The sequence below is a fragment of the Pelecanus crispus genome, chromosome 1 (assembly GCF_030463565.1).
Source record: "Pelecanus crispus isolate bPelCri1 chromosome 1, bPelCri1.pri, whole genome shotgun sequence".
Taxonomy (NCBI): domain Eukaryota; kingdom Metazoa; phylum Chordata; class Aves; order Pelecaniformes; family Pelecanidae; genus Pelecanus; species Pelecanus crispus.
Window position 1 is genome coordinate 6,852,991 of NC_134643.1, and position 288,201 is coordinate 7,141,191.

Below are 288,201 nucleotides of genomic sequence, written 5' to 3' on the forward strand. Positions count from 1 at the left end.
CGCCGCTGGTCTCCGGCGAGCCGGGGACAGCACTCGGAGCGAGCGGCAGGAATGCCAGCCGGGCGAGCCCGCAGCGAGCAGCCTGCCTGAACGCTCCCAGTGCTCCCAGTTTGGCAGCGCCGGCTGCGCCTTCCCACCGTACTGGGCAGAGCCGGCTCCGTGCCAGCCGCTCGCGCGTGTGCCGGGGGAAATGCGGGGGGGCTCCGCCGGCGGCCGCTGGCTCGGCGGGGCGAGGACCCCCCTTGGCGGCGGGGCGAGGTGCCCCCCCTTGGCGGCGAGGTCCCCCCTTGGCGGCGGGGTCCCCCCTTGGCGGCGGCCCCCCCCCCCCCTTGACGGCGAGGTCCCCCCTTGGCGGGGGTTCCCCCTTGGCTGGGGGGTTCCCCCCCTTGGCGGCGGGTGCGCAGCCCGGGCGGCAGCGCGGGGCAGGGGAGCGCTGCTGAGGCGGGGGGGGGGCTCGGCGGGCTCTCGCCTTCCTCCCGCCCTCCTCAAAGTTCGGCCGGGCGCTGCCCGCGGGCCGGGCCATGCCGCGGCCCCCCCCGGCGCAGGGAGCCCGGGCGGCGCGGCCCCCGCCCCCCGCCGGCGGGGCTGGGCCTCTCCCGGGGCGGCGGGCCCCGCCGGGGGCGCAGGGGTTAACGGGGAGCCGCAGCGGGGAGATGGCTCCGCCTCCCCGCTCAGCACCTGGCGCTCCACCGACGGTTGCCTCAGCAGTCGATTTCGGAGGGGATTGGCGGAAAAAAGCAAGAGGGGGAGAGAAATGTGACAAGTGCCCGGGGCTGGCGGCTGCCGCGGGGAGGCCTCCGCACCTGTGCCTGCCTCTCCGCCGCCCGGCGCAGTTGTGGGATCCGCCGCGCCGCGCCGCATCCTCCCTCCAGCCCGCCGCGGGCCCCCGGCGCCCAGCATGACTTCTTCGTTCAAGCTGGATTTCCTTCCGGAGATGATGGTCGACGGCCGCTTGCTGGTCTCTGACAGAATGTAAGTGGCGGCGGGGCTGCCGCCGGGCACCCCCTCCCCTTCCCGGTACCCCCCGGTACCCCCCCGCCGCCGGGCGCGGGGCTTCGGCCGGGTCCCTGCCGCCCCGTCCGCGCCTCCGCGGGAGGAGAAGGGGGTGTCCGTCCCCCCCCCCCCCCCCCCTTTTTCCCTTTTTTCCCACCCCCTTCCCAAGTCACTCGGTGGTCTCCGTGCCGCTCCCCCCCCGCAGGGCGGCAGCGGGTGGCTGGCGTTCCGGCATGCCGGCAGAGGCGGGCGGGGGGCGGCGGGGCGGGGGGGCTGTGTGCCCTGGCGCAGCGCGCAGCAGCGCGCAGCGGTCACGCGGAAGGGAGCGCGCTCCCCCCGCGCCCCGCGGGAATTCCCCCCCCGCGCCCCTGGCCCCCCGCAGCCAGCCCGGACCCCCCCCGCGCTGCCCCCGCCGGCCCCCCGGCACAAGAAAAATCCCCTTGCGAAAGCTTCATCGGTTGTCAAATTCCAATGAAATGCTGAGCATCCGCCGGGAGTGAGAGCAGGCAGAAAGCAGGGATTTTATTTTTTTTTTGTTTTTAATCTTGTTCCCAACAGCTGCCTGGTATGGAGAGTGTTAATTAGGGTGAGGGTGGTTGTTTTACATACAGTTGAACTGGGGATAAGATTTATCGGAAGGCACCGAATGCTGGAATTTCAGAAAGAGAACTATTCCCCTAGCCTGCCTCGGCTCCATTAATCTCGATCCGAAAGTTTCTATTATCATCCTCTTGGGCATTGCCAATTGACAGGGATTTTCAGGTAACCTAAGCCTTATATGCAAAAAGAAAAGCTAGAAATGAGGAAGGAGTCGCTTGCTGAAAGATAGGAAGGCTGAGGACTGAGCTGTGGTTTTACGGTATCCAAAATGCCTTTTATTTTGTTGCTTTTTCTTCTTTCATCAGGGTGACAAATGTGGTTTGAGTTACATTAGAATGAAGTGAGAGGCTTTGGCATTGAGTCTGTACTGGAGCTATTCCGGTTGAGGCAGCGCTTAAGTTACAAGTGTAAATAAAGCCGTGTGTGCAGCAGAGACTGTCACCTGTGATTTGCACAAATCAGGTTGCATACTATGCCCCCATCTGAGACTATTCAGACTTTTATTACCTTCTTTACTGGCAACCAAACTTTCTCCTAAGGTGGAGTGCTTTCTCTTGCGCCAGCAGTGTTCTGCGTGGAGATACTCAGTGGTGGGCAGTTGTGGCAGCTGAGGTTTAATAAGTGTGTGGAAGAGGGGAAAGAGGCAGGGGGAGAACCTACTCGGTGCGGGTGAGTTACACCATTTTTTACAGTCTTTGGAGGACAGGAAAGTGATTGTGTAAAAGCTGCCCGTTGTCTCCGTTTCATGATCTTAAATTCAAACGAGTTCTCTGCTGTGTTTTGTTTTTCCCATTGTAGGATCGGTGTTTTTATTGGCATCGGTCGGTTTTGGAAAAGGCGCGGTATTTCTCGCCTTTTGCATAAAAATTGCATAGGTTTGACTATTAGGGTACAAAGTTGCAGCCGAACGTTTGCGTCGCTTGCTTTGCAGCCCTCTGTTGGGACTTGCCACAGCCGAGCTTTCCCTTGTTTTCATCGTCTCAGCTTTGATTAGACTTTTCTACCCGCTGTTCTTCCAGGCAGTCAGAAAAGATACTGCTAACAAACATCTCCAAGCTCAAAGGCACTAGTCACTGTGGCTGATGATGCCCTGTAGTCACTTAGGCTTATATAACTTTATCTCCAACTTGCCCCTTAAGGGAGGAGTACCATGTCAAGCTCTTCCTCCTGCATCGCTGTCTTTACGCTCCTGTTCTCTGGGAAGCATCCATCATGTGTTTTAACACAGCTTGAAACACCGTGAGTGTTCATCAGATGCAGATCTTCATGTGTGTCCAAAGAAACAAAAATTACCGTAGAGGTATGTCAGCTTCTAAGTGGATCTCTAAATACAGAAGTTTAATAATGAAATCCTTAAACACGCATCCTTGTAGGATTTGGTGCTGGTTCTTCATATATTTGGGAGAAGGGTACTTTGTAATCTCTTGAAGGACAAAAATAAAACTTTACCTCCTGCATCCTCGGTGGTAGTGTTGTAATGTGCTTCCTTGTGTTACCAAGCTTCGCTTTGCTGCGGAACTCGGTAATTGTGAAGATGTATGATTTCAAGGGATCATGTGTCATGCATACAAATTAATATCGAGGGTAAATTGCTATTAACTAAGGGAGCTTCTATTCATTAAAAAAAAAAAATCTTGAAACTAAATGCTGTCTGTGGAAGCTTTGCTACACTGCCTTTCTAAAACTTTCTAATTCACTATTTAAAACATCTTTATTTTGTCCTTCTAGCCAAGTGGTGACATACCGTTATTTGCAAGTCCCCAACTCTCTGGACTAATCAGTGCTGACGAGAATGCAGTTTGATTATGCGTAAGGGGTCACGGGCATGTATGCCCCTTGCCCCTTAGCTGGCCCGCCCCAGACGCGCAGCGAGACGCCAGCAGCGTTCGGTGGGGTGGCACAGAGCAGCGCGGAGCATGCTCCAAGTTACAGTGCTGCACAAAACTTTTAACCTCGCCATCTGGTCTAGCCATTGAGTAGCGCTTAGTTCAGTCTTTAGCAGAAAGGAATTTCCTATTTTGGAGTGAGGCAATTAGCAAGATGTATGTAAAACTCTTCTCTTGCACAGTGAAAATTTGCAGAACTAGATTTTTTAAAATTTTTTTTAATGCCAGTGGCATATCAGATGTTTTAGGAAATCATGACCATACAGTATCACTTATGCTTCCCGTTGTTTGCACATGTAAAAGTTCTTTGTAAAAGGAATTCTTTTCAGTACCATCTTTTTTTTTTTTTTTTTTTTCAACAAGCAACAGAAGGAGAATTTTCAAGGAATAATTTTCAGTCCATACCTATTGTGAAAGTTAACTGCTAGCTTGATAATTGTCAAAGTTAAAACGCTCTTACTTCTGTGAGACCGTTAATTGCTCTTAAATGTTGCTTCCTTCCAAATTTTGCTGCTGTTGTTATCTAGCTGAACATAAGTAAAATAGAACATCAGATACATTGAGCATGACTACTTAGTATAATTAAACTGTATGCATGGCATCAGTGTACCTGGCTAGTAATTGAATGGCAATTTTGCTAATAAAAATTCATTAATGAAATGGCATTGGAGAATAGACCTTCTAGGATGTGAAGCGTTAAGATGTATGAACTTTTGGTTTTGAGGGCAGATGGCGAGTTGGGTGCTCCAGCCATCATAAATGCTTGCAAAGAGACCGCTTGGTTAGTGCTCTAGTTAAAGGATCAGAAATTGTTTGACCGATGTTATTTGTAGCCTCTGTGTGTTAACTGCGTGGAAGAAGCAGTTCTGAAGAAAAGATATAGGTGGAAATACGTGTGTATATTTGGGCAGGGTAGGAGAGGGTTAATGGTTACTAAGTGCAGTTATAAAATGTGAGGTCAATGTAATTTGCTTAGTAATTTCACTGACTTACATGTACATGCCAACTGGATGATTGTAAAGTGGTTGCTTTGAGGATTAAATACTCATCGTAGTAACCCCCCACGTTGATTTCTGCAATACCACCAAAGATTTTCTGTTCCATGATACACATTCCACTGCCTGGGATTACCTTTCATGTAAATGAGTAATAGTGTTTGTTGTTACTGAGACAAACTCCGCTTTGACGTTCATTTTTGATAGCTGGGTATAATGTCAATCACATGATGGTTAAAGCAGTCCACATGCAACTGCATGGGTTCCGTGGCGGTTATGCGTAGAAGTATTTAGTCTTTGAATTCCTGCCTCTTTTTATCCAAGATGAGTCAAAATCAGATATATGTGCAATATGCTGATTAAAAAGGCAGTGAAGATCAATATTCAGTACTGTTTGTTTGTTTTAAATGTTTAATAAATAAGGGATATCATCATTCACAGGCTTAAAAACCAGAAAAATTCCCTTTCTGCACTAAACCTGCAAAGCAAGACTTTTTCCAGCATAAACTGGAGGTAATAAAATTAAAGTGTTTGGTTTTTTTTTTTAACTTCACTGCAGGGAAAACTCAACATACTGTCAAAAATAATTTTTCAACTATGGTTTTTTTTTATAAGTAGAATATCAAACCATTAATTGCTACCTAAAGATGGATAGCTGGGTATCAGCTGTTTAAGTCCATAGCATCATCCTTATACTGGCATTTCATTCTAAGTTTGCTTTAGTAATAGCTTTATTTTAAGTATTATGACTTTTTACTTAAGTTACTTGCATGACAGATTCCTTGGGCCACTACTGAGGGAAAGCAAAGCAAAAGAAGAAGAAAATCCTTGACTGTTGACAAAGAGCTCCAGAAAGGCAAATGAAGCTTTGGATGTCGATTAAGTAATTACAAGTCCATGGTATCCTTCTCCCCATCATCTTTTCTAGTAGCTGCCTAGAACCCCATTCAGCATTTAACCTATGATAACTCTCAGCACATTAATGTTTAAATATATCTTCCACTTCCTATGATATGATCTCACAAGTTTTGAAGCCTCCCCCACATGTGTTCATCATCCAAATTAATCATCAGTTATGATTGCTTTAAAAACTTTCATAACTCTAAATATTTCATTGGCATTTTAGGACGTTTGATATGAGCATTTGGACTATTCAAATTTCATAATTAATTCATAGATTAATATAAAAATATTTGACCCAACCAATATAGGGGAAAGGTGTGCAAAATCTTTTGTTTGTAAAAGCTGCTGGAATGCAAGGAATACACTTTGGCAAGACAATGCTCTAGAGAAAAATCATTGTCTTATAGTTTAAGCATATAAAAACCTCTTTCCTTCTAAAGCGGAGAGGTGATTTTTTTTTTTTTTTCATTTTTTTTTCTCTCATTTCTACAATCTGTGTTTCCTATAGTGGATTATTTCTTGTGTGTTCATATAATTGCAAAGTATATTGCATCTCCTGACATGGTTTCCTTTGATTAAAACAAACTGATGGCAGGGCAAGGTTAACCAGAGGCTAAAGTCACAAAATAGAGAATACACGTAGAGAGCGAGGCTGAGCTTTCCTTAGCGAAGAAGTGGGAAAACAGGAAAAACCTTCATAGGTGCAAGAAAAATGCAGGAACGAGAATGCCTATTTGGAAAATAAAAACTAATTAGAGCAATAAATGTAATGTTCTCAAGTAATTGTGAAATAATTATTCCCCTTTAGAATCATCATACTTTAATTGCTTTCCCCCGCATTCCTGCGTTCTGCATGCCTATGGAAAGGAAGAGAAGCGCTTGTGTTCCCTCCAGGATTTCATTTTTCATTTGCAGTAAGCTGCTGGCTTTCTCATAAAGGTTTTCAGAAATATGTTGCCTTAAACGCTGTTGTGTTCTTCCATATGGTGTTAAATAGAAAAGGTGAATGGCAGATGCTGAAGCTATAAATTCTCTCCTATCGTCCAGATAAAGCACCCTGAGATCTAGTTGTGCAGTTTATCCATCCTCTGTATCGCAGATTTATAATCAATCTCTCATTTTCATTGAGACTGTGTTACGTAAATAGGACACACTTCAACAGTGTATTCTCTTTTCTCACAGCTTGATCCTTGAAAAATCAGCTGACAATAGTTTAAAATTATAATATTAATAAAGAGGAGATCATCTGGCCTTCAAAATGACATCTGAAAGCAGCTTCTGGTTTGTGTTAAATCTTAATTACTGTATTTAAATGAATGCCTAAATGAGCCAATTCACACAGGAGTTGCCTACTGTACCAATAGTGCCTGTTTGGTGATTTCCCCCCTCCCCGCCCCGCGGGTTCACACAAATGTAAAAAACTGCTTGTATTGAGGAGAACATCTATGTTCTCTTGCCTCTTACAACGCAGCTGAAGAAAACTGAGTATCTTGAGTGTGCTCTCTGCCCTGGGACAGCTTCTCCCTTGCCTGGCTGCCCTTGCCTGTCTCAAATGGTGGCAACACTTGAAGCCAAGTTCAAAGGCAGTGCTCCAAAAGAAACACTGGTGTTGGTGTAAGAGCAGCGGGAAGGACTCCGTGTTGGCCTCCTGAGCGTTATTTTGCGACTTTACCCATTGCTTACTATCGGGGCAGCATGTTGTCCGACCTGAGGGACAGAGCTTATGGCTTAGGACCAGGGAGAGACTTTGACTGTGCCCGTAAATGCACCAGCCGTGCTGCCTTGGGTTGCGCTGGGAGGGATGCCATCGTGTCCGGCCGTGCCCAGGGCGGCCTGGAAGGGATGCCATGGTGTCCGACCGTGCCCAGGGCGGCCTGGAAGGGATGCCATCGTGTCCGGCCGTGCCCAGGGCGGCCTGGAAGGGATGCCATCGTGTCTGGCTGTGCCCAGGGCAGCCTGGAAGGAGGCAGTTGTGTCCGGCTGTGCCCAGGGCGGCCTGGAAGGGATGCCATGGTGTCCGGCCGTGCCCAGGGCGGCCTGGAAGGGATGCCATGGTGTCCGGCCGTGCCCAGGGCGGCCTGGAAGGGATGCCATGGTGTCCGGCCGTGCCCAGGGCGGCCTGGAAGGGATGCCATGGTGTCCGGCCGTGCCCAGGGCGGCCTGGAAGGGATGCCATGGTGTCCGGCCGTGCCCAGGGCGGCCTGGAAGGGATGCCATGGTGTCCGGCCGTGCCCAGGGCGGCCTGGAAGGGATGCCATCGTGTCCGGCTGTGCCCAGTTCGCCCCACTCCCTGCTGCCACCTGGCATGCGCTCATCCTCCTCGAAGGAATACGTAGGAAATGTCTGTCCTGTGTCCTGTCTTTCCCTATCAGCCTATGTGAGTTGAGCCACTTCGGGTTTGCCAGGAAAACAGCAACTGAGTGTTTTGTTTTATGATTCTTACATCCCTGTTAATTTCTTCAGTTGTTCTGTGGATCTTACTGCGGGGTTTTAAAGTTTAAGTCCACGGTTATTTCAGAGATGTAGCCATCGATCTTTAATGAAAATGGCGTTAGTGATCTACTGATTTTTTGGGTTGGTTTTGGGGGTTTGTTTTGTAATATTTTTTTCCTTTTTCTGTGTGGGTTAGCATCATAAAGTAAACGTAGTCCTGACAGAAAGGCCTAACGCTGACTGTCTCCCAGCAGTGGTGGTAATTCATTGAAACGCTAATTTACACCTTTTTCAGTTTCTTTCCACTGAAACGCAGCCCTAGACAGCAGTGGAGTTGCTGTATGGGTAAGAGATAGATGCCCAGGTGCACACACCCTTTAGGCTGTGTGTGGCGGGGTATCCCCACGATGGGAGGACAGGCAGTTCCTTTTGAACCAGCTATGACCCTTTCTGTCTCAGGCTGTGCTGTGCTTTTTCTTGTGTTCTGTTCCTACATCATATATCCTTTGAAGCAGTTCCAGTCTGATTGCAAGTCACAGCTGACAAGAGCTATCTTCTGTTTCATAACCCTGAAAAAATAATGAAGAGCCTTCATCCTCTTAATCCAAAGGCATGACGCTGTCGTCTTGTTTAATATACACGTGCTCTTCCCATTTCTTGCTTCTCGACAGCTTTGCACCACTAAATTGCTCAGAGAGGAGGGGAAAAAAAAAAAAAGATCCACAGCTTGCTTGACCCACCACTTGTTGTGTCATTGACTCCAGACCTCAGTGGCACTTGGGCTGGTGGCACTGGCGGTGCCTGGCCTGGTGTGAGATGAGTGCACTTCATTTGCCTGAAACAGACCCAGGTAATTGAAAGTTATTAACTTCTGGCAGAGGATAACTGTATTTGAAAATCTACAAAATCAAGTGATCTGTTCCCTCCTTCTCTTTTTTTTTTTTTTTTTTTTTTTTTTTTCCCCCCTGGCTCATTCAATTGCTTGGATCTGTCAGCCTTTGCCTGCAATTCATTGCTAGTGAAAGAGACATCTGGCTATGCCCTTTATCAATAAATGCTGCTTCTTTTTTTTTTTTTTTTTTTTTAAATATTTTACCACTGATGGATTGTAGAACAAGCATTAGGAGTCTGAAATGTTGTCAAACACACTCCATGCCCAGTGGCTATCACTTAAAGAAAACCCTATTCTGTACCTGATTTTCATACAAAATGCTGTAGAAATTACAAGTTAGATGGCTGTGGTTTTGCTTGATTTCACCACGCGTTTTAGTAAACTTAATCCCCTTGTCATGCCTTTGGAGGGGATAAAAATCTATCATTTTATCTGCAGTGTTTCTGTATAAACATAAAGAAAAGTTGATCATTTCATTAGTCAGTAAATTAACTTTCAAATTTTTTTTATTTCAGTTTAATTTTTTCTTCCAAGATATTCTCTTTTACCCCCTGCTGTTCAAAAACAAAAAAAATGCACGATATTACAGTGACTATTACTTTAGGTATGAATTTAGTCTTTAAAATTGGTTCTTGAAAATATCCTGATTGGGGGCTGTTGCAGAGATTTTACTGCAAAACCGTAAATGCCTAATTAAGGGATAGCCACAGGTCAAGATGATGTCTCCAGGGAAAAAATTGCAAAAGTCATTCTCCTTGTCCTAAACTGACCTATGTAATGCACCTTCTTCCTTGAAGCACTGAAATTTTAGGATTGCAAGGTGAGCACTGGCTTTCTCTGGCAGGTTCATAGTTGCTACCTCCTTCTGGAAATCAGTATTGAGTGGGAGGGGACCAGGGGGGAGGAGGAAGAAGTAAAATTAGCATTTAATTTTTCAGGATGTGGAAAAATAGACAACAAGTAAACCAATGCTTAGAAAAAGAGACTGTTTCAGACACATAAAGCACTATTATCTGATATTTTATTACAGACTATAGCCTGCAATCCATGTTCAAGCCAAACTTCCAATGGGTTTACAGGAGCTTGGCTTGAATGAGGAATGCATAATGCTGGGCTTGGTGTCCCATGCCAGGCTGTCCAGCTCCGAACCATGAATCGTAATCGTATAAATGGTTTTTGCAATCTTTTTCCCATCGCTCCTTTCAGAATGAACTTCAACATGGAAACATGAGGCAACTAACTTTTTCAGATACTATTCTACCTTGCTAACAGAGTGAGTTGCTATCTTGATGATGGAGTGGAAGATAAGTTGATTTTAATTGGGTGGGTAATCTTTTGAGGGATGTTCACACATCTCAGGTTGGGGCAGAGGGTTTCTGTTGTTCTTGGCAAACCTTTTCCCCTTTGCCAGAGAGGAGGATTCATCTCCACGCCTGAGGGCTCTCAGCTTTCACCGACATACATCTCTATCATTTGGCTGCAGAAGACAGAGTACAACTTTTCCTTTTAAGTTGGTTTGCTGTCTGTGGAGAAAAGAGTAAATGCAGCAGCTTCATAACAGTGCTCAAATACAGTGAAAGAAAGTCAACGCTATATTACAGATTTTTTTAAAGCAATTGTGTTTTCCTGATTTCGTTATTGCCTAAGTGTAGCCTCGTATCTCGCTTGCTAGACCATGTTTATTTATCTTCAAGACAAGGCTGTGTAGAATAGGAAAACCTCAGAGTTCTAATATCTTCTTCTTACCATGCTCATGTCTGTGCTGTTCCTCGGGTATTTCACTGGAATGGAATGAAGCTTTGTATGCTTAATTATGTATTGTAGAGCATAATGACTTAGGGGCAGATTATGTGTATTTTTGAGCTTTTTTTTTTGCAATGGGCATTACAACGTGGCCCTACAGATGTTGATGCAGGCTTCCTAGCTGTCATTGCAAAGTGAGACAGAAGCAACTCTTCAGTGTCCTATGGAACAAACACGCAGTAATTCACAGAGGAGTGAGATCTGTTTTCCAGCTAGAAATATTGCTCACAAGGCTTAGTTTGGCCCAAGCAGTCTTCAACAGCACTGACTGATCCCGGTGTTTTGAGAGTATTATTCCAGGCTCCTTTAGGTCACTACTTCTTCCCCCTGCATGTAGAGTTTATCGGATTTGGGAAGAGGTCCTGCAGCAGCATCCTTTTTGCCTGTGTGTCTTTGTTGAGGAACAGCAGGCTACTCATAGCAAGAGATACATGCCGGGATTCAGAATGGAACAATTTTCAGCTTGCTAAGATGCCCATATTGCTACCTGGAAGCTCTGCAGGAGCCAGAGACTTTTTGGCTGTTTCTGTGCCTCTTTGCTCCCTCTGACCTCACCTCCACATCAGGGGATACTAAGACTTCTTTACTTTGCTGGCCTTCAGAGGATTTGAAGGTCTCAGATTCCCTAGGCTCTCCATTTCTACTCAAGTGGGAAAGGAAATGGAGAGGACTGCTGCTGACTTCAGCCAGCCGGGTCTCTGATTTTCCTGTTTGGTTTGAAGCCACACATACAGAATGAATTTGGAGTTGAGAGATTCCAGGCCCCCCGGTAAGATGAATATTGTGGAAGGGACATGTGCAGCAGAAAATGGGGGGAGGAAGGTATGTATTTAGGCAGATTTTCATAAAAGATGCAAATTCAGGATTACTTAGCAGAGAAAATAATAATTTAAAATTAATGTTGTATTTAAAAAGAGGAGCATCATTTGTGTTAACAGGAACAAAGATTTTATTTTTAAGCTCAGCAAAGCCTCAAATCCCAGAAAATGCAAAATTGCTGCTGATAATTTCTGAACGTGAACCTGGAAGGCTTCATGGAAACTTAGAAGGAAATAAATCAACCTCCCTCTCTTTCCCCAGAACTCTTTGGGCAAAAAAAAATCTGTAAATATTTAACAGCAAATAATCAAATTGCCAAGAACCAGCAAACAAAGCCCTTTTATCCAATCCCATAATATGCTGTAAATAATGAAAAACCTGATAGATCTAGCTGGAAAAACTTTTTTTTTTTTTAATCAGTGAAGAAGCTTAGCATCTAGCACTTTAAAAATCCATCAACATAGCTAAAACTCTTTCCAGTCTCTTACCATTTCATGTCACATATTTCTCTGTCCTTGACATATGCAATTTGCCCTGCTTATATCTGTTTAAAATGCTGGGAGCCTTGAGCATGCTCTGCTCCCCGTTGCATGCCTGCAAGAAGCCTTCCCCCCTTTCCTACCTTGCGAAGTAAGAACTACCCTGCTCTGCTATCCCTCATCACCCATTCAGTATTCAAACAAACACCTCTGTGATTCCTACCCAGCTTCTCTGGTGGAAGAAGTTCCTATAAATATCTCCAAAACATGTACTTTATTTTCCTCCTTCTTTGATAGGATAAGTAAGAGAAACCTGTTGAACTTGGAGAACCATCCAGAATTTAGATCTGAACTGCTTAATGGTTTTATATTCTTGCTATCCAGCTAGTGGCTCATGTCTTGAAAGTCCCTGCAGGTATGACCATCCTTTTTGGTCTGTGCTCACTGACCCAGCATACTGGAATTATCGGCGCTGCCTGTGATTTTCTAGGTTTTCTGGGGATCTGTTGTCCAATAAAAATATTGCTTGACAAAATATAGAATCATAAAATCATAGAATTGTTTAGGTTGGAAAAATATAGTAGGTTTCCTTGCATTTTTTTGTAGTGGATGTCTTACTAGGTTCTCTCCGCTCTGTTTTTTAAACAGTCTTGTACAAAAGTTGTGAACCAAATATGATACTATCATGTGGGTTTTTTTTTTTTTTTCCACAACCACAAGTTGCCCTACTTACCAAATCCAAATCACTGTGGATCTATGTAATATGCCTTTCTCAAGGGCATCTGTTAATTCCATATGATAAGCTGGGAGTTTCAGCCAGGAATATTGAGCGTTGAAAGAAGACCTGGTTAAACTGAATAGGACTTAAATTTAATCAAATTTTAAGCAATTATCCTAAATTATAGCTTTGACAGACCTTGTGTGAGCAGTTGCTTCAATGTTGAGGTGTTTAGGTGAAAGTTTTATCATTGAAGGGAATGGTATTCCCCTATACACTAAATATATACAGCTGCAAGTTAGATGATGCAGCAGGAACGCATATGTAGGCTTCAGTAGATTATGGCCCTTTCATTAAGCACTTGACTTTATATACAGTGAAACCGGTGGTAAAACTCAACTGATATGAGTGGTTTAGAATCGGCTCAGAGATTCAGATTCCAGAAAGACTGTTTTTTATGAATAAATTAAGGACTGAGTCCAAGGCTTATTGAGTTGATGGGCAGACTCCCTTTGATTTCAAAGTACTCTGTATCTGTGATCCAAACGCACTGCGAACAAATAAAGACAAAGAATTTATGTTGATTGGACATATTCAGTGTGACAAGAGCTTAAGTCTGATTCTTTTCTTTGCTTATGAAACACAACTGTGTGCTTCTCCCCGGGGTTGCTGGTAGACAAGTATTTTGGTAGCTGCATGCTAGGATTCCCAATTAGTGCAAGTGCTGGCTCCTAGCACTAAGACTCACAACGCTCTATGAAACGGAGAGAAAGTTATGGTTGATAACAATATGTTTTGGGGTTATCCTGATTTGCCTTCAGGGTTTTAAGGTATTAATTTATCATCTTTTCTTTTTCCTTTTAAAAAAAAAGGTCTTGATCTGTTGTGGCAGTAAGTTTAATGGCATCAAAAGACTTGCAGTTAAATTGTGGTCTTTAGTGAGACGAGGTTCTCTTCTGCTTGCTAACCATCCTCCATTCTCGCCCCTTTGTGCTGGTTGGGGAATACTTTGTGGCATCAAGCTCTGGGTCTGCTTGCCCCTCACACCTGATTGCCTGTGAGATTTTGGGATACCATGTGTAGGTTCTTTGTTCTGATGTGCAAATATGTGTCCTCTTCTTTCTGTGTGTAAAACTGTTTTCTTGAGAAAGCAAGTTAATTTTCTTAGTCAAGGAGCTCAATGCACTCTAAGGGATGGATATGTTGGAAGTAGCACCAAAGCAGCATCAAGATCACTTATGCCTCAGGCTGATTCTGGTTTACTACTGAGGCGGACAAGTAGTTACACTGACTATAGAAGCACAAATAGTTTTTACTTAGGATACGCTTAGTTTATGTGATGCAGAACTCCTCTGATACAGATTTCTTTTTTTAGTATCGGATACATAAATTTCATTTTACCCTAAAATAATTTACTCTGGGTGGATCTTCTGACCAAATCAAATGCTTGATTTCTCTTCCTGAAATTCCTGGTCATGTTAGCTTGGAAGCAGTCTTCAGTCTCGCTTCTAACCTGAACCTGGTTAGTTTATCTCAAAGTGACTTCCCCTCTTGCAACACTGATACCTTTTCACTTGCTATCTTTTTGGTTTGATCTTGATTTACTTTTGCAACTGCAAAAAGTAAATTGGAACAAGGTCTACTGATATACCTCTATATTTTTAGTTAATGTATTTTAAATTTTTTATAGGCATCAGATTTTCAAAGTAATGCCAATTAATCTTTGTTCTGGTTTATGTAGGTTCCCTATGCAAAGAGTAGAATAATGGGAAAAGTAAAAGCAGAATGTACATACGGGTTAGTATAAACCACAGTCCTTTTCATATTGAGCATTAGCTTGTTGAAATGCCTCCACTCTTGGCAGAAGACAAGCTTCGTAACCTAAGAGGATGTGATTTGAGTGGAGTTTTCATGCCCCATGTGCTCATTGTGTTCTTGCCACTGATGCAAACATTATCTATAATTACATTTTCAAGAGACTGAAAATTGCAGTCTTTGTGGAACAAAAATGCAGCTGAAGAATGGAATGTATCCTCTCCACCCTCATTATAAGGCTTATAAAAATCAAACTATAAGGCCCGGTACTGTAGCTTTCAGAGACAGGAAACCAACACCGTTAGCCTGTGTTAGAGCGTTTTTCACTGAAAATTATGACCTTTTGAAGATCAAGCTAGCGCTGTTATTTCCAGTAGTTTGCCATTGAAATTAGTTGAACTAAAATTTTAACTGACATCAATATAAATAAAGGCAGAGTAATTACTCAGTTTGCTTATTTATAATATTAACTTTATGGATTTGAGATTTTATTCACGATTCATGGTTACATCAAATATTTATCAGACAGGTCATAACATGGGTGTGGAAACTTATAGAATCATAGAATTGTTTAGGTTGGAAAAGACCTTTAAGATCATCCGGTCCAACCATTACCAAGTCCACACTAATCCAATCAAGGGTAGACTAGACTAAACCATGTCCCAAAGTGCCACATCTACCTGTTTTTTGAATGCTTCCAGGGACAGTGACTCCGCCACCTCTCTGGGCAGCCTGTTCCAATGCTTGACCACCCTTTCCGTGAAGAAATTCTTCCTAATATCCAACCTAAACATCCCCTGGTGCAGCTTGAGCCCATTCCCTCTTGTCCTATCGCTAACTACTTGGCAGAAGAGCCCAACACCCACCTCACTACAACCTCCTTTCAGGTAGTTGTAGAGAGCGATAAGGTCTCCCCTCAGCCTCCTCTTCTCCAGACTGAACAACCCCAGTTCCCTCAGCCGCTAATTGAAAGAGTAAGCCAAACTTCCTACCATATCATGATGTGGAACAGCCATGTTTTTCAGGAGGAAAGCAGTAGTACTGGAAGTGCTGGTTTATGTTCTCCTGGACACCAAGGACTTTGAGTGTTGCAGCTAAAACTCCACACATCTAACTAAAGCACCTCTTCCCCACATCAAAGTGTTACCGTCTTCCATTCTGGTAGCTGAAGAGCCAGAAGTAGAAAGGAGATAGGTAACCTGGACTTCCCAATTGTGTAAAACAAGCTCTGGAAACTTAGATAAAAACTTCTAGGTGGAGACAGGTAATCCTGAACTTCTATAATATGCTTTCTGGAGTAGAAATTCATAGAATCAAAGTATATCAATCACCTGTTCATAATACCCCTATGTTCTTTTTCCTCTCATGAGCTTTACTTTTCAGTGGTTTGGGGTCTGTCTGTGTCCGTCCATCCACCCCCCCACCCCCCCCCCCCCAAATAAGTGGGGCATTTGAATCCTCTCTGAAAGTGGAATTTGACCCTGTAGGGATGATCCCAGGGCAATAGCTGCATTTGATGAGAAAGTCACATGCAGTTATTGGTTCTGTGATTTACTGCACTGAGAAGTGTGGGTAGAGGTGTTGAATGATCACATGAATGCTAATAAATAAGTAAGGGATGGTCCTGAATGCCTGTACATCTGTGAGCAATTAATAAGCACATTCATGTAGGTCAATGGATTTATTGCTAGTAGCACAAATAGTCTGGACTGAAATTAGTTTGTGTCCACTGCCTTCCTTTTAGTCTGTTTTTTTCTTCTTCTAAAGAAAGTGATAGTTTGGATGCTCTTCGTAGGTTCACAGTTTTTTTCCAAAAAGCAATTTTAAAAATCATTTGGATGAAATAATGTGAGTCTTATTACATATCTGTTTATGGCCATCTAGCTTGCTGCGGAAAGGGCTCTGGGCAACTTCATATTACAGCCAGGTGACAATAAGGGCAATTAGATCCATGTGCTTTATGCAGTTGCTGCCCAAGTTGGCAATTCTACCTCTAAGTTCTGCTGCCTGATTGCTGCACGTTATGCACAGGAACACTGTGGTGATTGAGTGCTGGAGTTCCCAGGACAGCATCTATTCTTAGTGGTCCAGCAAAACTTATTAAGAAAAGTAATTAGAACAAAGCTCAAGTACATTAGCCTCTTTAATGCTCCGGAATTCTCAGAGCTATCTTCAACATTGGCAGAGGCTGTGTTTTCAGTAGAGAAATTGAAGCAACTTTCTTTGCTGAAGTTAAACCCACTTTAGTCTTAGCATCGTGATAGGAGTTTCTTCTTACGTAATAGTATCAAGACCCAGACAGATAAAAGGGCAGTGGTATGCCAGCTAGTGAAAATAACCCACCTTTGATTTTATTTTTATGATGAATTTCCATCAAGGTGCAAGGTTCTGTGATTCTGCTTGCTGCTTATGCGTGGTGTTCTTCTATGCCGTGTCACCTTACACCTTTCTGTCAGCTCCTGAGGCTCAAGAACTATAACATGGATATATAGCTAACTGTTTTCCTTTCAAGAACCATTTTTTCTTTTTTTTCTTCCTCATCTGTTAACTCTGGCAGGCTGGAATTGTATTTTCTTTTTCTGCTTGCAACACCACCCAGCGTTGCATTTGCTCAACAAATCGTCTCCACCATCCTCCTGATTATTTTTTTCTCCACTGGAATCCAAGAAGCAGTCTCAAGCCTGTTCAGCCTTGTCGGTGAACCAAAACTATGTCTCCTCAGGCCTTCAGGATGTCTTTGGGGACATCTCTTTGGCCTCTAAGCTACTTCAAAAATGTGAGTGGCTGTCTTCCTGAGATGGGAATGTTCAATAGATTTGAAGACCTTCAATACAGGGGGAGACATACTGTATTGAGTAGGCTACAAGGAGAGCTGCTCTTCATTTTTCTTGTTATATACCTATATTCATTCAGCTTGCATACTTATCCCCTTTCCCAGGCATCCCCCTCCCTGCTAATTCTGGTGTAGGTGGACAAGAGTTAACAAAGTGTCCTTTGAACTGTAGGATGTCCAGTTAGGTAGGTATGAAGGGTTCAAACCAGGCAGGAAAATGGGTTTCTAGGTTTTACAGGTCCAGACTACTCACATTCACTTACTGAAGAAACATTCTTCTTATAAAAGGAACTACAAGCTATTTTTTCTTCCCTTACGCCAATTAGTGACAATTTTTAGGTCTTCTCTTCTGGCACACTCGGATTATTTTGCCTTTGTTCTTCAGTTGCCTTAGAGAGGTCTTTTGATGCTTTCTGTACTGTTGCTTTGTAAGCCAGATAGTTGTGTCCAGTGTCACTCCTGGCAGCGTGCAATCTGTATAGTAAATTTAATAGAATAACGCTCATTTTGTTCCTTTTCTTAAAAATAAGATCCTCATTCAGTGTAAGCTGCTGAATTGCAAGGATTGCACAGGAGCTTGTGTTTCTGTGAACACCTGAAGGACAGCGGAGAAGACCCATCACTGTCACCACACCACCACACCATTATTTGGTTTTCCTTCTTGGCAACTCCTATGGGGAAGTGAAACATAGTTTTCAGTAAACTGGCTTGTTCCTGTATTGAATCAAGCTTGTCTCATTTCAGATCTTTGTGTCTTAAATTTCCAATGGCACTGAAAATACCACATTTGTTAATTTGAGAAGATTTTCAAGACGTTCCCAAGGATGGAGAGGAAGTATGTCCCATAACTCCTGAGGCAGGCTGACTTTTACCTGGCACTGCAGACAGGATTGATGTTAGTTTCACAAGAAACTTTTTAATAAAATACATTGTTTGAATATAAATATTATAGCAGTCAGAAAAGAGTCTGCTGCTACCTGCCTTAAAGTCGCTGGTTCCCCACGCTGAGGAGTTGAATGCTGATCCTGAGGCTATTTTATTCTGTAATGCTAATAGTGCTAATACAGTATCATTGTGTTTGAGGCTTCAAAGATACTATACAAGCATTTTCTTATGATTCCCTGATCTTTGCATTTATACCCAGCTGTTTGTTATTCAGTTCAGCCATCAGCATCTAAGTCTCAATGGACCATGTAATATGCAGCTGTAGCCAGATGTAATGCTTCCTATTCCTAAATGTTTCTGTTAGAAGCTAAGAGTGGCAGGCTAAAGACTACTGATAACAGTGTTGCTTGCATTAATTTAAACTCTAGAGCTACACTGATTCTGTTTGGCAAATTTATTCTATGGCCAACAAGCAGAGCAATATTTCCAATCTCCATCGTTGCTAGCAGTGTTGACATTAAATACATCGAGTATGTCTGCACTGATACAGAATGTACTTATGGTGCTAATTCAAATAGGAGAAGGATGTCCAATTTGCATAAACAAATATATTTTCAGATACAGTTCTATTTAAGAGAGATAAAGACAGAAAGGAGCATGTTCTAAACAATGACTCGCAATAATTTAGAACAGTTCAACAAATCTTCACCCTCTTTAATTTTTTTGTTTTCTATGGATAGCTGGGAAACCTTTACAGTATCTTGTTCAAGCTGCAGGCAGGTCTTGCTCTGCTCAGCTTTCCTGGCTTGGGTACTGGTGCAGAAGGGAATCACAGTGTTTGAGTTTTCTGCTGCAGATCACTCTGAAGCATTTGGCAAATCACTTCAGCCGATGACTGGGGTTGCACACATACTTGGGGAGTCTTGGTCGAGCCCTTCACTAGAAGCTGGTGCCAATGGGTGATTAGAGATCTCTGAGAAACTTTGGACAGGAGAGTTCTGCAACTGCAAAATGCCCTGTCAGTGGGGACTGGGCATATATCAAAATCTTTATAAAATTAACTTTTCTCTAGGGATTTTCATTTTTCATTGGCAGTGCATCTTTATAATGCATACTTTAGGTTCTGCTTTGTCACTTCAGGTGTGTGGTTTAACTGAATGTAAGAATGAAAACAAAATTAGATGCATAGTGCTGGCTCCATATTTCTTCCCTTCCTCAGCCCCTGCTCCTACCCCCAGCCTGTTTTGTTTTGGGTATTTTTTTTTTTTTTAATTACTCTGCACATTAAGTAATCCTAATCCAGCAAGGTTGTTCAAATTTAGAGCAGTGCCTTGCTTTCAGCTCCTCCCTCTGCTCTGTGCATGCCCAAGGTGGTTAGTGCTGCACAGCATCAGGCTTCTGCCCCGCGTGCTGGGCAATATGGGCTCGTGTTTCGATTCCAGAGTGAACAGCGTTACACAAAGGATTTGATGCGATTGTAATGAATTGCATAGGGGAAGTGCTTGTTTGAAATCAACTCCATTAACTCGGAGCACAAACCATTGCAAAGTCAACAGTTTTTCTGAGTGGCCACTGCCAGCCATTGCTTTTGAAAACACTAATGGGCTGTTTAATTAGGTGATGAAAATTGTTTACAGTTGGTGATCCCAAGTTTTGTCATTTTAATAATGGTTAAATTCACTCCTTTCTTCGATTCTTGGCAACTCTCTCATTGTTTCATAACCTGCTTACGTCCAGTTTAATTCATTTGCGTGTATGAAAGCAGAACCTCTCTCATGCAGCAGTGGTGTTAACTGCACTGTGTCATTGGAATAGGTGGGAAATGACTAATATACAGCAGTGGAAGTTAAACAAGTATAGCATTGCAAGAGGATATTTACATTTGCGGAAGATACGTTGCTTTTGAGCTGACTGTACATGAGACCTAAAGATAATCTTGCCAATAGCATCTAAATTTCAACTGTTCCTGTGTATCTATTGCTCCTGGGGTGTGCTAGCTTATCTTCTCTCTCTCTCTCTTCCCTGGCTTAATAATGTCTGTCACTTTGAGAATCTAAGAAGGGACAACTTACAGAAGTGTCCTTATATGCTTCGTTTTGGCTTCAGTGGTTGCTTTAGAGCAACCAAGAGCAGTAGTTTTGTTTTTCTCTTACTTTTCTGATGTTTATCCCTACTTAGAGAAGGTGGACTAGAATATTGGGAGGCACTGAACTGACTTAAATTTTTTTAATGTTGATATCCACATGATGCCTATGGGCTCCTTTTTCTCTTCACCCTGTCTAAGCACACTACAAAGACCCAAGTCCCTGTCTTACAAGCATATGTTCTAAACAACAGGAGAAAAATGGTTGGAAGGTGAAAATTGAAATGGAAGCACACCTGAATTACAGGAGTTGTGCCCAGAGTCATTGGATGGCACTGGCAGAGGCCATGAGATGCCTGGTTCCCCGTCTCTTGGTTCTGTGCCCCCTCAATGGACTTGGATTTTTGGTTTGGTTTGTGATAGCATTAGTTATATGCCACATATTTTGCAGATACTTTCTGCCAAGGAGCTTAAGCATAGGCAGATAAACAAAATGGCAGATGCTGGGGGAGGCAATGTCTTTTGTGTTTTGGGTTTGTCTTTTTTTTTCTTTCCCCCCTCCATTTCAAAAGTACATCACATGCGGGTCTTTGAATTCAGAACGGCTAGCAACCTTTCAGATGAGTTTTGGATGCCACCATGAAGGAAATGGGGAGTGACTGGCCTGTTCAGAAATCACAGTGGTGTTAGGTTGATACTGTGACATGAAATCCTACAGCATTTCTAAACCCCTCTGCACCTCCTAATTTTGTGTTGCAGATGTAAAGGCATCATTAATATCAGCATGCAATATGCTGCATCGATAATGAAAGCATTCTTGAATAGCTTTCCCTTGCAAAGTAGTACAGAAAGCAACAACCATATGTGACCACAGTTAGATAAAGGTTGTGCTTCCTGGAGCTCAGAAACCATGTAGGAGACCCAGTTCCATCTTCAGAAGGCACTTGGTGGCTTCCAAGTCCTAGTTACTTTCAGAAAGTCCTAGTTTCCTAAGACATTTTCAAAGAAAGTCCTCCTGCAGCTCAGCTGCTCAAGTGTTCTTTAACCCTAGAAGTCCACAAAAAAGGACAAAACCTTAGCTGTAATTCTACAGCAAGTGTTACCACGGCAGTTGTACCTGAGTGACCGGCTAAGCATATAAAAACCAGAGCGGTAAGAAGGCTGTACGCAACGGGGCAGGCATTTTCAAGTATGACAATACTCACGTCAGCTGTTTTCCACTGCCACCATGTGTACTTAGCTTTCTGAAATCAAGGTAAATAGGCAAGCTGTGGATTGTTGTACTCCTGTGTCTCTGACATTACTGGACTTCTGGAAAGTATTGCGATGCTGCTGTAATATAACAGGTGGTCTGTTATATAAATAAGAATGGCTGAGGAAGAAAATGTTTATGTTCAAGGAGTAGACCTACATAAATAATTCAAAGGAAATGTGATTTCTCCTATTTTCAGGCTGCTGTATTCTTGGGAAGTTCTCTAAATATGCATAGAAAGTGCAAGCAAAATAGTTTTTTTAAAATTTCTAATTGTGTGTGCTGTTTTCTCCCTAGGGAGCAAACAGATGAACCAAAATAAATAAGGTTTATTCTACAGCTTTAGTGATAAAGATGTTTGACCTGAATAATGGTGGAAAGTAATGAACGCAAATGTTTGCAAGAATCTGTCACGTATCTTTATTATGTAATCAATACAAAATAGTTGGGGATATGTTCACATAACAACGGCACACCCTATTAAAATATTACGGTTCACCATAAATGCCATTTTAAGAGTACCACTCAAACACACTACATGTAAGGGATGTTCTTAACAACCTTTTCTTCTTTACCCTCGTGTATTAGTTACACATTCAGAAAAATCTCTCCTTTGCTTGAAACTTTGTATAGTAAACTGCATGAGAAGGCAGTTTGAGGTTTGTTTGGGGGTTTTTTTTGGTCAACGTTGTATTAGCTTGGCTATTTTCAAAGCTGGAAAGCAAAGGGTTAAAAGGAGACTCTGTATTTCTCTATTCCCAAACCAACATTTAAATTGAAACATAATTTTATAAACATTGCATCTGAATACCATTTCTCTTTACAGGATCTTTTACCTCTGGGACAGTGGCTTGGATCAGGATTCTTTTTTTTTTCTTGCAACAGCTGTTCAGTGCATGAAATAAGCTAGTGGATGTGGTCCAGTTTATAGTGGGAAAGTGTCCATCTCAAAACCACCATCTCAATTGGCACTGAGTAACATCCTTGTCTCAGCAGAACAGCCAGAAATTGAATGAGCATGAATAATGAACCCTTTGCAATTGTGCAGGTCAGGTTGACAGCAATTTTGCCTCTGTGTATTGATAAACTTGGCAAAGGTTCTGCATTTCCAGCATGCAGAGGCCTTTCTTAATGATTAATTCTTTAAAATAAAATGCACAGAGCTTAAAGTCGCTGTAGTTCTTACTGCTGACTAATACGATGATGTAGTTTTGAGTACATTTTAATGCAGGGAAGATCTACTTCTTACCCTGAACAGTTTTCATTTTAAAATTGCAACTAGAGGAACAATACAAGGTGGCTTCATGTTGCAGTAATCCAGGATATGAGATTTAAATAGTATAGATTGTCACATGACCTAAATTTTCAAATTCGGGTATCTAAAGTTAGACACTGAAAATCAGGCCAATTATTTTAGTCTCCCTACCCATTTCTGCAAGCACAGAAATATATTGAAAAGCCTTATATTCATTTTCTATGGAAGTAATGATGGCTTAGTTTTAACAGCGGTTTTTCTCTGAGGAGCTCTGAACGTTTTTATGAAGTATGTCAATGTCCCACTAAAGAATTTGATGTTGAAATACAGGGAAGTTGAATCTATGTTCTCATCCTAATATACAACTGTCCTTTCAACCCAGCCTGGAGCCTTTGGAGGTATTTGCAAGGAGGATTATCCTTCTTGGCTTCCTCCATAATCACTGGAGAATGAGAGGCTCCAGTTGGAGCCAAATTGCTGTCCTGTTGGAGCCAAATGTCGGTGCTCTGCATCATCCGTCTGAGGAGTTTTTTGCCTGGGGTCTGTACAGGGAACCCAGGGCACTGCATCCTTATGCCTAAAACTAGCTTTGTGAGTACCTTCTTTTGTGGGATTAATGCACTAAACAAGGATAATGATTCTTTCATGGTTGCCACCTGGAGGAGTTTTGTCCTTTCAGGTCCTGCTTTTTCTTATCCTTGGGAGATCCATGGATCAAACTCTCTAAAAAGCCTGAGTGGGGCTGATTAATCTTGGTTTTGTCAAGTATTTACTCAGGAATAAGCCTTTGGTTTTGAAGGGCCTGGTGGGACACCCTTGTGTTGCGCAATGTGAGACCAGATTTTTCTGTCAGGTTCGTCTTTATGTAGTCCATCTCGATTTGAGTCAAGTTAAGTAAAGATGTCCCGTTAATTGGCTGGTCCCATATGACCCATTTGTCCAGGGTTAGCCCTAGAGCTGCTTTCAGCAACTCCATTGCGCTGGTTTTGGCTGGGATAGAGTTAGTTTTCTTCATGGGTAGCTAGTATCGGGATGTATTTTGGATTTGTGCTGGAAACAGTCTTGATAATTCAGGGATATTTTAGTTACTGCTGAGCAGTGCTTGCACAGAGCCGAGGCCTTTTCTGCCTCTCACCCCACCCCAGCAGCGAGCAGGCTGGGGGCACAAGGAGCTGGGAGGGGACACAGCTGGGACAGCTGACCCCAACTGACCCAAGGGGTATCCCCCACCGTATGACGTCATGCTCAGCATATAAAGCTGGGGGAAGAAGAAGGAAGGGGGGGATGTTTGGAATGATGGCGTTTGTCTTCCCAAGTCACCGTTACGCATGATGGAGCCCTGCTTTCCTGGAGATGGCCGAACACCTGCCTGCCGGTGGGAAGCAGTGAATGAATTCCTTGTTTTGCTTTGCTTGTGTGCGTGGCTTTTGTTTTACTTATTAAACTGTCTTTATCTCAGCCCATGAGTTTTCTCACTTTTACTCTTCTGATTCTCTCTCCCCTTCCACCGTGGGGGGAGTGAGCAAGCAGCTGTGTGGTGCTTGGTTGCCAGCTGGGGTTAAACCACGACATCCTTCCAAGCCAACTAGAAAGCAGTAGGCTCAGAGAAAGCAAAAGAAGCATCCCCAAATGCAGGCTTGTCACAGAAGCTCTTCATCAGTTGCTGAAAGCAAGGATGGAGATTTAGATTTATGTGGTTTGGGAAACTTCCAGTGGAAATATTCTCTTTGCAAAATGTCAAGTCTTTGTTATCGCAGTTGGTTTTGTAGAAGTATGCCAGCTTTCTGTCAAGGCATAGTCCTTTGCTCAGGAATGGGAGTACGTAAAAAAAGCTTGATTTAGATGAGCTAGCAAGCTACCAAATGGACCACTGTCTAGACTGACCTGATTTGAGTGAGAAACTTGAACCTCGATGTCTTTGTATCAGCCGAGTTCCCTGCCTGCCAAATTGTTTGGTGATTTCCTGTGCAGTGGTGGAAAGAATAGGGCCTTTCTATCCCTCCTGTTCAAAACCATTGAGCTTAGGTCTTACAAGGACAGTGCAAGACAAATCTGGTCTTCAAAATAAAATGTTTCTTGGCCTGTGGAGATCATAGTAATGCTTATTTGTGTGTAAGTCTCATCCAATATCATCACTGCCCTCCCTTCCCAAGATTGACTGTCTTAGAACATCCAGTTGATCTATACATAACTTTTCTAACCTTAAGGTAAATGTTGTTCCTTTAAAGGAAGGCTATAGATCCTGTTCTGTACTTCTCTGGTGATTAGTAGAGTAATCTTACTATTTATACGTACTGTACAGCTCAAAGGCTGCTTTGCAGTGTAAAAGCCATAGAAGATGGTCTACAGACCAACCACTTACAGTCAAGAGCTCAGCTCTGTCCTGAACTCCTTTACTGAATAAATCTGCTTCTCACTCCAGACTCATTTGAGACCTTAGACTGTGCAAAGTCTTTAGAGAAAAGACCGTTTCCTTGTACTGTGTTTATACAAAACCTAATTCTGGGGACCCTGATCCATGAAAGATCTGAACAGCTCCTACAGTGCAAATAATCATTTGGGAAATACAGGCTTAACCCCTGCAAAAACAAATGTATTTGCTGGTTGTTGAAGGGTGGAAGGAGGAAAAAAAGTGTGCATAAAGAAAATGGCATCTGGTAGGCTGCTGGAAAATGGACCAGACTATTAGGAATTAGTGCTAACAGGCCTCTAAGTTTCTTTCATCAAAATTACTGCAGTCAAAAAACAAACAAAAAAAAGAAAATACCACTTCACATTTGTGCTTAATTTCACCTCTGTTTATTCTCCTCTCCTGTTCCCTGAAGAATGTAGATGAGGTTTAAGTTAGTCTTAATAGTAATAGGTTTGGAATCTAGCACACTTTCACAAAATTAACTTTGCTTCTGTTGAGCTGGGAATTAAAATGCTTCATTAATTTAGCGAGTCCTGGTTTGACAGCCAAATAATGCATTTTGTGACTTGTACTCTTAAGTCTAAAATTCTTGTCTGTGGCTCTCCCTGGATGTCTCTGACATTCAGGGCAGCTTGGAGATCTGCATGGCCTGGAAAGGAGGAAAATGTGCATGAACATTTATTCATACAAGTACTACAAAAGAGTTTATATGGGTGGCTGTGCTGTGTCCAAGCATGTCTCTAAGCACTGCGTGAGTGGGTAACTATCAAGAATCCTGTTTCTCCCCACCTTTACAATATATGATTGTTTTTTCCTTTGGTTTTTGTTTTTGTTTTTTTTTTTTTCCCCCTCCTTTACCAATGCAACTCAACACAAGTAAGGATGTTTTGGTGAAACAAAAAAGACTTGGAGGCATGATGGATTGCTGTGCTGTACACTGGGGCTGGAGGAAGGGAGGAAAAAACCCCAAACATGTCTGTATTAAAGGAAGAGATTTGTCATCTCTCTTCTTCGTGCTGGACACGATGTGGTACCGACTCCTGGGAAACCCAAGAGATCCCTATATGTACTCCATAGTTGTATATTTGAGAACTTGGTGGCTATTTAGAGTGTCCTCATGTTGCTGGTTCCAAGTCATTCTGCAAATGCTCTTTATCTTATGGATGTTTTACACTAAAAACATCTGGGAGCTACACAAGCCATGCTGTGGTCATGTAGCAGGCTTGTGGACTGTCCTATTGCATGATACACACCTGCAGAGGCATCGTATGGTGCCTTTAGAGTTTTCCCCATCACAGAAAACAAATACCTTCTTCTCATCTGTGATAAACATATACGATGCCCTCAAATCACTTCTATTTGCACTGTGGTGTGTCTCAGGAATTATGCTGGTTCTGAGCTGTAGGACTGTACGCTCAAATTGCATGGGCACAACCCAGGCAAATGGCTACAAAACAATTACAAAAAGACCCCAGGATCCCCAAGGCTCCATAAAACTAATCATAAAGCACTGAAATATAAAACAAGTTGAAATAGTTTTGCTTTATTGGTGTCTAAGAATGCTTTTTTCCCCTTTAGTTTTATCTCAGAGTGGTGCAGTCCAGCAGTTTTACAAGGAAATAATATAAAAGCAGGTACAGGTTCCCTAGCATGAGGCATTCCTGGATTCCAGGTTATAAAGGTAGAGAGGTTCAGCCAGCCCAGTAATCCTGCTGGATGAATGAATACCTTCCAGTGTATTGTAGCATGCTAAAAATAAATGCAATAAACTGAGATTAAATTGTGCTTTGTTTTTTTGCAAACTCTTTAAGATTTATGTCATATCGGTGCCCTCTGAAATGTTATGCAAAGATGATCAACTGCATAATTCTGTTTGTGTCCCTGCTGAAAAAGCAGGGATTTTTACCCACGCTAGATGAATGAAATTTTTAAAATTTCTTTTCTCTGCTTTCATTGTCATAAGTAAAGATGAGTCTGTAGATTCTGTAGCTGAGGCTAATTGTGTTTTGTTTGGGAAAGGATGTGGAGTGAAAGGCAAGGTATGTTTTTGTGACGTAGCAGCGTGACATTTTTTTTTGCCATGCATTGCTTTATAACGTTGGTTATTTTAGCGGTAGCTGCTCTTTAATATGGTTCAGATCGCAAAATTCAGTATTTCTGCCTCTGTTTTGGGAGGGGTGGGGGAAGAGTTAATTTTGCTCTTCTGTTGTCTAGGAAACAGTGGTTGTACTTACTTCCCTTTTGAAAATAGATAGTGAATTCCACATTCAGGGAGCAATGAATAAGATAAAAAGCTACAGATTAGAAGCTTGAATTAGGCACCATTTGAGAGAGCAAAGATAAGTTCGTGTGTGGTGGAAACTTTGAGGTTGCACTGAAGTGAATAAGAGTGGGGCTAAGATCCGTTTTTAAGGACAGTGCTCAGGGCTTTAAGGCTCTGGGCGTGTTGGTGCTGATTCAGCAAAACATTTAACCAAGTGCCTGATTTTAATGACATAGGGCCCCACTGAGTCCACGCTTAAGGATATGGTCCAGTTTGTACATTAAGTCCTTTGTCTCCCACCACTTGGAGAATTGAGCCCTGTGCATATAGCACTAAAAATGGAGAGAGACACCAACAATTGCAATTTGGGTGCCTGTGCTGAAAACAAGCTATCCATCCAATTTAGGGCTGTAAATACTAAAATTGGAGGCAGAGTTAATGACTGGGAACAAGGGAACAGGGAACAGGATTAAAAAAAAAAATAAAAAAAAGCCTTGAGAGTTGACACGATGGGCAGTAAATGACAAGTGCATTTCAGTGCAAGCTTAAGACGATTATACTTGGAAGTAAAATATAAAGCAAGGGCTGTATGCAACACTGCACGTTCAACTAGAAATGTAGGTTATGTACTTGGTACTAATTCATGTCCCAGTGAACAGAAAAAAAAAATCTTTTCAATTCAGATGGGACTTGAACTGTAGATTTTTCTGACTGAAAAGATCTGGATAATTCTTTTCTTATGTATTATTAATAGTTCTATTACATTAAATCTTAGGTGCTCAGAATGATCCTCTGGAGGTGTTTCTCTCTCCCTCTCTCTCCCCATTGTTCCCAGCTGAAGTCTAGGGTGACTCTGCTCCTGGGTAGGTGAATCTGGGCTTGGAGAACGGGCAGACAGATGCATATAAAGAGAAACACAATTTGCAGGACTAATTTCTTGCAGGCGATTCAGCAGATGTGTTTTCAGGGGGGACTTTACTGTAGTCAAGGAGGTGCTGCCCTCCAAAAGGAACAGTTTGAAAAATTGCAGAGTCTGGGGAAAGAAATACTAAAACAAATGAGTGGGAAGCGGGGGGGGGTGATAAAAAAAGGAACACGTTCGAAGTCATGAAGCAGAAAGATGCTGGCAGGGAGTGAAGAACGGGTGTTCTGGATGTGTTTGAGGGTGCACAAAAAAAAGGCAGTGTCAGAGACAGTAATGCAGATAATAAATCTCCTCTCGGGGTTTGGGATTACTATGTCATGATTAACAAAAACCCACAAAAATACTCAACACGCTCCCCCCACCCCCCAAAAAAGTCACGTGGAAAATCCTCCTGGCTCTTCTTTTGTATTACTGATCACAAGCAGTCCCTTGTGAAAGCGGTCAGTATTACTATACAAATATGCATGCCATGCTTCTGACTAGCAAATTCCAGCCCCCGTTGAGGGGAGCTTTGAGAGAGGTTTTGGAAATATAAATGCAAAATCCAAAAACCGAGAAAGAATATGAAAAACGGAGAATGCCTAAGAGGATTTGTGATGGCTTTGCAGACTGGAAGTAGGATGCAAACTCCCAGGTTGGAATAGGTTTCTGAAATGGCAGTCAATTAAAATTAAATGTGATAGAGGGTTGACAGTCAGCGTGTTTTCAAACGATCCAGCTGTAGCTTGGAGTGTGGTGGGTAAGGCGCGGCACTTAGTTGGGTGCCCTCCTGTCATAGTCGTTAGTCACCTTTTCCCTGTCTGTAGAGCAGGGAGAGCCCTAATGACAGTGGATATAACAATGCCTTCAGGGATGCTTAAGGAGTAACACAGCTCCTGTGGCAAGGTGGAGCCCGATTCCCTTCATCTCCTCCGTTTCGCCAGCGTGCAGGGGGCCGTCAGCCCCCCTCGTCGCCCCTAACCCCCCTTGCACACCCCAACGCTGACGGACAATTAGCGACTGCTTCCTGCGCGTGTCGTGGCTCGAAAGGGAGCTCCATCTCCGCCGCCTCGCGTGGGGCCAGCTGTTGCCTGGCCCCCGCTGTAGGCAGCCGAGCACCGCGCGTTTCCACCGGGCATTGCACCGTAAAGGGTTATCTGGCGGGTCCTCTGTGCGAGGCATCTGTGTCTCCGGACGAACGTTCCCGGTGCTGCTCTTGCCTCGTCTCTCTCTGACGGCAGCTTTCCTGGGCTGCTGCAGCCTTACGTAACTGCCCCAGCTCGCCCAGCAGCCTTTTTTTTGGGGAAAAGCTGCTGATTCACCCTGCACACAGGTACTGCAGCACGGCTTCGGTTGCAGCTCTCAGGTTGGGCAGCGCCAAACTCCTCTGCTGAGCAGAGCTGGGGAGAATTAAAGAGTGAGGAAAAAGTTGGAGTTTGAGGAAGGTCACACTGCAGCATCCGTGTTTCTACCTCTCCCTTAGAGATGCTTGCAGGGAAAAGACAAACCTGATGGATGGTTGTATTTACAAGAGGATGGAATACAAAGCAGGTGGTACTGGCACTTAACAGACCGGGGGTTGCATCGGTGCTGCTTTCAGAGGTACACCTCCAGCAGTCTTTAATCCTGCCTGCCGCGGGTCGTGCTAACAAAAAAGACACGATGGCAGAGACCGCGGGGTGAACCACCCACGTGCCAGGCCCCAGCAGAGCGGTGCGTGATGCTGAGTGCTGGTATCGGTGCCTCTTCGCTGTCACGGTTGGTATCATGGCGGTAATTAGTAGAGCTCGGCGTACCATCGGCGTCCTGCCCAGCCGCCACGCCGTCTCCCTGCGGTGGTGTTGGCGCTCACCCCGTGCCGTGCTCAGTTGTGCTACAGCAGTGGTTTTCCACCTATGGACCCCTGAATCGCAGTGGGCCATAGGCTACGGCTCAGATTTTCTCGAAAGGGGATTAAAATAGGAATTGCCAGCTGTGGCTGAAGCAGCCAACTCTGAAGTCCAAGGCTGTAATCTCGGGTTCTCCTGTGCCCCTCGGCAGAGGAGAAGGGGTGCCCCGGGGATGTTCATCTCCTCCTGAGCCCCAGGCATGCGACAGACTGAAGAAATGGCCTTGGAGCGCCGGTTTCTGCCCACTGATGAGAGAGGGAGCCAGCGGCGTGCCCTGCACAGCCTCAGCCATCGGGACTCCATGTGTCTGAGGTGGGACAAGGTGACGTGTGGAGATATCTAGGGACACGAGGAGAAACCAGGAAAGGGAGGCATTTTAAAAATGTGCTGGTTTTAATAAATGTTTTCAAAGCAAACCAAAAGTGAAGTCCCAGCGTAAGGTAATCTGCAAAGATGCCAGACTTCAAAAGCCAAAAAGGAGGAGATATGTGGTTTTCAGCCTACAGAATGCACAATATATAAAAATATATTTTTTTGAAGACTTTTAAAAATTCAGAAATCAGAGTCAAGAAGGAAAGGGAAGAAGAAAAGAAAAGGTGAGTTGAGAAGGAACAAAGAGGGGTTTCAGGGTTTTCTTTGTTGTTTCAGTTTTGGTTTTTTTACTGCTCGTCAAAGCCTTCTGCAGGAACTCTCAATCAGTTGGCTCTAAGAAACTGTCCCAAGAAGTGTCTCGTCTCGCAGGGATTAGCTGCTGCTTGTAAGTGTACTAATTTCTGATGATAGTTCTGAAAGTGTATTTTCTTTCCTTGCTGATAGAGACTGTATTAGCCAATAAAAATAATTTAAATTTATATTATCTAGATGTAATTGGTGATTATGCCCTCTAGGTGGGAAAAATGCTTTCAGATGAGCAGAAGCCTATATCCTCTGTTCAGATGACTAAACTTCTTTAATTTCCACAGAAATGTACTGCAGGGAGAGTGGTATCCCCCAAGCTTGCACAGAGAGGGCATTAGCAGCCATTTCCTAAAGTAATTTATAGTATGGTTCACTGTATTATGCCAGCTCTAACAAACTCTCTTCTTTACTGCTAGCATGGCTGTAATTCCGCTTACTCTACTGGGAATTTGAATCTTGGAAAGCTAAGCGATTTATAAATTTTTAAGGAGTCATGCATACACCTCATCTAAGGGAAAATGGGCTCTTGTAGCTTGTGCACCTGCTGTCTGGGAGGGGAGAGGATTGCTCACAGGATTCCTCTGTCAAAATGCGAAAACGCTGACAATCTTTAGGGTAGCTTATTTGAACTTAGTGCTGATGAAAGGTCACTGCCCCTGGAGCCTAAAGCCCTTGGTTTACCCAAAAATGGTTAAAGCCAAGATAAGGATTTTGCAGCAGTGCTTAGTCTCGGCTTGTAAATATGAATTTCCCAAATACTGGCTACTTTGCTGCCTACATAGGGCTGCAGTTTGTTCTGAAATCATGGTGGCATTTAGTTAGGTCAAACTTGTGAGTCCCTTCTTGCATCCTTCCCCAATGTGTTTTCAGTGTGGAAAACAAAGTCTTTCTAGGAAAAACCTCCGAACAGCCTCTTTTCTTCCAGCTGGAACTTACGGGCAGTGGAGAAAAGGAGCATGGTGTCAGGAGGGTTGCAAAGCAGGGCGCCTGAGAAGTCCTCCTCTCCTTGGTGAATTCATACCGTACTAACTTGATATTTGCAAGCTTCATGTACGGATACCCATAACAAACATACGCTTCAGAATGTGACTTAAAAGAATTTAATACTAATCCATTTACCTCAGTCCTCACCAAGGTCTGGGTGAAAAGTTGCGTGGTCTTCCCACTCCCCTGACACAGATGGCACCTGATGCAGTAGAGAGATGGAGGAGAAGCTGCTCTCTGCCCTGCTTCAGTTGTTAGTGTGTCATTGTTGCTAGAGAAACACAAAACCTTGGACTGGGATTCTGGCAGAATAAAAGCCTTTCAATTCATATTTGATCGCATTTAAAGGAGGGGGAAGGAGGGACCTTGTAAAAACCCTGTTCATCCACTAGAGAGCATATAGGCAGTGCTTCTCCTTGGAGAAAATAAAAATGTCAAGCTCTTATTATACACAATAATGCAATGCAGTTTAAATGTTTACTGCAGCTCCACCCGTCGCGGTTACGTATGGAGAAGAGAGTATGTGAAAACTGGAAGAAGGCTTTGCAAACATACGACTTTCATGTTCAAAAGCCTCTTACCTCCTTGTTAGTGTTTAATATCTACTTGTTCTTAAAGAGTGTTCCTATTCTCCCAATGGAAATATTAAATTATTTACAAAGTTCCTGAGAAATCCAGGAGTGGACTCAAGAAGGTGAAGAGCAGATCTCTGCAAGGGCATTTTATGGCTTTTAGAGAATTTGAGTGTTTCATTTCTAGCTGATGTGGCTGGGAAGAAGCTTCTGCAAACACACCGATGTGAGACTGCTTGTTCCGCAGATGATCAATGAGGGAAGCTGGTGCTGAGAAGGTGATACCCTTTGAAGTCTAATGGTATTAACGTTGACTCTTAAATATTTCATAGCTGTTACTCTTTCGTAGTGATTTTAGTGCTTGAGTTATTGAGCACACTGGTTTTTCCTAATCTCATTTCCATTTTTACCCTCTAAACTGCTGCCTTCTCTGTGCATACAATACACATATGTAAGTTCAAATTTAAACCATAGGGATTTGTGTGTGTTAAATGAATGGTGGTAGACCCCACTAATTAATTAAACTTTTTTTTCCCGCTCCCATGGGTATCAAATTTACTTTTTCCAAAGGCAATACTACTGTTTTTTAATACAGTGCATGTTAGAGGCAGTTTCTTCCAGTGGAATAAGCCACTGACTTTCTCCGCTGCCCTAGTTAACCTTATTCCCTCCATCTGTAGGTTACAGACCATTCCGCTTACACTTGTAACCTGCTGTGAGAGCTAGGCATGAAAAACAGTATATAAACCCCAGGTATCCCTTGTGATATGTATCTTTTCCTCTGGTTTCTTTGTGCTTGTCTTACTTTGTGGGCACTAAAATCCTTCATAGTGAATTTGCTAGGTTCCTGTAGAGCAACGCGGGGTTGGTGCAGCACAGATGTAGATTCATTACATGGCCTTTCCTGGTATATTTTTACTTTTTGTGTGCCACGGATTTGACTTAGTAGTTGGCAAAATATTTGTGTAGTACTTAGGCACTGGATGGATTCCCACTGAGAATAATGGACAATCTGGTCAGGATTTTATTTGCCCTCAGCATCAAGCAAAACTTTCTTTTTGTTGCCTTTTGCAAGTGATCAATGGATCCACTTACATTATAACCTGGAGTTAGGAGCAGAATTGTATGTTAATATCTCTCATTGCAATAAAACGACTGTTGAAGTCCATTACTTTTCTGGGGAAAAAATGGGATGTATTTAATTTTAACTGCCTCAGTAGTGTATTGGTGCATATATAAATCCTGATGGATGAAATCAAGCAATTAGGATTAGAAATGAATAACACAAGACATCTAGTCATTTAGACGACTTTGCATTTTGATTCTGATTGATTTTTCTAATATTTGCTAAGCGCATACGTAGCGGCGAAGGCTCTATATCCATGTGTTGTATTTTTAAAATGCCATCGTGTTGACTTCTGGGATCTAGATCTGTTATTTGACAGCCTATTATGATTAAATTTCAGTTATCTGAAAAACTGCGCCATTAAAATAGCTGATGCAGAATTTAAGCACGTCTGTTCATTGTTCTTTTTTTCAAGGTTTTTGAAAATTACACTTGATGCCTAACACTGCGGAGTCAGTTTACATTTCAGGCAATGCTATTTTTCCTCTTTGAATGACAGCAAGTATTTGTGTGCATGTATGCAAGTGTGACATGAAGATATGAAGATATTTGCCTTACAGTTTTGTTTTTGCTTTTTAATTGATATTTGGATGATATAAAGCAAGCAACTGCCATATGACAATAAAGTGGACCAACTTTCCCAGCTGGATGTCATATTTTACAAAGTATGTAACCAGAGAAACTGTGAATTATGTAAACTGCTAAATAGGATTCTGGGTGTAACTTATTACCCTGCTGGCTGGAAGATACTGCTTGTTACTTGCACTTTCTGAAGCAGCATTATTCTGCCTGGTTCTCAGAAGTGCTAAACTTCGTTATTGGGGGAAAAAAATATTCAAGGAGCGAGTGTCATACTTCTGGCTTCCTATGGTGAAAGAGTGGGAGGTTTTGGAAGGCTGGAAGTGAGTAGTATTGAGTACGACTTCTGAAGAGTTGACTGCCGTGCCTTGCAGGTGTCTGCTCCGCTGGCTCCAGGTAGGGACCAGGGCGAGCGAGATTGCGTGATAGCTCCTGACGAGGACAGATGCTGTTGTCTGGGGCTGTTGAGATAAGCGTTCAGCGGGCCAGTTTGGGGTGGTAGTTTTGGTTTATATTCTGTGTTACTTCACTAAGGAATGTTTTATTTGCTTGTCGGTTGTGTCCCTTTGTGGTTTTGTGCCTGTCTTTTTCAATTAAACTGAATCGTGTCATTTATTTTACATACAGTTCTTGAAAGTTCTTTCCTAACATCATGCGTTTGTTTTGCTGCATAAACCTAATGCAACTTCACTTCTATGATTCTACAGTTTTAAATTTTATCCTCGATGTAAAACTTGCTACTTTATTTTTTCTGCTTTTCAACTTCGCTGCTTTTCACGCTGCGTCTGCTGTTCTTGCTCAGGGTCCCTGGATTTGCCGCTGGACCACGTGCAGCACATTCTTATTTATCAGCCACCATGGGCGTAGAGGGTGCTTTGTGGAGGCAGCCAAACTTTTTGCAGTAGCATTCAGGTTGTGTCAGGAGGTTGTATCTGTGTGAGGGTGCGCAAGTGGATTCGGTTTTAGGAGGAAAGACTCTTTGGAAGGATCAGATTTGGAGAAGAGCTTTGCTCTTGTGCTAAAAATTGTGTTGCTCCACGATGCATTAGACTGGGCTTGTACAAAAACTCGCTTCTTGCAGCAGTTAACTGGAGTCATAGTAGGTGTGAGATTCGTATTTGTGGAAGGTATGCATATCAGAAAAATGTTTGTGTTGACATGTAGTTGGATTTTTTTGTTAAGCTGAGACAATATTAGCTGCTGACAAGAGCTAGGTTTTTATTCAAAGGCACCTTATGATTCAGAGCCGCTTCTTGAATGAAGAGCAGTCCAAGAAGATTGTGTGAAGAGGTACAGGACATGATGTTGAACTTACCAGGCCTGCTGTATGGATTTTAATGTTAACATTTTTACCCCCTCCAAAAGGCCTGATGTGTCAGGCCTAATGAAACATTTTGAGCAAATCCCCCACAGCTGCTTCTCCCGTTCACCTTGTTCTCGGAGCCCAGGCTACAGGCAAAATTGGGGTAATAGGCAGCAGGATCGGGCCCTGGGGCCAGGATCCTCTCTGCTGGCCCTGGCCCTGGCCCTGGAGGTGAGGGGACAGTCCAGGGGACTTGCCAGGCTTCCATCTGCAGGATGGCAGAGGCATCTTGCCTGGCCCCTCATTAACCGGAGGGGACAAAAGTTGGTAAGGAGAGTGATGCTTTAAATATTAAAGCCCCAGCTCTTGAGTTTGAAAAGAACTACTTTTGTGTTTCTTCCATTTCCTTCTATATTTCTGAGCTTTCAGCTTCTCTTTTTTTTGGTTGGGTTTGGTCTTTTTTTTGGTTGGGTTGGTTTTTTTTTTTTTTATGTTTTTTGAGTCTTTCAAAGCTGATAGTGCTGTGCAATAGGAGAGATAGATGATGGTTCTCTCCTCTTCAAACCTTTCCAGCATTTCCTTCTAGGACATGGTTTTCCATACTTTCACGTGTGAACATTATGCAGGGTGAAGAAACTACAGGGAGAGGCAGCCTTGCTCTCGCCTTGACCTCAGTGAACGGCAAACCTCCTTTTCCTAAAGAGCTGGCCAGAAACTTTCTTGCTCTTGCAGCTAGCAAAAGGCACTCTCTTTTTCAAAATCCTACTGAAAGAACAGGAAAATACAAAGAACTAGAAAACACCTGCACTATCCCCTCTTACAAGACCTTCCCAACTTGTTGGCAGATGAAGGAAAGACCTGGTTTCCACTAATTGGTATTTTCCTAGGTAAAACCTTGTTCAAAATGTGTCTGATCAGCTTGCAGAGTAGGCCTGTTAGGTACAATACTTTGGGAACTGCTCTTTCCAATAATCTTGAAGGTTCCAGGGGCAAAAAGGAGTGCCATTGCAGCGCTGTCTCGTGCTGCTGTGTGCCATGACCTTCACGCAGGAAGCTCCGTTACGGCACGGAGTCCAAGCGCACCGCGGCACAGGTGTCTGCAGCTGTGTGCACATGCCTTCCTCACGATTTGGTCTCATTTTGAGCTGTAAGATCGGCACAGCTGGGCGAAAATGAAGAGAAGATCAGTTTGTATTGCTGTAGGGGGGAAGGTCTTACGGAACCTCTGCACAATGACAAAATTTTGCATCAAAACCTTGGGAACCTAAAAATGCATAGACAACACATCCTTCCCCACCCCTCCCAGAAATCTTTTATTTTCACTTAAAATGCCTCTTTTTCTTGTTAATAAAGCTATCTCCAACTACAATTCTATGATTTTTCACTCCCATATGAACCTAAATCTCAGTTTAATATAATAGCCTTTAGGCAATATGACAATATGCCTAAAGTATTTGAAAATGCAGACATTTACAAACTGCTGTTGAAACTTAGGTCCATCTGTCAGTATTCAGGTAACGGTGTAGCAGTCATTGCCCAGAGATTCCTGTTGTACAATGCAAAACTATCAGGCTTAGCAAGAAGGTATTTAAAATGCAACAAAACTGAATTTTAAGTTGCTTTCATGTTTTTAGGTTTTAGATTCAAACTACAGTGTGAATGTAAAACTTCCTGTCTAGGTCTCATTATTCAAAACTTTTCTTTCTGTAAATGTGATAATGTGTTTCCGCTTATTCATTTCACTGTAAGATCATAGGCTTTTAAAAAAAAAAAAAAAAAAAAAGTAACATTTGGGAGACTCAAGAAAAAAGTGACTTTGATATGTACTGTGCATTTATTTCATATGCATATGCACCTTAATGAAGAAAAGAAACGTAATGTTTCCTCTTTTTTATTAACTCTCAAATGTCTTGAGCTGAGAATTGGAAAATGTTATAGGCTTTGGTACTCTGGATTCAGATTCTGCTTTTAAAAGCTTAAGGTAGGAATTTTTTTTTTTAATCGATTTACTGATTTCCAGTAGGTTCCCAATTCCAAATATCCTGTTTTTGTAAAGTTTTGTGAATCTTCCTTTTATTATAGTTGATTTTCATGTTCTCTATGTCATTTGTCAGTTATGGGGAAGAATCACCAATATAATTCTCTACAAACCCCAGTAATATCTCTGCCCTTCACAAAATAACACAGAGAGCTTAAAAATATTGCATGTTATCTTTAAAGGCTACAGAATTTTTTCAGTTTTCATACAGCAGGTAACCAGTGCTCAGCCTCGTCTCGGGCCCTTTTTAAATATCTGGTTCTGCTATGTGGCTCCACTGCTGACTGTGAGGATATTCAATAATCTCTTTTTTTACTAGAAATTTTTTTTTTGTCTTGTAGTCCTCATGCAACTTCCTGCTTTCAGTTTGAATTTTACAGGACGTCCAAGTGATTTTTTTGTTTGTTTTTCACTTCTTTCCAGAATTCAGTCTGTTCCAAAATTCAACTTTTTCAGCTTTTCCAAATTTCTTTTCCCACCCATGTTCTGCAGCGAGTTTAGTCCCACTTTTCTGTATTAGCTAACCTTTTGCCCTGTAAATATTCGTTGATGGAAATTTTTCTCGGTTGGCTTAGGTTTGTGATAGTCAGCGAGTCGAGGCTGATAATGAAACCTTGCTGCCAGTGTGCCGAGGAACGCATTAAAGCACAGCTGTGCTCCTTAGTGCTCCTGTCTTTACCTGCCCCTATTGCATACCATTACACTTGACTTATCCAATGGAACGTGATCCTTTCACAAAGCCAAGCTTGGTCGTCATAAGACCTTCCATTTTCATGACTTTCTTATCTCTTTTCCAGCTGCCTTTTCCCCAGTTCAACAAATAGCTCTGATGCAAAACTTTCAGAGTAAAAGGAGCCAGGACTAAATCTGGGCAACTCGGATTTGGGTGGGACTCAGAGGAATGAATGGTTTTTTGGGTTTGGTTTTTTTTTGTGGTGTGGGGTTTTTTTGTTTGCTTGTTTTGTGTTTTGGTTTTTGGTTTTTTTTTTTTTTTTTTGATCCTCTTCCCTTTCAGCCTCTTGTTTTCTGATTTCTTTTATGTGATATTAACTATCTTGGTTATCTCAGTGCTGGAGAAAGTCAGCAGCAAATTGCACTGCTGCATATCTTATTGTCTATGTGTTTTCTTGATCTGCATTGAAGTGCCTTTGGAGCCCAACTGCAGCCATCGCAGGCTGGCTTTTGGGGGGATGCAGGGGGCAATTTTGCATTTCCATGAAGCTGAGTAGTTAAAAACTAGACAAAGTAGTCTGGGCAAAATATGCACATTTCTTCCATACTAAGTCCCACTAGGACACCCTCCTGTTCAGACTTGGATGTAGAACAGGTCTTAGTGCTAATCTTTGCATTAGATCCAGCTTACAGTGAGTTAAGCAAAGAAAACTTCCATTCATATCTCCCTGCAAATTAAAAGTCAAAGGCCTTAAAGTAAGATAAAACAAGTTGCAAAATTGGAAGGTGCTGCTAAGTTCATGTCATTAAAAATAATATCATGCCTTAAGAAGTCTCTAAATTGATTGAAAAATGCAAGATTTCTGTGAAATAACAGAACTTAAAAAACTAACCAGATACATATTTCTTTGTCTCAATAATCATAAATCTCTAGGATATTCTTGCTTCACGTTTTAAATTTTTTTGTTTGCAGCCACAGGGACTGAAAACTTACTTTGTCCGTTTTTTTTAAAGTGAAATCTGGGGACCCTCTGGAATCTAACGGGTTGTGTTCTTTCAGTTTTGATTTTGATTTGTACTGGGTTTTGTGGATGCATCAAAAACATGACTTGCAGTTAGAATATGAGTGTCCTTGTCAACATTTCAGTAAGCAGAGGTCAAACCAGAACATGAGATCGTAACTTACATATTCATAATTGCATAAATTGTCCCAAAAGAAGGTCTTTTATTATACACTGTCCATTTGCATGCTTAGTTAATAGTTTAGTAGGCACCATGATGATGTCAGGTGCTCCTTTACTGATGTATTTTATTTTATTTTATCTTATTTTGCATAAGCCTACATACTTTTTCAGACAAGAGTATTAGTGTAATCTCTTTCTGCCTGATAGGGACATGGGTTCAATGCCTAAAAGAAGGGGTGGTAGCATCATATATCTGTTAAAAGGAAGAAATTCTGTTCACCTATACAGATACGTTGACTAGAGATTCAAACAGTCCTCAAAACACTGATGCAACTTTATTGTGTCATCTATAAGTCTATGAGCACCAGCCTACCCGCTCCCCCGCCAAAAAAAAAAAAACCCAAACCCAAAACCTGGCAGAAAAGAGAAAGTTAATAAGTATGAGAAGAGATTTGGAGGTATTTGAAAAGATGAAGCAACTATGAACAGTTGCTGCACTGAAGGTAAGGCAGTTTTTTAACAGTATGGAGAAAGGAGATGGGCAGGCAAATCATGTGAAAGCTAATGTAAACTTTAATGAAAACTGATGTGTTGCCCATGAACAGCTTTAAGGTTTTCGGGGAAAAAGCTATATAATGAAGGAAAAAAAAAAAAAAGAAAAAGGGGGTGGGGGGAAGCCTGTGATCAGTGGTAATGAAGTCCACACATGCAGCCATCTGAAGATGAAGAAAACCAGGTGTGATCTGTTGCTGCTTTGGTCCAGTTTCTGGTGAGATCTTTGTCACCAATGCCTGTGCTACAGGAATGGTTGAGGGTCTCTGCTCTAATCGGCTCCATACCGCCCGGAGCACAGTGCTAAAATGCTCTAAACTGCGCAGATGAAGTACAACAAAGCTAAACCTGCCTTCAGCTGGGATAGTTGCAATGGTGAATCAGGCCAACACCTGAGAAGAGATGACAGAGCTGCAGGGAAAGCAATGTTGGGGTGGAACAAAAAACCCCACCTGATTACCAGTGAAAGCAAAGCCCGCGACTTGGTTTCCCCTTTTTCGCTAGGATGTGGTTTAGCAAAATTGCCGCCATGTGCCTGCGGAGGTGATGAGCCCAGCCGCCACCGCAGGACTTGCAGACAGCCAAGCTGCACGGAGCACGGTATCATCTGTGCGGCAGATGACACGCCATAGCTCTGGGGGCAAAAAAAAAAAAAAAATATCAATCCAAGAGGCAGCATGTAACTGCTGAGAAACACAGGGTCTCCGCCAAACCCCTGTGTGGGTCAAATGCAAATGCGCTTGTAGGAAACCAGAGGCGAGTCAAAAGCAGAGCAAGGGCAGCGGCAGAGCCCTGCGACAGATTCGTTCTTGGGAATCTCTGAATTTCAGACCCGCTGCCCTGTGATGGAGCCTCCTCCCCACCCCCAGCGCAATCTCTTGCCAAAGGGAACTGTAATTTTTATGAATGCCTTGAATTGCAGCCAGGTAATTACTTTCAGGAAATTTTTCATCTTGCTAAATGCTAATCTATAGAAAGTGAGTGAGGAAGAAGGGGAAAAAAAAAAAGTTACAAATTTAATAGCATGATAAACAGCCATCTCTATTTAGAAGCCTTGTAAAGAAAGCTCTAGGTGTGATCTTCGGGAAAATACTCCATTTCTGTAAATGCTAATCCTAGGAGGATACTTTGCCTTTGGTGCGTATATGTGATGTCCACATACGGGACCCAACACGTTGAACTCTGTTCCTGAACTATCTGAGATTAGCTTTGAGCAGCATTGGCCTACTGTAACAGTGCTGAGTGTCAGATCATGGCTTGTGACTTTTCAAGAATCAAAAAATAACATCTCTGCTGAAGAGGCTGTTTCCTCAAGCTGACTTTCACATTTATTTTTATTTTTTTACTTCTTCTATTAATTTATTTCCCGCATTCCATTAAAAATGGCATTTACAGGTCAAGAAGCATTAAAAAGATTTCGGGGGGGGGGGGGGGGGGGGCGGGAGGAGGAACCAACCAACCAAAAAAAAAAAAACCTCCACCCCAAAATCAAAACCAGCAAAAACCTCTCTGCCTTTGTTGTTTGTGCACTTTACCAAAGATGTAGATTTTTCACGTCTGTTGACTTCCCATTATAGTTTTCTTCTTGCATGTAAAATTGATACAGCAAGATAAACATTCTTCTGATGGCTGGAGTAGGGGAGCTTAATAATAGCTCTGATTTATTATTCTTTTTTTTTCCTAAAAGAATACTAAAACAACCTTTATTTTTTTTATGATGTCACAACTAGTGGAGAGTTTGACATTATCACATTAACTGCTAATGTATAAATGCAGCACTAATGTAGTAGAATTAAAACATTGTATAATAACCTTCCCTTGGTTCAGCCATTAAAAATACATTAATTCTCTTTCTTGCAAATTGGACCTGATGCAATTTATTCATCAATAACTGGTTTGTGTTTTTTGTATGGATATCTGTGTTTATTTTCTGGAAAATTATTCTGACTTTGTCTTTTGCAAAGTAAAAGCCATCCACATCGCAGGTGTGCTTATATAGCCTTTATTTTAGTTAGAAGAATAGTAGCCAGAACAAGGAAACTCAGGCTCCCTCCTTCTAGCTTGTATTCAAGTACTTGTGTTGGCCAGCTTTATCCAATGTTCAATATACCCATTTGTAAAATTAGTGTATTACCCATCTCACATGCAAATTGAGACTTAATTAACAGATGTTTGTAACTGCTTTCACATCCTCCTAAGAATCATTCTACGTGAGTGCAAAGCAGTTGTTGCTGGGAGATGAGAACAACGCTGGAGCAAAGGCTTTGCTGGAGATGGGGAGAGGGTTGGGGGGGGGGGTTGGTTTTGGGTTGGGTTTTTTTAAGCTACTTTGGTACCTTTTTGAATCTCCCTGTTTTGAAGTAGGTGGGGCACAAGGTGGCAAATCATATCTCCCATATAGTAGGTGCTGCTTCCTACATCCCCCATGCATCAAGGTTTTAAAGCTTTAAAAAGCAAGCTCAGAGCTGAACAAAAAGACTACTAGAACAGCAATGGGTATGTGGAAGCACTCTTGAAGATAACAGCTGTCAGGACACAGGAGATGAAAATGCAACCAGGTATACAGGCTACAGGAAAACTTGGCCTTGGGCATTTTGCTTTCACTTCAGTAGTTTTAACCCTTTGCATACCAGAAACCATTTTTAAAGTTGGGAGAGCACAAAGGAGGAGGGAATCCTTTGTGAGGTGTTTCTGAAATTGGAAATACAAAAGTAACTAGCAAATAGCTGCTGGGTCACAGCTGTAAAGTACAGGCAGTGCTGCGTTTAGACGGTTTGGCTTTTATCTGATTGTGAGCCATGCGCTTCCTCATATGGGAACTACCGCCACCCCATTTTAATCAGTTGCAATTTTGCTTTTACGTGTAAATTAGAATAGCTTGGATTGAACAGGAAGTGAAAAGAAATGTCTGATCAAAAGCGTTTCTATAAAGCAATAGCTCCCTCGCTTTAGCTTCATTGAGCATCTCCAGTCTGATATTCTTCATTTTACCCAAATGTTACCAGGGCTGTAACTCTAATATATTTTACATCAGCCTCCTGATTGCAAAGTTAAATAAACTGTTCATGAACCATACAGTGAAGTCTCCCCAAAGACCTCGCTTTTTAAAACGTGTAAGATTGGAGAGGAAGAAGGGAAGCTTTCAGTTCTGCTGTTGCCTTGAATCCACCTTGATTTGGGAGCAACCAAAAATATTCTTTCCTGATGACAGTTTAGGGGCCCGCGTGAAAGGAGTCAGTGGTATCAGTTACTGCAAGTAAGCAGACACATATTTGGCACGCGTATCAGCAGAGACCAATGCACCGCCCAGCCAAGCCAAGGTACGTTAGCGGGACGGCGCTTGATTTGTGGCTAAAATCTGATTTGCGACCCAACAAAGCCTCCCTCCACCGAGCCTGTTGCTCCTGCACCTTTCACCTGTATTAAAACCAGTTAAAACAAAACCAGCTATACACAAGCTTCTGCTAGCGTCTGTTTCCATGCTTGTTGTCTGAAACAAAGCCTAATTATTACAACTCCTTCCCTGATATTTTGACTTGCCGAATCGTCTACAGTGTTTATACCTAGAGCATAAATGCCAAGGCTGAAACGTGCATTCAATTAGAAGATGACTCCTGACTGACCTACATAACAGTTCATTCATGAGATAATGTGACCTGGAGTCATGGAGATAGAAGTCAGTTGATTGAGCTGGCTTGGCTGTGTACACTGCAAACTCTCCAGTGATTGAGGAATCATCTAAAATTAGACGTACGCTGTACGTTATCGAGAGCCTCTCAGATCCGGCTCCGTTTCAGTAATATTTCTTTTACGAGATGGGCGTATAATTTGTCACATTGTAATCCTTTAATGCTTAACTTTATTAGCATGAAGTACTTAGGTATCAAATAAAATGAGCAGTTAAGCGATTTATATTTAAGGTCTGCTCTCAGTTCAGGGCTTAGGTAGCCAGCCTCCCGTGAAGTGGCGAGAGCGTGCACGGTATTTACCACTTCCGTCGGAGAGCTACAAAATGGTGCTTTTTGAAGATGAACCTAGTTGTGTGTGTAAATCCCGACTGACTATTACTGTGCCGCGAGTTAATGCGTGTATTTATATTAAGGGTTATTGTGTGTTTGTAGTGAACCGCAGGACATTTTTCCTAGCTTTTGCCTACTAGATTAGTGAACTCGCAGCTCTCAGCTGCAGAAAAAGAAAGTTAACCAGCGAGCGAATGGTTTAAGCGTAACGATTAAGCAACACTTTTCGTATTACTAAGCCACAAAGGAAGCTTAGATAAAGGTTGTAGGTCGGAAAGAAACCTTCAGGAGCATGCTCGCGAAGTGAGGCGGTTCGAGAGAGGCTGCAGCTGTCACTTCCAGATCTAAGGGGCTCTGAGGTATTTCAACGATTTTCTTATCCTATCTGGTCTTAAAGATTCATTAACAGAATAATGTGAAATTCTCTCTAGGGCATAGGATCCTCTTTTTTTATTTTCTCCCTCCTCTGAAAGCGTGGTAGGAGAAGTCTGCGCTCCGTCACATCGAGTCCTTGGTTCCTCTCAGATGAAGCCGCTCCGGCACTGACTGACGCATGTCGTGAGGAGGAAGGGGGACATTTTGTACGGGGAGGCTGTGTGCTCTTCCAAACACACTTGGGGTGCAGCGCTACAGTTTTTAAGGTTTTCTCTATTAGTAGGTGCATCTCGTGTTTTTTACAAGTGCATTTAAAAAGCCGGGTGCAAGCTGTTTCCTCCTCTGTCTCTTCGGCGTGCTTGTTTGGTGTTTAACTCCGTGCTGGCATGGTTGTGATCCTCTCTAGGGGAGGGTAAAGATTAATCAAAAAGCACAGGAGCTTGCTGTCAATCTGTCCGGCAGGAGGGTTTGTAGGCGTCTTTTGTGAGTTTCTTAGTTTGTTTTGGAGGTTTTTTTTGCTTTATGTTGTATAAGAAGTAATGCAGAATTGACTACTTGGACAGGAGTAAAAAGGCATTTCATTTAACCTTTCACTTTGTACGTTTTGCAGTGCTTTCATACGAACCGGGATTTTTATGCTGCATGCGCATGGTTTGGCTTTGAGTGAAGAAATCGTTGGGTATGCTGGCAGAGGGCAGCAGGAGAGAAACTTTTATTTTTGGGGGGAGTCTTTTGGTTTAGGTAGACCACTTGAGCTGCAAGCTGAGGCTGAAGTTGCACAGGGCCTAATTAGTGCCCGTTACCTTTTCTGTTTGCTCTTGATTGGTTGCAGAGTCAGAGGTTTAATTAAGCACAAATGGGGATGTAGAGTTAATGTTCATTATAACTAAAATCGAAACAGCTGTTTACCTTGCCGAAGCCTTGTGTGTTAACGTCCATAAATCTTACCCCGAGGAGAGCTCAGAGGAGCCATCCCCTGTAAAACACGCCTTTCCAGATATCGTGTTATATCATTTTACATACTCATTTTTGCAACATTTCCTAATCATATTAATTAACACATTAGGGTATAATTCTTATTGTCTACAGAAATTACTTCAATTAAAACTATTAACATATTATCATGATTGTTATATTATTACAATTCGCTTTGTTACTACTCAAAAACTACTCTAGCAAACCCAAATGTTTGAAATTAGCATAAAATTGTTGTGTTTGCGCTATTCCTCTTAACCAGGGAATCGGGTCTCACTGTAAACTTCCTGAATAATTCCCATTTCTGTGCTGGGGTTTCTACAGTGAGAAAAGCTGAGAGGGGCCGTGACTGTCCCACAAGGATAAGGCTAAAAAGAGTTTGTCTTGATTAACCTCTGTGGTGCTTAGCAGGTTTGTGACCACTGTGCAGGAACATATGGAAAGAGTAAACGCCACAGAGGAGCACAAGACAGTAATGGATATAAATTGGCCGTATTCATACTAAAAAATTAGGTTGGGTGGGGTTTTTTTTTCCTCCTTGGTCAGAGCTGTGAGTTTTTGGACTGGCTGTCTTGTAGGAGGAATGAAGGCAAGAGGCATAGCTAGCTTTAATATTGAAGGTTGTTACACTCAAAATCTTTGCACAGCCAAGATGAAATGAGCCCTCTGTAAAGGCAAAGTTTTATTGTTAGCATAACTGAAATCTTAACAGTCTAATCAAAGAATTATTATTAGTCCAGATCTATTTATTAAGGGAAAAGAAAGAATACTGTTACAAGGGGGAAAAGGCTTTGATAATAATACAATTTAAATTGAAATACACATGTTTCTGAGTATCTGTCCCTTACTGTGGTGTTTTGTTGTTTGTGGAGTAGGCTCCATGGGTTGTGAAGCTGTTGGCTTTAATTTTTGTAGCTGGGGCATGGTTATGGCAAGTTGTTGAGTACCAAGGGCTTCACTGGCAGGGGTATGTTGATAGTGGGGGTTTAGTCTTCCTCTTCACTCCAGGCTCTGCTTCTGGCTATTTTTATGTTTTCTAACATACTTTTACACCTTCCTCTTTCTTCATTAGATTACAACACCGTGTTACCCCTGGATTCAGTATGTATGCAATGTCTTAGATAAGTTGGATGCTTTTTCTTTCTTTTTCTTTAGACTAGACATTAGAAAGAAATTTTTTACAGTGAGGGTGGTGAAGCACTGGCACAGGTTGCCCAGAGAGGTGGTGGAGGCCCCATCCCTGGCAACATTCAAGGTCAGGTTGGATGGGGCTCTGAGCAACCTGATCTGGTTAAAGCTGTCCCTGCTCACTGCAGGGGGGGTGGGCTAGATGACCTCTGAAGGTCCCTTCCAACTCAAAGCATTCTATGATTCTATGATTCTTTCTTATCCCTAAAACCACAGGTTTGCATTTCTTTAGCCAGCTATAGGTGAATTTTTATACCCCTGGGGACCTGAGTGTCACTCTGTGCCCAGTCTGATACTGGCTCGTGCCTCCACTCCTCTGCACTGCATCATGTGTCGCCTCTTCTGAGGCTTCTGCTGTGATACCGTGTCCGTGTTCTTCTGCACTCTGTCATTATCCTGGGATCATAAATATTTCATCCTGTGCTGTAACTGCTTGTTACTACTGTCTGTATAAAAATTACACTTAAATCACATCATTATGCAAAGATAAGCAAAAGTAAAATAAACTAGGCAATAGCCACCTGGTCATTAGGAAAATTGCTGCTACAGCTAAAGCAGCTAAAATGAAGCTCCAGGCTGGGCAATACAAGTGTAGGCAAGCCTGACAAGTCTGGGTCCTGAGGCTGTGCAGACTCAGCACAAAGTCTGTGGCCTATTACTGGCACCAGCAACACTGTGTTTACTGGGCAGCAGGGCTTGAACGTGATGAATGAGATCATTATTTGGGTTTACCCATATTGGCTGGGGGACCAAGCTTGGTGACATGGGATGTCCTTTCTGGTCTTAGGTTCCTGCAGTACCTTAAATGGTTGAAATAGAAAGGCAATACTTTGCCTTTACAGAACAGGTGTATATTGGTGTACTATTAGTAGACAAGTTGAACAGAAAACAAGGAAGTTGATCTGAGGTAGATAATTGCTGTCATTATTCTAAGCCATACGTATTCTATTCATCTTCATTGTATTGCTGTGAAAAAGCTGTTATCCTCTTTTACAGCTAGGATAGTATTTATCTACAGTTGCCCTAGGATGCCTCTGTAGTCAATGGAAAGACACTGCTACCTCCATTTTAGTCCACCTGAAGTCTGAATTGCCCTCTAAAATGATTATTTCTCTTCACAGACTAAGTAGGAAATCCTGCACACATAGATTTAATAAATCTGAGCCAAAGAGATTAGAGATTTGTCTGCAGCAGATGAGTTTCAGAGCCTGTGCTTTCACAGCTGTTACTAGTAACTAGCTTAGCTTAAATTTATTTCATATATGGTCTATATAGGCGACTGCCACAGTTTAGATTGTACTGTCATTATACCCCGAATGAGACATGTCCACAGGAAGTCTATGGCTGAGCATGGAATTCAATTCTCATATTTCAGATGAGAAGATAATGCCCTAATCAATTCTCATCCATGTAATGCAGTCAGTGGCACTACTCAATTCTTTTCAGTTTGACTACCACTCCAAACTGTTAAACCATCTGCTGGTGGCAGCCGAAAAGATGACAATATAATAAATTACTAGAAAAAGTTAAGATGCCTAACATCTGTTCTCCACCAAGTTTGAGCATCTTCCCTGCATTGATGTTCTGTCATCTCTTGACACAGTAAAAGAAGATGCCCGCTCTGAAGTTCTTGCAAATTCAAAAAATTTGCAGCAGGACCTACATTCCAGGCATCCATCCTCTTGTGAATTTTAGGCCTAAATAAGGAATAACAATAGAGCAGGGAGAAGACAAGGGCAGGAGAACAAATAGTTTCTTAAAATACATTAAGAAGTTCCTGGCCCAGGTAAAGGCCTGCATTTATTCATTCTTTATTATGATTGATGAAGAAATTCCTAATGATGGCAAGCAGAATTTTGCAAGACAGAAATAGAAACTGCTACCTCTTCAGAGCCACATGACTGTGTGTCCTGGAATTATGTTCTGCATAATGTTTTAATCAAATAACGGGGTTTTTTAGTAGTATGGACCATGTTGGTTAGTGCAAACAGAATGCAAACGTATTCTAGATAAGATTATGCAGCTCTGAAGGTGCTGGCAGGCAGACACTGTTGAGAAAATATACACATAATATTTACTTAAAAGGTTCCTGGAGCCTCCTTTGGTGTTATTAGTCTGTCATGAAAATCTGCAAACACACACTTATCAAAAACTCACGGCAAAACATTAGGCAGTTAGTGAAGTCAAATATAGAAGGGTGGATGCCATAGCAGAGCACAGTTAATGGTTGAGCTGTGACTTAACTTACATCCAAGTGCAAACATAATTAAATTAGAAAAAGCCCTGAACCAAACGTAGGAGGTGTAACCTGCTTGGAATGCAAAGATGAACCTGGATCCCCATCCTACTGTTTCAGTCTCTTCAAGTAAAACTGTAGGAGACAGAATTCCAGAGCTGAATCCAGGTTAAAAGGTGTAAACCAGCCTAGGAGTTGCCACAGTGTTTGGTTTGTTATTGTGATACAAACGTGCACAAAATGATGTGATCTAACAGAAAAGGCTTCTGGAATGCAGGGCTCGTGCGTGGAGATTGGTATGGCACTAATTTGGGGGATTTCCTTTACATTAGCTAAATAATATTACTTGATTTCTAGTTTCCTTTTCTAATTTTCTTTGAGTCTAAAAATCTCCTCTTAAGACATGATTTCTCTAACATAATAATTGATTTCTTCGATGTTCTTAATTTCTCTCACATACATGGCCCTAGCAGTTGCTTATACTGTGAACAGGTGAGGGAGGAGCACTTGGCACAGATCCCTCCATAGCAGATCTCCCATGATTTTAAGCCAGCTCAATGAAATTCCCCTGGATCTGAATTCACCTTAAGCAGAAGGATGATTCTTGTAAATAAATATGAAATAATATAATGTAGTTATAATTAATGAAAGAATACAAACATAATAATAAAGAGTGTAAATACCTAAATACTCCAGTAGCCACCACGTTATAGTAAACCAACTGGATTTGATCCTGGAGAGTATCTTCTAGACTGTATTCCTACCAGTCCTGTTCTGCCACCGATCTCTCATCCATTTGTCCATGAAAATCTATTCTTGCAGGTCTAGAATTAGAAAATGTTCTCCCCTGTTTTATCTTGTAACAGTGGTGTTCATCATTGACTCTGCTGCTTCTCCTTACTGCTTTCTATCTCCTTATTAGACCTTGGGGCTGCTGGTTCAGGTTCCCTAGGACCCGCAAGCTTTTTCCTGAGCTAGACCAGTAGAAGCAGTGAGCAAACTATTCTTTAGCTTCTGTGATTTGGCAAGCACCAGCTATGACGTGATGACAGCTGAAATAAGGAGCCAGTAGGCTAACAGCAGGAACCTAGGTAACAGAGCGCGTCAGGGTGATGGCTAAACTGAGATTCCTGCCATCAGCGCGCCTGGGCATCTGCCTAGGAACAGGCACTCAGGTTCGTGTCGTACTCCGCCAGCCTGGAGAAGTCCTGAGGGGTTACTCAGATAAGCTGCTGTGTTTTGTATGGACCAGTGCTGTCTGGAAAAGGTGGGAGAGTAAAAGTCCGCATGCATGTGTGTGTCCCTGACTGACCTAATTAACCTAATGCAGAAAACACTATTACGCCGGTAGCTGTCACTGTCTCATCCCAGTGTGGTGACCAGCTGTGACTGACTGGTTGTAACAGGCTGTTTTCCTTTTTAAAGGTATTATTTATAGTGTTATCTTTTAGAGGAAGGTGTGAGACTGGTGTACTTGGCTGGATAGCAATGCCAGTATGTTTGTCGATTAGAGGGTAGGGGTAGTGTTTCTAATCAAGCTGGGGCTGAATGGACTTTCCAAGAGGAGAGGTTTCTAAACAACTTAAAGGATTTGGTTCAGAACAGTCATTAATCAGTCATTAAAAAGTGATTGCAAATGCCATTACTTTCTGTCCATCTCTAGTGTTTCTCAAGCGCGCCCCCGAAAGCTTGACACCATTCTGCAGGTTTATCAGTAATTTGAATGCAACAAATTGTACCTGCAAAAGCACAGATGTTGAAAGCTGAGAAATCTGAAGGTGCCGTATGTTTCCTGTAATTGAAAGCAGGTGCCCTGAAGGAAGCAGAGGTTCTGTTTCACTTTATGAAGTATCTAGTTGGCAGAGCAGGCAAAAAATACCCTCTAAAGCTTCATTTGCGAGGACTGGATAAAACAGATTAAAGCTGTTGTTTTACGATAGCTCTAAGGGGCTCCAGCAAGGGATCGAGGTCCTGTTGTGTAGGGCACCACAGACAAAAGGAATTCGGTTGCAGAGTTCAGAGGACTGAGTAAACCCAACGCATGTATTTAAGGGATGGGATGACAGGGAAGACCGCGATAACCCTGTTTTGCGCAGCACTGAAAACCAGGCCCGGCACCTCCAGCGCTTTGGGTCCGTTCCACTCGGCCTTGGGACAGATGCTCATGCCCCGTCTGCGCCTCCCGCTCATCCCGCCTCTGAGTGCCTCTGTCCTGGCTTTTGTGAATGCACAGTGTGGTAGGCCGCCACTGTATCTTTTGCCTTGGGCATTGTATACAAAGAATCCAGGCCTAAAAATGAGTAAATTTATGCTTTCAAGGATGACTTTTTGGGAAACAGTCTCGTGTGAAGCCTGCAGGATAATGAACGGGAGAGACGTGCCCGGTGTGTCCTAGCTGTGGCTCCACCTGCAGATTTCACAAGGCTTTAGGGAGGGGTTTTTTGTGTGTCTGTGCCTCAATTTACTTATGGACAATGGTAAAAGCCCCGAGGGTCCTCTGAGAATTATTCAGTTCATGTTTTTTTGGGGGGTTGTGTGTTTTGTGGTACTTTTAAGGCATGTAAGAGCTACATGTTATTACCCCACGGAATTTAGCTGAATTGCATTCAAGCTGAGCGTAGCCTGTGGGTGTAGGTAGTATTTCACACTTAAAGGCAGAAAAACAAAATAACAGAAAAGCACCCCAAAAGCATAAAAACTTACTAATGCTTCCAGCGAGCTTTGTAGTGCTGCAAGTTTGAGCAAGCCAGGTCTATTTTCCCCTTCCGTTTTACGTTTCGGTAGCTATAGCAAGTGTAGAAAGAGGAAACAACTTTGATCAAAATGTTTTTCAGCTCTTTCTCTAATGAAACAGATAGTGCCTGGCGCAGTATCATTGTACAGTTATTTCATCTCCCCCGAAATACTTTTGTCAAGTTCTGAAAGTGCTGACTGACCTGTGTGCACTGGGCTCGGAGCTCTTGCTCGACTGCCCTTTAAAGACTCTGCAGCACTTTAACGATGCTCTCGTTCCCTTTGGATTGCTCACAATTTTTTTTCCTCCTTCAGTAGTAGGCAGACATTTTCTAGGAATTTTTCTTCTTTAGCCTATCAAACCAGCTGAAAGAAAGAAGAAATGTCTTTTGTCCACATTGTGAGAGAGATCATAAATTTTGCTGAGAAAAATTGAGAACTATGTTTACCACCTGTAACTAGTGGCCAAGAATAGATAGGAAAATTTGCACTCCCAAGAAGTGGAAGAAAAGGCCTGATTTTCAATAGATATTAGTCAGGTTTTCATTCTTTTTGACAATCCCATTTAAGTGACTTAATATTGGATCTCAGTTCTAGCCAAAATTTTAAAAACTAGGAATTTAATGACTGTCCCCATCAGTTCTCTCCCTGTAGCTTCCTATACATGAAAGGTCAAAAATGTCAGTCAGACTGTACCATTTGGCATGAAGATGAATATGGAAGCTAAAGAGGATTTAAAAAATACATGATGTGGCATTTGAAACTGGAAGTTGGGAGTTGAGTCCTGCTTTTGTTCCTTTATCTGCTACTGACCTAGCACTTCATCTCTTATGGGGGGGTGTATTTACAGATTTAAGTCTTTTTGTCCTAGTGTATGGCAGTGCAGAAAGTCCTGCAGGGGCTGAGTCAGATTCTAGGTGGGTAGAGGAGGTGTCTGGGTGATGGTACCCGCTCTCCCTAGAGGCATCTATGTGCAGCAAGTACATAAAATAGGGCTAATGCTCTCCACACCTCACAGAACCTGAAAGAAGTCCGTTTACCCTAAAATCCTGCTAATGTCAAGGGGAGAGGTAGGCATCCTTGGCAGGGCAGTCTGGTTCCCTTGTTTCTCGTTGACTGTAGGAAGAAGGAAGATGACTGGGTTATTAACGTGGTATTTACTGAGGCTTCTGTAGCCCAGTGAAATCAGTCTGAGCATCAGTGCCTTAATTTTCTCCTCTGTGAAACGTGGGTTATGTCTCGCAGTGGAATCATGATCCTTACTACTGCTGTGTTCAAAATGCCTGAAGAAAGAAGACAAAGTTAAAAGACAAGGTGGTGTTCTGATCAGTGTGGTGTTTACTCTAAAAACTGCAAATGTACGGCCTGAAAGTGTAGCACAGATACATATGTGGACATATACAGCATGAAAGTGTAGCACAGAAAAATAAATTAGCACTAGATGTCTTATGAGCCATATTTCTTTGTGCAGTAATGATTTTAGGTGTTATTCTTAGGCGTCATTGGAAAGCAGTTAAATATTTCCAGTCAATCTTGGAAATATCCATTTTAATGTACACAGCAGAGGTGTGTATTTATGATTTGAATATCTGCAAGCAGTTAGGGCTCTGTGCGTAGTCCCTCTGCATCTGCTGGCTTGCTAGTCTCTCTCTGTAGCTGCTCACTTTTGTTAATGGCATTAACCTGTAAAATGAAGTGTGTAGATACATATATTACTTCGTTAGGCATTGTTAAACAGTCAGCAGAGAGAAGTTAGCCAGACTGCAGAATTGACCACTAGTAGTTGTTACAAACATTATAGCGCATGACAAATTTCTGAACTTCAGACCTTTGTATGAAACGAAGCCTGTCTGAATAAGCCACACCTTTGTGTCATCCATTTGTCTTTCTCTGGAATCACACAAAACTCCCTTCCTTCTGACATGTATGCGTCTTCTATGCTTCCAGTGCCACGTGTTTTACATTTTCCTTTGTCTGTCTTGCCAGCTATGTGGCCCCATAATAGAGTTTGAATTGTAGTGAAAGTATTAAGATAGTAAAAAAGATGCAGAGTGTCATGGTGATTAGATTTTGGGAAAATGTCATTGAGGATATAAAAGAAAGAATATCTTTCTTTTTTACTCTGTTGACTCCTATAGCTTAGAGATGATTTGTAATTTTGAGCTATTCACTGATGGTTCTGGGACTTTGAAGCACATCATTATATAGATAGCCTGGAGGTGTCTGACCACCTTATCTAATTTTTAAGGTGCTTAAAAGGTGGAGTTGAACCTTTGGAACCAAACTGGCCAGCAGCTACAAGTTAGTAGTTTTTGTCTCAGGTTGTTTATAATTTTGTCTCTTTGGTGGGAAGTGGTTCCAAACTACGCATTTAGCATTCATGGGGTTTTTCTTCCTTTGTCTGCAGCAACTTCTTCTGTGGAAGCAGAACTAAAGGGTCTGTGAAGGGTTCTCTTCATTGGTGCTCACAGATCCTACATTGAATACCAAATTAATCTAACAGCACTTCCGTAGGGGCTGCTAGAAGTTTTCTGTAACTTCAGCCACTGCCATGTGATGTTCTGGGTGACTCCTACTTTTATACCTGCACATTTAATTGCATATCTTTGGAGTGGAGATTGCTACTGTGTGGGAGCTTTTCTCTTCAAATATATGTCACCTTGTTTTAGTTTTCTCTTTTGTGGTTTTGTCATGTATGTATAATATCAGCTCTTCTAGAATACACAAGAATAACTTTCCTGTGTTTAAAGTACGAGCTGAGTTTGCAATTTCATAGAACCTACATAGAGCTTTCTTTTCTGTTTTCAGGTACAGAGAAATCAAGTATCTACTTTCTTAGGATGCCTAGGTTATCAGGCATTATAAAATATCCATCACTCATTCCTACATTCAGTATGTTGCTCTATGCAGAGAGCAAAAATCTCAATCTCCAATTGCTGCAAATCACCATTGGTAGCAAAGTGGGACAAGTTTTCGGAATGAAATCTCAGATGATCTGGTGATATTTAACCTCTGCAAGAAAGTTGTTCTTCACTAGTAGGTGGCTTATAATTTATCAAAACCAAAAGACTTTGATACTCTCTATCCTGTCACATAAGACTGAGCTGCTGCTGTGGTGCATGAGATAAGGTTATGCTGCCCCTGGAAAAAGAATTCATTTTTTTCATACTCTGATATTTCAGTTTCATCCCTTCATGATGTGATGGCTTTCCGTTGTCACTTCTCGTTTTTGTAAAATATTACTAAGTGCTCTTGCTGCTAGTAGTAACAGGATCATGTGATAACTTGGGTTGGAAGGTCCCTCAGGAGATCTCTAGTCCAACCTCCTGCTCAGAGCTGGGTCGGCTGTGGGGTCAGACCAAGTTGCTCAGGGCTTGATACAGTTGGGTCTTGAAAAGCTCCCAAGATGGAGGTTGCATAGCGTTTCTGGGCAACCTGTGGGCAATGGTTGACTGTCCTCACGGGGAAAATATTTTTCCTTCTATCCAGTAAGATAGTCTTCTTTTAATTTATGTATGTTGCTTGTTGTCTTCCTACCGTTGTGCCATGCAAGGGACCTGGTCTTGTTCAGCCCGGAGGGGAGAAGGCTTCAGAAGAACTTTTGCGTATTTATGGGAGGCTATTGAGAAGACAGGGCCAAGCTCTTAAACTGGTAGATATTCCTATACCATTTTATCAATGAAGGTTGGTCTGGATTTGTTCACTCTTTGAAAAGTCTTTGGAAGAAGGTGTTTTAAAGAAAAATGATATAGTTTCTGCCAGTTGGCCGTGTGTGAACTTAAGGGATTCTGACCCTCCTTCTAGTCTTTGACTTAGGGAACCTGTTCTTCATTGCATGACAATCTTGCCTGTCTCATGACTGAAGTTGCATGCGTTGCCTTAGTCGTTTGAGCGTCCATAATCCATTGGCAGTCTGCTGATAGATGCAGTGAGACTTGTTTTGCTCCAGGTTTTCTAAACAGATATAACAGGTTTTCCCTCTCGATTGCTAACACTTATGTATACGAAAATAAGAATGGTTGTCTCAATTTTTGCATATGTCTGAATTTTCTCTCCAATAGCTGTCTCATGTTAACTTACTGCCTGAAGTTATACAAATTACTGCTACAAATGGTTAACACGTAAGGAAATGGGGAAATTATTTGTTGTTCAGACAGTACCTATCAGTCTGGGAAGCAAGCATACAAAAACTTGTTTCATTGTAAGGCAGAGTAGCAGCCAAAGGCAAAGAATTGCATCAGTGTTTTCTAGCTATCTAATAACGCGGTTTTTTCTTTCCTTTTTTTTTTTTTTTTTTTTTTAAAGTCTGCCAATAAATACACATCTATTTGAGTTTATTTTTTTAAAAAACATTTGGGACTATGCTATTATTTCCTTGTTGCATATCTCCAGGTTTTTGCATTTTTTCCATAATGTTAAGAGGGAAATAAAAGTGGATTACTAGTCAGGGATGACTCTCTAATTTGTATTTCTAAATCTTACATGACCCTGTTCCCCCAGCATGGCAAATTACTTAGGTACTAACTGCAGACCTAAATGAAACAAACTTCTGCTGTATTTTATTTCTGATCAGAAGAAAAACAAGTGCATGTTAGTTATTTAATGAAAAGAATATCCTTTCCTGTCCTTTCAAAGGACTTGCTACACTTCTCATTTTTGGGTGTTTGTTACCATTGCTAATATTACTTGCAGTGCCTCCAAAGCATACCTGTGGATTTCACAAAACCAGAACAATTTCTCATCTGAAAAAAAAAAGTTTTGTGTTCTGAATCTGGAGAGTTATGAAAGTAAGGAGTGGGGAATAGAGAAAGGGAGGATTTGAGGTTTTATGGGAAATTATTTTCTAGGTGAGAGACAGGGGACTTCTGTTCCTGGAGCAATGCTTAGTAGCTAGACTATGCTCCTTTTTAACTTAAGATATGACTAAAAATAAGAGGATTAAATCTTTTTTGAAATCTGTTTAAGCTTCAGCACTAGCTATGTAAAAGCATATGAACAGCTTTACAGGACCAAGCTAAATGCTCACCTAACCTAGTAGCCTGTCTTCCACAGAAGCCCATAGAAAATGGATAAGTAAAAATAAACAAAATAATGGTGAAAGTGCTCAGGGATTTTTTTTTTCTTTTTTTTCCTGTAGACTCTCCCAGATGTTTTCAAACTGTCACATGGTGACTTCCAAACCTGAAGTTGCACCTTTTTGTCTTAAATAGCTTTTGTTGGATTTCTCTTCTACCAGGGAACAATTCAGTGGGTGCTTCCAGGTGCTCATATACTGTGCTATTTTGAGAGAGAAGAGCTAGATATATTTTCATTACATCACCGTTTGCTGCTACATTATTATAGCCTCCTGTACATTAATAGTGCTGAGCTATTAGCGTCATCCCACACATTATGTGTTTATGCCAGCATGGTGAATCTGAAAAACATCTGCCTGGGAGGTAGAAATGTGTTTTTATGTATGAATGCGTAAACATGAAAACTCTACACCTTCTGATTTGAACTCACACCAGAGAGACTCACACAGGAGAGAGCTGTGAATGTCTGCGGCTGAGAACCGGCCCTGTGCAAGCCCCGTGTGAGAAGGTTGGAAGGGGTAAGGTGTCCGTCCGCATCAGTGGTAATGAAGAAGAAAACTGGCAGAGCCGCTCCTTCCTCCAAGAGTAAAGCTACAGGTGTTGTGCCACTGAGATACACGTGCTGTGTATTTCATTAGCATCCATGAACTACTTTGTCATTAATTTAGGTCAGTGTTGCATTGCTTGAATTCAAGATGCAGCACAGGGAATATTTAAGGTAACATTGATCCTTCCCGTTTTAATATTTTTTTTTCAATGGCCTTTTTAGTTTAATTTTGTCCATTCAGGATGAATGGTGTATGTTAAGCATGGTGACTCCTCATCGGTATTCAGCCCAATGGCACTGATGAAGAGATACAATACAGGAAAAAGATTGCTTAAAATAAACGAGGAGCTGCTCTTGAACATTTTTACATTCAGAGAAGTGCAACTACCTAAACTTCCCAGAACACACTGAGCTTTTAGTAAATAACTTCATAGGCTCAGGGGTCACAGTGATCCTCCTGTTGATAGTATGGAGTTTGCTGGCAGCTGACACCTCCATGGAAAAGCAGGAATGTCAGCCGATGAAAGCAGCATTAACATCTTGACAGATGCTTGTTACAGTGGTGCTTTTAGACAGGTTTGGAAGTACAGCAGAGCTCACGTGTTTCTTAAGGAACTTATTTTATGCCACAATTACTGGGGTTTTTAAAGTCTTGTTTTGAAAGGTGCCTCTGATAAGATCAGGTCTTCCAGAGTTGGCTGCACAGCCTTTCAGGAAAAGCCCAGGGCTCTGTCACTCAATTCTGCCCAGACCTTGCATTATTAAGAGTAAGATGGACACAGAATTCCCTTTCCTTTTTAATCCCCCCCCTTATCTTTTTAGGCTTTTAAAAAAATTGTATTATATACTAAAATAGAAACTTTATCAGAAACCTGGCAGATAAGAAATCTTACAGCTAGTGAAGATGCTGTACAAACAGCAGAGTTGTAAGTATTTAGCAACATTACAGTAGCCTTGCTCTGCATTTGCAATTAATACACGTCTGTGTTTGCATTTGTTATAGGACTCTTGACAGCACCAACATAACAAGAAAAACGAACAACCTGAGTAATAAATCTCTGGAGGCATTCAGCAAGTGCCATAGGGCTCATTAATCTTGATTATTCCCCATAATAGATAACTTCACAAATCATCTATTCTCCCCCAATCATGCACATAAGGATAATGTATATATAATAGCCTCCCATACTGTAAAACCCCAAATAGAATTTCATTTTTTAAATATAAGTCTTGACAAATGCAAGACAAATATTTATAGAAAAGGGATGGGTATGAATAACAATGAACTGGACTGAAACAAGTGGGGCAGAGGCTGTTGTGAAAAGAAGGTGGCTTCTAGGTTTTGGGTTTGTTCTTCCCCGCGCCCCCCCCCCCCCCAGCCCCCCCACCTCTATGATGTTGCTATTTGAATCAAGGAATTCTTTTATTTATAGCCTGAAGTAGATGGGATTTTATTCTTGAGAGTTTTGGCCAGGGAGATAAAGGAGTCTACAGCTGCAGCCTTCATGCACGTTCTTTAAGGAATGTAGGCAGGGGGAAATAGGAGCCACTGAGAAATACCCTGAATTCCAACCAATCTAGCATTTATAATTTATACTACCGATTCCTTCTTTTTCTTGTAGTCTTCCCAAAGCCTCCCTTTGAAAAGTGCCAAAGTTACCAAAGGAAACCACAGTTCTGATCTTACGTGGTCTTTACCTGTTTATCAGGTTTTCTCAGCTGCAACTTCAAAATTCCAGTGCAGCGTAAGAGATCTGTGAAAGACATCACATTTAGAGTGAGACTGTATACGATCCTTCCAGTAAGAGTAACAGAGGTGCTCTAATACCCATAGTTGACACTGGGCTGCAGGCTGTGCTTCAGCTCAGAAATACCATAGTTATCTTAAAGCTAATTGTGCAAAGGTAGGAGACACATTAACTTTAAAAAATATGTAAAATATTCTGAGTTTAATGAACCTGTATTAAAAAAGAGTAGGCAAGTGGAGTGAGGGGGGGAAAATAGAACAACTTTTTTTTTTTCCATAGAAGTGGAAAAAATATATATATATCTTTTATATCTTCATAATTGTAGTGACCCTAACCTGATGCTTAAAGTAAGTTCTGCTGATTGAAGTTTCAGAAGTGTAAAGCTGTATTCACAGCTGATCCTTCCTCTTACACAGTATAAAGCATGAGATTTGATTGCCCTCATCTTTGCCCACATCCCCATTTTGCCACCTTTCTTCTCCCTCCCTCCACGTGTCCAAATGCTCTCAAAACCCCAGGATTTTGTTCTGTGACCTGGGGCACCAAAATAGCAGTTTTGTGTGAGTGGAAAGGATGTAAAAGAGTAACAACTGAACTGCTTTAGGGAGGGTTGCCTCTTCTTGTTCGCTGTCCCTCCTCGACCCTTTGTAGCAAGTACTTGGGCTTCATTTTCTTTAAAATTTAATAGAAAAGAGAACATGTGTATCATCTTTCAGAGCTGAAACAAGAACGACCTGAGATTTGGATCCATTTCTTTTTCCAAGATTTGCTGTGCACATCACTTGAGCAATTCTGCTGCTTTAATTCTTTTGCATGTGAATGCGATACGTATCCTTTAATAGCCTACACTGCATGTTGTGTCTCTGTTCCTAAATACATACACATTAATCATATCCACGGGCAAAATACCTTATGGCACAGAGGTGAAGAACGGGTCTTACCTCTAAGAAGATTTAAAAAGGGGAGAAAAAAATTGAAAATATTCACCATCTTATAAGTTTGATTAGATGGATTCAGGATGCTGTAGATTTGGCTTTTGTGTTTAGATGCATTTTTCTTCAGACATCTGCAAAGAACTTTCTAAGACAGTGTCAAACAATAGAGCATTTTGGCTTGAAATTTTTCTTTGATATTAGCACAGTCTGGTAGTTGGAAGCACAGTTTCAGAATCAGGATAAATGAGTTGTATTCCTAGCTATCTGAGAAAAATGCAAGTAACTTCCTTAATCTCTCTTGGTCTCAGTTTCTCCCTGTGTAGAACTATACTAATAATACTTCACCATCTTTGTTAAATGTTCCACAGTCGTCTGATAAAAGGAATTACTTTAAGTTCAAAGTGTTACTCTTAATGAAAGAATGAACTTGCTTATTCTTGAAGAAATATATTATATGAACATCAAAGAGCTGCTTGTACCAAGTGTTAGTCTGCCATAAAGTGCTCCTGTGTCTCAATTAGCAATATTTTCTCATTCACTTTTCCGTGAAAAGGAATGTGTTTGGTGATCTGGATGCCATGTGATACGATTCCATCAATGTCAATTTGTGCAGTAGAACTAAGGACACTGATTGGCACTGGCCACAATTTCCTATTCTGCCCAAAAATTAGCATGCCAATGGATGCAAAGTGATGCGCAGTCGCTTGTAATCATTCTCCTTCCACTGCCCTTCGTAGCTGATTCCTCCAGAGAGCCAGGAGTCGGTGCTGGAGAACGGCTGGAGTTTCCCAGTTCAGGTTGTGATCCAATGGCTTACTGGCTGGTTTTCATGCTTGGAAGTTAATGCAAAAAGCTACCTAATCAGGTAACGATTGACATCAGTTGAGCACCAACAAAAAGAAGTTAAGCAAGTGGAAAACATGATATGTTCTTAAGTGGATTAATACATATTTTAGTATTTTTCCTGTTTGTTGGATTTTTATACCTCTAGCTAGTCTCAGCTCAGCCACATGACCGTGGTTACTTCTCCGGCTCTTCTCTTTGATAAACTGCAGAGTGCCAACAGTCTGCTTTCTGCATTTACCCAGTGCACAACGTTACGGGTTAACGCCTCTTCTTGAAGAAGTGCTTTTTTAGGAGGCAGTTGGAAGAGGAGGAGGAAGATGGGTAATGAAGAGCTGCTCTGCATCGGGAAGTTATTGTGCAGTTAACGGAGGTGAGCTTACAGGGCACTGGTAGCATGCTACCTGTAGACGTCCCCAGGGTGCGGTGAGCGAGGAGTCTGCTCTGCTGCCAGAGTGGACTCTACCGCTTCCCCCACAGGCACGCTCCAAGTGTGGATGCTTCTGGAAGTAGGGAGGAGAACAGCGACATGCAAGAAGGCCAACACAGTAAAGTAGAAGCTGGCCCTGGTTAACTTGCCCCTCATCTGGGTTGAAAAGGAATAAACACCAAGAGGGTTCATAGTAACCCTGGACAACATAAGTGCTGAAGGACAACGTTTTTGTTGCTTGAACAGCAATACATCTGACTGATACTCTTGTCTTTGCATCTTGAAAAGGCCTTTTCTTGTTCTGCTGACATAGTGGTACAAAAGGGGGTACCGACCCTTCTTGTTTAAACTGGCAAACAGAGTTAAGCAAGGCCAGAATATGAATATTGGGACATCTTTACATCTCTAACTGATGATGGAAAGAGAGAGGACAGCACTATGTTAAGACGTTTTTTGTCCAAGTACATAAAGGGTTACAAGGGGAAACTGGGCCCCCTCCAGGCTTTGCTGAGATGGGACTATAAATACAAGTAAATAAGTGGCCAGGGCTTGCTGGAGGGATCATTTCCATTTTCCAAGATAACATCTAGTATTGTGAGGAGGCAATACTTAATAACCCTTCCAGTGGTATCTCCTTTTACCTGAGAAAAGGTCTCCATAAGCACTTTGCCAATACTCCTGTGCTTGCTTCGGTGAGATCGTGACCAAAAACCTGTTCCCAGTGTAAATAGAAAAATATATTAGCTGGTTTATTTTTAAGTTGTTTGGAAACTTGACAAGTGAAAGCAGCTCTAAATGACATCCAGATTCAAAAAACGTTACTCTGAGTATCTGAAATAGAAGTTGTAGTTGTGACAGACTCCCAGTGCTCACATCTCCGGAGCTTAAAAGATGAGAAACACATGTTTAAAGTCAGATGCCCAATTTAGAACTAAATTCATACAGGCTCTCAATCTCTAGACTAGGACCTGTGTTATGGAAAAAAAAGTTTACGTAATGCTGTTTCCATTATAAATAGAGACTAATTTTCTTGAAAAGACTCTTAATACTAAGCAAACAAGTAAGTTTAGTACTAAAAACATTCTCAGTGCTTCATTGCCTTGAGTTTACAATATCATTTGCACGTCAAATTATATTTCATCTTATGATTTAGTAATGCCAGAAGAATAGATCTAATTCTGTGTCTCATGATACCCTTAAAGATGGAAGATTGCTTTCCATGGAGTGTAAAACTCAATTTGTAGTCGTGTGTATAAAACATGACTTTATGGCAGATTAGCTTGCTGTAGATTTAGTTCTCTCTGACAGTGAACTGAAAAATATTAGCATTTCACTGAACACAATATTAATGGCAAGAAGAGAGTTTTATTGTAATGTAGAAAGTAGAATGGGATTTTTGAAAGTAGAACCAATAAGCAGAAGAAAATTTAGAGATTTGCAAGGAGTTCGGATAGAGTTGGTTTAATTTTGTTTTTCTTTTCCTCCACTTTTTTTTTTCCTTCCCCTTTCTGTGAGTCATTTTAAGAAACAAAAGTATATTTGCAGTTGTCAGGCTGACCTCCAATGATTTTAAAGAAAACACCAACTCCAATACTGGAAGAGGCCTTTGGACCATATATGTTTCTGGTGACTGTAGTAAATTTGAATTTTTAATTTTTTTTTTTTAAAAGGCTTCCTTTTTTTATTTGCAAATGTGTTGCTTAGTGGTCAGATGTGGTGTTTGCTTTTTCCAGTGGAAGGAGAGGGTATAAGTAGAAGATCAGAGCGATCGTTTCTATGCAGTTTACTATTTCTGATGCTGTGATGGTGTTGTCAGTTTGCTGAAGCAGGTGAACATCGCCTCCCGGGTGTGACGAGGCTGTCCCTCGGCGTGCTGAGTACTTGCATTAGAAATGGGCCTGAGCCAGTTAACGTACCACTGAAATCATTACATCCATGTGTTGCACTGAGGTTTTTAGTAGAAGAGATGGAAGAAGGCAAGAAATTGAAAAGGAAACCAAGTAGACACTATAATTAAATGGCATTCAAGAGGAGAATGTTTTATGGAGAGCACTTTGTACTCTTCTGTATCCTGCACTTGAATTGTTGCAGCCTATCTTATGTGTATCTGCCAGAGTGATCCAATATGTTTGTACAGAGTCTGCCTTTATAATGTGACTGATAATAATGCAATTCTTTATGCCTAACTCAAAGTTAATATATTCAAGATACAAATGATATATGAGGGCATAGAAAGCACTGCAGCAATTTAGCTGCAGTTGTAGGAAGGTTTCCCATGCTTCTATTTTAACTGGATATTTTTTATTTTTTAATTGTGTTCATTTTAATCCTATAGAAAGTCAAATAACGATGTGTGAAAATGGCATAATTATGCTTTGATATTTCTGTAAAAGTAATAACTGAATTCGATCTGCTTTTAATCTTTCAAGCTGTTCATTGTATCTATCCCTTATTCCTATAGTTATCTTTTTCCTCATTAAGTTCTCTTTGATTAACACGCAGTGGAGGTCTACCTGCTTTCTTGGGTCAGGCACAAGCTCTGCTTTCTTTTAAAATAGCTTTCAGTGTGATTGCTGTTCCTTTGGTTCTATTTAGGAAAGCATTTAAGATTGCAAATGATGTGCTAAATTGTCCCATTCTCTACAGAATATTTTCCACATATTCCAAAGGTTGAAAATTATGACAGTGTGCTTGTTCTTAATTATGCACGCTTATATTAATTCATATTTTCACTAATTTTTTTTTCATTTTTATGTACAGCTTATACTGTGTAGACCCAGTTGTACAAATATGCATGCAATTAATTTTTCTCGCCAGAATTGGTTTTGTTGGTATTGCTTTTTGCAATCTTCATAGGACCTACTTTGCAACCCGTACTACATACAACGTGTACTTGCTGTGGGACGAAGCTTGGTGTACAGTCGGAATAGGGTGTTATGGGAGGAAGCTGAGATGCTTCTTTCCTGATCTGTGAGTAGCTGCTGAGTTCAGAGTTACCGCAATGACGTTGCTAGTAATACCCGAGTTCCCCAGCAGAAACCAGCTGCCGTGGTGGTGGTGGAGCCTCAGATGAACAGTCAGTTGCATTAAGTTGGCGGGGAAGGCAACAGGGGCACAGGACTCCTGTTTCTGAAACCATCCTGCTGTGATGCGTATTTTACAAGCTATAACAAAAGATATTTCTAATCTATAGAAGGTGGACTATGATGTTCTTTAATCTCACAGTGGTCACCTTGTCTTTGGTGGTAGCATAGGAGCTTGAGTGGGTTTACTCTCAGAACTACAGTCTGCCTAGACTGAGAATCTGGCCCTAAAATTTTGTCTTTAAAATAGTTGCTTCTTTGCCAACCAGTAACAGACTTTTGTGTACCATTGCAATGAGGCAGAAATTCAATGAGGCAGAAATTCGAGGAGACAGAGGGACTGTGTAGTGTGACTTCCTTCCTGTGTCCGTGTATGTCCCCTGTCCCTGGCAGAGGTGGGGAGCACAAACAGCTTTTCCTCCTGAAAGCCTCAAAAATAAAAGAAACTTCTTGTACGGTTTGGCATGAGAGCTGTGCACAGTTGGGTGCATGCCCCGTGTAACCCATCGCTCGGGTTTGCACACACAAGTGTGCATCACGGGCCTGTGGTCGCTCTCCGGCTCCGTGACCCAAATGTGGCCAATATCATCGTAGCCTTCAAAACCAGCCTGCCTGACGGCATCACCCGGCTGGGATTTGTTGCGTCCTCCCGCGTGCCCAGCACAGCCTCTTCTTTTGCAGGTCCCCAACTATTTAAGCAGTGCTGTCTGCTGTGGCAGTGGTAAAAATGCATTTTTGGCCCAAACAGGGACAAAAAAGACAGGTTTGCTATAAAAATCCCAAGGAAGTAGAGAATTAATGATGTCTTAGCCCTGATGGGACCATAGCGATAGCAGTTGTTAACCCTCTCAAGAAAAGTATTTACTGAAACATAGAAATTATTTTAAGTTGAACAGGCCAGAACAAACACCAGGGGTTTCCTGTGGTTTATCTGGCTTACTGACATGTGCAAAAACTGCGTCAGCCAAGCACACCGTAGGACCATAAATAGGTAGGTAGACTTAAAAAATACATCTTATTCCGCTGTAACAGCAATGTCTTTATGCCTCAGCTTTCAGAAAAGCCTGTTATCACTAAGTATGCTGTCCTGTGTTGCATAGTTTACAAAAAAAATGCCTGGAAAAGATACCTTCAGTTTATGGACTGTGCTCTGCAGTACAGGAAAAGAATATCAGAGATGGTTTGTCTGCCTGCCCAGCGCAAGGAAACCACCATTAGCTGCACAGTGCTATTAATAACAGCTTAGAAGTTGTTACTGCATGGTGCAACTTCGATGCTGTTACTGGGTAGCACAACAGAAGTTTTTTCTTTGCATTCAAGGATCCAACTTTTCACATATAAGTATTTAAAAATACATGCACATATACGTTTTGAGGGCTCTTAACAGACCTGACACAAACACCTTTTGTCCCAACGGTTAATGAAATTTTGGCGTTTTTGGTAAAGCACCTATGGGTCCCTTGAGGCTTTAAAGGTTATTTGTAGGAATTGCAAGAAGCATTCCAAATACTTCTAAAAAAAAGGCATGGGTTTAAACAGTTAATGAATACACATCATTTACCTAAACAGTGTTTTTATAGATCTGTGCAAATATGACATTAATTAAGGAAAGTAACTAAAGCTGAAGTGCCACAGAATGTTAATCCTCAGCATCAGTAATTGGCTGTGGATGAGAATTTTTAAAAATGTTTCAGTTTATATCATTTTGTTTTGGAAGAAACACAGGTATGTGGGTTGAATTCTTAAGAAAACAAATGAGCCCTGAAAAAAACCTCTTAAAGAGTGGCTGGACACATCTGTGCCATTGCGACGAGCCTTTGCTGCTCCGTGGCTGTGCTGACTCTGTGATGGAAGATAAATCCGGGATAACCCCAAGACGTCCCCTTCCCACTCACGCTCTCCCCCATTCCCACGCAGGGTCCGTGCTCTGTGCCCTTTGCTCTGCACCGGGAGAAGGGGGATCGATCGGTCCGGCCAGATGCGGAGGATAACGTTGCATCCTTGTCTTCGCAAATGGCCAGTGAAGCTAGGCAGCGCGTACAGCTACCCGGTCACTAATTTGATTGTGGTTTTCACAAACTAGTAAACGCAGCTCTTTGAATCTATCCCTCCTGCATGCCCTGATAATTGTTTTGTTTATCTGCACAATTTTACTCGCCGCAGCGGGCAGTGGAAGGTCTGTCTGTATTGTTTGTCGTCTTAAATTGTTAAATGAAATGACTCAGAAGATTCAGGAAATTAATTTTTGTAGTCTAGATATATGGTGAAAAAAGAAAGCTTTGAAGTGGTGATGTCAATGTAGCCCCTCTGAAATTCATGAATCAGCCTTTGCAAGATTTTCAGAGGCTTAAAAAGTGAGAATTTTTTTAAAATAGTTGCATCCTTTTTAGTTACCTATTGATATCTGAACCTTAATGATTCATGTCACTCCAAGCTTTATTCAACAGGCATTTGGTATGAAAATGAAAGCCAAGATACCCATATAAATAGGACTTCAAGAATGAGAGCTTTTAAAATAAAGCTTACTGTTACTGCTAGGCTCATATTAAAATTGTGATAATAGCCAGTGTTACCTATTCTTTTCTCTTTTTTTCTTTTTTTTTTTTTTTTTTTTTCCTTAGGATGGTTAATTTAACTGCTACTATTGAAATAGCCCTAAACAATTTAATAAACCTAGTAAAACTTCAGATGTTTCTTTCTCATGCATTCAAAGAGGATTCTCAATCCTACTTTACACCCTTGACTGCTGCTAAGTAGTGCCATTAAAAGAACAATACTGGGAGACCAGGCTCATTTATGGCAATTGTAAAATAGGGACAAGACACTGGTTTGGATTCAGTTTGAGACAGACGTGTTTTCACAATAAACGCTAAAGCAAATATAGAATAAACTGTAGTGCCTCTAGATACCAAAAGGTTCACTTTGCCCTGCTGACGTGTTAATACTGTCATTGGCTTTCCTATGTTAAGCTTGAATGTGTGTTAGAAAATGGTAAAAATGGATCGTCCTACCCAGAAGACAGTCAGAATTGTGGCTAAAGAATGGTTTTCTCTTACTGAAATATCATTAGTTTTCTATAGGTTGACTTCTTTCAAGATTAGGGGGTTTTGTTAGTTGAGGATGTTTAGAGGGAAAAAGTTAATAAAATAAAATAATATTGCATGTGTATGAAGGACGATTTATTTAAAAATAGTTTTTTGAGGTATTTGATAAAAATTTATGCTTTGTCTAATATCTGGAAATTAGTGCCTTAAACACATTCCATTAGCTGAAACATGTTGTGCAAGTTCTAACATATCTTGTCCTCATTTTTGTGATATATATTTATAGGTAATAACTCAAGCTGTGTGACAGCGAGGTGAAATGTGAGTCTGGTTTTCTCCTCAAGTGAAAAAAGGTGAAGCTTTGAGCCTTTGGTTTCTTGGCTATTTCAATAGACTGATACGTGTGTATTGTTCAGAGGTATAGTCAGGAGTAATCTTTGCATTTGTAGAGATATGCAAGAATTGCACGGAAGGTGTCCTGTGGCCTGAATTTGTAAGGAGTCTTCTCTGGGGTCTGTGGGCAGAGATGACTGATGAAGAGCAAGTGGCCAATCTAATGCGCTGCTGCTGCCTCCAAGAAGTTGGCTTGTGGTTCCTTTCTGACACCCATAATGCTACTTTGCATTTTTCAGGGGTTGTCTGCTTCAGTGATGCAGCTGGAAAACAGAGTTTGTAATCAGTGAGTGCAACAGAGCCCTTGCCTTTCTGCTTCTGAGTAAGGTCAGGAGTTGCTCAGTTCTTCATCCATTTGGTTGAGAAAGTAGATTTTCAGAGACGGCTGCAGAACAGTACTCGTGTCTCTGATAGACCCCTCCTTTGCTTCTGAAATTTGTTGTTCTGCACAGTGACAAGCTGATTAAGAGCAATTTTCTAGAGAGGAAATAAAGCTACCTAGAGTAGATGGAGAAGAGAAAAATATTAGGCTCTTGCGTGAACGCCCTTATATCAGTGGTTGTGCTCCAGTAATTAAATTCTGCCAAACAGATGAACAAACAATCTCCAGGGGTAATGAGGCTCAGTCAATGAACCACAAGTGTTCACAAGTACTAACAATAAGAGAAAATACAATTGAAACCCCTGCATATGTGTTACTCAAAAAGCAAGTTAAGAACTAATTAAAGGGATTTCTGCTTACCTCTCCATGCTCTGCATTTAGAAATAGATTTACAGAGCATATTCTCCACATTCCAGGATTCCAGGATTCTTAGATATAAGCATGAGAGTAGGTTTTACACTTTTTTATTTTAAAAAGGAAATTTTAATAAATTCAGTGCCCCATCTTGACCAAAAGGTAGCACCAGCATTATGGGCTTCTTTTCAATGAACGTGAAAACCTGTAACCAGAGAAGTGAAATCCTTCAAATGCAACGCGCTTGCCTTTGCTTAGGGTGCATGAAATGCAAACTCATGAAAATGTGGTTGTAGAAATTGAATATAGTTCCTTCCAGCCTGCTTGGTGATAGCTTATTTCACAGGCTGAAATGTAAGTATCTTTTCTGCTCTTCAGGAAAAATGATAACATATACCATCACCTTAACTGTGCAGTAAAGCAACTCAAATCAGTCATGTCTGTATAAAAGTGTTTTGTGTCATGTGATATAAATATCTAGATTTTTTTTAATGTCCTTTTTCTTATCACCCGTGACAGAGGCCCATCCTCACCACTGTCAGAACTGATTTTTTTTTCCCCTTTGAAGTATTGTTTCTTAGTTCTTCAAAATATTTTTTCCCACAAAAAAAAAGATTGGCAAAATGACCATGTGACAAGTACAGATGGGAAGTTGACAGTAAACAGAATACAGCTTTCCCTTTTCCATTTTGCTGCTGCTGTTGGGCTGAGAGCGTTAATCCCATCAATAATGAGAGTCACGTTAGTTTTATTGATACTGTGTAATCTGTCTTTCCTTTCTCTCCCCGGTTCACTGCAATCCGCTCTTGGTTAGTGACCTGCCACACGCTACTTGGTATCTAATTGCTGCATGTGTTACTTTTTTCATTTAAAATTGTGCGTTTAGGGATCAGGTGAAGTATCCTTGCATGCTGTCAACTGATTAGATATAAATTATTTTGTCACCTCTCTCCTTCAGTGGATCCCATGTTTATACTGTATTCAGCAGGGTGCTCTCTGGCTGCTGTAAATTATGGAGATCACCAGTGGCTTGTGCTTTCAACTGCTCCAGAGCAACGGGCAGAGGACCTTTTGGAGAGATTTGGTAATGCATCCAGAGCCACATAGAAGTCATGGCGGTTTGGAGTGGAGCGACTGATAGTGTAGTACCAGGTCCATGGTAACCCTCTATTACCAACAAGGAATATGCTCCCCATTGATGGAGCCTGTAGCTATAATGTGCTTTTTTTTTTTTTTTTTTCTTTTTTTTTAGTTCCTCTTTATGGCAGAGCCAGTCATAACAGGTACCAAGGTCCTGAGCACAGTAGGGGAAAGTCCTAATGACTCAAATAAACAAGAGCTGAACTGAAGATGATATGCAAAATGTTGAATGCGGTTCTGACATCCTGGTCCAGAAAAAGATTTGTATCTGGGGTTTAGTTTCGTACTTGTTCTCCCTCTGTGAACAGGAAGAGTAACTTGAAAGTGAAGGGAGGCTGCATGAAGGTTAGTCTCCATGTGCAGTGGCACTTAAGACTTGTACTATACACCAAAACTGGGGTAAAGAAGGGATTTCATGGGTAAAGAAGGGAATTCATCTGGCTTTTTGTCTTTTTTTTCTCTCTTTTTTTTTTTTTTTCTTTTTAAATCCATCTCTGCGCCAAAATGAAACATCTGTATTTCTTGGGTGCAGGACAGAAAATTTTCTGTCAGTCCTCTTGAAGATACAGCAACACTGTCCTTAACATAATGGGAGCTTTGGTATACTTTTCTTGATTGGGGTGACGCTGTCTTTGGCAGAAACAAGGGGCTGAGGGACAGCATGATCAAGACGCATTCCTCTACTGGCATCCAAAGATGGACAATGGAATAGAAAAGAAAAATTAAGAGTTTCCTTCCCAAATGAGACTTCCTCCCCTTTCCCCCCGCCCCCATATTAGGTATATGTTACATAGAACGGGAAGAAAACCAGACATTTTTATAGCTAATCCATTTACACATTTAATTTTTACTATTTACATAATATTGGCTGATGAGATGGCCTGGTATACTGATGTGGCCACTGATGATGGTATATTTTACATCTAGAACACCGTGGTATCCTTAATCTTACGTTTAAATCCTATGCCTGCATCATGGGATATGAATACAGCAAAAGGACAGAGAGACTGAACTGGTAAAGCACAGAGATTTCGGAACTGCAGAGCACATTTAAGAATCTACTGTTCATTGATCCAGTCACTTAAAATTGCATTTTACCTTGAGGCTTTCAGCAGCATGGAACATTGCCAAAAAATGAATTTTTGTATGTAACTGGTAATAATGGCCTAAAATCTGGCAAATTTAATTAGTGCATTTCAATAAAATCTCACATTTTAAAAGAGTGAACTTGAGTAACTTGTAAACTTGGCAGTGGATATCTTTGGAATAACCTATAGTAACTAGAGCTACATGAAGGTCATAATTCAGCCATATGATAATTGTTCTTTAATTAGGTTTAATAATACTAGTTGCTGTTGTTGTGTTCACACAAGAATCTCAAACCCTTCATTAAATGTTACGTAAGCCTCAAATTGCCTTATGAAGTTCTGTGGTCATTTTTCACATACTTCTGTTGTGGCACAGGAAAGTGAAGTGATTTTCCTTCTACAAGAGCCAGAAATAGAACCAAGATTGCCCCAGCCAGCGACCCTTTGCTGACTCTCTTTGTGTTCATCAGTTAAAACACGATCGCTTATTGTCTTTGTATGTTCTAAATGTTTTAAGTTCCTTCTGAACTGTTTGCTGTCTAGGGATTATATTATCTGGTGCATAGTACAGTTACAAGTGGGTATTTTATGGTCTGTGGAGTGCTTCTTCCTCATTTATTTATATTTCCTTTTTACTTTACCCTTTTTTCTGCCCTTCGTCCCCCCAAAAGAAGTTTCTGAGCATAAAGAAGGTCTGTGTGTTTTGTCCTCTTAACCTACATACAAGGATGCCGTGGAATTAGTATTTTAATTTTGCAGAATTCATTAAAAAGATAAGTATTTTCATGGCTTCTCCCTCCTATGAAGGAAATTCCCTAACCCTATAGCTTTTTATCTTCCTCTGGAAAAAGTAGCCCTGACATCTTACTGTCTGAAGTCTATATACTAATGCTGAATACAGAATTTTTGACAGCAAGAGGAAAAGTTCGACAATAACTGAGAGGTTATTTACGTACAAACATGTGCCTCCCTCCTACCCGTCTGTGCATGCAGGCGCACGGGCACACGCCTTTTTACCCTCCCATCCTCCCACTGCATTCTTCCCTTGAAGAGCTTTCTATATCTGAGGAATTAAGCCTCATTACATATCCAGCTCCAGTCAATCCCATGATCATTAAACTCTTGTTGTGGGATGCCTAAATGAACTAACTTGTGTATAGCATGCTGTTTTCCCAGCGTAAAGCAGTCCCCATTTGTGTGGGGTTTTTTTCTGTCTTGGAGCCATAGCCAAGAAAGACAAACTTCCCTCCCACAGCACAAGAACAAAGCATTGTTTCCTCTTTGCCTGAAATTATTTTTCTTGAGATAGTCCTACAGGGACCAAAGCCATTTTGCTGTTACCCCTTAGTGCTACTTTATGTGGGATTTATAATGAAATTGCTTTGACAATTTGGATAATGACGGAGCAACGCAATAATTGATGAAACATTTTGGGGTAGAACACTTGCCTTTGGGAGACATCAACTTTTGTATTACAAGTGTAGTCCTAATGTAATACGCTGAAACTTTAAATAATAATAATTAATAGAATAAAATAAGATAGTCTTTGACTGTGTTACTTAGTGTGTCTCACTGATTTTAGTTTCTGACAGTTCTTAAAGCCAGATTGAAAAGGGCTCTGGATCAGTAAAACCCACATAGCTAAAGGTTTCTATCTCTGCTAATCAAATAATCAAAGAACTACCTGGTTTGTGTTAGTTCCAAGATGGACATTAATAACATAAGTAATATTTTTCTATAATTTTCACTAAGCCAAGTAAATTAGCTCAGTGAGACAGCTTTACGTTATGCTAACAGAGAGGGAGAGACTTTTATTGTGTTTTTTAGTAATTTCCCTCAAATTCTTAGTTTAAAAATTATTCCCTGAGATAGTAATACATTTTACAATGTCTATATATATTTTTTATTGTCCATCTAATGCTTTTTTTATTTAAAGATCTCAGAACATTTAACTTCAGTTAGTTTATTAATGAATAGTCTCACAGACCACTTAATGTAGATCAGAGAATTACATTTACTACTTCTGGAATATGGTTTCATTCATTTGTAGGTCCAAAGGACCTAATGAAAGTAGGTTGTCCTTCGTATCTCCAATTTGCAAACAGGAAAAGTGAAATTCAGAGAGCTCGAGTGCCTCAGCCAAGACCGTAAAGCAAGCCAGGGACCTGATCCATATATATTTGTCGAAAATATATAAAATTATACATGTTCTTTTTCTGGCATTAAACCCTGCCTGAGTACTTGAGATTGTTTAGCAGAACAGTCCATCTCTTTCAATTACAAACACAGGACTCTTTGCACGGATGGATTTTTGTTATGCTGATTTCCAATGCTTCAATGCTTTAAGGTAAAGCAGTCAGATCAATTGCTAACAAAAACTCTTCTTCTGAGAAAATTTTTTACAGCTGGGCTGTGAATTCCTGGAAAGGGAAATGAATCCTTGAAAGCACAGCTCCACAGCCCCAGAGAGCTCCTCGAGAGCGCTGCATTGGCTAGATTTATCTACTAATCAGAGTAGTTTTGCCGTGAATGTTTTAAGAAACCTGAACTTCAGCAGTAGCTCTGACACTTGTGAAAGAGATGTTGAGTTAAAACATGTGACATTACACCAAACAGATATGTTAAAAATTGTACTTAAAGGTTAATATAATAAAAGTGTAGTTCATGTGAGAGTGATAGAAATATTGATCATAAAAATAAGTAGTGGCCCAGAAATTCAACTGAAAAGGGGGGAAAAAAACTAGTTGATATATGAAGAATTTGAGTTGTGACACCAAGATCAATGGCTGTATTTTCACCCAGTGAAGCATGAGAGCTTCAGATAAGGGCAGTTAGTCAGTGAAATACTGACTGACATACCCTTTTACTGTTGGCATTTGGTCTCCAATATTGATCTCGCCTGTCACTGCCAACAAAGTATACTGAGGCTATATTTATGTTCAGATAATGTTGTGTTCAGTGGTTTATGAATGATTTCTAAAAGCTCAAGGTGTATAAGGAGTTAATTCTAGCATCTGCCCTCATTTATTTGATATGATCTTTTATACTGTTACAAGCCATTATAATCTTCTGCCAATAGGTCAGAAAATGGATAACCTGCTGTAATCCATGCAGATTCTTTAAATCCAAAGATTTCCCATTCCTCTGCTGAGAAACGGTGTACTGTAAACAACAATTACAAAGCACAGTCATTCTTTGGCTGTCAGTGGTGGGAACACCGTTCCCGAATGTACAGAAGGTAGCGACTAACTGGTTAAAGAATAAATCTTGAGGAGAAAGGGCATTATTTCTTGTGTCAATGTGGTGGAGCTGGAAGAGTTAAATTCAGAGCTTTTGGAAATAATAGTGATATTACAGCAAAACATGTTTACTGAGAGACATGCATCAAAAAGTTTTGACATTTTATTTTCCTTTACCTTTTTCTGCTGGCTCCAGCTGAAAATCATGTGTGAACAAGATCTTTGGTTCTGCTCTTGTAAAATTGACAGTTTGAGCTTGAGTCAGAAAAGCTGAGAGAATTGTGTGCTTGGTTGCCAAGTGTGGTGGCTTTCAGCTTTGCTTCAGCCGCCTTGGCCAGACAAAGGGTCAAGCTCTTGCTCCACCGCAGTCAGGAGCTTTTGCATGTTCTGAGTTAGCTGTTGGCTGCTTCAAAGAGACAGAGGATTTATCTAGCAAAGAGTAGCTGAACCCAAATCAAACCATTTTTCTGTCTTTCCCTCAGCACCATCCACAGAATTGTAATTTCTGGTTCATTTTTCTCATGTTTGGTCATACTTACAGGATCCCCTATGGTTATTGTAGCTAGTAGACCCAATGTGTTTTTTACTGTAGCCTGGCAAACCTTGAACTTCAAGGAAGGAAGAGACGAAGAAAGAAATTAGAGCCCACGCTCTGGATTCTCTGGCTGCTCTGAGGTCTGGTGTGCCCTGCTCCAAAGTAGACTGTGGTGGATGAGGTGGCTCCATCTATGCAGTGACTACTTATTTCTGGAGAAATAATAAGATAAAGCTGAGTTTTGTCATTTAGTGAAGATGGCTTATGTCAGTCTTAGCCTTTGACCTCTCATTAAAGTTCATCTGCTTTCTTTAGCCAAATAACTCTATGGGATAATTCGAGCCAGCGGAAGAAACATCACAAGAATAAGAAAGGAACTTAGAGGCTGGAGACATGGGAGCAATGTCAGAAGCAAGCTGGGAAATTACATCAGGTTTTAAGAAGAATGAGTGGTTATCATAACAGTAATTTAAGAACATAACAGTTAAGACAAAGTATTTGCATGCAAAGTTCTGTAGCAGAAGTAAATAATAGTGTAAAAACGCTTAACCCAACTCTGCTGCATCCCATACTCATTAATGAAGCAGTGGTTAAACCACTGTGACCTGCCAGCCGGGCAGTTTCACTTGTTTCTCCACAGCTAGTTAGAAAGAACATGTAATTTGGAAATAGAAATTCAATATTGTTTCTACCTGTCTTTGCTTCAGCTTTTTTTGTCTACACCCCATAATTTTTTGTGTTAAATACTAGATAGTACTAGCACTGGTGGTGAATTTTATGATCAGGGTCTCTACCCACTGAGCTGCATGCAAAGACTACCTGGATTTTGGGTTATGACTGGATGTTTCTCTGATGGGATATTTTAAGTTATGACAGTACTTCACCTTCTTTAAAACTCTAAGATTATACTGTACATGGCAATTCTAGAGGTGCTGAAAGTACTAAAAGCATAGCAATTTTTTTTTCTTTTTTTTAAGTAATGAACGTTTTATTTCAGCAGAGTGAGGAACCACAGTTGAGATACAGATGTGCAGTATTACTGGGCTTCTCAGATTGGATTGTAGTGGTTCTTGTTTTAACATGGATTTTCCTCGGGTTACTGAGGGTAGTGTGACTACCTTCTAGGTCAAAGATGGTGAATAAATATGGTCATGAAATGTAATACAGCATATTGTAGAGAAGAAGCATTCCTAGACATTGGATGAAGCCAGCGGATGTTCTTTTTGCATTCTCACCTCAGGGATGAGGATAAGAAGGTTAAAATTGGAAATTGTGATGCTTTACTCATTAGGGCTTTTACAGTTTCAAATGAGTATGGGGTTAGGAGGGATGTCTTCTGGACCATCAAAAGCAATTCTTAGCACTTTGAGATTTCACCTTTTCCTGAAATGGGGAAATCATTTATGCATATTACCAGTTGCTTCCTAAAAGACAAGGTATTTTTCTGCAATAAGCTTGAAAAATGAGACCTTTTCAAACTTTTTGTTTCGGTCGATCAGCTTTGATTTTAAATCATGAAATTGCTTAGATGTGGGTGAGCAAAACCAAACACCTGTGAAATATATCTGCTGGTGGCAGCCAGTAGGCACGTCGTGAGGTCAGTACCGAGCTAATGGTTCTCTGATATGAGCCCAAGTCAATCACGACCTGCTGGCTGGCTGTTTAAAGCAAGCATTCCCAAAACTTTGAATTTGATATTAAAAAAAACATGTTTTATTAGAATATATATTAAATGCTACCTTTTTTTTTTTTTCCTTAAATGGTGTAAGCAAACAAGATCAACTGGAAACCAAAAGGGAATATAAATGAAGCTCCACTTTTAACCATGAGTCTTGTGGGCAGAGTTCTTTCAGTCAACAGAGTAGCTTTCTGGGTTGCTGGAAAACTTGCAGAATCCCTTTGGTTCTCAGTGTGTCTGTCCTTCCATCCTGTCTGCAGCCTGCTCTTCCCAGTGGTCCTCTGCTGTCCCTCTTGTCCCTTTGTCATGTGGCTGTCATGCTCTTGCGACCACGGCTAGAAGCGTCTCTCCTGAACATGCTCTTTTTCGCCTCAGTTTACAGGAGCAGCCTGAGAGCAGAGATGTGGCCTGTTGCAGACATGAACCACTCTGATGTGCCAGGAATTGCATCCTTGGCTCCCAGAACATGTCAGGGGTTCTTGCTCTGGCCACAGTGCAGCGCCAGGTACCCTGTAGCCTGTGATCACCCTTTGACTTGACAACTCTTTCGCTTTGTTCTTGGGTGAGATTTGGAGAGTTTGCGGCAGTCTGCAAAGCCTATAAATCATTGGAAACCCCATTACCACAGATGAAAAAGTTTTTTTCAGGAAGCACTTTCTGTTTTCAGAGACAGAAAAGGGGAACAAGGGGATATTTATGGGGCTTCAGTGTATTCATTGTTTTTCCAGTTAAGAGCCCTTTGCAAACGTTCTCTTCGACGCTCTTTGGGGATCTGATGCAGTAGGTTTGTCTGTGGACTTTGTTTCATTCTCCGTCAATCCATCTTTGTCATGATTTATGAAAAGAACAAAGGTGGTCAAGGGTGACTGAAACCAGGCATCCAAAAAAAAAAAAAAAAAGAAGGTATAGCACACTTCAGTAGCATTTTATGATGATATGATCAAACAAGCTCATATGCTACTACTGACATTAACATGATGACAATTTAAGAGCATTAATGAGCTGTATCAGCATCTTCATCAGCCTGCAGAAAAAAGGCAAAAGCAAATATTAACATAGCTTGTTACAGGCTGACTTCCCATTTCACTTTGACACTCTGCGTATCCTGCCCACTATGACTGTTCGCCATATCACCGTTGTCTTACCAGCTCCGCTTAAACTTAAATTCCTCATTAAATGTTGCACTAAAAAGAATATTTTCATTAACCGTTTGGAGGGATTAAGGGTTGCTTTCAGTATCTAAGGTAGATTGAGCTAGCACTGTAACCAAGTCTAATGAATTTTTCTTTCTTTTTTTTCTTTTTTTTTCCTTTTTTTTCTTTTTTTTTTTTTTTAAATATCACTCTGATATATTTTGATGACTGTAATTTTAGAGGGTGACTGTACTGTCATAATTTAGAACCGGGTCCTGATGTAAATATATATGTTTGTATATTTACATACATTTATGCATGTACATAAACATATATGATCTATACACAGAGTACTCCATGCCTCCCCTTCTAAGTGGGATCTATGGATATATCCTTGAGTTCAGAACCCATCACTTCTATTCTGCTAGACACTGTAAAATTCATTAAGCTAAGTAAAATGGCAAATTATTTGCTGCTGTTGAAGGACATAGAAGTGTGCTGCTTTGATTTTTGGGCTCTTGTCTATGTTGCTTACCACGCAACGTTTCCTTGTATTAGAAGGGTCGTGATTTCAAAAGACTCTAATAAAGCTAGTCATATCATGTGTGTGTATTAGAGTGTAGCAAAAAGCCTTTGTTCATTTTGACTACAATGGAGCTGACTTAATGCCCTGTTTTGCAGCTGTTCTCTAACTACCACTCACTCCAGTAGTTTTTCCTTGCAAAGACCAGTTTTGTCCATCCCATGGGTTCATTCAAGAGTGTTTGCAGTAACATCTTCTGAGGTTTTGCTAGCCTGTGATATGTCTAATGAAATAACTGGATATTTGCTAGTGTAGAAAGCTGAGGAATATTTTCTGCACATCAGTTTAAGAGAACAGCAGTAGTTTTACATTGGAGTTTGATAGGTTGGAGTATCTGTGCAAATCAGCCCTCAAGGCGTTTAGAGTGCAGAAGCATTCATGAGTTTACTCTTTGCTTCTCAAGCTCCCTTGTTACAATTAAAGATATATCAAATCATTTCTTTAAGGGTTTAGGGAATGAGACTGAAAGGGCTTGACTTCAGCAGAGCCTGTCATTTGATGGTTTGCATTTAGGCACCTAAATAAGCAAGCTGGTATTGCAGATCATTTGGCATCTAGCAGACTCGATTGATCTTGTCGGGATTGTTTGCGGTGAACACTTCTGATAACCTGACTGCATCTTTCAGATGGCTAACTGGGAGCTGAGCATGTTGGATCTCGCTTGGGCTGGGTGTGCATATCACCACTGAAAACCTATTCCAGGATCCCTTGTTTTCCAAATGCAGCTTGTTAGTACGCATGTCAGTGCGCCTGGCAGGCTTCTGGGCTTTACACGTCATCCTGTTCACCATCAGTCTGCTCAGCGGGTAGTCCTTGATCAGGAGCTGATAGCACAGGCTAAAGGTGAAAATACGCTTAGACCTTCTCCTTCTCCCTCCCCATACGCTAAGGAATGCTGAGTATTAAGCAGCTGGCAAGGAATCTATGGTTTGTCCTGGGATTGAAACCTATAAATAGCCAGATCATTAAAGGTGTCACTTACAATAAGCCTTTGTCCCAGAAGCTATTTATGGTGTGGACTTTGGCTCTGTACAGTTTTCTAGGATTGCCAGAGGCAATGTTAATTAACCTACCTGTGGCAGTGAGGCTGGCAGAGCTGGTAGCGATTACCTCTTCTTTGCGTATTGCTCAATCTGGTCAAATCTTGAAACCTGTGGGGTTACTAGAAATTCACCCGGGTTTAAAGCAGAGCAAAACTTGGCCTCATGTCTTTACCACCAAATAGAAAAGAAAACGAAACGATCCAATAACTGGCAAAATTTTCATAAAAGTGTCTTAGATGGGGGCATAAGAATATTCCCGCAATATTTAGTGCTCTTTAAGGGAAAGGAAGGAAATGCACTTTTTGTTTAAAAATTTCATTGGATTCCTGCTTACTGTCTGGGGAACAGAGAACGCCACAGTCCAAAGCCGAATACATGCACTTTAGATGAGTTGTAATGAAAAGATACAGGGACAGAGTGTTCGGTGGTTACGGAGCTATTAAGAGACTCAGCAGACCCAGATGAATTTCCCTCCTCTGCCACAGACCTACATTATTACCTTGGTCAGGTCACTCAGTCTGCAAAGGGAGAATTACGCTTTCCTGTGTCTAAGGGCAACCTCAAGATAAATGAATGAAGCTTATGAGTCACCCAAATACTGCTCTAACGAAGGCCATTCAGTATGGATGTGTGCAAACATTTCGGGGATGTAAGCACCAAAGGAAAAAGAAGTAACAGAAAACTTAGGACAAGTATCTTTAAGAGTGAGTACTGCAGTTTTTCAGGGATGGTGTTTCCGTTGGGGAAACCCCCAAATATGCTGGAATCCTTCATTTTGCACTAGGAGGATTAAGGATTATGTGCTGCTATTATTTCCCTAGCTTTCTTCTGTAATTCCAGTGTTAACAGCAAGCAACATGATTTGATTTCACATCAGTGAGGATCTTTTCCATTAGCCAAAGTCAGTTAAATCATGAAGATTTTCTCTTTTAAAAACACAGAAGCAAATGTTAGTCAAATCAATTATTACCAAAAAATGCTTTGCTAATTGAGTTAGGAGAGACTCTGCCCATTCCGTTGTTTCAGTGATTCATTGAATATGACAGACCAGTTTGACTGAAGTCAGCCAGTGAATATATATATTAAAATATATATGTGTCTGTGTGTGCATATGTGTGTGCGCATGCACCCGTATGTGTGTGTAGCACAGCTGATGCTCGCTGAAAGCTTCTGTGTGGTGAACCATGGCATATTAATAGTGAAATCAAGGTTCGCTAGCTGACAGACATCAATTTGCCAGAGGCTGTCCCTCTTTTCCACCCTCCCTGGCACATTTGTGCACTCGCACACACACACACACACACACACACACAAAATCTTGTCTGCTGCTTTCTGGCAAATCCTATGGATACTTGGAATCTCTGTTCTCAAGAAATTTGCCAGCCAGCCTCTCATTCATAATGCCTTGTGTGTGTTCCTGCAGGCTGAAAAAAAAGAAAAAGTGAGAAGAATTACAGATGATTCAATTAAACTGATATTGTGCACAACAAAACTGAGAGCAAATGCAATTTGGGTCCTGTTCATGTGACTTAATTATCTCTTACCTCCCCACTCCACCCCTTTTTTTAGAATTTAAAAACAATTATGATATAATTGCCAATCTGGAGATCCCTAGATATGCGGTAAATACCCTTTGTCTCATGAAATCTCTCTTTTCCTCAGTTAAAAAATGGGACCTTATTAAAAATGCACACACAGACACACACACAAAAAATTGCATAAAGTCACCAAATGACCTTCAGGAAATAAAATTCTATAATGCTATATACCCAGAAAAGACATACCCATGTATTAAGTGAGCGAATCAGCTAAAGTCATTGAAGATAATTAGCTGTGTGCATTTATAAGGTACGCATACTTTCAACACTCGAGGCAAATCCCTAGAAGTCAATTGAGACCTTCTCTGATAGAGGCTTGGAGGTGCATTTGAAGACCAAACATGCTTTTTTCACTTGAATTGGTAACATGTCTCAAAATTTACTAACAGCTTTTTAATGTGTAATCAGCTTGACTTAATGGGGAAGAAAAAAATCGTGATCATTAAGAAGCCCATACTGAGTGTATATATTCACACGGTGGGAAAGTGCCTTGCAGTATACAGTAGTTTGGAGTAAGTAGGATCCATTACCCATATCTGCTGAAGGGCTGTCAGATACGAAGTAAATTTAGAGACCTGCTTGTCTCTTTAGCTATTCATCACCACTGAGTGGCTCTAGCGGCAGCTGAAGGTATTTTTAGAGAGGAGGATGATACGGAATTTCTCCATGTGCTGAACATTAGCTGATCCCATTACTCAGAGCTGCTCAGAAAGTCATAGCTGACACTTCAGGTTGGTGGCAAAGAGGAGCAATTGGCTGAGAAGGGAAAAAACAGAGGAGGTGTCTGAGTAGGGTACGTTTTTGGAGACACTGCCACGTTGGGGCTCTTGTGAACCACGCTCTTGTGTTACTTGGAGTCAGCAGCAAAAGGCAAAGATAATTTTTGAAATGTACATTTTCTCAGGATTCAGTGCAATATTGCTCAGGCGTGTTTTCACATAGTATATGTGCTAGTTTGAATACTAAGAATAACAACTCTTTGTTAGCTCCGTAAAGCATCTAGCAGTTGAAGAAGGTTTGTCCCAAGCTTCGGGATATTTTCAAAATAATGTGGGCAACTGACTATGAATAAGCTATTTTGCAAACAACCAAAGTCATCTGTGTTATTATTTACCATTATTTCATCAAAGAAAATACATTTAGTTTAATGTTCATTTGAATTGCTTCTCTTTAAGACCTCCAAATCCTAATAATGCGTCGAACGCACTCCAGAATGTCAAAATAGTAAATTGTATGTAATTTTCTTTGACAGTAAGTGGATGAGTCCTTGCCAGAATTGTTCCTCTTTACACCCGGTATGAAGTCATTGCTTTTTTTCCATCAAGTGATATTTGACTTTTTAAAACCCACTAGCAAGAACACCGCTGACCTTTGCGTAACAAATTCAGTCGGCGCTGAATGGGGCTGGGTGAGCGGGGAGAAGTGGGCAGCGGGCAGTTGTCTCCTGCCCAGTCTGCTGCAGCCCTGGCTCCATGCAATCAAGAACCAAGGGTGGGCATGTCTGCCAAACATTTAAAACTGGCATGATTCTTTAGAGAATGTACTTTTTTTTTAATAGCTCTAGTACTGACCCCCAAGCACTGCAATACTGAACTTCCAAAGCTGTGGGCTTACAATGAATAGCATTCATCTTTGCTTCTGGTTCTGATCTTGTAAAAGCTAACTCACGCATGCACAACGTGATAGACCATGTTACGCCTCAGAGCCTTTTTCAGAGCTATCATCTAATACATTTTTTATAAGCCAGAGTGCATTCATAGAATTCTGCCTCAAAAGGCATTCTGCTTTAATGGCTGCACTGAAATGTCTAGTCTGGGTACTTGTGCTTTTTGAAACAAAAGGGTAATGAAAATGTTGAAATTTTTTATAGTAGTCTTTAAATTTCAGGGGTTTTTTTTGTTAAAGGTATGTTGCTTAAAGGTGGAAGGATGTCTAGAGAAAAGCTGTTTTCTGCTAGTCCTAAATGAAGAGAGTCAGAATCTTGGCTGCCAGGAAGGCATATGCTCTTTGTGGAAGTGGCTGTTTGTGTATATTTTATAACATATATACACACATGCATATGTGCATCTGCAGACAGGCTGATCTTGAAACAAATTAGATTAGGGAAAGTATTAGGAGTGACTTTCTGTTGTCAGTCCTGAGACTTAGCTCAGGTTAGCTGCTACGAACAGAAGTGAAAAGCAGAAATAGTTCATGGATATAATTTTGTAACGTGCATCAAAGTACCAAAAAAAAAAAAAAATTCAATTGAGAAAGAAAAGTTTCAAAATATACATTTACGCTTATTGGATTCTTTAGTAGATGGACAGTCTCATACTCTCACTGAGAAATTAATTTTCTAAAGAAACTTAGTGTTCTTGAAGTCTTCTAGTGCTCTGCAGGCAGGAGTCCATTCATTTGGCTTGCTTTGACACATTTTGAAGATTATTTTCCTATTGATCAGAAATTTGATTTAGCAACTAGAGTTATTATTGCGTTTGTCTGTAACTGGAAAGCTTGTTTGTCTTGAAAATGGGGAAGAAATGTGTCTGTAACAGTAGAAAAATTGAGATTTTACATTATAATGCTTTCTTGGAGTCCCAAGATAAAATTTCTGTTGAAGTATTTTAAGATACTTTGTCTTTTTTTAAGATACTTCTGAAAAGCTTCAAGATAAAAATTCTGTGAACTGTTTGCTGGGTATGAATGAGTCATTATAAAAGCTGGGCTTGGTTCTGTGTTTGTACTTGAAAATCTGCAAAGATGGAGAGTATGTCAGAATCTGGGCCTTTGATTCACTTCTCTGTAAGAGATAGTGTCTTTTGCTTTGTCGTAAGAAAAAACAATTTGTCCTGAGCTATCATCCTTATGTATTTCTGAGGCAAATTAGAGTTAAGACAAGATAATTGAATCGTGTCTCTTGTGTGTGAGGGTGGGGTATTTGGTGGAAATACTGTCCAGATAGGGGTTTTTTTAGATCTTTTGTTTTTTAATGATCTAGAGCTTTCATACAGGTTGCCACACTTTGCTTTGGCTTGGCATCTTCTGCCCTTGGCCTCATGGTACAGCCATTTAGTGACCATGCTTGGAGGTTTATTTTGGTTCTAGCAGTGACTGTGAGCAGTCTAACCTTTTGTGCACGTCTGTCTTTCATGGGCCTTGAGTATCATTTGCTTTGCAGAAAACAGCCTGGGGGAGGATCTAGCTGGACAGTAAGTTGCGTAGGAGTCAGCATTGCACCCTTGCAGCCCAGAAGGGCAAACGCAAACTGGTGTTCTAGCAGAAGGGTGGGCAACAGGCCATGAGGGGTGGTTATTTCTCCATTTAGTGTCTGTGAGTCCATGTCTAGACGCTGTGTCCAGTTTTGGGTCCCCAATACAAGACATTGGCATACTGGGAGGAGTTTGGAGGGACACCAGGATGATCAGGGGCCTGGAACACGTGATGTACAAGGAGGGGCTCAAAGAGCTGTTTTGTTATCCTGGAAGAGAAGGTGAAGGAGAAATCCGTTCTGAACTACTTACTGAGAAGTTACAAAGACAACAGAGCAAAACTTTTTTTCCAGGGGTGCACAGAGTACATAGGACAGGAGGTAACGGGCACAAGTTGTTAGAATGGAAATGCAAATGTTGATGAGATATAAAGAAAAAGATTTTTACCATGGTGGTGGTCAAACACTGTAACAGGCACCCAGAGGGACTGCCCTTGGAGGTACTGAAATACCAGCACAGCCCTGAGCAACATGATCTCTTTGGCCCTGCTCTGAGGGTGGCTTGACCAGGTGACCTCAAGATGTCCCTTCCAACCAAAATTACTCTGTGAATCTGTGCTGACACAGGCTCTCTCTGTTTAACAATGTAGTCATGAAATTTTAATGCTGACAAAAGGGAAGAGGTCAGTTCCTCCTGCTTTAAGAACCATTTGTGTGAAGTTAAACAACAACAACAAAAAAATGCCCTTGTTTATCAGTTGTGAGTTTTGCACAGCTTGTGACCAGAAGTGGGCAAGTTAGAACTTTTTATGTTGTATTCTGCAGAAGTAGAAAATGCATGGCTATATTTTTTGCAATGATGGCATTAGTAGTTTGCGGTTCTTGCAACAAATTAAGTATTTGTAGTCACCTGTGTTGCGCTCTAATTTTTTTGGAGAGTTGTTGAACTGCTTGGATCCTGTAAGGAATGGAATGAGCCACTGGTGACTTATGACTTCAGAATCAACTAAATGCCCACCTTTCTTTCTGCTTTTAAGACTGTCAGGACATCTAGGAGCAGATTTAACATATCTAATCTTTTAAAGCTATAATTAGCATTAATTTCTATTGCGGTAGCATTTGGAGAGCTCAATCAAGGTCAGTTGCTAGGTGAACAAACATATAAGAGAGGCTGACTTTGCTTCACCCTCTCCAACAAAAACAATTAATTTAAATGTTAAGCTTCATGTGCAACTCGTGACAAGATCCACCTCAGTTAATTGTAGCTGTCTTAACTGTTCATCCACCGTGGACCTTGCACAACCAATGGAAAAGGAGTGGGTCCTGCAGAAGACTGCGTCAAATGTTTTAGACGCTACTAGGATAACAAATCTGAGATTTATCCCAACAAAAGGACTTGTCAAAGACCAAATTTCTAGTACTGTACCAGGGCCTGGAATAAGACCCGTGTCCTCTGAGTCACTGTCCAGTACCTGTGTTATTTTTATATTCTGTCTACCGTGATCCTGAAGGTACCCCTCTACCTGAAACATGACGTGCTGTTTCATGGAATATTATTTGGTCTGTTTTCTCCAGAAAAGTGTGGTTTGCACACCTGTATCACTTCTGAAACAGACAGTCTGTCATTCTAGACATTTTCAAAAGCAAGCTACAGCAGCCTTGCTCAACATTTCTGCAATAATGATGACAACCACTGGAATAATATAAACCACTTACTAATCAGTTTGCGAAGGCAGGACATCTGCTTTACACAATACAGAGGCAAATTAAGGAGGCTTTCACAGTAGTCTGAAATTGTGTGTTAGAGTTTAAAATGAGGGAGAGAGAGAGAAAGAAGCTAATGGTAAATAAATTGGGCCATAGTGCTAGTTTTCATCCAGCTGTACACGGCTCTAAACCAGCTATCTCGGAAAGGTACCTATTATTTATTAATTCAAGATGACTCCAGAAAGCAATTCCTCCATAAATTTCTTTCCAACAACTTTCTCATCTCAGTAAGTTGTTGGCAGAAGTTGTACTGGGAGATATGTCCTCAATCAGAGTCTTCACTATTGTAATTCCAAAAGGCACTTGCCTGTAGACACTTGGCTTTTTAAAGTGTGTGGTTTTGCATGCAGGCTTATCGTGTGTTGGGTGTTGACTCCAAACTACTTGGTCCTATCCTGCATTGCAGAAGAAAAAGAGGGAGTCTGGGATTCATGGCATCCCAGATACGGTTTATCAAAGGTTCCTATTCGTACCTGCTTTTCCATCATGTTCCTGGTAGCAGCTCCAAAGCCAGTTTTCACTGCCTCTAAGAAGGTCCATACATCGTCTCCTCAGCTAAAACGTTTAATATCTTTCATGCATGGAAGGCTGTCAGCTTGTGTTCTGAGATGTAATATCTGGGCAAGGGGGAGACTAACTCAGCCACCTTTGGGGATTAAGTGTCAGAGCCAGGAGTAAGACAACTGGGCAAAATGCAGATACAGATTTGATTTAGGATAGGCATTGTGCTTCAGCTTGGAAGCAGATCTCTCTATTTAATTTCCTTTCTTGGATACATATTTCAGTAGATAGCTATGTCTACCAAGGTTTAGAATTAATCTGGACAGAAATCCTAAGATTAATTTTTATCACTGTCTGGTTCATGACAAGGATGCCAGTTTAACTTGTTCCTTATTTGCTCTGAAGACTAGTGGGGTGGGGATCTGAGGTTGCTTCCAGCAGTTAGCCACATCAATACTGTTTGGTTAAGCATACTCATTTAGAATTGAGAGACTATAAGTCTGAACTACATCTGATTGCATGGAGAACCCAGTGGTGTTCTACACGCTACCGTGCCTTGAATGTTTTAGATGGCACAACATGCAACCAAAATCTGACAGTCCAGAGAAAATTAGTCCTTTTGGGAAATGCAGATGTTACAGATCCGAATGCATGCAGCCTTTAACTAGGAGAAAAATACACTTTAAGTTCATCAATATTTCCTTTTTTCTTGGAGTGGGGAATGTACTTATTGGCAGAATTTCTGTAGAGTTTGCTGGGTTTGCTAATGTTAAGAGTAACACTTCCCCACTTAAAAGGCAAGGGAAGGACTGAATCCAGTTGTGGAATGTATGTACATTATTCCTTTTACTTTTTCCTGTGTACGCAGTTTCCACACTCAGAGTTGGAAAGTTTAAGAAATAAAGCAAAACATAATGCTATTACAAAAAATGTTTAAAGCTCTTCAGGAATTGTTTTTCATTTAAGTTCAAAGTAATGATGTGCAGGTTTTCTTTCATCTATTTATTTTTAAAGGTGATGAAATATTTATTACAGTGTTACACTTTTTCCCTTTCTAAATTAAGTGCTACAGATGCCCATCATCTTTGAACTGAAATGGCACAGCAAAGCAACAATGAAGCAAGACTCTACTACAATCTTTTTCTAAACCAAAAATGTGAGAAACTACAGATTTTGGGGAGCTACTCAGTGTTTCTCCAGGCTGATCCTCTTACCAAGGGTGATAGCAAAGACTGGTGGTCCTCTAAGAAACTGTGGTCTCCTCTGATGTTCATGGGTTTCATCTCTCTGCTGTTACCCCCTGATACTAAGCTTGTCCGAGATCAGAGCTCTTAGCACTGCTGCAGTGAAGCAAAAATGGGGGCTTTCCTCTCTCGTTAATACAACAGCTCACTTGAGTGCTCTGTTGTCGCACGATTATCTTAGCATTTGCTGAGAAGTATGGTTTCATTAGATCTATTCAGACTTGTTACTAATACGAAATACCACTGGTCTGCACGATACTGGCTACAACAGCCTTAGGATGTGCTGCATAATTTAGGCTAATGATTCTTTATATTTCATTTCATGCAGCCCTCTATTTCTGCCTGGAAGCAGAGATACTGCAACACCGTTAGAGCATCTCTAAGAATCTCCGTTGCTCCAGACACTCATAGCACACCTGGTTTGCGACTTCTTCAGTGCACATTACAAGATCAATACTTATTTTTGGGACTAGAGGTTCAGAGGGAGCCCCTGGAATAATATTTTTGCAGAAATTCAGGATTGAACTCCCCGTGGTTGGCATATACTAAGATATTCTAAGGATGGCAGCAATTTGCGCCTTCTGCACAATGTTTCTCAAACCTCAAAATGTCTTTCCCTCAGCAATTTAAAGGTTGCTGTTGGCTGTGACTGCAGGGGAAAAGACATTACGGTTTCTGTGAAGAAGTTAGTTGTAAACATTAAAAGAGCTTCAGTGATTTCTCTAAGGGAAGGCACCAAGCCTCATAAAAATATTGATTGAGCTTATGCATAGCTTTTCTGCAGCTTGTTGGTTATAAATAAAGTCAAGGCACCCGGATTACATTTCGTAATAGAAGAGAGGTGACCTGAAAAATTTCTAAAGGTATGACATAATTAAGAATGATAATTTTCAGTTAACATTTGAATGATATGGCTCCATTATAAACCATTTAACGCAAGATGCAAATGAATGCATCTGAAGAGGGAATGTTGTATTTGTGGGTTTACTGTAATTGAGTGCAATATGTATTTGAAGGAGTTGTTGGTAGGGAAATGAAGTTTTAAGGCTAAATATGACTCTTCTGCTGAAAAACCTGAAAATGTCTTAATCTAGTAGTGAAAACAGGCCCCTAAACAAACAGGACTTACAGGAACACTCGCGTACTCTTCGGGAGCATGTGAGGCCACAAGATTGTGAATAGTGAGGGGACTAGAAGGCAATGAGAAGAGCCCCCCAAATTGTCTTTGTGCTATTCATGTTTGCTGTATTGTTATCTGATGTCCATAGCACCCTCAGAGCAGCAAATTTGCTCCCTCATCAAGAAGTTCTGATGAAAAGGTGCCTTAAAAGCCATCGGTGCCCGTGGAAGAGGGAAGAGACACCATGGCCTCTTGTGTGGCCAACGAGAGGCCAAAACCAGCCCCTTGGGTCGGCTTTTCTAGGGGTGGGTATGCCCTGTGTCTGGTCTGCTGAGGACAAATTACCCATGTTTGAGGAACAGAAGTGGCATTGACTACATGTAGAGCTGCTGAGCTGGAAAAACCCAAGCCCCAACCCCACAACCGCTGAAATCAAAAGGAGCAGCAGGGTCGGGGCATCTGGCAAAGTGGCAGGCCAGAGCAATGGGGGTAGGAAATTCATTAATTAACCTGACAAGTGCTGTTTAAAGACAGAAGTGGCAGTGCATCTCCTCCCAGGTGAAGCGGGGAGATAAATATTGCCTTGTGATGAGTAAGTGAAGCCGTGTGAAAGCCTTTGCTGGCAGATCTAGCAACAGTGCTTCAAACAGAAGTATTTGTGGGGATACCTTTAAATGCTGATGCTTTCCTCCTTTCTGGGAAAACACTGAAAATAACATTTTCTAGCCCAGAGCCACTGAGCAGAAGTAAGCAGTTGCAACCTATTAACATTGTATTTTAAAAGCCACAATCTGTATCTGGCAGACCGAGTAGAGGTTTTGAAGCTGGAGATCATTGAACGAGCTGAGGTAAATATACAGGAATGGGCGCTTTGGTCTTTAATTTGTATTCAATTTTAATATCGTTTAATTGATTTTTGAAGTATTTTTGGAGCTTCCAAATAATTTGTAATGGTCTTTCAGAGCTTTAGATATAGCGCATCATATTTTCAATTAAAGAATCATTATTTAATTAATGTGGCTCAGTCAAGTCCTGATAAATATGGGCACCATCAGAGCTATTTTTGTTTCCTGATTCATTTCTCCAACAAGACTGAGGAAACACCACCTTGAACCGTGTCTCTAATGGTGAACTAATTTCCTGCTGAATAAATACACTGCAGAATAGCATTATTTGCATGTATTCTACTAAGGATTCCTCCACGTAATACAGAGATTAATAATATCGCTACATTTCTCCCCCCGCCACCTCCAAATATCTGACTTGACTTTACTAAGCCACACACGCTACAGTAGAAAGCCAAACATTGAACAAAAATAGTAGTTAATATGTAAAAAGAAGATTAAGAAAAAGAAGAATGTTTTTAGCTGTTTCAGCTCTACTGTTGTCATACCCCAAAACCAACCTCTGTTTCTAAATGATTTGTATGCTGTTTGGCTATTAGCATTGCTGCCATTTGAAGCTCTCTCCTCTTTTCTTCTCTCTCCTCCCCCTCCAGTATTTCATTTTTATACCTGTCATGAAATGGTTGGGGTCGAAAGGCAGCACAGAGTGCATCATTTGTACATTGTGTCTCTTTTCCTCATGTGCCTCTGCTGCCAGAGAAATTGAACTTTCGTCCATTAAAAATCCATTTATTGTGTCTTGACTTCACTGAACTAAAGAACAGGACATTTCATCAAACAGTACAGTTTAAAATCAAATTAAGTTGTACTAGTGCCCAGAAAATGTGACAGGATAAAGACCCTAGTCATTTAAAAAAATCTTTTTAAAGACCTTCTTGATTGCACTTATTGATACTTCCACATGTCCTTTAAGGTCAAAACTGGCCAGTGAAGTGAGGACTCAGCATGGGACACCTAAAGGACCCTTTCAGTTTTTTGGTTTTTGTGTTCCCCCACCCCCCCACCCCCCCGCTTCTTTCCATAAAACAGGTGGTGAGCACTTCTTCCAAATCCGTGCTCCCTCAGGTTTGACACCTGCAAGCTGAGTTTGGGTGCAAGTGGTCCCCAGTTGTGACGTCCTTCCCTGTCCTTCCAGGTGAACCTTTATGTTGGATATCACTGCTCCAGGGTGATGGCAGTACAGGACTGCCATCTACAGTGATGACTTGTGTTGAAGCATGTAGCATGTGTTTAAGTAAGCCAGTAGCAAACCCCTTGAAAATCCAGGGAAGCACGCTCATCCAGTAAACTTGCCTGATGGCCTTTGAACTTGTTTAAACTTATCCCCCAAAAATGGGCTTTGCATCATACGTTCTTCTGTTGGCAACCTGGTCCCTTTATTGCCATATGTAACCACAACATGTGGAGGAGAGCCTCGTTAAATATGTTTCTTATCCTAGTTACAGTTTCCATAATGTTGATGTGCCACTGGAGTCAGAGAAGCTGGAGTTTCACAGATGGATTACAGAATTAAATTGTGCAACTTGCAGGGCTACATATGTGCAGAGTTTCTGGAAGTCCGTAAATGAGACTGAGGTCTGAGAAAACACCCTTCTTCCAGACCCAATTGCATGGGCAACAGCTGGAATTTGCACGGCTCCTTATTCGATTAATATTCAGAAGCCGCTACTGCATTTTCCCAAGAGCAAAGAAGACAGTAAAAGCAAGCTGCTACCTCTAACTCCACTATTTGTCCTCCCCCTTACGCAGCGTCGGGTTGTTTGGTTGGTTGTTAGTAGTGTTTTGTTTCTTTTTTTTAACCTCTTATAAATATGTGTTACATTTGGCAAAGAGGCAACAAGGGACAAGAAGAGAACAGCAAAGTGGTGTTACGGAAGCCAAGAGAGAAGCATGTTTAAAGTGAATTGCGCCAGCTTTTTGTTCATATGGGAGATGCTTGTATTGGTTTTTGCTTGACTTGCTTCCGTGCGTAGTAAACTGCTGAGATGCTCTTTTATAGTTTAGGTCTTTCAAAGGTATGGTTTCGGTTTACCCAAACTAACAACAAAGGGAAGGTTTACTACAGTGGTAAATATTTATTTGGATGTCATGCTAACAGTGTTTTTAAAATGTATGCAACAGATTAAATGCAAATATGTTATCACTGCCTTTCATTTTGGAAAAATTAGGTATATCCTTTCACTTTTGGAGTGTACTGTGTGTTCTAAGTGGAACCAGATTACAAAATGATATTTGGAAAACACTTTTCAGAAACCTTTTTTTGTTTATATAGACATAAGAGGTGTCCATTTTGTTTGTGTGCAGAAGGAATACCGCCAGTATGATGGTTTTCCTGGCTCCCAAGCTGCTCAAATAGAAGATCAGGCCAGGGAATGTATTCCCTTACCGTGCTGTTTCTGGACTGAAGCATGGGCTGGTCCGTGAATCGCATGTATAACACAGGCTCCAGAAGAGCTGATTCTCTGGGAGCTTCCTTTTTTCCCTGCTCAAGGCCAGCTCTGGAGAAACAGAGGTGAAAAAGAGTTACTAAATTGCACAGGTTGGTACTTGCTGGCTTCAAGGAAAGGTTTCAGTCTAGAAATCATTTATCATTTCTTGTGAAGTATTGACAAGTGACCAAAAGGTAAAAGGAGGTTGTGGAAGTCACATTTTTAGTTTGCAATCAAAATTAGAGGCTTTGGAGACCAGGATTCCTTCTTTTTCTGACCCACCAATTTCAGGGCAGTGAGAGTGGGAAGAACTGCAATATCTTTTCATATACTTGGTTTTGTAATACATCAGCTCAAATATAAGCTTTTAATCATTCATTCCAACATAGGCTGAGGAGATGCAGATTGATGGTCTTGACTGGTGTTTGGCTTTTTGATTTCAGGATTTCCATGTGCATCAGTTACATCATTTTAATAGAAAACTACTTCTTTTTTGATACCTCATCATAGTTTAAATAATTTAGTTTGGTTTAATTTGTACCCTTTTTTCTATTTTGACGAATTACGATTATAGTGCACAGCTTTACCATTGTCTCATAAATGATATAACAACTGCTTGTGAATGCCCATAAGTTTTATTGTTGTGTGTGCATGTTAATAACAACATTGCAGAATGGCACGGAGAAGTTTTTAGCAGAATAATGTTTGCATTTCCTCTAGTAAAATAGAACACCATCGTACAATTCCTGTATAATAAATCCATAGAATCTCTTATCTATCTGTATCATGGTAATGATTCAAGTACAGAGCTTCTAAGCAGAAGGTGTATGTTACATCTGTGATATGGATAGATAGTTTGAGAAACAAAAGGGTTACGAATCATCCAAAGTCTGAGAAAATTATTACCATCCCCAGACAATTCCAGCTCTTGCTTCCCATGATTGAATTGGTATCATGGGCTTCCTGATCACTGGGCAAATTCTAATATGTGTGTACTGAGTGAGCAGTGGTCAGAGTTGAAATGCAAAGTGCAGGAGGTTTGAAGCATTTGCGGGGATGGAGGGAACATTCTCTGTACCACCTTTGCTGCGTTGTACAGTCAGGCTTCACTTAGGCGTAATGCCACCTCTAGGGAATAAATGATATTACAAAGAAAAATTTATATTAAGTCCTATTGAAAAAAATATCAATTTCCTTCAAGGAAATATACTTAGAATAGAATATTTCAGTTGGAAGGGACCTGCAATGATCATCTAGTCCAGCTGCCTGACCACTTCGGGGCTGACCAAATGTTGAAGCATGTTGTTAAGGGCATTGTCCAAATGCCTCTTAAACACTGACAGGGGTGGAGCATCGACCTCCTCTCTAGGAAAGTCTGTTCTAGTGTTCGGCCACCCTCTCAGTAAACAAATGCTTCCTAATGCCCAGTCTAAACCTCCCCTGGCGCAGCTTTGAGCCATTCCCACACGTCCTATCCCTGGATCCCAGGGAGAAGAGGACAGCACGCCCCTTTCCAATTCCTCTCCTCGGGAAGCTGTAGAGAGGGATGAGGTCACCCCTCAGCCTCCTTTTCTTGAAACTAGACAAACCCAAAGTCCTTAGCTGTTCCTCAGAGGACACTTCTTCCAGCCCTTTCACCAGCTTTGTTGCCCTCCTCTGGATGCATTCATGGGCCTTAGCATCCTTCTTAAATTTTGGAGCCCAGACCTGCACACAGTACTGAAGGTGAGGCTGCTTCTTTATTTTCTGAAGCAGTTCAGAAAATGCTTCAGTTTCAGCAAATTTTCTTCTGCGTGCTGATGTCTAGACCGTTGAGTAATGTAAGTTTGGACCTCTGAAGTAACCTGCTCCAGCCCCTAACTCCAAAGCAGGTATGATGAGGTCAGGTTGCTCAGGGGCTTGTCATGCCATTGCACACAAAAATTCTAAGAATGAAAGACCAGATTAATTTTTTTAATTACCTCTTCTTAGTATTATGTTGTTATCATACTTTGCTTCTTCGTTTTAGTTTGAGAGAATATTAATATGTGTCTGAATGGAATTAAACATGTATAAGCCTTGTGTTGACTGGCATTTTAGGAAATAGTTGTTTTCTTCAGCTAGAAGGCTTTACTTCTGTGAAATACTACTAGTATTTTTTGAAAGCTTAGTCAAAACCTTAGAGCTAAAATGAGGGAACGATATATGCTTTACTAGAATTTTATCAAGTGTTTATTTCAGTATTTTTTTAGAAGGACACAAAAACCTCAATGAGACAGCTTATCAGGAGTGAAATAACCAGTTCAGGCACATAATTTGGTCTCTTCTCCCATGTAGTTAGCGATAGGACGAGAGGAAATGGGCTTAAGCTGCACCAGGGGAGGTTTAGGTTGGAAATTAGGAAAAATTTCTTTACGGAAAGGGTGGTCAAGAATTGGAAGAGGCTGCCCAGAGAGGTGGTGGAGTCCCCATCCCTGGAAGTGTTCAAAAAACGGGTAGATGGGGCACTTTGGGACATGGTTTAGTCTAGTCTACCCTTGATTGGTTTAGAGTGGACTTGGTAGTGTAGGTTAATGGTTGGACTGGATGATCTTAAAGGTCTTTTCCAACCTAAACGATTCTATGATTCTATGATTCTATAATGCGTTTAAATTTGCTGCTTATTCTGCTGTGGGATGGCAGGAATGTGGGACGAATGGGAAGCCTTGAGTCTGAACCAAACCTGACTCGGGAGATGGGCAAGATGGCAGGGCAGGAGTAAGACGTGGCAGGCTCTGCGAGCTCGCGTGGGCAGCCGGGAACAGCTCCCGTCCCCTTCCTCCTCCCTTCCCTAGAAAACTGGTGCTGTGATAATGCAGCCTGAAACAGCAAAGGCGTGGGTGACTGCACCCTGCCTCTCACCCCAGGACATTTTTGTTCTCTGGCCCATCGCAGGTAGAGCAGAGTTCAGTATCCGTGTGGTTTTTTTTCTCCTAGGAAATCTCAGCAGTCAGGGAAACAATCTTAGCACTTTTAACACTAATGAAAGTTGAAGGCAGTAAACAAAATCATGGACTAAATCATCCAGTGCTGACATGTCTTTTGGACAGCGAAGAGCGTTTCATTTGAAGATGTGAAATAACATTTCCGTCGTGGTTTTGCTAGTCTGATAATTAGAAGTGATTTAGGAGAGCAGTGAAGGTGCCTCTAATGGGCACCTTGTGGGTGTTAATAAAAGGAAGAATACATTAAACGTAGTGATTTGTGGTTGGGCTGATGGGGTTAATATTTTCTTAGAATATAGCTGGCCGTTTTTCTTCCAAGTAACAGTATAATGTAATTATAAGTACCTTAGTAGATGGACTCAATCGCTCCTATCATGAAAATTAATTTCAGGATCATGCTGAGGCTTTCTTTCCTTTCTTCTTTATTTTCTGCACTGTGCAGGACGGAGCAGACACATACAAATGAAATTATGTTTGAACAGACCTACTCACGGAGGCCTGTCCAATTCCTGTGAACAACTTAAATTGCAATCTATGGGAAAGGAGTGCATTTCTTGCTACATTCCTTCACGTGTTCTGTACCTGTATGACTCCCAGTTTTCTCGCATGCTCTTTTAAAGAACTTGACAAAGCTAGACAGGTATCTCCAATTTATAGGATGGAAAAGTGAGATATGCTGAGTTTTCCCAAAATGTTTCCCAGAAGTAACTAAGCTATGATTACAGCTTTTCCAAGAAGTTTTGCCAAGCTTTCTAATCAAGCTTCTTCAGCACACGTAAATGTTCTTGCTGTACTGTTTTTAAACACTCAAATAATAAAAAATTATTATTATTATTATGCTTTATGTTCTCCATTTTTTAATGCATGGCAAAATACAAAATCCTGGAAGTTATAGTCTCAGGATATACATTTCTAAATTTTCGTGATAGGTGAAAATCTAATATACAGAAAAATTGCAAAGGTTTTCAAAGAATGAAATAGACAAAAATCTGACATGAAAATTCTGTGTTTAGTAATATTTTGAGCTCTTACCAGTAACTTTAGCCTTGAAGAACTTAATGGAATTAAAACAAATGGGACCCTCAGAAATTGCTCTGAAAACACACATATTTAGAGAGATATCAGCAACATGAAAGTGTTGGACTGCTGCTGTGTGGTTTGAAACCTTAATTACCAATCCTCATTAGGAGATATACATCTGACCTATACTGATTTAAAGTGGCTAAAAGTAAGTCCTTAACCCATGAAGGAAGAGGAATGTATAACAGAACGAAGTAGCGAGTTTTTGTCTGTTTGAAAGCAGTTTATTGCATGCTGTTAAATCCAAAGCAGACACACCCAGGATTAGTGTTTGTAGGTGTGAAATTGGGTTCTGATTTGAGCTGATGATGTAAATCTGTATTTGGGCAAAATGTCAGTGGAAGATTTTGAACCAATTGTATAGACCTTGCAAGCCCAGAGAATTGACTGTTGTATGTGTCTGTGCATTCTCACTTGCTTAGTATTAATATTTCTTGCTACTCTTAACACAGGCTCCGAAGTATTAATGAAAGAAGAAGAAAGGCTGGAAATTCCTTTCCAGAGAATCCTTTGCATGGTGAGGGAGGGAGAAACACAAATATACTTACAAGTCCAAGCAGAACTATGCTGGAGTTCATCACTCCCTTTCCTTCGGTTTTCTGGAGAGGTACTTAATGGTGTTTGAATATGACTGTATAGTGCCATTAATGTAACAATTTTCATTGGCACAGTGCAACACCAGGAAGATAATCTCTGTGTTAAGTACTTTTCCTTTACAATCCCTGGAGAGTCAGAACTCTAAAAGCAAATATTGTATTTACTGTAGACTGTAAAAGGGAAGAAATTAGGCTAAAATGCAAAGCAACGAAGATAGAGTTCCTTTTGGATGTCTGCAGTGGTACTGTGAATATATACATACACACTGTTATGCTTTTTATATTATCTCTAATTTGAAATAAACAACATGATTACAGATTAGATCAATCATGGCTTCCGTATTTCTGGCCAAAGCAAGAAAAGACTTGATGTGCTAGCTAAGCACGTAATTGAGGCAGAGATTGTTTCACTGTCGGTGATTTGTTTAAGGATTTTAATTTACAGTAATGGGTATTCTTCACTGCATTGTAACCTGGATCCCCATGTCTGCCTTTGGAAAACAGTCACTGCTTGTATATACCGCTGGAGTGATGATCCAAGGCACTAGACACGAAAATGGAGCAGTTGAATGCTGCTGCCTGATGTCTCTTTTCTGGAATGGAACAGAGTGGGAAAATTGACGCCTAGCTGTCCTTACTTTGATTTGCACAGAAGCTCTGGTGGGAGCTCAGCCACTGTGGGGGACTGGGGGAAATGGGAGCGGAGTGTCTTTCAGAATTTATCAAGTGAGCAGTTAACCAGTGCACTCCAGAGGGCAGCTCTGCCTTGCCTACTGGAAGGACTGGAGGATAAGATGGCTTTTTCCTGCATCCGACTCATGTGTTTCTTCTTATGAAGTTCAGCAAAGGAGCAACAAGTGGTGGTAGCTGGAGAATATCACAGGTGCTTGAAAGCAATTTGACAAAAACAGTAAAGAGAAAAAGAGATCAACAGCGTACAGCACATTTATTTTTGTGGAACGGTTGTTCAGACTGGAACTGTTGGCTATCCAAACAATGTTCAAAAATGATAAAACATGATGCTAGGAGCCCTATGTTCAAACGTTTTGAAGGTGCTGTCACATAAAATGATTTTGGAATACTGTCCAGGAATGAAGCAATAATGAGGGCCAGCTACCATGGTTGCCTGCCTTATTTTTATATATTTGGTGTGTTTTGGTGGAATCATCAGTTTAATGAAGAGCAAATATGCTAAACATAAACAAAAGGCGTGTTAAGGACAACTGAAAAGAGGAGTGGGAGCAAAAAAAAAAAAAAAAACACCAAAGGGAAATAGAGGAATAAGGGGGTAGTGTCAGGAAGAAAATGTCGTCAAGCTTATAGAAAGTTATTTGAATATCCAGAAAAACAGGTTTGGTTGCCTGCTCCAGATGGACAAATGATGCCTTTTCCCTTGAATTCCCTCTAGGGACCCCATCCATGCTTTCAGTGCGCATCTAAAGAGCTCGACGGACTCTCTCTGGGGTGCCTGGAATCCTTGGCCATATGTCAGGATCCTCTTTCTTGTGGGCAGCTCAGTCGACATTGGGAGTAAAAGTCTGTTTTTCAGTGAAAGCGAATGGCATTGTTCCTTTAATCCAAAATTGGAGATTTTGTGTCTGAATTCAGGAGCTCTTACAATCAACAGGATTTTATTCTTTTTTTCAGGGGGCTGTTACTTAGAGTGCCACTGCTAGAAACCCATGCTTAGTTTTTCTCATTGATAGTTCAGCAGTAATTGTATCTATGGTTCATTTTGTTTGGATGCTGGTGACTCTAATCTTTCCGTAGTGTCAGTGGTGCAATTCAGTTCTGATGTACGGGTTCACTGGCCTGCTAACTGGAAAATCCCACTGCAGATATGGTTTCTGTCATCTGTCCAAGAGTTAGGAGAAAGTATGCTGTGGATGTACTGTGGAAAAGAGTGGGTGGTATGAGGTAGAAATGCGGGTTGTGACCAAATCCTCACTCTTGTCCACTCTGTAACTGTAATTTAAATGTGAATCTATATACATAAAACATTTAATCATATGGCGTAACTCTAATTGCTAGAGGAACTGCGGTATTGGTTATTGAAAGCAGCGCCAAGGTGTTGCGCAGTACTACCGGGAAGTGTAATAAATGACACGGAAAGCTGAAACAGTCAGGGAAATCCAAGGAGCTGCAGTGTTACATACGCATGTTTAATTTTTCAGTGAGACGCTTGGCATGACATCTTTTCTTTCATAAATGCCAAGGAGAAGGATTTTCACAGAAAGGATTGCAGAATGACACAACTCTACCCTTTCACAGGACTTTGCACCAAGTAGGAACATTAGTAGGCTACTCAGGGGGAAGCAGGGCAGATAAATTAAATCTTCATTTTGTTTCTGTTGAGCCTCAGCAACTGCACTTTAATGCTTTTTAATTACGTTCCTTACCTGGCTGGTGAGAGGGGCTGTATTAACCCACAAATACCTTAACATCTGGGGCTCATTTGTTCCAAAATGAACACCATCTCCCTTAATTCCCTGTTTGTCTCTCTCTGCTCTTACAATATTTGCCTTGTACTGATTCCCCTTGCTAATTGCAGTCCATCCAGCGCTGTATGTGAAAAAGCCATTTTAGTTGCATGATTTAATGCTTTTAAGTCATCTAGGCTTTGCTGACTCATTGGTCAACCTTGAAAAATCATAACAGTGCAAACATTGCAATGCCATCAGAGGACTAGCAGGTTGCACAGGGGACTCTGTTACTGATTAGTGTCGGTTTTTTTCCAAGTTGAAAGAGCTATTGTGTTTAAGGCCATGAGATTTAGAATTAGGAGTAATTAAAAACCAAGGCTGCTGCCTTTATATTTTCTTAAATATGAAGGGCCCCAGGAGTCTCTGTAGTCATTAGAAAATCCTATTCTCGTGCTAAGCTTGTCCTTATAAGCAGTTCTGTTGTTGTCTTTCCTGTATGTAAAGCAGGATCTTGTTCAGAGTAGGTGCTGGGGCGGGGGAAATATTGTAAAGGCAGGGGAGAAGAAAAAAGTGAGTGTGTGTGTTTGGGGGGCAGATATTTAGTGGTTGCATGGTTGCTTTGTAACGTGTCCTTAGCAACTGGCTTTCTCCTGTAATGGGAAAAATAGATGGTGGGAAAGCATTCAAGGAAAGTGGGTCACATTTGATCCATGACCTAAAAGAAAAAATGTGGGGGGAGGGAATAATCAGCTCAGATCATTAATGAGGTGAAAATTTATCCTTATAAGGCTCATTCATCAAAGTGGGCAAAACTGCTATTCCGCTGTCTTGGTTATGTGATAGAAAACGCAGCTCCCGCTCTCTTAAAACACTACAAATGTTCCGTAGCTTTTTATTTAAAAAAAGAAAAAAGTTGTTTGTTTTAAACATGCTCAAGCAACACAATGATTAGACATGACAGTTTGGCTGTGGGGCCTTCCTTTCAGTTCAGGAAAATACAGAACGTAGCTGAGCTGTCCTTTCCTGGTAAAAATGAGGTCATTTGTAAAGCTTTGTGTACGTTTCTGCAGCACTCGTAGAACAGAGCTCGCAAAACAGTCCTCCTGAAGTCGCAATCCTACCTCCACCAATGTTCCCATTTTTAAGAAATGCAGAGCCATTGACCATGTAAGATGAGAAATGACGAGCTGTGATTTAGACTAAATGACTCCTGGAGGACATATAGTTTTGATTTAACTGTCAGGGGTGCATACGCTGCAGTCGTAAGTGCTCTGCCGTTGTCGACTCTGAGCTTCTTACAGCTCTGTATGGCTAAGGGAAAGCTTCTTGTAATCTGGTTCCTTTTCATTGTGAGCTCTGTGTGTGTTCTGAAACAAGCAAAAGTATGCTCTCAGGCTTGATTTTTCTCTTTGTTCCATATACAAATGTATTGTATACATTATATTTGTTAATCCCTGTTGTTCATAAAAATGCCCTAGGCAATTAGAATTAATTAAATAATACTTTATGTAAAAGCTAATACTAATTTTCATATCCCAACTATTTTCTTTCTACCAATCAAATGTTATATAGCTGCTAATATTTCAAGGTAGTTTTAATTAGCATCCTAGCCTAATGCAACTCTCTCCCAGAATGCATCATCGAATTAAATAAGAAAGGATAGCAGAGGATGTACTGGATAAGTGACTGGAAAGTATGGGGTAATGTGAGATGTGAGCTGGCGCATCAGATTTGCATTCCCTTCCACCTTGAAACTTCAGGGAATATGTTCGCATTCTGTCCAGGAAACTCTTGATGTTAACCCCCAGATTCTCTGACACTGCTTAGAAAAGCATTGACTATTTCAGTCAATTCTGTTGACATTCAGTCCAATCATGAAAGGTGGAAGCACAGAAAAGTAAAGAAGCATTCAAGATCCTGGGCTACTTAATGAAGATACTTGGTAGAAAACAGGTTAAAAATGTCTGACTTTGTAGGATAAGTGAACTTAGACCTGCTGTGACTCCTTCTCACCTTTTTTTTTTTTTAACTACCTATTAAAATACTCTGGGAGTGCGTTGTGTTTCCTAACGTATGAAAATAGTAGGAAAACATCTGGGCTTACTAATAAAATTAGGTCTGCTACTTAAAAAGCAGCCAGCATTGTTTGGGGCCTCAGAGATACCCCTGCGATGCAAATAATAATAGTGGCTTTGGAAGCCACTTTACTTCTGCTGTATTGCATAATTTTCAAATACTGCTTTTAAAAGACAAATTAGAATTGCATGAAGTTAAAAGAAAAAAATGTACCATGACGGGTTTTTTTTTGTCTTTAGTAACATAACAGTTCAACATTTATGTAGTGCTTTCCTCTGAGTGTTTCATAGTACTTCACTGGGATGGGAACATAATGTACCGATGAGGTGAGGATGATAAGCACAGCAAAAGGAGAGACTTCTGATAGAGTGTGGCTGAGAAATGGGTTTCTTGGTTGCATAGTCCTCTGCTCTTTACCACTAGAAACACTTCCCAGTTTCGTTCTTCTATCGGATTGTCTTCTCTGAAGGATGGTTATAGTAAGAAAACTGATGTGCCTTAAAATAATCTGTAAGTAATAGCCTTCTCAATGAATTTGAAATTGCTCAAGTCAAGTTCCACGTTTGGTGTTCATAGCTGACCTACTGCCCAGCTGGTCGCTGTCTATTGTGAGAGACTGCATGGGCAATCGGGCACAGATATCCTTCCCTGCATTAAACCAAAATGAGCACAAGTCCGCAGTTCTCCAGTGGTAGCAGTCAGAATGAAAATTCAGGCTTCACATTTTTTCTCTGTATCTCTCTCTTACAGTGGTAAGCCCAGCAGGTTCCACCTTCAAATCATTAAAGTAAATGTTCATATTATTACAGTCCCATATTTGATGCTTGGAGTCCCCTCTGTTTCCTCTATCAAGGAATGGAGACCTGTGAGCTTCAAGTCTATATTCTCCCATCGGCAGCATCCAGGTTCCTCCACCTGCCCTGGGGCAGGCCTCTTCCCTTTTTCCATCTGCTGCGCGAAGGTGCTGCTGACCTTACGGAGAGGGGTTATATGGAGAAACAGTTGGAAGAGGGCTAGAGATCTTAGGGAACCACATGGTGTTACTAATCCGCCAGCTTTCCAAAGACTTGTCATCACAAATAGAAGTTTTCCACTTTCAGGGGGAGGAGAGAAAGAGAAAAAAGAAGGAAAGAAATTAACCCTGTGGTGTGATGACAGAGATTTCTATAAATCGCACTGCGTTTCACACTGCTGCTGACAGCCAGCCAAACCTGAGCTGGCCAAGTTTCCACAGGTCGAGTATGTTACAGGGAGCTTAAAAATACATCCACAAGTGTTTAACTACCTTTTCTGTTGCACAAGGCTATTGAAGTTAAGAAGCTTTGTACGTCGTGGGATGGTCAAAGGGATGTGGATGGTATTCCCGTTTTTTCCCATCTCCTCCTTTCCCATTTCTTCTGGAAAAGTGCCAGCAAGTGCTCAAGACCTGGGTTCATTTTCACTTATGAATAAAACCTCCACAGCAAAACATAACCCACTAGGATAAGCTTTTGTCCAAAACATACAATTAGGAAGTTATCTCACCCTTTTAAATTTCTCCTGCTGCAAGTATTTACCGTGACCTTCAAAACATGGTTTTCGGCAACTTTTCAAGATGCATTTTCCTGTCAATTTGGCAAACAAGTTCCAAATGGCAGCGCTCTGCTCTTTCCCCAATGCTGCATTTGCGCAGCATGCCCTGGAAACTCCCAACTAGAAGATGGAGGTCTGTCTTTGAAGTCACAAATGTCCCCATAAATGACTGCCATATGACTTGGGAAGTGTGTGTGTGTTAGGGTGTGGTTTCGTGGGGATTTTTCATGGTATGTTTATTAGGAAAACTTAAACCAGTTTTTCTGAGGGTTTTGTCTTTCTTTGAATGATGCCTTTAAAGGAGGAGTTGCTCCTTTCCTAATTGTGTGTAGTTGTTTATTTTTTTGTGAGCCTCAAAAGAACAGCATAACCAGTGGAGCAAAGTAACTTATTTGCAATATTAGGGTAAAAATAAGAAACTAAATACAGTCTTGTACCATAATGAGAGTTTACCTTAAAGGCTCAAATCTGTTGTTGACTACTTGTGTGCTGGTGCTACTTAGCCTTTTACATAACTGCTTTCTCTTCAGATATAAAAGTGTAACTGCTGGTAACCCAAAATACAAAGGAAAATGAATCCTTCTTTGAAGAGCTTAGAAGATACATTGCAAAGGGTTTCAGAGGTTTCAACAAGTGCAAAACGGAGACAGCGTGGCCCATTTTACCATGTGTACATGGCAATGCTTTCCATCTAGCACACATAGTGGTTTTTTCATTAAAAATTGCTTAGCATTCTGGCTTCGCAGCCAGTTTCTCTTCTGTAATCTACGTATCATGGTTGCATGTGTTGATAGTGGTATATGTGGTGGGACCTGGTTCTGCCACCATTTGACGCTAGCACTAGCGTGTAAGACTTGCCCAGCTGAAGTTGAATCAAGGCTCCAGCTTAACCCATTACTCTGTCTTCCATAAAGCTCGTAGGAGTACTTCTTGTAACATAGAATCAACTACCAGTAATATTAGAGTTTGGGGGGGTTTCTCCCTCCCCCCAAAAACACTAGGGTGAGTTATACATGTGTTGAAAGTCACTGGAGAAAATCACTTTCTAACTACTGACAGTTTAGTAGCAAACTAATGAGGTAGGTAGATTTTTCTAGTATGTTATATTGAGGAGTACTTAGAAAAGATTCAGAAAAGGAAACTTTTGGATTTTTTTTTTAAGCTTCCCTGTAATACAACTTGAAAAAAAACCCCTCTGTTGATTTTGTTGTTGTCCAGCAGTCTGATCAGAGCTGAGGTCTGCTCTAGAGAAGGGCTGGGCACTTTTCCAACTCCCTTTCCTGCCCCAAAAACCTGGCTGGACAAAGATGACTCCTCTCTGAAGAACTGAGAAGTATTTCCCAGACAACACTCATGTTTTCCTTTACTAAGGCAGAATTTAGAAGAGGTAGGAGGAATGGATGTGTTCTGAGGAGAGGAGGGGAAAAAGAGCAAAAAAACCTCTGCCCCCAACCCCACACCCCTGCTGTATTTTCCATTTAAATGGCAAAGTCAGCTTGTCTTCTGCCCTGTGTGCAGCTATTCAGTTGAGCTAGAGTTTAATAAGATTATTTATCCCAATAACATTTGAGAGCTTTCCCACAATTCCCATAGTTTTGCCTGCCCACCTACTTTACCTTCAAGCCTTGGGATGGATAAAGATTTTCTTCTTTGTTTGCTTGTATGTTTAAAATTTTGCCCTTCTCTTCCACTAAACCAAGCCTGATCTTGATTTTCAGCTTCATTATTTTATCTATAGCCTCTCTAATGCTCGGCGAATACCAGAACCCTGTTTTCCAAGACTCCGTACAGGAGGATTGACTCTACCTGAAAGAGTTACAAAGTCAAGCAAGGGACTAAAATTCCCAAGGCCAAATAGTGGGGTGAGAAGAGATAGGAACAACCTCTAGCACCTCTTAGTTCTCCAGCCGGAGGCAATACCACCTAATAAATAGGCACATTTTATCCACCTGCAAAAATTTCCCTGCACTTCTCTGGGGTGGGATCGCCCCACTCCTGCCCTAGTCCTTCTGGCTTCTGATAGGTTGCCAAAATGAAACCTGAAGTGCTGGAATAGCCAAACTCCTTCACCTTCCCCTGGCCACTGGTGGAAGTCCACCCTGCCCAAGTGAAACGCTTGATTCATTGAAATAAAGCATGATGGTCTGCGTTTTCCTGTGTGCTGCAGAAATCAGCTTTGTCACCTCTTTGACCTCCAGTTCACCAAAACCTTTCCGTGTGTGGAAAGTAAAAAGTTGGCTACAGTCCTTCGCAGATGACTCACAGCTTCTCCGTGCTTTCTGCAAGGTTGGTAAGTGCAGAAGCAGGTCAAGGCCACACCACGCTGAAGTGCTCACGGTTGTCACCCCAGCAGTATCATGATGACCCATCGTGTAGAGGTGGACCGGCCGCCCTAATCTGAGCATGTACGATACCCGAGAGCTCTCGTAGCGTGTGCCGTGTTTGTGTATGCGCTATTAGTGTTTCCACTGAGGTCTGCATCTTTCTAACAGCTCACTGCAGCTGTATTTGCGCATTATAAAATAGCATGCTTTAAAGTGCCTTGTGAAGCAGATCCTTCCAGCCTCACGTTGTAAGGAAACAAGAGTCACACCATGCAAAAGTGTGTCTGCGCGTGTCAGCAAAGTGCTTTCTCAGCCTGATAGCTGAGTGCAAAAATTTCAAGAGGAATCAGGCAATTAAATTTCGAACCCACAGCTCTTCTGTCTGTTAGGAATTCATCATTTCACATAGATGCAACATTTTGTTGTGTGTCTCGTATCTTCTGTATACACAATTTCATTTTAATTTTTTAATATTGTCTTTCCCTGTTGTTGGGATTTTTTTTCTTTCTTTTTCTGGACAGGTTATACATATGCTAATAGAAATATGCCTATTATTTGAAGCATAGTTCTGCTTGTCAATGAAGCTTCATTAACACCGTTATCACTGCCTGACATTTATCTTATAATTTTCCAGAGTTGACTGTTACATCTCCATGGAAACCCAAATTGCAATTGAAACAAGTGAGATAATAAAGGCATCCATAGAGGATTGACAGTATGCAAGCCCACAGTGTTTGCAGGCTACATTTGTTTATAGTTCCTTAGATAAATCCATTGCAGTGGAGATTTTTATTACCTGTCTCCTATCTTTCTATGACTGCTGCTTATTGCGAGGTTTAGAACAACACTTTTTTTATTTTGCTTTTTAATTAGAGCAATAAATTTTATTGGACTCAGCAAGGGAGGCATTGAAGATGTAAATTCTAGTGTGATTTTTCTAGGATGACATATGAAGTTATTTTTATATATGATTTTGGCACTATATAGACTGATGCATTCTTAGGTTGGTTTGGGGGGTTTTTTGAAGCAGCCAAAACTTACGATCGTGGACTCTTTTGATTTGCTGACTCTTTCAGTATGCAAGAAGGATCTTTTTTTTTCTACACCTAAGGACTTGAGCTCTCTAAGTTCGTGACTCTAAATCAATTTAGATGGTGCCTCAAAGCATAGAGTCATGAAACTGGAGTGGGTCCAGAGTGAATTAATCTGAAATTAATTTGATTTTGAAAGGCTCCATCTGGCTGTGTTTGGAAAAGGCATTTAGACAGATATATAAACAAATGATCATCTGTATTCTATATGCCAGATGTGGTGTCAAAAAAATGAAGAAATGGTTTAAAAAAAATCAGCTGAGGGGGATTTTGCTATAACGATGCTCAACTTGTTAAAATTACAATTGCATCACACTTTGGACAATAATCTTTTCTTATATTCAGATTTGTAAAAGGGGGGAGCATGGGTGAACTTGATAGGATATTTTGTTTTAAGTAAGAAAATTGAATGTCACAGCTTGCTTTAATTGTCTATTTGAGATCTCACATAAATAAGCACAGCTAAATGAAATTGGCTGTGCCCTTAATATGAGCAGCACTGTGATCTTCCATTCCCTTTTTAAGGAAGCTGTTTAGGTAAAGCAGCCATGTCAGGCACGAGCCGTTGGCCTCCCTCTCTTTGGACATATGCTTTTGGGCCCTATGAAAATAGCTCCCTGCGCTTTGTGGAGCTCAGCTGGGAGCAAGTCGGAGCATGTGTGTACACACGTGGGTACCAGTCTTGAAATACGTTGGACTGTAAATTACTTCTTGCAATAATCACTTGACTTTAGCACACAGAAATAGAGGTGTTTCAAAACAAACGTTTGGAGGACACCTTTCCCATGCCCTCCAGCCCCCCAACCCCTCCTCGAGGACACAGTTTGCCATAAACTAGGTAAGTCTTTGCAAACCTCATAAGAACTTGTAGATCCAAGCCTGGATGTAAAACTTCCTGAAATAGTCACGTCATTCATTATCAAGTAAAAAAAAAAAATTTTTTTTTAAGCCTTCAGTACTACCTTTGAAGTTTTTTGGGGGGGCAAAGGAAGAAGGGAATTGGGTAACAACTTTGTAAATCGGAGCAATAAGTGTTTGGAATGTGGAGAGAGAGGCTGAGGTTGTTGACAAGAAAACAGATGGTCCTACATGTCCTGAATTTTAAAAGCCTGGTACTATTCTAATTTGGTTGTTGACATGTCACAAATATGTAAGCATTTGGGTGTAATCAAATACTTTTTTTTCTTAAGTAATACCGATAAATGTTTCCTGCCACACAGAAAGAAGTATGCTTCATTACAAATATCTGTAATCAGTAAAGCAAGGCATTAATAATCCACACCATTAATACTGAGTAGTCAGCTACTTCAGACTCAACTTCACGTGAAAAATTATATCAATCGGTGCCCCAAAACTAATATAGTTGTGGAAGCACGTGAGTGCTCTCTTGTGTTACTGTCCAGCTTACAGTAACACAGAGAGAACCCCTTTCCTATTTGAGTCCCTTTTAGATATAGCACAGTTATTTATGCAAAAGGACAGCCTCTTCCCCAAAGAGATTACAAAGGAAAAAGTTGGGAGGAGCAGAAGAGTGGAACAGTAAATTGCAGTCATTGTGACAGTCATAGTTGTGGTGATCTGCCAGGATTGTCTTCCTGCCATAACAGATATTAGTTGAGAGATAGAAAAATTATAAATTAGAAGCTTTTGTTAATGCTAGGCTCTCCAGGTCAAGACCAGATGTGCAGATGCCCATCTAGGAGTTGGCCAACAGAAAACAGATATATAAAATTCATGACTAGGTGATTATCAGACATGTCTTAACTCTGGTTGGTACTTCTCTCCTGCTGTAGAGTTAGAAATGCACCTACCTTACACCTGATGAAGACAGACCCAATCTTGTTTGAGGGTTTAATGTACAGAGCAAATTCTGCCCAGAAAGCAAAAATGACTTATTGGGTGATTGCCTAAGCTGAGCTTTATGTTGCAGAACACTATTGCTTGGCAGACCTCATCTAGCCTTGAACTAATTGGTTCCCAAAGCCTACAGGACAGCCTGGAAGAACAAGACTGGGGGTTAATACATAGCCTCTTAGTTTGGATATCCAAGTACTTATTTTAGTCATTCTTGTCATGTATCCCTAGAAACTTGTGATCCTCATCCATATTTGAACAAGAGGGTAAACAAACTCAAGACAGGAAGGGTTGGGGTGGGGTGGGTTTGGTTTTCTTCAGCCATTAAAAGATAGGTGTCTGTCACTGACTGTTGAGCTTCTGCTAGTTTCAGTATAGTAAAATCTATAGGCCAGTGTAGGCAAATCCTTAAAAATACTGAAAATAGACCATTTTGAGTTTTATCAGCATAAACAAAAAGATGGTACCCAGTTCAGACCTGTACAGATGGTATATTTAATTGTTTGCTCTCACTATTGGATGAATTAGCAATGATATTTAATTGGTTTCCAAAATAGAGGACTTCCAGAAAACCAAACCTCTTCCACTCTCAGTTTGCCTTCACTTCTGCACTTGTTCATTCTCTTGTTTACATATATTTTAACTTATATGAGTTACTCCACTTGTGTCTGTATACAGCACATACACATCACTGAGCACTACTGTGTGTTCTAAAAAATAATTTGCTTGACGAAAAATAGGTACCTACACCAGCAGTAAGAGTTGAGACAGTCTGAGACACATTGGACATTATTTTTTTTCAATGTATATGAATGTAAGGGGTTTTTTTGAAGGTGTGATGTAGCAGACGTACAAAGCTTTTGCAAAGTTACTGTTGCTTGACTCTACAGTTCTAGGAGGCATTACCAAAAGCAGGACATTAAAATAACATCATTTTGTAGTTTTAAACATGCAAACAAAGGGTATCCAGGGTTTAGGTTGAAACCCCAGCCTTAAATCAAACAGGTTTGGAATGGAGGTGGTGCAGCAACACAGAGGCTGAGCACCTGAAGAGCCACCAGCCTCTAGAGGAGAATGTTCAGCAGTGAGCAGTGGGGAGGTTGCAGCCAAGCAGGGACAGACCCGCTCTCATTTGCTTTGGTGAGCAGAACTCTGAGGGCTAATTTTATGAAGTCAAGAAGCCTTAGCACAAAAGAGTGTGTGTGCTCCAATGTGCACCACAAGCTGAAAAGGTAACTGCATTTTAACATAGCTCTTATTATGATTTTCTTTTGTATCGAGATATCTCTAAAAAACAATGTGTTTTATCTCAGGTATGCTCAGCTCTCTCGTGATGTATCTCTAGTATGTATTTTGTTCAGTACTTTTCCCAATTCATATTGCCCTTAGTATCATGCAGTCTGACCTACCTGCTTGAAAGGCAACTTCCCTCTGCTTCTCCTTCTCCCAGCCCAAATTTATTCCCCATCAAAACATTTTTCAAGGTAGGAAGAGTTTTTTTTTCCCCAGATTTTGAAATCTTTTTTCCTCTGTGACAAGATGCTACCTTCTTACCTTACCTAAAATTTGCATTTAAGGCATTAAGGTGATCACATGTACTAAATTTGGAATTAATCAGAAGACAAGTATCTCCTATAGTAACAATGGTTTGCCATGATTTGTATGATCTAATATATGGAGAGTTAGCAAAGCTGAGCTACAGCTAATCACTGATTTCACCAGAAAAATAACTGTAAAATTTAAATTATCAGGGCAGTAAAAAGGACTCCATTGTCTTAAACTTTATGCTTTTACAGCTAATTTCTGCCAATGTAGAGGCAAAACAAGAAGAAAATCTTTGCATTTACCGTTCAGCACTTACACGAGCACTTGAATATTATTATCTACTGAGAAGAATAAAGCCTGAGCATTGGATGTCAGGTATTAAAAGCCATCAGAATTGTTCATGTAGTTAATGTGCGTGTGTGAGTGCAAGTGCAGTTGCTCTCTGCTGGATGGATGAAGAATTGCTCAGCTCTTTGTTAAAGGCTTTATGGGTCTGTAGGATGGAGTAAGGGAGAATGTTTGGCGAGCTCCGAGTTTTGGTATCCCTCCGGCAATTGCAGTAGGCCTTCAAGTGTAGCAGAATGGCAGCTTTGCAAGCCTTATAGCTGCTCAGTTGTCGTCCCTGCCAGTGGATGCAGGGAAGCCACGACAGAATTATTTTATAGACATTACTGCATGCATAGGACCAACCGTCCTGCCGTATGCTGCTTTGTTCATTGGGCATGATGTCAGGTTCATTTAGCAACTGCTGCTATGGATATACGTTACTTAATAATAATTATTAGTATTATTAGCGTTTAATAGCTCTGCCAAAAACCGTACAAGACACTACAGCAGAAGCAGTTAATGATTTTTGAAACATCATCTTTCCTTTGAGCTGCGTTTGAGCAACTGTGCCGTGAAAATGCTGATGGGCCAGAAAGTTTCTGGAGATGACCTTTTTCCCCCCAAAACACAGAGACCTGGTCATTTACGGCTTAAAAATACGGAATGGCTTCTTTTTTTGTTTGTCAGAGGTTCTGGCCCTTATTTTGCTGGCCAAAATCCAGTTTCAGTAATTACATTGTGAGTCTATAAATCGCAACCCCCTGCCGTTTTCAATTGGGTAGGGTATTGTTCTAGCCTTACTGGCTGAAATTGTTGTGCGATAATGCTCCATGTCATTAAACAGCTGCCGTCTGTCACCTTACGATGAAGTCATTCCTCTATAAACAATGAGTTTATAGAGCCCTTTTGGGTCCTTCCAGATAAAATTTGCTCGTAAACCAGCAATTATGATCTTTCGAGTACGGTAAGGTGATGCTTGTTTGTCTCTCTTGACAGCAGTTGGAGTCCTTCAAACGGGTGTTGTCCCTTTTGTCAGCTTGTGTGATATCCTGGCAGCGACTCCACAGCTCGGATGTAAATATTTATTACTGTAAACCCCTGATGCCTGTAAATGCCTCTGCGCTGGGGTGGATTTAGTAGTCTTTACATTTGGAACCCGTTCGTTATCATGTTGTTCTTGTTACGCTGGCTCTTAGAGGGAGTTCAGTGTTCTCCTACAGATGTCTTATACCATAGAACATGAAAAAGGAAAATCCCCAGCAAAATGGTAAAACCACTAAAATAGGGTGAGGGTTGAGACATGAATTCACCAAAACAGAACCATGAGAAGGGTTCTGGGCAGGGTTAAAAATGGATTTGAAAACCAGATCTCGTGTAAACCCGTTTGGTCCCTGTTAACAGATGTTTCTCAGCACCTGGCTTGACACCTAGCTCATTAATGGAAATGAACGTGGATTAACGCCAAAGCTCTTAACAGTGATGAATTTAAGAGTCCCTTTTGATCCAGACCTTGTTTCTGAAGTCTGCCTCTCTCTCCTTAGCGGTCAGTTCACTTTTAGCAGTCTTGCTGTAATTACAGATATGAATGGGAGAGACAGAGAAGGCGTCTACTAGGTTTTTCCAGTGCTCCTGCTTAAGCAGCAGCGATATTAAAACAATCTCTAGCTCCTCAAAGAGTGGCCCTGTCAACTTGCTGAAATGATGGGATGGTAGTTAGGTTATTAGAAGGAAAATTGGCACAAATTGAGAGAGAGGATGCTCTGGCAGCAACCACAAGCAGCCAGCGACTCAGTGGCTTAATCTCTGCCCTCAGGCTGCTCTCTACAATATAGATGACACCTTGTCAGTGGAGATGATGTGCTGGGTCACCCCTGAGTCCAATGGGCTAAATTGGCCATGGAGGGAAGGATTGCTGCGGTGTAGAGACAGCAAGCCACATAATCTAATTTTTTTTTTTTTTTTTTTAAAGCATATGTCATCATTTGGGTACTGACAGTAATTGTCAAGGGATCCCATTCTCATTAGTGTCCCCTAGACACAGCTATCTCTGTATGCTCCTGCTTTCAAGAAATAGTCCTAATCTTTTGTAAGGATTGCTTTGCCTCCTCTTGGAAACTTTCACGCATGGCTTTCTCTTTTGCCTTGTTATTTCTTGGGTACAGCAGGAAGGGAAGATGGGGGAAAGAAGGAGCCAATTCTTCTGAGAGCCATCGTGTTGGCAAAGAGAGGTAACAAAAAACCCTGCAGCTGTTGGTGACTAAGAGGTCTTGGTGCAGAGCAGTCCATGTCCACTGGGTGTCCTTGGTGCATGTCCACTGGGTGAAGATGAAGGTTGGGAGAGGATAAGGGAGTTCATCTTTAGGAGAGATTATTTGCAAGGGATCAAGAATATTTGGCTGGATTTTTTATTGACCCAACAAGCTCAGTGACAACGGAACCATCAGGCAGGTGTGCTGTCTGGTTGTGTTCCTCAGTGGAACCTTCAAGTACACTGCAGGGATTGGATCCATAGAATCTGTAAAATCGGGGTTTTTTTTTCTATTGTTACCTCTCTTTTGTTTTATTTGCTTGTTCAGTTTGTCTGCATTGGCTGTAGTCCTATGGCTACTGCCAGAGCTCGGTGAGGATGCTACTCTAAGTGCCATTGCTGTGACAGTGCTCATGCACTCCTCAAAACCCCGACAGTGACAGTGAGATCCCTTCTCTGAGGTGCTCGAGAGCCTTAGTTTTCACTGAAGTCAAAGGAAATGAAATTTAGAAAGGAGCCCAGCTGTGCTTGCAGAAATGAGTGCCCTCTGCAGACTGAACTTGCCTATCAACCCCCCAACATGTTGGCAGCGCAGTGAAACCTCTACCTTGTGGTAGAAAAGGATTATAAAGAAAAGTCTGTTACGCTTGGTTTTTTCCTAAATCTGCAGGAGTTAGTGGATTGGGAGAGCCGTCAGTGGATGGTGGAATTTAGTCCAGCATACGGTGGCCTACACCTGGCGTCAGAGTCTTTAACCGTCTTTATCCAATAAAGCATATAAGGGGTATGAGCAATGTAATTTGACTTCAGTTCCACCAAAGTAAAGAAAGGGCTTAAGCATTTTGTGGAATTAGAAGAGATCTTGGCCTGTGCTTAAACCTTTAGCTCAAAGCAGTAACTTGATGCTAATGGGGTAATTAACCTGAGAAAACAGTTAGAAGAGTTTGGTTTTGTGGTTTCCTAAAAATTGGCTTGTTAGCAATGGAAATTGTGGTGCTCTTGGTGGTAAAGGTGGTTTGGGTAAAGGAAAAAGCGAAGGAATAAACTTGTTATTCTTTGTTAAGTATGATCTTTGCTGCAATTTTGGGCTAAAGTAGCAATTGTGTATGGATTTCTTAAAGAAGGGATCCAACAGAGAGAATAGATGAAGGGCATAATTTAAAAATGAACACAATTAATTTTTTAATGTAAACAATATAGAGAATAGATGAAGCAAAAAGTGAAGCCGATTTCTGAAAGAAAATAGTTGACTGAGTCCAGGGCAAAGCTGGGCACTGCACAGCTAAGCTTCTACCTTTTTCTGTCTTCGCAAGTCCAAAACAGTATGTGAGCATTTTGCTTAATTAAGTGATGGGTCAGGGATTTTTTCCACCCCCCTACTAGGGAGGCTATTTAATGGACTGGGGTTTACATAAAGGAAGAGGAATTAGAAAGAAAAAATGGACTGATTTTCTAGAGGTATAAATGTCATGTAGGACCCTACTGCTCCATGAAAGTCTTGAGAGTTGTTCCCATGGAGTAGCATGCAAGTGAGTAAGTCGGAGGTTTTCTGTTTCTTGGAGATTTTGCGGGGGGTGGTTCTTTGGTTGGTTTGGCTTAAGTGTCAGGTATGTGTGGAAAATACAGTTTTTACCTGTAGAACATCTTCAAAATGAAGAGCATGTGTAAGACCAGAAAGGGTATTTGTGCATGAAACGTGATATAAAATGTTGGACCAAATCTTTCAGTCTCTTATTCAGGCAAGACTGCCGCTAGAATCAGTAGAAATTTTGTCTAATAAATGAGTGTGATAAATCCCATTGTCTGCTGATCCATGTTGAAGACACTTCACAAGTGATGATCAGACTTCTTGTTGTTGGTTTAAAATGTGCGCTTAATGTATCTCTCTCCTTCCTGCAGTAAGCAGGGAAAAGTGCGGAAGTTAATATGGGCATATTGATGTGTTCAGATGAATTATGCTTTCAAGGAGATGAAACACATGAAACTAAATAAATTTGTCTTTGCACAGGTTATAGCTGTGAGACAGGGGAATTACACAAGATTGTTTTTTTTTCTTGCCATTCTTAGATTTTTTTTTTTTTTTCACATGTGAAATATGATTTTGGTCCTCCTGTGGGCATTCTGTCCTAAGCAATCATCAAATGGAGAAATTGTAATTAAAGCCAAGTTTTTCAAAAGTGGCAGGTGGTTCTGAAATGCCTGAATTCTGCGATGATCGCTGAACACAGGCCATTTCCCCCCTTTCCCCGGTGGAAAGATGGGGGGAATGCTCTAAATGTCACGTCTCATTAGTGTTCTTTCTTGAAACTGAAGCATTCAAAAATTATCATCACTTATGGAATCTCTAGCCAAGTAATTAGTTGAAATGATTGTCCTTAATTATCAATAATGGCATGAGGGGTTTTTTGTATTTTTACTTTTGTTCAGTATTTAAAATGATGTGTGTTCCTTATAAGACTACAACTCTTCCTAAATCACGATACGTCATTTGTGTCTAAGAGCAGGTTATTTTTTGTTCTTTTCCCCTGCAAAAGTGTGTGGTTGTTTTAAACTTAGATGTACATCTGGAGATCAGATAGGGTAATAATTTATAGGGTGTGAAAAATTTCAAAAATCTAATGTCCTTTTGCAGGGAGAAAAACTTTTTGAAGCAGCATTTTAATTTTTGCAGCAAAGTAGGCAATTTTGCCACTGCCTTCTCTTTTGGAATCGTGTGGGGTTTTTATACCAGGGTGCAATAAACAATGTGCTTTAAACTGAAGCTCTCCAGACTGCTTTTCCTTTTTAAAGAGCGTAGGCAACTAATCGGCAGCAACCAGCCGCATAGCTGGAGTGTTTTCCATTCTAGGCAATATCATACTAATTTGATGCACACATGGATGCTTCACACAATCTGCAAATTCATCGCTGGCATCTTGCATTAGTCATCTGACAGATTGCCAAATGTTTCATATTCCTTTCATGTGACTTTATTACAAAACACACACACACACACGCACACACGCACTGCCTTATTTCTGCCAGTAGCCAGTTTAGTGAGAATTCACTGCAGTTCTGTTTACAACAGCCACGGAGGGAAATATGCGCTTATTTGCAACTATCCTTTGCTTTAAAATGCAAAAGTCCCCGTTTGCGTTGTGCCACTCTCTTCTTATATAATGACATTAAGCAGCAGCCTGCAGAGAAAACCAGACTCAATGAAAAATGTAATCACATTGGTTTTTGTTCATTATACTTATGCTATTAATTAAATACTGACTTTTTTTTCTGCTTTGTGCCAGTTGACATCATCTTCTGCATCTAGCGCACATGAAGACTGCGTAGTCTCCTAATTCGCCTTCTCTTTTTAATCTCCTTTTCCACTTTCTAGTAACGGCACAGCTAACAAGATGAATGGAGCTTTGGATCATTCAGACCAACCAGACCCAGATGCCATTAAGATGTTTGTTGGACAGATTCCCCGTTCATGGTCGGAAAAAGAGTTAAAAGAACTTTTTGAGCCTTATGGAGCTGTCTACCAGATTAATGTTCTCCGAGACAGAAGTCAGAACCCTCCCCAAAGTAAAGGTACAGTAGTTGTGCTCTCTTTGCTTTCAGTTTGGTTTTTTTTCTGATGATCTTGCTTGCCTTCAGGGTTTCTGAAGAGGTTTGCATCTGGGCTGTGTGTTTAGAAGCACACTGTGTTGAGCTATGCAGCAGTCTTAAGAGGAGAGGACTCCTGAATACCTATTGATTACTGTCTTCCTCCTCTTCTTAAATCGCAGTTTAAATGTCTGTTATCTGTAAGTGCGCATTCCAACTGTGCAAAAAATAACAAAATATTGGCATCCTTGTTTAAAGTATTATTGCCAAGAGACACGGAAACCGGAGCGGTCACTTTCCCGGGATTAGATCATGAAAAATATAATTTTCTACTTCCTTTCGTTTCCTCTCTTTGCACCCCAGGTGGGAATAACTTTCAGGATACAGGAGGAGAGAAGGGATAGTGGTGGGCTCTTGCTACGTCATTGCTCCAGAGACAGTAAAAATTAAAAAATAGAGTCGCCCTGCCCTTTTTCCTAAATCTGATTTCTTTTCTGTAGTCATGTTAAAGGATTGATCTTTGGCACTGGTATTTTTAAAAAAGAAAGGGTTGGTTTTCCTTCCTGCGTTTTTTTTCCATACACATGTAAAGTATTTGTCCTCAGCTATATTGCCTTCTTTGACTGTATATCTATGCACATTTAGACGTGAGATTCTGTGTATTATAGCTATGTAGGTATAACATATGCTTGCATGTAAACTGAAAGTGAATATTTTGTTTCACAGAATGCATTTTTCTCCCTAAATAGCTGTATACTTTCATTTACACTTTGAGTTCTTTAGGTTTGGAATATGAAAGTGTTGCTAGCATTACAAATAATTAGTGCAGCTCAGAGGCGTAACTAGATATGCATGTGTGCCTGGCTCTAAGGTTACTAGGTAGTTACTCATTCTTACTGCACTCCTGCCACTGCTTCTAAAAAGCTTTAAAGCACACATGCTACAGAGAATATCATAAAATGATTTGGTGGGCTAGCAGCTAACTACCAGTGCAAAACGGCACTCACTTGAGATTTCCAGTTCAGTGAGAGGTGACTGCTGTTGTGTGAGGCACACAGCACAACTTGGGGTGCTCCTGTGCTTTTGTGCAAAGCACTGCCAAGGCTCAGCATTTCCTCCTTGCCCTGGTATGGGGCAGAGGATTCTCTCGGTGGCCTCTTCTTTGCTGCCCTGATTTAAGCAGTCTTGTGCTTTGGGTGATACTAGTTCATTTTGGGTTGCTTGCACTTCTGGTTAAAAGACTCTGTGCATTGGTGTCACACCGATGTCAGGAAGTGGGTTCATCTCACCATACCTTGCTGCTAATCAAGTCCCCATACTAGACTGCTCTTTCCTTTCAGAAGCAGAAGTTATTTCTGGCTGGAGAATTCAGTGTAGTTCTGCTTCCAGCTCCCTCCATTTCCCAGGATTGATGTATTGTAGCATGTAGACCCCTACTCTGTTAGCACAGAGCCCTCACCAAGTGTCTTTTTCTTGTAATGCTGGATAGAAGACAGCATTAAGAGGTCAAGCAACTGGATTTTCTGCAGTCCAGGCTGCTATGGATGAGCAAACTCCTACTTAGTTTAAACCACTAAAATGCTGAACTTTGAGACTCGTCCATTTAGAAAGAGCTGATTCCCAGGCCACAGAAATGCCTTCCCACTAAGCAGTAAATGAAGTGAGAATGATATTGTGGTTAGACAGAAGAAAGCCATTGATTCCCCTTTCTGTAGTGTTTTCCATTATAGTGTACCTGTCTGTCAGGCAGCTGGAAGGCATAAGGCTTATGCACAGGTCATGCAAATCGTTGTAGACTAATTATGAAGGCTTGTAGTCCTCATACTCAATATTCTTTTTGAAAGGTGGTTGGTTTGGTTTTTTGGTTTGGGGTTTTTTTGGGGTGGTGAGGTTTTTTGGGGGGTGTTTTGGTTTGTTTTTTTTTTTTTTGCTTGGACCCTTTTCAGCCATGCAGAGATGATGCTTTTGTGTCACTTCAGGCATTATATGCTTTAATGAGTAAATGAAATTAATCCTCAAGACAGAATAACCTTCAGACTTATATTTCCCTGACACAGCAGCAAGCTCCTCTGGTGGTCAGCTTTTCCCTTGGAAGCTTTGGAGGAGTATCTCCATGCTGGCTCTAAACCTTCCTCCTGGCTGAGTCTGCCAGCAAGGTTGCTAGATATAGAAACCTCTTGAGTTTCTTGTGGCTATCTCTTGACTAGGAGCGATCCTTGTTTGCTTAATCCTGTAGCAAAAAGGATCCTGTATGGGAGATTAAGAACGTTAGAAACAAACAAACAAATTGCCGTGAAAAATGTCTGATAGTCTTGTTGTCATCATCATGCATGAGAAATACTTCACCTGTGCTATCTAATCAGCATTTAATAACAAAGCTGAGTTTTGACTTTTTGTTTGGAGGTGTGGTCAAATTCCATGCTCTCCTTCTGTGTAAACACCCCCACAAAACAACCATGTTTATTTTATTTGAGCTGGGTGGATTGGGGTAGTGCCAGGCATTTTCCTGCCCCTCTGCATCACCTCCAGTTGTGCAGAGCAGTGCATCAAGGGGACCTTGTGGTTGGGTGATGCTGGAAAATATCCATTTTTCATTTCATTGCATGGTCGTGGCTGTGTGTCTTGCAGGACATTCACAGGCTGGCATCACCCAGAAGTTTTCTCTGAATATTCTACAAGCCATGAATTGCAACGACAAAAATGCAAGTTAGTGTTACTACACCATGAGGGGGATGGTGGTTTGGTTTTGTTCTTTGAAGAAAGGCATTTTGATTTTTGAAAGATTTCTGCCTTACCAGACAAGGGCTGTGTATTTCTGTTAGCTTGGCCAAAGGGACTTCTCCAATTTGGACACAATTTTTCTCTGATGAGCTGTTTATGAAGCTGCAATCTGAGTCTCTCCCAATTCTGTCAAAAATAACCATAGGCTGATTCTCTCTCCTGCTGTTATTAAGACTGTCTTTCATACCCTCCAACGACAGACGGCCTAGTTCGTGTCTTCCCTCCTTTTTTGTATTGCTTGCCAGCTCTGCAAAGCTGAAGCTGGAGGAAGAGGAGGAAGATAGGTAGAAAGCCAAGTTTTACTCACTTTGGAAAAGTAGAAGAAAGCCATCCTACTTCCACAGATAAATTGCTGCTAGTGCGAATGTTGAAGCTTGGCTTTATTAATTGGGAGCCACAGGAATGGCTGCATTTCGATGGGTGGTGGTTGGAACGTCCTCTGTCGGTATGATCCTCGTTGTGCTTTCCAGAGTTTGCGGTTCGCCGTTTCTTTTTTGATGTGTGAAAGAGCTCAGCAAAGTAATTTGACTTCGTGTTTATCCCCTGTTGTTTTGTAAGGCTTTTTCCTCTTTCTGCAACAGGAGAAATCCGGGGGATTAGGTAAACTAAATTAAAAAAAAAAAAAAGAAAAGAAAAAAAAAGCAGGAAATCCTGTAACACTGAAATAAATGGCACTTTCAGCTTCTGGGGGCTAAGGGGATTCAAAGTCTAAGCAGATCAGCCCTCTCTGTTCCCAGTCCAGCTTGCTCCCTTTATATAATTTATTCTGGGTGGATAGATGACTTTTTTTCAGAGTAGTTGTTAAAGAGACCTTCTCTAATACCTCAAATACAGCACGCTCTATGCGAAGGCAGTATACTCTGCCACTGGGAACTCTCTTTTTTCCCGCTGTTCTCCTAAGCCTGAAAGGTTTCCTTGGCTGCTTTTGTTTGGGAGTCCGAGTGCTGAAGCAAGCAGGTGGCGCAGGACTACTTTTGCCCTTTGAAATGCAGCAGAAGAGTCTTGGGCCAGATCCACAATGTCCTTTTGCTACCTTGCCCCTGGTTCAATACCTGTTAATTCTTGTAGTGATCAAGGTCCCCTAAACCAGCTTTGTGAGCCTGCGCCTGCTCGTGCCACTGTAGGAATGGCATTGCAGAAAGTGGGGGAGAGGCACCTGTGTAACAACTAACTCTTGTGTTGCCTTGTAGCCTTTTAGAGACCCTTCATCAGATTAGAAGGAGGCTGCTGAGTGAACAAGGATGTACTGCAGTTAAAGGCCAGTGTTTATTATTATCCTATTTAACCGGATAATTTAAGTCTACTGAGAAGCAAGGATAGGAATCTGATAATGAGGCATTTATCTGCTGCATACAGGAGAGACCGGATGGGCAAGGCATATAGGAGGTGGAAGTTATGTGGCTTGTTTGGGTAGCATTTCAGCTACAGTTTAGCCCTTCAAAAATACTCATGTGCAGGCAGGAGGAACAGTTCCTCCACTCCAGCAGATCTCTGCTCACAGTGCCCCATTTTCGGTGCGGTGGGAGGAGAAGAGGGAACTTGGGCAGTCCTGCACGGGAGCAGCGCTGTGCCGCCGCGCTTGTCACACAAGCCCATGCTGACTGTCCCAATCAGCAGCAAAGACGTTAACCAACTGTTCCTTGCGTGCCCTTGCGTCACTGCTCAGCCGATTGCACGCTCCTGCTCCTTCAAGCAATTTCAATGCATTGTGTTTTGCAAAACTATTTTAGATGCTTTTTAAAAGCTCCCTTCAACCAGCAGTCCAGGAGTCAGGGTTTCTCTACTCATTGTGACTTATTTTGTGTTTTGAACGCTCTCATACGTCCACATGAATGCTGTTTAGCTTTTGAGATCCGATGAGTTGCATCATGAGCACATATACTGTCAAAACTGCAGGACTTGAGACCACAGCCATTATGCTTGTGTGTTTCAGACTAAATTTTAGTGATCACAGCTGAGAGAACTTCTGTTAGAATTGCAGACTTGAAATCTTCCATGCACTGAATGAAAAAGTGCCTTGCATATTCTTTTTTTTAGCAGGTGCTTTGTGGACTATATGAGGTTTCACACGACGAAGACTGGCAAAAGCTAGATGTTGATGTTAGGTACAAGTACAGTGGGAGGGAGAGCAAATGATAAAGTTGAGTTTTCAACTTCCAGTTTGTGACTTTAGGATGTTTAAATTTAAACCTTAAAGAACTTAATTCTATAATTTTATATGGTTTATAAGTAGCATTATAAAATATACTATAGATGTGAGCTGATTTTTATAAAAGCTAATTCTTCTTCAACAAATCTGCTGGAGTTTTTCAAGAGGTTTCTCTGAAAGTGGACAGGTGTGAAATTGTGTATATAATCAAGCTGTATTTCCCAGGGGCATCTCACACAGCGTCACACGGGAGACTAATACATATGGTTGCTGGTGAAGCAGAGAAGGGCCCATTTTCAAATGGAGAGAGGAGCTGGTTAGATGATCGAGGGCAGATTAGAATGGGGAAAGGTTACGGGCCAGGGGAAGAGAGGAGATGATGAGTGGAGAGCAACAAGGACTGTTATTGGAGATCGATACTTTTTCACTCTCTATGTAAATGGCTTTGACAGAATGAACCACCAACTTGTTATCCAACTTTTTGGATCATACAGAAGGGACTGGATAGGGGTGAAGTCACCCGATAACCTAGAGAAAACAATCCAAAATAGAGAGATTCAGCTGGGTAAAACGAACCGTGAGCCAGAAGAGTAAATTTGAGTTTTGAGTGAACACATATGTTGAACGAGTATATTTTTCAAAGATTCGAGAGCAGGAGAAGATTTGAAGAGTGCACATATCATAAAAGGACTGACATGATGTTTTGTATCCGTGTGGTCAAAAAGGCACAGAAAATGCGAAGCTGTATAAATGGAAGCATTGAATATAGCTTTCAAGGAAATACTGTACCACTTGAAGGATTTTTTTGATCATGTTTAAACTACAGTTACCAATATTTAGTACTATTCTATAGAAAAGGGCAGAGGTCCAGAGAAGAGCAGCATGATTTTGTATGAAGTCAGGAAGGGTTAAGCCATGGTAAGAGGTCTAAGAAGGTTAACTTGTAAAGGGCCTCAAGCATTGACTTACAAGAAAGCTAAAAGGGGAAAAGCTGAGGAAGAATACAGGACTGTACCCTGGTTTGGAAAGAAAAAGTTATAAGGGGATACGATTGAAGTTTCTGCAGTATGTTGAAGTGCATACTGAAGGTAGGAATAGATAAGCTCTTTCAATTAATATTAAACCCAGGGACTGCACAGCATAGACTTAAGATTGAGAAACAGCAGGCCAGCAGAAAAAAAAAAAAAAACAACTTCTTAAGTCAAACTTTATTTCTCCACATGCAGAGTAAAGAATGGTCTTCCAGAAGTAGAAGTAAGAAAAGTTCCTGAAGAAACTTTTGTCTTGCTTGCTTCCATTTAGTATTTTGAAATAGCACGTCTGGAGCAGTATATGACATGACTGCTCCCCGTGTCCCAGTACAGTTTCACCCCGTAAGCCGGACAAGGTGCCAGGGCTGTGGTGGACACAGCTGACAGTGCTTTATCTATGTCTGGCGTGAAGGCGGTCTGAGATTTCTGATGACTCCTGATATTTTTGCATTGCTTTGAAGAGGGGGAGCAGATGAGGATGATGTCCCATCGCGTACTTGACTGCAAACCTGTTGCCCACATAAATCAGTCTCACTGTATATTCCCATCATTGACTGTTGCAAGAAAGTCAGTCCCTTTAATACTGAAAATTATCACAGCAAACCCAACCCAGTCAGACGGTGCAGAAGTAGTGGAAGATCTTTGGGAAGATACTGTAACTGGAGTTGGGGGGTTTTGTGATGCAAAACAGGAAGAGTAGGGGATGTTGGGGGGATTGGGTAGAGAGTGGGTTTTGGTTGTGGTATTTAAAGAGGGAGATTGCACGTAAAACCTTCCTTAACCTTGTTTCTGAAGTTCCTATATACAGCATGTGAATGACTGGAGCTGTAGCAGAATTAAGCTTTCTTTTTTAGACATCTTTTCATTCCATGTTTTTACAGTATTTATCACAGTGGGGGCTTGTTCCAGAAGTGAGGACTGTAGGTGTTGCTGTAAGAAATTAATAAAAATAACACATCTCTAAGGGATTAAAGTAGATCGCTTTGGGGCTCATTGGTTGCAGTTTTGTAGCAGCTTAACTATGATTTACAGTTTTCAAAATTAAGCTAAGACTCTATAAGCATGTTACTAATTACATCTACGCTGAAAAAGTGCATAAACTTTAACTACATGAATTGGTTTAGTTAAATTGATTGAAAACCCATATGCAGACCGGCTGTTAGAAGAGTAGGGCTTCGTATTCCAGTTGTGGTTTTCTTAATTGATCTCTAATGTTCACGTCTGATAAACACTTGGGGAAAAGACAAGTTAGGTAAAAGGATGTTTGAGCTTTAATTGAGTCATGAAATAAATCCAAGCACTTTCCAGGTACGTTCAACAACTCCAGGAATACAGACGAAAATATGGGTTCAGTGTTCCTGACAGTTCAGGAAAAACAAGAAAACAAAACAGGAAGGGATATTTCTGTCTGTCTGGTTTTTTTGTTGTTTCTAATTATATTTAAAACCAATTGATGGCTAATGATTGAGAATTAGGGGGCTTAACAGTAGGGCTTTTTTGTCAAGACAATGCTGGAAAAGAATACTTTGCACAATAGTTAAAAAAGGCAGGCAATTCTTTGCTATAATTTTGACTTCTTCAACACACCATCCAGAATTTACCTATAGAATATTTTAGAACAAAAAATCCCAAATGTTCTTAAAATATAAATGGGTGATCTTTTTTTGTAATGCCATCAGTACATCAGAAAAAACATATAGGTGGTTGGTAAAACAGCCTGAACTTTCAAGAAAATTGAAAAAAACAGTTAATCAAATTTCATTGTTGAATCTAAATAATATGCCAAACCTCGGTCTCTCAAATATATAATCTCAAAGGCAAGAATTGTAATGCATGGAAAAATCTAAGTCAAGTCATGCACGCACTTGCACATAGGAATTAATCAATGGATATAATACTCAGACATAAAATCACATGCACATTTAAGTATTTTCAAGATTGGTGCCTACATTTAAAATATATACCTCTGTAATAGTGCCAGATACTGTCAGTTTGAGATTTATGGTATCCAATTTCTTCAGTTGCATATTAAAGCTCACATCAATGAGCTTCGATCTTTTTATGACATTGTTGTGGCACTGAAATTCTTTCCTCTTCCAATTTCCTATTAAATGAATAAACATACAATATTTGTCTGCTTGCCACATAAAAAATGATGTATGCTTTTGTTAAAGAACAATCACTTAAGAGAAGGGTTGTGGGTTTGGGGTTTTTTTTATTATATAGTGTTTCTCATTCTATTCAGTTCTAATGTTTGAATCATTTGCTGATAACATAGGAGGAGGTTTTGCAAAGGATTTGAGTACCAGTCTGAAATCATCACGCACTTTGGCATGGAGCTCAAAGGAAGAAAACGTTTGACAACTGAGCAATGTCAGAAATGAATTGTAATTGCGGAGTAGCCTTATGAGCATGTATTTCAGCTGCACTGCAGCTTCCAAGTCTCTCATTTCCACCACAAGAATGGCGTTTTATTGCTTTCATCTTCTGTTCCTGCCACCCCGCTAAAATCATAGACAAGTGCGCGTGCACACATGTGCACAAATAAATAAAAGCCTAAAATGAAAACCCACAATGTGAGAAGTTTTGCTCACGAATTATAAACAAGGGCCACCAAGGCAGTAAGAATTTCTCTGTCACTGCTGAGATGATATGAGAGACATGCAAATATTACAATGGTGGGTCACAGTAAAAAGCTAAAGACGATGTAAAACATTTTAGCATAAATATGTCATCAGTTTTGCTAGCTCTTGACATGAATTTTAAACCCCAGGAAGGCCTTGAGAGGATGTCTGTTATTCTTTATCATTTTGAAATACATTACAAAATGGATATATGTACAGCATTTGCAGTGTAAATTAATTACTAGCTCATTACTTCCATCTTCCCCTCAGCAGACCTTGTCACCCTGTATTTTCTGCCGGAGCAGGGTAGCGAGAGGACGGTATGGGGCACGCTTTGGGTCTGGTAGGACCCACAGCCTACTCAGCGTCAGGCTTCTGTGATACAGATGCCAGGAAAGGATGTGCCATGCCAGTTGTAGTATTACTTTTTTTCAGACTTCGGTTCCATAGTGCGCTGGAACCATCAGCATATTGCAAAAGAATAGCAAGTAACTCCCTAAGGATAAAGTCTGGTAGTGGCTTCTAAGACTGGTTTGAGCTTAAGTGAAGCCAGTGAGCTATGGGTGGGAGGCTGGGTATGCCATATAAATCTCCTGGTCCATCTGTCTCAGGGAAGAAGGCATTTTCAGGAATCTGTGTCTTTCTAATTGCTTATAAAAACACTCTGAGACAAGCTGGTGAATAAATTAAATTTCAATGTTTCCAGTGGATCTTTTCAGGTTTTCAGTGCACCTAATTACTGTCTAATCTATGCCCATGAGTATGCAGTTTTAAGTGGGACGTTAGACTTTCACTCTGCAGATTAAACTCTGTGGTGCATAAATTCATTATTATTTGTGGAGGAAAAAACTTCAGTGTCTGCTACCTTGTGGTTTTAATTTAAAATAACTACTACATCTGAGTCATGCATTCTTTTAGAAGAATAAGGCGAGCTGTAAAGAGGTGGAAGATCTTTTCTAATAAACCATGTCTCTTATTTGCCTAACTGAATTGGGAAAATTTATGTTTCAAACAATAATTAAACTCTCCTAGTAGCTCAAGATGTCACGCTTTCAATTGCAATTTTAGGGAGCTGTACCACAATAGGGAGTAGATTAATATAATGTACTGCATGAAACTTTTTAGCTGCAAGGATGAGCGTGGCACAGTAAGAAGCAGCACTGCTGCTTCAGCTGTAGATCTCCAAGTGTTTTGCAAATAGAGACAAATACCATCACTCAATTTTTACCAGCTGGAAGAAGTGAGAGAGAGAAGCCTGTGGGGACTTTTCCCAAAGTTTTTGAGTCACTTTGAGCAGGCAGAGAATAACGTTCTGCCTGGGCTGCTGTTGTGTCACCTGAATCGTATCTGCTGCCTTCATTCTCAGTGCTTGAATCCCTGGGCTGGCTGACAGGAAGATTTTGTTATGTTAACACTGCCCAGGTGAGATCTGCTCTAGCTTATTCACATATTAATCGGATCTGATGCGGGCTGCAGTTAGGAAACAAGTGCGGAGCAGACCCGTAGGCACCGGCTCCCACTCTTCCTATGCCCCCCCTCTAATTAAAACAATGAGAATTAAACAACAGGCTTCCTTTATTATTTTCAGATCATGGGATATAAAAATCATTGTAGGTTTAAAATGGACTATATTAACCTGAGTAATTCCGCCGGGGCTTCAGTTTCTATAGTGAAAAGTGTTGTGTTGTCTCTGGCTCAATTAGATTTTTCTCAGTGTCAATTTTAATTCACCTCACCGGAGCGTGGGGGAACTCTCTGTGGAAGGGAAAATGTTACTTCTGAATGAGAGCCTCCTGTAACCCACATTTTATTTAGGAGTTTTAAAATGCTTCGTGATCCCACGTTCTCCCTTGAACGTCTGCTATTGTGTGCCATAAGAGCTGAATGAAATCGCTTGATGTTTCTTAACGCAACAGGCATCTGGGTTTGAGCAGGAGGATGGACATGGGGAGAGAGAGATTCTTAGCTCCCTCATTTTATTTAATACTGCGGGGGGTGGGGTGGGGGGTGGGGGAAAGCCTTGGCAACCCTTGATGGCCAAATAGACATAATTATGTCAAACATTTGTCACCCTGACAAACATCTGCCTGGCCATGCGTACAGAGACGTAAAAACTAAGCAGCAGGGTTTCCTTTTGCAATGCTGAGTCCAGGGCAGAGGCTGAATGGCCGGAGAAGTCTTTTTTTTCCCCTTTAGACTTGGTATTTCTCACCTCCCATGGCCATCAGCACTTAGGTACGGATCGCTCGGTTACGTTCTGTGTGGTGCACGTTGCTAGAGTAGCCCCAACTGTACTGTTTCTTCCCTGTTTTTAAAGGGAAAAATTCAGTAGGTCTTTAATTTGAGGGTGGTCCTTGCTGTGAGAAAGAGAAGTCAAGAAAAAGAGCCTACAATAGAGTTGTGGGGGAAGCTTTACCATAGACAAGGGCCTGAAATGTCCACTGTGATAGGTGGGGCTTTCCAAAATGCTTGTTTCCATCATGCTCAGCAGGTTTGTCTTCCTATGTCTATACCTGTCCTTCCAATATTTCATTAAACTCTAACAACAGTAGATTTATGGACATTTGTGCACACTGAAATTTTACTTTAGGGCTGGGGGCGGGGGGGGTGTTTGTTTGTTTTGCTTTTTTTGACTGATACCTCCCAGTTTCCAGTTTTGCAAATGATTTAGGCTGCTTTCTAGAATATCACGGGACTACCTATGGGAAAGCACCTGGGCACGTCACCAAAAGTGGCCAGTTGGGTCAGTAGCGTGAGCCTCTTCTCGCTCAGACAGAAGATGGTACTGCAGCGTGATGCTGGAGTGCCCCATAGCTACTGGTAATGCCAGCTTGCGTATGAAAGGTAAATACAAAATTGTCTCAGAAGAGAGGCAGTTTTTTGTATCAGGAATAGTGTGGCCAGCCGGAGCAGGGAGGTGATTGTCCCCCTGTACTCGGCACTGGTGAGGCCGCACCTGGAATACTGTGTCCAGTTTTGGGCCCCTCAATACAAGAAAGACATTGAGGTGCTGGAGCGTGTTCAGAGAAGGGCAACGGAGCTGGTGAAGGGTCTGGAGCACAGGCCTTATGAGGAGCGGCTGAGGGAACTGGGGTTGTTCAGTCTGGAGAAGAGGAGGCTGAGGGGAGACCTTATCGCTCTCTACAACTCCCTGAAAGGAGGTTGTAGTGAGGTGGGTGTTGGTCTCTTCTCCCATGTAGTTAGTGATAGGACGAGAGGAAATGGGCTCAAGCTGCGCCAGGGGAGGTTTAGGTTGGATATTAGGAAAAATTTCTTCATGGAAAGAGTGGTCAAGCATTGGAACAGGCTGCCCAGAGAGGTGGTGGAGTCACCATCCCTGGAAGCGTTCAAAAAATGGGTAGATGTGGCACTTTGGGACATGGTTTAGTCTAGTCTAACCTTGATTGTTTTAGTGTGGACTTGGTAGTGTAGGTTAATGGTTGGACTGGATGATCTTAAAGGTCTTTTCCAACCTAAATGTTCTATGATTCTATGATTCTGTGTTTTTCAGAGGAATTGAGCAAAATGCTCTACCAAAATTCTGGTTTCCAAGTGTGTCATCTCCCAGCATTTCCATTTCCAACAACGTTGGCTTTCCTTTCCAGTCCTGAGCTGTTAGCATGCAATGCCTTTCTGTACATTGTTGCTTGCTAGTTCTAGCTTGGGTATATACTGAGTTAAAAGGTGCTGTGTGAAAGTGGGGAATTATTATTATCATCATTATTTAGATGCTGCAGTCTAAGTAGTTCAAAAAAATCTCACAACTAAAGGTCAGCGTAGCTTGTAGGTTTACACATGCACAGTACAAGTAACCTTCAGAAATTTCCTCATGACAAGATAAGTGCAGCAATTATATTTAAATGAGTACCGGTGAAAATTTCACTGTAAACTACATTAGCTGGAGAGTGTATGCTGTAAGAGAATTTAATTGAATTAATGTTACTTACTATCAAATGCTCCATCTAGTATATTGCCAGGTCTCCTTATTACTAAGAATAATATTTGGCTCATAAAGACCCCTGTTCAGCTAAGCACACAGTCCTGATGACTTCAGCAAGTGATTAAAGTTAAAGCATGTTCTTCACTGCTTTGCTGAATAGGAATAGGCTTGAAGCTAGGAACAGGGATCGGTGTGTGTACATAACGCGTAATCACCGAGCCCTTTAAGAAGGCTCGCTATGGAGATTCCTCTTACAGATGGTTTTCCAAGTGTCTAAGGAAGGTGGGATTTTGGCATAAGCGTCCTTCCTAGTTTTAGTGTAGTTCTTGTGGATAATGGCTGCAACAGCACTGAAGCAATCCCTGCTTACTGCAGAGGGGTTGGGCTTGATGATCTCTCAAGGTCCCTTCCAACCCAAAGCATTCTATGATTCTATGATTCTATGAAGACAAGCAGCCCGGGCGCAGCTCTGGGTGTGCAGCGGGAGGGGTGTCAGGGTGATCTGCGCTGGGGCTTCGGAGCCCTCCGCTAAGAGCGGTACCCGACTGTGATGGCAGAGGGATTTCATGGAATAATCCTGGTGGTGTTTTTAATGCTGCTATTAACGCAGGATTCTTACTCTCACATTATGCGGAGATGCCACAATGAGATCCATGAAGGTATTTTGTGTGACTTCCTACATAAAAGCAGAAATGCAAATAAGCTGTGTTAACATTATACACATTATACACATTATACAAATGGAAAACTCAGATGCATGGAAACACAGTGACATAGCCAGAGACATGCTTCAAGCCAGTGATAAAGATATCCACAGTTTTCCTACTCCGCTCTTATGTTTTAACTATTAAGGAGAAAATGTGATATATTGGATGTTTTTGCAGAATATTTTTGAATGTCAAAAATACCATTGAAGTATGTATCTCCTTTATGTTTGATACTGTTTTCCTTTCATATGCATTCTTTAAAAAGCGAATACATGAAAATTAGCAAAAAATTCTTTTATTCTCCATTCATTCAGCAACAGAAAGAAAGGATTTGAACTGCTCTTTTATGGAAATTGGGAAACAGTGGAATAGTTTCTAAGCAACTTTCTTTACTGTTGGCCGAATCAAATGGCAAAAGTTTTTATTCACCTACGCATCTTACATTTTAATGATCCGCATGTCACTCCTGAACTTCACCCACCCGTGTTTATGCATGCAGTTGACATTCTGGTACAATCAGTACGTCACATGTCATTCAAAGGAGTTACAGTCTCCTCTTTGTTTTCATGTTTTTGGTTTTTTGGGGGAAAAAGAAAGAGTAATTGCCTGTGTCAACTGATGTTCATTACACGGAATTCTTTAGCTCTCTCAAAAAATCATTGATCTGCTTTTCCCCCGTGAAAATATTCAAGGTCTCAGTTCACAAAAGAGAAATCAGCATGTAAAGGAGCCGACTAGCAATCTGTGCTGCAAGGAGTGAGAGTGTGATGTTCTCTGCAGCAAAAGTCAGAAGTGCTCGCTGTCTTAAAAAAAAAGACAAATATTTAGTAAGGATGAGAAACATTATTACTGTTGCAATCAGATGTGATTTTGGGGAACAATCTGTTTAAAAAGTAGGGGGTTTTTTCATACATTTGTAGGTAGCATTTATGATTGAACATCCATTAGGTAGCATCTGGCATGAGCTTTTCCTCTTTCTCCCTAAGTTTCACGGCTTTGTTTTGTATTTAAGGAGGATATTACAAAAGGTAGTTTGGTGTCTCATTCCCATTGGTGTGGTCATGGGTTTAACTTTTGAATGGCTCCCTTGAAATAGGAGTCGGGGCTGGGGGGGGAACCCTTTGGGGTTTTTTTTCTACAGAATATAGAATATTTAGATTTCATGGAGAGTGCCCGTGGTACGTTGTGTGCGCGCAGCAAGTCAGAAGCGCAGCCGCCTCTGCTGTGGATCAGGGTCCGTGCGCCACCGATAACAAAGGGACACAAAATCTGGGGCTCCAGTCTTGTCCGTGTGCTCTTATTATCATTTGCTCTTTGCATTGCAGATGCACGCAACAGATTGTACAATATGCTGTACAAACAGATTGGTAAAATGATCTTTGTCCTGAAACACTGAAGGCATAGATGAACGAGAAGGATTGAAAGTGTGCCTGCAGTGAAAGCTGCACAGCCCAGACGCCAGAGTTTTGGACCCATGTCCTCAACAAAAAGGGCTTTGTGCATCTTTATTGAAGCAAGGATCTGTTGTTGCTGATCTTACTGTAAAGGACTGAAATTTTAAATAAGATTTAAAAGAAAATAGCACAAAGATCACTAGAGAGTGAGTAGGAGAAGGGAATGTGCCTACTTCTCCATTTTTTCCTTCTTTTTTCCTTCTTATCTAACAGTATTTCTCCTACACTTGCCAAATCGAGCGTGTCAAAGGAGCAGACTTTCAAACTTTGGGTGGTTGCTCAGAGTGTTGGAACAACGCCCTGAAAAGGAAAGGCTGGGGCATGCAGGCTGAGGCTTTGATGACCTGACTCTGGGGTGCACTGCTCATGGAAACTCTGATGCTCTGGAAATGACGACGAGAGCGAGCCTGCAAACTTGGCTCTCGCTCCCACTGGGCTACTCAAACAGGAAAAATTCCAGTGCTTGATGTCTTTTTCGTCATCCAGGGCATGTAAAGAGATCATCCACTTACGCCCTGTGTGGTTAAGAAAACCAAGAATTGCTCATCTTATTTATTGAAGTAGCTAATGTGCATTTCAAAGTGCCTAGATGTTAGCTTGTGGGGGAAGGAGGGGTGAACATTAAGATTAATTTCAATGAAAATATTTTTGTGGGAATAGATTGTTCAGTGAACATAGATCATCTGCAGCTGGTAGAATAACTATATAAGCCTGTTTATATGTTTTATTAAATAATAAACTATTTACATGAAAATGGAGGTGTCTGGATTGTGCAAACAGCTCTTTCAGAGGAGCTTTGCTTAGGAATGAGAAATTACTTTGCCATTTAGAAACACTTCTGTTTCTCTTTCACGTGACAGTGCTCTCTCACTAAAATTATTAAAGAAAACATTTTTCAACTCTGAAGTGTTGCTGATATTTTGGCAGTGGCTGCGGCCAGTAGTCCAAGTGATGGGAATTGCTGAGCGCTCAGAATTTAAACAACTTGTGTTGACTTTCTGGTAAAAGAAATTTTAGGCCTGGACTGGGCATAAAACTTGGACCCATGTGGCTTTCTGGGTTCGAGGTACAGTGGTGCCTCAACGTGCCGGGAGCCAGGGCTCAGAGTCCCCGGCTGCTCATGGCTGAGCTGCTATGGCCTTGGTCAAGAGCGGTGGGTCTCTAGGTCAGGCAAGAGATCTCATGTTCCAGGACGCAAAGGTCTCAGGTTTGGAAATCTAACTTAACTGAAAAATGACCTGCTAGTTCATCCGGCCTGTCGTCTGCCAAATCCACGCTTGTTCTGTTTAGTGCATTCCTAAACGTTTTGTCCAATTTTATTTGGAAGTGGACCATGGGATGCTGTTTCCAACTGCCCCCCTCCTCCAAGATTAAATGTTTCATTATTGTACTGTAAACGCACACAGTCCTAACAATTTTTTGGTATTTTTGTCCCCCCCACTCTATTTTCTGTTGTATAATCCCTGTTCTGTGCTAATACTGATGAATGGGAGGGATGCATTTTCTGTCATGTAAAATAGTACTGGGGATAAACTCTGCCTAAGGTTTTGGCTGACCCCCCATCAGGCTTAGCTCAAAAATTAATTTATCATTACCCAGGTGCTATGCACTAAGCTTTATTGGCATAGAGGAGCGCCACATACTGTATGTTCTTTGGAAGGAAAAAAAGTGGTCGTGTAATCACTGACACAGTAAACAGTCATTTCCAATCTAGTAATATTTTATATGAACTGGCACTGTGTGTTGTATATCATCCATCTTGCTAATCCTTGTTCCACATTGCCTCCCACTTGAGGCCAAGAACATTACAGCTGTGCCAGAGAGTGGGTGGAAAAATAGCCTTATTATTAACCTAAGTTGAAAACATAATGGCTTTTTGAATGTCTTCATTCACAGATGCAGTCATACTGAAATATTAATATGCTTAAGTATAGAGAAACAGAACTTTCATTCAAAATCCATTGTCCATGTGTGTTGCAAAAGTGAAAGCCTTAAAAAACTGTTGTGAATGCCCTGTACCTTTTGTTTTATGTTTTATCTTGTAAATTCCAGTATTCTGTAATAAAGGAGCCAAAATATTCTTCAGAGTAGGTTTTGAGCAATGTTGCTGCCATCACTAGCATTGTCTTGTGGAAAAACTGAGAGTTTCTCCAGGCTTCTGTTTCTTTTTAAACACAGGTAATAATTAAACGGATACCGAAACACAGATAATTAATTTTTGGTACCATGGTCAAGCAGAGTTGCATTGCCAATGTCCGTGTTCATTTAAATCTCAACCCCAGTGGGATGAGAAGTATTCAAGATGCATGTGTTTGCTGGGAGCAACCGTCATGAAGAGTAGAGGAGTAAAGTGCAAGCGCCTCATTTGTAGCACCCCAGAATCCTTGATTTGCAAGCAGAAATGAGGGACCTAGCAGTGAAAACTGAGTAAATCTGCGGCACAACATCACTGAAAAGCCACAGAAAAAGGAGATGATGCTGTTCTTCAGCTGTAGTCGTGGCTTGCCTTTCCTAGGTCTGTAACTCACTTCTGTGTGTATCTTCCCAGGTAAAATATGAATCTTCTACAAACATCTTTGGGAGGTGTAATAGTAGTTCAGAAAACAAGAAAATTGAGAAAAAAAAAAGAAATAAATCTTGATTGTACTGATTTATGACTAGCATGAAAAAATGTGTCCCCTTTTAAAAAGCAAAAGAAGGATTCAAACCTACATTGTATCAGGCCATGTGTTGTAAATCAGCCTAATTGTTTTAGAATTCAGAAGTGTTTCATCATCTTAAATTGGGCTTGTCTGATATTTAGTTCCACATTTTTGATAACTCTGCAGGACTAATCTGAAGCCTGCTGTTGCACATGAAAAGCTTTTTTTATCCTATCTTTTAAGACTGATGGAATGAGAGGAGGTTGACAAGTAATCGCTTAGTTATCTCTGTGTCAAAGCTTATGATATGCATTATAGTGAAAACGTGCAATATGCAGTTCCAGAAATAATTTTGATATACATTAAGGTTTATCTTTCTTGCATACAAAATGCAAGAGTGAGTAATGCTGCTGTCTGACAGAGAGGATTTCAAATTCCTTGGAAATATCTTTAGATTTGCCCTAATAAGGCTTAGCAGGAGACAAAATATTTCACAAATATGGGTCCCAGTCTTACCAGGACTACCCTCCAAGGGCATCCTTATTCCCCTATCCCCCATCTCAAATGGGAGAAGAAATTTCACATTTTTAGGACATCGTTTTGCAGCTTCTCTGTTGACCCACTGCACCCTGTGGATAAATACAAGTCATCTATGAGCAGGCTTTTTTTTTTTTTTTTTTTTTTTTTTTTTTTTGTGTGTGTGTGAAAAGACCAGGCAATGCTTGTTCCCAGTAAGAACTGGTGGTTGCAAAGCTCATTTGACAATCTAACCTCTAACCCGCCATTCCTCAGTTCTCCTTCACGAAAAGTTTGCATAGTTTTTCCTCTAACAAGATATTTGAAGCAATAAAAACATGTTGAATAAAAGACAAGGGCACACTGTAACATTAACTAAAGGATAGTGCTACCAAAATGTTATGATTGTTCAGGTTGGTCTTCATGCGAAATGAACGCTGAATAAAAGAAAGAGCCTTTTGTCAGAGGAGCAGAGGCTGGAGACAAGATACTGTACAAGGACCCCTTGTACTTTTTAATTTATTTTGGTTTGTATTTCTTTTTAGCTTTCAGATAAGACTGGGGACTTTGTTCCAAAGCTCTATGAGGTTTTTGGTAGCGAATCACCGTTAAGCTGCACATCCGTGATATTTTCTTGGACGTGTTCCTGTGGCTGCCATGGTGACCTGCGGAGAACGCTGTACAGAATCATGCTACTCCAAACGTGATTAGATACATTCAGGATCCGCATGCTATTGATGCCAAGGAACAGTGAATAGTTTCATCTACTTTGCAGACCAGCTTCAGTGTGAGCCCTCCTGCCACTGCCTGCTCAAGGCCACCTTTGACAGCCGCAGGAGCCAACACATAGCTGTTTAGGCACTCGTTTCGTTCCTTTTCTCTATTTTTCCTTCTCCCTCTGATTAAGTTGCCAATCATCCAGCTTCTTTCTCTTCTTGTCTTGATAAGTTGCCAGTCATTTCATATAGCCTATGCCTCTCAAGCCAAGTATCTCTCTTGTCATAACTTGGAAACAGGCTGCTGGAGATTTATTTTAAATCTTGATGTGATTAAATGCCACATCTTGATCTTTGGAGAGCCATAGGGCCTATATATCATGGTACTACTTTGTTTGGACTGCTCTGAACTGGTATTAATTAGAGGACTTGAGACATGCCCCATGGGTTGTTCAGCACGCTCTCGATAGTCCCATCCCTTAACAGATATTAAATATTGGTGAATAGATTTTTTTAATCAGTTTTCCAGGTCATACATGGTTGATACTAGCAAGAAAGAAACCATCAACTGTATGAACACTTTTGGGGGGAATAAGATATTAATTTGTATGATATACGGGTTTTTACTGTTTTTCTCTGGTTATCGAATCATTTATACAAAGATTGAAAAGTAGTTGCTTTAGTTAGGAAGGTTTTCAAGAAATAAATAGCAATGGGAAATTAAGCAAAGCTGAAAGTGTTAACCATGAAAAGTGCCTTTAAAATTAATGTTTGTGAGATTGCAAAATAGTTTTCTGGGGAAATTATGGGAAGCCTGATTCTGGGAAATCTACAGATAGGACCAGATAAAACTTTGGAAGAATTACATGTGGAAGCATAATGCTGTCCTCTCTGGGGGGGAAGCTTAGCTGAATTTTCCTGCCTGTAACAGTTTTATAATTCTATTAAAACTGCTTTCTTCGATTTGCAAGATAACACTTTCCCCCCAGTATTTATACTTCAATAGCTCATTTTGCAGTCCCAAGGAAAAGACTGTGTAAACCACCTTAGGTTTTCTCTCTCATTTTGGAAGTACATGTGTTAATGTCTATTTTGCATCTCCATTGATTTTACGTTAGTTGATAATCAGACAAAAATAAATAATAATAATTAATAATAATAATAATAAACCGGCACAACAATCTCTTACCACAAGTACTTTCCTTGCTCCTGTGAGGCTGCCTAGGCAAGGTGAAACACAAGCTGTAATTCTTCATCAGGACACTTTTTATTTTTACACTGTTAGTCTGTGCAAAACAAGATGTTGTACAAGGGGCAGACGTGAGTCAGGCTGGGAGGCTGTTGTCAGATACCTCTCAAACATTTTTGAGCTTGAGCTTTCTGAGCATGGATCCCACACACGAAGTGTGTTCTTCGTTCTTGTTGCTTGTACTCATTAAGCGCTGCCATTTATTTTTGTGTGTCTGCACAAATATATGGCTTTATTACTAAAGTGGTTTGTTTATCTTTGCTGCTGCTGCATTTATTTTAGCACTCATCTAAACAATTAATTAGGGAAACACTTGAGTGCCGAATACACTTCTTCAGATACCACTCAGTTGGGTTTTTTTTATTTTCAGGAGCATCAAGCATTTTTAAAAAAAACATCTTTTGCGTTTTTTTCTAACCATGCCTTTTTCCCCCCTTGTTTGAAGCTTCCACAGGCAGACTATATTGCTTTGAAAATTCATGGGCCCTGTTGAGAGTTCAAAGCCAAGTAAAGATGATGCTTAAAGTTCAAAGGCTCTGTGGAGTTGCATCTTCATTTGCATAAAATCGTTTCAACCAACTAGAAAGGTAGAAGAGTTGCCAGGCATTTCTTCTATTTCTTTTTTATTATTATTATTAAAAAAGCTTAATTGGGGAGTAAATGTGTCACTGCTAACAAGTTCAGGGAAAGTGAAGCTCCTTAGATGAAACACTGCTTGAAGGTGTACACAGTGTAGGAAAGATTTGACATGTGCTGTGACCCTGTAAGAGTGAAACTGTGAATGCCTAGAAATCAATACGACATATGTAAGGGTTTATAATGTTGAAGTCAAAAAAGAATTGAAAGTGTTTGACTGCATCTTGGGCAAACAGAGCAGGGAGTATGACGTATTCAGACAATGGATTTAGACCTGAGTTTTAAAGGTGGGGAAAAGTAACACATTTCTAAGAAAAAAGTTTTCAAAAAGATGAATGTTTGCTCCTTGGAAATAGCGTGTATATTGTAACAAATCATGACTCAGAGTGGAGGCTTTGTCAGTTCTTCAACCAGCAGAGAACAGACCCCCTGTTAGGTGGCTTGGCCAAAAGCACTAAAATATGGGGTTGGGTGCTGGGGAAAATAGGTCTTAGTTGACTGAAGCTCAGGGCACTTTGAGAAAATATTTCACCTAGAATTTCTTCCCATGCTGCTTAAGTGCCCCTTAAGCCAGTTTGAATGTCTTGTATTGATTTCTTCCATTTCCTATAAGCAAACTTTTGGATGAAGTGTGCCAGGCTGTAGTTGGTTAGATGGAAGCAGCACTTGCAAGTATTGCTCTGCTGTTACTCACGTCACTATTATTGCAGTATCTTTTTACCTCACTCCTTTTTTTTTTTAAATGGTTTCTTCACAGTATTCCTTTGAGCTCAGGACATTTTATTCTTTCCATTTCACAAGGAGAAGCTGTGGCACAGGGAGATTAAAAGCTAGATTGTTCAAAAGCATTTAGGCATCTAAAGATTCAGATGGGCATTGAACATTATTTTCAGAACTTCAACACCCTATTCCTAGAAATGAATTACAAGGTCAGATTTAGATTCTCTTGCAAAAATGGTATTCAGGTCTTCCAGATCCAGACAAGTGTTGAAACCAACCCATGCGCTGTCTTCTTACCAAGTTTCCAGGTAAGGGACGGGCTTGGGTTTTTGTTGTTCTTTTTTTAATGGGTTTTCATTAAATGTCCACAATAGCAATCTTCCTACCCTATGCCTTCTTTTATAACTCCTTCTCTCTGGACCTCTTCCTCTTTTGTCTCTTTGTAGGTCTGACCTTTCCTATGCTGTCTTTAGAAGACACAAGCTCAGAGTTTTAGAGCTGGCAGGGCTGTGGGTGGATAGGTGGTCTTGTAATACTGAAGGAGTGCGTGGGATTTAAACAAAACTTCATCACGTAAGATACAACAGGACTGGGTAAACTAACTTAAAAATGCATCATAATTAACAGCTTTTGAATTCATAAATTTCTTGATATATTTCTGAAAACAAGGTGTGACACAAGACATTCTTATTATCTTGCATGTCTGTGGCAACATGGGCCATGCAGAGACATTGATGTCTCTGGTTCTGTTTCTAAAAAAAAAGATTAATTCCTGTGTCTTGCTAGGAACAAAACTCGTCTTTTGTGTGAAATTTGTTAGTGAATGAGAGCTGTTTCCCAACTGATGAGTACAACAATAAAACAGTAATTTAACTGATGTTGCCTGCTAAAGTTAAATAATCTTGCAATGTATTTCTGAGGAAGTTAAGCTGTGTTAGTAGGGGTTTTGTGAAAAAGCCACTTAAATTCCTTCATTGCCATTTCACAGAATCACAGGCTGGCTAAGGTTGGAAGGGACATCTGGGGTTCATCTGATCCAAGCCCTGCTCAAGGCAGGGTCACCTACAGGAAGTTGCTCAGGGCTGTGTCCAGGCAGGATTTGAATATCTCCAGGGGTGGAGAGTCCACAGCATCTCTGGGCAAGCTGCCAGCATTTGATCACCCTTACAGTAAAAAAGGGTTTTTCTTACGTTTAAATGGAATTTCGTGTATCTTAATTTGTGCCCATGGCCTCTTGTCCTGTCACTGGGCACCACTGAGAAGGCTCCATCTTATTTACTTCCTCCCCATCAGGTATTTATACACATTAATAAGATCCCCCTGAGCCTTTTCTTCTCCAGGCCGAACAATCCCAGCTCTCTCGGTCTCTCCTCATATGAGAGATGCCCCAGTCCCTTCATCATCTTCGTGGCCGTTCACTGGACTCCCTCCAGAACGTCCACATCTCTCTTGTACTGGGGAGCCCAGAACAGGACGCAGCACCCCAGATATGTCTCAGAAGGGCTGAGCAGAGGGCAAGGATCCACCTGCATTGACCTGCTGGCAGCGCTCTGCCTGATGCAGCCCAGGATGCCATTGGTATTTAACGAGTGGAAATAAATTCCAATACAGAACATAGGTTTTTCATAGTGACAGTGTAGGTTTATAAATTCAAATTAACTCTCAAAGTCAAAGATTTGAAGATTTTAAAGGGATAATTTTATGGCAAAGCTATGCTATTCTGAGTATTTGTCACTACAGAGTTGCCTCCTAGTTGAACTAGGACTTGAGTGGCTTCTCAGGAGTTGCAGTACAATTAGAGGTTTCATGAGAGCAGTGGTCTGGAATTCTTATTGGGGAAAACTAGTCTTTAGTGATCTTTCTCAAGCATTCAAGTGAAAGAAAACATAGAAGGAAATCTAGGACTGTAAGACGTGTGTGCTAGGAAGTTTGATTTGCAATTAGTGAATATCGGGGTTGGAGACTGTAGGGCTTTTGAAATGTCATTAGGGAAAGATGTGTCCCTGCCTACATTAATTTATGTAAACATGATCTTTGTAGAGTCTTTTTGAATCGAAATACAGTGTCACACCAGTTTTCTTCCGCGAGAATGGATTAACAAAGGGAGGTCATCTTAATTTTTCATTTCCATTTCTTTTTTTTAGCATCTGTGCTCTGAAACCTCTTTCTCTACTAAATTTAAAGATGCATTTAGCAGATGGACAAACTTAGGAGTTAACTTGCACAGAGAACCTTAATTCATTTCAAAGCCAGTAAACTCAAATTAGTAATCGTTACCTGGCCAAGGCAAACAGGAAACAATGACCAGCTGCTAGGAAGAAAAGAGTAAGGATTTGTATGAGGGGAGGAGAAAGTGAATTAATGATTAAGGAGAATTAGTGTGAGACTAAGAAGGAAAAGAAGAAAAGAAAAGCTAAAGGGGAAATGAGGAGAAGGCAGCATAAAAAATAAGTGATTGTGTTGTAGTTTGATTGAGATGTCCCCCCCCAAATTCAAGACTTCTTTGTGATGCAATGTATGCACATAATGACAGGACTCGTTTAGAATGATTTCCAATTAAAAAAATATTTCTTGTTTCTCCTGTGTTTTGTTTATAGTCTTTTCTATACTTCACAGGTGGGAAGTACGATGACTTCCCATGGGAGACCCCTCACAGAGCTAGAGACGGGAATACCATCTCCCCACCCTGTCCCTCTGCTGTCCTACTTACTTGAGAATTTTTTTTCCAAAAGTTCTGACAGGCAGTTTTTATTCTAAGCCGTACGGACTGATGTATAAGATCCCAATTATTCTCTATCCCTGAGATCTGGAAATGTGGACAGACTAAGCATGAACTCAAGAAGAGGTACTGAGCAGCTGCTTTGATTTTCTCACTGGTGTTGATTGACTGACAGCCTTCCATCTCACAGGGCTGGAAAAGCAATGACTCTCCCAAGGGATTTACACTGGCTGGGTGCTTGAAGGGGCTGGCAGAGGAGCAGCATCCCCGTCCAGGCCAGTGGTGTTTCCATCAACCCGCAGATCAGGGTGTTCACACAGTACTGATGTGAGGGTCCAGTGCCACCGACGGCTCACCTATATCTTCACAGCATTTTCTGAGCTTATATTTGGATGCCTCTCATTCAGTAGTCAGCCCAGACCGTTACAGCTCAGCTTACGTCCCAACATGCAGTGATGGTTTCTTTAGGGACAGATTAGTTAGTAATGACATGAAATTGCCTTGATGCTATAAACCCGATTTGGATGTATGTATTTACCCTGCCACCACGTGTATAACCTAATTCTGCATCTATTTTTTTTCCTCCTTTATCACCATCTAGTGCAAATATTGAATGAGTATTGCCAAGCTGCAGATGTAGAAGTTGGCCCCTTTCTTCAAAAGTAGACCAGAGACCACCAGCATGCTGTGGCCATTCACTTCTCGGTTGTTACGCAGTCAGCGTAATTCAGGAATTTGCAAAAGCCGTCATTGTCCTATATGAAAAAACGTACATTGAAATTCTTCAGATGCTTTTACAGCTATTAGCCATTTAAAACTGTTTAATATAAGTGGCTTATTTCAGAGAGCAAGAAAAGCAGATTCTGGCAATTTTGCCCTTGATATCTTTTCTATCTGTGTCGCACTTTAGTCAAAATTTACATAATAATGGATAGGGAAGTGTTGTGGCACACGAACCGGTGCATATTAGTTCTTAGTTGCTTTCCCAAAAGGCTTGAAAATGCAGCAGATTTAATCTAGGTCAAAAAAAAAAAAAGAGGGGGGGGCGGGAGGGAAATACTTCCATTTTGTAGGCAGAGGACATTTACAAAGAGCATTTGTATTCACAAGGGTATGGGAATGACAGAGTGCGACTCCTCCAAAAGAGCTCCCCGGTGCAGCTGAAGGCTGACAGCAAACTAGGACTTGTAGCCAATTAACAGAAAGGCCGTCATAACTCGCAAGGCATGGAGAGAAAAAATTGAGCTCCATGGGATCATTTTTCACTGGCCATTTACAGGGCTGTTACCGGCCTGGAGCATTTGTGCTTTAATGTGATAGGGGCGGTTCGGGGCACGCTGGGGCTGGGGCATTGCTGCCCTGGATGTTATAACCAGGAGGAAAAATAGAGCACAGGGTGGAATTTGGCACGTCCCGGTTGTGAATCCTTCTCGCGTATGAGCCCCTGCCTACCTTCAGCTAATGCATTAATATTAGAAGTGGCATTGCTATGATATGTGCTGTCATTAGGGTGGCGATGCGGTTTCCTGGCTGGTGACAGGATTGGTAATACGGTTTCCATCAGGGTGCCAATTATATCAAACTATTAGCAAACCTGAGCTAATTGGGAGGTGGCATCGTTAAAGGTTGATTTCTGCAGTATATGGCAATTCTGTCAGGGATGGCTTTGGGAGTGAATCATTGCCATCATACTCTCAAGTGACTCCATATACAATAGAGCAAGAGGATGGTGCAGGTAGGAATCAAAATGCATCCCTGCCTTAGCCGCCGCCTTTTTCTGTTCAGCAGAATTACAGAAATAGTTGGATTTTTATTTCTGGAAATGTTTTTTTGCTTTCCTTTGTCAGGAATGTCTGTATTTGCTATTTGGGCAGTTCACGTTTTTTTTCTCTTTCTGTATGGAATCACCCAACCAACATCTCTGAGGCTTGAAACACTTCTCCTAATACTAGATGGGTGTCTTCCATGCAGGTTAGCTAATTGCACTAAAATCTGTAATACAGAAGAAATGCTGGACAAGGCTCACTGCAGCAAATTTAATGAACGTGAAAATGCTCGTTGCCCAACCACGCACCTGAACTCATGTAGCAACAGGTCTTTTCAGCGGCTTTAGTGGAAGAGAATTTTTGATGTCTTCATTGCCTTTTGGAAAATGACAGTGTAGGTCATGGTAGGTTTGGTTGCAAATCACACTGTTTGGGCAGCTGTTTGTGATTTATGGAACACATATGTCAGCGTTCGGGTGAACAGCTGGAATGCAAGAGACCCTTTTAAAAGGCAGCCTTGTTAAATCGCAGTGTAATGTTTAAATTTTGGTAGTGGAAGAGTGAATGTGGAAATCAGGAGAGGAACACTTGGGGGGGTGGGGGGGAAGAAAAACAAATTCTCCTTAACTTAAACTAGCTTGAACTGCGCTGGATTGACAAGAAGCTACTGTCCCCATTGAGATTCCAAGCTTGTATGAAGCCAGCACCTGTTCTGCTTGCAAATGCACACACAAAAGTGAGCTTCATTCACAGAAAGAAAGAAACATAGTGGGACTTCACTCATTTAGCCTTCCAGGGCCTTCAGTCCCTTGATCTGTCAGCCCCTTAGAATTCAAACGCAGCCTTTAAAGGAATTTTCAATTCACAACATGATGACTTTGTTGATGTCCTGAATGTGAATGTATTTTGAATTGAATTTGTCTGCCAGGATTCCATTACTTGCTAAAAGAATACAGAGTTCAATCATCAGATAATCATTATAGCTGTTTTGAAGTGTTTATTTTATTAGTCTAGAAGGTAAAGCAAATTTCATACTTTTAAGTTGTTGCCGGCTTTGCGGGCGCACTGATAAGCTCTCGTATTTCTATACCCTATGGTTAGGGTTCAGATACTGGCAGCAGGTGATAATATGCACAACGCAGGAGAGATCCAAACTGACAAATTTTGGCAGCTGAGAACTATAGAAACTCATAAATCAGACCAATGAATATGAGGGTTTTTTCCTCCTGTATCTTTGTTCTTTCAATCTCCAAAAGTTAAATTTTCAGGCCTGGGAAACTGCAGCACGTTTTTCTTCAAGCAAATCAAAACCTCAGAGTATCTTGTAGACCAGCGTTTTAATTCCTGTCCACGTCCAAGGGTTATTTTCTCATATTGATGCATGTGGGTAATTCCTGGTAACTTTAACTTAGGAACCATATATTCGGTTTAGGGAGCTGCAAGAGACACATTCACACCCGAAGCAAGATGGAGGTCGCCGTATTCATTCAAGCGTGAAATCCTGGCTGAGAGATTAAGCCTCTTACACAGATCCCAGTGCTGTTAAATGCCAGCGAGGACCGTGTAAGCCACATCTCGGAGTGGAGGAGAGCTTCCTTTTGTTAGGTGTTCAAAATTAGGAATGTAAACAGCTCTCACAGAGTAATTAGTCTGTGCTTGAATTGGGAGAGAGTGATAAAAATAATGACATGACGGAGCTCCTCGCTATGTCCTACGGCTGTATCTTGCAGCCTAACAAAGCCGTGTCTGCTCCGCTGGGTGGATGGGGGCACGGGTTTCATAGGTGGCTAATTTGGGTCATAGCACAGAAGTCACATGGGAGGAGAAGTCCCATTGCAGGAGGTCACTAACAGCTCTTTGAAAAAATCCTCTTGCTCATAGGAGGAATGGCATTTTTTGAAGTTTCATGGTGAAAACTGCAATTTGTTGCAATTCCACAATGTGCACAAATGTCCTCCAGAAACCCAGGATCGCTGTCAGCAGAAATCATGGGTACAGTGGTGCGAGAGTCCTTACCATTTGCTCTTTTTTTGCCCGTCCCGAACTTCTAAATGGTTGCGTTAGTGAAGCCGTGGCTGCATGATCCCCATGTGATCTGTGGCTGCCATCTTTGACAGTGGCTCAAGTAAAGCTGTTTCTAGCCACACGCAAGGCTGTTTGCCCCTGTCGGTATCTTGCTAAACAAGTTTCTGTGGAAATTAAATAAATAAGATCTCCACCACGGGTGCTAATTGGTACCTCTGGCAGCCTGAGCAGGGGCTTGTGAATTGAATGTGTCATGGAGAATTCAATGTGTCAACTCTCTCCCAGTGGCTGGGACCTTCAGGTCTTTTTCTGGCACTAAATTTCCTTTGGAAAAAAAAAAAAAGAAAATAAAAAAGAGAGAAAACAATCTGAAATAAGAGATCTTTTCCCTTTTTTTAATGAGGTGTTGAAGTTGAGCATTGTAGCGTATACACTGCAGCGTTTTCTCATCAGATGCTTTGAGAAGTGGGGCTGGTTGCTGCCTTCGTTTCTCAGACATCCTGTTTGTTGCTATCAGGTGCTGTGCAGCACGGGGCGGCAGGTTTTATTCAGCCTGTTCAAGCATCTGGCAGGATAGCCATGAAGTTGTTGCTGATGTCCTTAAGGGGCTGTAGGGATCCGCATGATTCATTCAGTATTTTTTCTAGGTACAAAGAAGAGATGTCTTATGCCATAGTAAATACGGTTCCAAGTAGAGCAGAACCAGCGTACCAAAAGACAGGAGATTTGCTGCTTTGGAGGCACTGGCTGGAAGCACAAGCTCCTGTTCCTTTAGTCGAGAAGATACTAGCCCACGTGGAGTTAAACTGGGCTGTGTTTCAGGCTGTTGAGGATCAGCAGAACCACGTCCACAAACCAATTCACCTTTTAAGTTGTCCTGACTAGGAGGGGAGAAGGTTATCACTGTCAGGCTTTGAATTATTTGGATGTCAGAAAAGTTTAGTTGTGGTTCAAGCTGCTGTCAGGTTTGTTGGTGGTGAAACCAAGACTATATGTGCAGGGGGGCTGGAGAGAGGAGGGTTGGGGTTTTTTTCTTTTCTCTTAGTCGGAAATGTACTTTTTCTTTTCCACACTGATTTTTCTTTGGCAGTATTACATTTTCTTAGGGAACATGGAGGAGGGAAAGTCGTTTCCTAGTTGTCTTTCAGCAGGGGCCAGCTACCAGTCCTAAAGCACAGATTAGCCCTGTCCTCTTACACAGGCATCTTCCCTTCCAAAATTTCTGCAGAAAGGGCTGAATCTGGTACTTTCTCCTACGGGACGTGGTACTGAGCCAAAGGGATTTTACACTGGAGGCATCTTCAAAGCCGGCGCACTGGAGCTGCAGTGGTTTGCATAACTTGGCAGTGAGCACCTCTGGAAAGTCCATAGGCTGAGCTATAGCATTTTCTTCAGGACTGTGTGCACTTGTGCCTTTTCTGTTCTTCTGTGTTTTCTTATTTTCTTTTTTTTCAGTCCAGCCCTGACCTCTTTAGCAGATAGGTTGAGAATCAGGTGTCCGCAACTGGTGCCCATGGTCTCCTCAAAGCACAGCAGAACATCTCCTGTTTTGTTGTGGTTTTTAAAGAAGATACGAGCAAAATTAGTCCAGAGGAAGATTTTATCCGTGTGCGTTTTCAGATGTGTTGATCTGTGAACTTAGAAGGCTCCATTTTTGTCAGGGTCTGATGACTTGCCTGAAACGTCTGCATGTTTCCCATTATGCTACTGTTTTCTCCCAGTCCTCATTCACAGAGCTATATTTTCTTCTGCACGATTGCTTCCTAAAAATTACTAGTTAAAGGGTGTTTCACAGCATATTCATCTTTCAAGTGCAGTTCTTTCAAGTAGTGCCAAGACTGATAAACCAGTAGATTTCAAACTTCTTATCAGAGTAAGCCTGCAGAGCTGAAGTCTAAAATGAAACTCTTCGGACCCATGGTAAAGGACATCGCAATTGCTAAGTGATGACTACTGCTTGATATTTTCCACTCTGAATCCTCTCTACTGGTTAAAAAGCTTTATATTAAAAAGCTAATAAACCAAATGGAGAGACAGTAGTAGAAGATAGACTTTAGAGCTGGTTGGCAGGATAGAAAAACATCGCAATACTTTCTCAAAGTCACACTATTAAATGTCACAAACTCAGATTTGTTTCCAATTTTAATTCCAGAGTAAAATAATCTAAGTTTTCAGAATTTGCTAGTGAGATAGAAGATTTAGAAACACTCACAGGAAGCACAAACCTTAACAGACCGTGGCTGTCTGTAATAATCATCCCTGTTGAACAATGTTCGGCTCACTGAAATAATTATTAAACCATCTCTATCATAAACTGTGAAATTTTAAGGAACCTGTTGGCAGTATGAAAGTGTTTCTCCCAGGTGCATTAACTCTGCATTACCTGCCTGCCCCTGTATTGTATTTCCTGCAAGTGCTTTTGTGTGTTAGGGATAAACTGCTGTATTCCAGCTGGGAATACATGATTACCTTTGCTTGTTACGAAGGCAATGGTCATCGCTGGCCCTGCAAAGCCGGAGGGGGCATTCACAGTGCAATGCACAGCTTGAGCCAAGCAGGAGGCAGCAGAGGGGGAGTTCTGGATTCAGCCCTTCCTTCCAAGGTGTGGTATGGGCCACCTCCACACAGTAACTTAAAATGTGCTAGCTGTGTTCTCCTGTGCACGCTTTCTCCTAGGTCTCCTTTGCTGTTACGGGGATGCTCTGAGGTTGAACAAAAGCAGGCATATCAGGTGGGACGTGGTGTTTCACTTGGTCAACATTAGGGAGCCGGTGCAAGCAACAGCTTTGCTCACTGCCTGAAGGGCAGATTATTTTATCTGTGTCATGCTCCAAGGCAACACCAAGGCTCGAGACCCAGGGTTTCTTCTATTTACTGTTTGGTTTTGACATTTCTCTGGAGTTGCAAGAAATCTCTGTGCGTGATTAGGAGAACAGGATTGTTTTCTAATTCATCAGTAAAATCTGCGTCATGTGTTTTGATACAAAGTAGGTTTTTGCTTCAGTAGCCACTTCTGCCTCCCAACCAGTATTACCCAGCTGGTTTTCCCTCTCCCCATAGCAGCTGAGTCACCGAGTGCCCCGTCGCAGCCATAGAGCTCTGTAGGAGTTCTGGGGTCTCAACGTGACATAGGTCTAAAGCAGGGGCTGTCTGTGTCCACAGGACGAGGGCTGCATACAGCCTCACCCTATTTCCCCTATGGACAGAGTAGCAATAGGCACCCTTAGGCACTAAGGGTGTGCCTACGTCACTGATTTACGGTGCTGGGAGGAAGCTATTTAAGTGTGAATTTTCCTTGTGTCTATACGTGCAACCTTGTGTTATGCACATACGTGCACAAGTGATGCTTGCAAAGTGGTTTCCCTCCCGCTGGAAGTAAAGTTGAAGTCACAAGCTGGGATATCGTGTTGAGCATCCCACCTGCAATGTGGATGCAGTAAGCTCTCCGCACGTGTCCTGTGCATCCCTGGGAGCAGCCTTCATTACTGTGGGACATTACAGATTGGTGCAAGTCAAATCTTGGTCCTTGTTTCTTTGTCCCATGCCTACCATGTTATAGCCGTACCCCAAGGATCTACCTGTGAGCCCTGACCTCGCCCTGGGGTGGGTGTTGAGCTGCCTGGGTTGCAGGCAGCTGCAGGAAGAGTTACTTTCCATGTTTGCACTGGAGAAAGTGGCAACAACCTGTGTTTGGTCCCACAGACCGCTTAGTTGAACCATGCTGCCAAAGGGATAAACAGTACTTAAGGGGGCCTATAGGAAGGATGGGGACAATCTTTTTAGCAAGGCCTGTTGTGACAGGACAAGGAATAATGGATTTCAACTAAAGGAGAGTAGTTTAGACTGGATATAAGGAAGAAGTTTTTTACAATGAGGGTGGTGAGGCACTGGCCCAGGTTGCCCAGAGAGGTGGTGGAGGCCCCATCCCTGGCAACATTCCAGGTCAGGTTGGACGGGGCTCTGAGCACCCTGATCTGGTTAAAGCTGTCCCTGCTCACTGCAGGGGGGTTGGGCTGGGTGACCTCTGAAGGTCCCTTCCAACCCAAAGCATTCTCCGAATCTATGATTCTAAGGGATTACGGCAACTAAAACTGCTTTACTGAAGGTTAGACGGATGCAGCCTCACTTAGTGCTGCCAGCCATCAGCAGCCTCCACTCTCTCACCAGTGGCGAATTCTCCTGTAGCTTATCTTCCTTCTTGCAATGGAGATGAGTGTCCTACCTCCAGTCCTACCTGGTTTCAAATGGTGGGGAGCAAACCTTAGCTCTTACATATAAGGCCCTTTAAATGAGGTCCTGCTTTAACCTGATTTTCTGCCTGAGATGCAACAACGAATTCCTGCTGCTTGAGCTTGCCATGTTGCTTATATTCAAAGTATAATGGGGAGCCTTCAGAAAAATATAACCTTATTTACACTGTACAAAGCCAATTGTATTTTGGTTAACTTAATTTTTAAGTGATTACAGTTCACTAACAATGTAGGTGTGCTATAGATGCAATGCACAGGGGGTGACTTTTAATTTTAAACCATACAAGCATCCTTTTATTCATGTCATTCAGGCAGCCTCATGAGAAGTCACATTTCCAGCTTTCACAATGTGTTGTTCAACCACTGTTTTTCTCCGTCCTATTGTACTCTCACAAATCATACTCACTAATTTCTGAAAGCTTTTCATTTCTCTCTATAGGTTGTTGTTTCGTAACATTTTATACAAGAAAAGCTGCTCTTGAGGCACAGAATGCACTGCACAATATTAAAACTTTACCTGGGGTGAGTACATTTACTTTTTGATCCTAATTATTTTATTGCCAGAAAAATAGCCCTTTTGCTCAAGATGCTGTTTGGTGCCCCAAGTGACCTTGATTTCTTCAAGGGAGGGTGGCTAACCTGATGGTCTGTGCTGTCACGGTGCCAGTCCTGTAGCAATGGCATCATCTCAAAAGGCAGTTGCTCTTCTGTAGAAAGTCCCTTGGCTAGAAACAGTGCTGATTCCTGCTGACTAGAGGCAGTTACTGAAGTGCAAGGTAGATTGAATTTTTTTTTTATTTAAGGGGGAGGAGGAAAAACATATGGCAGGAAAACACTGCACCACTGGGGCTTCTAGTTTGAAGAGGGAGAGAAGAGGAAAAGACAAAATACAGCCAACTTTGTTAAATGCAGCCATTATCCACATGGTTTCTAAACAATCTGACTGCATTGGTGTGGTGGCTGCACGTCAGGGTAGTTAGAGTGTGGTACCACGTAGCAGCTTGCACAGTGTCACCCTGTTCCCTGCCACCACCTCTCCTTAGCAATCTCTTCTCACTGATACATCACACCGGTGGTCAAAACAGTTGTGGTTGTGTTATGCAAACTGTAGCTTGCGTTATCCTATGGTAGTTCAGATAAAGAGAAGTATATCACTGGTAATTGCATGACTTAAATCTGAAATCTTCTTGTTCTAATGTTTTTATTTCTTCTGCTGAACGTAGCCAAATACTTTGGGGCCAGGAAAGGAAAAAATATAAAGGATGGAGGTGTTGTCCCTCTTGATGTAGGGGAAGTGTTCAAGTATATGGTTGGAGTGTACGGTTACAGACACAAAAATAAATGTATACAACACTGTATAAATAAATAGAACATTGACTGGACTGACAGTTATATGGCCAATATCTCCTTCAGTTCCAATGTGCTGCATGTGAAATTGGACACTATGTGTTTGAAAAATTCACATCTGGCCAGCTCACTTTATGCAGCTCCTGTTAGGAAAGCCACCTCATCTGTCATGGAAATGACCAATGTAGAGAAGCATGTCAGATAGCTACCCGTGAGTCCTGCTAATTCACCGAGGTAAAATGAGAGTTCTCTGTCATTTGCAAGTGAAAATGCTGGAAAGGGTACTAGGAAATCTGCAGAGGTAGACCAGCTACAGGAAAATAAAAGAAAAATTGTGGCACTTCAGATTCAAGTGATGGTTTTCAGCGACTAGCCCTTGCGAGGGACAGTGTCAAGATCTTACAAGCCTCCCAGTGGCAGGCTCGGCTTTTGAGGATGTAGTGGATGGATGTGCCATTCTCAGAGAGAAAGGAAGGCTCGGAGAGACGATTCCCTTTGAGACCCCTTCGGAGCTCAGGCTGAATCTTAGCATCCTCTGGCTCTGCAACCCCAGCTGCTGGTTCCCATCCCTGCTGCCAGAAAATGCCAAGCCCTTGGTTCAATTCTCTCTAACCCAATTCAGCTAATGTTGCACTTAACCCAACTCGTTGTGTGATTGCTCTCCAACATACTGTGAGTCAGGCAGCTGTGCTGACTGGCTGGCTAGGATGGACACTCCAGCAGAGGTGTTCCCAAGCTGCTGGAGCAGCACCCTGCCCAGCCAGCATCCCTGGGTCCAGGTAGGGTGTGGGACCCTACCCCGAAGCTCTACCATGATATCTATACATCCCTTCCCTCAGAAGCGGAGGGAGTCCTTTCCTTTGCTCCTGTGTTCTTCCCTGAGCCCCACGAGCTGGCTGCTGTGTTTTGAGAGATCTCAGTTATCCCAGCGGGTCACTTGGAGGGGCAGACTCCTTCCCTGACCTCCCCATGTACAGGTGGCAAAGCCGGCTCAGCTCTGCATCACATCTTACTTGAGCAGGGGATCATTTCTTCTCCGCTTTTGTACAGCTAACAAGCATGCAGCTGTTAAAGAGACTACTGTACCTTTTGATTTTTTTTTTTTTAAAAAGCTCAAAAATATATCTCTTTCTAATGCTACCTCTAGCTCTTTGTCATTTAAAACTTATCTTTTCAAGCTGTGTTTTTCTGTCCTGACTGTGAGGTTACAAACTTTTCTTCTAAGGAAACATGAAAATTACATTCCCATGACTCTGGGGCTTGGGCTTTACAAATACTACTGATACTGCTAGAGATGTTAAGATTTTACTTTGAGATAAGTTGTTATACCTACTTCTTAAAGGAACACCTGTAATAAAGATAAGCGACTCAAATACAGATTCGTTACTTCTCTTAGAGAACAATTCAGCATGTATTATATAATAGATTCTACATTTTACACATGCTGTACGCTAACATTCAGCATATATGGTGATACTGTTATGCTGCATCTGTGTATTCCCAAAATAACTTTATTTAAGCATGCTTTAAAGTTGCGGCACGCGTGCTGAAAACACATTAGCAGGATTCTCCTTATTGAATTTTAGCAATTTTCACGTTGTTAGCTCTAGCCCACTAAGCAGTTTCACTGAATGAGCAGGAATCGGTAGTGGATAGGTTCATGTGCGAAACAGTCTCAGAGCAAATGGAAGCAATCTTCTTGTAGAGTTACAACAAGGGATGAATTTGGATCAGGTTCATTTGGGCATCAAGTGTCAGCTTGCTTCAAGTAAATGAGATATGGTATGTAGGAGGTTCAGTAATAAGGTATCTCCTGGAAACAAAAGAATCCATGCTTTCCACTTTTACTGTAATACCACCATGCATCAGATAAGAGGCATCCTTAAATAGTCCAGGAGGAAAATCCGAGGCAAAGGCAGGTGATTTATTAGTGTAAGGTAGGGATGATGGCAGATGCAGGAGCAGGGGGCTGCAGGGATGCTGCAGTGGTTGGAACTTGCCTGCGTTTTACCTGCGCACAGGTATAACCCGTACTGCTGTGGAAGCGTGGAGGGGAATACCTCTATGTTCATTAAATGACAGGGGCCAGATTATTTCTGGGCTTAGTCTCTTCATTTCTTAAATGCAGACCCACTCCACATGGCTCAGTAAGCAGGTTTTGGATCAGCACTGGTGAAGCCAAAAAGTGGGGGTTTAGTCTGAAATTTGTTGCCCTGCCAAGACTACACGTTCAGTTTAATTTATGTAGGTATTTGAGCAAAGCCTGCAGTGCTCTGTTTCTGTATCTACTTTTTGCGTGGACCTCATCCTTAAAAGAGGCAAGAAAACACGAGCGCTTTATGGGCTCCTTTGAGCTGTACCCTTTTAGTGGACATGAAGAAAATAAGACCAGACATAAATGATTAATGCAGAATCTTGGAAGAAAATATTGCAGGGTGCCTTGCTGTTTGATTACAAGCCTTGGAATTAGTCAACATTTCCATAATTCTAAACCAATATACACCTGTTTTCCCACTGTGATGTGAAGGCACAACTTAATTTAACAGAAACCCCGCTGTGCTAAATCTCTCATTAAATACCAAGCTAGTTCTGTAATTTAAAGTTGCAGCACCACTATTTTAACTGAATTGCCTTTGTATCATGAAATTAATAAGAAGTTAATGATGCACTTTGCTGTATTCTCTCAGATTTTTTTTCACAGCAGCAACAACAAAAAAGAAAGATAAAGAAGAAAAGCATGTCACCAGCTGACATCTCAAGGCTTTTCTGGTTTTAATCATTTTCCTGAGGATAAAATTAATTTAAAAGATTTTTTTAAATTTTTAAAAACTTTCAGCATAAGTAGGATCAAACATCTTCTTTTTACTCATGATTAGTATAATCTCTCTGTTAGTCATAATATTCCTTGTCATATATAATGGAGCTTTTATCTTTCCCCCAAAATGTATTTAGATATCACTTGTTATGGTAGGATTGCTCCTAGGCAGAGAAGAAGATATACAGCGTTTGAGAAATGCAGGCATATTGATATATATGATACATATCAACAAAACAGGGACAGTTCTCTTCTGTTTACTTGGTGCTGGCATCACAAGTAGCTTTTATGTCTTGTAAATGAACAACATGAATTTCCAGATGTGTCTTTTCAAATATAACATACAAGTGCATAGCTCATATCCTGGCTCATAGGGACGTGGTTTGTATTATTCAACTTACGGTCAGGTTTTCTTGGAACGTTGGTTTGGATGTTGTTTTAAAAGGCAGAAGGGAGAAAAGAGACAACCTCAATTTCAATGTAATAATGATCTTAGTAATGTGCTTCTTTGGGATGAGATGTAGGACTGAGGCCCTAACTAGTCTCATCTTCATTAAGAATCTCATGGCTTTGTTAGAGGTGTTTAACTTCTATTCCCTAAGCAAAATAATCCAATAAATTCCTCCCATCTAAATTTATCCTGTACCTTCAGTTAGATGTAATAATCTTGGTCCCCCCATGCTCTAATTTGCTGCTTAGTGAAAATTGGCATCTGTATAGAGGGCAAACCTCGAAGAGCTGCATGCAGGGACTGCTTTAGCTGCCTCTGTGGCACTCACATTTTTTGTTTTAGTTTTAACACGCATTAGTTTAAAAACGGAATGTGCTCTGTTTTGCTAATGAGCGAATTGGGGAGGATTTCCTGGCAAGAGCTAAGTGCAGGTGGGAAACACAAGAGCACTATATGTTGGTCGAATTCTTGGAGCCCAATAGCTGAATAAATACACCTTTAATCTCATGCCGAAGCTATTTGAAGTCAGAAATCAATAGGAATCTGTTTGTAAAAGCTACACCTAAAACTCTTTGGAGTTTTTGTTATGTACTTGAAGTTAGATTCATCTGACATGGCAATGATTATTTGTTGCCTGTATGTATATTTTTGCATATATCCTCATAGCTAAAGTTATCACAGACATAATTAACAGCCCACACTGATTTAGGTGTCAGCACTCCCATGCTTTTAACAGACTAACGGTTTACATGGTTCTTATTTCAAGTGGGATATACATATTCCAAGTAGCAGCAAACCCTTTGTATTGAAGTTCTGCCATGAAATTAGAACATTAGCTGTATGAATCAGTTTAATTAACGGTTTAACAATGGAGAAATACAGTTTTTGAGAAAGCTCTTAAAATCTTAACAGCAAGGTGGAGTTTGTAGGATCTAACTGTCTTGTAAAATATTAATGGCTTCCTTGTTTGCCAGATGCTGTCGTGGGAAAGATTTTTTGGTTTTTACATTATAAGAATCACTGCTGGTTTTATTAAATGCCATTTACATCATAGGGAAACAGGGCTGCCTTAGAGGGAACTTTTCCCTAAGTATTCTGTGCTGCCTGTAAGGAAACTTCAGGGTCCATTTAGGGGTGTAGAATATGCAAAACTGATTTTTAAAGAGGAACTTAGATCATTCTTCTCTTTTGGTGCCTGTTCACGGCAGGGTTCGTTCTGCCCTACACCAGGCTGACAGTCATCGGCGGATGCCCATCCGCTCTGGGGCTTCCCCTCGCCCCCGCACACCAGCTCAGGTTTCACGTGGAGTGTAGAACACGCTTGGTCTGGCGACGAGCCACGGCGTGGGTATCGCATGCGTCGGCAAGGCAGCACCACGGCCCCTCCGGGTGCAGGGGGCTTGAGGGCTTGTAATGTGGGAGAGAAACCTCAGCGCTGTCCTGAATCGGTTTAGCAGGTGATTTAACCTTTAGAATAATGTTTCAAAATGCAGGCGTCCATGACGACTTACTATGAATCCATGTTCTCTTTCTGATAAAATACCGTTTGCCCAACAAGAAGCAACAAACCAAATATATTTCTGATTTTCACTTTACATCGTGAGCTCTGCTCATTTCTAATGACTGTCCTGGCACGCTCCTTTCTGGAGTAGTGTTTTAATATCCAGTTCCCTTCTCTGCTTTAGGCCTTATGAGTTGTCAGTACTGTGTGAACATTATGTAAAAATTACCTGTAATAAAAAGGTAATCATCCAATATGACTTGAATAATAGCCTGAATATGAGATATCAGTGACTTTGAGAGATTTTGACAAACAGAAAGGGAATTCAAAGAGCAATTAAGTTAGTTAAGGGATTGGAGTGATTGATTTATGATGACAAATTAAACTAATTCAGTACCCATATAGCATGGCCAAGTGCTGTTTAATGAAGGATCTGAAAAGTCTAGAACTGTTTAAATGATAAAAATAACCAGATGGGAAAGCGGAGAATTCCCAGGGAGTGCCTGTTCCTAGGAACTGAGCTATAAGACATTGAATGATGTTGAGAAAGTGAATCTGGCCCATTTCTTCCTTTAAAATAGTATGCAAATGGAACCACTTAATGATACATTTTGTCCAGCTCAGAAGTGATTTTCTATTATGCAAATACACCACTTCCACCTCTGACCCTTGAAAAAAGTTGCACTGACTTTGCCACTTAGATGAAAAATCAATATTTGCACTAAATTCAGGTATCTTAGTAGAAAGGTTGGGTTTGTGTCTACCGTTACTGTGAAATGCAGAAAGGGTCACCAGGCCTGAATTCATGAAATGGTAAAAGTGACTTAGGAGCCCAAGGAAATCCCTGTAAGTAGCTGAACTTGCAACTTAATGGCAGAACGATGGGTGTTGTGCAGGCATAGGGAAGGGGGAATATTGACTAAGTTAAAATAACTTATCTAAAATGAGCAAAACATTTAATTCATAATTACATTGACCCTCTTCCTCAGTGAAATATGGGGGGAAGATTCACCTTCCTGTACAGCCTGATCATTAGGATAGCTTTCTGGCGTGCAGGAGAATGCAGTTCATACCCTCTCTGGCTTGTCTGTTGTAAGGACTTAGCTTGAATTGACCTAACAGAGCCTTCACCACTGGACTTAGTTGAGACTGGAAGTCACCATTTCTCCTCTTGAAGCTGTGTATGAAAATGTTAGACTCCCGTGGGGTTGAGAGAAAGCAAGTAAAAGCACTTGGTTACCTAGTACTGAGGGCAGTGAATCAAGAATTGTGATATCTGGATATGAGTCCACGCTCTAGTAAGTATTTTTGTTATTTGGAAAAGCTTCAAATGTTTGGAAGATCCTCTCCAGGAATAGGGAAGTGCAGGAAGATCCATTGACCTGCAGCACTATCCATTGACCTGAAGCACTGGGAGAAGGAGGCTAAACCTTGACCTGCCTTACTCGGGGGAGTGATGCCCCAGCCTAACCCCCGGGTATTATCAGGAGGGTGCAGAGCTGCACGGGGTATGGCCATCAGTGCAGTGCTTTCAGAACCTAGAGGGTCATATCAGACTGTTGCTTTTCCCTGGTCTAGCAGATCTGCTGAGAAGCCAGAGCACACTAGCCCAGCTGCAAATGCAATTAGATGCATGCTGGCTTTTTTAGATAGCTCTTTTGGAGTAGTTCAGTATTTTTTTTTTTTTTTTTTTTTTTGTGCAGCTTTGCAGTATAATAATATTGGGATGGAAACTAAGTAACACATAGTACTGGCTTAGCCTCAGAAAAATTCCCTAATGTGAAGCCCATCCCCAAAAGGCCAAACTGTTCTGGCATGTGACACTGGGCTTTACCTCTGATTTCCACAACTCCAGACAGTTGAGGTCATCACTTTGCAAAATGCCTACAGAATTTAATGGCCAACTTAGAACATCTTATTCAGCGAGGCTGGAGGATCTGTTCACAGGATATCACTTTCAAGCTGGTTGCCCAAAAATCACTGACTGGAGAACCTTTTGCTGTGCACTTCAGAATGGAAAACTCTCAACAAAATTGAGAGGCCATCAGTGGAGTACTCTAGCGTATTGCAAAGCTCACCAAGATTTAGGTGGGATGCTTAGCTAAGGATAATAGCCCAGACACTCTCTTAAACAGCTATTTATCCTCCTGCTGGTGTTAGCTGTTTTCTGTTATCCGGAACAGAAAGTGCAGGTGCTTCAGTCAGCCTCATTAGCACCATGACACAAGCTATTAAAATTGTCTTCGTAATGAAAAACTAGTTCAGGGAGCCTTCCTAGCTGTCTGACTACTCCTACAACAGTGAAATTAGAAAGGCAAATCATAAACAATGTTGCAGGCATCAGGAAGTAACATCATTAGAGATGCCCTTGGATGCCATTTACCTGCCTCAATAGCAATGTTTGGCGCCCATGGATGTGAGTTATGTTATGACTAAAGAGCCTGCGCTTCATGGCATGTTTATAACAGAGAGATTGTTTGTTCAGCATCCTTCTGCCATTGTGTCCAACCCTGTGAGCTGCGCTGCTTCTTTGAAAGACCTCTGCAATGTGGGCTGTGGCTCTGTGCGTTGCTGTCGAAGGGATGCAGTGTTGTCTCATTTAGTGGTTGTACTCCCATGGTGGTGCGGGAAGCTGAGGCATCCGTAGCTAGCTTTCTCTTATCTCAGTCAGGTAATGAACCACGCGGTTCAGATGCATCATGCTGTTGTATGTGACAACATACATGATGAGAGAGAAAACATAAGTTCTGTCTTCTCTGTGGTCATTAGAAACCCCATAATACGTCCTGGAAAACCAGGTGAAAGTGGGTGGCTTGATTGAGCCTCCTGCTCTAATAACACACTTTGGGCAATTATAGTCTGCCTAATTAAAAATACGCTTTGCAGACCCGGAGAGATAATTGATTTTTTGCTTGGTCCCTGGAAGAAATTACCATCTTCATCAGCTTAGTTGGAAGAGCCACTTCTTTGTCTGCTCTTCCCCTGTGGTGTGCAGAGCAATCCTTTCTCCTCTTGCCAGCAGGGTCGCTGGGGCTGCTAGAAATGCTCAGGGATTCATTTGGGTGCAGGCACCTCTTTGGGGTACAGACGTGTTTATCTGATTATAATAGTAGACATCCAAAACCTTTAGAGACACTAAAATGGGCTGTGAATTCCCACCCTGAAAAGTTAAGGAAGACCCCTAGTTGCAGAGCTTGTATTTCAGGCTGTCAGCGTATGGAGCAAGTAATCAGCACCCCCTGAAAGAGAGAGCAAATATCATTAAAGTGTTAAATACCTTTTAATGGAAGAAACAGTACCAGAGCAGGCGAGGCTAATGTTTGTCTTACTTTCGTAATGGTCCATCTTTTCACTTGCAGCTTTGCTGAAATCAGTAATGGCTTTGCTCCCAGAATGTAGCCTGAGTATCTCCAGGAGCGGAGAGAAGCAGTCATTGAAAGCATACCACCATAACTCCGTTTATTAGCGAAAGCCTGTCTCTATTGCCTTGTGCCAGGGAAGTTAAAAAAGCAAAAACTGCAAAAGAAAAAAAAAACATTGAACTAAACAGAGTCTTAAGCAGTGGTAAACAAAATGTAGCTTCCTTTGTGGTTGATTTTTATCCAGCTGCAGCCAAATATCAAAGCGATATCAAAGGAAAGCTACCCATTAATTAATTCAGACTGGCTTCACAAAGCAAGCTGGAGCTTTTGCTGATATCTGATTCTGACAACTTCCTAATCTTCACAAGTTGTCATTAAGAGTGGCATTAAAGCAGTCTGCAGTCAATCCCAGCTCTAGCCGTATTGTAACTCAGAGATGGGCTATCTCCTGTCGCGGGGAGGCGGGGGGGGATACGCAAGCAGGGGTTAGAATAAGCAACTTTGCTTCTTTGCAAATGGAATTTGCAACGTATCAGGGAATCTTATGAATACATTGCCTCTGCCATTCATTGTAGGAACGCTCGCCCAATCCCACTTGCAACTATTGCAAGTTTCAGTGGGTGGAAATTTTCTCTTCTGAAGGAGAAACACAGGGAAAAAACCAGAGAAGGAAAGAAAAAAAGAAGCTCATGTCTGAAAGGAATAATTTGAAGTTTGTAACGATCTTTAAGAAAGTATGAATAGAGCCTTATCATTGATTTCAAGATAGAGAACATAGGATTCTGGGTTGAAGAAAATAAGATTGTGGAAAATAAGACGCTAATCAGAGGATAAGATCAGTTTTAAACTAAGAACTGAAAGTCAGGTACCTCCATAAGTGAAGCTTGTAATTCCACGGTGAAAATAAACAAAACACTCTAGTGTTCCTTACCGCTGCCAGGATCTCTCAGTGGGATTACAGCCTCATGCAGAGATGCGAGGTACATGATACCTTTATATTTCCATTCAACTGTGAATGGCTCAAATGATTGAAGGGAGTTTGTGTTCTAGACCATCACTTGCGCAAATATCCACCAGACAGCGACTAATATTATTTTGTGGCCAATTCATGACAATACCTTAGAGGAAAATGTGCTGTGTTATTATACAGTATGCTCATTTCAAATATTGAGAGGATAAATGCTGTTGCGGGAGTACCTCGCCAAGCATCCACAGCAGCATGGATGTAGATGGTGCATTTATCTCCTCCAGGGCCAAGTACTGCCAGTGACAAATGGGAATTATTTTTGATTGTACACAGAACCGAGGATTTACCATCACGAGAGGTGAAATAAAACTTAGTTCAAGTATCAGGAAACCCCAGTATCTGTCCAATTAGAATAATCTTCTAAAAGAAACAAAGTTAAATCCCAATCCTTAGGGGCATTTGGGATAGGAAAGAATTAGAAAATATATGATAGGCAGTAATCCTGTATTGGCATTAAGTCATTAAAGACTGGGTTTTTTCATCTCTCATTTCTGCAATTGCTAAGAAGTGAAAGAAATTGCTATGCTTGTGTGAGTATAGAATCCTCCTATTTGTACAAAAATATATGATTAACCAAAAAGAAAGATGTTGGTAAGTAAGAGCTACAGTCAGTTCAAATGCTGTGCTTATACGCTTGTGTCTGGGGGGCTCTGAGGGTTGCTCAGGCAGGCGTGCCCCTTGCCTCTTGTGACCCTGTTCATTTTGCAAAGAATGACATGGATTTATCCCAGTTTAAAAGTAGCCTGATAGCTAACAGCTCTCATGTCTGGCACTTGTCTTCCTCCCTGTTGACATGAGAGCCAAAAATAGAGGGTGTGACTTGGTGAAAATTCCTTTTCTGCACCCATGCCATCTTCCCCTGTGCTTTCATTGCCCTCTGCTAGCTTCACCGAAGCTGCAACAGCCCTCAGGCTGCATTAGACCTGCTCAGAAAAAATAGCATACGCCAAGAAACCGGGAGTTCAAGACCGGGAGTTCGGTAGCTCCAAATGCTACCTTTGGAGCAGGTCGGATGAATGATGTCAGAGCTCTGAGCTCAGCTGGTTTTATCAGAGGACCTTCCTGATAGCTCTCCATGGCCTCCAGCTGTTCCTGGAAGCCATCTCCGCAGAGATTTCTTTGACCTTTAGGCAAGTCGTGCATAAAGATGTTACTCATGGGGCACAACACAAAGAAAACTTCTAATTGAGTAGAATAGCAATATGAAGAATGAGTAAGACAAGACAGCTTTTCACATATTGGCATTTATAGTTACTAACTGAAGCATGTTGGTGCCTTTTTCAAGGGAATGAAGGGGCCCAGTCTCTGGAAAAATGCATTAAGCTTCATATTTGGGGTCAGATACTAGTTCAGAGCTTGCAAATGGGTGGAGGCAGGTTGATTTTGGCCTTACTTTTCCTGATACTGTCCCTTTTACTCATGAAAGCATAATCACAGCTCGGTCCAAACACCATAGCCAGCTGGAACTGACTCATTCTTCAAAAATATATGTTTCTGCTAATGTTGCTCATTTATTTTTTTGTTTGTTTAATTTCCCAAGCACCTATTGAGGGAAATATTTAAATACATTAGTATTCTTTAAGATTAGCATTATAAATGTATACTGCATGTTTAGTATGAATAAAAAATACTTTCTTTATCCCAAAGAAAGCACTGGCAAAGTGCATTAGCTACAGAGATGCTAAAAAATTAAAGAGAATGCGTTCATACAAAGCGTGGTTAAAAATTACGTGGTTACTTAATGTGATTCTTACTGCTGTTTGTAACTGTATGTATACACAACCAGACGTTCCTATTTTCCTGTGGACAGTGTGTGTTTGTGTACACTTGTGGCTGGAGACTGCAGTAACTCTCTGTTTTCATAGATGGATCAAATATCGAGCTATCTTTTTTCATTCTCTCTCCACAGCCAGATTATTTCGCCACTGCAGAGTATTGGCATAACACTGAGCGCTTTTATTTGGATGCTGATACTGGATAGTTGTGGAAAATTCCTATAGCTTCAGCTCATGGAGAGCTTAAATAGAATTTATGAGCCATATCCTCATTTGGCGTAAAATATTATGGCTCTGCTGGTTAAACAATAAAACTGTACTACTTACCCCAGCTGATCTCAGTCAGGAGAGTAGGATTTTTGAAATCTTCATTCAAAACCCCTTTTCTACCTGAATGCTTTGGCTATTCCCTACAATATTTAAAGAGGCATGCGTGTTGACAAGTAGTTTGGGGCTCCTATCTGACCTTTGAAGAAATCTGGATTAGTCTGTGTTTGGTAACAGGGAGGAATTTGACTGCCTGACTGACTGCTGGAGAGGTGGGAATTGTGAATCAAGACTTGTATTCTGGACTCAGAACTGCTCTGCACCTTTGCTGAGTGAAAACGGCAGCAGCCCCACATCATCGGTGCCAACTCTTTCTATAAAGTGTACCCTTTGCACTAATTTAAAAGGTAGAATTTCAATAGAAGTTGTAATTTGGATGCTTTTTGGGCTTATTTTTTACTTACCTCAATCACACCTTTTAGCTAGAAGGTGTTCTTGCTGGTACATTGTAATGCAAATATGAAAGCTTTCCAACAAAAACTTTAAAAAAGTTTTACATAAAAGAATAAAAATCCCATAGCCTAGAATTTGAGTGTTGTACCAAATAATAGACTCTACTTTCTGTCAGAAGAGGAGACCAAGTGTGTTGTTGGATCAAGGTGACCTTCCATGCTGCAGGAAGAGTCAGGCAGAAGATCGGCTTAGTAAATGAACAGAAAAATCTGTGATGTGAAACTGAGGGAGTGGTGGGGCTGGTTTCTCTCTTACTGGATGAAAGCTAAAAATGGAGAAGATAAGCATAGATGAGATAACATTGTGAAAGAAACAGAGGAGCCCGTGACTATGCTTTCTTGCCTTTCTGAAATGTTGGTGTTGCTGGTCATTCCCCTTAAAGGGTTATTTCCTGAATTTCAGCTTGGCAAAGGTAGAGGATATTGCTGAGCATAATCACATGTTTTCCCAGAGCATAGTTCGCAGAGGAGGCAGTACATGCAAGCACAGAACAGCGTAAATCTTAAAATAAAACTTCTGCAAAACAAGCATTTAATATCCTGGTAGCCGTGCCCTCAGTCACAGCCGAGTTTCTGTTTTGCATTCCAAAAAGCAACTGCATGTTTTTAAAAACCTTTCTTTTAAACTAAATTTCTTCACTGTCATCAGTAGCCTAGAAGAGAATTTATTTTGGTTTTGTTTGGGATTGTCTCTTTGGGGGAGAAGGGGGTAGAAGATTGCTTTGTTTTCTTGATAGATTTCCAGCAGTCATCCTAGCTGTTCATGTGGAATCAGAGGGATTTGTGTGGAAAGGGAGGAGCTTCGTGTGGACCAGGCTCAAATATTAGCACCCTAAAATGGTGCCTGCAGCCTGAGCTACTTGAAGATTTCAATTTGGCAGCAGGAGATGTTTTTTAAGATGGAAATTTAGAAAGTTGAAAGTCTGCGTCTTGAGTTTTCAAAGATCCTGAAGTCATAAATGAGAAGGGCAAACTTCCCTGAGTGTGCCCTCAGGAGCCAGTGCTTCCTAAACAGGGGATTTGACTTTTGCTAGGAGACAAAATGAGAAATACGCCTCTGCAGACCACTCAAGTAAGCACAAGCATCTGCTGTACTGCCTTCCCCTTCTGGGATGGCTAAGGGACCTCTGTTTCATTCCCATGGGAGGTGGGAAGACTTTTTATAGAAGAGGAGATGATAGGTAGTGTGGTTTGGCTTTGCTCTGGTTCTGTTTTCCAAACGTGAATATGGGGGGTGGAGAGGGGTGGTGCTTTTAGATTTGAAGGAAAAGTAGTTCTTTTTAAGTCTCAGACTCCTGCTGACCTCTGGAAGCCAACGCCCAACTAGGGAGATGGAAGAAAGTACGGCTTCAGAACACTTGAGTCATGTCCAGTGAGACATTGACTGTAAGGCTTGTGTCATGCTGGGAATTGAGTCCTGGCATCTTAGGTCATGCTGGGCAAATCCACCCGATGCAGCACAAGGCTGCATTAGTTATTAACTGAGATCCCAAACCCACGACAGCTTGGCTGGCATTTGGTTCCTCCAGCTATCCTGGATCACTGCTTCAGGTTCTTATGCTACCTCTTGAGTAGGGTATCTAGGGAGTGATATTGTAAAAAAAAATGCTTTTGTGGACTACACTCGCTCATTACTGCCTTACCTATACCTGGTGATAAAACCACGAGATTTTGACTTGAGAGACTTGGCTTCAGTTGTGGAATAACTCCAGGTGAATCACATATAGCCTCTGTGCCTTTTTTTCCCCTCATTGTCTTCCTTTCTGCTAAAAAGAGATAGCAGCAGTAAGCACCTCGCGGTGGTGCTAGTAGAAGAAATCAATTAGAGCATGAGGAGCTCAGGCTCTGCTGCGGTGCGGACAGCTCGGCTACCTCCCTTCGGATAGACATTCCGGGCTGCGCGGTGCCTCCCTGCGTGACGCTGGGCAAATCGCCGCTTCACCGCGCTTCGTTTTCCGCTCAGAAACGTGGGCAGTAATTTTTGCTCCTCACAGTTACCTTGAATGGGTGTTAAAACTCAGTCAATTAATGTCACGGAGAGATTTTTGTTATCTTTCTGTGCCTTATCTTTTCAGTGCAAAGGGAAAAAAAAACCCATTGGCATGCAAACTTCAATTGGCAAAATGTCAACAAAAGTTATTGCTGCTGCAGATGAGATGGATAACTCTTGCTGTTAAAATAATATCTGGCATTTTGCTCAGATGTCTAATGGGTTTGCTTTTTAAGCATGGATGATAGAAAATATCCCCTAGGCATTATTCCCAACAAGATACAGAATCCCACTTAATGTCTATTTTTAGGATTGAATAGGTTCTGTAAAGGCTCATTTGTTTGAAGAAAAGATAGTTAATCACTTTGGTTTCCATGTGATTTTGAAGAGAGAAATTTTGGTCATACCTCCCCTTCCTTATCTCCACTCCGTCTGGCTCACATGTGTCCTGGAGTTGTTGCCATTTGTGTGGGTGGTAAGAAATGAAGGAATTAAATAAATGGAGCAGAGCGGCTAACGGAGCAACCGTAGGAAGTAAAGTTGTCACTTCTAAGACCAACAACTTTTTCGTTTCTATATGAGGATACAACTTTTAGAGGAGACTGAGTGTTTTAGCCTAATTAGTAAATGTACGGGAGGAACAGCAGGATGTCGGGGTGACTGCAGAAGGGATCACTAGAACGTTATTATTTTTTTAAAGCGCAGCATTGTTTTTAGTCACTCGAGCTAATGTTCAATTTAACTCGAATTTGAAACATGGAGTGTAGTGGATTGCAAATGACTGAGTTGGAAAGCTTCCAAAAGTCATTGAATTTCAGCAGTTTTAGTGTTCTCCGGTAAAAGAAACAACTTGTTTTAAGCAAGCTAGATGCTTGTTTCTGAGCTCTAAATAGACAATAATGATGTTATGCATTACCGCATGAACTATATTTGGCACCCACCAGCAATATTCATTTTCTCCTGCTTCTCTCCCTTCCTCCTCGCCTCCCTCTCTCCCTCTCAGTCTCTCTCCAAAATACGCGCATATATATATATATATATATATATGTCTGACAGTAATCTAGGAGGCCAAGTAACAGATCACATTCTTCTACTACTAAAATTGTATGAATACCTAACACAGTTTAAATCCCTTAAATTGGGATTTATGAAAGGATGACAGCAAACAATCTTCTGGCTATGCCATCGCTCAGGCAGTTACAGCTACCGCTTTGCATTTATTTGTGACAGTCTATGTGATGGATGCACATTTAACTTCCTTTTACCTGTGAATAAATGAAGGGAAATGACTTAAACCAATACTGGGAATCCAAAGCTCTGCCTGTGCTGGTAAAGCAAGCAGGACCACGGCATTTGTCTCAGTGCCGGTTAGCACTCTCCTGCCCGGTGTGTGGGCATATTTGGGGGAATAACAGGCTGTTCCCACTAGGCACTATGGACAAGGGCATCCTGTTTTGAGAGGAAGGAGATGTATAGCTGTGTAAATGCAGACTGTGCCATGCCACTTCTCTTAAGAGCCAGAGAGCAATCCCTTGCCTCTTTTATTCTCTAGTATTTATTTGGCCTCAGAGACTGTCCCCGGTTCCCGGAGAAGTTCCCTGAAGCTGTAGCCAGATATTGGCTGTGTAATTCAAGTTAGTTTGACCCTAGAGAAGTTGTTCTAAACAGTTCTCTTCGATAGGAAAATACACCTCTTTCGCTTCTGGGAAACTTGTGTTACTTGTGAGTCACAAAGGTTTAAAAAAGCCAAACCAGCTGGCATTGAAGTGATGTGAGAAATATGTTCAAGATCTCCTCCAAAAGGATCCTACTGAAAAACTTGGGAGCTAAGAGCTGAAACGAGGGGCTGGGGTGTGTGTGTGGAGGTGTCTGCACATAATAATCCAGAAAAGCAACGATCTCTGAAGACACTGAAAATCACTTAATTCTCTGGTGCTTGTGGACCATTTTCTCTTCTTCTCCCAGTCTTTTTGTAGTCAATACATTCATTCCTGATTTCCAGACTCGGTGAAGGTGTCCAGGAAACTAGCAGGTAGAGATTTGGGTTCTTCTTTTCCTTGGACAACGGGTTTAATTAAGCTGTACTCACTAATTGGATCAGGAGCTTGGAGAAAACTTTAAATTAATTCCCAGACCAGAGTTAGGCAAAGAACGTAAATTTTTCCCATCATTTTTCATGCTGGTCCCTCTTTAGGTGATTTTCTTCTCCCACGCCCTTAGCCTGTCCCTGCTGCTCCTTAATATTTTCTTCCTTTTTGGTTTTCCTATTGGTTCCCAAAAGTCTATGGATTTATAATCCTTCCCCCAAGAAGAATATTAGGGTTTTAGTAAGTTCTGACATTTCTTCTTCTCTCTCCCACATTCTCTCTTGCCATTTTACAATTCTGAGATGTACAAAATGTGAAGGAAGTCCCTTTGGCTTCAACAATGATTGATGCAAGCAAGAAGCAAGTCCCAAAGTGCTAGAAATGACAAGATACATGCAAGCTGTCATCATTTAATCCTATTGCAGTTTGTTTGGTTTGGATGTTACTCAAGTAACCAAAGCTCTTCAAATTTACCCTTTGCTTAGGGGAAGGTTTAGCTCAATTTTGTGTTGCGTTTCCCCGCGATGCGGTCTGCGAGGGTGACAGGTAAGGGACAAACTGAACTGGGGCATGGCTAGAAACTTAGAGCCTTGGCAAATGACAGGAAGAGAGAAAGGGGACAGGTCTGAAGAGTGCTAAGATCTCTAGAAATCTGCTGATGGCTTTAAAGGGTTGTAGAAAGATGATGAGAGGCATGGTAAGGAGCGAGAAGTCATGGCTAACGTCCTCCACACACATCCCCTAAACTCTCACAGTGTAAAGTCACACCATGCTTAACTTCAGAGGACTTTTAGGAGGTGGTCTTTGACTGACATACTGAGCTGGGTGAAGCCATGGGTAGGTTTACATGCATTTGGGGTCCTTTCTTGACAAGTGGTTATCTTTCCTCAAGGCACAAGGAACAACAGCAGTGAGGCACGTCTGCAGTGGCAGGAATGGAGAATAAAAGCTACTGATAAATGTAGTAATCATGTATGAAGGTGTTTTTGCAATGGACCATAAAATAATGATTTTTCATAGTCTAATTACATGGCCAGAGTTTCGGAGGTGCTGAGGGCACCTGAATTTTACAGACTCAACACAGCTGCAGCAAATTGAGCCCATCAGCTCCTTCATCTTCACTGAAAGGCACTTCCTGCTTTTTAATCACCAAAGTCCTCTGTAAGACAAACATACTCCCATATATAACAAAATACCTCTTATTAAACCAACCGATACAGATCGTTTAGAGTGTTGACTGCCTCAGCCTACAAACCTTGCTTCACTTGCAGAAATTACTGCTCACAGGAAGTCTTTAGCCTGTCTAGAATATCTGGGTGCCCGTTTCTCTTCAGAATATGGATGGAAAGCAGGTGCCCAAAAGCCTTTCCACCAAATATGCTGACAACTCTGAAATGAGATTTAAGCAATCGCTGGTGACGTGGCAGTGACTCAGAGCGTGCCAATCCCATGCTCGACCATGCCTGGAGACAGTTCTTCCCCATTCACCCCTAGTGCTCTGGGCTTAAGATTACACCTGATTTGAAGCATCCCCTGACGAAATAAAACAAGCCTTAAGCTGATCACCTTGCGCAATGTGCAAGCACACAATAGTAATCACCGCTAATGACTCTGCTAAATGCTAGGCTGCACACACCTCCTTGTTTGGTGTTTGTTTTGTATACAGAAGGTAACATCGACTGAATAACGAGGATGCCAAGTTACAGATGGGGTTGTGGAATCGTATTTGACAGCCGATTAGAGTAATCTGACAGAAATGATGACTTAATCACCACGACAGACTCCAAATTCCCAGATAGAATTCCACCCAGGTTAATCTAATTTCCTTGCAATATTTTTGCCAGAAATAGACTCTTAGCCAGCTTGTTTTCTCCCATGCAGATGTCACATGGCTTTGACAAGAATGTAAATGGGTAGCGTTATTATTGTCGAAAAGATGACTTTGAGGCTCTAAAGCTGGAGAGGATGTGTGCCTTCGAGAGGTTTTTGGGTTGCTCTGCTGTGTTTTTTTCTGCGTTGAAGTTAGATTTACATACGGTGAGATGTACTCAGGAAAAAAAGGGGAAAAAAGAGATGTAACTAGTCAATTGTAATTCTAGGCCATGGTTCGGTCCTGCTGCTGCCCTCAACATAGCCAGCGGCCAGATTCGCATTGATTTCAGGGGGATTTTCAGGATTGCATGTTTGACAACTGTTTCTTTTCCTTTTTGGTTCCCGTGGACCACATCAGCACCCCTGCTTGGGATGCACCCAAGGAGAAGCAGCGGCATGCTTGGCCTCAGGCTTTGCATGGCCTCCGTGACAGCACAGGCAGCGGATGGAGCTCCTGCTCTGCTGCCAGCGCTGCCGCAAGGCACCGCGCAACCTTGGGCAACAGGCGTTTGCCTGCTCTCGGTTGTAAAACAGTGGTGAAGGTGTGCTTGGAGACATGTGGATAGAGAGCACTTATAGGAAAGGCAGGTCATGCCACTACTGGCTGCACAGCTGCATCCCTCAGAGCTCTCTAAAATATCGCCAGGGAGAGGTTATTCCTTACAGCCCGTTCTCCGGGCTGGTTTCGATATCCCCATGCACGATGCTTGCCGGGGGAAGCTGCCCACACCCGGAAAGAACTTGCCTGAGAGCTGTGGTGTTCTCCTTTACTACAGGGTCTGAGCACAGGATGATGTTAATGTCTATAAATTATTCACTGCAGTTACTTTTCACTCTTGCCTATTTATTAATTGCAACTGTGCATTCATAAATACTGTATTTTTATAAGCAAAGCTTTCTTCAAGCACAGAAGAAAATGTTTCCTGTTTTTCTGTGTGACAACATGACATACTGAGAAATCACTTACCTTGAGATCCATAAGTGTATGGTTTTGTGATGTATAGCTACAATAACAGCTTTCTGATAAGACATGAAATCCTTCATTTCAGTAGATGACATGATTCTAGTGGGTGGCATCTAATTTGAAACAGGTTTATATCATCTATAATCTTTTGGAGGGCCCCGGAAAGCACAGCTATTTTATTATTTTATAGCCTGCAGTTATACAAGCAAGATATAAAATGCACAGATTATTTTCTCTTTTGCTCATCGTAGAGTGAAAGGATAGTACCTATTTAGCCTTTGTCTCTGCCCCTTTAATTTTCTTATTCACTGCACACTTCTTTGAGATTCATTCTTTCCTTTTCTTTTCTTTTTTTACACTTACTTTTAAATATTTTATGGGTAGAGAGCTTATAATATGTATTGTCACGGCAGTTGTCTCTAGAGGTCAGCAATGAGTTTACTAATGAGATGCGAACCAGTGACTCTGTAAAACCCATTTCAGGTTATAAATGGCATGTTTTATTGAATCTGGTGTTAAAGGTTGTTAACGTATCAATTGGTGATGGTCAGGGTTAAACAAGCTTCAACACGAGCCCTCTCATGTTAGGAAACTGTCAGTAACGTATTTTTCCACCTTCCTCTTTGCTGAAGCCATGTTTGTGTATCGCATCCATTTTACCATGGGTATTCTGCAGTTTAAACCCTCCAGGCCTGATCTGAATCTTTTATTAGCTTTGCACTGATATAATTTTGCTAAGCACAATGGCATCACTCCTGACTTTGGCTTGCTGGTGCGAGAGAATTTGGACTATGTTTTTTTTAGCAGGAATCTTTGAAATCAACTCAAAACCCAGGTGAAGCTGCTTGTTATATCTTGCCTCTTGCTTTGGCAATGTAACAGACTACTGACTTAATGAGCTTGGGTTAATTATGAATAACAGAAGAGGATGATTTCCAATGTGGTAACTGTGTTTGTCAGGTAACGCTGGGTTTATATTGAGACCGTGGGGCTGCAAAAATAACTTCTTCATGTGAATTTGGTCTAAAGTTGGCTTCTCTGGTTCAGGCAGTTTGAAAAGTGAAAGGTTTTTAACGTTGTTATAATTGCCTTTATTCAAAGTATGTCCACTTAGGGACGTATAAACGCAGCTAGAAAGAGCGATAGAATCTCTGTCTATGTAAGGCCTGGATTTGGGTTGGGTTTTTCTTCTATAACCATATTACCAGATTTACAATGCTCAATTCTCTTTCCTCTATTTTCTCACCACTCCATTGCTCCGCATAGACATCAATACCTGCAACGGGCTCATGGAGCAAGTTACACCTTTTTTCTTTGTTCACTTTTTGCTTGCTGAGTGGACATGCTGCATCACATTCCCATGAATTTGAAGTCTCCTGCAGTGCCCAATGTATTGTTGATGCCAGGATAAATGTTAAGCACTAGTTAAAGAAGATAGAGTACAACAGAAGTTCCCTTTTTTCTATAAATTAGTTTGAATAAGAGTGGTGGCAGACAAGTGCTGGGCTATTAAAGTCCATTTGGGAAACAAATGATTCAGAGAGAACAGAATTGTTAAAATTGAAGCGAATTTATGCATCCTGGTGACTACATCCACCTTGTGGCTTTGCCTTTTCCTTAGGGCACAGTGGGGAGTTTTGCAAGCAGTAAAAGGAATGCATTGATTTGCAGGGCCAGGGAGTGTTCTGGACTTTGAGTACATCTTAGGGAAACATTCACAGCAATATTTTATATTTTCTAAAGAATCTAGCAACTGTGTCCCTGGAGGTTAAGTGACTCCACCAAAAGCAATGCAAATTTGGTTTTCTGTGCTGCTTTGAAAGCACATTTGATATGAGTGCATGGATGTTCTCTCCTGCTCAGCTGGTTTTGTTTCCCAAAGTTTGCCATAATAGTCTTTTATTAAAAAAAATAGAATTGCCTCTGACATTTTCAGGGAATATTTGGCTCTGCTGCACTGAAAAATGATACAAAAGCAAAAAGAGCATAGTCTTTTTTATACATGCTTACGTGAAATGGTGAGGAACTGCTGAGGAGAGAAAAGGCAGTGGCCCTGTTGCTGCCCAAAGGTTTGTGCAGTCAAATCCCAACAATTCTGCAGAGCCCGATGAAAGAAAAGAGGGGTCTTTTGCAAACTTAAATGTCTCCCACATTGAAACTCAAAGGGAGGTCAGTTCTGAAGGCTTTTGAGAAGCTGTACCAAAGTTTCCCTGAATCCATCGTAGTGGACACAGGGCTGGCTGTAGCCAATGTCCAGTGGAAACGGCACACACTCTGCTCAGGAGCTCAATTGTTGTGGTGTTGCCATTCCTGAAACAACAGAAAACACCATTCGTACAAATTTTGTTGGAGTTATCAACAATTCAATGTGGGGGAAGCATCATATAGTACTGAAAGCTGAGAACACTCCATACGGAGCGTGCCAAGGTAGGATGCCATGTGACGTTCAGCACAGCGTGCTGCTCACAGGGGTTGGTTTCTTTTGCAGTAAGAGGGACATGGGTGGAGGAAGAGGTTGAAAAAGCATTAAGAGGTTTTAAGAAAACCAGAATTGTGCCGTGTTGTGATGAAAGCTTTATGAATGAATGCATAATGTATTTTTTTAAAAAAAAAAAAAGATAGATACTAAAGAGTTATAGGAAGCTATTATAGGAAGCACAAGTCTCTTCCTCTTCAGTCCTGAAAGAATCAGCACATGTTTTTTTAATTACAAGCAAAGTTCATTTGTCAAACTCAACTCCTCTGAGTATATTCAAAATGCTTGCTAGCTCTTAAATTACTTGAAAATTCCATCTCGGTTTTGGCAGTGGTTGAGCTCAAGGAAAAAAAGTTGATAAAACAAAAACCAAGCATGCCATAAACTAACGAGGGCTGTAACTTTAGAGGTCTTCTGAAACTAGATACAGCAAATTAAAGTTTTTTATGAGTCCTGCGGGCCCAATGATCTATTTTCTTTAATCTTCCTGGTTATAAAATGCTCCTTTACCATTTTATTTTTTCTTAAAAGCCTATAATATAGTGTTATTTTGGATTTATATCATTTCAACATGTTTAATATTAATCACGTATCCTTTAAGCCCTTCATTAAAAACATGATTCTTGATTTTTATGACTATCCAACCTGCCTTACTCTCTTTCATTTTTGTTTTTAGATGCATCATCCTATTCAGATGAAACCTGCAGATAGTGAAAAGTCAAATGGTAGGTGTTTAATTTATTTTTACTCAATTGTGACTCTCTCTAAACTAAAGCAAACACAACATTGTGAGAGTTTTTGCTTTACTCCTTGTGTGGTGAAAACGATATGAGGTAGTTTCCCTACACCTGACGTGTTGGGGAAGATGTTGGCCTGCTCTGAACTCCCATTTATCCTCAGCTTTAAAGAAGGAAGGAAATGTTCTGAAAAACGGTCTTCCTCGTATCTGCTGTATGTTATGGTCTACCTCATTACATATGTCTTTCCCTTGTGTTCTCCTAGCAGCAAGGTGATGCAGGAGCACCTGCTATTGATAAGATGGAGATTAAAATTTAATGGTGAGAAGGAAAAAAAGAAAAGAAACAAAAAACATTCGCATGATAAAAACCCATGTGAGCAGCTGATGGGCCTTAAACATTTGCCTAAACTTTCTTTTTATAGAATGATGCTGTTCTGAATCTGAGCCAAATTTAGGTTTTAATCATATGCTTGGTTCTGAACTGGGAAACCCACCTTGCAGCTCTCTGTATACTTACTCCTCACAACGACTGTAAAATGAATGCTCTAATGACAGTAATATCCATTCAGAATACTAGGGTGCTGCCTAAGTGGATGTATATGACATGCAAAATAGATGGCATGCTAAATCTATTAAACATGCCAGGTTTGTATATTCAAGGAAATAAGATAATCGGATGGTAACGCAGCCTGGCTGTGTGTGATTCTTTAAAAATATATACATGTGTATATTTTGCCCCTTGATTTGTTCCTGTAATTTTCTAAAATATATGTTAAAGATATCATCTGCCTTCTTAGATTGCAAGAGCTTCATTTTCCCATAAGGCCCACATAATCAGAGCTGGTTCCTCCAACAGGCATCTTTGCACCTCATTAATTAGTAATCAGGGCAGAAGCCGTGCACTTAGAGATCTACATACCTGCAAATGTAAATTATGATTGGGCTCTAAATCTCTCCGCAAGGCTTTTTTAAGGCTTCTTTTTTGCTAATTGTAGTGCATCCCATTTTCAGGCTTCTCCAAGGATTATAAAGTTTGGGGGGAAATTAAAACTTCACATTATGATAGCTTTCCTATTATGACAACTTTCAAAACAAAACTGGCCACAAGCACAGAAAATTTGAGCCATCGCCCATTTGTAAGGGAGTGGTGTTCTCTCTCTTGGGCTGAGTTTTAGCCGTGATTCGTTGTTTTCTTTGCTCAGAAGAGAGGCCAAGGCACCTGCATGGGCAGGAGGACCAAACTTTTCAAAGCACCACTGCAGTCAAGGAGGATTTTGCTGTTGGAATCCACACTCCACTCCCTAGTATTTATTGTGCTTGCAGTGAGCAAAACTTTCCCCATAGGTACAGGAACATTGGCCTGGACCCTCTGAACTAGGTATAGCCTCTGTGGTTTCTTCTTTCACAAATTTCACCTCAAGTTCCTTGGCAAATTAGAAGAATAAGAGGCAGTGTGCCAAAATAGACTCCCAAGGAGTTACTTGTTCATTGCCTGAAGTTTTTCTTCCTAAAGGAGATGAACATATTGGCAAAACACGATGGGGAATTGTGCAAATTCTGTCTTGCTCTGCAAATAACACCTGCTTCGAAAGCAGGGTAGGTTAGCTCCTCACTGCTGCTGTTAGACCAGGATTATCTGCACGATACTTCTGTCTGCACTGTGAGAATACTCTTAAACTTCAGAGTATTCTCTTGCACCTATCCCTATCATGAAAATTATGAGGGATTGACTTTTTTTTTTTCTTTTTTTCTTGTCTGCCTTTGTATTTTGGGGAAGAAACATTGACAGATCAGAGGTTGCAGTTGTCAAGTTAAATGCCTTTTTGAATTTAGACTCCTGAAGGGTGTAGATACTTCTGGTAGGCATGTTCTGGGGGTGGTGAACTCTTCCTTTCTAATGACTGGGGAAACAAAAGGCAAACTAAAACTAATACCATGATGATGGTAACAATGGTACAGCTCCTTGGAAAGATGGGGCATAGGTGTGGGATCCATGGAGGAGGTTAGAGTTTGCAAGCAGCTTGGAGAGCCAAAAAAAGAAAGAACAACAGCATGGGGGATACGGAGGCCTGTTTGGCACGTGTTTCCCATATGCTTCAGGCTATCCATCTGAGGAGGTATATTATCTGTGCCAACAGCAAATTGTAAACTGTACCTCTTCAACCAGATGGGTAAGTTCAAAGGGGGAAAAAAAAAAAGTATGCCAAGGCATCTTGGTTTTCATGATCCATGGTGTTTGAGCTTTTGAAGAATGCTTGAAACCCTTTGATTTCTGAGCAGTGGGAGCATCTCACTACATTTTATAGGTAAAGTGGTGTTTTGCAAGTTTCAAAGAGATTAAAGAAATTCTCTTGGTCAAAATTTCCAGATAGCTTGTGGGAAGATATGTAGGAGAGGTTGACCACTCATTACAACTCTTCTGAGCTTGCACATGTTTGCAAAGGCTTGAGACCTGTTCAGGTTCCACAGGGAGGAAGGAGAGGTCCCTTCATTCATCTTACGCAGGTTTTCAAAGAACAGTATTTGCTGTGTGATAAGATGTCCCCTCCCCATCCTGAGTCCCTTGCAAAAACGTTCGAATGAGCATCCAAGCCCAGGAGTACCAGGATGAAATGCTCCTCCTTCCCTATCACTGTTCCTGTCTTCAGATGTAGGCATCACTTCAGAAACCTGTCCCATAGTACAAAAGGCCAACCTTGCCTCATGGAAACTGGGAGATGGGTGTGGAAGAGACACCTCCCGCACATGTTTGACTAAGTGCCTGGGCGCTTGCCACAGGGTTAGGGCTTTATTAGCAACCTGAAGATCTGTTTTCTTCTGGGTAGGAACTGGGTGGCTGATAGATCTACACAATCATCTCCATTCCTTCGCTGAGTACAATAGCTCATGTGTCTGAGTCATCTCTCTGCTCATGCAGGTGAAATAAAGCTTATTTTCTTCCACTGAGCTTTTAGCAGCTAGAGTTGAAGGGGAAAGACTTGCCTTTAGATCTAATTAATTTGTCTGCCTGGGAGGATTCTGAAAAGACTTTTAGTGTTGACAAATGTAACATCCCTGAAAGATTTTCAGAGGATGAATTTTGTAGCGTGTCCTGTTCTGATCACCCATTAAGTCTAGTCTGACCACCTTTATATTGCTAGGTGATTATTTTAACCTATCTACAAAGTTTTGGTTAAGGATCACCTGCCAGAAAAGCATGGTTTCAAGACTTTGAAGGCTCTACCATTGCTAGATTCATCTCGACTGTTAATCACTCACACTATTTGTCCATTTAAGGATATTTTCCCTTTTTCAAAGAAAGAGGGTTCCTGCACTCTAGGGCTGAAAAGCACATAAACACATGCCTGACTCTAAGTTGTCTGTGGCCATTAACATGGTACAATTTAGCAAATATTTAAATGTTTCCTGGATCCATATTTGAATACAGTCAATACTTTCAGGCACATATCCTAAGGACAGTATGCTCTTAAATTGATCAAAGCATCACCAATTCAGGGAAAAGGACAAAATTCTCTATTTAAAAAAAGGCGAGGGGGGGTGTAGCTGAGTGATCTTACAATTTATTTTTATTTATTTTATTAGCGAAACCTTGAAGAAATAATTTTTAAATTCTAAATGGCACAACTTTGCCGATTTGGAGGGAGTAATTAGATGCCATATGTTAGCACTAACACATAGAAAAGTTGATAATTAATGCAGGCAGCTCCGGATCCAGGTGTGACTTTGACAGATTGTATGCAAGGGTTTTTCACAGGCTTAGAAATAGGGATAAAAAGTCTTTTTTCCCCCCTTCCCTTCTGGATGAAAAAGAAAATTATACATAATTAATTATTTCTTGATTTGCTCAAAAGAGAAGGCAACTTCTGGATGGAAAATGCACTCTCTAACTGACTGGACTCCTCAAAAATGTATAAAAAAGGGATATAACTGTGATTTTTCAGAACAGAGTTTTGGGGGTTTAGAATAGAGAAAAGGGAAGTTTGTTGAATCTTCAGGGAGATTTCCGATGATGATTACAGGGTTTAATTCTTTTGTAGTGTACAGAAAATAATCTCTACTCCTTTATTCTCCTGGGTTAGCACAAACGATGTAATACAGCCTGCAAGAAATGCTCATTACTGAAGCAAATTGAGTAAAGCTAAAAAATTAGACCCTTCAGGATGTTGTTCTGCAAGTTGGATGTAGTGCTGTCAGACGGCAGGAGGCTCGGTTTGAAAAAAGGCCCTCCCAGCAGAGGCAGACTTAAATGTCAGATAACCTTTGATGGCTAACGTAGCCCTCTGGATTCCAACATGGTATCTAGGCGCCCGTGCTAGGGATTGCAGAGCTGGTCTTGATGGAGTTACAAGAACAGCTCATCTCATTTTAAAACAGGTATCTGCACCTTGTCACACAGGGTTCCTGTATTCAGGCAAAAGATTCCCACCCCAAATCCAGCATGCTTAGCACTGGATGTGTCGCACTAACTGCCCTGGCAGCACAGCTAATCTGTGTTTGTGATATGTTTGGATGGATTAGAGGTGAACCCCATAATTAATTAATCAAGATACTATGCAGTTTCACACCTTCCTTCATGTAACTAGAACTTCAGGCCTTGTTCACTGTGACCTTCTGGCTGCTTCTGCTCCATCAATGAGGGGTGCTCAGCCACCCCATCCTACCTAGCTGCTTACGGATGGTTGTGTCTACTTCATCCTCCCAGAGTGGAGCAAAACAGCCAGAAAGTACAACTAGGCCTATGAGCAAGGTTCAGAAATAATGATATCAAACACTTGTCAAAAAATTTTCATTAATTTTCTGGATTTTGAATTACTGAAACCTACCCCTGGTGTGGGAGAGAGAATTATCAAGCAGCAGTGTGAGATACATGCACACAGGTGCTGACCCTGGTGCTCACCCAAAGCACTCGCAGCTCCCAAGCTTTGTCCAGTCCCTCAGAGCTCATTTATTCCTCCTGTCCCTGCAGCTGGAGCTCAGGACATCTATGTGTTATCATGATGACCAATTTTGGGAGTTGGCTGGAAGGTAACAGCCCTATCTACCGTTAATAGCAGGGGAGAGACTCCCATGAAACAAGCCATACTGTCTTGCTGGGAGAGGCGAGAGGAGGAGCTGATCTCTTGGCATTGACAGCAGCCAACTGATAACATTTTAGCTGAGACTAAAACTGGACACCTAAACTCTAGTCATCTAAAGTGAGGCAAGATAGCTTTAGACTGCCATCCTTTCTCCAACCAGCAGCTGGTAGCGCCTTTCCCGATCTCGACGCTTTGTTGGGTTCCATGTGTTCAATGCTGGGCTCCTTATTTTACAGACTATGGGAGCATCCCAACACGCACAGGCAAACCAGCAGGCTTGGCTGATCGAAAGGGAAGTTTGCTAACCTCTAAATACGTCTGACCCATACTTGTTGCAGTCTGCTGTCTATTTGATTCTCAAACTATGCCTGCATGGCAGGTGAGAATTCGTTTTAGAAAGAAAGAAGTGGCTGACCAAAAATGCAGAAACAAATCCAGACATCCAGTTTTACAGAGGTGAAAAAGCATTCCTTTCTCTGCATGAGAATATATCATTAAAAACTCTTTTAGCCTAATAATATCAGATGTTCTATCAGATGGAGTGAAAACGAGTCATTTTGGTCCTGACAATTGTCCCTTTAAATGTTTTTTTGTGCTGGGCCCCTAGCCAAAAAAAGAATAGCAATTTTCTTAAGCTTCAACACTGACTAATAGCACTGAATTCAGAGCACGTCATCATATCAATATGTTTTCTGTACTCTGAGCATTCTTTGTGAAATCTGCATTTTTAAGATGTACAGTACATGGGAGCTGGATGTTTAATTTACTATAAAATCACCCTCAAGCTGAAAACCTGCAAATCATGTTAGTTAAATGGCATATTTATAGGTTTACCAGCGAAACTGAAGGAGGCCGGTGGGGAGTTTGTCGTCTGCTACTCTTTGGAAAATTAAAACAAAGCCTTCCTGTTTGCATCTCATTTCTTTTGAATCTCCATGTGATTCTCTTTGGTTTGAGTCTTTGTCCTTGCACCTAAACAGGACCCATGGGACCTCCTTTGGGATGGCGTTGCAGGCATTTGTCCAACTCAGCCAGCAGCTATTTTTAAGAGAGGGTTAGGATCTAGTCACCCACTCTTAGGGTAGACCTGCACACTGTATTTCAAGCCTAAAATCAACCCAAATTTAAATTGGCTGGTACTGGCCGACACACAGGCAGAAGTTAAGAGGTTCATAACACAGAGCAGAAGGCAGCGCTTGGACCCGTGCTTGGCACCAAGGCTTCTCCCAGCCTAACCTTGGTATGGTATGGAGGAATCCAGGAACGGCAGCCCAGCTGGGTCCTTTGCCTCATACCCTTTCGTGCACCCTGGCCGTAGTGCATGGCTATTGTTGAGGGGACAGGCTGGCCGGGGACCTTCCTCAAAGAGATTATTCAAGGCAATATAGGAATTGTGAGCAGCCAAGTTACAGACATTCTTTCACCAGACAAAGTGACTACCTAGACTTTCCTTGTGGCTGTGAGCAAGGCAATCCAGTTTTACCATCCTTAGAATAATTATTAGCAGCATCAAGGCCAATTATATATTATGAATCAAATGTAAAGTTTCATTGTAAGACATAAATACACACACACACATATATATATATATATATCAAAATCCCAACTTGCAGGTCTTATTTGCAATCCCTCATATTCAGCTCCTGATCTGTATATAATGGGCTCATCCCATGCATTCATCATTTGTTAACCCTTTCTGAAGGGTTAACCTGCATGTGGAACCTCAATATAAAGTATGAATGAGAATATTGAGTCTTGAGGAATCTCTGCCGAGAAAAACTTCTCCTGGGTATTAAATTCACGCCAATTTTCTTGCAAGCTTGTAGAGCGAGAAGCTGGGATTGTAGGGGCTGGTCTCTGGTTTAGATTCTGAAAAATGCAGTCTTGGTGCTTGCTCATATAAAAGCTACAAATGCTTTTTAAACTCAGTGATTCTAAGGAAAAAAATACTTCAAACACCCCTCATGATCAATAAACATGAACCTCTTATTTATATTGTTGAAATTATTAAATGCACTTAAAGTGTTGAAGTATAATACAAATAAAATCCTATTAAAATAGATGCAGTTTCTTCTTCCTCAGCTGCAATTTATTCCATTTGACAAACTTGTACTAATACAGGAGAGAGTGAGTTGGGGAGCAAGGGAAGATTCTTTTTTTTTTTTTTTTTCTGTAAGCCCAGAAAAGAAAATACTTTGTTACAAAAATAATTTGCACAATAATAGAAATAAGTAAGTGCACTGCAGACTCTCTGGAGTAAAGCTTTCCTTCTCTCTTTGCTCCCCCGCAAACTCTGACAGTCTGCTCATTAACAGTGAATTGGATTTACATGCCATTTCAAGAGAAGAAGAAAGCACTGGTGTATATACCGTATAATAAGCACTTAGATTTTTCATTTAATATAGATGGGAGGGTGTGTTAACATTTTAAAGTCTTTCCAGGGTGAATTAAGTTTTGATGACCTATTTCATTTTTGACAAGAGTCCACAGCTTTAGTCCTGTAAATTTGAGTTTGATTAACAGGACTGCATGTGTCCTGCTGCAGCAGTCTAGCTTTTGCTGATTTTGGTGACAATGCAGGCAGGAAATATTCTACAAATAATTCAGGTAAAGCACCTTTTTCAAGGTTTTTTGCAAACTCAGCATCATTACGAGTCAAAGGGTTTGGCTCTGGGAAAGCATTATGCAGCCCCCTCGTTAAAGTGATGCCCTAGAATATGCCTTGTGTCCTCTTGGAGGGGAGAGGGCTGTGTCAGTCTGAAAAAAAGCAGGAAAATTTAATGCATTCTTTTTCCAGAGCAGTCATTACACATCTGCCTTTCGAGCGGCACGCATTAAGTTGGTTGAAATTGAAAGCTCAGATAGGAGCCTCTCTCTCAAAACATTTCTCAGGAATATCTTTCATTAGCTCATATCATTACGTGCACAATCCCTTCTTCACCCTCACCCCTGTCATGATTTCTTTCATACATGAGGGAGGTGAGGGAATTTATCTGAATTAAAATCTATGCAAAGATATCTTTAAAAGTCTCTCGAACAGAGGATGCTTTTCTCTTAGAAGCCATGATGGGGAGGCCTATGCAGAATGACTACGGCAGCCAATTAATATGTTATATAAACAGCAAACACCACTAGAAAAAGGAGAGGGAGAAAGAAAAATGAGAGATTTGGGGTGGGAGAGGAAGGGGGGAAGGGAGGTTGTAAGTATAAAGTGTTTGCCTTAGGACTTGTCTTCAGTTACAGAGCGAGATTCACATGACTGGAGCTTGGTTTGATGTGGTAATGAAGCATTGATCACAGGAAAAAGATGAAATGGCCTTTGCTCATTCATTATTTTTATCTTCTAGCTGTGGAAGACAGAAAATTGTTCATAGGAATGGTTTCGAAGAAGTGTAATGAGAATGATATCAGGGTGATGTTTTCTCCGTTCGGCCAGATAGAAGAATGCAGAATCCTTCGGGGACCGGATGGGCTGAGCAGAGGTGAGTGTGCAGTCTGTAAAGTCTCTTTCCTTAAGTGCTAATTGGGAGCTGTATGTCACAGCCAGGGTAGGCATAGCCGCTGTCTGCAGCTAGAGGTTACGCTGTAATATGTCCCACGTGATGAAGGTATCCACATGAACTTTTCACAGTGACTGAAATTATCACCTTCTATTTCCAGTGTCAGAAAGGTCTCGGTGCCAACGTATTAACTTGTGTTATCGCCCTGTTTGTCAGCTGGAAAGGTTTCTTTGCACCCTGAGAAAACACCCTCAGTTTTCTGCGCTCACAAAATCAAAGATCCTTCCCTGACCCCATTTCTGCTTTGTAGCATAAGGCCAACAAAAAAAAAAAAGGACTGTAAATGACTGCTTGGAGGCATACAGGGTCATGGGAACTGGCCCATGTTGTAGCACTATCTCCTCCATTCCTGTGTTTTCTATAACTATATGCAAAACATAGGTCTGCTGTAACTCAGAAACATAGAGGTTAGCTTGAACTTGAGAGCTTTGCCTGGACAAAACTTTGTAAAACGAGCTTTTAAAGCTTGTGCCTCTATCACAACCCAAAACCCAGGGCAGAGGTGTTAAGCAGCACCACTGAGAGCGGTCAAGCGGCTGATCTGAACTTTGGAAATGAAGTGCAGCACAGACTTCAATAGCTGGTGATCCCTTCTGAGTGCAAAAGTGCCTTTTGGGGAAAGGCCCTCTGAAAACATACTGAGAAGAAAAATAAATGTATATTGATGACCCAGGCTGCGTATTAACTCCATGGTATATGGACCTGAAATTATTCTTGGAGCGTGAACCTTCTCAAAAAGTCAGTGCTAGGTGGTGCTGAGTGGAAAAGGAAATAGTGATAGTCCCATCTGTCAGCAGGGAAGGATGCCCTGGTACTAGCCATGGCCATTTAACGGCACAGGGAGTAAAGTAATTTTAAGTGGTGAGCTGTGAAAACATCACTTCTGTTCCTGTAGAAAAAAAAAAATACATAGAAAGCACAGTTTATGCATTTTATTACATTTTCAAAAGGCACAGAAAAAATAATAGTACCCATTTTGCATATAAGTATAGGTATACATATTTTTCTTTACTTTTGGACCTACTTGTTTCCAGTAGGCTATAGGATCCACAGTATTTTGTGCAACAATTTGTGCATGGGGTTTTTTGTTTTGTGTACAGCCCAGCTTCTTTAAAATGCCTATAAATTTTAACAGGGGAACTTGCAGGTATTACTGTATTTCATGGCGCTGCTTGAAAGCACTTGCTATACTACTTCTGAATAATAAGGACTTGTTGAAAAGGCACTCTGACAATAAATAGGGAGCCCCAAGAAAATTGCGCACTTACATTTACACACGCTTAGTCTGCAATCCCAAAACTTTTGGGGCTGGGATGCAGCAGTCCATTCGGGCAAGGAGAGCCTCAGGATCACGGCTTTAGCCTTGGAGAAGACTAGGGAAAAGGTCTGACGCTGGTTCCTGCAGCTCAGTAACGAACGTTAACTGATGGAGTTCAGTGCTGTCATTATCTTTCTAGACCCACCATCGAGGCAAAACAAATAATTCTGATATTCACTGGCTTAATTTTGTAAATAGCACAGGGAAGGGGTGATGGAAGACACAAGTGAGAGAGGAGCTAAGTAACTGCTGAAATAACAAGATTTGGGCATCAGATGTTTTGAGCCCCAGAAAGATTTAATTGATTCCTCAGCATCACCCAACAAAGGAATGGATCTTTCCTGGGATCCATAGAAATCCCACTGTGTACTTGCTTTTATTCAACAGACATTGGGCATAGTACGAGCATAGAAAATCTAATTATGAAGTCCAACAGGGTAAGTAAGGTTGGTGGGGTAGTTTTGTTCTGCCATAAATAGCAATCTCACAGTAATCAGAAGCTGAAGATTTTTAAGCCATGTCACCAACGTATCAGGCAGGGCAGTGTCATCTGCCAGCCAGCAGAGCCAGAGTTAAGGTGCTGCTCTCTGCTGCTGGAGGCTGAAGATCTCAGTCCAGGTAGGTCACACACCAGTAGTCGTAGCAGAGCTGTATCCTCTCTGCCACTCGGGTTTGTTTCGGTCACAGTCACGACGGATATTCTGTCATGACCTCATGCATCATGCCTTGTTAAACTTGAATTGCTTTCTATACACCCATGTTCACACTTGAAAATGAGTTCAGCTGTGCCAACAAGGTTTTCAGGCAGATGTTTATCAGCTTCACAAAACTACCACTCCATGAGAGAAGGCAAAGTGTTGGGAAAATGGTTGGTATTGCAGTTGAAATGAAAAGTGCTAAGGGATATTTGCAGTGGAGAGAGCTTGGCTGAAAGCACAGGGTGAAAAGCTTCTTCACTAAAGCAAGAGGGAGAATTTATACAGTTAAATCTGTGTAATGAGTTCCAATACTTAACAAGTTTTAATTCATGTTATCGTTTCCAAGATGTTAATTCCCTTTGCCACAAACAGTATTTGTGTTCCCAGCACCCGTCTGGATGTGCTTCCCTCCCAGACACAGAGGGGTGAATGAAAAATAGTCGCTGTCTTAGGAAAACACTGTCCTCACCATGCCAGAGCCTTCAGGAACTCGCAGTGCTCACAGCAGTGAGATGGAAATATGGTCCAATAAACTCTGTTTGGCATCTCTTTTCAGTTGCATAGCAAGTGCACATCATGGTATCTCAGACAAAAAGAGCTTGAAAGTGTATTCATTGGTATTTATGCCAACTTTTGAGCTTTGTTAAAGGGTTCAGGCAAATAATCTTTATTACCAGCAGATAGTTGCAAGGAATAGCTCCAGGTTACACTGCCCAGTAGAACAGTTTTGGTTTGCGCTGCTTATTTTTTCTTAGTAAAGAGTAAAAAGCTTTCAGTTGACTATTAGGCCAAGTCTACACTACAACAGCAACCTCACTGCTAGTACGCTGCTGTCAATCCATAGGCAGGGTGTAGGGTTGTAGTGTGCCACATGGCTCCAGTAGCAAGGAGAAATCCCATCCGGTGGCATCAAGGAAAAAGGTAACACTTTGTGATGAGTGTGATGTAAGTGCTAAGATAAAGAGAAAGAGGGAGAGAGATTGAACTGGTGGTTTCTATTGTAGTTTCTAGCCAAGAGTTGACAGAACTTTAATAAAGTCGCACCCATAGCTGTCACTACTGATAATGGACCATCAGCGTTTCTACTCCAAATTCCTACTGTCAGCGCTTTGAAACTCATCTGTAAAACGAGACTAAAATAATGATACAAAGCTCCAGTGGTGGAGCAGTATATTTTAAAGAAACCGAGATATTTTTCCTTGAGACATTTTTTTCCCCACCATTGTTCACTCCTGCATCTAAGAAATAATTGTTGTTTATACCTGTAACTTGCTACATTCCAGCCAGCTACAAGAAATCGGCAGCAACCAAAAGGCATTGCCTTCTGAAGGCTCTGAGGTAGTCCCTGTGAAATTAGTTGGCTGGCAGAGGGTAATTCCTAGCTGTGAAAAGTATTAAAAAATAAAAATACCTTGTTGGCTGCAGAGATAAAGAAACCAGGGACTCAACAGACATGGAGGCTGGCCTTCGCTTCAGCGGGGTTCATGGGACTATCTAAAGAAGCTTGCCACTGCCTGTACTATATTCATTATTCAAAGAAAAGGATTCAGCCTGCAGGGTTGTTTAATCCAGCACTCTTTCTGAAGAGCTAAGTATGCTTTACAAAAATTCATGATTGTGATATCATGTGCTAAGCTTCATTATCATGAAAAAGCAGAAGTCAACTGCCTCAGATGATTAAGATTTTAAATCACTTATTGTAAACGGCTTAAGGAAACTTTCAGACCTCCTGACTCCTAGCACTGTGTAATGTCTACATGACCATAGATGCCAACACAGCCAGCCATGCAATGATAGCTGGAGCGTGCAAAAATAGCCAGAAATACGCAAGTTTGATTTGTAGCTGTGCCACTCATGTGCTGTATTGACCGTAGGTGAGTTGGTCTCTCATCATCTCTCCATTATCCCATTCCTTAAAATAAGGATAGCGATGCTCCTCTACCTTTGTAAAATGCTTTTTTTAGATCAGTGGATCAATATCTCTGTATCGCTCTAGGAATTATTACCATCCGTAATGATGACAAAAAAAATCCTCTTATCCTTATCACAGGAGCACCACACAGAAAATCATTCTGCTGTATTGCTAAGTGCCGATTTATATAATAAATACCAGAAGGACGTCAACTGGGTTAATAGCATGCATTGAAAAAACCTGCTAATAACATGTACAGACAGTTGGATATACCATGAAAATTGTAGAAAAGCTCCAAATGCACATTCCTACATCTTCTAGGCTCCTAATTGTATGATTTTTCAACAAAAAAATTGCCAGGCACATGGGACAAGTGAACATTCCTGCGGACATTTATTACAGGGATTTTTTTTTTTTTTCTTTCTTTGATTTAAGAGCAGGTTAGAAATGGCATGGAGAGTTACACCATGGTCAGGCAATTTAATTTCATGAAAATCCATTCCTAACTTTCATATTCAGGGGTTTTCTTGATGATTTAGTAAAAGAAAATGAGTATTTCCATCATAATTAATTGCAGTGACGGGTAGGTGAGGAGGTTTTATGCCTATTTGTTTTTTCTTATGGATATTTGCTGCTCCGTCATGAACTAAAGTAACATGAAGTGCCACCCATGGGAACAGCCTGGATTAGGGGCCACCTTCTGACTGTGTATCAGTGATGGGAAGCAGGCATGGTGGAAGTGCTGTATTTTTATTTGCTCTTCACAAGCACCCCCATGCCTTATTTCTTGTGCTGTAATATGGTAACATTTTAATTTTTTCCAATCATTGTGGCACATTTAATTTTCTTTTTTCCTCTGGTGAAACTCTTTCAAAGCTGGGAAGGAATGAACACGTCCAAGTGACCAGTGTATCTGCTGGCCTTTAGCCAGCGACCCCACATCTCAGTTCTCCATTACTGCATCTTCGCAGCAATCCCTCCCCAGAGGGAAGTCTAAAATGAAATAATTTACAAGAGTTTTTATTCCAACAAGAGGGTCATCGAGGCACTGTTAGAGAATGTGGTCTTTGGTACCCGTTTGATTCTGATTTTGTGTAAATTCCAGTTACTGAAGTCTGTACTTTGCAGGGTGGTTAATTGACTGTCCAATTAGAAACACTTTGAGGGAACCATGAACTTCAGGAAATTTAAAATCTAGAATGTGTCATCTGGTCAATACTCAAGAGAAGTCAGTAAAGCCAAAGAGATGAGGCATGTTTACAGGATCTGCCTGTTGTTACCTCTGTGTGCCTGATATGCATAAATTAAAGAGCTTCACTGTGACTTTTTCAAAATGCTTTACTTTGGGCTGGGTTGTTGCACTTCGTCTCACACCTGTCGTGTGTCTTAAGCAATACCTAATGACCAAATGTCTGTGCAATAAACAATTTGATGTCTTAATTTGTAGCTGAAATGTATTTTAACCACTAAGATTTTTGTGTGATGTCTTCATTAGAAGGCTGTTTCCCAGGCTGGTCCTTCCTTCAGACTGTGCTATATTAGCACAGTGTAGAAAAGGGAAAGTCTACTTTGCAATCTCTGCTAGAAATATTTTAACACAACTAGAGCTTATTTTTGTCATGCTTCAATTTCCATAGCTTTTCATTCAAGCCTTTTCTTTAAATAGAGGCTTTCATCTCAGAGGATCCCAAATACTTCTTGCAGGAGTATTTTGGCAGCTTTTCACTATTGTTTCTTCACAGAAAGTGAAGAAAAACCTTGTTTACGGTGAACTAGGAAGCTGTAGCGCAACCATTACACCACCAGCTGCGCAGCCGCCATATGTAGTACTGCGATTGCTCGCATGACTTTGAAAATCTCTTGAGCCTTCTTCTGTGTCAGAGGGGTCATTATATATTTTTTTTTTTAAATTTATTGCATCTGCCTTCCTTTCATCTCCAGAACTTTAAAGCCATGGTTTTTAAACTTCCATTTTTAACTCTAGGCCTGATTCAAAAATGTCTAGGGGTTTTGCATCTCCCTTTGGCTTCATTGAGGGTTTGGGGGCTTTAAATTCTCCAGTAGACCACAGTAGCTTTATGTGGGAGGTTTCTTCTATAAGTATGAAATCAGACCCCTTACCTTGAGGCCTCCATACTTAAAAATGTTCTACTTCACTTGTAGCTCACAAGTATTGATGTTATGTTAGACTGTGCATGAACTGCTGACTGAACGTTTCAAAACAGTCTATGAAAGCCTGAGATGAGAAGAATCAAGTGAAGTAGGAGCTGAAATAGGGCAGTGCTGAGCTTTTTTAAATATTTCAAATAATTCAGTCGCTCGAGCAGTGAGCCCTAGGTTTGGAACCGCATGGGTCAAGGAGGAAGCTTTTCTCATTTTGCAGCCTCTTCAAAATTCTTTTTCAGTTTGGGGTGGAAGGGGGGTAAGGACCAACCCTGTGAGTTTAGATGTTCTCTCAGCTGAGCTGGCAAATGCGATAATGTGCTCCAAAATCTCCTCTGTGACAGGGCTGGGTGCCTCCCTCTGATTCTGCCTGCAGGAGGAAATTACTTCGAGCAGCCTTTCCCCAGTCAATCATTTACCTGGTGTAGAGGGTGAGAAGGCAGCCTTGGAGAAGCAACTAAAACTCTTAGACCTCCTTTCTCCCTCCCCTTTTGTTTCTGCTAGTGATCCCTGACATTTTGAAACCAGAGGTGATAAATAATTGCAGGTTGGCTGTATTTACAAAAGGAATTTTTTTTTTTTTTTTTTTTTTTTTTTTGGTGGTTAGATAGCTGGTAGTACAAAACAAAGTAATTTCAAGGCATTAGCTATAGAAATATCCCCCTCTCCACGTTTTCTGTCCCAGAGAGCTCCACAGCCCCAGTAAGAAGGGAGTAATCAAAGTATCAGGACTCAGTATGGTAGAACAGAAATAGTTTGCTTGTAGCAATTGTTCCGGAAGACCTCGGCCCACAGCACTACAATCAATGCAGCGTTTCATAGGATGAAGTAAGAGGCCACGGAAATCTTTCTTATTTCCTTGCACCATGAGGCATGAAATCTGATTAGTCTTGTCCTCTTATAATTGTGATTTACAGTCCTAAAGCTGACAGTATGTTCCCAAAAGACCACCTGTATCCGTGAGATATAGTGAGTGAGAGTATGCTGAAAAGGGTTTTCCCAACCCCTCAGAAACTGCTGCAGCAAGAGTACGGGATGGTCCAGGCAGAGCTCATCTGGCTTAAACAAGTGAAATCCAGTGTCCTTAGGCACCAACTTCTGATTAAATTCTAGGTGCCCAATGAAACCATCCTCCTAAAGTGCACATGTACCCCATATAGGAAAATAAAGGTACTGCCATTGACTGTGGCAGAGAATATAAGCATCTCAGAAGAGCAGCTTTTCTGAATACCTAAATTATATATGCAAGCTCAGTGATTAAGTGGACTGAATCCTGTGACATAGGCTTAGCTCCCCTCTGGTGCAGCAGTCTGGTCATGAAGGAAAGGATCCCATGGTTCACAGACAACAAAATGTATAGGATCTCATGTTTCACATATAATAAAATATATGTGCACGCGTAATAAATATACAAATTTTGTGTGTGTGTGTCCAGGTCCAGCTGACAAAATAACCCTTGAACGTGAATACATGTAGCAATGTCTGGAAAGATGGTTAAATTAGCTAGCATTTAACTGGGGTGCTTGATGGTAACAACTGCAGGTCTAGGTTATCAAATAATTTAGAAATAAGGTTGTCTACTGAATTTTTACCTTGGTTATTGAGGCAAATTGGGTATTTACTGTGCAAATGGCCACTGTCCATCGGTGGGAAATGGCCTGCCGACTGGAGATAACAAGGGGACCTAACCTTGTAGCCTCTGGCTGGCAAAGCATAATTAAAATGCAGTCCCGTCTTCTCTGTGGAATGCTCTTTCCAAACGCTCATATTCAAGCCGCATAACCTCATTCATCAGGCATTCCCCTTGCCCGGAGAACAAGTTTCTTTTAAATTGGTAGCTCGCTATATGGCACTTTACAGAGATCTGCTACGAAGGTCTTTTCACTCCCCGACAAAGGCAACGGGATCCACGCAAATGGATTTGGGCTGAGGAATGAGGAGGGAGGTTTTGCGGCAGTGTTGGGCGCTGAATGTCCCCAACAGCTGAGCTTTGTGGTTAAAAAGAGAAAAAGCTTAAGGGAGAGAAGAGAGAGTCTGCTTTATCTTGAGAGGAGCACAGCTTTATTTCTCTGCTGATTCACATTTCTTTTGAGACCTGCTAATTGCAACATCTCTCAGTAAGTTACTTACAGCAGTACTGCTGGGTAGAAATTGTGATAAATGCATAAACTGTGTCTTATTGATTTTTGTTGACATTTTACATGCTGCTTATGCATTCTAAACCTCCATTCAGTAATTGTCACTATGGTACACACTCCTGGATAATGAGAGCGAAAGAAGTGAATGAAGCGGTTTCTTGACCATTATAACCAATATTATTCAAGGCTCTGTATGGGGTTTCTTGCCTGCCCTCCAGTATATCTCTATTTGTGCTCATCCCCCATTGAATTTGCAAGACGAGAAATGAAAACCCTTGGTGTTATTTCCTCTGTTAATGATAATAACAGAAATGTTTTTGAGAGAGATTACTTTGAGACTGATGGTAAATTTGGGCCTCTTTAATTTTAGTGCACAGCAGCAATATGGAATCTAGCGGAGGTACTGTAGTTTATTTACCCTTCTACTGCACATTTTGTCTAGATTGCCGTACAGAAAGCTGTTTTGTTACATCACTTTCTTTGACAGAAATTTGTCGTTAAGTAAGAATGGTATAGCTACATATAGTGTGGCTAAACAGCAGTAAGACATCGTCAGCTGTTGTGTTACCTGAGAAGTATGTAGAGAATCGTGACACTGCCATGAAGTTTGTAAGTTTGTGTAAAAGAATTCTGACTTCTGATTTTATGATGTTCACTTAACAGTCAGAGGTATATAAACCAGCTTAGGTTCTCTTGTATCAAGGGCTTTTACATTAAACAGAAAAAAAAAAAAATACCGCATGATGCAAAAATGCATTGACTTTATTTTCATGACTAGATGTAGTGCTTTTGGGTAATGATCAGGCATTGCTTTCTCTTACTGTTGTTTGATTAAAATGTGAATACAGTCTTGACTTGATAATCTTACCAGGTACACATGGAGCAAGAAAGAAAAGGTATTTTATGCCTCCAATTGATTCGCATAAACCAAACAATCTGTTGCTTGTTGGATTGCAAAATGGTTTATTTTGCCCATTGGCCACAGGGGCAACAATATTGTATTTTTGATGCCAGAATGTAGCTTTCATGCATTAGCTCTAAAATGACAATATGCTTTAGCCTCTCAGTGCTTAGATTTGCTTCATTTGGAAATCTTTTAAGTAGTAATAATAATAATGTTTTGAGGAAATTGAGTGGAACACTAAATTATTCTCTGAAACCTAAGTTCAAACTGTGCAAGGCTAAGGGAGCTGAAAATCAATGCACTTTTAAAGTCATTAGAGATCACAAGTGAAATAAGTCTGTGTTGCTTTAGCTAAGCTTTTAGTGTGCCGTGGTATTATTACGAAATCAGCCTGAATCTGCATTAATTTCACAGTCTTTTTCTTTAAGATGCCCAAGGGTGCATGAAGAATAAAATGTAAATCTCAGAAGGCAATGTTTTTATTAGTCAAAAGGGCAGTGAATCATGCACTGAAAAAGTTCACCTGTACCATGCCCAGTGTAGGTATGACTGACAATAGTAAAAGGGTGGAAAAATAGTCCAGGCATTAGCCTACTGGCTTTTCATTACAATTTAAAAGGCTGAGGAGGGAGAAAAGTGATTTTTTTAGTTATTCATGCACGTAGCTTCAGAATTGTTCAAGTTGGTAGTAGGTTTCATAGATCAAAGAATTATACTTGTACCTAGGACTTGGAGAAACAAAAATCATAAAGATTTTTATTTTTAATATGTTATTTTCTTAAATGTTGAGATTCCACCTACATTACTGAATTTTGTCTGAGTCTTTTCACATTTACGCACAGGCTACACAATGGAGTTTTTCTCATCCTTATTTGTATGGTTGTTCTTGGCGCATCACGGAAATATGTGACATTATGGACTCCTTTATTAAATTTCCAGTTCAGCTGCCAGTGATGCCAGTCACTTATTCAGTATCCACAATTTACCTACACAAAAGCCATAGCAAGCAATTGTTAATGCATGGCCTGAATAGACTAACTATGCAATCCAAACTCTACATAAAAGCCTTACTTATTTCAAACCCTGTGGCTACAAAAAAAAAACCAAAAAAACCAAAAAAAACCAACCAAAAAAACCCCACAAAACAAATTAAAGGGAAAAAACCTTTCTCCTCACCCATCCCCACATAATTTTTTTTCTTTCATCTATGGTCAGATTAGCAAGTCAGCACTGTCGATAAATAAACTAGAGAAGTTGTTTATTTTTATGTACTACTGAGAACAGTGTCGTCTTGTGGCCGTTCTCGTAGACTGTGTTGGTTTAACAAGCGTCCAACCCTTTTGTCTTGTTGTTTTTTGTCTTTCCTGCTCCCTGTCCCCTTGTTCCCACAGGCTGTGCGTTTGTCACATTTTCTACAAGGGCAATGGCACAGAATGCAATCAAAGCCATGCACCAGTCTCAGACCATGGAGGTACAGTACTGTATCATTTGCCCTTTCTTTGTTTTCTTTGTGCAAATGATTGCGAATGGTAAAGCCATGCTCTCCTGGACGAGATCAGACACATGACAATCACAGATTTAAACTTTTTACCAACTCACTCTACCTGTCTTTGTGGAGCTTATTTTTCTTAATGACCTGAAAGCACACAATAAGGTTGCTGTGTGGTATCCAAACACGGCTCTTGATCCTGTTTTCAGTGGCATTCAGGAGAAAATAAAAATGCTGTGAATACCACTCCTCAGTCATACTCAGAGTATATCTGATGAGTAAATTACGTTTAATTTTAACACACACACCCCCAAAGAAAAATCTTGGTTTCTTTTAAATAGATTTTTAAGTGTTGTGGTTTGCGTCTCAGAAAAAGCTCAAGTTTTGACCTGGCCACGCTCAGTTACTAGTGCATGTTTTTTTCTGCAAATAGAATCTCTCTTTAAGTTTATATAATTTCTCCTTCTTCATGTAGCCAATAAAAATGCTAATGATGACAGAGCATATCGAAGTGTGGCACTTCCTGCAGAGCACCAACGTGGCTGGCCCCTCACAAGCAACGCTCTTTATTTCCTTCCAAACTGCCTCTACGGCCTCATATTTTATCATGATGAGCAACACAAAACTTTAAACCTGTTCATTTAATGTGAATATAGCTGCAGGCTAACGATCTGTTCATTGGAGTGGTTATCGAATGCCACGGCTTGTCTGGCAATCTCAAAACTTTTTTCAGTCTGTGATTTTTGTCATGGTCTTTCAGAATTTTGCACAAAAAACCGCACAAGTATGAAGTCTTTACTTACTCTGGATCTTCTAGCTTATCATTGGAGAGTGCATGTTATACTGTATTATGTATACTGTATCTTCGTGTAGTGATGATTTTTCTCAGAGGTGGCATTGATGTTATGTGCACTTGTTTCTTTTTTTATTTATTTTTCCACCAGGACCTTTCAATTTTTTTTTTTCTCAGTGATTTTTCTTTGCAATGCTCTAGTCTCCCAAAGCATGCTGGGTGCTAAACAATCATTATTGCGTCATGTCGTTGAGCTGCTTTGTGTAACGAGCCAAGGGGGGAGACCAGGGGTGGGAGGGTGGAGAGAGGAGAAGAAGGAGAAGATAAAACCCAAGCCAGTGCATGAAACTGTCACTAACTGTTTCCTGTATACTACAAGTAATGATACCGGCATTGCAAAGCTGTTGTCTTTCCAAACATCATGTTTGAATTTGGTTGAGCTTCTTTTATAATCAATGTGTTTTCTTTTCAGTGCAATGCATTTTTAGACCCTGAGTATACAGTTTTAGATGAGAGTCTGCCAATGAGATGAGAATAATTGAAATGATCTTTACTAGAAAGCTGGTGTTACACAATCTATGCAGTCTGACAGTATATTGTGAAAAAAACTGCCACTTTGAGTCTCTGAAATGATACTCATAATTTGTCTGCCATGCACTGCTCCATTAATTCAGATCTATATGTTTTTCTGGGTTTGATTCCAAGTAAAAAGGAAATGTTTATTGGTAATACTGTGTTTTACCTATATTTTTCCATGTGTTTTAATGTATTTTTCTGTCTAGCAAAATGAATTTTACACAGCTCTACTTCAGAAGATGGTAAAATTAAAAAGATAATACCTCCCAGACAAATTCTGCCGTTCGTCTGTTGTATGCAGTACTCCAAAAGAGGCTGTATTTTGATGTGATACTCCTGCTGATATTAGTTCTATAGAATAGATACTCTTGGATCAAAATACTTCTCAACACCTTTAGAGACGTCATCAGTGAGATCCCCAAACTGGCAAGGCGATTCCAAATATTTTGCACTTTGAACATCTGGCTCTTTATGCCCGTTGAGCTTAGGCTGGGAGTCCCTTCTTGGAGAGAAGTAGTACGCCCTCCAGCTGTGGGTGGGGGACTCAATGGAGTCTGTGCCTACTGTCTTGACAATACAAAATAAAACATGAAGGCAGCAACAGCTGTTGGGAAGAAAATGGCACTAAATGGGGTGGAGATACCAAGCCATTGAATGAGGAAGGGAGCTGCACCCTGTGTATGTGCTGGGAGCTTCCGCTCAAGATAGGAAATGGAAGAGCGTAAAACAGAAATCATTTTTTAAGCAAAAAAATTTTGCTCGCTTTGGCCCATACTCTTCTAGTAAAAAGTTAACTTGGGTTAGCTGGTGTTAAATCTCAGCACTCAGCCTGAAAGAGTGGTCCTTGGACACTTGTTTCATGTTTTTTGCAAACAAAAGTGGGCTGGGAGGAACCCATGTACTACACAATTACATTTCAACCCAATTACTGCAGAATTTTTTTTTCTGATTTCATTATTTTCAGTTCTTTGGCACGCATCATTTAGAGAGATGAATTTTCAAAGTGGTCTAAGAAAGAACAATGGGGATACGAATGTCCGGATAAACACATCTCATAGAATAATGAATTCTGTTACAACTCTTCCCACCTGACTTTCTGACCTGGTTAAATCAACTGATTTTGAAAACATAATTGCTGCTCTAGAGTTTTTGCTCTTCTGTCTCATTTCTGTGGAGTTTTTTTTGTTTGTTTGAGGCCTGCAAATGCAGCACCAGTAGAAGACACTAATTTGTTATCATGGAGTAAATTTGATGCAACAATAACAACCCTTTTCTCATATAGAGCCACTTGCTACATATAATTTCAGTCTTCAGAATGTGAAATATAGAGCAGACAGTGAAAAAATGAATTATAGATTCATAAATTACAAAGGTATTGGTTTTATACAATTTACGGACATTTAAGCACTCATAAATATGATGTCATATGTGGTGTTGAGTGCTGAGCTACTGAACTGAGAACTGAAATAGCCATATACTATTTCTTCCTTTGAAATTCATTTCTATTTCTTTGGAAATAGACTTGATTCTCCTGTACATCTAGGTAGAAGGCAGTAAGTTCTGGTTGTTCTTAGCCCATTGCTACCAAACCTCAGATTAAATAGAAACAGCTTGCTTTTTTTTATTAGCGAAACCAGAAAAAACACTCTCACACCCTCCACCCTCCTGCTCCTTTTTCTTTCCTTTTTTTTTTAAGGGTATTGTTTTTAATAGTAGTATAAAAATCACTAGAGAGAGGTAATTGTGTAACAAGCGGGCTCCTTCATAATCTTTATTTGATTGCTGGAGTGGTATGTATCGCCTTTCTTCCTCACTGAAACACTGAAAGACATTTTTACAATGAAACAAAGACATTTTTACAATGAAATGCACAGGAAAGGAGTTGGAGGAGGAATAATAAATCACAAGTGATGATTTTCTAAGATAATTCTAAAGGAACAGTATTGATGGGAGATCTTCATACAAGAGATATTATTATTGTGGTTTATTTCATCATTTCATCTGTTGATTGCAAATATTCTTATCGTTTCTCCTGGTGTAAGGTTCTTCAGAGAAAAGGTACATGGCTGCTTTTTGTAAATAATAGAGGACAGGAACTTTTCTGAAGATGTTCACAGTGTTGTGAGAGCGGCCATGGGAAGAGTTAGGTTAAGTATAACCCCGCTCCCCGTCCCACGCTATACACTTTGGCTGCTGTGGTTTTTGGACTTGAGTCAGCTTTCACTCCTACCATTGTGTTGAGATTGAAGTTAGACAAGAAATTAGTATAATAAAGCATGATGGGTGGAGGGAAGTTATTCATTGGATCCTATGAAGTCGGAAAACAGTATGCAACGGATTGACAGTTTCTATGACTCACAAAATGCTTGAATTAATTTGAAGAACTGAGTCATTGCAGTATATAGTTTGCTCCATTGATTTGAAAAACTGAAGACACGAAAGGTTAACATATGAAAACATATTTTTATATGTTAACCGGGGGGGGGGGGGGGGGGGGGGCGGCAATAGAGCAAGAGCAAGAGAGACATCTTTCATATTCACATGTCTCATTCTCTCAGTGACTTTGCCCAGGAATACCCAATCTGAAGTCCAAGGGAAATATCCAGCTTACCTCAAAAGTCCATCTGGTCCATGACCTCCTACTTCTTCCCAAGTGTCACGCAGACATGGGTGAGGTGTAGGCTGCAGACCAGATCTCTAGTTCTTTCTTACAACGTCCCTATTTCCTAAGGTGTCTTACAACCCTCCCATATCATGTAACAAGAGGCTTGTAGAAGCCACAGAAGAAATAGTGGCAATCAGGAATTGGCTGCTATCACCAGAACTACTCACTTTTGGTCTGCATCCTGCCCTTTGTTCACATCTCAAGGGTGCTTGATACAAAGCATGCCTGGGAGCAGACCGCAGGTGGGTGAATTGTCCTAGCAGTATCGCCCTTTGTGCTCACTTGGGACTGGAGGTCCTTGATATGAAAAGGAACAGTGCCCCGCTGATGATGGGCACTGCAGTAAATCAGTTGCTCGCAGTCTATTTATGTAGGGTACACAAGCCAGGTGCACTGAGCGTGACCACACAGCCAGACCGTGGTGGCAGGGCGGTGTTGGCTGTGTGGTCCTGGCAGCAGGGAGGTTGGACACCTCTCCCTTTGGCGATGCCTTGAAAGCAGACTGCAGACAAAGCATCACGTCCATCTCATGAGCTGTGAAGCTTAATTAAAGAGGACTGGTACACTTCGCTGTCTCTGGCAGCAGTTTTGATAGCTGGAAGGAAAAGAGAGCCTGAGGAAAGGTGTTTTATAAAAAGAACTGGGGAATCAATAAATTCTTGATAGCCTCTTTTCCTAAGAAGCTGAAAATCTTAGTCCTTGCGGTCCTACATTATGCCAGTCACAGAGAGGGTGAGCAATCAGGTCATACCATTGCCCGTGGCCCTGTGGGACATGGCTGAGCTCACGACGCAGGGTTGATTCGGTGGGATTTAACACTTCTGTCTTTCCCGATCTGTCTAACCACAGGGCTGCTCTTCGCCAATCGTGGTGAAGTTTGCCGATACCCAAAAGGACAAGGAGCAGCGGCGTTTGCAGCAGCAGTTGGCACAGCAGATGCAACAGCTCAATACTGCCACTTGGGGAAACCTCACAGGTCTTGGAGGACTAACACCACAATACCTAGCTGTAAGTTCATTTCAGAGGTGGCAGCTATATTATACTGTATTTATTTTAGAACCATGGTAAATCAACTATAGTAAACTCCCTGCAATAAATTGCTAAGTCCTCAAGGATACGTAGCATGTCTTCTTCTATATAAAATAATCTGTATGTTTATCACATTATCTAAAAATAAATAATAAGGAATATAATTTGAATAATCATTTCAAGATGTGTCAGTGCTGTCCAAGGCAAGCATTTAAAGTTTACTCATGCTGCAAAATAAAATTTGATTCCATTAGTTTTATTGTTCTTTTGAATGTTGGAGTCTGGTTTTTATAGCTGGAATAAAATTTAAGTTCTTCCTTAGGGGAGGACAGATAGGCAGCTGAGCACTGTAGAGGCCATATCTGTATGGTGGAGCCTCTAAACTGGAATGTTGTGGTTCAGTCCTCTAATCTTCCACAGTTCCATTTGGAAATGGCTTTCACTTTAATGTGTGGTCCTGTCAATGCTAAACATGCGTGGTTCATACTGCCTTGTACAGAAAGTGAAGATGACAGGGGAAAGCAGTTTGTTTCTCATAAATTTAAAATGGTATTTTCCTTGGTCCATTTTTAAGATCAAAAAGAGACATTAGCTGCTGCCCCTGTTGGAGAAATCTGAAATCCACATCCGCGCATCTTAGGTCCTGGATAGGCAAGAGAGACTCCCCTGCAGCACAGCTGAGAGGGAGCCTCTGCCTTTTGTGGCTCTGGAATTGAGAGGTCTGGTTGAGCAGCTTTTGGATAACTTGGGGAGTTCCTGATGGTTTCGAGTTAGACAAACAGATGCATCCATATATATATGTACTGTGTATGCATAAATACGTAATTTGTATGCATACAATGCTTTGGTATAGTGATATAATTATAAAGAGCAATTTACCTCACAAATAAAAATATATATTAGTACTGAGGTAGGCTAAATTGTTATCTACAAATACCAGTCTAATGAGTATCTGTGTGCTTGATTCATGAAGATAAGAAAGAAAAAACTGAATTCAAAGGGGTGGGGGAGAATGGACCGTGATTGACAGAGATGAGTTATGGTAACTACTAGACTACAGAGGGTTGTAATTAGTCACGCTATGTTGGTTTAAATAGATTTAACACCTGGTTGTTAAAAAGAATAAATTGATTAATTGTTTTAAAGCAGCAATGTTATTGAGTTTCCCTTGTGTCTCTGTGTTTCTTAATAGAGATTAGACATTAATATGGATTTACAGCATTGACTCTAGGGATGTTCATTCCAACAATAGACAGAAGCAAGAGACTATATAGATGTAAAGGAAAGCATAAATACTCCAAATGTGAAACGATAGCTCATTTTAGTTTTATCTTCGTTACATTAATGTCAGATAGATTGCTGTGTTTTGTTGTTAATTTGCAGCTTCTGCAGCAAGCAACTTCCTCCAGTAACTTGGGTGCCTTCAGCGGCATTCAGCAAATGGCCGGTAAGTTAAAAACCATTTCATTTTGCTCCAGCTATGTTTTGTATTCTTAAGCTATTGAATTCTGTACCTCTAATAATCACATTGTCGGCGGTGGGGGGGGTGTTGTGTATTAAATGTGGCAGATGTATTGGCAGGGGATGGCTCGTGGTTCAACATCAATAGAAACACTTTCTCCCCTCTTTCAGAAACTGAAATTAAACCCAGTGCTCCCGGGTTGTGCAAACAGTTTGTCTTGCATTAGTCACCTGCCATTTGTCCAAAGTAACCAATTGTAAATTGTAGGAGAGCTCTTAGTCCCTGCAGCTGTATCCTACCCTATGAAAAGTGTCAGTAAAGCAACAGCAGGATTACGTTCTAATTTCCAGTGAGATTTCTGTGTCCTGAAAAATCAAATTAATGGCAGCCCTCAAACATTTTAATAATAGGTGGTGAGTAAAAATGTTCTGACCTTTTTAATGAAACCCAAGATTACAGGCCTACCTTCGGTATGAATTTTCAGGCTCCTTTTATAATCATGGAAAATTAACTGGGTGCCTTTTTGACTTTGGAACCCTAGTTGACAAAATTACACAACAGAAGCTTTTATGTAAAAGTATAATCTTTAGTCTGGGAGAAAAAGGAAAGAAAGAAAAGGGGAAAAAAAAATCAAAGTGTGAGCAGATTTGAAAGCCAGCTAGTTGGAGGGTTTCTTAGTAATGAGCTGTGTGCCAGTAGTAACTGATGTGTAGTGATTAGCAAAAGGTCACTCCCACTGTGTGACCTACCATGCTGATACCCTAACTTAACATGATGCTAGAGAAGGCAGCATGTGCAGTAAATCAGAGCACAGATGCACATTATGCCTGCCGCGAGAAACTGTTAAAAAGCTTTTTTTCTTGTTAGAGGAAAAAAAAAAAGGAAGCACAAAACCCCTGAATTGCTACATTAGTTTATTTTAATCATGAACCACTGAATCAATGAAATACAACATTGTGCTTGCCTCAGCGTCACAAAACAAGGGCTAAAATATTCAGAAGTCCTTATGAACACCATTTTCTCACTCTTCTTTTAATCCTGGTCTTCTGATTCTGCTTTGAATGAATCCTGAGATACTTTAACAAGTATAGATATACCGCACCATATAGCTATACCCCACAGGTATTCTTTGCTCAATCGTTGTATTATGCCATTATTGCAGTGACATCAGAGACTAATGTGAACCTGCTGTCTGACAATATAAATTGGCCTACAGATGACAATATCTCTGAATTATTCTCTCTTCCTCAGACCTGCTGGCAGTGCTTGCTGGTTCTATTATGTTACACTTGCAATCTAGCATTTTTTCATCAAAAAATGTATCTTAATATGATAAACAGAACGGAGCGGTTCAGTAACAGTTTTATGCTTGGCAGTTTTGGAAGTGGCTTTGAGCTCAGAGATTGTGTTTAAGGTTTTCATATTTGGTTAGGTCTACAAAATGAAAGAATTGAGACACTGAGGAAAAATAATGTATTATGTGCACCTTAGAAGTTTTCTGTTGCCTGTTTCTCACTGTTAAGTGTAGATTCAGCTTTGTCTCCAAGAACTGTGTTGAAACTAAGAACTTTAGTCAAGTAATTTCAGGATGGGCTCTCAATCCAGGGTGTGATTTATTCTCTGAAAATCATATGGTCTTGAGTCTAGTAGAAAATCATCTTAAGAATTCATAGTGGCATGTCATTGTTACTTGAGGGATATGCCTTCTCGACTAAAGATTAGATTGCTAATGCTCTCATCTATGGGATAATTTGATGTCTGACTGCCTCTACTAGAAAATATGTATTTTTTATCTTACACTTGTGTTATCAAAACAGCTTGAAGTTTACTCCTTTCTCTCCCCAAAATATGTAAGTCTTAAACCTTGATGTTCAAGGTCAAATTAGTGATACTAAATTTCTCTCCAAGCTGCAGCTCTACATGAAAGTGCCAAAGACTAAGCGCTATTTCATCATTAGGACTGAGAGTTCATGTCCTCTCCTCAGAAATCATGTGGTACTATGTTATGCTGCACATCTAGTATTAAAGATTCATTTATTATGTTTTTTGAAAGGAATAGGAAATACGTGTCTGCAGCAAGATCTTGCATTACCTGTGGAAGCTGTCCTTGAATGTTTGTAAAGGCCCAGAGTTTTTTAACTTAAGCTCTATATGTTCATTTTACAAAAATGAATCTAATATGTATTCCCATATTGCATATAGCTTGCCTATTAATAAAATATTTCAAGGTGAGGAATAAAATCTAGACACAATCGAGTAAGGTGCTAAAGAAGATCCATCATTGCAGCTTGCAAGTTCTTTGTACTTTGAGTTTGAGGTCCAACTTTTATCCTTGAAGTCAATGGGTGTGCTCACCACTGAATTCAGACACTAAAAGTTTGATCAAAAGCCACATGAGCCATTGAAATTCACTCTTACTTACATGTCGGGGCTCTAGCATCTCTTTTGTGCTTAAGTCTCGATGTAGTCACAGTTTGCTAAATTAGGACTTCTAATACAGCCACCCTCTTGTTCAAAATTAGGGACCTTCAGATCTGCAAGTATTTATTTGTACTGCTAAAGCTCGTGTTGTCTCTGTACTGAGCAGAAAGGAGACAGCACACTCCCTGCTGCACATGTGAAGAAATACTTGCCATGCAGTTGTCAGCAATATTATTTCTTAAATCAAAGCAATTTTCTGTGCTAGCAGAGCAAAGACACTGATTTTCAGTGTGAAGTTTTAAATTCCCTTTCCCTAATATCATGCCTCGGTCTGGTTAAAGTAGTTTTTGTGTGGCAAAAGCAGGGATTCTTTGGTTTTGTTGAAAGGAGTGGGGGTTTTAGGCATTTTTGGTTGAAGACAATGGGAGTTTGTTTGTTTGTTTGTTTAGGAGCTGGGGATCCAATCCAAAGTAAAATAGGGATTGTTGTCAAGAACTTGCTAACATACAGACATTAAACACACAGAGCACCAGCTCCAAAAGTGAATGCTGTTCTTGCTGTAGCAGCCCACTGGCCCTACTGTATGTTCAATATTGCTTTTGCCTTTGTTCATAAACCACGCATGAAGTCCAAGCAAATCATGAAACTGGCTCACCTAAAATTTGTGAAATATTAACATTTGAGAGACAAAAAGTAGCAATTTGCCATATAGCTTTGCAAGCTTTAAAGTTCCACACTTGGTTCCCCAGTTTAGGTTTTCTCATTTTTATGGAAAAATGAGATTTTCATTAAATTGTTTTATTTCCGGAGCCAAGCCGAAGAAAACAGTGTAATATGTCGAGACTGGTAATTAAGTTGGGAGAGTTGGCAACAGTGCCTTTGGTATTATAGTAATCCCCTGGCCTTGATTACAGGAGCTAACCCTACCTTGCCAAATTCTGCTTCACTGTCCTTTGTAAAACATACAAGCACATACCATCATCAAGGGTATATTTTATAGTGAGCCCTTCCTCACTTTTCCTCCCCTCCTCTGATATCTGCTAATGCTAATTTAAAGGCAATGTTTTCTCTCACATGCCTCTCAAGCCTCAGTGTCTAGCCTGTGCTTTGTCTTTGGGGAAGGCTAATAATGTAGATGAATTACATTATGTGATTTGATTGTCTTACTTTAAAAAGACAATGCAAGCTACATTAAGCACTAGCAACCTTTCAAGCAAAAAAGATTCCTCCTTCAAATATACACAAATTGCATGGAAGGCTTAGTTCAAAGAAGATTGATGTCTCTTGAACGTTCGCATTGAATTTGGCTGGTGCTGGACCAGACCCTAAAAGCTACAGTTATTTAAGCCGAGAATCACAGAATCATTTAGGTTGGAAAAGACCTTTAAGATCATCAAGTCCAACCGTTAACCTAGCACTGCCAAGTCCACCACTAAACCATGTCCCTAAGCACCACGTTTTTTAAATACCTCCAGGGATGGTGACTCAACCACTTCCCTGGGCAGCCTGTTCCAAAGCTTGAGAACCCTTTTGGTGAAGAAGTATTTAGTAATATCCAATCTAAACCTTCCCTGGCACAACTTGAGGCCATTTCCTCCTGTCCTATCACTTGTTACCTGGGAGAAGAGGCTGACATCCACCTCACTACACCCTCCTTTCAGGTAGTTGTAGAGAGTGACAAGGTCTCCCCTCAGCCTCCTTTTCTCCAGGCTAAACAACCCCAGTTCCCTCAGCCGTTCCTCATAAGAAGAACCTGGAAAGTACTATACAGACAGTATAAACAGGGAGGTTTTATATTACATAGGGCAATTGTAGAAAATTGAAATGTTAAAAAATATTCTATGAAGATTTTGTATTGTCCATTAATGTAAAATGTTTTGGCAGGAATAAATATTCGGTTGTACAGAAATATTTCTATATATGTGACCATTCAGGACGCATAAACTTGTATATTACTCATAAAAGACACAAAGGGGCTCTTAATTTCATTGAATAGACAGTGTATTTTGCTTTCAGAAGTCATGCAGAAGAAACCATGCTTTTGGCTTTTCTTGCTTTGGCTTTCAGATCCCTAAACCCTCTGCAGCTGGGACTTTTTGTATTTTTCCAATGTATGGTTTTTTTCCAGTCCTTTCCAAACTCTATCACAGTTTGGTTGCATTTTGGGTTGAACTTCGGGCCCTTTCTGAGCCCTGTTCAATCCATTTCACCCTTCTTCTGTTACCCAAGCCAGATTTTCTCCTGTTGCAGAGTCTGTAGGAGCAGATGGGTGAGAGAAACTCTGTGAGGTTCTGCTTTCTGAATATTTTCCTCTAATTGTTGGATTGGCTCAGTGGATCTGGAGGGACCGGTTGGAAGCCAGGACCATCTGCACGAAAGCTCTATAGTTTTGCATTGGCCCAAGGATCCTTATATCCTCTGACTCTTTGGTGGCTTCATTCCAGCAAAGCCATACTGAAGGAGGGCTTCTCCTGCTATGACCTCTTTAGGGATATCATATTAAAAATAAAGGTCACTGAGAAACAGTTTCCAGCTCCAGGGAGATAGCTGTTTCTTAAAGATAACTACCAGTTTTGAAAATGTTGACCTCAGGGACTAAAAACATTGAGCTTTTGTAACAGTAATTCCATTGAAAGTCCTACTTAATTTAACCCATACAATTAGCTTTTTTTTTTCCTAGCTAATAAATTAAACAACTCCATTTAGCATTTTTTGGAGAGGCAGTTTGAAGCAAGTGAGGCTGTTGTCAATCCATGTGTCGCTCCTGCTCACAGGAGAGGGAGAGGCACCTTGAGAAGAAAACCAATGCTCGGCAGTTTACAAGACGTGCTTATTCGGGTGGTAAAAGTGCATGATGTGGAAGTTTGGCTGAGTCTGGGCACAAGATCTGTAGCTCTGATGGCTTCACATCAGAAGCGAAAGGGGGAAGAGGGGCTTTTTATTGCCTCAACCCCTCTGTGGGTGGAATTCATCCCACTGAACCTCAGCAGTCTGGAAATTAGGCATCTGGTCTCCCTGCGATGTCAATGAAGAGGGAGTCACTCGCAGGCTGCAGTTCTTCCAAGGCCTGGGGTTGATCTATCTATTTTAGGATCAGATGAATCATCTGCTCGCTCACCCTCCTTTGACTATAGCAAGAGCCTGGGCGAGTAACTTCTATTCAGATAAAGTTAGATCAAATGAATCTTTCCCTTTCCCCCCCTTTCCCACTAGGCCTGGGGAAGTTTCTTGCCAGGAATGTGTTTAGAGCATGCATAACTTGAAAATGTGCTGAAATCTTATGTGAGTCAACTAGCAACTCTAACTTTGAGTTGGATTTAAGCATATATTAAAAACTAGGGCAGAATCAAATGTGGACTTAAAAGTTGTTTTAAGGGCTTTGCAAAATCAAACACTAAATGGTCAGGGTACCTTAAGCACTGTTCAGATAAGCAGCTTTTCTAGAGGTAAGTGCAGAGTATGTGTGGTTTGATGGAAGTAGTGCTCAGGTCTCTTGTCTATTTTAATTCCTAGAATATTGCTGGAATAACATCACACTCTTTCAGACACAGGCCATGAAGCCTTCGCCCCCATTTTTAACATCAGCATCCGGAACGGCTAATGTCAGGGTTACCAAATGGTTGCTTTTTGGCCCAGAGATGATAAATTTTACCTTAATCCACAATTTTTAAGCTGCAGTCAGGATTTAACTCAGAAGGAATAAATCCTAATAATTGGGAAGGATAAAATTTCCAAAGAAAAGGAAGTCAAATTAGTGGGAACTGCTTATGAGTTATCCAAGTTTGGCTCTAATAATCACCACTGACTTTGAAATTCTCCGTGCCTATATTGTCACTAAAATGTAGCCAGCGCCTTCCTTTATTAGGAATTTGTTCAGCAAGTGAATCTCAACTATTTCCTAATATGATTTTATTACAGTTTTGGAAACCCAAGAGCTGATGAGGCCTAAGAAGTCTTCAGGAATGGTTCATGACTCAATTGCCTCCTCTACAAATACCCAGTAATTCCAAATTTACAGTTATCACAGGAGAAAAGCTGTGGTGACTGAAATGAGGCAAATTGCTTCATTGTATGAAAGTTTGTGTCGGAGGCAGCACAAGAAGTTGTAAAATGTAAATCTCGTGCTCTCAGATTTCCCCGTGTTTTCACAGAACTGCATCTGTGACTGTGCAGCACTACAAAAATTTCCTGCGAATGCGCTAATAGGCCTTATGAGAATGTTCTATCACCATCCATCTGTCACTTTTTAACAGGCCTGATTGGCAAGCACTTGTAACAACTGACATCTGTTCTCGCTTATTGATATGTAGATTTATGGTAATTGCTGTGAACAATAAGACACAAAATTACCTAAGGTGAACATTAAATTAAATTTTCATGCCCCTATCCTTATAAATAATTTTTTTAAAAAATCTTAAGTTTCAAGCAAGACATACTGTGCATCTGTTTTGTACATAATTTAATTGTTTTTTTAATCTGCCAAATAACAAAACGAAAGTTGAATTTCCTTGCAATCTTGAGTATTTGCCAAGCTGATAGCACATTGGTAAATACATGTTATTAAAAATGGAATCAAACTGTATTGTGATTCTGGTTTCTTTTAATAATTTCCCTTTAATTCCCAACATCGTCTCCATCATGAAGATCAAGAGTTATTCCTTACCCAGAAGTTTTTTTTTTTTTCTCCCCTACAGGGGGATTTTCATTTTTCATGTGCAGCTCTGCCTATGAGGCTGTTCTTCAGCGTTAAGCAATTTGCATTTCTTCAGAGAGGTGCATTTGCTGAGTGAGCAGCACTTTCAAATAAAAACGATCTACTCATTTGCGGTCCAGCTCTGTTGCGGGATTTGGGACTGTTTTGAAAAGGCTGTAGGATGTGAAATGTGTGAATGGGGAGAGAATGAGAGAGCAGATTAGTCCCACAGAACTATACCTTGGCTGAAGTTCAATTGAACCAAAAATCCCCATTTGAAAGCAAAGTACTTTTTGGGTCTGGGACTGGAGAGCATTTGGTTTCCCTCCTCCAAGTTTGTCCTAGCAAGTGGGATGTTGACGCACTTGACAAGTTGACAGGAGAAACCAATAAACAGGGAGCAGAGATAGTAAAATGCCTGGGGAATGTGAAACAGTGATGACAGGACTTATTTTTATATGTTTGAGCAGACAGAGAATCCTAAAGAGTGATAAACGTGTTGACACAACCAGCTCTAGAGCATGCCGGATGGCGGTGTGTGCCGTGAGTCCTTGCTGCCATTCACATTCGGGTGCTCAGTTCAGCGGGGCTCTTTGCTGTCCTTCTCTTACATGGGTGTGACAACAGCAAGCAGTCTTTTTTCCTGAAGGCACCGAAGCTGACACCCTGTAACATCTGCAGAGCTGGTTTGTGGCCAGTGTCTTTTAGTCACCTCTACAGTAAAAGAGACTGGGTGGGGAGACAACTTCGTCACTGCCTAGCTCTTGTTTCTTAATCTTTTTTCTGGCTTTGAAACTCTTCCGTCAAGTTGATGGGTTCCTCTTGTGCTTCCACAGGAAATGTCCCACTATAAAAAAATGTTTTTGAGGGATGAGGCAATGCTGGTGTTTGTTTTGCATCTGCACAGGCAGGACGGTGGTTCGCGAGCCCAGAGAGAGCGGTTGTTTGTTCCGCTGCCTGTTGACCTTGTCTTGCCTCCTGTACTTTTCCTTGAGTGCTGTACAGTGTGCGTATGCTGCCTTCCAGCTTCGCAGCCCTCTATGCTCATAGCCTTCTGCAGCCTTGCATGCACAGACAAAGCCATTAAATTGCTTCAAAATCCATTTGCTTCTAAACTGAGGTTTGGAGAAAAGTCCATGCGTTTTCCAGAAGTATGTGGGGTTTCATCTAGGTGAAGCTATTTTGCAGTGTCTCCTCTAGTACCATTCTGTATTGGTTTGCTGTTATTTAATTCTGCCATGTGTGCTGGTTAAAAGTCCAAAGTGGAAACGTCCCCACAGAAAAAATATAAGATTATTATGACTGATCCTTCTGATGAATAACTAACCAGTGGGTGATAGAAAACCGTGCTGCCGTGGTGGAGAACAACCCACTGCTTTACCAAATTTCCATTACAGTATGGCATGAAATGTGGCCTCAGTGAAGACCAGCAATGTTTGCTCGACATTCTTTGCTGAATTATTTATACTTCTTATGAAAGAGGAAGGTGAATGGTATTTGAGGACCAAATACCAATCCAGGATGCAAATGAATTCCATATCTCATTTTGAGAACCACTGCCTGCTTTGTTTGTGAAGAGCTGGACCCCAGTTTAAGCCTTCTCTGTCCCTAAAATCGTGTTTGAAATAATCTGCAGAATCTTACTATCAAAGAAAGAGGATTTTTTAATGGGAAAAAAAAAAAAGAATTTTACACCCGAGGCAAGCAAGTCAGTCAACTGAGTAATTCAAAAGAAGCAAATTAAATTTATGCTAGCAAAATATCCTATCTGAATTTCTATCTGAATTGTATTTTTTGACTGAAAAGTTCTCAAGTTAAACCAGAGACAAGATTTGAAAACTGTTACGAATTTCCTTACTATCTCTTGTTTCAGAAATTTATTTGTTAATATGATGCTGCTTCCAAAACTTAGTTTTAGACTTATAGTAAAAATAAAAGGTTTTTAAAATACTCAGTCAAGTTTTCCTGCTTTAGAAGTTAACTTTGTTCAAGATTTGAGATGTTTTAAGCAGTTTTATGCTATTCATTTGGGTATCCAATATCTAATTCTTTAGTATTTATAAAATGTCCGTGTAATTAAGGTACAGTTTTGCCATTTCAGATTTATCTTTGTATTTTCAGCACTTAAACTTGTGAGAGCTGGTTTAGAAGACTGACCAAATTGCAACAATGACCCGTGTTCACTTCAGTGTTTAGTAGTTACACCTAATTGTCTAGGTTAATAATGACTTGTGACTAGGGTAGCTTTATTGCGCCTTGCAAAACAGTTTGGGTTGGCAGGGTTTGAGAAAAGCCTTATTTTTTAAAGATGGTCATTAACCTCCAAAAGAAACATGAAAGAGCTTTCTTGGTCACATAATTCTTCCAAGTTTGTTGGAAGACAGATTCCAGACTGCAAAGTGGTGGATCTTGGACCAACTAAAACCTTACTCCTAACACAGTCATTTTGGCACATTTTCAAAAGCACCAACATCTGAGCTAACTTTGGGCCTCAGCCATGCTAGGTGCTCACCTGAGACCTGATCTGCCTGTTGGAACATGCTGCATTTAAATTTGGGGATTTATTTACAAATAGATGCTTGTATCAAGGTTCATCTCAGAGTTGTTAATGCTGGAACAGTGAGAATACCTCTTTATGAGGCTCATTGACTGTACCAGCCTGAGTCTGCAACATATGCATTTGAAAGTAATATCACTCTCCATTATTGCAGGAGTTCTCAATTCCTAGAAAATACCTCTCCTTCATTGCATTTTTTTTCTTCTCAAACGTACTTACAAAGTCGTATTTTTAACCTCTTCTTTTTTTTTTTCATCTTCTCCAAGTTGTTATTAAGTTCCCCTGGTTTGAGAAACAAAGTGTGCAGGGAGAAGTAATATCTCTCGTTAGACAAACTAACATTCAGAAAAAAATTGGGCAAGTTTCCAGGCACTCAAGCTCTTCTTTGAGTGTTCCCCAAAATTCGTAGTCTATCCCTTGGTCTAAAAAAGGTATTGCTCTTCCTACCACCTAACATTTTGTGTGTACTTATCAGAACTACAAGAACATTATGAAACTGTTTAGTATTTTATGGGTCTTTTTGTGCACTTCGTCAGTTCTATTGAGGGCTCAAGCAGCATGCACAGATCTCCCTCATGTGTCCAGACCAAAAAGGATGAACTCTCACCGCCATCCAAACAATCTCTCTCATGTGTGTATGTAGACAACCAGTCTGATCGTCTCCCCTGTGGACAGTTGTATCTTATTCAGAGGATCGTGAGAAGGATCCAGTCTGGTTAACACTAGCACCTAACTTGCATCTGCTTTTTAGTCTCTTACTAAAGCAGTTCGCCTTACAATAAGTGCCTAGGTACTTTGCATAGTCCAAGTTAAAAGGTAGGTACTTTTGAAGGTCTCCAGAGAAGCAGACTCCTATCCCTCTGATTTAAGTCAAATGAATGCCATTTGCTGTTCCTTAATCATCTTCTTTTCCATTTCACATAAGTCCTGTTTGTTGTTTGTCCTTTTTTACTTGCCATGTAAATTAAAACCTTTGCTATTTAAATGCATGCATTTCTTGAAGGTCCTCATTGAAATACAGGTATATCTCCCTCACATCTTCTAAAAAAATGAAGTGACAGATGACTGAGTAGACTTAATATCACAGTCCAGAGCTTATGGCTTGAAAGTCCCTACCTCAGTGATGGCTCTGTGATCAGACTGATACTAATTTGATGTTCTTAGTTCTTATGCGTTTTTAGAAATGAACCATCAAAAGGAAAATCAGCAGAATTATTGGCTACCGCACAGCGTAGCCTTAGTAGATACATTCAGAGGAGACATGGGAAACAAATTGTATTCATCCCAATTATATGACGCTGTCCTCAATGTGTTTTAAACGTTAGTTGTCTTCTTTACACCTCCTGTTGTGTCAGGAAATAGTATTGTGCCTGGGCTTCACACAGAGTTTAAATTACTTCTAATTCTACACTTCCCTTATAGAAGAGGCACAAACCAGATTTAATTTTCCTGAACTATAGGCTGGTGCTTTTGCTGTATTCTCTCAACTCCAAGGTAGGGAGGTGAGAGATGCTATTTGGGGACGGTAAGAGGTGGTTCCCAGATTATAGATGTCTTGGGAATGAAAAGAAGAATTTAATCTCCTGGCAAGGTACATCCAAAGCTCCATGTCCATGGAAAATAGGTTGGTTTTTTTTTTTTTAAATTACATGTTTTAATTAACCCTATTGCTTCTCCACGCAGGCATGAACGCTTTACAGTTACAGAATTTGGCAACTTTAGCAGCCGCAGCAGCCGCCGCCCAAACCTCAGCTACCACCACCAATGCAAATCCTCTCTCCACAACGACTGGTGCTCTGGGAGCCCTCACAAGTCCTGGTAAGAGCAGAGTGCTTGCTTTCAAAACGCAAAAATGAAAATAAATGGGAAGCTGATAGTCAAAACAGTGATTCCATATTGTGTCTGAGTTCTGTGCTCATATAATTGCTAGAGACCCTTTTAATAGCTGAATAAATTTTTATTGGTGTTCTTGTTGGGCAAATAACTAATTTTTCAAGTGGTCCAATGTGGGCATGTTCACCTTTCCAGACTCATTTCAGAGGCCATTAAAGCCTAAAGGACCCATCTTACAAAGCTCTACATGAAAATTACAATTGCATGGGAAACTTAAAGTAAATTATACTTTCCAGAAAGAATTCAGTACGTGAGCCAATCCTTCCCATCCTACAGCAACCAAGGTGGTTGTTTTTAAGCCCTGAGGGACAGATCTTTGATTCCCAGCACAACATGCATGTATTGCCTTCACCCATCATGAACTTCTGTGAAGTCCTTCTCTCTTTTGTTCTTTCTCTTTTCTTTGTTGTAGCCTCAGTTGAGCTTTCTTCTGGTCCTAACTGAGAGTACAGTTACGGAAGTGATATCAGATGCACAAGGAATACACAGGCAGATTCTGAGTTTATTACACTAGGCAGAAGACAGATTTACGGGGGAATAAGGGACAGGATAAGAGGTGGTGGTGCCTCCATGACCACCATGTAGACTTTCAGCCATGCATGTCCCATGTCTGCAAAACCATAGAGAGAAATCGGGGAAAATCCAGAGTTTGGTAACACTTCAGCAACTCCAGAATCCACAGAGAGAGATGTTGAGGCAGTGTAGTTACTCTGGATTTACAGTGATGTAGCTAAGTCAAGATTCCGCCCGCTTATCTTTACATAAAGGCTGCAGGGTGTAATTACTTGCATCATGAAGTGTGTTTATTGCTGTTCTAAAAAACATTCATATTATTTTAGACACCACTAAAGAACATTTGCGTTTAATCTTGTTTAAGTGTGTATTTATTCCCCATGAAAAAGTAATTCATGGCAGACGGTTTGAGCTCATCAGTAAGGAAAACAGTCTTCACTGCACAATAGAACTGGGACCGAGTGTGGTGCCGGGTGTTAAAGCTGGCTGACGTTTCCTGTTATATTACAGTTTTATTGTTTGTTTGGGGAAGAGGTTAAATGGAAGACAGCTTGGCTAATACGAAGTTTGTGCAGCATTTTCCTGTTTCTGGTGTGAGCTTCATCTCAACCTAAAAATAATATTCATTCACAACATCTGTGAGAAGCAGACTGGGTGAAAATAATTTTGGTTTGCTGATACATATTTTTTTTTAAACCTGAGCAATCTCTTCCCTCTGACCTGGAGCTGGGGCTTAACACTTTGCAAAAGGCTAGTCTCAGTGTCAGTGCTTCTGTGCTATCCTGTCTAAATGTCACCCATTTATAGAAGCGGAAACGTTGCATTTCATGCATGCTCTGTAATATGTCTGCAGTTTACCTGTTAAATGTCTGGGTAGCCTGTCCTCCCGAAGCACGCTCAGCATTTCTTGAGCCATACCGACAAGACTTCTCAGGGCAGCTCAATGTACTGCACTGCAGTGCAGAGGGGCTGGAAATGAACTTCCCTTATCGTTGCTGCTCTGCAGCAAAGTGGCAGCAGAACCTCAGGCACCAGCATGTTTCTGTCATGCTCTTTGTCTTGCCATGTTAGCAGAGGACTCAGATTCATCCTTAAGGTCCACATTTTCCTCTCCCCCTCTCCAACACAATCTTCTTATCCAGCCTGATTGACTTGCTATTCCCTCTTTCAACCTGATCTCAAGGCTCCTTGAGTACCTGGAAGGTGGTTTCATGTGATGTCCAAGTCTGCAGAGTCATGTGGTTAGAAAGGTGCTTCAGCTGGGCTGGGCAGGTACTTCTTTGGGATAACTAGAGCTTAGTATTGCTCAGCGTGGTGTTGTAGAGCAGATACCAAGGTTTTTCCAAAGAGATTAATGATTTGGGCTAACACATTGAAGATGCGTTATTTTCAAAAAATTCTGGACATTTAGCCTTTGAAATAGTGTATTCAGAATGACAATCACTTTTGAAAGTCTTATAGGTAGTAGTGGTACACAAGTGTTTCTAATATTAGACAGCTTGGTGTGTCGAAGAGAAAGTCTGTATCTTATGGTTCATTGACCTATTTATGTTGCACAGCCAACCTAAAATCAAGCCTTGTTAAAATGTCCTTGAGTTTAACCTTTCTTATCTGGTTCCACATTCTCCACCCTATTAAATATTTTGTAAACCTGAATAATATGTTCAATGATTCTTCTCTGCTCTATGGAAAATGAATTTAGTTTGATAAAGCTTTTCATAGTAGCTCAAAGTATTTCCATTAAAACTTGAAATACGTTGGCAGAAAACATTTAAATCTGCCTTTCAATGTGTGGATATTTGGAGGCCTTGAGGGTATTTTTTTTGGTGTAGTTTTCTTTTAATAGAACACTTCAGGTTTTTGTGTTTCATAAGTGTAAATTATTTTGTCTGATTTCAAAGCCTGCACTAAGCCCAGGAAGAAATGTTTGTGTCTCTCCAGATAATGCATTAAATTAATATTTCTCAGTTCAGAAAACTGCCCAAATTTAGGAGAGTGCAAAGGTACATGTTTAAATTTAATCTTTTTCTTGATGCTCTTAAAGCCAAAATACTGCACAGAACAGGGATAGGCATGAGCATGTACTTCTAATATGCCTTAAACCATGCCAGCCACATAAATCATATCTATGTTTCTACCAATATATAAGTATATCTCTCCTGAAGATCTCTTCCGAATCAATCTTTGACCAAGAGCTCTTGTTCTGTCCGTTGTAGACATGTGTCATAAGAGCCCCAAAAGGTGGTTACTTCAACTAAAATTCATCTTGCAGCTCAGTTTTATATAGACAAGATTTAGGAACCTTCAGTGCATCAAACTGTTACGGAGGGATGGTGGTCAGACTGACTTTGATGCATTGGCAACACAGAACAGGCCAGGAAGTGAGGAACCAACAGCTCATCTGATATTTGAGGATGTCAGGTTTTGCTGCTGGCTTCTAATTGCAAAATATTCAAAAAGAAGAGAAAAATATTCAGCATCTAATAGTGACTGTTCAATCTGTACGAAACTTCTACTTCAAGGTTCATACAATCGCATATTTCCAAACAAATTAAACTCCAATGATCTTTCTCTCATACATTCTTACTAAACAGCTTTGACCGCAACAGAGTCTAAGGACACTCATTCTCTTCCGTGTGCTAAATACTTTCTCTTAAGCTTGAAACAGTATTCATTCAGAAAGAACAGAGACAATGCAATCCCCCAAACTATTAATTTTTTTATAATTGTAAATTTATAATTTCAATTTTGCATACCCATGGAAGTCTCTCCCTACAGCATTGTTAGAAATGATTTTTTAAAAGCCTTTGCTTAAAAAAACATGAAAGATTAAGCTTTCATTTTAGTAAAAATCCCCTCAGGCAATAAATAGGTTCTTTTGTCTCTTGGCCCTGGAAAAAAAATTAAAATGGTTTAAATTGCCCATGGTTAAAGTAACTGTTTCTTGCAATTATCAGATGGTAGTGAATAAAAATGAAAATGAAATCATGAAAGAATAAGAACCAGGTAAATGCATATTATGTCTTTCATGAGTTTCTCACGGGTCTTTTGAAGACTCATTTAATCATCTTTCTTGTCTTTTATTTTGATATGATAATTGTTTCCTTTATTTACTTTAATAACCTCTATTTAGTTAATTAATTCTTCACTTTCTTTTCATTTCACTTACTTAGAATACTTTCCTGTTTTAAAGGCAGGTACCTGTAGTATTTTGTAACATAAGGAGTTGGGCTGGGGTAGCTTTTACTTGACTCCAGGTCTAGGCCAGTTTGTCTCAGCTCCCTTTTGGTTGGGCCCTGGAAGTTTGCGTTTCCCATTAACTGGGAAGGGATTTTGGAGGCACTACCTCAAGTGTAGGTATTGACACTAAATTTCTCAATTTAGGCAGGATGAATCTCAACTAAGTGTCAGGAACCTTGTCCTCTCCTCCAGAGACTGTCCTTGACATGTTCTGCAAATGGATTGGCTAGCAAAGAGCTTGCAGGGTGGCTGCTATTCCAGAGTCTGCAGAGTTTTATGGTTTATTCACTAGGTGGTGGAAAGGCCTGGATGTGGATGTGAAGGGGGGACATACAAGCTCAGGATCAGAGTATCTGCCTCTAACACTGTCTGACATTTAATTTGCCTCAGTTGACCCACTACCCTTATTTTCCCAAGGATAATAATATTTATTCTGACTGTCCTGGGTGGTACAAGGTTGATACGGCACTGTAAAAAATTTCCTGATATTGGGAGCTATCAAGCTTCTGATCTTTTTGCAAGCTGACATTAAGTAACAGCAGAAAAATGTTTTGTGCTCAGAGGAAGAATATGGAAGTTGGGTTTCAGACAGCAGCTTACTTTGTCTTCTTGCCCTTCTCCATCACTGCATGGATTTTTATTGTTTAATGCCATAATGTTAGAGTCACAGAACCACACAGGTTGGTAAAGCCTTCCCAAGTTCTCTACTCCAGGCTCCTGCTCGCAGCAGGACCACTCAGAGCAGGTTGGCGAAGGCCATGTCCAGTCAAGGTTTGAATATCTCCAAGGATGAAGATTCCACAGCCTCTGTGAGCTCATTTCAATTTTGTTTCTTAAAATTCACGCATAAATGTTTTTTCAGTAGCAAGTAGGAAAGCCCTTCTATGTGCAAATGAAGAGATGAAACATCTAATTATACATCCAATTTTATCTGCATAAACATACACAATATAAGTTCTGAGCTGTGGGGGTATAGAATTGCTAAACCAGAAGCTAACCAGTTTCAGACTTAGGAGCCTTGATTTTCCGTGACATTTTCATGATTATCTGATTCTCTAAACTATTATTTATTCACACAGCTGAACTAGCTATTCATGCTTTGGTAAAAAAGCTCTTCAGCTTTATTTGCTGTGTAAACCTAAGAGGAAATCATTCTGCAAAAAAATACTGTCAGTGTAGAAAGCAAGACTTTTTTCTTTAACGACATCTTCAAATCCAGCCCAGCTTTTGCCATATTATATCAGAATTCAGCCATTAACTCTTATGTTGAAAAAAAAGCTCTCCTAAGCACAAAAGTCTAAAAATACTCATTTTCAGACAGATGCTGACATTGAAGAATAACAGCCCCAAAAAGGGAGTCTGTGGAGTATAGAATAAACTGAAAAAGAGAAAAAAACTGATTACAGCACCTGTCCTGTAAGAATTAATTCATCCTTTCCCCCTGCTAAGAGAATTATAACTTATAGCTAGCGTCCGTGGTTCATTATTTTCTCTACCCCCTAATATAGCATGAAGATTGTCTTTGTTAGTTGAAGGTATCCATGTTGTGAACACAGTTGTTGAAATGTTAGAGATTTTATAGAATATACAAGATGCTTCAGCTGAGAAGCAGTGAAGAATGTTCAAATAATCATTCTTAGAAGATTCTTTTTGTTCACTTCAGTACAATATGTTTTTCTCCAGTCAGTAGTGCAAGTCTGCCACCGTGACATTTTGTTAGAGGCCAGTACACCCACTGAGATAGCTGTGATTTGCTTCCAGGATGATCCAAAAATAACCCTACCAGTAGGTGTATAGGAAGGTCTGACAGTTTGCTAAAGAATGAATTGAGGTAGATGTTTCATGTTGGAAAAGATCGGCTTAAAATGCAGAATGGCACTTTTCATACTGTAGTACAAATTGATTATTTGTGCACCATTTCATGCGGAGTTAATGCAGGTTCCATTATTATAAGATCATTTAAAATAAGGTACCATTATTATAAAATTATTTAAAATAAGCTTTATTAGTTTTGCAGTATGTAGAAAACTTCCCTAGTATAATGTTAATTATTTTTAGGATAAAGATACAGTTGATAAATATAACACATATCTTAAGTAAAGGTTTATAAATACAGTATACATACAGTACACATACCCTGGATGGATGCTTAAGCAACCCAAGTGTATGATTTTCAATTTTATATTTAAATGCAGTCTTCTTATCGGCACCATTATCTTCGTGCTCTGAGCACAGAACAGTCCAATGCCTTAACCCTGATCTCGGCACCAATTTTTTAAAGGTGTGTGTTTGCAAGGAAGCCATGGAAGAAATCTTGCCTTAGCATGCCCACCACCCAGTGCCTGTCACTTGACTGCCTACTTCAAGGAGATTTGTGATGGGAGAACTATATTTCTGAACTGTTGTGTGTCAGCTGGGCTTACCCACATCGTGTTAAGTTTCTGAGTCTGTGGTTAGGCTCCTAAATACATGAATTGATTTTGACTGCTCTTCGTGCACAGAGATTATGCTACTTCTTGGAGAGATACATTGCTGCTCAGCCCATCTGGTAATTAGGTCACCGTTAAGCAGGCATCCAAACACACATGTTGGAGCCAAAAATAGGAAACTGGGCATGCATTTTTGACCTATATTTGTATTTTTAATAATGCTTCAAAATGTCTTAAATGCCCAATGAAGAAAAGAGTAGGAATTGTGACTAAAAATCTCCCAGAGTCCCAGTGCAGTAAAAGGAGAGGTGAAGGGTGATGAATTCCCATGGAGCCTCCCTGAAACGGTGGTGTCTCTCCCTGGTCTCCTCATTTGGAAGAACGAGCCAGCAATAACCTGAAGGATGCCAATGGCAGCGGCCAGGCCATCAATTAACTGGAATGACCTGTTTGCAGATTTGTCCCTAAAAATGTAAGAGGTCTTTGTATATTCTCCTAGCAAATTGGTTTCTGAACAGGTGTATCAATTTAGCCTAGAGGATCTTAGGGAAGTTCAGTCGCTAAACGGCTGGGCTTAGGGTGGGCAGAACCTGTCAGTGAAGCATGAGGCTGCCCAACAACTGCAGAAAGAGACGTTTTGCAAAAGCTCCTTGCCTCTTTTTTAGAATAAGCATTACCATTTTATGAATTTTTGGCACAGAAAAATGTCCGACTGTTTCCTCAGAATTGCATAAATACTGAAGTTGTATGCTGAAGGACAGAAACACGTGCATATTTTTCTGTGAAGCATTGTGCTAGTTCAGTCTTTGGGGGTTTTTTAGGAAACAGTGTGCAGTACTAAACCATGGATTAGTAGGATCTAATTCAACAGGAGACATGTTTGTTTTTTAAACATTAGTACATTATCATTTTCCTAAAGTATGAAATCCATTGCCTTAGCACATTTCAGGATTTACTTTGCTTGCAGTATACAAATAACGTTTTGCAATACATTACATTTTGTAAATGTCTCTCTACCCCACTCTTAATCTCTATTTCAAGCAACAAGAATGCCGGTTTGTAAAAAAGGCTATTTTTCTTTCCATTGGAAGTACTATTTCGCGTTCATTCGGGGTTGTTTTCTGCTAAAGAAACATGATACTATCAGCTTGGCTACACAGGTGAGCTTATATGTGAGCTTATATGCTATATATCTTACAAGAAGTTCCAAGCCCAGAAATGCTGGAGTTCATAATATTCAAGAAATAATGTAAATCTTAGCAAAACTCATATACTTGAAGGAGCTTTCAACTATTTAAGATTTACTACTCGCAGCACTGCTCCTTCAACCCTACTGAATTGTGCACGTGACCATGGATACTCGTGGTCTGTTTTCCTAAGGCAGGATAAATTGTGGAACATAATGGGAATTGGAGTTTCTGAATGTCTTTAACCTAATTGTTTCGGCGTTGTCTGAAAAGTGGTAGTTGTTTGACTATGGGACTGCTGATTTATTTTATGCATTGGCCAAACAAAAATATCTCCAACGACTGCATGAGTTTAAAAACAAATAAAGTAAACTCTTGACTGCCTTTGCTGTTGGTGGAACAAAAATGTGCAATACGAATGAAAAGAACCAGTGCCACATTGAACTACATGTGACTTTACAAATGGTCTGCAAAGGACCTGGCTGAGTAATTTTACATGAGACAAGATAATCCGCAAGTTCTGCAGCTTACAGAGGTGAATGACTATATCTTGTGGTGTGCTATTACAATGAGGTTGTGCTTGCACCCCACTAAAAATCCCTTCTTCCATGGAAATTATTATTCATGCACTTTCTGGACTCATAACTCTTTTACCTACAGACTCAAATTTTCGATATATAATTTATCTCATCTCTATCCTAAAATACCATGGATAGGACTCCCAAGTATCTGAAGTAAACAAATCTTTTAGGCACATCTTGCAGCAATGGAAAGACAAACACCTCCTGAGGACTATTTACCTGATCTTAAGACAGATGTGTTAGAGAGGTGAAAATGAGGATAAATCAGGCCATCCTCTCCCATGTACTAGAATTTGGATTGCCATATATGCATGTTATTAGCACTCTTGCAAAAAAAAACATTGCTTACCTTGAACTATAGGCTTGGACTCTAATGGCACTCTTTTTATGGAGAGGTGCTACTGCTTGTTGTTTGTTATTACTCAGTGGTGAAGGTATGTCAGAGATGTTTCAGGCACATGGGGGGCAGTGTGAAGGAACCTGTACTCCAGGCAGGAGATCCTGGCCTCAGGTAGAGCCTTATTGATTCTAGATCAGAAATTCTTTGGAAAATTATTTAGAAGTGGTTGTATGCTGAAGTGGCTCCACGTGGAGGTCATTTCAGCATCGGGGCACACATCCCTGAACAATAGCTTGTTCCAAATAGTGTGAGGTAGCAGTAATAAAGATGAGAGCGCAGCTGGAAGTTCCCTGTAGAAATGCTAATGCTCTGGTTTTGATGTGAACTCAGTGGTGCTTTGATGAACACGGGGCACAGCCCTTGGCCCCACTGAGTAGAACAGAGTCATAAATGCCCAGTAATTATTCTTTGTTTTCTTCTTATTGTGAGGTTTCAATCTGGTTTGATTTTGGTTTGAGTTACAGCTGGAAATACCTAATGGGCAGCTATGAAGTTTAACCCAAGCCAGTCCACTGTGCCCTATTATTCTCTTCTCCAGCCTCTCTTTAAAGTACATCCCACCCAAAGCCAGAAGCGATTTATCGTTGTGGTCTGCTGGGAAGAATGCATGATATGTTGCAGGCACAGTGCTGAAAAAGGATAGATGACTTGTAGTTTACACTAGAGGTGGATGGTCTTCACTGAGCAATACATTTCAACAAAACAGAAGCATCAGTATGGAATTGGCCCAGAATATTAACTTGCTTTTTACTCTCTCTCTCCATCTTTGTAATCCCACAGGAAAATGTACCCTTAAACACAGTAACCTAGATTCACAAAAATATGTCCAATCAATAAACCCTTGTTTCCTAAAATACCTTCTGTTTCTTGGAGGAAACTTACGGACCTTAAGACTAGAAAATGACAAAAATAGCCAGCTGATAGGTTTGTCTGCCATACCTGTAGTACCTTTGTATGCGCTGTTTTCTCCTCCTTCTTTGCACTGCTGTGGAAGGTCCTCAGTGTAAACACTATAATTTCAAGACAATCAGAAATGACAAGTTCAGCTTTAACATGAATTGCATAAGTGATTAAGATAAGTGACCCTGATTTTCACTTGTCCCAAGCTCACAGAGCTTCCTTAGCTCTCAAAGACCCATGCATTACTGAAGAGTATGGATTTATGAGTCTAAAGTTAGTCTCCAGTTCTGGAAGGCCTTGGCTTCTTCTGAATTTGCAAAGAATTTGAATGAATTGCTTCACCTCTCTGTTTTCTTTTTTTTTTCTTGTATAAGTGAAGGTACTCAAAGGACTTTGTAAAATCTAAAGCTGTTTTCAGAAAGGCAGCTTCAGTCAAAAGGATCACCATGGGGAAAGACTCCTCTCCCTCTCCCGCTCTGTCTTGCTTAGTCTCATTTGCACATGCACGCACGCAAACACACAGAAGCAAACAGATGTTGAGTGTATGCTGCTCTCCCTTCTTCCTTTCCTCACTGGTGCTTCTCTTTTCCTGTACGCTGATAAGATATGGACAGTCTTTCATTGGAATTGTTCACCTGTGAGTAATGAAGAAGTAGAGGAACACTGACTTATTTGAGAAAGGCTGTGATATTAGTATATGTCTTTCTATATTGTCATTCTTGTTTCCCCCTGACTCTTTCTTGCTCTCTTGCTTTTCTGGTGCTCTTTCCCTGGAGTGCATCTGTCACTTTTATTCTATCCAAGTACATGCAGAGCACTTAAACTTAATAGAATCTTCCTTTTTGACATGTCAGACAGCACTTCCAAGACACCAGAAAATGAGCAAGTTTTTACTTCTCTCTCCCCCAAAATGGTAATGTGTTTGTCAGAGGACCTTACGGAGAAGTGACCTCCCCAGTATAGGAAAATGCACCTCTCCTTTGCAAAAATTTGCCCCAAGAAACAGAACCAGTGCATGCTGGTGCTATGTTAGTGACTGGGAGATCACCGGTTTGTGCAAGGGTGAATACTCAGATTGGCTGGAGATCACTGTAAAGGGCAGACAATTTAATGCCAATCACACATGCTAGTTAGATTAGAATACTGATGAGCCCTTTAAAAGGCCAACTGCATCTTCTTTCAGCAAAAATATTAAAATGCCCCCCTTTCCCCCACCTCCACCCCCAGATTCTCCACTAGAATAAATTAAAACTTGGAGGTGTGGTTATTATCACAGAATAATTAGACCCCATGGGATTAGAGACACTCAACGTTTGTTAATGCCCCTGGGTTGTGATTATCTAATAATGATGATGCCTCTGTCATCGCTTAATTATTCTTCCCCTTTAAAATGTTTCTTATGCAGTCAGAGCCCGTAGAATGTGCTCATTTCAGACAGAAACACAACTGCAAATTCCTCAGAGCAATGTCACATGGGCGGTGTGATTGACTTGCCTGCTTCTCCCCCACGCCCATGTTTATAATCCTCATTTCATAAGCTCCATCATTACTATACTTGAATCACTCTGCTTTTCCATAGGAGACATTTAATTCATGTGTTTAGGAGAAAGGGTTTTGGCCTACCTCTCTTTAAAACAACCAGTTGTTAGTGCTACATAAAGAGAATACACCTTAATGAATTGATCTTAAACATGTAAGGTCAGAGCTGACCAGAATCCCGCATAACACCAGATCAGTGGTCCAGATTCCCCGCTACGCAAGAACCTCCTAGAGTTGGGTGCCTTTCTTCTCTGTTTGAGAGAGTACCACAACCAAAATAAGATGTTGTAAATCAGACCAAAGTTGGAAGTTTTGCATAGACTTTGTCCAACACAACTAAACTTTGTCCAATATCTTTAGTCTTTCACTCAGGCCAGCAGGTGTTCGTCTTGTTTAGATACAATTTGCAAGACATTGTTCCAAACATCATTGGTTTTTGCAACTAAAGATTAGAAAGAAAACAGAGAACACAGCCTTAATCTGATTATCCTTAAATCCAGTGTTGTCTCTTAGCTTTATTATCCCTCTTGTGCTAACAAAAGGACAATGGAATACTCTATTTACCCAAGAGATTTTGAGTAGTAAACAAAGATTTTAAATTCCATTCAACTTGCTAAAATTAGAGATTTCTACTTTGAGTTTAATATTTCTTTTCCATTTGTCCTCAACTCATAATTTTTTTTCTATGTCACTGACTGGGGAGATGCTAGAACTATTAAAATAATTTTGATTTTCTTTTCTTACTGCATTTACTCTCTTTGCATAATTTCTTTATATCCTTTCTTTCCATTCTTCTACTACAATTTTATTTTCTGTTGCACATGGCTAAATCTAAAGGAAACTAAGAGGAATCTAAAATCTTGAGGGATCATCCGAGGTCGGGATCTCCTTTTGTTAGATGTAGATTTAGCCCTGGAAATTTTACACACAAAGTAGTTGTGGCAGACTAGAATCAGAAGCAAAGCCAAGAGTTAAGTGGCATATTCAGTGTCAACGTCTATTCCAGTAAACAGACCCAAGAACAGAAGCCAGATCTCCTGTTCAGTTTTCTGCCAACACATTTTCATTCTTCAGCTTTCTTCCATTCTTCCTCAGTGTTACCTGACTTTTTCTACTTTTCTGCTATACGGTTCTACTTTTCATAGGTTCATAGAATAATCAAGGTTGGAAGGTCCCCCAGGAGGTCTGTAGTCCAACACCCTGCTCAAAGCAGGGTCAGGTGTGAGGTGAGATCAGGTTGCTGAGGGCTTGATCCAGTCAAGTCTTGAAAGCCTCCAAGGACATGGACTGGGCAATCTGGTAATCTGTTCCAGGGCTTGACAGTCCTCATGGTACAAATGTTTTTACTTATATCTGGACTGAACCTCCCTTGTTTCAGTTTACCTCTCATCCTCCCACCATGCACTACTGCTCTATCTAGCTGATGACCTCTTCATAAGTACTGGGAAGCTGCTTTAAGTCTACCTGAAACCATATCTTCTCCAGGCTGAACAAGCCCAGCTTGTTACAGGATGAGTCCTCCAGCCCCTGACCATCTCGCTGGCCTTCCACTGAACTCCCTCCAGCTGATCAATGTTTTCCTTGCAATGAGGAGCCCAAATCTGGATGTAGTATTTAGATGTGACCTAACAAGTGCTGAGTAAAGAGGAAAAATCACCTGGGTCTCCTGGCTCTTCTCCTGTTCCAACAGCCCAGCATGCTGTTGGCTTTCTTTGCTGCCAGGGCATGCTGCTGGCTCATGGTCACCTCCCACCAGGACCCCCTCAGGTCCTTTTCAGCAGAGCTGCTCCCCAGCCCATCCCTCCCCAGCCTGTGTTACTGAAAGGGGTTATTCTTTCCAGGTCCAGGTGCAGGACTTTGCATCTGTCCTTGTTAAATTTCATAAGGTTCCTGTTGGCCAACTCTGCCCATCTGCATCCTTCTGAACGGCAGCCATTTAGTCAGGACCAGATTAAGTCAGATCGATTTTATCTAGTCCTTGGAGTCAGTGAGCTCAGGAAGGCAGCAGAAAATCAGAAGTACACACAAATTCAGTACAAGAAAGAGGATTCTGAACTCAGACAACCACCAATAGAGATTTGACAGGAGTCTCTCCCAAAAGAGAACATGTTTTCTCTGCAACTTCTCATGCTTAAAGTCCTAGAGATACTGAACCTTAAATTTGTGGGTAATATTGATCCCTGGTGCGCTACTATATTGTCTTAACTGGAGCAAAATAAGTACTTTGAACACTGAGTTATTTAAACTCTCCATTAAGTAAAACAACAAGAACAAAGTTGTGGTTCACAGACGAGCAGTGTGGTTTGCTTTTAAACATGTACACATCCTCTACAACTGACTAAGCAGGATGTGACCAGAACACAGATAAGCAGGTAGCTGATATCAAAGTAAACGTTGAGCTTCCTGTTGTGCCGTGTGTTAGGTAGTGACAGGCAATTGTGGAGTGTAACTGAGAGCTGCCTAAAGCAAAGCTGTCAGCAGGGCTGACACAGTTACCATTGTGAATCTCTGTGTGGAAAGCCCCAGAGTAGTTAAGCCAGTCTTGGAGCTGCCCTGAAACCCTGCAGCACTAGGAAGCTGGTTCTGCTCCAGAAACATTGGCTGCTGTCTTCACATGGATGGGGTGGGTGAAGGTCTACAGCAACCCTCCATGCAGGCAAAAAGCTAAAGCTTTTCTTTGTCCATTCTCTCCTTTAGTCCTGCCCTAAAACCAAAATAATGCTTCCAAAAAGAAACTTCACTTAAAATCTTCGAAATGCCTCGTTGATATTATTAATACCTTAGTCCCAGGCCTACAGTGTGACTGTGTACCATTTCCAGACAGTATGCCAGTGTAGGAAGTGGGGGAAGGGAACAGGACAAGGCAAAGAGGAATGGAGAGCATGCACAGCCTTCGTATCACCACCCATAAAATAGTGCCAAGTTAGCATATACAGTATGGGGTTTCCAAGAGACTTCTTTTTTCTGTGGTATATGACTTTGCGGAGAAGTCATTGGAGTTCTTTATTTACTTAGACATTTCCCCCAAAAAACTGAAGAAAGAATGGGTCAACTACACACTGCAAACAGTCTCTCTGCTAAATCATAGCAGTACAAGTATGATTTGCGTAGGTCCTTTTCATCAGAGCAACAGTGAGAGGGATGGTTTATCTAGTACTTTGTTTCATCACCAAATGCTCAGGCAGCCTCCCTGGACCCTCCAGTCGACCTCCTCTGTTGGGAAAGAGGATTCCTTTTATAAATTGGCCCTGAGACATGAGAGGGGTGGGATTTGCCCAAGACTGTACTACAGACAAACATAGGTCTTTGGTTTTCTTACTTCAGTATACCTAGAAGCCCTATCAAGCACACTCCTTGGTCTTAGGTGTAGGAAGTAAATAGGCATGACAAGAATGTGCCTGTGCCTCCAAGATATGTCTTTCTAAGAGACAAGCAAGCAACTGGGAAGAAGAATTAGCCCTGTCTTGCAGCAAACAACATAGCCAGTGCTATGTGCAAGAGCACAAGAAGTTTTGAGGCAGAAGTGGGAGAGGCATCAATAGCATGTAGTAGACTAGCTCATCCTGCGTGCTCTTATGCAAGGCTATCCTACTTTGTATGACCTATACTGTAACCCTGCGTAAATTCCTGCTGCCTAGCTCCTTTCTCTGCCAGGGTGTGCTTCGCAGAAGAGTGTACATCCTCTGCAGATTAGCTCAGAGTTGCCCAGCATCAGGCAATTCTCTGAGCCCAAGATTTGATTGAGGTGATTATGTTCGAACTCCTGAGTTTGTGTGGTTTGGCATTGGTTCTGCATGCAGGATGAAAACAGATCCCTTGCTTTCACATCGCTGGTTTGTAACACAGCGTGTGGCCAACAGGAAGGGCAGGATCCATCCCACAACACATTTCCTCTCTGAATGGTCTGTATCTACTTCGAGTTTACCATCTCAATCAGTGGAAACAGGGGCACTTCCAGAGGGCAATTCAGCCCATCCTGAGATAGAAATCTAAAGGTAGGGTGTTTGAGTTGGAGGTCTCTTAACCTCAGAGACACCCCAAAAGATTAGTTTTGACTAGACTAGCTTAAACTAACGATGAGGCTGCCAAAGGTGGGGAAATTAATCCCATCCACAGTGTGCACAGCAAAGCCAAAGAAATATTTACACATCATTGCCTTTCCTAGATGTTGTTGTCCTGAATCTAGTTTTCCAGCTGATATAAATCCAGATGATGTAAATCATCATGACTCTATGGACATAAGCTAGCCAAAAGAATGGCCAAAAGTTTCTATGCTAATACTGGTTGTTCTTCTAGGTTGGCATAGTTTTGGGGAGTTGTGTTGAAATGTTATTTAAATTAAAGGGGAAATGGCTCATTGCTAGTTTAGATTTCTATAAAAAAAAATCTCTGACCTAAAAGGTGCTATAACCTTTTACAGGCAGAAATAAATGTGTTGAGGAGAAGAGTTGAAAATGCCAGCTCCTTCCAGCCTTAAAAATCTCTATGAATGCAACATTGCTAGTTAAACACAAATATCTATACTGTCTAGAGCATCCACTCCAAATGAAAATGTGTTCTCTGTATCAAAGAGAGCTCTGTTAAAGAATATATTAACCAAAGGCCAAGTTTCTTTATTCATAATGAAGTTGATAGCAAAATGTTCATCAATTAAATGGAGAAGCACAGTAAGATCAAATAGCTGGGGTTGGGAGTCATTTGGGGGTGTGTTGGGGGAAGGCTGCAGCCATGCCCTTCTCCATTTCACAGCTTCTTAATAATATTATTTGTATTATTTGAAGGTTTCTGGATGTTTATTAAAGCAGAGTTGAGTTTGGAAGAAAAGAGGAAGGCTGTGAGATTGACAGAAATTTGGGAATAGGGGGGGTCAAAGAAGAAGAAACAGTAAGGTCTCTAATAGCAAAATAAACATTTTTAACCTTCTCACCTTTTATGGTTGAAGATGCTAAAGTGTTCTGTAAAGTCTCGGTATGTGGCCTGGATGGAGAAGGCGACAGGTGACCAGCATGCAGCATATCTCCAGGAAACAGAGCAGGTTTTTCTACAGGTCACAGGACAACTCTCTACTCTTACAAGTCTAAACTGACCTCTTTATCCAATGCTGTGATATTATTTTCATGTATTAATAGATTTTTAAGGTCAGTGGGGAATATGAAGAACATCTTGTCTGAACTCTTGCAACAACAGCCAAAGGATTCAACCCCGTAACTCCTGCCAGTAGTCTCTGATTGAGCAACAGCCTCTTTGAGAAAGTTGTCGGCTTATTCCAATGACTGATGTTAGAGAGGAAAAAGTTCCTTTGAGTAGACAAAATCTTATCTATCATGTTCTGATGTTTATCCAGGGCTTAACATTGTGAGGGAATGATCAGTGCAGCTGGTAAAAAGCAGCTCTGTTCTTCACCAACTATTGTGTATTCAGCCAGCATTCACCAGGCTGGAGCTCCAGTCTGCTGAATCTCTCCCCCTAGCTTCAGTATTAGCTAACTCGCTTAATGCTGCCCCAGAAACATACTGAGTCCCTGACATATGTAGGTTTTAAGGAGGCAAAGATAAAATTCCCAGTATAAAGATATAATGGTTTAACCCCAGCTGGTAGCCCCATACTACCTACTATGAAAAAAAAAAAAAACTCTATCCCAGCCAAAACCAGCACAAAAGAGAAAAATAATGCACCAAATATTGTGGATAGAGGGTGTGCCATACAGTGACACCAGAAAACCAAGTCGTTTGCACATTTTTTGTGTGTTTTGAATTTCCTGACTGTTGCACCAAATGCTGGTGCACCAGTAGCACAAAGAGGGCAATTCCTAGTGGCACTCCAGCTCTGTACATCAAGCTGTCTAAGTACCTGATGCCTACTGTTTATGTGATTCGATTCAGAGCAGCAATGTTCTGGTGCAGAGGATGGAGGGAGCTGTGAAATGTTTTAATTTATTTGGTGGCAGGGGAACCTGGTAAAAAACAATTTATAAATTTGGTAGGTATCCAATCCATTTTTGTCATCTGGACAACTAAAAGCCATAAATATAGAATAACGCTATTCCAACAGTGAATTATACTTACTTTGCCATTACCCTGAGCAGTTGTGGAGCCCGAGAGCTTTGCTGACACAAGAGAGTTATACAGATTCCCCCAAAGTAGTACAATCATCTACCATTACCACAAGGCATGTGATTTTTCTTTTTTCCCTTTGGTTCAATATATGTTGAAATGTAAAAAATGTTCAATTTTTTAGTTGAAAAACTAGAAAAGGGCAAAGGACAGGAGAAGCATAGTCCTTGTCTTTAGACAGATTTCAACATATTCTGGGAGCACATGAGGTAAAAACTTTCAGCTGGCTTAAGCCTCCACATGTGTCTTGTAGGACCTTTTAACTTTTGTTTCATCTCCCTTTGAGTTTTTTGGGGACAAGGAATACCACTGCTTCATCAGGTGGTTTTATCCAGCATTTTGTGAGAAATTTTCACCTCTCAATATCTTGGACCTTTTATGGCCTCTTTATAATAGTATTTTAGCTCATCACTGTCTTCATTTCATACGTGCAGGTCTCAGTCAAAGAGAAGGAGATAACTGGTGTGGAGTCTCTCAGGAAACCTCACCCAGCAAGGTGCTGGATCTGTCCTTTACAAGTGCCCTAAAAAAAGGAGCTCCCGTCATTCCCCACGTTCACCCCACGTTCTATAAGATAATGGAAACCACACAATTTGTTCAGTTTCTTTCTCCTCAAAGAAATAATAAGCCAAAGAGGAAAAAGCATTGTCCCAGTGGATTTGTGAGACAGATCACTACTAAGCAGAAGAAATAGCCGCAACAACAAAACACTGATTTCTGAGGTGCTTCAGTGCTCCAACTAGTATTTTACATTGATTATATGCCAAGTCATTATTTAGCTAAACTAGATAATCTGCATTGCAACTTCAAATGGAAGAACCACTGAGGCACCTGCTCTGTGTTTGTCTGATGGAATAGAGAAACTTGGTATGAATAAAAGAAGAAAAGAGATGTTGGCCCCAGATACTGGCCATCCCTGAAGCATGTGTTTGAGCAGTGAGACTATGAGAAGAGCCACCACAACGCACTCTGCGGGATGCACAAGAGAGAAGGATTTAATCAGGATTTTCTGCCTTCTCCAACAGATGTGTTGACAATCCATAAGTGTATGGCTCTCATTCGCAGGAGTTATTTGCCCCCAAGAGCTTTAATGCAATTTTCAGGCAGTTCCTAGCCCCCATTTCTCTCATTTCTTAAATATATGTGTTTCCTCAAGAGGAAAGGGTAATAATCCTCTGAAACAGAAATGGATGGAATTCAGCCTAGTCAAAACCAATCAGATCCTTCAGATTTGAGGTTTATATACTTCATTTAAATGATCTGCTAATGAACATGAGCAGAAACACAGAGCAGTGTTGGTCACGGGGAATTCACTAACATTTATTCACTTTGATTTTTTTCTCTCTTCTCTGTTGGTGCCCACATTATCTGACAAAAGTGGGTTTTTAGTTGTTTTTTGATTACTTTTTTTTAATCAAAGACATTATTGGATTCTTATTGCTTTGTGGAGAGAGATTGAATAATCAAAGTTGCTTCTATCCGCAAGATATAAAATTATTCAAGTTAACATTGCAGATGCTAGGGAAGTGGGGACAAGGAATGCCTCAAGGAGTCTGGAAATCTCTCTCACCCACACCAGGAGAGTCTTTCGTACTTTGAGGCCCCATGAGTGCTAAGGCTTGTTTTTAGTGGTCTTAAGATTGTAAAGGTGGGTTCTTTGTAGGTTAGAGCTTTGATGTTTACCCACAGAATGAAAAAGTTGCCTCCTACTTTTTGCTTACTGGATCCTGCCAACTGTAGAAGCTTCACTTTCTCAAGGGTTCACTTAGTAATCTGATGTGTTTGACACAAAAGAGCATCAAGATAAAAGTGATCTTTCACAGCTAGGTAATGAATAGGAGCAAAAAAGCATGGTGTAGACATGATGTGCCTCTGGTAAATCATCAACAAAACTGACTTTAAATGTTCACTTTTCAGAAGATAATGCAACTTTTTAAAGGAAAAGAAAGTCTTTATGATTGATACGTTAGGGCTCAGGAGACAAGCTAAAAACCTAATTGCTTCCGCAGCTTTTATGAGTGTGATTCATCTGGTATAGCTTTACCTACCTGTAAGTTAAGTATTTAATCTACACTAGTTATTCAAAGCCCTTTTATGAGAGAGACATGTATTTCTAATTCATCCAGCCTATCCTAAATGATAGCTCTTTCTAAGGTGCTATATTACTTTCCTGTGACAAGAGAATGAGTCTCTCTCTCTTCGTAAGCATGTAGTTTAGATGGATTCATCTCATCCACCTTCATCATTCCCTTGGAATTGTAGCAGCAAAGACCTTTTCTCCACCTGAGCCTCAGCTTCCCCTCTGGCAGAGCTTTTGGGCATGCATATAGTGTCATTTATGGGGTGCGTATGCATGACTAGTTATGTACAAAGGCCAAGCTAAAAGCCTGCAATAAAATGGATAGTAGTTACATTCTTTATTTGGCTGGTCATTCTTCTTTTTGTAAACTTTAAGGCTTTAAATGATGTTTATGCAGTGTCCTAGAGCAGGGTCATAATGGCATAGTGTCTCATTTAGAATAATTAAAATTTCTTTTAGAGTACTTGGGGCCCAGAACAGAAAGCTGTTGTATAACAAAATTACAATGAGTAATTCTATTTTTTTTCAATGATAGAGTTTAGAATGTGGCAAAATCTCAATAGCCTGGTTAGCTGATCGGCCTGGGATGCTATGTTGATTGACAAAATTTTGAGAAAGTGCCTGATCCCATATGAGAAAGTGACTGATCCCATACTTACTGTTTCTGTATTATGTTTGCAAGTAATAGCACAATGCTAAATTTTGTCATCCAGTCTTTGAGGTTCAAGGCTTATCAACACTTTCCATGAACAAACATACTAGTAATACCTTGAACAAGGTTGGTCTATTGGTCTCATTTTCTTTTTTTCTTTTTCTTGCAAGTAGCCCTGTTGAGCTCAGCATTATTGTAAGCTGTTTTGTGATCAACTAAAATAAGCAAAATATGGCCTTAATTTTGCCTTGCTTTTTTTTCCTTTCAGTGGCTGCATCAACTGCTAATTCCACAGCTGGTGCGGCCATGAATTCTTTGACTTCTCTGGGTACTCTCCAAGGATTGGCTGGAGCCACTGTTGGACTGAATAATATTAATGCACTAGCAGGTACCGTAAACAGTGAGTATTTATTGCTGTGGTGGACAGCCTTCCCCAATAATCATGCCACAAAAACTATCAATTTTAACGATTATATGATTATTTTTAATCTATATACAAAATAAGGGGGTCAAGTTGATCTAGTTCCATTCATGGTACCTATGCAGTTCTGGAGTCTTTTAGTTTCACATAGTTTGTTCTGCAAAGTGAAGTCCCTTGGGCCCCTGCACAAAGACTCTTTTCTTGCAGGGCGTATGGAAGGTAAAAGAAATGTCACCAGGGATTTGGGTTACTTAGGTTGTAGGAGAGGCTCCTTTTTCATTAGGGAGTCTGACAACAGGCATATCACCCCACTGTACAAAACCTCACTCAGAAATGTAGTGATAAGAAAGTTGTTTGCCACGGAGGCAGTCCTTTTAAAATGTCTGTAGGAATTACCAAATTGACTTGACAGCGACATACTTTAAAAATGAAGGCAAGTCTTTGGCATTTAATTGGCAAGTATAAGAGAATGATGCAGTCAGTCACCTGTAATACCAGAGCATGCACATCTATCCTATGACATCTTAAACAAACCCTGGCATCTCCAGCTAAGTAGATGCTGGTAGTTGTTAGAACATTCTTCCTTGTTCTTAGCCTTGGTCAAGATTTTCCTGAAGAAGAAGAATTCTTTTTTTATTGTTTCTGCTATGATGACTTCACCTTTGCCTGTAATGGAAGAGATTTGTCCAGCTGCATTTTCCCCCTCCCTTTTTTTTTAGCTGCTGTTGCTCCTTGCATTTCCTTTTGCAATGCAAGGAATCTATTTGGTCATTGCCAGTCCATGACCATCATAATGTACCCCCAGGAATGGATGTCCTCCTCAGTATCTCTTGCTCACTCTGATGCTCTGCATGATGTCCTTTTTGTCACTGTTACTTGGCTGCTCACCCAATCTTTTCGTTCTGTGATCTCTGGTTGTCACTGTTGGGAGTTGGGAAGGAAGGGGGCTAATGATTGTCCATGTAGCAATGTTGAGTGGTTGCATGGGGTCTTGTGTAAAACAGGTCTTGCTTCTGGCAAGGACATGCATATTTCACACAAACAACCTCAAGAACAACTTAAGAAAAGTAAGTATTAGGTCCCAAAATGGCAGATGCTAGTTTCCTTTCTAATTATTACATTAGTATTAAAGCAAGCCACTAAAAATGGCGTGCATGAAAAGCTAACTTAATTTCCTCTCATGAGCTCTCTTAGTAAGAGAGCTACCCTGTCATAAGTAAGAAATCACTACATGTCCTTTCCTGATAAACAGTCATTGTGCGTTACTTGGTTTATAAGAGTCATAATATCAAGAGCGGAGTATGGCTTCCTACTCCTTCCCTCCCACAAGTACTAAGAACCCAGGCAGATTGGAGCAGTCCAAGATAATGTCCCCTTCATCAAGACCGCGCAAGAATGAATGACCTATGAGCTCTTCACTTTGCGTGGGAGCCCTTGTGTTGCGCTCCTTTTAACACTTCTTGCTAGACTACAAGCAAAGAGGTTACATTTTCTCAGCAAGTATTTTGAGGTGATGTGCGTGCAAACTTATCTGCATGTGTCATTTGAAATGTTAATGATGTATTCACAACCTGCTACCAAATTTCAGCTTGTTTTAAGCCACCATTACTTCCATGGACTTGTACCAACAGTGGCTTCAGTCCCAAATCTTCGTGGATGTTTTTATGGACACAGAGAGTATATGTGCCTAGAATATCTGTATGTGTATAGCACTTACAAAATGTACATGGATATGTCTGTCTATGTATATACATATATGAGAGATCTAAAGAGGGGAAAGTGTTTCCCCATAACATAACACAGTGTTGTGGCACTGTTTCTTTCAAACGGGTGACACTGAATATCAATTTTAGGTACTTGTGATGCTAATGATAGTGAAGCATTGTTCAAATTACAACAACCTCCCCCGTCTATTTTAATGATGAGCCAGTGCTTTTCCTGGTGACCATGTCTGTCGTTCACACTCAAACCTGCCTAGGAGCTGGCCTTCGGGAAACCTCACGTTCAGTGAGTCTGATGTTTCACACTATGCCATGGTTATAAGCACTCCAGTAAAAACATTCAAACATCATGGAAGTTCCTGAAGTAATTGTGCAGAGAAGTTGGAATTGAGTGACATGCTTCTAATTGGGGAATTAACAAGAGCAATCCAAAGCACAAGTCAAGCAGAGCTTAACCCAAAAATTAATCAAAAGGTGGCACTGGGCTTGGGCATTGATTTATACAGAGGTGTTGGAAGAGGTACTCTTCTGTTGAAGCCGTGTCCTGCTCTGTATGCGAGAATCACAAGGAGAATGTCTTGTAGGCTGAGTTCACTAGGAGACTTTTATCTGTTTTCTGGATCCTTGCTGGGTCCATGAAAAAGAAACTGGGCTGTGGAGACTAATAGTGCTCTTTCTGTAGAGAGAAGCATTGTAGATAGATGTCTGGAGGCCTTAAAAATTAAAGAAAGTGGAGTATGGTAAGTTTAACTGTCTTCAAGATTTGGCGACAGTTGTACATACATTTGGGGATTCACCCAGTCTTCCCTCAGTTGTGCATGAAGCATCTAAAACCTTAAATGACAGAACATTAGACAGTCTCCTTTGAGCACATAAATTTAAATAATATAGCTAACAAAACGAATTATGAATAATGAGGAAAAATTAATAAAAAGAGAGGAATAGATTCTTCGCAATTAAGAACAAACACGATGGATTCAGGATACTGGACAGCTATGACACAATATTTGTGTGTGAACCCAGGGCAGTCACTTAGCTTTTCTGCCCCCATATTTACATCTGTAAAATGGAGATAAAACTATTTGTGACAGATTTGAAGGTGCTTGGAAAGCACTTCAAGAGACCTTTGGACTTGCCAAGCATTGTCACTTCTGTATTATGTAGAGTAACTCAAAAAAGTGGAAGGCCATAGCTGAGAGACTCCAAAAGGTTATTTCACAGAAGTGAGGAAGGGACAAAAGTTCAATATGAGACTGAGGTGCTTTGGTAGAGATAATAAAGAGATGGCAGAGATGTGTAACTGCAGCTGGACCTTGCAGATTTCATAAAAATGTAAAAAGGGAGAATAAAAAAAATGCCGAGAGCTTTCTGCAGATCTGTTTTGCTCAGGAGGGAAGCATATTTAGACGCGTGCGCTGCGGTAGTGGTGGCAGTGCCCTTCCCAGAAGCAGCGCAGTGCGTTTGGGCTGTCTGGCTGTTTGCTAATCTGAAATCATTTGGTGGGAAGGGGGATTCTAGGTGAAAGAAGGGGGAGGATGCTGCCCACTGCAGCACAAAGCATGTTTATCTAATAGGCTGATGACTCACGAAAGATAACATGTTATCCTAATTCTTCCTCTATTATCAAGTTATTTCAATACTACAATAAAAAGAGAGATACAAGCTGCATTATCAGGAGCATTTACTTTAACCAGTGGTGTGTGTACACCCATGCAAGCAATGACACAAACCTAAGTACAAAAACATCAGAGCAGGTTAGGGTCAGGCTCAGAATATAATAACAATAACAATAATAATAATCATTGAATCTTCATTTTCCGAATGTCCTGTCTTTTAGATATAACATGCTTCACAAGCTATCTTGGTTTGCAAGTTTTTGTTTTATAACTGGAACCATTATACAACAAATATCTGTCTCTCTTGTGCTCTGACAGAGGTTGTTGTTCAAAGTAGTGGCAGCCGGTACCTCCTATCAGGATCCGGTGATGCTCTGAAGTGGGGTGGAGGGGAAAGAGAAATTTTCAAAGTGCGAGACATTTTATTAAGGAAAGGCTAAGAATATCACATCTCTGTCAAGTGTTTAGTCACACAAATTATAGTAATATCAAAAGGTATAATTTATGCAGTACAATTCTCTTAATTGGCACAGACTCTGGTGGAGCCAGAAAGGTGCCACTTGAGCAATTGTCCTGATTATCAGAGACTCATAGGAATATACTTTTCAAATCTACTTAAGAGATGGAAGAAAACTAGTAGGTCAGCATCTTTATCCTCCTCTGTCAATGCAGGATAATTCCCTGCAGTATTCTTTCTATCTCTAAATTACTCGTGTGATAAGGTTTATGCCACTTCCCTTGAAGACTGTTTCCCAGTCTAATAGATTTCATTGTTAATTCGCTATAAAGTGTCCTCTGTTTAATTTCCTCACTTTTCTCCAATTTACATATAACCTCTTATTATTGCTCTGAAGTTAAGCCCTCTCTTTCTCTTCAGTGTTCCTAGCTTTTGGGTCTTAATATGGCTCCACCAGTCACCTCGTCACCCATCGTTTTACCAGCTGAAGCACTACACCGTCAAAATCTAAGAAACGGTCGCTGATGGTTCGGGGTGCCCCATTTTTCTGGTGACTGATGTAATGTACCTCAAGGGGCCTGATTAAGCCCTTTAAAGTTGTTGTTTGTGAGCTGTTCGCCTAAAAGCTGGGGAGCACGGGATAGCTAGGTGTGCAGAAAGCATGGCCTAACTCTCAGTCCTGATGAGCACTTACTGCTCCGGTTGACACAAGTCGGAGGTGTGGGTGGTGAGCAGGGCTCCGAACTCTGCCACGCCTTCAACTGCCAAAGAGGCTGTAGCTCTAACAGAAAATTCACTTTTTCTAGAATTTCGGGGTGGGGGGGGGGGGAAGCGTTAACACTGTTAACTTCAACATGGCTCGTTTTGGAGCCATGATGAGGAATAGAAGCAACAGAGAGAGGCTGTAGCCCAGGAGTTTGTACACCATCGAGTCAGAGTAGTAAAACTTCTTTTGCAGACCGTGCTGTTTGTACAGATGAGGGATGCCATTTTCCGCACAGCTAGCAATCCAGATTTCCTCTCTGGCAGTCATCCCAGTTAAATTAATCTGTTATTTATCAGGACGTAGAATCACTTTAAAGAAAAAAAAAAAAAAAATTAAGCAACCCCGCTTCCAGTGAGAAGAAAGACAATGCTAGAACCAGATGCTTTTGTTTCTTCATGGAAGATGCCTGCTCTGGATGAAGCAGTTGTAGTCACTCTGGGTGTGCTGCTGTTGGTCTCTTCTGGAGTCACTGGAGGAGGAGGAGGGTGGAACCGCAGAGCATCGCAGTCCATCTTCCGACCACAAACCTAAGGGGCGAAGCCCATCGTTGGACAGGGGGTCGTTTCAAGATGCTGTTAATCAGGGTTCTCTGTATAAGCAAAGCACTTCTGATATGGTGTGGTCGTGGCCTGTCGCTAAAGGCGCTGGTCAGAAAGAGCGGGCTTCCTCGCAGACTGCTTTTTCCCAGTGGCCAGCTCGCAAGGACGCGGGTCCAATAGGTCCCACGCGCCCAGCCTCAGACGCGTGGGTGACGGGGGGCGGGCAGGGAGGCTCTCAGGAGCGCCGAGCTGTCGTACTTGCCAGTAGCAGGCTGCATGCGAGTCCGTCTGACTGTGCAACCCTTGTGCTAAAGTGGTCCTGACGCCAAAGTCGTGCTTCTCTGTTTTCAGTGCCATTTGGTGAAGTGCCAAGCTGCATGCACTGCCGTCATTGTCAGTGTCATATAATACCAACGACTTTCGGAAAGCACTAATGAACAAGTGCAATTTCTTTTCTCTATTGTTGGGTTTTTTGTAAAGTTGCTCAAATGCTCTCAGGTATGGCGGCCCTGAACGGAGGACTCGGCGCAACAGGCTTGACGAACGGTACGGCCGGCACGATGGACGCGCTCACCCAGGCCTACTCAGGAATCCAGCAGTACGCGGCCGCCGCGCTGCCGACGTTGTACAGTCAGAGCTTGCTGCAGCAGCAGAGCGCCGCGGGCAGCCAGAAGGAAGGTAAGCACCCGCCGCCGGCCGAGCGAGCCCCACGCCGAGCAAGCCACGTACGGCAAACGACAGCTTCACAGAGCCCTAAGGAAGGACCTCGAGTAGCCTGGTCTTTGATTTTTTTCCATTTTCTCCTGTTTGGTATTGTTACTTTCTTTAACCTCTGATGTAATTCATTTCTACCCATCTGCCCTTCAAGTTACACTTTCCTGACCATCCTTCCTTACACAAAAGCATTTACCAGCGGCCGTGTAAAAAGGCACCGGTAGCAAAAATCATCCCTTTATGGGGGCCGTTCTCTCTTTTGGTTTCCATTTTCTGTGATAATGGAGTTAATCTGATTAGGTTTAAGGTTTTGAGTTAATGACAAGATCCGTTTTCGCTTTGAGTGGTTCTTTGCTTAATTGTGGGTCTTGCGGGGAAGCAGCTAAGTGAATGATTGCCCCCTCTCCTCCTGCCAACAGCAAATAAACCTCAGGAAGTTACTGCTAAGAATAAATGAATACTAATTACAAGATGTTTAGGAAAATGAGGTTACCCTTTTCCCCTCTTCCATTCCCCTGCACACTTCCCAGGCATTTTGGGGGTTTGTTTCTGTTTTCATTGCTTTCTCTCATCCTAATTTCCAGCTAATTCTAGAAGGACAGGAAAATATTGCGTGCTTTCTAAGATTGCATCTATGTTGTCACTACTGTTCTTGCCAGGGCTAAGCTTTGGAAATAAACCTAGTATAATATCCTCAAGAGAAATTTTTTTATCCCCTTTTAAAATAGTATCTTGTACTGTTATGGGAAGTGTTTCTGAGGAAGACAAATTTGGCATTCCCCCAGCTGGCTGTTGTAGAGCAACACTGGAGTTAAAATGTATATTTTCTCTGAATTCTTTACTTCATTTACTGCTAACAGCTTGGATTATTTAAAATCAATTTTTTTAAAATTTTTTTTTTTCCCCTCATTTTTTCATGTTCTCTGCATTTATCTTTCATCTCGCTCACTTTGGTCAGTGACAACAGACTATTTGACACCAGAAAGAAATTGTTTATTTGTTGCCATTGTTAGATACATATTGGAGGACAGTTTGACTTTTTTCTAACTATTTTAATTTTTTTCTATTTATGAACTTTCATATCGAGTGTAGGCTTACTTTTTATTATTATGAATTGGCAGCGTCCCTTTTCAAATACAGTAATTTTTGTTATGTGTCTTGTTTCTGTTAGTAAGGGGTTAAGTTAAAGTGAGTAAATTCCGTCATTGAATACTGACAACTGCATTTTGTCTCTTAACATGATTTCTGATGGAATGGTGAAGAGTTTAGAGTGGCTGAGGATAAACAAGTGCCAGAGAAAAATGCTATAAAATATTAAATGCTGAAGCACAGTGAACTGCCTCATGCATATGCTCTAAACTATTGTTTAATAAGTTTTTTCTTCCTATTTTAAGAAATACTATTTTCTGATAGGGTAGTTTATTTGCTGTAAGAAGAAATAAGTTCCAGATGGCCAATTTTTTCCTTTTTTTTTTTCACCCCCAAAAATTTTTTTTCTTTTTAAAAACATTTTTTTTCTGATCCATTTATCCCCTCCTTTTGGGCAAACATTGAAACCTTTTCCTTCGGGCTGAGAGGTAGCAGCCAGCCTAGTTCTTCTGTATGGAAGAATGTGACTCTGTTGCGGAAAGTACTCCATAAGTCTGATGTGCGCTTTCCTCTTCCTCTCCAGAAAACCAAAGACATCACATCTCAGGCATACTTAGGTTCCATTAAGTAAGGGAATACTGAAACAGGTTGCTCCTGCTGTGTATATACCAGAAATGTTTGTTCCCTTTGCGTACCGCTTATGCTCCTGGTGTCTGCATGGGAAGGTGACATGGTCTGGCTCCATCATACATCATGTCCTTCCAGGCATCCATTGCTCCTTTCCAGTATGTTATTGTAAAGGAGAAATTGAGCTAGGGAAAAAAATAACCTATTAGTTCTAGGATGAGTGTTTAAACCAGCAGCACTAATAATGTGTATCTCAAATTTTGGCTGTAAGAAAAATATTCAAAGCACGTTTGAGTTTGCACCTTTCTTTGCAAACTCTACATTGTCTACAGCCACTTTAATTTCAACCCAGCTGCTTTATTTTGAACTTTTTAAAAAGACTTACTTTACAAAGTTTCTTCCAGGAGACAGAGCTTTCTATGGGGAATTTGTATTTTTTAAAAAAGGTGTCATTTTGAAATGAGTCAGTACAAATTTAATTCTGAGTATCTTTCTGTCTCTGACTTCCCTCATATCCAAGTCACAAGGTTTGCTTTGTCTTATTCTTTTCATTCCCATCTCCACCAGCTTCCTGCCCTTTGAGTTTACATCTGTGATACTCAAATCTGAGCTCAGCTCAGTATTTCCTTAAGTCCCCACAACTAGAATTAAACCGACAAACCCATGCAGGTGTTTGAGGCAGCGGAGGACTCCTTGTGCAGTTCTTGGGGTATTGTGAGAGACTAATGCATTGTGTACCTGTTTTCCTAACCTGAATTATACTGAAAGACACTCATATAAATTGAAGAAAGAGGCTGCAGTTTAACTTCTTCTGTAGTAGAGTTATCAAGTAAACACTTTTAAAGATAGGATGCTCTAAAGAGCTGCATTTCAGCTCTATTCCTTTGATGATCCACTTGCTTTTGTTCCTTCAAAGCTGGAAAGTGAAATGCTTTCTGACCATCACCTTCAGTAAGTATTACGGAAAAATAGATTAAATATAGCACTTGTAATAGCTGTTTTCATACTTTTTTTCTGTTTGTTTTCCTAAAGGTCCAGAAGGGGCAAACCTCTTTATTTACCACCTCCCCCAGGAGTTTGGAGACCAGGACATTCTGCAGATGTTCATGCCTTTTGGAAATGTTATCTCTGCTAAAGTCTTCATTGACAAACAGACCAATCTGAGCAAGTGCTTTGGTATGTCAAATTTAATAAATCGAATAGTAAAAACCACATGCACTGTTACTGAAAAGGGGCCAGGAAAGAAAATTAACAGCAATGTGAGAAATGTCATACTGGAATCTCATTCCAAAAATAATGGACTGCTAATCCTCAAACGAGCGCAGAGATGCACAGACAAACTAGTTCTAACTAAAAATTGGGTATGAAAAAACAATAATAATCTTCCAGTCTGACATCTCGCATGAATGTGTCAAGTACATGAAACTAATTACACCCTATGTGGGGGAATGTCATTTAGTATACTATTAAACTGCGTTATTACGGATACCTAATTATTCTCTATTGTATAGCCGAGCCACTTAAAAACGCTCTATCTTTAACCCATTACTTCTACATTACAGGAATTTCTTTCTTCTGAATTAAGTACAAGATTTTGCAATTAGTGATTGAATGGTGTGTACATGTAGTTCAGAACGCTTTACAGACAGTTGATGTCTAGATATGCAGCTCCAGCTGTTGCAGGCAGGCTCCAGTGTGTTATGGAAGGAAGCATCTCCCCTTACCTTAGGGCAGGGATGAAGGGAGCCTCACGAGATCAGTGTCAAGTTTCCCAGAGAACACTTTGAGCTGCCAGAAAATTAGATCAGAGGAGAAGATGATATGTTGGTGTGAAGCAAGTTCTAGGGTTGATTAAGTGGGCTGATGTCTTTTGAATAGCATAGATGCACCAGCTCAGTGCTTTGGTGGAGTGGAGTACAGAATGTAAGCGTGTGGCAATCTGTTAGATCATTGCTCTAATAATTGTGGTCTTATGCAAGGCATGAGGAGGGTCTAGGAGGAGGAAGGAAGCTCTGAATGATAAGTTTTTATAAGGTTGGACCTAAAATATTGGAGCTTCCATAAAAGCGACAATTCTTTCCCAGAGTAAAGGAACGCAACTGTGCGTATGCCAAAAGAGTAGCCAGTCCAGACAACCCCCTAGTTTCCAAAACTCCTTTGTACCAAGTGTTGCCCTTTGCTCAGCACCATCCCTTAGTTCTGAAGTGCCCCCATTTGAAGTGTCCCCATTAACCATAATACATGTTTCTTAGCTTGCATATCATTACTATTTTTTAAATCTAGGTTTTGTTAAAACGTGCCTGTCTGAGGATTTGTCTCCAACAGGGCCATTCACGGGCCCCACAGGTACTGGGCTTTAACCCATTTTGAAAGGGCTTGAATTTATCTAAACAGACAGTACCCAAATATGAGGAGAATTCAAGTTACCTAGAAATACCTACTGCACTGGAATTCAAGCCTTGGCACAGTCCGAGTGGTTTTCACCTGAAGGCGAGCCCTTAGTATGTTTGGAAAGTTAATTAGGTTCAGAGAAAGGGTGTAACATTCTTTCTGCATTTTTCCATAGTCTCAGTTCATTTTTGAAGCATTCACCTCTTTAAGCTTTACAAAACATTGTTCATATCTGTACTGATATAATCGACCATGTTTCTGCAATGGGTTAAAACAGTCCCTGAGGCTGTACCAAATTTGAAAAGTGGAATTGAAATGGACTCCCTATTGATCTGGAGCCAGCTCAGTTAGTATGTTGGGGTGACAAAATCGTTGTTGAGGTCTCCAGGAATCTTGATGAAATGTCAAATCAAGCTACATTAATCGAAATGCAGCAATTGTGGTGACTGCTGAATGGATGTAGATTAGTTTGAGCAGGCAGCTCAATTTATCAGCTCACTTCCCACACTTGATTTTTGTGAGTTTCCTTTTACTCTTTGATTACCTACTTACACATTTGTCTGGATTTATGGGACACAATTACCTAACTTAGAGTGATGCACTGAGGTTATCGTATTTGGGGGAAAATGGAGAGGTCAACACCCAAAGGATGGAGGAGTCCTCTGTCTTTGTTGCATTAGTCAGCTTTCACTAACATTTCAATTTCTCATTCTTCCTCCCCAGATATTCTGCCAGCAGTGAGAGAGGTCTGCTTTAAAAACAAAAAGTACTGCAGTGGCAGAGGAAGTTGAGATTTTCTGATTCAGTAGGTGACTACTTGGTGATGCTGCTAATCACAGGCAAAGCCAGAATTAATCCTGCTAGTTTAACATACTAGCATACTCTGTATGTACCTCCTCAGCTTTATTAGTAAGAATCGTCTATTTGTTGGTTTGGTCCCATATTTGTGTTTTAAAAAGCTTCATTTTTTCTCTGTCCTCCCACCCAAAAACTACATCAATAGGACAACAGTGCATCTGAAGAACCCATTTCTCTCCTGTATCATTAATGGTCATTGCTCTTGGTACAGTTTGGATTTGGTTTTTTTGTTTGTTTGCTTTGGTCTTTTTTTCCCTTGTAATAATAATGGTAATGATGTTTTGTTGGTGCTTCCTACTCTGGAGTTTCCAATCTCCTGCCTAAGGGAGGAGGAAGTCAAATTACAGATGAGGACAGGTTGAACACCAGAAAGGTGAAAAGATTGTCCAAGGCTGTCCACTGGCAGAATTGGGAAGGGAAGGTGTATTCTGAGTGAGTCGCAGCATAGTGACATACAGTGATGAACTTTTATGTAACACTGCTTCTCAAAATGAAAAATTAATTTTCTTTGCAGAAAATGGACTTTGGCATTATTTGCTTTCTTGTCCACCTCAAGTGAATGCTCAAAAGATTAAATGGTGATGAGAATGATAGGACAGTCTGTTTACACCTGGACGTGCTCTTCCATGAGTTCTCATGAACTCTAGTTGATTCAGCAGACAAAGGGTTTCACTCTTCAAGCTTATCTCTTGCCTTTCACAAACCTTAGAATAACAGAAATAGCAGATGTAAAAGTAAGGCAGGGGAGCGGGCACCCAGTGACATCAGTGCATAAATGCAGTCTGCCTCATAGCAAAATTGCTGCTCAAATGATTAAAAATATTTATCCTGATTATAGAGATATCTAGAGATTTAAAACAGAAATCAGATTTGTCACAACAGGGTCTTTGAAAATTGATAAAAAATGTCAGCCCATCCTCATGTAACCTGAGGTTTAAAATTCAGACAAAAAATGATGAATGGGTGCAATCAGAAAAAGATAAATAAAGGGAGAGAATGCTAGATTCCTCTGTAAACTTTATAAATGAAGGCTCTCGATAAGGGAGAAGATGAAAGTGTAACAGGCTAATGTAGATATAGCATTCTGTGTAAAGAGACAAATTGTGAATCAGAATAACAACTGAATGATAAAGACTGATGCCACTGATGCAGTGCAGAGGTTGTATGTTTGAATTTGTGGCTGAGTCAAGGAAGCTAATAATGAGACATAGAATGAGGTGACTTGGTTCACCCCCCTGGAAGGTAAGCGTAGCCTGAGCTAATTGTTCTGTCATTAGTGGAGGTGTCTAAATCTGTGACATGAATTGTGGGTGGAAAAGCCACCTCTGGGTGTGCTTGCTTCTCTTCATTCACCATTCATAGATGCCATCTAAGTGACTAGTTTAGATCAGTTGCTTAACTTTCAGGAGGCTAAAACTAGCTAAGAAGAAAAGGAGCTAAGGTGATGAGTTCATAGCAGAAGACTGTTCTGAATGCACTGAAGAGAACAACGTGAAGGTCAGGAAAGCTCTAGAGGAAAAAGTTGAATTGTCAAGGGTAGGTAAGAGTAGCTACATGTCAGTTGTGGAGCACCTGCCTGGAAGGTGCTACAGCCGCCTTCCAGCTCATGGTAGATCTCTTTTCTATCCCTGAGGCAATCCTAGAGATCAAGGCTGAGATCTGGGAGCTGACAGAAGTAGACACAGGAGTGCAGTGCTAAGACAGTGGTTGGAGTCGTGTTAACAGATAAGATCTCCTAGAAGAAAACAGGGGAAAGGAAGAAAGGACGAGAGTGATGAAGCTCCTCAGAATATGGCAGTAATATTAAGAGGAAATGATGTAGTGGAGAAAGTGAGGAAGTGACAAGAGTTACTAAAACCAAGGAAGGTATGGTGGAATATTTATTGTCCCTTAAGGAGGTAGCAAATAATCAACCACTAAACAACATGAATAGAGCATATTGGCTTTGGCCAGGAGAAGGTCTGCAGAGATTTAAGTGAGAGGTGGTTTTGAGTGGAAGGAGCAGAAGTTAGCCTGAATTGTCAGAGAAGAGTCTTAAGTTAAATAGTTTGGTGAAGTTGATTTAAGGTGAAACCATAGGGATGGTCTATGAAGGAGAGCAGCTGGACAAGGACCAGATGACTTGATAAGAGGGGGTTTTTTCTTTACAATGGGGAAAGTGTATCATTCTGACACTGAAGATGGAAGAGGGCAGCAGTGCAAGGTAAGCAAGAGCCATAAAAGAGCAAGTTAAAATGCTGGTAAGAAGAGGTTATGAATCAGAAAAGCATGCATGCACTAAGCACAGATGAAGAAAGCTGGTAGAAGAGAGGTGCTGAGAAGCCTGTGTGTTAGGACCGAAAACAAAGGGCTTTAACAGAGTGAAGGGATATGTGTTAAGGCAAATTCAAGTGGAAAGAAGAGGGAGCATTTCAAAGGAGATGCATAATAGCAGGCTGAGTACAGTAGTAATTAGCCAGAGCTGAGGCAGAGCAGCAGTTACGCGAGCTTTGCAATTACAAGTGGGAGGCCCAGATATGAAAATGAATTTTGAGCTTCCAGAATCAGGGAGATTTGAGTCCATTATGAACAGAGCATTTTTAGTCTCCCGGGGAAAAGAAAGCGAGCCAGGCCAGCCATTCTGAATTACCCGAGCAAGCATTATCCCCCTAGTTAGTGCTTGCAATTGAGGAGCAGAAGATCTGGGGTTCTGGTCAAGCCCTGCCGTTGTCTTTACGATACTGCTTAATTTTGATGCTCGCATACCCCTTTGGGGACCAAGAGGCTGAATTAATTAACATTTACTGTACCTTGAGATCTTGAGCTGGAAGGAGCTGTAAAAATACAAAATACTAATATTGCAACTGTCCTAGGCTAAGCCCAAGGAGAACAGTGTTTCACAGCACGCAGGACCCGTGCACGTGAACTCACATTCAGGTGTGCAAATGCCTATAGGCATCTAAGTTTGGGGGTTGTTTCTGTGACTGGGCTTTCTGTTTCAGCTTCACATCTGCAGACTGGCCTAATAGTACTTCCTAATAGACTGGGAGGAATGTAGATATTACACTGAAAAGTGTCACTGTAATAAATATCTTCAGTCTCTAAGGTAGGTAGATAAATAACAGGTTGGAAGCTGCATTGCACCAAAACCGGCCAACTGCATCCCAGCTAGTAAAGAAATATTATGAAGGTAAAGGGGGAGGCAAAGGTAACGGGAGAGGAAATGGGATACGAAGTGTGATCAAAGAACTAATTGAAAGTGAGCTAAATGTGTCAAATAAACAGTAACAGTAAAATCCTAACAAAACGCCTTCTGACATTTGTTCTAACCTGTAGTTCCCTTTCTCTCCCGCCTCCGTTCTGTGTCTCGTAGGTTTTGTTAGCTATGACAATCCAGTCTCTGCACAAGCTGCTATCCAGGCTATGAACGGCTTTCAGATTGGCATGAAACGCTTGAAGGTTCAGCTGAAACGCTCCAAAAATGACAGCAAACCTTACTGATCTTAACCCCAGATGCTTACTGCTCTTATTTTAGCTTTCTTAGGGTAAGTCCCATGAGCAAACCTGTCCTCTGCAGGGGGGTTAAGAAAGAACATAGAGCCAACCTTCACAAGAGACAGTTATTTTTACAGTTACCACTTCCATTTCCCCACTTGTCCTTATTACACTTGGCTCCCATTTCCTTGCCAAGTAATTACTGAGTTGTGTTACTGTATTTTGTTTTGCAGCATAATTTATCTCCTTTTAAAAAAAAAAATAAATAAACGTCTTGAAATTCAAAGCAACACACACACACACACACACACACAAAAAAAAAAATGTGCAATTTAACTCTGTGAACCCTGGTGCCATTAGCACACAATAAAAGTTGTTTTCTGTGGATGGATCATATTTTACCAGGGTGGCACCAGCAGTTTATAGGTTAAACAAAATGGCCTCATGCCAGTTGAAGCACTTATTTTGCAACAAAAATTGAAGCAAGTCTTTCCACTACATCAACTTGTTTTTTGAGAAGATTTTTTTTTTTTTTCGGTTCGAATCAACGTATTGTTATATATTAGTCTGATTTTACACTGGTCGTCTTTATATTTCACTTTTTTTTAAGTTCTTGTTTTTTTGGAAAGGATTAATGTAAAAAAGATTTAGAGATCTGTTTCTAAAGCTACAGGGTTTAAAATAAAAAAATAAAATAAAATGAGTGACAATACTTGATGTTTCTTGAGAGATAAATTTAATAATAATAAAAAAAGAAAGCCACAGGCCTGTAAATTTTATTTGTAAAAAGCATTTCTATTTTTATACAAAATTTTTACTGCCTCAGAAATAATGGAAGTTATTTATTGCCTATTGTTAACTTATTGGATACCTAAAGAGCAGCTCTCTATGCTAGCTAGATCCTTTGAAGTAGTCTCTAGAGTAATTGTGCCAAGAATGGGCGCTTTTTCACTGTTGAACCCTACACCCTTTACAGTTCATGCTTTTATCCTCTTGTTTGTATTTGTCTGGTTATTTTGTTCGTAGTTTCCATTACCTAGTTTAAAGTTCAGTTGTCTGACCCTTTTTCCCCCCCTCCCCGTACCTTTCTGTTACATTTGTAGAAACTGGTTCTTTCCTCTCTTGTCTCCCCAAAGAGGAATCCATTCTCTCTGACTCCTTTCAGATGGATTCTTTTGGGGTTCCATTGTGCTCTTGTTGACAAGTATTGTAAGTTAATGCAAATTATGTGAACGGCTCATAGACTCTACTGATAAAAGATTTGCATTAGTTTTCTCCTGCACCCATAAAAGTGATTTTGTTTGTGCTGCATAGATTCTATGTAACTTTTTTTCCTCTTCCTTGTTTTTTCCCTAGACATCTCCATGCCCGTTAGCCCATCGTTTGCCTAGCATGTCCCTGTGGCGTCTCAAAAAAAAAAAAAGTTTCATCGTCCCGTCATTGTTTCTGATGTCTTTCTGACCTCACATCATATTTGGTTCTCCTACTGACCTTTGATCTAGTTTGACCTTTGAAATTTGCATGTGACCTCATCTAGCTATGAATTCTGGGAAGTCAATGTGAAAAAACATTGCTGCATTCATGCAAGACTGAAATTTATTATTAGATAAATTAATGATAGGATTTAAAAACAACCTGTGGCAAAATGTTTTTTCTTTCTTTCCTTTTTTTGGTTTTCTTTTTTCCCTTGGGTTTTTTTGTTTGGGTTTTTCGTTTCGTTTGGTTTTGGTTTTGTTTTTTTTTTTTCATTTCGTAAAAAAAAAAATAAAAAAAAAAACAGACTTGAAAGTATTATACAGGGATTGGCATTCTGCCTGGTCACTGGTGACAATAGCAATATGTGTCCAGAGGCACAGAATGTTGGTTTCTAACAGACTACTTCCAAAACAGTTTGAGAAATAAAACTGTCTGATTTTAAGTCTCTAGAGGTCTGTAATAGTTTTTACATTTTTCAGGCAGTGTAAAGTTTTTTGATAAGGCCATTTTAGGTGGCTCACTTTCTCATTAAAGTATATATATAGAACCACTTTTTGTAGATTAGTATAAGAAAATATTTACCCTGTTTTAGGGCAAATGCTACCTACTTGTGTCACCTTTTGCTGAACTGACTCACAGTTAGACAATCCATGGTTTAATGCACATGAAATTACCTATATTTTATACTGTTTCAATGTACAGAAGAAAGGTTACTGTAAAATGTGTTACGTTGGTGCTTCTGTGAATTAAGTTGTGGTTTCATCATGAGTCTTATGGTCTTAAGTGTTCTATGTTTATAAAAGACGAGTTTAAAATTGGTTTACTTGAACAACAAGAACAAAAACAAGATTCAAAAAAAAACACAAAAAAAAGTTGTTTGCTTAAAAAAAATGAATTTCATGTGAAAAATGAAAAAATATTCCAGAATAAGTTTGTGTTGGCTTGTGACGCATTGATGTCATTTTTTTATTGTGAACAATTTAGATGTGTTTGTGTTCAGCAAAATGTGATCGGTTTTTCTTTTAAAGAAAAAAAAAAATCAGTGAAACTATAGTGCCAAATTCCAAAGGTACTTTCTTCCTAGAGCTTCAGTGTGTTTCTTGTGTGAAGTAATTTGATAACATGGGTATTTTATTATGTGTTTTGTATAAATCCCTAATATTTAAAGAAAAAAGAGGTTAAAAAGTTTGTTAACTTGCTATCCTGTGGTCTTGTTGCCTGAAATTGTTATTGTTTGTTATTTCTCTTTGATGTTTTTTGTAAAACATTGTATAAGTGCCCATGTTTCACTTTTTTAACCACTCTGCACACATCAATGCTGTGAAAGCAAACCTCACTATGTATTTTCTTCATATTGTATGGAAACCTCTAAGGTGAGAAAGTTTTGAACTTTTAACCCTTTCCACCCAGAGCTGTCTTGAGTGTTAATACCTTTTATACATTCACCATTTTGCTGTTTATTTTTATATATATATCTATATCTATAAATATATATATACTTAGTTTTTTGTGGTTTATTTAATACATGGTTGAAATCAGAACAATGCACAGGGCAGATCTGAAGGACAAAAATATTTTACTGCTGTCTAAATTTCTTCTGTATCTATAACTAAAATTATTTAAAACCGTAATTAACTTGTGGTTTTCCTTTTTAGATTTTGGGGATTTTGTCTTTTCTTAAAGAGCTTTTAATATGCTGCTGGGATATGCTATTCAGTATTAATGAAATAAAAGAAAAAGAAAACAATTCTTTAATTATCTATTGTGTGAGCCACTCCCAGACAGGAGTGGTAGATCCACCATTTGAAAACCTTGAGGAGAAAAAAAAAATAATAATATTTTTGTAATTTAAATAAATGAACTTTTGCTTAAATCAGATGCACTAGATCTTCCTGGGTGAAAATTCAGTGTGCACTGCAGTTAAACTACTTTTTATGGATAAAGTTTACATACACTGTAATGTTTGGTGTTATCTGCCATTATTTGTAACGGCAATATATTGGCTTACTCCTGCAGACACTCGTATAGAGAGGAGTAACAAGTTTACTCGTACAAGTAGTCCATGGGAATATGTTTGTGACTGATGTGGGTGTTTGCTGGAGGAAGCTCTGTGTAAGGAACCAGAAAAGAGATGCTGGTAGCCCTTTTCACTGCCTTGTAAGTCTGATTAGATTGCATTTCTACCGCACAAGTAGTGACCAACAGCCAAATTTGGTTTTTTGCTACCGGTATAGAGAATTCATTGCCAATCCAATGCGTGTGAGCAGCAGTACCTGCTACTGATGATAAAGTGCCATACCTTCTTCCACTTCCTATTTCTATCCGATTATATTCAAAGCCGCCTAAAATTAAAAACGAAGCCCTATATGAACAACATCAGCTGGTGCACTCTTGTCTCTCATCCCCAACTTAAACGCTTCTTTATGTAGAGCCCTGGGATGGAAAGGACTAGCCTCTAGTGATGCAAAAAAGTTTCCTTCTTATAGCACATGCACTTATAAATAAATGATCTATACTTTTCTCACATGTTTTTACTACTGCTGGGGCCTTCCTACACCCTTTGAGGGCTATTTTGTACTACTTGCAGCAATTTTGCATATTCAAAGTATCATCTCACGTACGTTATATTATATATATGTACATATATATATAATATGAGATTATCATTTGGATTGTTTAGACTGTTTCACTAATTTTTCTCATTGTACCCACCGTATAAATTTCCAAAGCTTTTTTAGATGCCCTAGTGTGTCCTGCGGGTTTACCAGTCCAGTTAGAGCGGTGATGCCTTTGGTCCTCGGGCAGCGTAACTCGGCATCGGGCTGCCCCGAATTACGCTACACGAGACATTGGCTTAGCAGTGGGAGAGGAGGAATGCTTCTGTACGTCCAGGCAGCTGAGATGGGTCATTGCTGAGAAAAGTGTCTGTCTTGAAATAAAATTTAAAAAAAAATAAATGCAAATCAAGTACAAAACCAAAAACCCAAATACACACCTCCTTGGAGACAAATTATCTACCAGTTCTCTTTCAAAATATTGAAAGGAAAAAGCTGCAAGGGTGCAAGGGCCTAATAAGAGAGGAAGAAAAACAAGGGAAATTGCTTTACAAAATTCTAATCAAAAGACTAGACTAGTTGGTTTTTCAAACAAATTAGCTAATTGCGATGAAATGGCAGTCCTCAAAGGAGTAACAAGTTCATCTTTCTTTCACCATAGGGGTTACAGTTCCTTGGCTTGTGCTACTCTGGAATCATTTTACTGTTTCTGTTTTTATTATCTTAAGTGCTAATTAACAAAAGGAAAAAAATATCCTGTAGTTTCATTACCTTTTTGGATAATGTCATACAAAAAAGAAAAAAAAACAAACCTATGTATTTGTGTTTTTTTTGTGCTGTGAGAATTGTTGTTTGTAGATTAATAATACTATCATTTTGTTTAGAATTACAAACTAGTTTTTAAGTATTGTCTGAGAAAAGCCAAAGTTAATGCAATCTAGTGGAAACTGTAAGACCATTTGAGTATTGTTTCTGTTTTATTGATGCATTTGGATTTTGTTGTTTGATGGAATTTGAGCCAAAAAAAAAAAAGAACAAAAAAAAAAAGAAAAAAAAAGCAGGCTTTCCTATTTCTACAACTTGATTGTACTTATGCATTTTGTACCAGTGGAACTTTTTATACTGGAGATTAAAAAACAAATGGAAATTTTTGTGGCTTACTCTCGTGGGCCCCCTCGATCATGACTGATTTTCAAGTTTGATTTCTGGACGGTAGAAAGAGAGTTGGTTTTGTTTAGAGAATTCAAAACTTTGGCTTGATTTCTTTTTTTCCCTTTGCTTATATCTAGTGTTTAGAATTTTGTCTTAACAAAAGCGGTAAGTTTCACTTTTTATTCTGTATCGTGCAGTTACACAATAAGGTAATTAGAATTAGGAGTACTCGGTCACTTTGCGTGGATAAATGTATTAGTTAAAACGTTAGGGGTTTGCTTTTTTGCTGTTTAGATCAGAGTTTTTTCTGATTCTTCTGTCCTCATTGTGAACATAACCGTGTAGTTGAAACAGTCAGACTTATTTTTGTAACGTATGTTATTGTGTGATGCAGTTTTTTGCTTCTGTCTCCAATATTAAACCATTTTCCTAATACTTGTCTCTCTACTTTGTGTGTTGTATTGTTGGTGGTCATTCTGTGTTGGTAATACATCTACACACCTCACTGTTTCACGTGCCTGTTTTTTTTTTCCTCTCTTTGTTGGTTGTGTACAAAAGATACAGTCGATTCCACCTAAGTGAATATCTGATTGGGGGGCAAAAGAGGATTTGTACATTTTAGACATGTTATGCTTTCTTTGATTTTTATTTTTTTTCTTTCTTCCTCCCCCTAGTCATGCCTTATCACTTGGATAATCTGTCTGAGCAGGAAGCATTTTAAATGAGTTTCCTGCAAAGTCATATTGAAGGTAGCTTTTATTAGCCTTCTAACTGCAAAAGCTTCTGCACACAAACACACAGAAGCCACCTGAAAGGATTTTTTTTTTTTTTGCCGTGACATTTCAGTCTGGAAAATGTGGATTATGGAGATCAATCCTTCCTAGTCGTTAAAAAAAAAAAAAAAAAATATTCTGCCACTACTTCGCAGAAGCGTATGAAACATTCAAGAAAAGGAGGATATAGCCTTGGGATTTCTTCCAAACTGCACAGTAATCTGATGGCATATGGTGTTAGTCAAACTCTCCTTAGAAACTAATCACATCTTAACTAGGGCTGTGAGAGCCTGCAAAAGCCTACCAGGTGATCGAGCTTGTTATGTGCAGTTATACATATAATAATTAAAAAAAATAAAATCCAAGTGAGCACAGGAAGACTTTCTATTAAAGCCAGTGGAATTAAAAAAAAAAAGAGAGAAATAAATGATGCAAAAAAGATCCCCTGTTGTTCAAATGGGTGATATTTTTGCTGTGGGCTTACACAGTAGATCATTCTCAGCATTGGCTAATAGTATTACACAAATCTCAAAAGGGACAAAAGAAATACCATAGCACTTTTTTTCCTCATTATTTTTTACAGTTGGCTTTTAGCTTTTTTATTCTTTCATTTCCTATAATTTTTTCCTCCTCACAAGAATCTCTCTGCTCTCCCCCAACTGGTGTCTACCATGATGAAATAAAAGCTGCAGAAGAAAAATCTCTGTTGTTCTGGTTTACAAAAAGTCTCTCTTCTCTCCTCTGTTTGATCGCAGATACAAACCTTACAATTTGGAGAGGCGGGGGGAAAAACAAAACCAACCAAACCAAGCCAAACCAAACCCAAGGAGGAGAGAGAAGCACTGGCGAGTGCTCTCTGGAATTCAAGCCATACGCCCCTGTCCCTTTCCTTTGTCCCGCTATCCGTGATGCTCAGGAATCAAAGACCACTTAAAAGTGCTCTTATGAGACCCAAATGACACTCCTCCCTCTTGTCTCCTCTCCCCTGGTCTTTCTGGCACTCTGGCTTTGGCTCACACACACAAACACCCCCCTCCAGTAACGTCTTACGAGGTCATGGCGCACTGCGTGTTTCTGTGTGGTGTCAGCGGCAACGCTGGCTCCCGCGTTTGGAAGAGTTTTGCAGTTTTCTGGTGGCTCATGAGTTGGCCTGGTTGTTATAGCTCGATAGATTTTTTTTTTTTTTACTTTTTTTTTTTTTTTCTTTTTTCACTTTTCCGTTTCCATGAAAGGCAAATAAGTGATAAGTCTGGAGTCCCAAACAAGCTCAAATGTCGTCTTGCAGGGTCTGTTGTCAGAGGTCAGGGGTCCAAGCAACTCTAAGTTTAATCTAAAACCACAGAAGCCTGTAGTGGACAGCCCAGGCAGGAAAGCAGAAACCAATGGTCAGACTATATCCTGGGTCTTTCACATCTCTAGAGTTTATGATCCCGATTCGGATAATTTTGACACGCCAGTGGATTCAGTTGAGTAAGTCTTGACTTGCATGAACGATAAATCAGAATTGGTCTCTGGGTTTTTTAGGTTGCTGTGAATGATTTCTTTTTTTTCCTTCTTTCTTTTTTTTTAACTCCAAAACTTGGTCTTAGGAAAGAAACTAGAGCTTTGTGAAGGGTCTTTTCTTCCAAAAATACAACTGAAAAAAAAAAAGGCTTATACTGCAGTTGGGTTTCTTTTAAATACTCAGGGCTGAAAGATACAGGTTTTTCTTTCTTTTTTTTTTTTTTTATTTCAACAATGGGGAAAAATGAGTTCCTTAAAGCAATGCAGCTGAACAGTTTGTCCTGCTTAAATGCATGCTTTTAATTTCAATTATGTAAGGCACCTTGCAGTGTTAGCAAAATGTCTCTTTGTTAGCTATATGTGTATCGCCATGGGAAATTACCAAACTGTCACAAGACTTGCTGATTAAAGAATAGCCTGCCAGAGTGTGTGTGCCTTTGCCCAGTGTGACTCTTAGGTATTAGGCTAAGGAAAACAGTTTAACAAAATGTAGTGTGAATCATTCCTGATAAGTGAATAAGGCATTGTGACCAAGCAATCAGATTATTCACTTATCAGGAATCGACTGTACTGATAGTTTGCCTGATTGTTTTTGTTCCTCATCTCTGTTGTAGTTTCACTACTTTGCTGTGTTCTGTTTTTTCTTTCATGCTCTTAGCAAAATCACTGGGAATATCCCTTCGTGTGATCATGAAACATGCTACTGAGTAACAAATAAAAAAAAAAATTTAAAATATAAAAATGATATCTTAACAAAATCTATGCACTTGCTATCAGGAACACAATACTGGATGTGTCTTATATATATTGAACTATAATAGTATTCGATTTCTTAAATAAAGCTTAAGAAAGGATTCTGTTGTCTGTAAAATTTTATGAGCATTAAATGAAAAAAAAAAAAAAACCAAACCATGTTTCTAGGGTTGGGCGCTTTTTGTTATATGAAACCTTACTGGGTACACGGTCTTCAACCGTGCCCAGGCAAATGTTATATAATTTGCTTGATATTTCATTATTAATGGAGACCTTGAAAATTGGGCTTACTGAAGTGTGTGGGGAGAAAAAGTCTTACCATTCAGTGACTCACAGCAAAAGATACCAAAATGAAGAAATTTCTGTCTTTTTCTGTTTTGCAAAAGAAAACGTGCCTGCTTTTGCACTAAAACAAAGAAATAGCTAAAATATGTGAATCAGAAAATGCAATGAAACAATACTATATTTCTTCCACAAACAATACTATACTTCTTTTTGGTATGTGACTTTTTTTCCTTCTGATTCCAGATAGGTTTAGAATACAAAAATGAAACCCTGTATGCTCAAAATCACAGATTCAACACTCAAGGTCAAAGCATCTTTTAGCGGAAGATGTGTGGCTTACTGTACATTTCCTGTATCTGAGCCTTCTCTTAGGAAAATATTTTCACATCAAAGCCCATGAATTAAATGGGATTTGAATAGCTAAAACTGTTGAGTACACTGAAAAATTTATTCCTTCAATGGCTGTACATTTGCCACAAAATTGTAGGTTTCAAACAATCAGATTTTTATGGAAATACCCATACTACTTGTATTTAGCAAACTTTCAATAATGTCAGCCTTTGGCAGAAAGATCCAGGAGAGTGGTGGGGGTTGCTTTCTTTTTTTCTTTTGAACTGCATTACTGCCTCACTTTTCATATGCCATTATATTATCTGAAAACAAAAAAAATTAAATTGTGAAAAATCTCTGCTTGTATCATTCTCCTCTATTCATACATACTTAGCAAACATTATTGAGCTCCACATCCAGCAGCCAAGTTTGTTAGACTTACAGGCTCGAAAGACTGCTCCCCCCGAGAGGCCAGGGAGAGAATTAAGCTTGGTGGGCAGCAGGATGGTCCTGGCCATCCCGCATCTGCACAGAGCTCAGGTGGGACCCAGCCCTGGTTTTCAGGGGCTGCTGATGTAACACAATTATTAAGTAATAGCAATGATTATCTCATATTTGTATTCCCTCTGATTTTCCTCATTAGCAGACTTTCTTTTTTCCCATTAAAGGGAGCTGGAAAGTTGCAGTCATTTTCTGAATCATTCGCCCCTGTTGATAACCTAATTGTTTTACATGAATGCTAATATTTCCCTCTCACACATTTATATCTATCAGCTAAATCAGCAGTAAAGTAAACTCTTCTGGGATACATTCCTATATCAATTAGCAAAGATTTATGCTCCAAAGCACCATTAGCATTAATGGGAGTGTGCTCTTTAGCATAAACAATTGGTGATAGGTCTGGTGGACTTTATTTCAACAACAAAGAAACATTTGAATCTTGGAGAGTTGTTTCCTGAAGATGGTACTTCAGGGAGCGATGTCCCAGCCTCCCCGGGCTGCTCGGAGGACGTCTCACTCGCAGGACGTGCATAAATTGTTGTGTTCCCAGCAAAAGGAGACTGCATCGGTTTGGAAAGTGGGCTAACTTTTGGTACAAAGTTTTGCTGGCATTCTCCCTTCTGAAAAACGTGCCTGAGAACACACCAGGCAAAATTTTCAGCATTTTCTCCTGCCCCTCCGGCCAATGGCTTGAAAATGTTACTCTTGGCTTACCCACATTGCATGGTGCTACAGGGTGAAGACCACGGAGGTGTTAGAGGGAGGGATTTTGGAAAGAAGCAGAAGACCAGAGGTGACGTCTTGTGGGAAAGTAAGTAATGGGTTTATCGGCTCCCTGAACTGTAGCTTTCACAGCTCCATGCCTTTGAGAAGCGAGTTAGAGGGGACCAGTACATCACCAAGTCTCTCCTTTCACGTGTAGGACAACATAGTTTCCCCTTTACCCCATGCTTGATCAAGTCAAAAAATGTATAACCAAAAGGTTTCAGGCTTCATCTGAAGCCACTGGGAGCTGGGTTGAAAGTCCACCATGTCCCAGAAGCGTGCTGTCTGCTGAATACCTGCCCATGCTTCTACAGAGGTTTTCTCTGCTGCTTCTGGCTCCGCTCAGTTCTGTTACATTAAAGACCCCTTTTGTATCTACCATTTTCCCCCAAAAGGCCCTCATAAGCAGGTCTCGATTTGCTTTTCATCCCCTTTTATTTAATAAAATAAATATATCATGCTCTGGAAGCATCTACATACAACAGTGGTTTTTTGGTCCCTGAATAATTTTTGTGGTTTATTTCCACAACCTTCTTTGTTTTCTTTTTTTTTTTTTTCCCCCTGACATCCTTTCTAAATTTGGGGTACCAGAGCCGAATGCATTATTTAAACATCAAGTCTAGAGATGCAACATGCAGAAATGAAAAATTTCATCTCTACTTTACTCCTCTGAATTACATAGTCAGGGATGGCATCAGTCCTTGCAGAGAATAACACACAGAAGCCACAAAACACTGTATTGGTAGAATTATTTTGGGTTGCTTCTTTAGTATACCTAAATCCCTCTCAGATGTGTTGTGCTCCAGGTTCCTGCATGTGAGGCCTGCTTGCCTGTTCTTAGACTTGAAAGCTTGCTTACAACCATCCTAAGAGCACTTTTGCATAACTCCTAGTCCTCTTCACTATTTTCCAATGTTATCAGCAGTTTTAATATTTACTTCCAAGTCATTAGTGAAAATATTCAATAGCATTCAGACCTATTACTGATCCCTGCAGAACCCCTCTAAAAAAATACTCTCTTACAGTCATTCCCCTTTGACAGCTTCTTTGTTGACATGTCAGCCAGTTCTTAATCCATTTTATGTGCCTTGTATTGATAGGGTAGAATGCTAATTTTGTTAAAAAGGATCTGCTGTGCTGTCAAACATACAAAAGTCAGAGTATGTTCCGTCTTTGCAATTACTTTTATCGGTCAAAACCTACAATCACGTCAAAGAATTAAATCGAGTTTGACAACCTTTCCTCCCTAAAAAGCATGTTGATTGGCATTAATTGTTTACCTCTTCTTTAACGTCTTCTACCCCTTTATACCCATATCAGTATTTCCATTATTTTGCCAAAGTAATGGCAAACTAGCTGGGTCATCCTGCTTGTCTTTTATGAATGTGAGCATGAGAACAGCACGTTCTCCATTGTCTGGGATGCAGCTGGTGTGCTTGAAGAGTCCTAAATATTCATATCAATGGATCAGAGCTCTCTGTTCCATTCTCAGACCAAAGTACGTAGGGCTACCTGCTCAGAAATATTGTAGCTTTAACAGCAATGGTAGCTAAGTAGACTGTTACAGAGTTGGACCAGAAACCATTTTAATCCTTTCCCTGACATTTTGGTATGTGAAAGAAGAGAATTTTTGGCATTTCCTCTTTGTCTGCATCATGACTAACCATTTTCCCATCTCCATAAGCCTAAGTTCAGCGCTAAAATGAACATACTTAAATTTTTGCAGTTGTCCTGCTCTTCTCACCCAGGCAGAGTTGACAATGTAGGGGCGAATCATGGGGTAATGCATATTTATTTATAAGTCTGTAGGAAGCATGGGTGAAGGTAAAATACTTTCTCATTCAGTCATCCTCCTCTGAATAGATACAGTTGCTTCTCATTGATGCACATGTGATTTAGAGCCTCGTGGCTGTGACAGTGGGGAAGAGTTAGTATACCCTGTGGAGTGGGGGATACCTGGATGCACAGGACCTATTAGAGAAGAGAGGTCCTTTGGAAATTAGAAGAAACTTAAGTCAGTCAAACTGACTTGACACCAGTGTCATTACAGATAAAAATGGATTAGCAGCAGCAATAGTGGAGGAAGGCAATGTGCTGTATGCAACAGCATAAGCACAAGTGCTCTTTCAGGCCACAGTGATACCATATAGGTCCCTGATCAGGTCTCTTGGGCATAGACCATAAAGGTGATATCAGTGTATCTGCTCAACTGTATCAGATACCAGTGTATCTGCTCAACCTCAGCCCAGCACCTCTCAAAGCAGACACATACCGCTGCTTAACCCTATAGACATCTCTGCTAGGCAGGGTAACATAAATGCATCCTGGAGGCAATTATTCCCACCTGAAGCAGTACGCCTAAGACCAGGGAGCAAAGGAGCTGTCTGGAGGTGTTGCTGACTTTGCATTGGCTGTAAGAGAACAGGAGCAGAATTCAGTTTTCTTAGTAGAGACATGAAGGATTACTCCCAGTGCTGGGGAGTACCCTGCTTAACCACTAGCTGCAGGCACTGCAACAGAAGGGCACAGGTCTCCTCTAGGTCCTTTGTCATATCTGCCAGCCCCACGTGGGTGTCTCAGACTACTCTAGGTATCTCAGCTGGCACTAGGCACCTCTGTTTAGGCAATTCAGCCAAGCCCTGGATGACTAGCTTAGCTAACTCAGAGACCCAGGTTGAGGTGTTTCCAGGTGCACCAAGAGTCTTAGCTCCCATAGTGTGCAACAGTGAACTGGTCAGCAGAGTTATTCTCCTTGCCCTGAAGTAGGCAAGTACGGCTCAATTTGTTTGCCAGATGTAGGTATCTAGTGCTGTTTGAGATGGTATAAAGTCTCTGAAACATCCATGAAGGTCCTGCAGACATGATATAGGACATGTGTGACCTCCAATGTGGGGTATCCTAGGCCATTTCAAGGGCTCTAAATAGCATAAGCATATGAGTCTGGTGCATCCAGATACCCAGCTAAGGATTCCCAAGCTTAGAAGAATGAGTCTGTGAGCTGCATCCCACTTTAAGGCCTTTATTCACTTTCTTAAACCTGAGCCACATTAGATACTCCAGGGCAACTCAAATGGCATTGATGCCTGCATTTATAAAAAAAGATTGAGCTCTAGGGGTCTAGATGGCTGAAGGTGAAATTCAGTGAATCCTGTTATTAACAAATGAGCCCCAGGTGACATCCCACAGGCCCTAAGCGGGAATTGTGCCAAAAAAAACCCACCGACTGCAATGGGACTGCTTTCTAGACAATAGGTGTATGCAGACTGTCCCTGTGACAGAACAACCAGACCCCCAAGGAGTTGTACTTACATGATCTATAGAGCACCTCTGGCATTAGTTTCATCCTATTCAACTTGTGGCGCTGAGGATCCCTAGGAAATGATCACTTATCTTTCTTGTGGATGTGGCCGAAGTGTCACATAATTTGTGCTACACTAACCTTGGTCTCTGATCCTGGTATAATCATGCCACACACTGGAGCACACCCTCCCTGCCCCAGACCCCTCTTGCTCAAAAGAACAATAAAATAAAAAGCAGGAACCTTCAGAGCCTCTCTGGGCAATTTGTTGCACTATTTGACTGTCCTCATGTGAAGAAGTTTTTCCTGATATCCAGCCTGAACCTCTCTTGTTGCAACTTATGCCCCTTGCCTCTCACACCCTGCCGTACGCCACTGCACCCTCAACAGCCCTAGCGAATACACTCGATTCTTATGGGCAATATCATCGCTAATCATCACATGAGCCCCATTTCACCTCTTTTCTCAACCACAATAACTCTTGCTGTTCTTGTCCTGACCCCCTCCTGAGCATTAGTTTGTCTCCACTGGACAAAAATATTTCATATTAAGTGGACAAATCCCAGACTTGCTTTCATGAAGAGTTAAAGTCTACTTTCTTTGCATGAAGAACAGACTAGGACTAGTCAGTCTGCTGAGACTATTCAGTTTGCTCACTGACCATAAGCTTGTTATTTTCGTCACTCTCCTTCAACTGCTTGCACGTCATTTGCATTGTTTACAGTCAAAGCAAGATCACCTCAACTTGCAGCTACAGTACTTCTCATTTCATACATCACCAGTCGTGCTGGAATCACAACTTTGCATGTTATTTTGTCAATGCGCAAGAAGCAGAAGAGCAACCAGCTTACTCTTCTGAAATTACATTGGCTCTGCAGCGCTGACAGCAGGAAAAAACATCAGTCAAGTTAGCAGATATGACTCAGGACAAACAGAATTCCTGTTTCAATCTCATTTCTGACCACATAGCCACACTAGCCCTAGGGATACTAACCAATGTGATACTGTTCAAGAGCACTGCACCTCCACTAACTATAAACTTGCCTATTTCTGGTGTGTATCTCTGCCCTGGCTCATCATGGTTGGCATCAGCAGCATTTGCACGATACTATTCCCTCTTGCAGAGTCCCTCAACTTTTCAGGTGTTTGCTTAATAGAAATTTGCTTATTCAAAATTATTTTCCCTTTCCTTTACCTTCCAAATTCTGTCCTGGTTAGTTCTTTAGTGCTTGACTACAATCTTTATTCAGATTACACAAGATCTACTTACGATCAGTATGGTATGTGCTCCTTCAACTGCCCTAAGACCTAGCACTGATAGCGGAAGAAGAGAAGGCTGAGAACAAGGGTTTCCTTGGGGCTGTTAAAGACACCATCGACATGTGACCTCCGCTGTTCCCTCAGAGGTTTAGGACCTTTGAAAGCAGCAACACTCTTTCAGGCTTCAAACAGAACACAAGATCAGAACATGAATTTCACATTGACATTTTTATTAATGCCAACTGTTTTAATTTTTTTTTTTTCTAAACAATAGCACAAAAATGTTTCAGGGAAGCAGTCTGACAGTTAGTCTGATGACCTTCTAAAATACAGTTAAGCCACACCAAATATGAATTCCTGTTAAAGAAAAAAAAAATATATGGATCCTCAACCTTTGTATTAGAGTGTGTTGTGTCTGGTTAGTAGACCACACTGCTTTGTGAAGTAAATGATGGCACATAGCTTAGACTTCATCATCACGCCAGTCATCACTAATTTAAGGCTTCTTGAGTTGTCCTTCTTGAATTTCGCAAAGTTCCTGCTGCCCCTTTCCTCCAGCCTGTCGAGGTCACTCCGAATGGCACTATCAATTTGGTGTCATCTGCAAACTCGACAGGATGGGATATGAAGCAGTGTGAAATATGGATGTTGCACTTGCACTTGCCTTGGGTTGCATTTGTCCTTCTACAGGTGGCTGAACGTAATGCAAGTCCAGGCTGAGGAGATAGATAGCACATTATGGCATCTCAGCCATGCCTCTCTCCTCTTACTTTCATGCCAAAATGAGAATAAATTAAAAGACAAAGAAACTCCAGAAGGTACTAATAAAGGAAACAGAGGTTGTTCTCTAGCAGGTACATTGTAACTAGTCACACAGCACTCTCAGAGCACACCCTGGGAGGCAGGCCCAGGATTTCTGCTCACCATCATGCTGTGAAGCACGCTCTTGGGCAATGTTTTCACTGGTCCAAACAGCTACTAGTGCTTATGTTTGCCCTCCGTAGTGACAAAACCAAAGCTATGGCTGCAGCATTACAACGATGGCCAAGATGCTTGTGCTTGCAGGCAACAGGAATCCATCCACCCACCCGTTTCCTTGTTAACCAGGTGTCAGTCTGCTGCCAGCAGCCAAAGACATTCTTCCTTTCCACAGGCATGAGCACAACTTGTGGCACAAGGTTTAAGACCTCCTGCTCTCCTGTTTTCATCCCAGCCTTTTTTGCAGCTCACCTTTGTCCCCACACTCTCAGCAAACCTCAGGCTTCCAGCAATCTTGTGGGTAGGGTAAGGGAAAATAATACCACCACTCGGTTAAGGTCTGGGAACATACTGACCAGAAAGACACGAAGACCCTGACTAGCATATGTGCAGGGAGAGGAAGGGGTCATGAGGGACCATTTCTCCTCCCCTTCCCACATCCCATGTTCCTGTCTCAAACCATGGCCATACACAGATCGAGGAGAAATAAGCCCAGCAAATGAAGTTGCATAGGCAGGTCTGCTTTCAGTTAATTTTTTTTTTTTTTTTTCCAAAGACCATCTGCCAAGCCAGTGGATCCCATGGTCATCTTCATGGGCCTTACACAGTCAAGTGCTACCACAAATTCCCACATGAGATGCCCCACTTCCCTGACCCCTTCCAAGCATCTTCCTCATGACTGGGGGTGCTTGCTTACTAGACAGCTCTCATTTGTGCCAAAATATATTTCCCAATAAAAAGAAAATACTAGAACTGTCCCATCCTGTCCCATGTGCCTCCCTTTTAGAGTTCGTGCTACCTCACAAAAGAGTTATAGCTGCATCCAACTTCTGAACAACAGCAGTGGGGCTGTGGGGTGGACTGGGATGTGTAAGCATTTTCAGAACTACTGAAATTGTACCCATGCTTATGCCACAGCCTGATTGTTTATATCTTCAACATCTCAGCAAAATGGCTTGTCACTGGGTCAGAATGCAATTTCTTTACTGTAAATCACCTCCATGTGCCTGGTGCAGGAGCAGATGCCAGCCATAAATTTACTCTCAGTGGAACAGAGCTCCTGGATGAGAGGTCATGTTCCCAGGTGTGAATAAATAAAAAGTGCACGACTCATGGAAACAACACCAAGCAGCCGGATTGTAACTTTGCATGGAGGGCAAACAGGTTTAACAGGAGGTGTTCACAGTGTTCCCTTCTCCTCCAGCCTTCTTCAGCTCATTTAGTCTTACTGTTTTCTATTAACATTTAGCCATCTCCCTGCTTGCTGACTCTCTTTCTTGGCTAAGTACAGAAATGTTTCTCACCTACAGTCCCCAGGGCTGTGGAGTTCAACCCAGGGGACTGGTGCCAAGTTGCCTACTTAGACATAAGAGCTTTTGTGTGGCCAGCCTTTGGGCTCAGTTAACCAAGGGGTTTTGTTGTTTGAGCATCCCTGTACATCTATTGGAAAAGCTAGAGAGATATTGCCAGAGGTGGGTCAGGCCTTAGCTTCACCTATTACGTATCTGAAGAAACTGCTTGTTCTCCACTGAAGGAGAGTGAGGAAGGGATCCTGGTGCAGACACCTGACTTTCGCATCCCAGTTGGGTGCTCAGCTCATGGTAGCTGGACACAGTGCACTGGGACGTGCCTTCTGCCAAGAAGGAGCACTTGCACTCTAGGAATGCATTTCTGGGCTTGCCTAGAAATTTGACATCTTCAGCCTTCAAGGTCTGAGGAAACAAAATACACAGAAAAACAAAAAAAAAACCCTTCAAAATAGATTTTGTGCAGCAAAATCCACCCATGCTCTTGGGAAAGCAAGCTTGTGAGGAGCATTACTATTGGTGTCGGAAGCTCTCTTGAGTCCTGCTTCTGCATATACGCAGAACTGCCTTCCCCTGAGCAGCTTTCACCTGCTGAAGGCTTGCATGGCATCTAATGGCTGCAGGGCTTGCGTTCATGGTGCACTCGCCACTGCTCCCATTTTACGTTCAGTTGCCCAGCCATGCCTGGGGAACTCTCTGCACGCTGCTGCTGTTTTGGACTGACAGGCATCAAAGTATACCTTCTTTTTCTGAGCAGAGCACTTCAAGGCCCCATGAGGAAGTGTGTTTTGCCTTCCCAAATTAATATGCAAAAGTAAGCAGCATGAATCAGCCATGGGGCACTGCAGCACTCCTGTATCCATTTTACACTTACCAGCAGCTTGGATTTTATGCTTAGAGCATCCTTCTTTCCCCATTCCTCACCTCTCAACTGGTCTTCTCTCATCCAGTTCCCATTCCTTTTCTTCCTATGAGTAATTCTTGTTCTCTGCTCTGTATTCAACAAGTGTTTGAAATGAACGAAGGAGCCGATTAATTATTTAGGATTGTACAAGGGAATCTAACTAGGTGTAGCAGGAAGAAATTAAGCAAGTGAGACATAAAGGCTGAAGATCAGGAAAATATTTCCTTAAAGTGAAATGTAATAGAGGGCAAGCCTGCCTCTGAGGCAGCATGGGAAGTTTTTCCTCCCATGGGATTTAAGATTGCAAAGAGCAGAAAATGGTCTTTAAGGGTAATTTTTCTGGGACAATGTTAGCTAGCCCAAAAGATTGTATTTGTCTCTCCCTTCTAGCACAATGGTGGGACACAGTGTGTGAGAAAGCACTGAAACAAGAACACAAAGAGATTTATTCATGCTGCAAACTTAAAATGCGGTGGGCAACTTCCCTCCAGTGCAAACAACTCTTTTTATAACCTGCTTGAAGGTATTTTTTTATATATACTTATTACTCAAGTAATTAATTTTCAACAATGAATGTGAGAGGACAGTGCATTAGCACAGCAGGTAAATTTGGGACTGAAAAGAAAGCGCCCTAGCCCTTAAAATGAGAGTTATTTGTGAAGACTATATCTAAGATTTCTAATAGTAGTCTGAGCAATATCAGGGTTTTCTGCTTTCATTTGCTGTGCTGTCTCCTTTCATTACAGAATGTCCTAGCACAAGCCTATCTGCCATGCTCTTGAATCCTTTTATCTCTCATTAACTCTACTTTTTTTTTTTTTTCCATTGATCACTTCCTTCTCATGCAAAGACTTGATACGTTTAACCTTCATAATCTTCCTCCTTTGCAGTTGTGGGTCTGTAATTACAAGTTGTTTGAGGGCTCACCTAGCAATAAATCAAGTTGCACTAATTGAACAAAAACTTGTTCAAAAACCTTCTCACTGAAGTGATTATTTTGCCTTTTTTGGAAAATTTTATAGCTCAGAAATAGCACACAAAGTTGTTGCTTATGTGAAGTCTCAGGATTATTTTGACAACTCACAAAGCCCATTCTGGCTGCAGACAAAGTGGTACCTTCAGCAGAGCTAGGCTGAAAGCTGTGGGTAACCCAAGGAAACAGTGAGTGGCCAAATGTTGGCTTGGCTGAAGCCCATCTTTAGTGGACAATTTTGTCACATACAGCAGTGTGGCATTTTAGCACTACAGCCATCCATTCCAGCCTGTGTGAGGGCATTGCCACTTAGCTGGTTCACTGAAATGGCTAAAATTTTGCTGCCTCTTAATAGCTTCATTAGCTGTGTTCAACACTTAAAATACATCTATGGGACACAACACCATCTCTGGAGAAATTCCCTCTCTAGTGCTGAGTTAGTTACCTTGAGCTCTCAAAGCCGCTGGAGCATCGTGTTCCTCTTGACCTAATTAGAAAGGCAGAGTGCGAGATCATCTCATGCAGCAAAGTCAACACGCCTGATCCGCCTGTGTGCTTTCTGTGTAGCACACATAGCCTGCAGATGGTGGCTCCTACACACGAGGGTCTTATGAGATCATAGCAACCAATCCATGTGCTGACGTTGGTGCAACCATCAGACATTTGGCCAAGTAGATGCACGTGTATGGCAACACCTAGCAATAGGGACTCACAGGTCTTGAAGCTTTTTGGGTGCCTGATGGCTGTGTGGTTGATGGGAGGTATCTGCTAGCACTGAACGCCCAATCTACATTGGCTTGCAGAGCAGTACTGGCTAATAATTAATGCTTTATAACTTGCTGGTAACACCAAAACAATTTATCTTCGTTTTCCCTCACCTATCACATCGCATGGGACTCCTGTCAATGCATGTTCTGTTCTTTTCTCTAATTTACTGCTGTTGAGGTGAGGACTGCCTGGTATCCCCAGGCAGAGGCTGTGTCTTCAAACCTTCAGTGCTCCAAAGAGCTGACAATGATGTCAGATTCCCACAAACACAGGCTGAGGAAGCGAAAAAAATAATTTTACACCAATTTTACAGTACAGGATCCTGATGCTTCAGAGCTGTTCACAGGAAAAAGCCCCAAGGCAGGGGGAAATGCAGAAGTAACACAAGGGGGAGGTTTCTCATCACTTTTCATTCCTCCAGGAGGATATTAGCTGCATATTTATGCCAAACAATATTGTGCATGTTTTTTACTTTGGCATAATACCTCCTGCCTTGCTCTTTATCTGATCTCCTGGATGAATCAGTCGATTCATCTTCCAGATCCTCAGCTGAAATTTCTCAGTGTAGCAGTAAGCAAAACAAAGCTTGTGCATGTCCCAATGGTTTCAGATTCCTTCCCTCTCATTTAATTAGTTCTTGTAGTAGTTAACAGCCACCAAGTCTGGTCTCTGTTTCCCCCTGTGGGTTATGAGAGTCTCATTTACACATGATCTCAGGAGGCATCAGGTAGAAGAGGAGGGCTTTGCCACTCTGGTCCTCAACATTTTTTTTTTTTTTTTTTTTTAATATTTTTGCTGAATCTTCATTTCCAGGCTAAGTGTTGCAGCCAACTGACATCAGTGGAGGATAACTGGCTCAGGTTTTCCTGCACACTGCCGTGTTTTTGAGGAACAATTTGAGACTGTTAGGACACATCACCCAAATTAACTTTACCAGATATTGGGTCCGGGTTTCTCATCTCTAACAAGCTCCTCTTTGAGCACTGCAATGTGCTGCACAGGCTGTCGAATATAGAGGGACTTGTGGCCATCCTGGCCCTGAAAAAACAGCTATAAGCTTCAGCAACTACCCATATGCCCTAGTATCCCCACAGATGTCTGAATGACATTTTCCTTCACAGAATATCAAGGAATAATGATGGGCAAATCTGTGCATCCCTGCAAAGACTTCTTATTGATGGTTGGTAAGCAAACTTGAGGAAAAATTATTACGTGCCTTGGAGTAAAAAGGAGCATTGGCAGGACCTTGGAAAGCTGAGATTGTGTCCATATAATATTTCAGTGAGCAAAGTTGTGCCAGGAGAAAGCTGAGGGGGAAGGTTAGCAGTAAAAAGCAGCAGCTTTCTATTGCTTAAAAAAAAAAAAGAAAAAGTAGATTCTGCGAAAATATTTAAATGTCTTCTTACAGTGAAAAACCTGAAGTGAGTCTTTCCCATCTGTTTTTTTCACATTTCTAAATAAGCGTATGATTATTTTTTAATGTTTTCTCCATAGGGTGTTAAAGTGTTACTAAGTGACGCTGGTTCCCAAGCCTCTATTTTTAAGACCCCACCACGATTGCTTTGCAGCAAAGATGTGCTAAGGCTTGCATTTGACTCTGTAGTGCTCAAAGACTTCAAGTTCTCATTATCACTATGGCAACTATTAATCATTCGGTTTTTGTAACATGATAAATACATGCCCTCAACTAGAAAGCATGTTATAAATCACTGGAGTACCCTCAGAGCTGCTCTGCATAGCACTAAGTCACCCAAAGGAAAGCACAAGTACAGCAGCAAGCATGTGAAAGTGTTGCAGCAAACCTTGTGAGCTGGGTCATCAGAAGAACAAGGTAATCAAGTTCTCAGTTAGGTTTTTGTTTGATTTCTCAAAACAGGAAATGCTCATGGTATAAAGCATTTACTCTAAAAGGTAGAAGCTTAGAAGTGTTGTAGTCATGCATGTCTCTGCCATGCACTGGGAGATGGCATGGTGACCCACCACATTACCTCCGAGTTGGATCCGCCAGGCAAGGATGAAATTTCAGGTCTTGAAGACAGTATAGGTGCATCTGCAAGGATCTCCATTCTCCAAAACAAAGTTGATATGATTTTTCTTGGGCACAGAGCTATACTGACATGGCTACACTGTGTAATCTTGGAGCTAACATGAGGGTATCTCCATTGTGCTGCACAGCATGAGTACGTCATTTATATGGTTACAAACCAAGAGCCAGCATAAGACATCCTCTGCTCTCCTCCCTCCTTGTTCTAGCCCCCATAGGCTCTTTCTAGTCACCAGATGCTTGAAGAAAATGTCCACTAAGAAATTTAAGCAGCCGCATTAGCACCAAGCAAGACTCAAAAATAGCTCTCTTGGCCATACTACTACATTGTTGGCCATAGCAAAGCCCCCTCATTTCACTTGCCCTCACCAAGAGCAGTTGAGGCAGACTGCCTTATAGCCAAGCTGACTGGGGAGAGCAGCCCGTAGTGCAGATGGGACACTGTCCACATTGGTCAGCAGCTTGACTTAGGTTTCCATGGGATGCCTTATGGCCCTCAAACATTTCAGGGGGGAGAACTTCCCCAGAAGGCCCCCTCCCAGTTCATACTTCACAAGCTGTTCCTGTTACATCTTTACAGCATGATGGTGAGCGTGAGTTCAGTGTTCCAGACCAGGGAATGAGATGTCTGAACGTGCAAAGCATGGTAGGAACATGTTAGAGAACTGGCCTGGTCCTGTTTCTGGAGCCTATGCTGATTTATCATGGCAGCTATGCCCAAGAGCCTTCTCCACTTGACTTAGCTGACTCCAGAAGCAGCCCCTGCAGCTAACTAGCATGCTTATAGCATGGGGGAGTGAGCGTAACCGTTAACAGGACAAGAAGTGTCACTGGCAGCTGGAGACTCCCAACTGCCGTGAAACAACTTAGCCCTCATACTGACAGGACACAATCAAGAGTGAAATCCACCACCCAACATCACTTAGTCTTTGGACCTCTTTTGAGACAACTAGTGATTTTTTTCATGGGTCAATCTGAATTTTATACAGTAAGAAGAGGCCTAAGGCCATCATTTATACAGGTCACTGGCACTGGCAGCTGGTGGCAGCTTCAAAAGGCTCTGCAGTATCAGTATCAGTGGTATCCCAGAGCATCTCCTTTGTTCCATAAGCAAGACAAGGGAATTGATTATTCGCTTTTATTTGGTTCTTGTGAGACCACATCTAGGGTACTGTGGCCAGTTTGAGGCCACCAAGAGAGTGATCAGCTAATTGGAGTGAGTGCAGTTTGGTGACAGTCCAAGATGATGAGGGAGCCAGAGTACATGATGTATGGTGTGAGACTGAGACGGCCAGTTTGTTCGTCCTGGAGAAGAGACAGCTTCAGGGGACGAGGAGGCGGGGTGGGATATTATAACTGTCTTCAATAACCTAATGGGTGGCTATAAAGAACACAGAGTCAGATGTTTCTCAGGGGCGTAACACAAAAAGACAAAAAGCTACATGGAGAGGCTGGGCACAAGAATTTGCTGCAAGGACAACTCCAATTAGATATAGGGAAGGAAAAGTTCACCATGAAAACTGTTAAGCACTGGAACAGAGGTCCTGAAAGGAGGTGGGATCCCCATACTTGGAGACATTCAAAATTCAACTAGGCATGGACTTGAGCAACCTGATCTAACATTGAAGTTGGCCCAGCCCTCAGCAGCAGGTTGGACTAGGAACTCCCAAGGTCCCTTCCAGTCAAAATTGTACTATGATGCTGTGATCTTTTAGTTAGTTGATTCCTACCTAGCTAATCCCCAGCAGCATGTCACTGCAGAATACGTGTTACTTAATCCACCACTCTTTGATCTTTAGGACTGGAGTCAGTGAGGGGATCACTAGATGAACCCAGCTCTGGAGAGATCTTGTCTCCAGAGATTTATGAGAGCTAACTACATTCCTTGCTCAGCCTACATTTTATTTTCTTTCATCCTGCCCTGCCAAATCCCTGTGCCCAGTGTAGCAATTCTCCTCTGTGTTGTACAGAATCTGAAATAAAGAATTCAAAGATGCATGAGTGCCACCAGGAAAGGCTTTAGAATTAGCTTGTTGCTGTACATCTTATATTCAGATTAATCAGGGAAATAATCACACACAATGTTCATAAATAGATGGATCCTGTGCTCCTAACAGAGGCTAAACTTGCAAAAAAAAAATCAAAGGATGGTTTACGTCTGAGAACAGCAGGCTTAGCGGATGGAGAAAGAAAATCTTCTCACAGTATTTCTATTCAAGTCCAGCCTCAGCATAAGGTGATCACGTTATGTATTTAAAAATGAAAAACTCCCATTTTTCTGAAGGGAGCTTTATCACAAGGATTATCTACAAAGGCTACACAGAAAGATGTCACAGCAAGGAATAATGTGCCAGACCGGATAGGAGCAGCAGTAAAGGGGCTCCGTGATGCCCGGCACAGTAGAGATACTGAGATAACGGCCTCTTTGTTCCATAAATGTCTTTCCATAACGCTCATTGCTGAACTACCAGAGCACTTTCAAGTCATGCACTGGGCAATATGACTAACATCTGTCATGTTTTTTCCTTTCATCCTGTCCCCAGGCTCAGAAGCTTGTGCAGTCATGAGGAGGGGGAGTTAATTACATCATATACATACATTTGTACGTACACATATGCACCCATGCACATGCACACACACATGCGCGCCAATGAAGTATCTTCCTTGCATATGTTGCTTTATTTTGCTTTTTGTCAGTAAGAGGAAGAGCTAGAAGAGGCACTTTCCGCAATCTGGGGGGGGGGGAGAGATTTGCAACACATTTAAAAGCAGAGAGGCATTTCTTTGAAGGTCTGAAATTCAAAGGTAGCACACCCAAAATTGCATCCTACAAGTAAAAGACAGACATTATCTTAAAAAACATTAAAAAAATCACCCCTCCTCCAAAAGTTCCAGCCCAGAATACCCTTCCCTCTTCTCAAAACAAACAACTTCTGGCTGCAAAAAGCAATGTGAGACGTGGCAAGGCAAGAGCTGTAATGGTGTTCTCTTCCAAAGCAAACACTCAATGCTTTCATTACAGTGAAAAATAACAATGGGAGACAGAGCGTACATGATGTAAACACCTTTAATGCAATTCTAATTTTATTGTTGCTTCAAGATCACAGATTGTTATGGCAACTAAAGAGGGAAGGGGGGGAAACCTGATCGCAGCATTAATTTGATATCAGATTCATTTGTTCCACATTTGTGCTTCAACACATGCATAATAAACAATCCCAGTTAAAGAAAAATAATAATATTGAAGCTATAATAATGGTATAATGTAGTATCCACTTAACCCCCAAGTCTGGTTAAAAAAAATAAAAAATAAATCCTTTATGAGTCTATTACAGTTCCAGCTGCAATACAACTCACATTATAATCAATAACACTTGTAAAGCAGGAAGGCCAATTTTCAGAAATACAGTATATCAAAGCACTGAAAACTGCTAGACTGACAACTGCAGCAGTAGCCCAATGCCCCAGCTGTAAACTCTGGGCAGGCATCTCAGCAGAAGCAGTAGATCCCACTCCGCTCCCTCAGATGGGATGTGGGCAGTGCAAAACCAAACATGGGGATGAATTCCTCAGTGCTGATGTGCCTCCGCCCAAGGAAAGACAATGCAGCTCCTGGATGCAGCCCTGCCTGGATGGGCGGGAGGCAGTTCTTGTGCTTTGTGAACCTGAGCCATGATGGTTGAGCTAGGATTTCGTTCCTAAACTCAGGCTGAGCGTGACAAAACTCTTGCAGATAGGCAGCTCCCCAACATGGTTAGAGCACTTGCCATGGATGTCACAGGTACAGCTCAAAACTCTGCACTGGCCATTAAAGCCAGGAACTTGAACTCACGTACGCTACCTTGGGTCCCCATCCACAAGGACTTGGGCAGAGCTCCATCTCTAATGGAAGCAAATCTCCTGACTGGTTTCAGGATGTGCAGGGGGCAGCAGAAGAGGCTGAACTTCTCCGGGTGGACCTGCAAGCCTTCTCCTAATGAATTTTTGATTTAACAAGTTGTGGAGGAAACCTGCATAGGGCCCTACCCAAGCACGAGTTGTCTGAGAGCATGGAGTTGTTGCCTATAGCCACACACAGAAAAACACAGAGATGGATGATAAAACTTTTTGTTTCAGGAAATACTCTCAAGTTAGGAAGATGAGGACTGGGGGCAATAACAGAGACAGTAAGCCCAGACAAGTGGTGTTGTGGTGGCTCGGATCTTCACTCAGGCTCAAATCTGGAACCAGCATGCGTGTTGGGTTTTTTTTCTACCACGCAGATAAGTGTCTCTGTTACCCACCATATAATGAAACTGGTATAGGTAGGAAGTGGAATATGTACATTTACATGTAAAGACACTCACACCCTCTCTATCAACAGGTCAAAATTCATCCTTTCATCCTTCCTGAGAATAAAAACTAACTGCAAAACCCTAAAATTTTCCACTAACCAGAATACCCATTCTGCTCAGATCAATAAGTGTAAAGTAGAAAAAGATTGAAGCTACTTAAATGAGGGTTCTTAAGGGAACCGTATACATCTCTGATAAAGGGAAAAAAATAAGTGGCATCAGAGAAATGGAAGACACAAGCTATTGCCCTCCAAGGAATGTGATATCTGCAGCTTACCCAAACATAATTCAGGAGGCTTTGGGGCATGAAGTCTGGTTTCACTTTGAAAAGGACCCATTATTAATAGTGTCATGGGTTTCTGGGATTACTGTGTGTCAGAGGTTTATTGTATGTTCATTTGCTCTGTTTACTAGCGATGTTTCTCCTCCAGATTCTCATCTTCCAGGGCTGTAAATGCAGCTTAGGATCTGAAAGGCAAGATGAGCTCTTCCAGGCTCATCCATCAAGAGTAATAAAGTGTCTCCTGGAGGTTACACATGGGTAAGCAAGAGCACAGTCTGATGGTGGTGGGATTACACCATGTGTCCGACAATTAGAAATTAATGATCAATTCTTTCAGGTGATGCAGAAGGTAGAAAAGGCTCCGGTTCCTGAGTTCTGCTAATACACTGGGGCTGATGGTAGTAAAAACTGCATGCTCTTTCCCAGCCAGAAAACATAACTCTCAACACACAAAAAGCATCCAGGCTTACACACGTGAGAACATGCCTTTTCTATGTCCACCATTTTCAGAGTAGAAGTACGTTTTTCTCATACTTCTTTCTTTGAAGAGGTGAAAGCAGTAAAGCAGGATGTGGCCTGAGGGTCAGAAATATGAACACCCTGTTAGTGCAGAGTAAATTAAAACATGAAAAACGGTTTCATAAAATTAGCTAATAAATGTAGAAACCAAAAATTAGTTTGTTGTGTTTCCAGACAATAGCTTCATTCAAATGTCAGTCTGTAGTGCAGCATTCAGAAGCACCATCCTGTGCCTGGGAGCCAGGTAAAACCATGTTTTAGTCCAGTTGTTCCAAATGTATCTGTATTCTTTCAGTGACAAAAGTAAAAGCAATAGGCCTCTTCACAAATGATTCCCAGACTCAGCAGTAAATTATAAACAACCAAACCCACTTCAGCAGAAACAGTGTTACATAGCTACCGGCTTCTAGTTCAGTGTTAATTATTGCCAGCAACATCGCTTCGATTTTTTTTTTTTTTTTTTTTTTAAGCTTATTTCTGGCTATTCATAGATGACAAGGAAAACCAATGTCATAAACTAACCACCTATTGTGTTCACCATCACTGGTATTTGGTGCGTAAGATGGCAGCAGTAAATTCTTAATTAGTCAGAGCTACAGACAGATCTTTTTATCTCCTGTACTGAACTGTCATCAGTCACTCCAAAGCATGGAGGCAAAGACTTCTAATGTTCTTGGTGATCAGGGCTGACTAACCTGCAATCTTTGAAAAGGCTTCAATCTTTACACACAGACCACCTCCACCAAGCTGACTACACAAAAACTGCGCTCAGGTGCACAAACATAATCTTTCAAGTTCTTCTGACCCGCCAGTGTGATCTGTATTAGCTGACATGTCATGCAGAGTTGTAGGAATTCGTCTGCATGGTTGATCCAGCCATGACAGGAAGCTGAAACCTGACAAAACCTCAAAGAGGAAACAGGGTGGAAACAATGGGCTTCCTACAGAGGAGAGCAAATTAGATAAGACAATGATCCTTTCTGGGCTTGCAGGCCAGGAATTGCCTTTATTTTCCATAAATAAACATGCAAGTGGTGGTTTGCTCATCCAGGTACTGGGATAATGGCTTTTTTTTTTTTTTTTGCACAGGGACCATCATCCAAAGCTAACAAGGACAGGTTATTTGTGCAGAAATGGAAATATTTGTCCTTCATAGTTCATTTCTCATTTGACATTCTTTATTCCTGATTGTTCTGCTTTAAAAGATAGAAGCATCCAGCCATGGAGAAGCAATAATACCCAGCAGCAGAGGAAGCTGATGACACAGCACAAATTTTGCACTTTGCGCTTGGTGCCTGGCACTCAGCAACACCATGGGAGCTGAATCCAAAGGGGTTTTTCGTACAAACCCATTCAGCAGATTCTTCAGAATAACAAACACATTTCAATGAAGATCAGCCCATAAGCAAGGGGTAAGCAATTAAAAAAATTAAATTAAATTAAATTAAATTGACCCACCTGCTCCCATTGGGATTTTGCAAGTATTGAAACTGGGTCATGAATTTTGGCTACACAGTCTTGAAAGGAGGCATTTAGCCTCCAGATATTATCCTCAGTCTTCTTCTGGGATTCTTAGGCAATTTAGGCAAACTCAGATTTTTTTTTCCCCTCATCCCTTCTTTTCAATATGGAAATGAAACTTCTAAAAAGTCTTTTTCCAGACAGAAAGCAGAGCGTCAGCAGGGATTTTCAAACTCCCCTCACCATGGCCTTTTGCAGTACTGTTGCCCAGAGCTGAAAATGTGAATTCAGATGTGATTGGATTTGGTCACTTTTGACCAGAATGCAACCTTGGATGTCTGCTTGATGGTATATCTTGGATGACATTGACTTGAGCTAAGAAGGAGCAATCAATCAAATTGCAGTGAGCCAATAGAGCCTGAATCTGCTCTTCTTTTTAATCCATGAGATCCCAGTTGCAAGCAGCATAAAATAATTATAACTTGTGATTCTGAGGTTGATTTTTACAGTGAGTTTGAATTTTTCTTGTTTAAGTTTGTAACATTTAGAGTATTTTGCGCTTTCAAGTACTTTTCTGCCTATGATCTCTCAGCAACTTACGGTGATTAATGGAAGCTCCAGTATACTCTTGTATGATAGAGACACAGGATTACAGCAGTTTCTTCTTCCAGAAATGAAAATTGCTTTCTCTAAGCCACTAGAATGAAGTAACTGCTGATGAATATTGACTTTAATGGCTACTGGGGATCTCTTACTCCACTACTAAAATTCAGCCACTTGTAGGATAAGAATGCAACTGCCACCCAGCTATCTGCAGCCACTGTGAAAAGCAGATCAGAGATGGCTGTTTCAGAGTCACAATGCAACAGAAATGGTAGCAAAATGCAGTTGACATCCAATGAAAGCAATTTCCCTAACCTGAAAATTATTTTTATGTGAAATTTAAAAAAAAGAAAAAAGAAAATTTAAAAGAAATTTTAAAAGGACTGACCTCTTTGAGTTAGGAACAGTTCAAAGCAAAATGTTTTCACCAAGCTGAAATTAAATATTTAAGAAGGTTATTTATTGGGAAATGTTGCCATTTGGTTTTAGATTTGATCCATTTCAGAAAATACTTTTGGACTTGCAGTGTTTTCAGTGCAGTGGAAATGCTGCTTGTGAGACTAACAGCACAGAGATGAGCCCCAAGACACTGTGCAGATGGATGGGAAGAGATATCCTGTGTCCCAAAGAACCTGGAGTCCAAAGAGATGAGTCAGGCAAAGCATGGAAAGGGATGGCAAAGACCAGCCTGGCATGATCTTTCCCAAAGATTGCAGGATGCCAGCGGTTACCCCAGGCCTCCCAAATCCCAATCTGATGTCTCTTCTGTTGAATCCCACCTTCTCATGGTAGTTCCATGCTTTCACTTGTGAAGGACTCTGAGCAGGTTGAGCTGCGCTACCTTGCATGGCCAGACATGAAGGCAGGGCTTGAATTCTTGATGTTTCAGTCTATTTTATGATTATAACTGGCTCAGGTTTAGAATGAAAACAAATGAGCAAATGATTTGTAATTAATGTATTTTGCATTCATTACCTCACCCAAAAGGTAGCTCAGGTTAGTTTCCTGGCAAATACAGCCTGTTTTCTTTAAAGACGTAAAAGTCATTATGCAAATCTTGGCGCCAGAGGACCCATTTCTCTCAGCCTCACAGACACAGCCAACTCCACTGAGTGCTCTGTGGGCTCTACGGCTCTGTGGGCTGCCCTGATACCATGTTATTCATGTCCCAAAACAACCAAAGCCCCATGGCTGTGGTTAATATGGCACAGATTAAAGTCATCCTTTGCTAGGGAGCTTTCAGCCAGTGTGGCAGAGCTCATGCTGCCTGAAAACAGTTGTGCAAAAAGACCTTTAGTGACCCAGGCAATACCCAACCACCCCATGGACTCATTGCCCAGGGAGAAGACCTCTTATCTGTGAAGTGTGCATGGCAGGATCCGTTTTAAATATGCTAAGATCCCTCTTAACATAATTGAATATCACAGCTCAAGCCCTTCAGCCAGGATTTCTAGGATCTCTGAAGGTCCTACCATGGGCCCATGAGGAAGCAATACTTACCCACCCGCTGACCCTGAGCCTCTGCGTGTTGCACAAGGGAACCCTCTGGAGAAACAGCACATCATTCTTAAGTGATAAAAACATCTTCTCCCGCCCTTCCTCTAGCTGTTAAGTAGCTATGCAAAAAATACCTGCTCTGCACAATCAACAAGCAATAGTTGTCTGGTGGGACACGCCCTCCTCTGTGCACACGAGACCTGGAGCTGCTTGCAGTGGCTGCGGGGCGGCCCCCGCCCCTGGGAAGGGCTCCTCTGCGCTGCCCGGGCTCTGCCACATCAGCCAGCGATGAAGCTGTCGGCTGGTGAGTGCATGTGCAGGAGACGCACTAGAAGCCATTGATTTTTATCCTCTGATGAAGTCTCACGTACAAAATCTCCTGCAAAAGGCAACTAGCCAGAGGTAAAAGAGACTCCTCAACATAAGGCAAAAATAACATTCCCATCTCCCTCTTCAGCTGAGCCCGAGCGGGTGTGCAGCCATGCCGGGGCACCCAGCCCAGCACGGGAAACACCCCCACGGTGGTGCAATGGCCATGGTGAGGGAGACAGTTGCCTTCCCCCTGAGGCACAGGGCTGGTGGGCTCCCTGCGAGGCCATGGCGGTGTGTTCACACCTGGCGAAAATGCAAGTGACTGTTAAAAGAGCTTTGCCATGATCTGCAGTAGACTTCCACTGTTGTTAAGATGCTCGTGTCCTCTGTCCTGGAGGTGAGGTGGTCTCACCTTCCAGGTCAGGGAGACTGGGAGGGGAGCGAAAAGGGGTGCCTAGTTAAAGTTTAATTATGGTTTTAGCTGTCTAAGGCTTTTACATTGAATTGGCTTTCAGGTGCAAAGACTGGCCCTTAGGAGTCTCAGAGGAGAGGTCATCCTGGCTGATAGAGGCCAAGAGGTGTTGGTTTCTCCTTGTAGCTGTATCAGACACAAAATGAAAAGGCAGGATGAACAGTTGGGACGGGTTTCACCTCTACATGCACTTGTGGTGAAAACAAAACAGCATGTCCCTGGCCCAGCCAGCCTCCCCGTGCCTGTGGGGACCCAGCGTGGCCTTCGGTGCTTGCCCGCCCCTCCTCAACCATACAGGATGTCAGGATGGGGCACGACTAGTTAGAAAAGACATTAAATGTGGTTTTCTGGTGAGAGCAGAGTCAGGATTTGGCAATCCAGGGCCAACCAGGGCTAGTGAAACGTCTCAGGAGAACAGTGGGAGAGATGGTGGGGGCTGAAATAACAAATGTGCTGACAAGAAAGCCGGTGGGTAGGAACTGATGGAGAAGGTGATCTGAAGAACGGACAACCAACCAGTCAATCAAAAGAACTGCTGGGTGAAATAAAGGCAGGAGCAACTAGGCAGTGGAGGCAGCAGGGAAGTTGGTATGAGACAGTAGCTGACAGGTAGGGCGGGCGGCTGTGGTCCCACCGGGCAGCGGGAGGTAGCTCCAGAGCACCAGTCTGTCATTCCCCCTGGTATTTACTCCCCTCCCCTTCCCCTTTGATCAAATAATTGTCTTTTTATCCAGAATCCCCTTTTGCCTTTGCCACTGGCAGCCTCATCATTTATTATCTAACCCCTCCCTCCCTAAAGTGATCCTCCCCATCACTAGTCACTCACAGCCTCCCCAGTTCATCCTGCACCCAAACAGTCATGGCTCATCCCCATCCGAAGCCAACCCACGTGCTCCAGTGTTTTTCCCTACCGTGCTACTGGGTGATGCAGAGGCAAGTCCAGAGCACCACTTGTCACAACACTAATGAGCTGTCGATGTAAATGTGCTGCTGAATAAGGGACACACTCCTGCAGCTTCCACGCGTTCAGGGAGGCTCAGGCTCTGGGAAAAAACAACTGCCTGTGAAGACAGGTTATTTTAGCTGAATGTGCATTTATTCGGAGTAACCACACCATTTCCATTGGGTGCAGAAAGAGTGAGAGATGAAGCACAAAGGGAAGACCTGATTTTCTGTTTCTGTCACTGGAAGAAACAGAAGAAAAAGCTGAAGGCAGCTCTTGCCCATGTAGCCCCAGACAGGCCTGCAGTGATCTCCAGAAGGTTGTCTGGGGCTCCTTGAGCTCTCCCTGGGCACCACCAACCCAAGCCAGCTTGGTGCGAGCTATGTGGGCATGGGACCTGCACGGCCTTCGTGCCTCATCTTGGGTCAGAGGGGAGGTCTGTACGGCACAAGAGCTTCATTATCCCCTGCCATTACAACAGCAAATGGGGAACAGCTAGCAAAAGCCAAAAATAAATTTAAAAAAATGACCTGTGACATTTGGGATAGCGTGTTTCCTGACAGATGAAAAATGTCACCACCAACTCTCTGTACATCCATGACAGATGAGCTGGCAACTGCTCTAGGTCACAGCCAACCTTTGCTGAACTCACGCTGGCCATGCAGAAATGAGCCCCCCAGCCCTAAATCCCTGCCTGCACCCCCTCCAGCCCTTCCCACCACAAGCCCATGAGCTTGTGGGGGGGGACAGTTTGCTCCCTGAAAAAGGGCAGCAACAGGTAAAGCAACACTTTGCAGTTTTGAGTAGAATCCAGTAAATAGCTTGGAATCAGAAAAGGAAAAAAAAAAAAAAAAGAAGCAAATGAGCCTGCCCCAAAGCTCACAAGAGTTTAATGTTTTCTTGCTGAGATTTCCTAATTTTCCACTGTCATATGAAATTTTAAGACTCCAAATAGAAGCTATACCATCAGTCAGGATGATAAAAAAGCTTCCGTGTGATCCTGAACTATTTTTGAGCAAGGACTGAACTGGTCTAGTTAGGAAAGCTTGTTTGTTCTTGCTCAGGACAGACCTAGAAAGAATGTCATTTAGAACTATTGTTTGGTTTGGCCCCATTACTGAAAACTGAGAATCTTTTTCAGTGATTCACAACCATTTTATAAGGTTTTTGGATAGCAAGAAGGAAAAGATATGCAAAACCTTTCCTTCTGCCATATCTGTTCATCAGGAGAGTAACCAAGGCAAAAGCAGCAAAGGGAAAGGAGACTTGAAACAAACTGAATTGTTAAAAAGTTGCCAAAATAGTTGTTGGGGTTTTTTTTAATGAAAGATGTCATGGCTGCTTTTCCAAACTTTGTTCTTGAAAATGCTCAGGTTTTCAATCGCTAGTAAATACTTTTTTTCCAAGTAATGTTTTCAAAATTCAAAAACATGGAGAAGGAAACCACCTGGTTCAGCCACTTCAAGAGGAATACAATTTTTGCCAAAAAACTCCATGTTTGGGACTTTTGCCACAAAACTCCACTTTTGGAACATTTAGCTTCTAGCTCCTGGCAGCTCTGCGAGCCACAGGATGCTGCTTGAGACAAGTCATTCCCATTTCTCAGCCACGCAAAGCTGCAACTCCATGAGCCCCTTTTGGTGCTTTGCTCCGACAGTAACAGCACCCAGAGAAGGAGAGGGGAAAAAACCTGATATCGGACAGTAATTTACAGGCCCAGCACAGAGAAGGAGCTGGGACGTTGTCAGGAGCTGGGAGGATGGAGCTGCTGTGCTACAGCACTGCCATGGACCAGCTTACGTTGCTCTCACATCTTCAGGCAATGGGCCAGTTGCTACCGTTCTCCCCCCGACTCCAAGAATTGTCCTTTCCTCCCTTTTTTTTTCCTCTTTAAGGAAGCTTGAAAATGGAGAAGGATGTTCTTTGGTGTCTTTTCCTGTTCCATGCAGAAGGTGGTGCTGGCGCAGGAGAAGGCATGAGCATAGTATTTCAGCTGATGGTTTTCATTGGCTAAGGAATACATTTCATTCTCAGCACCTGAAACTTGCAATTTTTTTTAATCAGAAGGGGTAAAAAACTCAGCCTTCCTCCTTTGCCTCAGTGAAATTTTGCTGGAACTGAACATAGAAAGTCCAGTGAATGTCTTGAAAATTTTCCATGTGACTTTTTGTTTTTTAATTGGGGGGGAGGTCGTTGAAAGGGAAGTTTAAAAATTAAACTTACCACCTGTCTTTCCAGCTTGTGGGTGTCAAGCTTACAAAAATATTAACAGCAATGTTACAAATGTAGCCAAATTTAGAGCAAACATCATTTTTCATATGAACTAACCACATTATTATCTAACTTTTAAAAATGACAGATGATAGCTATTGAAAGTAAATTATAATGAGAGTTCAGATGGAAGTGTTAGGAAAATGCATAGGCAAGCATACAACTTAAGCTTGCAAACCGTATGTGTTGAATAGAGACTGTAAACTAAATATATTTTAAGTTAAATGAGTGAAATGTTCCCTAGAAGAGCTAAGCCCTATGAGTTCAATTAGCCATTCACATGCTGAGTTCCTAAATAGATGTCAAATTTCATATGTATGTGTATGCACATATTATAGATAATTATAAAAAATTAACATTTAATTTCATTAAACATTTCGTTTCATTAAATAATATAAAATAATATAAATATATCAGTGTGTGTATATAAATATATGCATACACACATACCCGTGGATTTATTTTTTATATATATATATATATATGCGCATGTGAACATGCACACACACGTCTATATATGTTGATGTAAGCCTGCATCTTGTGCACATATGACTGATCATATTTTGACATAATGGATTTGCAAAATAGAGTGGCAAAGACCTAAAAAATTGAACCCTGCTGCAAGGACAAATTAGCATATTGTGAGATCCCTGCAGAGGAAATCAAGCATCTATACCTTTCTGACTACAATGTGCTGCAACAAAGAGATTGCTCCAGTTGCCTGCAGCCATATTTTTAAAGATGAGAAACTAATTAGCAACATTATCAGCATATTTTTATCAAAAATTCTTTATCTTTCCCAGGTTGAAGAATGCTGTGCACAGGGAAAACGCTGACTTTAACAACATAATGAGAGGGTATCAGTGGGTTCTTAGTATAATAGTAGTAGTAGTAATAATAATAATAATAATAATAAATACTAACAACAACAATAATAGATAGGATAGGTTTCCCTTTTTCCATAGTGGTTGGTGACAGATCTCAGGTGCCTGGTATCAGTCCCTCTTCCTTTGGCCAGAAATAGAAAGATCTTAATTTAACCCCATCCCAGTTTACTGAAAATACGCAGCGCCTGCCTCGGGGTGGGGTATAAAGGGATGCGAGGGCAGAGGGGACCAGCCTTGGTGGAGTCAAGAGAAGAGGGCCCTGGAGCCAACTGCCCTCAGGTTGCACAGTGGGGAGAACAAGCTCGTCGAAAGCTGGGGAATGACTCCACACCCATGCACACGGGACAGAAGGCCCAGGGGCAACCAGAAAATCAAACCATTGGTGTAGATGCACCTTCAGGGGTGGGGGGGTGGCGCCAGGGAGAGGTAGCCTCTCCTCTCTTTTCACTGTGATGAAGATGGAGGTGACTCCATGGTCTGTGCGTCAACAGCCCTCACTCTCAGCAAGGGTCATCAGAGACCTCTAAAGTCCAGGGACAGCAAGAGTTGCTTTGTCTAAATTTTCACAGCCGACCAGAGATTTTGAAAAGACACGTCAATATTCAGGCCAAAGAGGTGCAGGCAGTGTTAACACACTCAGAAAAGCAGCTGGCTTTATGTAGTTCGTGTTTGCTGCTCAGTGCTGTCAACTGCCGTGATTTTACCACGAAACTCATAGTAAGTGGTGCTTTTCCTAATTGCTGGCATTGCATGCATGTATTTTAGGTATCACCAAAAGCTTGAAAATTTCAGTCCTGTATGTTTCTCTACATGTTTCTCTTCCCTAAAAAGAAAGCAAAAGCACTTTTGGTTTTCTTTTTAACCTTAATTTTTAAATCATCATTGGGATTTACAGGAATGAAATATGATGCTGGACCTGGTGCCACTGAGCACCCAATGATGGAGGTTTCCACCATGGGTTTTAAGGTTTTATATGAGAAACCCACCTGCATACTGTGCATACCATGAGCTGCAGAAGTCAATGTTTTCACTGCTGAAGGGCCAAATTATCCCTGCTGGGACATGATCCAGGGCAGTGTAGATGCTCAAACCTGAGGCTCCAACAACTGGACTTGGGAAATGTCACAGAAGCCTGAAGAATAGTAAAAACATGGAAATATCTCCCGAGGGAATATGTGTCACTCAGTGCTCCTGTCAAGGAAATTGCAGAAAAATTTCAACTGACAAACATACGTACCCCAGGAGCAGCAGTACCACAGATGACAAACCCATCACACCGGGGAGCAGTGATTGCTGCACCCCTTCAAACAGCATCCTCACCACTGCGGGGCAAAGCAATTTGTAGGAGACAAACAACCACCAGCCCATGCAAACTGCCATGCTTCCTGCAAAAATACCCTTCCACAAATCCCAAAAACAGGAATAGCCCTCCGCCCTCCCAGGAAGGGGAACAATGTGCTCTTGCCCTTTGCGTCCTGCCTGATTGCTACCAGGAGAGAGGAACCAACCCCCCCGCCCGAGAGCTTTTCCATCCAGAGAGCAGAAGACACCTGATATCAGTCCTCTGGGCTTCTGAGAGTTGCGTGACCTCTGAACTGAGTGAAATGAGTCCAGAGGGAGTGCGTATTGCCAAAAGTAATTGTAGTCACTGTGGCGACTTCATTGCTCACACAAACCTCCTTTCTCACCTTGGAGGCCACCAGTTAAACTGAGCCCTCAAACAGTGCTGCCTGCAGCGTGGCCAGGCACCGGCAGAGACTCGAGCAAAATCCAGGCTGCTTCACCTGCCTCTACGGCTTTTGCCTCGTCCTGCAGCCCAACGGCTGGCCAAAAGCTGAGTCTGGAAACACGCCTGGTTGCATGTCAAGGCAGAGGGGCTGCAGGGAGAGCAGGGCTATAAAAATCACTGGAAATCTATGTAGCATCTATGTTGCACCTAAAATGTTTTCACTGTGGATTTAATCAAAGCATCCTACAAGTCCCACATATTTGGAGCATTTTATTTGAAAAACAAATGAGGTGGTGAGTCGATGTCAGAGCTCAGCTCTGAGGCACCAGATTTAAATAACATTGGGGGATTTTGGTCCCTGGGGTCCCATCAGAGTCAGCAGAGCCCATAAAGCAAGTCAGCTCTGCTGAAAGTTGAGCTTGGGGCATGGAGCTGGCATATATGACATGGGACCTAAGGAAGATCTCTACTCTTCTGGACTGACACCTGCGTTTGGTCAAACAAATCGAGCCCTGACTGTCTCATCTGCTGCACTGCTCTCTAGACTGACTTCATCTCCACTGAAAATAATAGGAGCTAAAAGACTTAAGCATACACATGGAGACCGAATGTAGGTGTCACTTCAGACTGAATCCCACCCTGAGTGCTAGAACTAAAAGGACAACTCATCCTTTGTTATCCATCTGCTTTGTGTTGCAGATTTCCATTTTGCCCATCCCCAGAGATGGGAGAGCAGCCATAGGATGAAGACAGACATCAGCTGGGATGGCCACTGGCCAGCAAACTGACAGGCATCACAGACAGATGGAAGTAGTTCATGGCGATTACCAAACCAGCTCAGCAACTCCTGAAGCTGCCCAGAGACTGTGGCCAAAGCTGGGACAGAGCTATAGACTTGCTGATTGCTGTGGTTTAACCCGGCAGGCAGCTAAACACCACACAGATGCTCTAACTCCCCGTCTCAACTGGACAGGGGAGAGAAAATATAACAAAAAAGCTCGTGTGTCAAGATAAGGACAGGGACATCACTCACCAATTACTGTCATGGGCAAACAGACTCGACTTGGAGAAAATCAGTTTAATTTATTACCAATCAAAACTGAGTAGGGTAATGAGAAATAAAACCAAATCTTAAAACACCTTCCCCCCACCCCTCCCTTCTTCCCAGGCTCAACTTCACTCCCAATTTTCTCTACCTCTTCCCCCCGGGCAGCATGGGGGGATGGGGAATGGGGGTTGCAGTCAGTTCATCACACATCATCTCTGCTGCTCCTTCCTCCTCAGGGGAGGACTCCTCACACTCTTCCCCTGCTGCAGCGCGGGGTCCCTCCCACGGGAGACAGTCCTCCATGATCTTCTCCAACGTGGGTCCTTCCCACGGGCTGCAGTTCTTCATGAACTGCTGCAGCTGCAGTGTGGGTCCCTTCCACGGGGTGCAGTCCTTCAGGAGCAGACTGCTCCAGCGTGGGTCCCCCACGGGGTCACAAGTCCTGCCAGCAAACCGGCTCCAGCCTGGGCTCCTCTCTCCATGGGGCCACAGGTCCAGCCAGGAGCCTGCTCCAGCGTGGGCTTCCCACGGGGTCACAGCCTCCTTCGGGCACATCCCCCTGCTCCGGCGTGGGGCACTCCCTGGGCTGCAGGTGGATCTTTGCTCCACCATGGACCTCCATGGGTGCAGGGGCACAGCTGCCTCACCATGGGCTGCACCATGGGCTGCAGGAGAATCTCTGCTCCAGTGCCTGGAGCACCCCCTTGCCCTCCTTCTGCACCCACCTTGGCATCTGCAGAGTCGCTCCTCTCACATATTCTCACTCCTCGCTCCAGCTGCAGTTTGTGTCCTGGTGTTTGGTTTTTTTGTTTGGTTGGTTTTCTTTTCCCCCCTTCTTAAATATGTTATCCCAGAGGTGCTACCGCTGTCGCTGATGGGCTCAGCCTTGGCCAGCGGTGGGTCCATCTTGGAGCTGGGTGGCATTGGCTCTATCGGACATCGGGGAAGCTTCTAGCAGCTTCTCACAGAAGCCATCCCTGTAGCCTCCCCCTGCCCCACTACCAAAACCTTGGCATGCAAACCCAACACACTGATCTAGGATGTGCCTTCTGGTGAGACCAAAGGATGCCTCTGTTGTGATGGACAGGCCGTGTCAACTGCGCAAGTGGTTCGCATGGCTGGCAGGCTTTTTGCTAGTGCAATATAGAGCCGGAGAGGTTTCCACTTCCGTCTTATCCCTCTGCTCACCCCAGAGCTGTGGTCTCAGGAGCAACTGAGGACCCACCAGTCACCAGTTCAAGGGTTCAAATACAGCCATTTGCAGATCCTTCCAGTTGGGTGTTTGCCAACAGGGTTATGAAGCACTTGTACAAAAACAGAGATGCTGTCTTTCTTCCTGATGAGTCCAAGTTGCGTACTCTATCATGGTCATCCATAGATGATGCTTAAGAAAACATCTGTGAAAGAGCAGAGGGCCTGAGAGGTGCAATACTGCTGAGCTCAAAGGGGCAGCGGCAACAACTCTGCTGAAACACCACCCAAAATCTTCAGCACTCCCAGGAATGCTGGACCAGTTAAAAAGAAGTAAGACTTTTAAAAGGTTGACAAATTTTCAGAGGCCTTAAAAATACAGCCTATTGGGAAACCTGGAAAGCCTGAAGAAGCAAGAACTACCAAGAGACAAGGCAACAGCCTTCTGGCACGTGAAAAGCATGCTGCAAAAAGGCAAGGGACAATCTGTTTTCCATGTCTGTGGCATATAGGACAAGAATTAATGGAATGAAGTTAAGAAGAGGGAGATTCAGTTTAGACATGAGCAAAAACTTTCCAGTGGTTGGGATAGCAGAGAACTGGAATAAATGTTTCTGACAAGGTGGACTCTACATCATTAAAAGCAGGTTTTAAACAGATTTTTAAAACAAGTCAAGAAAAAAGCAGCTCTCAGGAGTGCTACTGGCAGAGCTGGTACTCTTTCATTCCTTCCAGCACTATAATTCTGTAAGTCAGTGTAAATACCCGTTACAAAGTGTACATGCTCTTTTGAAAGCTTGCTTTTAAACATGGTGCAGAGACAAAAAAATGGAAACTTGTATGAGGGAAGACTGCATAAGGAATACTGAGAGGTTTATGGCCCTATAACTTTGGGGGTTTAGAATAATATAGTGTATGATAGGTAACTATTTACAGGGTCATGTTATTTACATGGTTTTATATATTCTAATAGTGACTTACTAGCAAACTGCCTGGTTCTTTTTGAAGCTGTGAGCTACTAATATTTATCAAAATATTGTGTATAAGAATGATGCTTAAGTCTGGAAAAAAAACTTTCTGCATGTCCCAAGTGGGCGAATTTCTGCTCTGAGATTCAGCAAAAAATTTGCAACTGCTTCTGCATACCCTGTTTCAGCACATAGCTGGTATGAGTTACGGTGGCCTTGGGAATGTGGGATCTTTCAGCAGCCTGCTCACCTACTCTGATGCAGTTCTTCACCTTGATAAATTTCTCTTATACATAGATACAGGCACACACATACGCATAGAGGTATTTAAAGTCAACGCCCAATAAGTGGAAACAAAGAATATTATTTGAGATGGGCCTAACAGATTGGATTAAAAAAAATAAATTAAACCAGCAACTAACAGCCCTTGAGTACCCATGTGCCAAGTTTAATCCCCTCGTTAATTAAAAATGGCTGAATTATAACCCCTTTCAAAAATTAGGTTTACAGTGGAAATGCCAACTGAACAGACCCTTCACTGTAACAGCCCTGCTGGTGCCTCCAGAACACAATCGCAGAACGACAAAACATATTGGCACCTCCTGGATATGCAATTGAAATATTCGCTCGGTGCCGTCTCTTCCTGTTAATTGCTGTGTGGAAAGTGGTCCCCGTACAACCTCTTTATCTATCTGCTTCAGAAGCACCGTCTACCACCACACACACTCGAGGGGCACGGTTGGCCAGGCTGTCGGGCTCGAGTGCCAAGTCCGGCAAAGTCGCCAAGTCCGTTCTCCCCTCCCCAAAAGCGGCAGCTGGATTGCCGCTTGGCTGCCGGGCTGGCGCCGTGGTTTGCTCTGCTCTTGGCTGGCGTGGGGCTGTGCAACAGCTTGCACACCTCGCTGGGCGGGATGCTCGCTGCCACCGTTGCTGCTGGGCTGGCTCAGCAGCCTCTCCTTGCTTTTCAGGAGACGAGTACTCCCGAGGTCCCCACTTTACTAGTTTTTCTCCTTTGAATACCAGCAATGTAATGCTAAAAACCTCACCTGCTTTGAAAACCAGTTTGCTTTTCTGTGCATTGCATCCTCTCCTGTCCATTTTCTCTGTTTTCCACTTAAATCAAGAGCTTTATGCAGCAGGGTTGCCCTTAATTACGAGTTTCTTCAATACCTTGTAGGATGCAACAGCACCCTGATATCAGCTTGTAAAACCCATCAGGCTAAGGGTAGATGCAGGCTGTAAAATGGCTTCTGCCTTTGCAGACGAATTCCCTGTATGAATTCAGGACCAGGGGCCAGATCTCCGCTGGAGCCGTGCCAGCCCACACCAGCTGTCAACACAGCCACAGAAGAGCAAGTATTTCTGTTCCACCCCGTCTCATCATCACAACTGTCAGCTCAGGCCCCACCATAGAATATTTATTAGTAGTGACAACAGGAAAGAATAGAAATATCAACTCCTAGGTTGACTTTTGCAATGTCACTAGGTAAAAAATTTACAATTTGTCCTCATAAAGTGATTGAACATGTTGGGAAAGATACAGGAAAAAACCATCCTTGGGGCTCAGGGGCAGGTTTACTTTTTGTTTAATGAAGGATTGGCAAAGGACTTACACGGCATGAAGCTTGACATCTCTCTCAAATTCATATACAGAATTGGGAAACAGAGCAATCAGTGAAAGCACCAAAGTATTGGCATATCTGTGGGTCTGACCATGCAGAAATTATAAACAATAAAGCACTGAGTGTTGCTCTGTACTGGGAGACAGTATAAGTGTTTGTATTTACATACCAGCCATCATCAAGGCTTAATCAAAGTGTTTCCAATTTCATTTTATTGTAGTTTGTATTGTGTTTATGTGTTGGAAATCAAGGCACAGAGCCTGCAAGTCAGAGTGAAAAAAAGGACAGTGAGGTGCAAGTGGAATTCAGGTGCCTAAATACACAGCAAGCAATATTTAAAACTCCCTGCTCTGCTGCTGTCTAAACTTAGAGATATCTAAGTGCCCAAAGTATAATTCTTCATTAATCAAAAATTCCTTCATTCCTCTCCTTTACAGGGTGCCAAACCATTCACCATCCCCACTGGCGGGCCCTCAGTCCAAGCCCCCACCAAGCATGGCCCCCTCCATGCCACAGCCAAGCCTTGCCATGCTCCAGCACCTCCCCTTCCCGCCAACCTGGGGCCAATCCCAGGGCAAAAGATGAAAGACTCCCTGTGTCGCTGGCTGTGGCCCATGCCTGATTGGAGGAGCTTCTCCCACATTTGGGACAAAAAGGGAGTTAAGCTTGATCTGTGTGGTCTGCCCTTGGCCCAGCAACCACCCAGCTGGCTTTGGCATCATCCTGTTCCCACCTGGAGGATGGCTGTCGCCGACTCTTGTTTGGAGTCCCTAAACCCCAACCAGCAAACGAGGAGTAGAGGTCCTTGGGTTTCTTGCTGGGGAGACACATTTCCAGGTGCCCCATGGGGACTCCAGCCCCGAGCGCTCTGCCTATGGCTGTAAAGGCTCTCTGCGTCAGGGCCCGTGTCAACTGACTTCCTATCCGGGCTGCTAATAAGAAGTCTCTTGACTAGGAAGACACCACCGCAGAGAACAAACCATCTCCGGCTGAACTGATTATATTTACTGTAAAACATGGAAGCAAATGAAATCTCTGATTGAGAGAGAAGGAGAAAGCTTTTAATCCCACTCTATAATGCTTGCCGGATTGACAAGTCTAGAAATACAAATGGAAGAGTAATTACACAAGACTCACTTATGTCACTGTTCAGATTTATTTTTTCAAATGTAAGAAAGAGAAAGAGACAGAAAAGGCCTGGCTTGTTATATTGGTTTCCATAGCTGTTAGTGCAAATTGATTAGAAATCTAAGTTCAAGATGTACCAAACTACTCAACAAATCTTCTCTTCTTAGCTGTGGCACAATCACAGCATTATGGATTGACACAAGAGAAAGGAAAAAATAAAAGGAAGGAAATAGCAATTTGGGGCAAAGTCATATTTTCATTGTTACAAGTCCTATAGCTCTTCATGGAGGAAGGGGGAAATGTGTATGCTACCTGATTCCAATCATTTTAAAGTTATGGGAGAGATCTTTAAAAATATCCATTAAAATCTTTTAATTCAGTCGGTAAACAAAAGTGATAGAGAGAACCAAGCACTGAAGTGTCTGGCAACTTACAGCCACTAAATATTAGGAAAAGATACGTCAGGGCTTTGGGTCAGACTTGAGCTCAGCATGAACGCATTTCTTCGAGGGCCCTTGAGGACACTGTACTTTTTAATTGGACTTTACTTCCAGTTTGAGTCCCGAGTATCCATCACACAAGGCATTTTTTAAAAAAACAGCATAGACAAGATGCATCTTGCCTAATTCAAAACATCCATGCTGGAGACATCTGTGTCTTACCAAGTCTCCCATCCTCTGTAACCGAGAAGAGAAGCAGGCACTTTTACAGCACTCTCAGCTGACCTATTTTAGATACTGCTTTTAGGGCAAGATGAATCATGCCTTGAATGTGCCAATTTCCCTGTGGTGCCAAAGCAAGACCAGACAACCAGTTTATTTGCTCAGATGAATCCCACGTGGCTGGAGCTGATAGACTTGTGCTACAATCTGGCTGAATGTGAACTGTCTCTGGTCCCAAGTCTTACATCATCCTATGGAGATGTGAGTTGGATATATTAGCTTGGGTAGTTATGCACTAATTCCATGATATACCACCAGTGCCAGAGCTGTCTTGCATCTGGCCAGTTAAACAATTAGGTGGAAGAAATCAGCTCTGCATATACTTACCCATTCACACACCTTCAATGCAGTAAAGAAACTACCACTGCTTCGGCGTTGCTGTATTAATGGGAAGGGCCACGCGAAGCAAAGGAAACAGCAAATGCAAAAGCAACTTGCCCAAAGTCATAGTGGAAGCATGATGAACGTAGGACTAGAAGCCACTTCTCCCAGCCCCCTTCCTGCCCACTTGCATTATCTTTGGAAACCTTTCACCCTCCCTGGGAAATCCGGCCCTTTGTGTTTGAAGAGCAGACCAGCTATGAGATGTTTTCAGGAGCCTCCAGACCTCTTGTTGCTCTCGGAACAATTGCAGCACCAGTCCGTGGACTGCAGTGAGCGAGTGTAGCTGTGCCTTGGTGGGTCCTTAGAAGTGAGGCTGAAAAGCAGCGACTGTCCCCAGATATCATCAGTGCTGCCCTAACGGCAGCGTGCTGACAATTGCCATGGTCTGCTAATGAATCTGGATGGTTTCCTTTGAGAAACAAATCACCTTAAATTTTTAAGTTGTCCCCAGAGCTCTTATTTTGTAAAGCCTGAATCAAACAATGGCAGATTCAGCCTAATTCCAGGAATGTTGGTATAGATCTGTAGTGGGAATAATTTGCATTTTCAGTTTTTGTTTCTTGGTGGATGTATATTAATGCTCCAGATAGCAGTATCAAGAAAATAATTTACATTCCAGTCTTTCCTCCTTTGATGAGAACTTTTTCTGAAAGGCGGCTTTATAGGTAAAGATTCAGCTTGCACAGGGACATTGAATATTGAACAGGAGCTTTCCTTCCAAATTTTGTTTCCAGCAAGGGCTTAAGAAAGATAACAAGAGTTTTGTATGTCTGATTAAAAAGCCAACACTCCAAACTATGTGTATGTAGGTTTTTGGTATGATTTCTGTTACGGTCATAATCAGCTGCTTGCCCATTCCAGCTGCTAAAGCACAGTAGACAAGACTTGAATTCCAAATATTATCATCACCACCATAGTATTCTGTGCACAGATCCCCAAAGGTAATTAAAGAAGTTTGAGGCTCTGACTCCAAAGGCCAGGTCCATAAATAATTTCAGCTCTCACAATTAGGTGACATTGTGTTTTGAGACTTTCGTACTGCGGGGAGTGAATCCAAAAGCTGCCTTGCCTCCAACAGACAGGGAGAGATCAGGGCACTCCAGAGAGGGAATGGAAAATAGCCCCCCCAAACACACACAGAGAGCAGAAAGTCATGTTAGGCCAAGCTTGTAGAAGATGCTGCACACAGGGACACATCTGCAATCTCACCTCTCTTGGAGGCTCCTCACCCAGGCTTGCAGGGAAGCAGCTCCATCTCCTCAGGGTCTTTGGACAGAATCCTGCTTCTCTCCTGCATGCCAGTATTAAAACCTGTGTTAAACCCAAACACAACCTGCACACAAGCAACAGAAGGTGCTTTAACTGAAAGGTGACAAAGCAAAGACCCTTTGCTATGCTGACTGTTTGGCTCAATATTCCCATGAACATCTGTCCTGGTTTCAGCTGGGATAGAGTTAGTTTTTTTTCCTAGTAGCAGGCATAGTGCTGGGTTTTGGATTTAGTATGAGAATAATGCTGATAACACACTGATGTTTCAGTCGTAGTGCTTACACCAGTCAAGGACTTTTCAGCTTCCCATGCTCTGCCAGGTGCACAAGAAGCTGGGAGGGGGCACAGCCAGGACAGCTGACCCAACCTGGCCACAGGGCTATTCCATACCATATGGCGTCATGCTCAGGATTTAACTGGGGGGAGCTGGCTGGGGGGTGGCGATCACTGCTCGGGGATGGGATGGGCGTTGGTCGGCAGGTGATGAGCAATTGCATTGTGCATCACTTGCTTTGTATATTATTATTTTCCCTTCCTTTTCTGTCCTATTAAACTGTCTTTATCGCAACCCACAAATTTTACCTTTTTTTTTTTTTTTTTTTTTTTCCAATTCTCTTCCCCATCCCACTGGGGATGGGCGGGGAGTGAATGAACAGCTGTGTGGTGTTTAGCTGCCTGCCAGGTTAAACCACAACATCCCAAATCCCACGTTATTTTCTAGACAGCAGCGCAAACAAAACCAAGCCCCTCTTCCAGGAGATGGCAGAGGAAGATCCGAACCCCTTAAGGATGAGGGATGTGACCCACACTGGCATACACTTCCATGGTTTCAGAAAGGGAGATCTCGCTACTTTCTTTGAGCAGCCTAATCTTGTCACTGCCCATTAGGTTTGCTCTGAGAACCACTACCAGACTGGATAACCCAAAGGATTGACCTTTGTCTTTAATCCTCCATCCCATGATAAACAAAAATAACCAGGGCTTCAGATTGTAGCTTTTCATGCATTTACTCAACATAAAAAAAGCATGACTGGTGAGACTGAACAGCAGCAAACCTATAGGTATAGAGGACTCAAGGAATGCAAGGGGACACATAATCAAAGTAAGAACCTCCAGAACTGGGTGGTGGTTA

At 41.3% G+C, this 288,201-nt stretch overlaps 1 protein-coding gene across 1 annotated transcript; it reads left to right on the forward strand.

Moving 5' to 3' along the window:
* The first annotated feature begins 898 nt into the window (after nt 1–898).
* On the forward strand, nt 899–243,187 carry CELF2 (CUGBP Elav-like family member 2). Its single transcript, XM_075709724.1, has 14 exons — nt 899–972; nt 114,824–115,020; nt 147,400–147,482; nt 170,083–170,131; nt 178,571–178,705; nt 189,308–189,387; nt 194,289–194,447; nt 195,852–195,915; nt 207,285–207,419; nt 227,397–227,516; nt 233,129–233,326; nt 236,111–236,254; nt 241,680–241,851; nt 243,158–243,187. The coding sequence occupies exons 1-13, from the start codon at nt 899–901 to the stop codon at nt 241,805–241,807; spliced, it is 1,566 nt and encodes a 521-aa protein (XP_075565839.1). The 3' UTR covers nt 241,808–241,851; nt 243,158–243,187.
* The last annotated feature ends 45,014 nt before the right edge of the window (nt 243,188–288,201 follow it).

Coding starts and splice junctions, on each gene's coding strand:
- CELF2 (XM_075709724.1), top strand. CDS start 899: ATGACTTCTTCGTTCAAGCTGGATTTCCTTCCGGAGATGATGGTCGAC. Junction 973..114,823: donor TTGCTGGTCTCTGACAGAAT/GTAAGTGGCGGC, acceptor TCCACTTTCTAG/TAACGGCACAGCTAACAAGA. Junction 227,517..233,128: donor TAATATTAATGCACTAGCAG/GTACCGTAAACA, acceptor TTTTTTGTAAAG/TTGCTCAAATGCTCTCAGGT.